The 288,358-nt window shown below is 42.4% G+C and overlaps 4 protein-coding genes across 6 annotated transcripts; 1 reads left to right on the top strand and 3 right to left on the bottom strand.

Moving 5' to 3' along the window:
• Positions 1–7,495: 7,495 nt before the first annotated feature.
• LOC140484525 (neurogenin-3-like) lies at positions 7,496–10,190 on the top strand. Its single transcript, XM_072582904.1, has 2 exons — positions 7,496–7,591; positions 8,708–10,190. The coding sequence occupies exon 2, from the start codon at positions 8,709–8,711 to the stop codon at positions 9,321–9,323; it is 615 nt and encodes a 204-aa protein (XP_072439005.1). The 5' UTR covers positions 7,496–7,591; position 8,708; the 3' UTR covers positions 9,324–10,190.
• Positions 10,191–62,417: 52,227 nt separating this feature from the next.
• LOC140484756 (protein FAM241B-like) lies at positions 62,418–73,271 on the bottom strand. The gene is given in 3 exon segments (XM_072583574.1): positions 62,418–65,886; positions 72,908–72,933; positions 72,936–73,271. Coding segments are annotated over 3 exon segments (342 nt in total). The 5' UTR covers positions 73,006–73,271; the 3' UTR covers positions 62,418–65,640.
• Positions 73,272–88,176: 14,905 nt separating this feature from the next.
• prkg2l (protein kinase cGMP-dependent 2, like) lies at positions 88,177–136,330 on the bottom strand. 3 transcript variants are annotated; one of them, XM_072583571.1, is made up of 19 exons: positions 136,173–136,330; positions 130,610–131,117; positions 127,922–128,088; positions 126,504–126,617; positions 125,422–125,527; positions 124,668–124,731; positions 122,991–123,068; positions 120,723–120,817; positions 119,235–119,303; positions 118,038–118,136; positions 115,818–115,959; positions 115,335–115,471; positions 109,618–109,707; positions 106,573–106,714; positions 103,574–103,737; positions 96,563–96,685; positions 94,146–94,208; positions 91,921–91,987; positions 88,177–89,293 (listed from the first exon to the last, which is right to left on the bottom strand). In XM_072583571.1, exons 1-19 carry the CDS (start codon positions 136,315–136,317, stop codon positions 89,198–89,200), a joined length of 2,469 nt encoding a protein of 822 aa, XP_072439672.1. In that variant the 5' UTR covers positions 136,318–136,330; the 3' UTR covers positions 88,177–89,197. The 3 variants fall into 3 exon arrangements, with proteins under 3 accessions (XP_072439672.1, XP_072439673.1, XP_072439674.1); XM_072583572.1 differs by lacking the exon at positions 109,618–109,707; XM_072583573.1 differs by lacking the exon at positions 130,610–131,117 and having other exon boundaries at positions 136,173–136,216.
• Positions 136,331–145,462: 9,132 nt separating this feature from the next.
• Positions 145,463–262,902, bottom strand: col13a1 (collagen, type XIII, alpha 1). The gene is made up of 41 exons (XM_072583569.1): positions 262,876–262,902; positions 262,150–262,185; positions 254,536–254,562; positions 247,326–247,376; positions 239,618–239,653; positions 235,437–235,463; positions 234,269–234,295; positions 231,929–231,955; positions 231,792–231,818; positions 229,349–229,375; positions 228,072–228,098; positions 222,848–222,913; positions 222,530–222,628; positions 220,639–220,683; positions 218,678–218,704; positions 214,848–214,910; positions 208,860–208,922; positions 208,054–208,080; positions 205,880–205,924; positions 193,356–193,400; positions 192,013–192,045; positions 191,876–191,911; positions 186,322–186,366; positions 185,407–185,493; positions 184,083–184,109; positions 183,766–183,843; positions 181,499–181,543; positions 180,607–180,651; positions 180,347–180,481; positions 179,031–179,129; positions 176,839–176,865; positions 175,066–175,116; positions 174,624–174,650; positions 173,384–173,446; positions 170,506–170,541; positions 166,819–166,854; positions 162,097–162,150; positions 160,820–160,855; positions 154,563–154,640; positions 149,757–149,795; positions 145,463–147,511 (listed from the first exon to the last, which is right to left on the bottom strand). Exons 2-41 carry the CDS (start codon positions 262,168–262,170, stop codon positions 147,509–147,511), a joined length of 1,857 nt encoding a protein of 618 aa, XP_072439670.1. The 5' UTR covers positions 262,171–262,185; positions 262,876–262,902; the 3' UTR covers positions 145,463–147,508.
• Positions 262,903–288,358: the final 25,456 nt, after the last annotated feature.

The following is a 288,358-nucleotide window of genomic DNA, read 5'->3' as shown; positions in this document are numbered from 1 at the left end:
TATGGCCCCAGTGTGTACAGAACACCCACTGCCGGCCGCTGGGTGGAACAGCTGAGCAGCAAGGAGAAACCGCCAGGCAGGTTAGCTCACAGAACAGAATAGCCCACAAACTTGCTTCCAACTCCCAGCTCCCTCTGAGATTGCATTTAACGCCGTTAAACATAGAATCCTACTGCATAGCAGGAGGCCATTCGGCTCATCTTATATTAGCCTGCTTCATTTCCTTGCTTTTTCCCAAATAAAAAGGCGAATCAGCTCTCGACATCATTCATTCCAAAAATTCCCAAGAGGATCTGTTCAGTTCTGAGGAAGGGTCACTGGACGAAACATTAACTCTGACTTCTCTCCATAGGTGCTGAGCTTTTCCAGCAATTTCTGGTCTTATCTCTGATCTCATCGCCTCTTTTTTAAAGATAGAATGTTCCAGGTTTTAACCACACTCTTACGGTGTTGCAATATCTCATCCCGGTCACAGATTTTGTTTTGGAGAAATTGCTTTTCATCTCCGGGTTAGGGCGGGAGTTCTGGAGGTGGAAAATGATCCAAAGTCACTGTGAACATTTGACCTTCCAGGAGAAAGCGTACAGTCCCTGGCCTGGATGATGGAGTTCGGGTTCAGTGTTAGAATCACCAGCTGCACCAGAATCCTTCCCATGAAACTTTCAAACATTAACACCGATTAATTCAAACCTTGTCCCATCAGGACCATAGTCTATCCAACAGGGCAGAGGCAGTCAGCAAACCATGTTATTAATGATGATTACTATTAACTACAAACGGGAGCCAGAAATTCAGGTTTCTGGGTGCAAGTGATTTAATCAATAACTTCACTTGCCTGAATGTTTTTGCTCTACATACACTCGCAATAGATTACAATTTGCACTGGAAGAGCTAAGCATGGAGATTTAGATAAATGTGAGGTTCTGGGTTTTGGAAAAGCAAATCAGAGCAGGACTTATACACGTAATGGTAAGGTCCTGGGGCGTGTTGCCAAACAAAGAGACCTTGAAATACAGGTTCACAGTTCCTAAAAAGTAGAGTTACAGGTAGATAGGATAGTGAAAAAGGCATTTGGTACACTTGCCTTTATTAGTCAATGCAGCCTATAGTATATCTCCACTCAATAGTATAGGAGTTGGGATGTCATGTTGCAGCTGTACAGGACATCGGCACAGGCCCTTTTTGGAATATTGTCTTCAGTTCTGGTCTCCCTGCTATAGAAAGGATGTTGTTAATCGAGAGAGGGTTCAGAAAAGATTTGCAATGATATTGCCAGGGTTGGAGGGTTTGAACTAAAAGGAGAGGTTGAACTGGCTAGGGCTATTTTCCCTGCAGTGTCGGAGTCTGAGGGGTTACTGACCCTGGGGCGTGTTCAGAGGACACTCACCAGAATGGTCCCTGGAATGAAAAGCTTAACACACCAGGAACATTTGAGGACTCTGGGTCTATACTCCATGGAGTTTAAAACGATGAGGTAGTATCTAATTTAAATGTACAGAATACTGAATGACCTGGACAGAGTAGATGTTGGAAAGATGTTTCCTTTGATGGGAGATACAAGGACCTGAGGGCACAACCTTCGAGTAAAGGGAAGACCTTTTAGAGTGGAGATAAGGAGAACCCTCTTCACCCAGAGAGTGGGGAATCTATGGAATTAATTGCCACAGAAGGCTGTGGAGGCCAGGTCATTGAGTATATTTAAGATGGAGATAGATAAGTTCCTGAGTATCAAGGGGTTCAAGGGTTACAGGGAGAAAGTGGGAGAATGGGGTTGAGAAACTTATCCTCCATGATTGAATGGCAGAGCAGACTCAATGGGTTGAATGGCTTATTTTCTGCTCCTATGTCTTATGGTCTTATGAAGATTTATAAAATAATGAGAGCCATGGATAAGGTGAATAGAGAAGGTTTTTTTCCCCCAACGTGGAAGAGTGCAAAACTAGAGGGCACAGGTTTAAGGTGAGATTTAAAAGGGACCCAAGGGGCAAGTTCTTCACACAGAGGGTGGTACGGGTATGGAATGAACTGCCAGAGGCAGTGGTGGAAGCTGGTACAATTACAACATTTAAAAGCATCTGAATTGGTACATGAATAGGAAGAGTTTAGTGGGTATGAGTCAAATACTGGCAAATGAGACTAGATTAATTTAGGATACCTGGTCGGCAAGGACGGGTTGGACCGAAGGGTCTATTACCTTGCAATACAGCACTATGACTGTGTGCCTCTGTGTATTTGTAGAAACTAGGGAATTAGAGCAGCAGGAGGCCATTCAGCCCCAGGCTGTTCCAACATTTCACGCAATCTTGGCTGATCTGATTGTAACCTCAAATCTGGATCCAGCCCCCTCACTTGTATCATTATATGATCACTGTAGGATTCCTGATGAAGGGTTGATGCCCGAAATGTCGATTCTCCTGCTCCTCGGATGCTGCCTGACCTGCTGTGCTTTCCCAGCAACACACTCTCCACTCTGATCTCCAGCATCCACAGGTCTCACTTTCTCCTCATTCCATCTTTTGTTTAACAAGATCCTACCCCCCCCCCCCCCCCCCCCCCGAGGGAGGTCAATGAACTCCAGACCTTCACTCTGTTTCTCTCTCTACAGATGCTGCCAGACCTGCTGAGTTCCTCCAGCAATCTCTGTTTTTGTTGGAGAATCTATCTACCTCCTCTTTCAAAATACTGACAGACTCTGCCTCCCCGATACTGTTTGGGGAAGAGACTCACTAGACTTTGAGGGAGAAAGCAGCCTCCCGTCTTGTCTGTACAGGGCAATCCCATACAGGACGTCCTGGCTCTAGCCACATTACGATATGCAGTTACCACCTCCCTTGTACACGAGTGTCAAATTGATAGAGAGAATAACACAGTCACAGGAGCAAGGAATCAAAACGCTGTTCAAGGCAGCAATTTGCTCATTGAACTGTAACCACTGTCGGGTGTGAGGTTGCACAGTGAGTTTGTGGGTCTTTGTACATTCTGCAGCTAAACTCCGGAATCCCGGCTATTTGACAGGGAAAGGCCTCATCACAGTGGCACACGATTTAAACAGGTCCCCCCTTTAAAGAGAACCCGCCGACTCCAATACAAACTGAAGACATGACGCTTTTAACCTGTAAACACCCCCCCCCCACCCCCGCCCCCGAGGTCAAACTGTGGGGACCCTCTCACAGAGTTTTTGTTTTGGATTCTAAATGTTACTTTCTGCATCTGGGCTTTCTGTTTAATTTAAACACTCCGCGGCGTTTGTAAACCCTTTCCTCCGGCAGAGCGGAATCTCTTGCCCATTTTGCAACGTTTGAATTCTGCAGGGTCTGTGGTTGGACACCCCCTTGACAAAACCGCTCGGGGATTTGGGATGTTCTTCAAAATCCAAATTTCCGAAAGCGAGCCGCAGTCCTGAACATGATTGCGTAACCGCTTCACGCAAAGTGGGGAAGATCTAGGAACAAATTTCCACTTCGTCAATGTTAACTCCGCCAAGGTTTAAAACCTTCCCAAATCTATTACCCACAATGTAGAAGATACTTGGGGAGGGAGCGGGGGGGGGGGGGGGGGGGGGAGGCAGCTCGGTGACACAGTTATGTTTTAAGCTCTGTCGGTTGTTGCAATGCACTTGTCTAAGATGTTTGAGCAGAAGCTGTTGCCAGGGGAGTGTGGGCAGTCTCGGATGTTACTGGCGAGGATGAACTTCGCCTTTTCGTCCTCTGCTAAAGACGGTGCTTTTACTGTGGAGATGGGGCAGAGCGGCGAGAGAATGCAGACACGATATATCGATGTGGCATTTGTCAGAACTACCCCCCCACCCCCCCGTTACACCTTTCACTCGGAAACGGCTGTTTGCTTTGGCCGTGAATTCGCTGCTGCTCGTGTTTCGCAGACACAACCCCCACAGAAAAGGCACATATGGGCTGGGTGGGGGTGGGGGGTCGCCATATGGTCCCATTTACACCTGAAGAGCCCATATTTTTTGTGCAATTGTATGTGTGTGTGTTTGCAAAGACCTGCGCCTGCTTTGATGCGACAATAAAATGCAGCGGTGAATAACACAGGGCGGAAAGCTCGTCTCCAGGTAGGGAAAGGGGCAGCTGCTTCATCTGAAGAGTGTGTTTTTTTTTCAGATATTCGCTAAACATATGTCACCGCAAATCACTGCATCTTCCTCAGAGTCCCCATTGACTGGGGGGGTGGGGGGCTGGGAACAGGGGGAAGGGAGACTGAGAGTCTGGGACAGGTGGGCCTGGTACCGTGCGTAAAATACCAGGTCGGAGCACACACACTGGATCCTCCTTTACAAAGGCAGGCTGACTGCTCGCTTTAAACCTTTGATGAAAGATGTGACCAAGTGGCTGCTTTCCCACGTCAGACAAAATCTCAGCTACTTTCTATTCTTGCCCACCCCCAGCCGGAGCAGATTTCGCTCTGTTTTTACCTGAATGGGCGCCAGGATAACGCACCCATAAACTATCAAACATCGCTCGACTCTCTCGGGAGATGGTGGGCAAGGGGCTTCACCAACGTTAGCTCAAGTGGCTAGAGCTGTACACAGTCACATTGGTATTTTGTTCTATCCATTTCCCATTATTAAAGGGATGAAGGTTTAAATCACCATTTGGCGAGGGACCAATGATCACTTAATCCATTTGGTTGAATGAACAATATCCACCCCCAGCTCAAAAAAAACAAACGGCAGGAATAGAGATTTCCTAGCGATAAATAAAAGCTTTTAAATAATCCAACGGTAACTCAACATTAGAGGATTTGGAAGGCGCAATCCAAACAGGTGTGAGTGTAAACCCATTACTTTCGCCCCTGGTTTTATCACGGTTTCTCTGTAAGATTGTCCTTGCTCTGTGTGGTGTGAGTAAACAGACGCCAGCAGTTGCTGTGGGATTGAGAGAGTTATCAGACAGTGGGAGGCTGGAAGGTGATTTAACAATAAACTTGTGCTGAAGCAGAGCAGGTGATCGGTCCCCTCGGCCGGGTGATTAATGCATCCCCAATCCCGGCCGGCACTTTATCATCGCCTGGAATTATTTATTAAGGGAAATGCAGTTATTATTATTTTAGCAAACACTGGTACCAGGTGGAGCTTTCTTCGCTGTTTAGCTTTTGTTTGAAGGACGATTGAACAGGCCAATAGCAGCAGCGGAAACTCGCTTACCAGATTGTTTTGTCTTGTTGACGGTGTTTAAAACTGTCACGCTGCCCTTCATCAAATAAAGCAGCAAGGCGATGGGAGGGGGCTGGGGGGAGGAGGGAATTCACGTTTAGGTGAACAATGCAAAAGGAAACAAAAGTCTTCGCTTTAGAAAAACGGTGAGGGGCTGTCTCACACCGGCTGGTCCCGAACAGCAGCTACCTTGAAATGGTGCGCTCTCATTGACGCACAGGCTGCAGCGCCTAGTTGTGGTTCAGTCCTCATGCTTCAGCTCTCTCTTCCCCAGGGGGAGGGGATGGGGAGCTTTCTGTGCGGGGGGGGGGGGAGCGGGGAGGGACTGGGATTCGGACTCTGTGTTTCCCAAGACCCCGCTTGCAATGGGCCCCCTCCCCGGGGTTTTGAAATGTTGTTTGTCTCCCTCTCTCTCCTCTCTCTCTCTCCTCCTCTCTATCCCTCTCCTTCTCGCTCTCTCTTCCTTTCTCTTCTCCCCTTCTCTCTCTCCCTCTCCTCTGCTTCTCTCTCTCCCTGTGTCTCCCTCTTCCTCGCTCTCTGTCTCCCTCCCCCTTTCTCTCCCATCCCTGTCTCTCCCTGTCTCCCTCTCCCCCTCTTTTTCCCTCTCTCTTCTCCGTTCTGCTCTTTCTCTCCCTCTCTCTCTCCCTCCTTGTGTCTCCCTCTTTCCCCTCTCTCTCCCGTTCTCTCCCTCTTCCTCACCATCTCTCCCTCCCTCTATGTCCCTCTCCCTCTCTCTCTCCCCCTCTTCCTCTCTCCCTCTCCATTCAGAGGCACGGGGCCGCCTACACACGCTGTGACCGGCTCTCGGGACCCAGGCCGCCTCTCTCTCTCTCTCTCTCCCTCTGTTCCACAGGAATGAGGCAAACAGCCACAGCTCCCACTTTGAGAGTGATTCGTGTGTGGAATGAACTTCCCGAGGGAGTGGTGAATGTTTAAACGGCATTTAGATAAGGACATGAATGGGAAAGAGTTGGAGGGATATGGACCAGGAGCAGGCAGGTACTAGTTTAGTTTGGGGATTATGGACAGCATAGACTGGTTGGATTGAAGACACTGTCTCTGTGCTGTAAGACCCGATAACTCTGTGAAGAGCCGGTTAATGTGAACAGGCCACTCCCGGATCCCAAACGCTGGCTGTGTTCCCCCGACTCTCCGATCCACAGAGTAGGGGCACCCAACCTCCTGTTTCACCGGCCTGAGAGTACCTCCCCCCCCCCCCCAACACACAGTATCCCCACCGTCCCAAGCACCCACAGCGCCAGCCCCCAGCACCCCTACTCCCAGCACCCCCACCCCCAGTACCCCCACCCCGAGCACCCATCCCTCAGTACCCATCCCCCAGCATCCACACCCCCAGCACCCACCCCCAGCACTCACCCCCAGAACCCACCTCCCAGCACCCACATCCCATAGCATCCACATCCCCCATATCACCCACCCACCCCCACATCACCTCCCCCCCCCACCTCCCCCAGCCCGTCCGTGAACAACAGCAGCCTTGCCCCCCCCCGCCCGTTCCTGGGATTTGATTGAGTCCCAGCTGGAGAGGGACTGTGCTGGAATTTACAGGTTGGAGGGACTTTGACTTTTTGAAGGGGCTTTGGAAATCTCTGTTCGCCTTTTACATTTCCCACTTAAACAGGAGCGGAATTCTCGGCTGCGATTAAAAAAAGGTCACACAGGAACAGTTTCCCCAGCGCAGTGTTAGCGGAATGTCAGCGGAATGTCCGCGCAGTGTTAGCGCAATGTTAGTGCAGTGTTAGCGCAGTGTAAGCGGAATGTCAGCGCAGTGTTAGCGCAATATTAGTGCAGTGTTAGCGCAGTGTAAGCGGAATGTCAGCGCAGTGTTAGCGGAATATCAGCGCAGTGTTAGCGGAATATCAGCGCAGTGTTAGCGCAGTGTAAGCGGGATATGAGCGCACTGTAAGCGGAGTATCAGCGCAGTGTTAGCGCAGTGTAAGCGGGATATGAGCGCACTGTAAGCGGAGTATCAGCGCAGTGTTAGCGGAATATCAGCGCAGTGTTAGCGGAATATCAGCGCAGTGTTAGCGCACTGTAAGCGGAGTATCAGCGCAGTGTTAGCGGGGCAGTGGCTCACCGCCAGCTCCCCCCAACTCCCCCCTGCGCTCCGGGGGCCGTATCCCGGTTTGGGACGTGGGGGGGTGGGGCTCCTTCATTCCGCCACGTTCCCGGCGCACGCCACCGCCCCCTCCCCCCGCGGGAACGCGCAAGCTGCACACGCGCTCCGTGTTATTGAGGAAGAGCCGGTGTGCCGTGCCCCAGCCCCTCCCCCCTCCCCCCGGGGTGTTGGGGGGTGGGGGGGGGAGTCTGTCCCGGTATAAATACCCCCGCTCCCGGGCCGCTCTCACTCTCCGCTTCGCCAACAGCTTCCGCCCAGGCTCCAGGGGAGCAGCGCAGGTTGGTGACCGGCTCCGAGAGCCCTCTCCCCGGTACATCACCCCCCCCCCCCCCTCCCAGCTCCATCCCTCATCCCCTACCGCATCCCTCACCCTGGACCTTCCTCCTGCCCCCCCGCGTCTCCCTGTACCGTCCCCAATACAGCCCTGTACATACCCTTGTGCCCTCAGTCTGTATCCTCTGTCCAGCTCCCAGTGCTGCATCTCCCTGGCTCCCCGCCTTGTGTTGGATTCTTTGATATTTTACACTTTGGGATATGAAAACTTAATCAAATCCATAGATAATTCAAACTTTTTGTAAAATGTGCTTTACTGCCTCAAGCTGCCTTTAAACTCTGTAAATTTGTACAAAATGTTACTGATGTGAATGTGATGTGGATAGAGATTTGAGTTATTGAGCTTGTTCCTTACATAGTTGCACTACTAACATTTTCCCCTCTCTCTCATTTTTCTGTCTTCCTCCCTCCCTCCCTCTCTCTCTTCACTCCCTTTGTTTCTCTTTATCCCCTCACACTCTCTTTCTCTTTCTGTCCATTTCACTGTTTCTCACTTTCTCTCTGTCTCCCTGTTTCTGTCTCTTTCTCTCCCTCCATCTGTCTCTCTCTGTACTTCTGTACTCTCTTTTCCTTTGTCTTTCCTTTCGTTTCTCCCTCCTTCTGTCTGTCTCTTTCTACTTCTTCCTCTTCCTCCATCTGTCTTTCTGTTTCTCTCTCTCCATTTCACCCTTTCTTCACTGTTTTTCTCCCTCTCCCTGTTGTCTTTTTCTCTTTCTGTCTTTCCCTCCCTCTCTCTGTTTCTCCCTCTCCCTGCTGTCTTTTTCTCTTTCTGTCTTTCCCTCACTCTCTCTGTTTCTCCCTCTCCTTGCTGTTTTTCTCTCTTTTCTGTCTTTCCCTCACTGTTTCACTGACTCTGTTTTGCTCCCTCCTCCTGTCTTTCTATTTCTCTCTACTTTTTTACTTTCTGTATCTGCATGTCTCTGTTTTACCCTCTCCCTTTCTCTCTCTTTCTGTATTTCCCTCTCCCTCTCTGTTTCTTCCCCTCTGTTTTGCCCTCTTCTCCCTTGTCTTTCTGTTCCTCTCTCTCTTTATTTGTTCCTTGTGCCCTCGATCTCTCACAGGATGTCTCCCAAGACTCGCTGTTCCCTTGTGTTATTCAGCAGTGATGCAGAGCAGTATTACACGCTGTCTGATGATGAGAGCAGTTCCTTCCATTCTCCAGGGGCCATTGTGAGTCCAGAGCAGTTGAGCAGCCGGTTTGGTTCTGGGGATGAGGTGGGGGATTCAGTCTCCCACAGAGGTGCCCTGGGCACCACCACAGTCCGAAGAAAAAAACCCAAGAGCCGGGCCAGGGTTAAAAGTGAAGCAGCAGCCAGCAAGCAGAGGAGAAGCAGACGGATAAAGGCAAATGATCGTGAGAGGAACCGTATGCACAACCTGAACGATGCCCTGGATGCTCTGCGGGCAGTGCTGCCCAGTTTCCCAGACGATGCCAAGTTGACCAAGATTGAGACGCTGCGCTTTGCCCACAATTACATCTGGGCACTGACAGAAACGCTACGGCTGGCAGAACAGGGGCGTGGGCAATGTGCCAGTGGGATAGCTGCATCAGAGCTGGGCAGCCCCCAGAGCCTCTACTCATCCTCATCCCCTGACTGCGATTCCCCACAATCCCCCCAGAGAGGGCTTATGTGCCGCCTGCTGGAGTCCAGTGCCTCCTTCAGTGACTTCATCTGATTGCAGCCCCAGTGGACTCTTCCTGTGCTGTCACTGCCTGGAGAAATGTATGTCCTCTAAACCTCCAAGCCAACTCTCCGTCCCCTCCCCAACAGGGCTGCCTCCTCTGATGATGCTATCTCTCTAGTTTTTTTGTTCAAAAACATTATCTGGGGAGGTCGTGGTAATGTCATTAAGCCCAAAGCCACCCCTGCATGTTCTGGGGGAATGTTCTGGGGATGAGGGTTCAATTCCCACTTTGGCAGGTGGTGAAACTTGAGTTCAATAAACGTCTGGAATTGAAATGTAGTCTAATGGTGACCTTGAAACCACAGTCAAAAAATATTTTTAAAACCCATCTGGTTCATTAATGTCCTTCAGAGAAGAAAATCTGCAGTCCTTATCCAGTGTGACCTGTGTGTGACTCCAGGCCCACTGCAATGTGGCTGACTGTTAACTGTCCTCTGGGCAATTAGGGATGGGCAATAAAGACTGGGCCAGCCAGTGTCATCCACGTCTGATGACTGATAAATGAAGATTGTTCTTGGGACCATATCTGACACGGCACTGTCTTTCAGCTGCACCAACCTCGGTCAGTAATGTGGATCTGTTTCTCAAAGGGACTTTCCTCCAGGATAAAAGGATTGTGACATTTTGGGACTGACCTGGGCACCAATGTTTGATTCTCTGGCTCATAGAAATCTAACCAGACATCTTTTGCATTTTCTACAAACGCTAGCAAATTGTGCTTCTATCTCTGAATTTTCCACTAATTTTTTAAAATTATAAATTTATTGATTGAATCTGCATTTTTTTATATTTATTGATAAATTCTGACCAGATATATATTCTGTACATAAGAGATTATTCTGTTGAGTGATTGGACAATGACAGACTGCTTTTTTAACATTTTAATAAAAATATTGTCTTGGTGAGGAGGTGTTTGCAGTTGTTCACTGGTTCCAGAGAGCGCTCCTTCAGCAGCTAAAATGTTGCAAGCTCTCACAGACAGAGATCCATGACAGTGGACCTCTTCAGTTCAGCAAGAGCTTTCTAAAGGCTTGGTTCTTCAGTGGAACTAGCCCCAAAATGAGAATCAGCTGCTACATACCGGAAGGTATTGGTTCAGCACTGGGAGAGGGAGTCGGGCAGCGGGAGAGGGAGTCAGGCAGCGGGAGAGGGAGTCAGGCAATGGGAGAGGGAGTCAGGCTATGGGTAAAGAGTCAGGCAGAATTCCAACTTGGAGCATTGAGAATTGTGGGAACTTGGTGCTGAAAGAGCACAGCTGTGCTCTTCCAGCACCATTAATCCAGAATCTGGTTTCCAGCATCTGCAGTCATCGTTTTTACCTAATTGTGGGAACTTCACTTACCTTAAGTGTGAAAGTGACTGAGGGATGGGATACCAGTATGGGATACCACCCACCCCACCTCCCCCCCACCCCACCCCCGAACGTCAACCTGCCTTGAACATTCTAACATATTTGTTATATCATTTTAAACTTGGTGCATTGAGCTAGTGGTCTCCTATTTATTAAAAACCTTGGGTTCATGGTATTGCACACAGCAGTCCATGCAATCATGGGTCACGTCAGTTCACACACTGTCAGACTACCTGTAATTTCTCTGGCCTCAAGGACTCTGTGTACCACCTTTCTATTGTTAAAGACACCAGTCGGTCTGAGATTTTCTAAAAGGGACTGTTCTCCAAGTTTTAGTTACATCCAGTCTCCTGCTCTCAATCTTTCTATACATCGTATGAAAAGTTGCAGGCAAGTCAGAGGACTTCCTCCTGAGTCCTCCATGGGCCTGGATAAGGGAGTTATAAAGAGGTGCAGAGAGCAGGAATTGGTGGGGCCATTGAATCAGACTCATTGCCTCTCACCTGCTGTTATGTCCATGACTGGGTATCTTTGGAATGGGAGTACACAGTGTTCACTCTCCACTTTTGACCGACTGTGATTGGTGGACACCATAGAGGCTGGTGTGCATTATTACATGACAAAACAATATTTCTATTTAACTTCATATATTTCCATTGTGATTTGGTTTTGATTTTAGGGCTGTCTGCCCTAATTATGTCTGAATTGTTTATTTGGAAAAATGTGGAGAAATGTGGTCAGTTTATATTGGAAAAAGATTTAAGGCCAAGTTTCAGCAAACCCAGAATGCAGTGAGTGAACATTCCTCTAATCACCACATGTCAATAGGCAAAGATGAGCATGTACTGAGGGGAAGAGGTGAGTGTGGAGCCGAGAGATCACAGTGTGATGAATGTGAGGAGAGGTGAGGGATGAAGTTGGGGTGACAGTGGGGGTGGGGGAGTTGTTAGAGGCAGTGGAAGGGTTTGGAGCATGAGTGGGGGAGGGATTCAGTGGAAAGCATTCAATCTTCAACATCCAGCACACTCCATAGTTTGGAAAGAAGAATCTCATCCTTTTTCAATCTGTTTTGCAGGAATTGGGCTGAGATTTTGGGATGTGAACGAAGTATCTTGTCTCAGTTATAGGCTATCAAATGTAGGAATGATTGTCTCCAAACCTGCTCTGGAAATATGTGAATTTAACATACAGAGTTCATACACATCCATTAAATGTTGGGAAAAAGAGAATTTCCTACCGTTGTTCTGTAAAGCGGGTTCTTGAGTGAAAGTTCACTTTGGAATGAAATCCACTGATATTCTGGGAGCTCCTGAAACCACATGGAACCAAGACAGGTAGGAGGATGAATCTGATTGCCATCTCACTTTATTTAGGATGAGTTCAGAAATCTCTGGGAATCTGCAATTTAATCAGGTATTGATTTTTTAAATATATCTGATTGTATCCTGGATACTGGGAGAATGGCGAAGGGAGATTAAAGTATCTGAAAGAACAGTCCAACATATTCTGCTGAATTTCCCTCATCTCTTGCAAATTTGAAGTTTCCAATTTTTTTGTCCTGCAGAATTAGTATTTGCTGGTGTCCCTGCCTCAGGCTGGTGTCCCATACTGTCAATAGGACACACATTATCTGTGCTTTTCGAGACTTGCAGCAACATAATATTCAGATACAAAATTGGAAAAGATTGTTCTCAGGATGCTGAGGTAGTGACAGAATTGGCCACATTTGTTTACCTTCTTTTACAGGTTGTGGGGGTGTTGGCTTGCCCAGTTTACCCATTCCCAATTGCCCTGTGAATGTGGTAGTGAGCTGCCTCCTTGAACCATTGCGGTTCTAGGAGTGTCAGTACAGTTATGATGTGTTAGGGAGTGAGTTTGAGAATTTTGATCCATCGACACTGAATTCCAAGTCAGGATAGTGAGTTGTTGGAAGGGCAATCTGCAGGTGATGGTGATCTCATGTATTTTCTGATTTTGTCCTTCTAGAAGCAAGTGGTCATTGATTTGAAAGGTGCTCTCTAAGGATCTTTGGTGAATTTCTGCAGGGCATCATGTAGACAGTGCACACTGATCGTACTGAATGTCAGTGTTGTAGTGAATGAATGTTGGTGAGTGTGGTGCCAATCAAGTGGACTGCTTAGTGCTGGATGGTGTTAAGTTTCTTGAATGTCGTTGGAGCACCACTCATCCATGCAAGTGGGGTGTTTTCCATTGCACATCTGCTCTTGTAGCCAATGTATTTATGCTTATCAGACTGATTCCTGAGACTCCAGACTGATTTCTGGGATGACCAAACTGGATTGCTGAAGACTATATTAACTGGAGTTCAGAAGACTGAGGGGAGTCTTGCAGAAACCTATAAACATAGTTGAGCAGGATCCAATGACCAAATGGCCTAAACCTACTCTTATCTTCTATGATTCTATGTGGCTTGTCCAGTTCAGGTTCTGGTCAATAGTAACTCCCAGGATATTGAATGTGGAGCATTCAATGATGGTAATGACATCGGAAGTCATAGAGTAATGATTAGATTCTCTTTTGTTGGCAATGGTGATTGCCTGTCACATGTAGCATAAATGTTACTTGTCACTTGTGAGCCTAAACCTGGATAATGCCCAGGTCTTACTGTATTTAGACAGGGACTGTTGCAGTATCTGATGAGTTACGAATGGTGCTGAACATTGTGCAATCATCAGCATAAATCCCAGGTGTGGTATCATGATGGAGGAATAGTAATTAATAAAGCAGCTGAGGATGGTTGAGTTGAGGATATGACCCTGAGGAGCTGCTGTAATGATGTCCTCAGACTGAGATGATTCATAGAAAACAACCACAACCAGCTTCCTTTGTGCAGGTATGAATCCAACTAATGGGCAGTTTCCTCCCGATTTCTGTTGACTCCAGTTTTGTTAGGGCTCCTTGATGCAACATTCAGTCAAATGCTGCCTGATGTCAAGGGTAATAACTCTCACATCACCTGTGGAATTCAGCTCTTTTGCCAATGTTTGAATTAAGGCTGTAATGAAATCAGGAGCTGTCAGAACTCAAACGGAGCTACAGGCATGTGGCTACTTCTGAAGCAGAACTCTTCAGTACTATTGTTGCAATATTGTCAGGGCCTTTTCTGTATCCAATGGCTTTAGCCATAGCATAAAACAATTTGGCTGAAGGTTGTCCTCTGTAGGGTTGGGGACTTCTGGAAGTTGCTGAGCTGGACCATTCACTTGGCACCTGGCTGAAGATGGTTTTCAGCCTCATCTTTTGCACTGAAATGTTGGGCTTCACTATCATTAAAGATGGGAATATTTGTGGAGACTCATCGCCTGTTTGTTTAATTGTCCACAGCTATTCATGACTGGATACGGCAGGACTATGAAGCTTAGATTTGATCTGTCTGTTTTGCATGTGTTGTAACTTCACAAGGTTGCCACGTCACCTTTACCTATGCCCAGTGCTGCTCCTGGTAAATGCTTCTGCGTTTTCTATTGAACTGGTTCTAATGCTTCCGTTTGAGGCTAGTTCTGGGTTCTACACTGTAGGAAGCATGTGAGTAAGAGTGCAGAAAGAGGTTAATGTGAATGGCTCCTGGGATCAGACACTTCAGAGATGAAGAAAAAAAATTAAAAAGTTGGGACTCTTTTCATGGGCAAGGAGAAGGCTCAGAGGAAATTGGATTGGAAGTTTTCAAGATCACGAGGGGTCTGGACTGTGTAGATAGGGAAAGATTGTTCCTGCTTGTAAACAGGTCGAGAACCAGAGGGCATGGTTTTAATGTGTTTTGCAAAAGAAGCAAATTTAAGGTGAGAGAAAGTCTTTTTCGCACAGTGGGTACTTAGGAATAGACTGCCTGGAAGCGTAGTAGAGGCAAGTTCAACTGAAGCATTCAACAAGGCATTGCATGATTATTTAGATAGAAACAATGTTTTGAGTGACAGGGAAAAGACAAGAGATTGGTGCTAAGTCTAAATGTTCCGAGTGTCAGTGTAGGCAAGATGGGCTAAATGGCCTCATTCTGCACCATCACAATTCTGTGATTCTGAGAAGAGGTTGCCATGGAGAACCAGCTGAGGGGAAACTTCTTCCCGGGGAAGATTGTGAACTTTGTTGAATTTCTGCTCCAGAGAGCTGTGGACATTCAGTGTCTTTGAGATAGAGATTGATTTTTGGAGAGGTTTTGAGATAAGGTGGAAATTAGAGCTGCAACAGCAGGTTAATCATGGCGACAGTGAATAGCAGAAAGGGTTCAAGGAATTCAAGGAATCTTGTTTTATTTATTCCAATGTTCAATGGAGCTTGTATGGAAAAAAGATCCTGTCTTCAACATCAAGGGATGGAATGGGAAAAAAAAATACCCAGAGTTTGCTGTGCTTATTACTGTAAAGTGATGTGTGTATGAATGTAAAGACTTGGAGATATTGTTCTGAGAATAACAGTGACGAATCTTTGTAGGGTGATGATGACTGGGAAACTATTTTCCAGCTTGATTCGGAATGGGATTAAATTTGACATCAAGGCACAGATGAGAAGAGGTGACTAAATGGTTTGTCAAAGAGATGCTATTGAGAGCCCCTCTGAAACTCACATATGGATGAGGAAGGACACCATTTCGACTGGGACAACACATCCAAGCCAAACAAAGACTCGCACGAGAATTCCTAGAAGCATGGCATTCCAACCAGAACTCTATCAACAAATACATCGAGTTAGACCCCATCTCCCACCCCCTGAGAAAAGGAACAAGAAGTGACTTCACCACAGGAAACAGCATCACAACAGGAAATGACATCACCAACCCACAGAAACCCAAGCATATAAATAGAAATCAGGAATTTTCAGCATTGCTTTGCATGAGGTCCACTGAAGATGTTATCTAGTAAGGTAACGAAATGTCTGGAAATGAACCTCCCAGCTCAGTGAGCAAACCTACATCCAAAACCTCTGAACGGCCGAGTGCAAGGCCAAGCTGTTCACTGACTCAGTTCCAGAGCTTGGAGCCTTGGGGAGCTGAGGGCTCAATGTCAGATCAATGAAAATCATGAATGCACAAGGAGCCAGAGACCTCAGAGGGTCCCCACTCAGATTCAAAAGATCTTAACCTTCAGAGTATCACTTGAAATATTATTAAACATTATGTCCTTACATGTTTTTGGAGATGGATAACATTTCTGTGGTGGTCATGTGCTTTGCGTGAATGAGGGGGCCTGTTGCATATGGCTCTGTAGTTATGCACCTGTATAATTATTAAACTTTGAAGGTTGTTATCTTTAATATATGGCCATTGAAATATTAGGTCCCTAATGCTCCCTCTTCATTCCCCTTTAACCTATTATGCAATGATTCTCTTTCTGGCCTTTTGATTGAAAACTGCATTTTTTTTTCCATTCGAAAGGGTCAGTTCATCAGAAACATCGATTCTGAATCTGAGTTCATTAAAAGGTCTCTAATACACACAGACACTCAGAGTCTGTTAACCCACACACTACTGTGTACTTGCAACCAACATTGCTGTCATATTTAAGAAGGAATTTATTGATTGCTGTGCTGGTGGAAGTGGGTTTCTTGCATTAGGAGCGTCATCTGAAAGGCCTTGGGGCGAGTAAAGAAACAACATTTCTCACATGGATCAGATTGAAAAGTGCTTTCGGTGGCAGTAGAAAATGGAAAGAGTTCCTGATAGGCTATTAAAGATGTAGCAATGATTCAGTTCCCTCCAAGCATAAAGACAACTTCCTTTTATTTTCCATGCAATCAACCTCAGTATTGCAACAGTGCCTCAGTTAAGAGCCTGCCAGTGTCACCTCGCATTGCTCCTCACGCAGCACCAACAAGGAGATAAAGCAGAATCTGTCCTCAATTTCTCCGCTCTGATTTATGGTATATACATTATCTGTGTACACAAGCCTGGATGATATGGATTTAAGAGGATTGACAAATGAGGCAGAAACCTCAAGAGCAACTTGTTATGATCTAGAATGAACTGACTGAAAGAGCAGTGGAAGCAGATGCAATGACTATATTCAAAAGAAGTCAGACTTGATCATTTTAAAGAATGGGCGAACGGGAAAGAATAGGGCGAAGCAGGACTAATTGAACAGCTCTATTAAAGAGCAAACACAGGAGTAATAGACTGAATGGCCTCCTACAGTATTGTCTGATTCTGCCTCTTCAATTTTAGACAGTGCTTTCTGAGATGTCCTGAGACTGAGAGTGGTGCTATATGAATGCAAATCAAAACAAAAAATAAATATAAAAATGTTATAAAAATGCAAGAGCGTTCCACCTCAGACTTCAAGAGGTAAATTGGGGTGGTACGGTGGCACAGTGGTTAGCGCTGCTGTCTAACAGCGCCAGAGACCTGGGTTCAATTCCTGCCTCAGGTAACTGTCCATGTGGAGTTTACACCTTCTCCCCACGTGTCCGTGTGGGTTTTCTCCGGGTGCTCCAGTGTCCTCCCACAGTCCAAAAACATGCAGGTTAGGTGAATTGGCTATGCTAAATTGCACATAGTGTTAGGTGTAGGGGAACGGGTCTGGGTGGGTTGCTCTTCGGAGGGTCGATGTGGACTTTTTGGGCCAAAGGTCCTGTTTCCACACTGTAAGTAATCTAATCTATCTAAAGAAAAACCCCAATACCTCCATGTTCAATTGCACCTCCTGTCTTTTTATTGGTAGTTTACCTGCAAACATCTGCTTTTGAAAGTTCTTGCCTAATACTGTCAAAATTAGCCTTCCTCCAATTTAGAACTTCAACTTTTAGATCTGGTCTATCCTTTTCTATCACTATTTTAAAACTAATAGAGTAAAAGTCACTGGCCCCAAAGTGCTCCCCCACTGACACCTCGGTTACCTGCCCTGCCTTATTTCCCAAGGGTAGGTCCAGTTTTGCACCTTCTCTAGTAGGATGTGAACATAGGAGGTATAATTAGTAAGTTTGCATATGACATCAAAATTGTCGGTGTAATGGACAGTGAAGAAGGTTAGCTCAGAGTACAACGGGATCTAGATCAGAGGGGCCAATGAGCTGTGGAGTGGCAGATGAAGTTTAATTTAGATAAATATGAGATACTGCGATTTGGAAAGGCACTTATACTCTTAATGGTAAGGTCCTCAGGAGTGTTGCTGAATAAAGAGACCTAAGGGGCAACCTTTTCACACAGGGAAATGGAATGGAATATGGAATAATCTGCCAGAGGAAGTGGTGTAGGCTGGTACAATTACAACATTTAAAAGGCATCTGGATGGATATGTGAAAAGATAGGGTTCAGTGGGATATGAGCCAAATGCTGTTAAATGGATCTAGATTGGGTTAGGATATCTGGTCAGCATGAACATGTTGGACCAAAGGATCTGTTTCCATGCTGTACATCTCTATGACTCTATGACTTTCATCTCTCTTTCCATTTTCCTCCAATTGACTTTCCAAACATCAAGATTTCCTTCTTCCTTTTTATTGTTCTAGATCTGGCTGAGCTTGAACTCCCTCTGCTAAGCTGAGGTAGGAATCTGTGCCCCAATTTGTCCATTTAAAAGAAAAATAAAACTCTTATCATATTACTGACAGATGAGCAAGGATACTGTCCCAGTTCTCTGTCCAAAACTGTTTTCTTATTAACACCACCAAAACACTTTTAACTGCAGATTCATCTTATTGTAGTTTGTGGGATCTTTCTATGTGCAAAATGGCTGACTCATTTGTCTGCATAACAACAGGAATTTCACTTTAATATTATCCATTGCAATTTGTTTTCTGACCAATGCAATAAAATATTATGCAAATACATTTGCTAATGCTCTCGGAATCAATCATTCATCCTGTCACACTCTTATACAATTCCATACAATTTACTAAGATTTTATTAGTTTTAAAACAGTTATTCTATCAAATCTATTAAATAAGAAAGTAAAGATAATGCTTAGTAAATTATTTTAAAGTAACCTCAACATTTTGCATTTATCTATCACCTTTAACATAATGAAATGTTGAAACCTTCACTGGTTTCACAGGAGTGTTAGCACACAGAATTTGACACTAAGCCTTAAAATGAGATATTAAGACGGATGACTAAAAGCTTGGTCTGTAAGTTATAAGGAGTGCCTTAAAGATTAGGAGAGCAAGGTTGTTTGGGAAAGGAACTTTGGAGAGGCGTGATGGTACAGTGGTTAGCACTGCTGCCTCACAGCACCAGAGACCTGGGTTCAGTTCCCGCCTCAGGCGAATGACTGTGTGGAGTTTGCACATTCTCCCTGTGTCTGCGTGGGTTTCCTCCGCGTGCTCTGGTTTCCTCCCACAGTCCAAAAATGTGCAGGTCAGGTGAATTGGTCACGCTAAATTGCCCGTAGTGTTAGATGAAGGGGTAAATGTAGGGGAATGGGTATGGCTGGGGGTGGGTCGGTGTGGATTTGTTGGGCCGAAGGGCCTGTTTCCACACTGTAAGTAATCTAATCTAATTTCTGATTTTGTAGTTTGAGTGTATAATCACCAGTATTTGCATGAATTGCAGAATGGAAAGCTTGGAAATATCCTGGAATACTGGAATAAAGGAAATTCAACTTGCTCAGTTATTATAAACCATTGGTTCTTCTCATCAAAGTAAAAGCTTTCACTGCATGTTGTTTATAGTGCTTAGCTGCTATTGTGATTGCAACCATATTCTGATTAGGGCTTTTGAGCCCAGCACAGAATTAACATTTAACAATCAATTAATAGTGTGTGCACAAAGCCTTTGAGCCAAGTTTATTTTCTTTATTCTTATATGGGATGAGGGTATGAATGGCAAGGCTGACATTTATTGCACTAGGCAGAAGTGGGTACTGCAGATGCTGGAGATCAGAGTCATGATTGGAGTGGTACTGGACAAGCACAGCAGGTCAGGCAGCATCCGAGGAGCAGGGGAATCAATGTTTTGGGCAGGAGCCCTTCGTCAGGAATGCTGATGAAGGGCTCCTGCCCAAAATGTCAATTTTCCTGCTCCTCGGATGCTGCCTGACCTGCTGTGCTTTTCCAGCACCAATCTAATCTTGACATTTATTGCACATCCACTGTTGCCCTTAAAATGATTGGCTCCCTAGGTTATTTCAGAGGATAGTTAAGAGTCAACCACCTCCAGGAAGTAAAGTCTTGGTTTAGAGCAGTCTCCTATTATTATTACAGCATACTCTAAACCTTCAGCAGCTCCTCTTTCCCCTTAGCCCTCTGCTCTGTGATTTCAAACAGGGCCTAATCATGCTGCTATATTTTATGGCCTAATGGACTCTCACAATTAAACAAACAATGGGGAAAGTATTTTGTCATGCAATGAATAGTTGTGATCCAGAGCACAGTGTCTGAATGGACAGTGAAACCAATTCAATCTATCCAACGCTTGTTAAATACCTGAAAAGGGGGGGGAAACACATGACCATGAGGAGACAGAGAGAGCAATGAAGTGATATCAGTAGGATGGCTATTCCAAAGAGTCAGCGCAAATAGAAATAACCATTTTTATATGCTGTGAGATTCAATGATTGGAGTAGTTAATAAATTCATCTCGATGACACTATGGTAGTGTGAGAGAATGATGGAAGACAAATGTGCTACCAGGACATAACACCTGCCGCAGCACATGGTCTGTTTGAAAGGAGACTGTTTTCAATACTTAACATGAAATTATAGCTTTTCTGGGAAATATATTACCCATTATAAGTTGAACTCTATCTAATGAATAACCTGGGTCAGCACTGAGTGCAATGGATATCTTGTTTTCAGATTTTAATTTACACAGTGATGATGATGTTTCAGACTTACCAGTTATTGTAATATTCCATTCTTCTACCAGGTGCCTGTCAAGATTAATTTATTATTTTACACATTAGTGACTGTTATGTCGTTTCCTAATTTGGGACTCCCTTATATCCTTGATGTTTGTTCTCATTGTTATGCTAATTTAATTAGCACATTTGTTTGCCTGAAATGAATCTGTTTTTGCAGTGATGTGCTCTCAATTTTTTTTCTGCTTTGTCTTTTTGACGTTGTTTCTGTTCATCGGACCATCTACAATATTTAAGTTATTTTTAAGAATGGCATTGACCATTTCAGAATAGCAATCACAGGCAACTATCAATGTTGTTTTTTAACTTTCCAACTTTGTGGTTCCTTCACTCCCACAAATGGTCTGATTTCATTTTGGAAACTCAGGGAACCTCCCACAGAGTGAAATCTGTCCATACATGATGAATATTGGCAGCTTAAATCATCAGACATTGCCTAAATATTTGGATTATACAGTAAACAGGTAAGGAAATAATACAAATTAATAAAAGTACCTATTTGGCAATCTGCTGATGGATGCAAATTTCTGCATTTACAGATCTTCGAGGCTGGACAGTCTTCTATCTGATTATAGCTCTGTGCCCTACTTTAACTTTGTGGCTGTTGATAACAGATATTTCTTTTGTGCAAGGTTATTTGGAGCTGGTCTTCTTAATATTCAGATTAGAAGTATATATAGGAAGTTATACTTCCTGTACAGCCAACAGGATAACTTCACACCATATCAGTACATGAGAGACAGCAATGTCTTGCAAATACGGTATATAGCATTTTGAACACACTAAAACATTCCAAGGGGCTTCACCAGACAGAATATGACACTGTACCATGTAAGAAGATATGAGAGGCAGATGACCAATGCCTTAAACAACGTGACATATTTAAGCACTGACCTAAAGGGAAACAGTGAGGGGAGAGGTTTAAGGGGGAGAATTCCAGAGCTCAGTCAACTGAAGGCCCAGCCACCAACACCAGAGTGAAGAAAATTCCAAATATTTAAGAAGCAAGAATTGGAAAAGTGCAGCTTATTTGGAGGGCTAATAGGAGTCACAGAGTTAGAAAGGGCAAAGCCGTGGATCCATTTGAAGAGAAGGATGGGTTTTTAAATATAAGCAATGTGGCCAATACTAAACTAGTCTTGCTACTGGCCCATAACCATCCAAACCTTTCATGTTCGTGCACTTATCTAAGTATCTTTTCAATGTTGCAACTGTGCCCGCATTCACCATGTCCTCAGGAAGTTCATTCTACACAAATCACCATCTGTGTAAAAAAAAATTGCACCTCATGTAGTTTAAGAATCTCTCTTCTCTAATCTTAAAAATGTTCCCCTAGTCTTACAATCCCCCATCACAGGGAAAATACACAACACTATTAACCCTATCTATACCCCTCATTATTTTATAAACCTCTATGAGGTCCCCTCTCAACCTCCTACACTCTGGTGAAATAGGTCCAAGCCTATCCAGCCTTTGTTTTTTATAACTGAAACCTTCCATACCCGGCAACATCCTGGCAAATCTCTCTTGAACCCTCTCTAGCTTAATAATATCCTGTAACAACCATCAAAGAAACATGTTTCCAATTGATGAGAATAAATGAGAACAGTCGAAAAACTCAATTTCTGCAATCCTATTTCTGAGTTTTTGCAAATAGAAATGTTAGAAAAAAGATGTGAACACTTTGGGGAGAATGCAGAAGAGATTTGCGAGAGTAGTTCCAGACTTGAGAAATGTCATGTTATGATGTTAGATTGGAGAGTATGGGATTGCTTTCCTGAGAGAGAAGAAGGCTGAGAAGAGATCAGGTTTGCAAAATCATGTGAGGTCTAGACAGAGCAGATAGCACAGAAATTGTTCCTAATCATAAAAGGATTAAGGGTGAGAAGGCACAAACGTAAAGTGCATTGATGAAGGATCATTGAACTTGAAGCATTGATTCTGCTTCTCTCTCTACAGATGCCAGACCTGTTGAGTTTCTCCAGAACTTCCTGTGTTTTAAATTTGAAGTGAGTTAATGCAGCACGCAACCTTCCCTCTCTGTCCTGCACTCAATACGACATTTGGCGTAAAAGGGAAAACCAACACTCCTACTTCATGAGAAGGGAGGGCTGTTGGAAATGTGTGGAAAAATTAACACTGCTGTCTCACAGTGGCAGAGACCCAGGTTTAACTCCAGCCTTGGGCAGCTGTCTGGGGTGTGGAGTTTGCACATTCTCCCTGTGTCTGTGTGGGTTTCCTCTGGGTGTTCCTGTTTCCTCCCACAGTCCAAAGATGTGCAGATCAGGTGGAGTGGCCATGCTAAATTGCCCCATAGTATGCAGCCTAAGTGGGTTAACTATGGTAAATGTAGGGTTACAGGGATAGGGTGGGATGCTCTTCGGAGGGTTGGTGCAGACATGATGGGCCGAATGGCCTTTCTCTGCACTATAGAAATTCTATGATTCTATGAATTGATTGATGCTTATCACAGGGTATAGTGGTTTGTGACTTAGTCTTGCTGCCAAAGGTAACTCTCACCCACAGGCTGCATCTTTCATGTTGACAACGCTGAGGAGTTTGTAAAATGCCCTTGCCTATTACATCGCTGGGCAGTATCACCCCCAGGCAGATGGTGGGAGTAGGGGTGGTGTTGTTTTCATTTTCCCTCTACCTCGCTAAACCGGGGATAGTACTTTGGAGCTGCTTTTCCTTGTTTTACATTTGGCCAAGCTGGTTGCTAATGGCTCCCTGGAAAAGTGGGGATTTGGCTGCTGAACAGCCTCAATCATGCAGATATCCAGCATGAACAGGCCAGGCCCCTATTACTTTAATTTCTATTTTAGATTTAATTATTGCACCGTTCCCCCACCTTCCCACCCCACAACCCACCCTGCAATAGCCAGAGTTGACTCACACAGGGAAGATAAAATTTAATCCACTCTCCTCCCCCGACACTCCCTCCCTCCCCAACTGAGGTCAAGTGACCCAGCAGGTGTGACATGTGTTCACCCAGTCTGACAGTCAGGGATTGCTTCAAACTGCTATAGGGGCTTTTGTAGGGCAAGAATACAAATTACAGAGCGCTAATCCCAGTAATAAAATCAAAATCACTAATTCCCGCAATAATATCAATAGTGCCTTTATCCCAGCCAAATCCATATGCAGGGACCGTGCTATGGAGACACAAATCCACTGCTATTCTTTCTCAAAGCAGAAATAATTGACCCCATTTCTTTGACAGCTGCTGATGTTAAGACTTATTAGATTGGTTGCCTAGGGGGCGTGTAAGGAATAGGATAGATAATACTAAAGTTAAATAAACAGTTTTCACTCTTTCCCTCCCTGAAACCTTAGAGCTGTTGAGAAGAGTCACGTGGATTTAAGTGTAAATGCACATTCTCAGTTTACAGCTAAAGTGTCTCATTGTCCGGGGGCCCCGTTCTGTCTACAAAATCCTTCAGGAGATCAACATCCAATTGTCGCTTTTCAAAACTGCTTCCAAACAACGTATTTAACCATGTCCTTGCTGGTAACTAGGCGTGGAGCTACTGGTTTGCTGTTCTTACTGAAGACACAGGTTTTCAGGAGCTTATCAACGATTGGATTATGGTGTGCCAGACAAGTGTAACAGAACTCCAACATTGTAAAACAAAAACTTGCATTTATATACCACCTTTCACAACCTCAGGACATATCAGTGTCCTTCAGAGCCAATGACATGTCACCACTATTGATATGTAGGAAATCATTGATGTGCTGTCTCACACCAATTTACATTTGTGTACAGTGCACACTGTGTAAATCCAGTCTTGTCCTACCAACCCACCTGCCCCAAGAATTCAAAATCCTATTCTTTTGTTGTTGCCCCTGAGTGTTGGAGCTCAAGGCAGGAGTTATTTTTGAGAGTGTGGAGATCTAGTTTGGTTCGAATCAGCTTAGCTTGGGTTTAGTCTAGGATACCAGATACAATTTATCAGACAATCTGTTCATTCAGGAATCCATTAAGCTTTTTATGAAAATATACTATCACTTTCTGCATGTTTGTGTCTAGAATTGTTTCCCAGTTGGATAACAGCTATTTTGGTGAATTCATAACCACAAATATTTTATTTTTTCTTGATAACCCGCTCTGCCTAATTGGTGTTACAATAACTCAAGAACATGAAAACCTGCTAAGTAATCAGACTGTCATAATTTGCAAAGTCAGACCTTGTCTAGATGTTACTTTCAGAAGTCATTTAGCTTGTTGGAATATCAGGCAAGTAATGGCAGATCAATCAGTAAGGAAAGCAAATTAAATCTATCACATTTTGAATCTAAGTGATTTAAATATATCAAATATGCTGTCCCAGCTCATTCATCTGTTAATGTAATCAATGTTTGGGTACACAGGGAATAGATAGGTTTAAATAGACACACTAGTTCTTTTATTATTGTGTTTAAGATGAAGGAAGGCATTGGTGTCATCTACACAGGCTGAAATTTTTTTAAGGACAAGGTAAAGTCCCACTTTCAGGAAACTTGAAGAAATTACTCACCAGGTTGATAGGATGAAAATAACATATCAAAGCACAATAATTTGCTACATCATAACATGACACTCTAATGATTTGAAAATGGTATCTCATCCTAAGATCTGATTGCTCATTTGCACTCTCAAAACTACTTGTCAGGAATGCTTCTGATGAGTTGTATTTATAGGGATCTTTTCAGGCCGTCCCAAGGCATTTTATAATCAGCTTTTGAACTTTTATAATGTAAACACAACAAACCAACTTATGCACAGCAAGCTCCCATGTACAATTCTAGAAAAATGATTAATAATGTGTTGGTTAAGGGATCATTTTGGCCAGAACTCTGGGGAGAGCATCCCTGCCATTCAAAATAGTTTCATAGGATCTGTCATATTGAGCTAGAGATATGGTTGTGAGTTTAATGCTGAAAATGTGTTGCTGGAAAAGCGCAGCAGGAAGGGCTGATGCCCGAAACATCGATTCTCCTGTTCCTTGGATGCTGCCTGACCTGCTGCGCTTTTCCAGCAACACATTTTCAGCTCTGATCTCCAGCATCTGCAGTCCTCACTTTCTCCTGTGAGTTTAATGTACCACCTAAAAGATGGTGCAGTGTTCACTACACTGGAGTGACATCTTGGAGTTTGTGCTTATTCTCTGACCAGGACTCACTGGCCATGTGACCTAAAGATGAGCACGCTACTTACTGAACCACCGCTGCTACCCAAAATTTAACAGGAGATTTTATTCAGTCCTTGAGCCTGATTTCTGCTGAGGTTGAATTTAGTGCACATGCTGATGGCTGATCATTGCCTGGAGTTTGCTTGGGTTAACATTTAGTACTCTATCAAAGCTACTGCCTCTTATGTTAGGATGTGAATAGGAAGATTTGAAGAATTAAATCAGAACATGCAATTGTCTGATGATGTGAATGTGTGTATAACAGTCAACGGTAGTGTGGGAACACCAGCTAAAGCAGCAATCAGGGGCCAGCCTGCAAAGTGTTAACTTTTCCTGTGTGTCCACCCACCAATTGTAAATGGTGTTAGAACACTGCATCCCAGCCTTGTTCCATTAAGCATTTGGGCTCCAGCTGTGGCTATCACTTGTGTATATTCAGAATTAGTATAAAGAGACCTGCATTAAAATGGATTAGACTGCCATTGATGCAAAGAGGCAGGGGGTCTGAGAATTAGGTTTAAAATGTACATAAATAGATTTTGAATCTACTTACATTGTATATACATTCATTATTGGACAGTGGGTGTTAGATGATTACATTATTGTATCAGTGTTTGAAAATTATTACTCAAGAAATCCGTGATGCAGAAAAGGATGTGATGAGAAATGAATAAAGATTCAGCTTTAAAATCAGCTAAACATCATGATTTTAAAAAAGTGATGCTAGCAAGCAACAATACTTAGTAAGAAATTTCACTCCAGACATTTGAAAATTTTAAGATGTTCAGCATTTGCATTGAACACCACATCAGTCCTACTCCATACGAATAATTTGTATGAAGGTTTCTGCCCATTCTTAGCAACATCAATAATTAATCTGCAGCTATTGGTGCTTTAAAGGAATGGAAAGTGGAGACCTGCATTGATTTTTGCTTTTTTAATGGTTTCAACCTCAGGGACTGTCTTCCCCCAAGAGCATTCAAATGTTTTTGTATGTGTAATAGTCATTATTACACTAGCTGTGAAATAATGAATTTTAATTTTCTTGGTATTATTTACAGGCATCAAAAGTACTGGATGAAAGTGCTGGAGATTGGGATTAATTTTCAAGTGTTTTTTTTTGAATGATGTTTGAGAAGGTGAAGCTCTATGCACCGTGACTCTAACCCCAGAGAGACTAATTGTCTGGAAATCTCCTTTGGAAGGTCAAAGGCAGGTTTATCCACTGGGGATGAACTGTCAGTGCAGGAAGAGAAATTAGGAATGCACTAGCTTCCCTATGGTACCTCATCAATATTGCACCATCTCCAATGCCTTTTGCCCTATTTAAATGGGAGACACTGCTGTAACTGTCATTAACTGTGTTTCTATTGTTTGGTGCGCTGTCCAATTTTAAGTGGGAGTTTGGTGACAATTCATTTTATGATCTTCCTGCTTTGAAGAAGGGTTACAGGATTCAAAAGATTATTTTGGTTTTCTCTCCACAGCTGCTGCCAGACTTGCTGAGTTTCTCCAGCAATTTCTGTTTTTGTTTGTCTCAGATCTCCAGCATCCACAATTCTTGTTTCATAAAAGGAAAAAAACATATAATTATGTGAAAACAGGGGTGGCAGGTCAGAAGACAAGAGATTTTTTTTTAAAGATTGAAAGCAAAGATGGGAAAGATTAGCTCAAATGAGAAAGCTAGCCAGAAATATGAAAACAGATAGAGTTTTAAAAAATGTGTTTAAAAGAATTGACAAAGTGAGCTTTAAAAAGTCATGATGGGAAATTAATAATGGAAAATAAGGAAATGCCAGATGAATTGGACAGGTATTATGTATCAGTCTTCACTGTGGAGAATACAGTAACATACATGGAGTTAGGCCACAGAGCAGCCATGATCACATTGGATAATCCTGAATGGCCTGTTCCTATGTTCTGAACGTCCTAGAAGGAAGGATAAATCAGGAAAGAGAGGGACGACCTTGGGAAAATTACCATCACCAGAAGAGGGTGAATGGTTGAATCTGTGCATTGTTGAGGACTGGGGTCCTACTGGGCTTTATTCTAGAATCTTAAAGGAAGTAAGCATTGCTTTTAATTATCTAAAACTCCCTTGATCAGGTGATGCTTCATTTAAGTAGAAAGAAAGCAATGGCAATGCCTTTATTCAAACACTGAAGGAGATAAACGGCAGGAAACTACAGGAGTGTTAGTTTAAAATCTGTCACTTTTGTGCAATAGGTAGAACATCTGTCTGGCTTGATGGCAGCATCTTGTTACAGGTATTAGCTAACACCACTCCACTGACTAGAGTCATAGAATCATAGAGATGTATTGCAGGAAACAGACCCTTCACTCCAACTCGTCCATGCCAACCCGATATCCCAACCTAATCTAGTCCCATTTACCAGCACTTGGCCCATATCCCTCTAAACCCTTCCTGTTCATATATCCATCCAGATGTATTTTAAATGCTGTAATTGTACCAGCCTCCACCACTTCCTCTGGCAGCTCATTCCATACATGTACCACCCTCCGTGTGAAAGATTTGACCCTTAGATCCCTTTTAAATCTTTCCCCTCTCAACCCAAACTTATGGACTCTAGTTCTGGACTCCCCCACACTAGGAAAAATATCTTGTCTATTTACCCTGTCCATGTCCCTCATGATTTTATAAACTTTGATAAAGTCACCCCTCAGCCTCCGACATTCAAGGGAAAACAGCTTATTCAGCCTCTCCCTATAGTTCAAATTCTCTAACCCTGGCAACATCCTTGTAATTCTTTTCTGAACCCTTTCAAGTTTCACAACATCTTTCCGATAGGAGGGAGACAAGAATCACACACAATATTCCAAAAGTGGCCTAACCAATGTCCTGTACAGCCGCAGTATGACCTCCCAAATCCTATACTCAATGCTCTAACCAATAAAGGAAAACATACCAAGTGACTTCTTCATTATCCTATTTACCTGAGACTTCAAGGAGCAATGAACCTGCACTGCAAGGTCTCTTTGTTCAGCAACACTGCCCAGGACCTTACTATTAAATGTATAAGTCCTGTCTTGATTTGTCTTTCCAAAATGCAGCTCCTCACATTTATCAAAATTAAACGCACAGTGGCTCAATGGTTAGCATGCAGCCTCACAGCACCAGAGACCCGGGCTCAATTCCCACCTCAGGCGACTGACTGTGTGGAGTTTGCACATTCTCCCCGTGTCTGCGTGGGTTTCCTCTGGGTGCTCCGGTTTCCTCCCACAGTCCAAAAATGTGCAGGTTAGGTGAATTGGCCATGCTAAATTCCCCATAGTATTAGGTGAAGGGGAAATGTAGGCGAATGGGTCTGGGTAGATTGCGCTTCAGGGGAGTCGGTGTGGACTTGTTAGGCCGAAGGGCCTGTTCCACACTGTAAGTAATCTAAGTGAAAATAAACTCCATGTGCCACTCCTCTGCCCATTGGCCCATCTGATCAAGATCCTGTTGTACTCTGTCCACTACACCTCTTCCGCTTTGTTCTAGAGTGAAAGAGCCAGCCATGAGTTGAGTGGTATATGAATTTCAGCGCCAGTGTGATGCAGATAGGTAGGCTGTAACTCCTAAAGAGTAGTGGACCAATCAGCATGCTCTTTGTGGCTGTTGATAATAATAGCAAGGCCACGCTTACAATACTGGCTCCTACACCAGAAGGACTCCCTCCGCCCCTTAAAAGCAATGCAGGATCCACCTACACCAAATGAAACCCAGCGGTTCGGGAAGGTCACCAGCGGAGAGGCAATAAATGCTGCTCCAGCCAGCGATGCCCACGGCCCGTGTGTGAATAATCAAAACAAACTCGTGTTTGTGGTCGGTAACAGGCTGTATAAATGTCACTAAAAATTCAAGCGACCTTCTTGTTTCAAAGGCAAAGAATGAGACTCTCCTGAAAAGTTTGACATGAAGTTTTGTTATGGGATCCCCCTTGAATCTTTCTTGTTTGATGCTGGCGCTGTGGAGATCCCAAACTCTGTACTTGGGGAATAGCTACATGTTTCCTTACAACCTTCACGCAAATTTTACCCAAACCGCTGTTCAAGTCCCCATCATTCATTGCTCAGGGACCGTGTGCACGCCTGTCCAATAACAACCAAATCTAATGTTATTTCTGGGTATTCTTTCGAGTGCATTAATTACGTTAACGAACATCTGACGAACGCTGCTAATTCTGTAACGACCCAACAGGATTCCACACTGACACAATCTGTCATCACCAACAGTCTCCAGTTGGACACAGTATTACTCCACAGGGAGCACATCCCTGACCAGAGACTGAGGATATTAAAGCAACACTATAGAATCATCATTCTTAACTGTAGGATCATTCCCAGATGAATTGGAGGGATTTGCAATTGCCGTCCGCCGGTTTCCTCGGACAAAGGACAGTCCGCCCCGGAGAATGAGATAAGGTCGCTCTGTAACTGGAACAGAAACACTCAGTGAGCTCCTGGGAGGGTCTGACTGCAACTCTGCAGCACCTCGCTCCCGACCAAAACTTGATATGACACATGGATCTGAGGCCTCTGGGCTACAGGTAGGGACACTACCACTGTCTCACCAGAACCTCCCACTACTCTAACGTCATAGTAGTGAATGGTACCATTAGAGACACCCCCCCACCCCCGGAAAATTTTAAAATGTTTAGGCTGTTTGATTGGGACTAGGCTCAGGGAAGGGGAACTTCGTGAGATTTAGCCAAGTTTCCTCTTCCACTGACTGTTGGAACACCGAGACTGGGAAGGTGGATCCAGGTTAACTCCATACAAAGATCTGGCTTCAAATAAAAATCACACAACACCAGGTTATAGTCCAACAGGTTTAATGGGAAGCACTAGCTTTCGGAGGGACGCTCCTTCATCAGGTGGTTGTTACCTGATGAAGGAGCGATGCTGAGAAAGCTCGTGCTTCCAATTAAACCTGTTGGACTATAACCTGGTGTTGTGTGATTTTTAACTTTGTCCACCCCAGTCCAACACCGGCATCGCCAAATTATGGCTTCAAATACAACGCCGAAAACTAAGCCCAGAAGGTAACCTTCCAACAGAACTGAACTTCTGCCCCCCGGTTGCCAGCATTTCATCCAGTTCATACCCAACAAGGCGGGGACAACGGAGAAAAAGCAGCGCAACGATGTCAGTGTGCTGTGACTCATACAAAGTTAAAAATCACACAACACCAGGTTATAGTCCAACAGGTTTATTCGGTAGCTTCCAACTCCACAACCACCCGATGAAGGTGCCGTGCTCCGAAAGCTAGCGCTTCCAAATGAACCTGTTGGACTATAACCTGGTGTTGTGTGATTGTTAACTCTGGATGTAGGTTTGCTCGCTGAGCTGGAAGGTTTGTTTTTGTTTGAAAACGTCTGAAAACGAACCTTCCAGCTCAGCCAGCAAACCTACATCCAGAACCCCAACCTGGGCTACACATCTACTCAAAATGTTTAACTTTATCCACCCCAGTCCAATACTGGCATCTCCAAACCGTGACTAATACAGCACTGAAACAGACCCGTCAATCCAACCAGTTCATGCCGAACATAATCCCAAACTGAACCAGTCCCACCTCTCCAAACCTTATGATTTGTAGCTAAACTTAGTACAAAACGAGCGGGTTTTTTATTTTCTTTGCCAAGGGGAATAAGCGTTAGAGCAATTTGCATATTCGCTGTGTTTTTATCGAAATGGTAATGATGCTTTTATTCCACATAGAGAGAACTTTGGTAGGAGCAAGGTTTAGTATCTCTGGGATGTAACTCCCGGTGCGCCCAGGCTACAGCACTCAGGCACCGTGTTAGCACCTCACTGACGTTCAACTGGGAACGGGCGGTGCAGCAGTGATCATTTACTGCACTTGATTGCGAATTCCGTTAACGTTACGATGGAAGTACGGGGAATTTCAGTATTACTGAATAAGAAGCTAAGGTGAAGGTGCTTTTGCTAAAGTCAATTTTGTTCTCTTGTGGATCTCGGAGATTTTGAAATGTTTGTAAAGGGTTGAGTGGTTTGTACAATTCAAAGGCATTCACACTTTTTAAAAAAACTTCTGTCATCCGTTAGGTGGATTGGCCGTGCTAAATTACCCATAGCGTCCAGGAATGTGCAGGTTAGGGTGGATTGGCCGTGCTAAATTACCCATAGCGTCCAGGGATGTGCAGGTGAGGGTGGATTGGCCGTGCTAAATTACCCATAGCGTCCAGGGATGTGTAGGTTAGGGTGGATTGGCCGTGCTAAATTACCCATAGCGTCCAGGGATGTGCAGGTTAGGGTGGATTGGGTGCTAAATTACCCACAGTGTCCAGGGATGTGCAGGTTAGGGTGGATTGGCCATGCTAAATTACCCATAGCATCCAGGGATGTGCAGGTTAGGGTGGGATTGGCTGTGCTAAATTGCCCACAATGTCCAGGGATGTGCAGGTTAGGGTGGATTGGCCGTGCTAAATTACCCATAGCGTCCAGGGATGTGCAGGTTAGGGTGGATTGGGTACTAAATTACCCACAGTGTCCAGGGATATGCAGGTTAGGGAGGATTGGCCATGCTAAATTGCCCAATCGTGTCCAGGGATGTGCAGGTTAGGGAGGATTGGCCGTGCTAAATTACCCACAGTGTCCAGGGATGTGCAGGTTAGGGAGGATTGGCCGTGCTAAATTACCCACAGTGTCCAGGGATGTGCAGGTTAGGGAGGATTGGCCATGCTAAATTGCCCAATCGTGTCCAGGGATGTGCACGTCAGGATGGATTGACTGTGTTAAAGTGCCCCACAGTGTCCAGGGATGTGCAGGTTAGGATGGATTGGCCAGGGAAATGCAGGGATGGGGTAGGGGTTCAGTATGAGTGGGATGCTCTTGGAGGTGGTGGGTGGGATCAGTATGGACTGGATGGGTTGAATGGCCTGCTTCCACACTGTAGGGATTCTATGATATGATTCTATGAATGAATCAGAGAAAGCAATATCCACAAGGTTCATTGGACTGGAAATGTCAACTCTGCTTCTCTCTTCTCTGGTGCTGTCAGACCTGCTGAATTTCTCCAGGGATTTCTGGTTTTTGTTTCAGATTTCTAGCATCTGCCGTTCTTTATTATCCTGAGTGAGAGATTTGGGATCTTTCTGGAGTAATTTGTATTTGCTTTGGCATTACCTCGTGTTCCATTCTGGGCAGACGTAAAGAAATGATTTTTCATTCAAATTTAATAAAATGTCTGAAAACAAAACAAATGTTTGACCATCTCAGTGGGTCAGGCAGCAGCCGTGAAGAGAGAGAGGACAGCAAGCTAATGTATCGAGTCTAGATGACTCTTCATTAGACTCTTCATCATTTTAGTTTTAGTCGAAAAAAATCATTCAAAGACTAAAGGAAACCTCTTATTTTCTCATATTTTGAAACTGTATCTGACCAGGACAAATTTTAAGCCAGGAATTTATTTTGAATGTGATTGTTTTCTTGATTGATTCGAGAATATTGTTTGAAATTTACAATTTATAGATTTCATGAACATCTATGTGAAATTCCTATTTCAGTAATACTTTGAACAGATTTGTGATATTGATTTTATAAAAGGTTCTTCGAGTTCTGTTCTAAAATTTTCTGCAACATTTTGACACTCGCCAATCCTTTTCAACATACACAAATTCAGACAGGCTGAAGGGTACACACTCACACAAATAGACAAATACACAGAGACACATAGGAACTCAAACAAACAGGTACATGGGCATTCAGACAGGCTCACAGGTACACACAGATGCACAGAGACAGGTTCACCCATGCACACGATAGACAGATATATCGGTATACAGAGACATGTAGGAACACAAACAGACAAGCACACAGGTACACACAGACAAACAGACAAACACATAGTCATAAGTTTATACACACATAGGCACATTGTACTTAGTATACACACATGCAGACACAGGTACACACAGACATCACACAACTGCACAAATATACCCACAGATACACACCTATAGGGAAAAAAGATGCACAAAGACATATCAACAGAAAGACCAATCCACACACATACACACACAGATACAAATAGACACTCATATACACACATAAAGACACACAGATACACATATAGAGATATATGCACAAATACATTGTCACTTATATACAAGACTAATACACTCAGATGCACAGATACACATTGATGTATACACAAACAGTAGGCACACACAGATAGATACACACACACTGACAGACAGATACACACACATACAGATACGTACACAATGTCACAGCTACAGAGAGAAAGAGAGAGGCACACAGAGATATGCATACACAGATAGAGAGACAGACAAATATATTAAAATACATGCACACAGGTACATGCATAAGTGCACAGACAGGCAAAGATACACAGACACAGTAATACACAGACACTGCATACCCATCAGATATGTCCTGCACCCAACAACCACAACCTCTATTTCTATTCAACTTGAGAGCAATATAGCTTCCTAAAGAGACAGTTTGTAATTCTTACAGATAACCTCACATCGAAAAGCAAACCCAAATCTGACCCTGGACAAACAACTCTCTCCCAGTGAACTGTCGTGTTCTTGGCATAATCCAAGATACCCAACCATGGCTCACCAATCTTAACAGGATTGATTCAAAGCCTCAGTTACCAGTGTAAAGTGACAAAGAGGTCAAAGTTCTGAACTATAATTTCAATTAATGTTGAGCATTTGTGACAGTTTGGGCAAGAGTTGGTGTAATTTCAAAATCAACGATACAGATTCACTTTTTTCATTAAGGAAGAGCATGAGAAAATTCAAAGTGCTTGAGATGTTTACACATAAAGAAATATTGCTACTTGTGTGGGTGTCTAAAGCTGAATGTTATGAACATAAGTTAGTGACAAATAAATTCAACACAGAAATCAGGAGAGACAGTTTTATTCAACAGGTGGAGAGCATGTGAACCTTACTACCACAAGGTGCATTTGGAACAAATAAAGAAAGTACATTTAAGAGGAAGCAGCATGGGCAAATGATGGACAAAGAGCTAGAAGCATAGTTCATAAGGTGAAATGGAAAAGACTGGAATCAGAATTAGCGTAGCCCATTTGTGTTGAGTGACAGCTTATGCTGTACCATAATATTTTCAATGATTTAAATCTGTTAGACTGTCAACCTTGTCAATTTCATCAGTATGTTTCATAGCCATAGAGTCACACAGCCCAGAAACAGAACCTTTGATCCAATTTGTCCATGCCTATCTTGTTTCCCAAACTAAACTCATCCCATTTGTCTGCATTGGGCCCATATCCCTCTAAACCTTCCCCATTCATGTGCCTAACCAAATGTCTTTTAAATGTTGTAATTGTACCTGCATCTACCACTTTCTCCGGCAGTTCATTCTATATACACATCATCTTCTGGGTGGAAAAGTTGCCCCTTAGGCCCCTATCAAATCTTTCACCTTTCACCTTAAACATGTGCCTCCTAGGTTTGAACTCCCCTAGCCCTGGGAAAAGATCTTTGTCCTGCACCTAACAACCACAACCTCTATATCTATTCAACTTGACAGCAATATAGCTTCCTAAAGAGACAGTTTGTAATTCTTACAGATAACCTCACGTTGAAAAGCAAACCCAAATCTGTCCCTGGACAAACAACTCTCTCCCAGTGTGTTGTGTTCTTGGTATAATCTAAGATACCCAACCTGTAAATGTTGTAAGATTTTCTGCTTTATGGATATAGGAGATAGTGGGGAGTGTAGATGTTGAACCGAAACCTGCAAACCGCTCTAATAGATGAAAGACTTAACAGCAATCTAGGTTTGTTCAACATATCATTTTAATTGCATAACACTGTAATCTTTGCTATAAATTCTGTGTCCTATGATCTTGTCCCACCTGATGAAGGAGCAGTGCTCTGAAAGCTAGTACTTCCAAATAAACCTGTTGGACTATAACCTGGTGTGTGTGATTTTTTTACCGATGCTGGAGAAGTCAGTCAGTAAAGTGTGGCGCTAGAAAAAGCACAGCAGGTCAGGCAACAACTGAGGAACAAGAGAGTCAACATTTCGGGCATAACCCTTCATCAGGATGCCCGACCTGCTGTGATTTTTCCAGTGCCAAATGAAACTGTCAGTATCCCACTCCTTAACAAATTTGCACTGTTACTTTGTAATAATTTTTATGAATGAAGGCCTTATGAATATAGTTTGGATAAATGGTGAAATGAGGTTCTGTATTTTTATGGAAACATTGAGAATAATAATTGTAATGATGATACATATTGGGTAAGTTGTCCATTTCCTATCAATTCAACAACTATCTTCAGTCTGGCAAAGTTATCAAGCATTCATCTAGGATCAATGCAATAAATATTCATTAGAAAGTGATCAACCAGTCTCTCCTGACACAGATTAAAGGACGTAAGCAACAATTTACTGCATTGCTCCTTTGCATCTACCATCTGTAGTCAATCAACATGGGAGCACAATCTCAATGTTTATGAATCACAGTAGGTCACAAAGACCTTAGGCTTTCTTTTGGATCGGGTTCTTTTCATGAAGAATTATTAATCAGTGCAGGTACCTGAATGTTGGTTAGAAACACCAGCAGCAACCAGGCTCATTTTTGATGCAGACTCAAGGGCTGACCTTGTATGTTGTTAATGATTTAACCAACTATCACATAGGTTTGTAAATATGTCAGTGGACTAGCAGCAGATGGCACTCCGCCGTCGCTAATGACTGTGTGTTAAAATTTCCTTAAACCAAATACTGACGTAAACAGAGCTTACACCTGGCTGCTGTCCAACCATCTGTTGCTAAACAAGCTTATTGATCGCACATCATTCAATATTCCATCTCTAGTGAGTTTATCTTGGCATAGGGTCTGACCTCTTTTAATAATATTCTCAGTAGATCGTTGCAGTTTCATTAATGAAAAGTTGTAAAAGAGATATTCTTAATTTATTAGGTTTGTGGCTCTGTAACATTGTTTATTTTTAAATGTGTCATATCTTTCATTTGAAGACTGAAGATGAAAGTCAAGCATTCAACAAAAGAACTTCAGTTGGTCACATTCATTCCCTGTCTCAAACCCAGTACCAAACTTAAGAGTTCCCTTATTCCTGGCAGCTTGTGTTTGAGCACATTTTTAACTTTTACAGCAAACTGCTGTCATTATTGACCTTGGTTCAATTGATTCTGTTGATTCTAGTCAGGTTTGATTCCATTCCACTATTGAGTCTGATCCAATTTCATCTTCAATAATTTCCCCCATTCCAAAAGCCAATGAGACTTTATCAAGTCAACAACATTAAATCTTCAGAGCGAAACTCCATCATTAAATTTAACTCAATGAGATCACCCTGTTACTCAAAGTCTCATTATTTTTCTGACTCAAACAAGCAGTAATGCAGATGCTGCAGAAAAAAGGCCAATTAGAAAATGAAATGTAAGAAAAGGATGCTAATCAAATTTATCCCAATCAAAAGATAGGTCCACCTCAAAAAGAAGCTTATGATTTCAAGGGTGGCACTCTCATCTCTCAGGAGATTGCTTGGTTCAAGACCCACTCCAGAAGCTTGATGGCAAAATTAGAATGCGCTGTGGTGCAGTGTGATGGAGTGCTGCAGTATTGAACATGTTACCTTCCATATGAAAGGTTAAGCTGGTGCATCTAACAGATGAATAGAGAAGATTCCTTGGCACAGTTTTGAGGAAAGTTTGGTGTTCTCCCTGTATCAGATTATTATCATTGTTTCTGGGAGCTGACTGTGTACATATTAATATCTATATAATGTTGCTTACATTATAACACTGACTGCATTTCAAAACACTTTTTTGACTGTGATACACTCTGGAATATTCCGAGGCATGTCCTTCTTTCTTTCAATATGAGAACTCAAACAACAGCTTAAAAAGTACCTCAAGCTACAAAACCAAAGCTAGAATACAGATATCTCAATGGGCCAAATAGTCCATTCATGGTTCCATATTTTATCTTCCATCACGATCTTGTCAGTGTAGCTTCACATCTAAAAATGTACATTATTTTCAAAGTTTTGGTGTGTGAAATATTCTATTAGAGAGTTTGGGCATGTTCCTGGAGATTTCCTCACAATGGCCTCTCATTCCCAACTGGCTATCTATCACATCAGCAAAATGTTGTAGCTCACAGTGCCAGGGACCCAGGTTCAATTCCCACCTCGGGCGACTGTCTGTGTGGAGTTTGCACATTCTCCCCGTGTCTGCGTGGGTTTCCTCTGGGTGCTCCAGTTTCCTCCCACAGTCCAAAGATGTGCAGGTCAGGTGAATTGGTCATGCTAAATTGCCTGTAATGTTGAGGTGAAGGGGTAAATGTAGGGGAATGGGTCTGGGTGGGTTGTTCTTCGGAGGGTCGCTGTGAACTTGTTGGGCCGAAGGGACTGTTTTCACACTGTAAGTAATCTAATCTAAACTAATAAACAAAAATGGTCACAGGAAAAGGAAACAGCATGATTATTTTAACAAGCTTATGATTTTTCTTCTGGCTGACCCCTTGCAATCAGTGTCCTGGAGATAAGCTTCAATTCCTGGAGACTCAAGAGGCATACAAGAGAATTGGCATTTCTAACCGTGATCATGATGGTAAGTATTGCGGTCTCTGATAATTCCACTTTATCACAGTATTTACCTGTCCAAGGCTGGTCCAGAAACTAATTCAGAGCTGAAGTTATCACAGCAGACTCCTATGAGCCACAGCCAGTCCTGCGACAAAGAGGAGGCCCTCAGAGTTGTGGAGGTGGTGGTGCAGAAGTAATATTTGTCAGGCTTGTCATCCAAAACTCCAGGCTAATGTTCTGGGAGTATGGATTCCAATCTCACTAGGACAGATAAACTTGTGCAAAAAGCTAGCTCAGTGGTGACCATATAACCATTGCTTTAAAATCCCATTTGGATTTTGATTTGATTTAATTTATTGTCATGTGTACCTACATTCAGTGAAAAGCTTTGTTTGTGAGCAGTACAGACAGATCACAGCATGAAAAAAACTTGGACACCGCACAGAACAGACGTGAGGCAAGACCAACATTAACAAGATCAACATTATTTGAAGTTAGAGAGGCCATTCATTCGTCTAATGACAGCAGGGAAGAAGCTGTTCTTGAACCTGTTGGTGTGTGTGTTCAGGCTTCAGTATCTTCTAGGAGAAAGTGAGGTCTGCAGATGCTGGAGACCAGAGTCGAGAGTGTGTTGCTGGAAAAGCACAGCAGGTCAGGCAGCATCCACGGAGCAGGAGACTCGATGTTTCGGGCCGGAGCCCTTCATCGGGAATCTCATGAAGGACTCCGGCCCAAAGTGTTGATTCTCCTGCTCCTCGGATGCTGCTTGACTTGCTGTGCTTTTCCAGCAACACACTCTCGACTTCTGTATCTTGTGCCTGACGGAAGAGATTGTAGGAGAGCATTACCAGGGTGGGAGGGGTCTTTGATGATGTTAGGAGAAAGTGAGGTCTGCAGATACTGGAGATTGCCTCGTTCTTGATGAAGGGCTCTGGTCCAAAATGTTGATTCTCCTGCTCCTCGGATGCTGTTTGACCTGTTGTGCTTTTCCAGCAACACATCCTCGTCTTTGATGATGTTAGCAGTCTTTCCGCAGCAACGAGATGTGTAAATGGAGTCCATGGATGGAAGATTGGCTTTAGTGATGGTCTGGGCTATGCACACAACTTTCTGTAGTTTTTCATGGTCCTAGGCAGAGCAGTTGCCATACCAGGCCATTATGCACCCAGACAGTATGCTTTCCAAAAAAACGTTGGCGGGTTCTTATCGACATGCCAAATTTCCTGGGCCGTCTGAGGAAGAAGAGGCATTGTTGCATCTTCTTAACCAATGCATCTACGTGGGAAGTCCAGAACAGGTTGTTGGTTATCATCACTCCTCGGAACTTGACACTCTCAACTGTCTCACCTCCACTTCATTGATGCAAATGGGGGGGGGGGGGGCGGGGGGGGGGGTGTTTTCCTCCTTTCTTTCTAAAGTCAATGATCAGCTCTTTTAGTTTTGCCCGATGTTGTGAGAGAGATTGTTATCATTGCACCATCGTTCTCATAGGTTCATTCATGCACTTGTCAAAAGAGAAATGTGCCATTCTTGTCTAGTCGATATGTGACTTCAGACCATGCAGCAATGTGGGTCACTCTCTGAAATAGTCAAGTCAGCTATTTCAAATTTCAGCCAGCAATGCTCACATCCCATGTAAGAATAAAAGTACAGTTGTAGGGACAACCACTCAAGCGGCAACTTTATCTGCACATTCATTCTGAGCAATCCATGGAATGGAAAGTCCATTTGAAAAAGATCACCCCAATGTTAGAACCTGCATGGAAGAGAAGGGGACAGAAGAAGGAGGATCAGAGGGAGGGAAAACAATGAAGAGAACATAAGAATGTGAGAAACAGAAGTTGTCCCTCAAGCTCACTCTGCAATTTAATATGACCATGTTTGATCTTTGCCTCAAATCCACCTTTCTGTCCACTTCCTATATTCCCTGACTCACTGAAAGAATCCAAATCTATCCAGCCCTGCCCAATGCATTCAGTGATGGAGTATCCACAACCCTTTGGGTGAGAGAATATAATAGATTCACAACTTCTTAATAAAGAAATTTCTCCTCATTGCAGTCCTCAGCAATTGTCCCTTCAACTTGAGACTATGTTGCTATTTCTCAATTCCCCAGCCAGGGTTAACAATCTCTCAGCACACACCCTGTCAAGCCCCTTCCGAACTGAGTCTGTCTCTAAACTCCAAAGGATAACGTTGATATAATTCACTCAGCCACTCTTCATGGGACAGCCAACTTAGGTCAGGGACTAATTTAATGAACCTTTGCTCTACAAACTCCAAGGTATAGGACTCCTTAATATAGAGATTAAAACAGGACACAGTTGTTCAGTTTTTTTAATACTTCATTGGATGTGGACATTGCTGACAAGATCAACATTTATTGCTCATCCTTAATTGTCCAGACGGAGGTCAACAGTCAACCATATTGCTGTGGGTCTGGAGTCACTTGTAGCCAGAGCAGTTAACAGCAAATTTCCGTCTCCACCTGGTACTCTGGGGAGAACAGAAAGGGTGGGGAAAAAAAGCGTGGGTTTGAAAAGGAAGTGATGGAGAGGAGGGCGGAAAAAGAGGGGAGGGACTGGAGTAAAGGATGAAATGAGGCTATTACTTCACACCCACAGACTTTGAAATGTGTAAACAACCCTTCACCGTTTCAATCTGTTCATTCCGTAATGTTTTATATTGGGTTCATTTCCGTTCACTCTCCTGCCGCTGGTTATTGTGAATCTCACCCACAATCTCTGAGGCAACATCACTAATCCAGGGCGAAATCTCCTTTTTCTGTTCCTCGCACTGAGAACAGCAGTTCTGTAGCTAGCTGAGGGAATTATTAATGTTTCTTGTTTGCATATCACGAGGCGACAAAAGGAGCCGCTATAATGACAAGGACTCCATCGAGGCAGAATTACCATTGCCACTGTGGAATACTTTACCCTTGCCCCATCCAAACCCCTGTTTAAATTTCCCCCCCAAACCTCCGCATCTTCCTTGCAGTTTTTTTTGTGTGGAACTTCCTTCCAGTCAGAAAAACGTAATCGAATCATTCCTCTGTGTAAAGCAGTTTGCCAAATGTTTGAGTGCAGCGTGTTTTCAGCTCTCTCTCCCCGCCAGCTCTGTCCAGGAATTACAGGCGGCCAAAGAAAAGTCAATCAGATTTATTGGAGCGGCGTTGTGGATTTTTAGCCAGCCTTTACAATGCTGGGCTGCTGAATATTCAGTGAGTGTTGCAGCTTCTGGACCTGACCCAATCAATCGTGCGAGTGAAGTGTGGGGGGGATTAAAGAATTACTTACAAGCGTTAGGTGTTTAACACACAAAAGACCTGTTTCCAAAACTGTCCTCTCAAGGTGCAATTAAACTGGATGTTGGAAAACACGCTCTTAATTAGAAATGGCGCTGTTTGTTATTTTGGAAACCTCTCCAAGCACTGGGTTCAATGCACAGGCTTTCTCTGTACTTAGGCAGATAATAGACTTGACATTTACTTTCAAAGGCGTGCGAGGGGGCTCATAAAACATGGGTCAGTGTCTAGCTCGGAAAATAATCCCCTTCCCACACCTGAAGGTCAGGGCCTGGGAGTGAGAACAAGTCTGAGGCCCTGGTGAACAGTCAGACACACTTTTGGCTGGAGGAGATCTAACCACTTAACTACCCCGGGAAACAGGCTAGGGTCAAAAGAGCAACTCGACAATCCCCATCTTTCATTGGCAGAGGCCGGGGGATCACTGGATCACAATTACAGATGTGATCCGCTGGAGCTGATGGGCTTCTCAGGGAATGGAATGGAATGGTCGGGAATGAACAGATTGCGAGTGACGGAGAAACATTGACTGCAGGGAGTGTTTCTCTTCTGACCACGAGAGTGAGCAGCTGGGATTGTGTTTCCGCTTGTCTCAGTTACCCACTAGCACAGAAATACAACAGCAATGCTACAAACTATCCTGGTCCTGGCTCTCTAGAATTTGGGGAGATATGGGCCGAATGCTGGCAGGTGGGACTAGATTGGGTTGGGATATCTGGTCGGCATGGATGGGTTGGACCGAGGGGTCTGTTTCCGTGCTGAACATCTCTATGACTCTATTTGCAAAGCGAGACACCAAACACAATTCATTAATTCTTCACTCTCCCCACACTTCCCAATCTGCTGTTAGTTTCCCCTCACTCCTTCTGGCTGAACTCTGTTTCAATCACGCTCCTCTTCCGCGCGGTTGCAGTTCCCTTATATATGATGTCAATGGAATTCTCCATGACCATACAGGGACTCCTGAATTGTCTCTGCACTGGAGGGTGCTAAGGTGCAGCTACAAGCGATGGCAAGTGTCAGCAGAAACTTGCTTTAGACAAAAGAATGTAAGTGGTTAGAAACAGTTCAGGAAAAGGTTCACTCGACTCATTCCTGAGATGAAGGACGTATCTGATGAGGAAACGTTGAATCTATGCCATAGGGGTTTGGAAAAATGAGAAAGATCTTATGGAAATATTTATGACCTTGTGGAGATTTGACTGGGAAGATGCTTCCTGTTGTGGGAGAGTCGAGAACTAAGGGATAATCATTTAAGAATAAGATAGCTTCCCATTTTAAGAGAGAAATGAGAGGTTTTCTATCTCCCAGAGGGTAGATAGAAGAGAATGTGGTCCTCTCTTCAATACAGACTAAATGTCATACTCCTATTGTTATGCCCCATGTTCCAAACTACTAACCCTAATGCTTTAAGCCAACCCTATTGCTCAAACCCTAACATTAACACTCTAACCCCATCATCTTTATCATAGCCATAAAGGTAATTGCTAATTTTTAAAAAAATCATCTGTAGGAGTTGGGCATCGCTGACTGGCCAACATTAATAGCCCATCCCTATTTGCCCTTGAGAAGGTGGGGGTGAGCTGCCTTTTTGAATCGCTGCAGTCCACTTGCTGTTGGTTGACCCACAATGCTGGCAGGGAGGGAATTCCAGAATTTTGACCCAACATCTGTGAAGGAAAGGTGGTATATTTCCAAGTCAGGATGGTGAGGGGCTTGGAGGGGATCTTGCAGGGGATGGTGTTCCTATTTACCTGCTGCCCTTGTCCTTCTAGATGGAAGTGGTCGTGGGTTTGGAAGATGCTGTCTGAGGATCTTTACTAAATTTCTGCAGTGCATCTTGTAGATAGTACACATTGCTGCTACTAAGCACCGATGGTGGAGGGATTGAATGTTTGTAGATATGGTGCCAGTCAAGTAGGGTGCTTTGTCCTGGATGGCGTCAAGTTTCTTGAGTGTTATTGGAGCTGCACCCATCCAGGCAAGTGGGGAGTATTCCATCACACTCCTGACATGTGCCTTGTAGATGGTGGATAGACTTTGGGGTGTCGGGAGGTGAGTTACTGGCTGCAGTATCCCTAGTCTCTGACCTGGTCTTGTAGCTACTATGTTTATGTGGTGAGTCCAGTTGAGTTTCTGGTCAATGGTAACCCCAAGGATGTTGACAGTGGGGGATTCAGTGATGGTAATACTGTTGGATGTCAAGGGACGGTGGTTAGAGTGCCTCTTATTGGTGATGGTCATTGCATGGCATTTGTGTTGTGCAAATGCTACTTGCCACCCATTGGCCCAAGCCTGGATATTGTCTAAATCTTGTTGCATTTGAGCATGGACTGCTTCAGTATCTGAAGAGACATGAATGGTGCAATCATTGGTTAATGCTCTAACGCTAATAGCTAGAGTTCTCTTCTCACTCCACACTGGAAATCCATCTTTGCTATTCCAGGATTTACAGAGAGTTAAAGATTTTAACAAAGTAAGCAATCACTTCCCAGTTTACAATCTGTTTAGACGCAGGAAAATGCAAAACACAGATCGGGTTTATGGACTTAAGAAGAAATACTGTTAATTACAAATACATAGATTTGGGGTAGTCATTTATGAACTGTTGATATATAACCCTACTCATCAAAACACTAACTCCCTAATACAATTCCTACTGCACCAATATACTGACAAACCCAGACAGAGAACAAAAACAATGGTGTTATAGGTAGAAGGAATAAAAACTTCGGAAAGCATTTCAATAATCCCTTTCCACAGCATTTGCTGATATTATACTGTTTTCCCTGCCAGGATTTGCTGCGTGTCAATCTCTTCTCCAGGTACCTTTTCACCTCCTTGCAGGAAGAAGAGTGAGTGGTTCTCAAAATAAAAAGTCTCTGATTTATTGGTTAAAAAGCAACGGCTTACAGCAAGCAATGGGAGAAAATAACTGGCTTGCTTAAGGCTTCAGGTATTTCTTACTGCAGAGAGACACACATCACCTCCCCTTCTGAAGGTCTGAAAGCTTCTGGTAATATCGATCACACCCACAAGTCACCCAATCACATAGCTGTTGGCATGCTGGTGGCTTTTGTCATTGACAACTGATCACCACTCCACAGACTAATTGACTACATGTTGCTTTGTAAGAAATACCTCTGGTGCCAGCTCAAATGTAACTAGCCTCCCCTACTGATTAACAAAGCAGCAATGTAAACACCACTTACAATGAGTTTCTGTTACTTGCTTTTAAAGAGTGTATCAATCCCTTCCACATCCATGGTTATAAAACAGTCCTTTTCCCATTTCAATATCCATACAAAATACAGAAAAAAGCATGGAGTCTTTATGTAGTCTTATAGAAGATAGTATACAAGAAATATTTCATAGCAGAGTCAATGGCATATAGAGTCTATTAACTCAATGTCTAGCGAATCCTAGAAGAGGATAATTAATTGTTTAAGTAAGGCTTTAGAAAGGCACCAAAGGAATTTTCTTCAATGTTTAAATTGCTCTATGCACATTACAATGAAGAGTTTATTCTTTTTCGATCCAGAAAGTGTGGAGTTAGACGAGAGAGTTATGTTCTTCAGTACTGAAATAACAAAATATGATCTTTATTGTCATTCAATTCTTCTTCTCTGACCAATTGTGCAAAAAGCTTGAACAACAGTCTGACTCACAGACAAAGCCAGGGGAGAGTATGTTCAGAATAGCAAGTCACCCTGGTGAGGAGGGAGGAGCTGGAACTGAGACTGCAGCTGAATCCATTCTTCTCTCTAATTAGGCCTTTTTCCTAACTATTCAGCTTGGTCACCGAGCCATCTACTCCCAAACTAGATCCCTTTAAAAATACTTTTACAGGTAAATTTGCATTTGCTTGCTTCTCCCTATAGTGAGCAAATCAGCACTTCAAAGGGGGCAAGGACAGGATGATCACAAGCATTCTGAATTATTGCATTGTCTTTTCACCTCATAGACGACTGAGCTAATTGAGCTGCCTCTGTTCTCAATGTATCGGCTTCGCTTTCAAGATTCCATATGATGGATGATCCATGCTCCAGAGGGCAGTGAAGGGTCAGTGCTTAGCTGTAATGTTCTGCCACTCATCAGCAGGGACTCGGGTGCAGTTAAATGCGCCTGTTGCCTACACTATGGTGCCAAGCACAAGGATGTTTTGTCTTTGGCTAGACCACTGACTGTTTATAAAAGAGTGAAAAGCGAGTCAATCCTCACCGATTTGAATATGGTCCCTTTCATGAAACAACTGCATTTCCACAGTCCTAACAGAGCAAGAAATAAATTCTCCGACCCCATTCTCATAGGCCTCCCACACTTGGCATGACTCAAAAAGGACGCGTCCTTGATTACCATCTTTATACCGAACTAATTGTTGACAAATTGAGGCTGCACAAAAGGCCATTCCCCAATTCAGTTGGAAGAGACTGTGTGGAGTGAAGTGTGAAGCCGCAGACAACATTAATGGGATTCATAGGGTTAATGTTTAGGTACAGAATAAACTCTTCAAAATCAGGGCCTTTCATTATCAGAGATCAGAACACGTGTATGAAATTCTCTTGTTGCTATATGAGTAAATGTTAACACATTCTAAATGAGGGAGCACCTCTGTTATAATAGTAGACAAAAGGAGTCTTTAATGATGCATTAGCAAGTGTGTGGTAACAATCAATTATTCTGATTTTAAAGCTGAAGTGAGCAATTGGTGACTTTTTTGTGAGAATTCTCCAAAATTTCAAATGAAAAACTTTGGACTCAATTGAGGAGATGAATACCACAGGCTAGAAACCAATCCTCACTGCTGTCCATTGACAAATAAACTCAGTTCAGTTGTTAGAGACTGAATACTACTCAATAATTACAGATGACAACAAAATGTTCTGGAGAAACTCAGCAGGTCTGGCAGCATCTGTGGTGAGAGAAACAGAGTCAATGCTTGAGTCTGAGGTGAACTCTGTTAAGCATTAACTTCAATATGACAGTTCTTCGAAATGGAGTTCAGAACTCAAGATCTGAAGAAGATTTACCTCAGACTCAAACATGGACTCTGTTTCTCTGTCCACTAGTGCTGTCAGACTGGCTGAGTTTCCCCAGCACTTTCTGTTTTAATTTTGGACTTTCAGAAACTTCAGGCTTTTTTATTTGCTTTTATTAATGCAGACAACAATGGAATTCCACCCAAAGATTATCCAAAGGGAACTTTCCATCCACAAAATGCTTTGCCAACTGATAGGGATGCAATTGCTCCCTCCAGTCAGCAAGTTATGTTCATAATGCTTTCTATTGTTATGTTTTGTACCAGGATTTCAGAGATGAGAAAGAGGAGTCAGTTTAGAGTTACCAGTCCCACTGGCTTGTCCTCAAGTCTCCGGGGGAATTGTGGGTCTATTCCTCAAAATCTGCAGTCAGCAAAATCCAGCAGGAAAATCAGCAAGAAGTATTCTTTTCATTTTCACCAGATCATTGGTTGGTGGTTTAAAAAATATTGGGAACACAGGGGATAAAAAACATTTCTGAATGGTAGCCAATGATCATCCAATTTTTGGAATATTGTGTACAATTCTGGTCTCCTTCCTATCGGAAAGATGTTGTGAACCTTGAAAGGGTTCAGAAAAGATTTACAAGGATGTTGCCAGGGTTGGAGAATTTGAGCTACAGGGAGAGGCTGAATAGGCTGGGGCTGTTTTCCCTGGAGCGTTAGAGGCTGAGGGGGTGACCTTATAGAGGTTTATAAAATCATGAGGGGCATGGATATGGGATAAATAGAGAAGGAGTGGGGGAGACCAGAACAAGAGGGCATAGGTTTAAGGGTGAGAGGGGAAAAACTTAAAAAGGATGTAAGGGTCAACTTTTTCACACAGAGGGTGGTACGTGTATGGAAAGAGCTGCCAGAGGAAGTGGTGGAGGCTGGTACAATTGCAACATTTGTCATGGACTAGACCAGACCACTCAATACACTCTTAAGCAGGCAGCCCAGACTATAACTTTGCAATTTGTTTTGGTAAGTGTACAGTGAAAATTATCCAGAGAAATTACACAATGAAATACAAAGAACAGAATAAAGAGCCCCTATAGAACTCAGTCTATCCAAATTAGACTTAATTATGCTGTTCCAAATACACACAACAGTTCCACTAAGCAACCCCGCTTAAGAAGCAGTATAAATAGAACAGATGCTTACAGGATGAAGTTAGAAGAGCAGAAGGAGAGAGAGAGAGAGAGTTTCCCCACAGCTCACACACTGTTGAACTCCCAACTAGTTCTGGACTGAACTAAACTGCTCAGCTAGAGAGCTGACCACTCCCCTTTCATTGCACAGGTCACTTCTAAAACATGACCACTTTGGCCTGAAGTCTCATCTGTTTACATATAAACAAAAAGGCCTCTCAATACCCTTTAATCTCTGAACCAAACCAATCTAATCAGCACTGAGAGCAGTTTATTACCCCTCTGAAGAAAGCCAAGGATGTAGTATCCTTGAGAAAGAAACAGCTTTTAGAAAAAAAGAAACCAGCTTTGTGGCACATTTGAAAGGCATCTGGATGGATATATGAATAGGAAGGGTTTAGAGGGATATGGGCCATGTGTTAACAAATGAGACGAGATTAGGTTATGATAACTGGCCAGCATGGATGATTTGGACTGAAGGGTCTATTGCCCTGCTATACATGTCTATGATTCTATGACTCTTCTTGGACAATGATAGGCCTAATGGACATTTCTGATTGGCTGTGGGAAGGCAGGACACTGATGACAGACATGTTGGGTGACCAATAACATGAGAGTAAGGCCTCGGCAATTGGATACAGGATGTCTGATGAGGTAAGCTCCAAGGATATGCCCAGTTAGAGATGGGAACCTTGGACATTTCTGGAAGGGAAAGAGGAGGAGTGTAAATCCAGTTGGACTTTTTATTCTTGCATTAATTCATTGTGTTTCTTAAAGCTTCTTTCTGGTTGAAAGATCAGCAAATATCTCAATTATGGTTTCTATGAAACCCACCAATAGGCAATACCCAGAAGATGCCACAGGATACATACACCTCCATAGACTAGATGGAGTGTAAAGTAATCTCAGGGTCTATAACCAGGGAACATAGATTAAATGGAAGACGTTTTGAAGAGATTCGAGGAGAAATTACTTTACATCCAAAGGGTGTTGGGGATCTGGAACTCACTTCTTGCAATTATGATAGATGCAGAACCCCTTGTCAAAGCATATTTGGGTATAAAATTCACAAAGCTACAAACCAAAGGCTGCAAAGTAAGATCATGCTACTGTTTGGCCAGATTAACACAATGGGCCGAATGTACTTTAGGTTTCTATGATTCGGGGGTTGGGTGGGCAGAGGTAAACTCTCTCTGACCACATCCACCATCCAATTCAACAAAGATTCTATCCCTAGGGATATGCTGATTTGATCATTTACCTTTACAGCATCCATACAGCAAGATTGAATTACTGAAAATCGTCAACCTCAAAAACCATCATCTTTAAAGTCAATTAACAAATGAAGTTGAATTAAAGGAAGAAGTTGCATTTACCCAACCATGTTGGTAACTAGCTTGTGTTAAGTTGACAGCACTATCTCACTCCCCAGCACTCCAGAACAACGTCAGTTCCTTCTCTGTATAGACATTGAATTTGTTTTACAGTAACTCCTTGCTGAATATGCACATTCTTATGGAAACTGTGAACTGTAGAACTCCAGATCCACTTGCAAATGCACAAAATAAATTGTGCAAAGGTTTGAACCTTTTATTTGGTCTTAGCTTTGTGGTTTCTCATGTGGAGCATTAAAAATATTTTCCTTTACGGTCTGTGATCTCTGATGGATGGTCGAGTGGCTTTTATATGCAAAATGTCTGCAGACAAACCCTGTTAGAAAGGAGCTTTCAGCTCTAATTGAATTTCTTCACTTGTTAGTTTGCAATGAAAATGTCATATATATCGGTGACTCTATTCAGACCGAATTAGGTCTCGTTAGAAAGAAATGGTTTCTTTGGCCAGGCATTAAACTTCTTGGAGTTGGCCGTGTAACTATGGAGGGCAGCTGGAGACAGCTCCTCGACACACATGCGCTTCAGTTTGTCGAGCTGTATAGACTTGTGAATTCCTGTTCAGTGTGGCCTCCCCTCGGTGTCACTGGGGGTTAAGTCTGGGCCTTCTCCTGGGCAGCCATGCTGAAAATTTAGAGTGACACTTGAACAGGAGGCAGCCGAGTCCCCGAGTTGTACACGAGCTTTATTGTTGCACAGTTCCATTTTCCTTAGCCCACAGATCCGGTTTGTCACGATGTGGCCAAGACACCTTTTCTGCGATAAGGGTTTATTCAGCTCGAGCTGCAGCAACAATCTACAAATGTGATTAGCTTCGTATGAATGGAACCCTCCTGCATCGATTTCCACTCAGTGCCACAACACATCGCCCCAAAGCCCCCTCCACTCACTCGGAACGGGATCCTTCTTACTTAATGACTCTTCTTAACAAAGAACCAACTTGGTGTTTAAATTAAATGAGACAAGAATACGTTAGAAATATCTTCTTTATTCTCTTCACAATGTGGCGAAGTTCAGTGTCACCACGTTTCATTAACTGATTATTGTGAAATCTTAACAGTGCAGGGCATCTAATATAATTAACACCAAGTGAATAAAACATAAAAGTTCTTATTCAAAAGTTTAAAAGCCCTTTTAAGAAAATGTGTTAGTTAACTGGCCAGTAAACTGGGGAGTGTGGTATAATGTGACTACATTTGCCATATGCTTAAAAAATTTTTATTTATCATTTTAGGTAGAACAGAAACATCAAATATATCTGCAGGAGTAGGCCATTTGGCCCTTCAAGCCTGCTTTGCTATTCAATACAATCATAGCTGATTATCCAATTCAGTCCCCTGTTCCTGCCTTCTCCCTATGCCCTTTGATTCCTCACGCCCCAAGAAAAAAAGTCTAACTCGTTCTTGAAATCAATGAACATTTTGGCCTCATCCATTTTCTGTGGTAGAGAATTCTATAGGCTCCTCACTCTCTGGGTGAAGATATTTCTCCTCTTCTTAATCCTATCTTGTATCCTCATACAATTGACCCCTGGTTCTGGACTCCCTGATCATTGGGAACATCCCAATAAAGGCAATGAAAGCAAATCTGATTTAATAAATAATTTTAACCCAGATATGCACAGTGAGATTTTAGATCAGAGTGTTTCAGGTTTTGCTTTGAAATTGAAACCACACCTCAAATTGCCCAGTGTAGTGATAACAGACTGACCCTGTCAGTGAGAGCAAGAGTTAGTCACTGAGTCACTCTGGTTGGCAGAATTTGAAAGCTCAGTACGTTCTCTCTGTTGGATTTGACCAGCCCTCCTGTTCTAGACAGTGATAACTGCACCTTTTGAAATGACAAGGGGAAACCGTACTCACTGCTCATTGCTGTCCAGAATCACAGGACTGTAACAGTACAGAGGGAGGCCATTCAGCCCACAATATCTGCAGTGGATCTCTGAGCATTTTGACTGAATGCAAATTTACTGCCTTTTCCCCTATAGCCTTGCACATTAATCAATAATTATCCTCTTCAATGCCTCAGTACTACCACACACTGAGCAGTCAGTCCTGATCACTTGCTGTGTGACATTCCTTTCTCAGCTTGCACAGATGGTGCCAGACCTGCTGAGCTTTTCTAGCAACTTCTGTTTTGGTGTCTGATTTCGAGCATCTGCAATTCTTTGGTTTTCTTCTTCAGAACATGCTGGTCCAGCCAGTGATCTGATAAAAAAACTCTCTCTCCGATCCTTCCTATAGTGTGCATGACCAGAACATCAGCGTGAGTTACTCACAAGGATGATGGAAGAGAACAAGATTGAAGATGTTTACTGAAATAGTCCACAATTCATTGATACGAAGGTTCAAACCTTGAGAATGATCATGAGGAAGCTGCCCAGGAAGTTGCAGCTTATCACATGACCAGCACCTCAGGATCAGAGGGACATTTCACTGTGAGCAGGTGAGCAATCAATGGGAAATCAGCTCATATCATCATCTGTTATAAGGATAGCAAAGATGATTCTCAACAGGAGTGAGAGAGACAGAGTAGTTGTCATGGGGGACTTCAACTTTCCAAATATTGACTGGGAATACTATACTACGAGTACTATAGATGGGTCAGTTTTTGTCCAGTGTGTGCAGGTGGGCTTCCTCACACAGTACGTAGACAGGCCGACAAGGGGCGAAGCCCCTTTAGATTTAGTACTGGGTAATGAGCCCGGCCAGGTGTTAGACTTGGAAGTAGGTGAGCACTTTGGTGATAGCGATCGCAATTCTGTTATGTTTACTTTAGCTATAGAAAGGGATAGGTGTATACGACTGGGCAAGAGTTACGGCTGGGGGAAAGGCAATTACGATGCAATTAGGCAAGATTTAGGAAGCATGGGATGGGGAAGAAAACTGCAGGGGACAGGCACATTAGAAATATGGAGCTTATTCAAGGAAAAACTACTGTGTGGTCTAGATAAGTATGTACCTGTCAGGCAGGGAGGAAGCTGTAGAGTGCGGGAGCCATGATTTATGAATGAAGTGGAATCTCTGGTCAAGAGGAAGAAGGCGGCTTATGTTAGGATGAGATGTGAAGGCTCAGTTAGGGCGCTTGAGGGTTACAAGGTAGCCAGGAAAGACCTAAAGAGAGAGCTCAGAAGAGCCAGGAGGAGAAATGAGAAGTTGTTGGCGGATAGGATCAGGGTAAACCCTAAGGCTTTCTATAGGTATTTAAGGAATAAAATAATGACAAGAGTAAGATTAGGCCAAATCAAGGATAGTAGTGGGAAGTTGTGTGTGGAGTCAGAGGAGATAGGGGAAGCACTAAATGAATATTTTTCAACAGTTTTCACTCCAGAAAATGACAATGTTCTTGAGGAGAATATTGAGATACAGGCTACTAGACTAGGTGGGATTGAGGTTCACAAGGAAGAGGTATTAGAAATCCTGCAGAGTGTGAAAATAGATAAGTCCCTTGGGCCAGACGGGATTTATCCTAGGATCCTCTGGGAAGCCAGGGAGGAGATTGCAGAGCCTTTGGCATTGATCCTTAAATCGTCATTGTCTACAGGAATAGTACCAGAAGACTGGAGGATAGCAAATGTGGTTCCCCTGTTCAAGAAGGGGAGTAGAGACAATCCTGGTAATTATAGACCAGTGAGCCTTACTCAGTTGTTGGTAAAGTGTTGGGAAAGGTTATAAGAGATAGGATTTATAATCATCTAGAAAAGAATAATTTGATTAGGGATAGTCAGCACGGTTTTGTGAAGGGTAGGTCGTGCCTCACAAACCTTATTGAGTTCTTTGAGAAGGTGACCAAACAGGTAGATGAGAGTAAACCATTGGTGTGGTGTACATGGATTTCAGCAAGGCGTTCAATAAGGTTCCTCACAGTGGGCTATTATACAAAATGTGGAGGAATGGAATTGTGGGAGATATAGCAGTTTGGATCAGTAATTGGCTTGCTGAAAGAAGACAGAGGGTGGTGGTTGATGGGAAATGTTCATCCTGGAGTCCAGTTACTAGTGGTGTATCGCAATGGTCGGTGTTGTTCGTCATTTTTATAAATGACCTGGATGAGGGTGTAGAAGGGTGGGTTAGTAAATTTGCAGATGACACTAAGGTTGGTGGAGTTGTGGATAGTGACGAAGGATGTTGTAGGTTACAGAGAGACAAAGATAAGCTGCAGAGCTGGGCTGAGAGGTGGCAAATGGAGTTTAATGCGGACAAGTGTGAGGTGATTCACTTTGGTCGGAGTAACTGGAATGCAAAGTACTGAGCTAATGGTAAGATTCTTGGTAGTGTAGATGAGCAGAGAGATCTCGGTGTCCAGGTACACAGATCCTTGAAAGTTGCCACCCAGGTTGACAGGGTTGTTAAGAAGGCATACAGTGTTTTAGCTTTTATTAATAGAGGGATCGAGTTCCGGAACCATGAGGTTATGCTACAGGCTGCACAAAACTCTAGTGCGGCCACACTTGGAGTATTGTGTACAGTTCTGGTCACCGCATTATAAGAAGGATGTGGATGTTTTGGAAAGGATGCAGAGGATGTTTTAGGATGTTGCCTGGTATGGAGGGAAGGTCTTACAAGGAAAGGCTGAGGGACTTGAGGCTGTTTTCATTAGAAAGAAAGTTGAGAGGTGATTTAATAGAGACATATAAGATAATCAGAGGGTTAGATAGGGTGGACAGGGAGAGCCTTTTTCCAAGAATGATGACAGTGAACATGAGGGGGCATAGCTTTAAATTGAGGGGTAGATGTCAGAGGTAGTTTCTTTACTCAGAGAGTAGTAAGAATGCTTTGCCTGCAACGGTAGTAGATTCACCAACTTTAAGTACATTTAAGTCGTCATTGGACAAGCATATGGACGTACATGGAATAGTGTAGGTGGGATGGGATTCAATTGGTATGGCAGGCCGGTGCAACATCGAGGGCTGAAGGGCCTGTACTGCGCTGTAATATTCTATGTTCTATGTTATATAACACTGTGCAGTTCTCTACATTACAATGGCATGCACTGCTTGTGGTATAAAACAGAGAAAAATAACAAAAAGACTTACATTTATTCAGCAACTTCCACACCTGAGTTCACCTTAAAATGCTTTTCAGCCAATGAAGTGTGGTCATTGATTGGTAGAAAATCTGCCAGCAAATTTGTGCAGAGCAAGCTCTCATAAAAGGCATCAGCTAATGATCAGATATTCAATGCCAATGATTTTGGTTGAAGACTGAATATTGACTGAGGGACCTTCCGTGCTCTACAAGCGGTGTTGTGGGAGCTTTCTCATCCATCTGAGAAGGCAGGCAGTGACCTGGTCTAACCTCCCATGTGGAAGGTAGCACCTCTGAATGTGTAGAGTTAGAAAGGTCTAAGGCACAGAAAAGGGCCCTTCACTTCTTCGGCCAGTCAAAAGAACCACCTAACCATACTAAACTCATTTTCCAGCATTTAACCCATAGCTTTGTATGCCTTGGCCTCACAAGTCCACATGTAAATACTTACAGTTATAAAGTCATACTGTCATACAGCACAGAAAAAGACCCTTCGGTCCAACTCATCTGCACTGACCAGACATCCCAATCTCAACTTGTCCCATTTGTCAGCTAATTTCCCTCTAAATCCTTCCTATTATGTTTGTATCGAGATGCCTTTTACCTGTCTCCATCATCTTCTCTGGCACCTTGTTCCATTCACAGTCTGAATGAAACAGTTACCTCTCAGGTCCTTTTAAAATCTTTCCTGTCTCACCTTAAACCTCTGCCCTGTAATTTTGGACTTCCCAATCTGTGGAAGACCTTGGCTTTTCACCCTATCCATGCCCCTCATGGGGGTTTGTGCTTCTACCACCCTTACAGGCAGGGGGAGTTCCACATTCCCACCACTTTCTGGGTGTAGTACTCCCTCAGTACTCTACTGGCAAGCTGCATAAATCATAATTACAAGTCTCTCGAATTGGAATTAAACCATTAGTAATTGGACACAACAGAATTACTAATGAGACGCAGAGCTGAGCTGTCCTGAAGTTTCCTTCATTTCTGCAAGGTTATGTTGTGACAGTTTCTTAGGACTTTATTACATGCAAATTCCCCGACTATTTCAAATGGTGTCTTGATTGTACTGAACTTGAATATTGTTGAAGAAAGAGACTCACTGTCAGAGCTTGTCATCTTGCAATCATCAGAACACAATCACAAGAATACCAAACTCTAGGAGTCAGAAGTCACACAACACCAGGTTTTTGTCCAACAGTTTTATTTGAAATTACAAGTTTTCAGAGTGCTGCCCTTTCACCTGAAGAAGGATCAACGCTCTGAAAGCTTGTGATTTTAAATTAACCTCTTTGACTATAAACTGCAGACTTTGTCCACCCCAGTCTAACACCGGCACCTCCACATCAAAACTTCAAGAGAACAATAACTTATACTGAACCTGTCCCTATCTTATAAACTTATCTACAAAACAACATCCTCTTTCATGTTAACCAATTGCTTTCTTTGTGAGCCTTCTGTTCACTCAAAAATCTGAAGAAACAGCTCCTTCAAGAAGGATTTATGGACCAGAAGAGGGAGTAATGGTTAGATTTAGACTCATAGAACCAAAGGGCATTTTACAGTACAGAAGGAGGCCATTTGGCTCATTGTGTCTGTACTGACTCCCAAAAGAGCTACCTAGCTCATCCCACTCTCCAGACCTATCACAGGAACAAGAGATTTCCAATCACTTGGCTCTGTGTGTGTGTGCACACAAGGACTTTAGGGTGGAGGGCTGAGAGTGATATCAGGAGGAGCATTGCTTTTTGATGAGGGTTTAACTGGGCCCAGTAGATGACTGGAGTTAAATCCTGGGCTGTAACAGATGGGCTGTTACATGTGTTCATTGGTAAATTGAGCAGACATCTGCATGTGAGAGTTACTGGTGGTCCGCCCATTGCAAAGGGATTGAAGGGGGATTTGTATTCACTGTCCGCAAAGGGGAACACTTATTAGGCAGGGTTCAAAATGGCTAATAAATCCTCTCAGTCCTTGAAGAAAATAATCTGAATAGAAAACAAAACAATCAAGGGTCAAGGTAGATGTTCTCTTGCTGCTGAGCTGGTGAGACTGAGCTCAAACCGTTCCTTTGTTTCAAGACTCTCTACTGTTTCTGTCTGTGAAAGGAACGTTGCAAGTTCCGATCTGTTGATTTTATTCAAATCATCACCCCTGGCATCCAATCCATCATTAAAAGGACAGTGGGGTAAAGGACCACTTCAGCTAATTGGAATAATCCTCTGTCGAATCATGTGATAATAGTGCTCCCAGAGCAGGAGGTGCAGATAATTATGGTAATTCTCAGACATTCAGAAAGCAGGATAAACTCAAAAGCTTTGAAAGGTGTGAGGAAATGGCCAGTGCACATGGCTATTGTGCATAATTCTGCATTGCTACTTACTGAAAAGAGTTTGCAAGTGTTAGTTTGCTATCAACATCCTTTTTGTTGTACTGTGGGAGGCTGCACTCTAAGCGCCACAAGACATTGGTACCATTGCTGTAAGCCCCACTAGGGATTTTCCGCCTCTATAAATTCATCTGAATAGATTTTAATTTAAACACACTTAGAATAAAAATAGGTTCAGACAAACTTTAATACGCCTTTCATTGTAGCAGATGAGATCATGACAACTATCTCACACCAGGATTGTGCTACAAATTCTACCCAATATTTCTTCTTTTTGCACAAGTAATGCCTGGGATCAGAACCTCTTCTTTTTTATTACTAATTCAACCACGGGAGTCTTTTATTGTTATTAATGTACAATTATGTAGTTGTATTCCACAATCCCCACCATGGACAGAGACTGTGGTAACTTGTCTTTATTAGATGATTCAATCATAAAGCGCATAAGGAGGCCATTTGGCCCATCGAGCTTGCATTGGCTCTTTGAAAGATATAACTAATTCCTCTCACTTCCCTGCCCTATGCACATTTCCTCATCAAAACTCCTATTGAATTAGTTTCAAACAGCTCTTCAAGTTACAAGAACAGGAAAAGACTTTTCGTAATCTTTGTTCAGGTGCTTTTGCCAATTATCTTAAATCTTCATCCGAGGGTTAATTATCTCTGCTGGGAGTGGAGGCTGTATCCCACAGCTCATAGAGTCATAGAATCATAGGGATATACAGCCCAGAAACAGACCCTTTAGCAAATCTTGAACAGACCCCTAGGTCCAACTCATCCATGCTGACCATATATTCTCTGAGCTTAGCTCATTACAGCTTCCTTTTCTACACCCACTGTGAGAAAATCAGAAACCGAAAATTCTTGACTTGGAAGTCTGAGTGGGAACCTGGTGACTCTAGCTCACTGCTTGCACCTCCGGAAATGGACATATCGCACCAATATCTCAGGGCACACTCCATGGGCCGGGGCATCCCTGATCCCACATCCATGGACCGAGGCATCAGACACTTGCAAACCCCTTTGTATCATCATGGCACATCTCTCATCTTCTTGAACCAAGCTCCCTTGTGGCCAAGCTGCACCTCAGGGTGCACCAACAACCAGAATTGCAATCCTGCTGTATCGAGACCTGCACAGGCACCCAGGTCGGGGATTAAACCAGGCTGGATATCACTTGCTCATTTCATACTCACTTTCCTTAAGCCTCCCTGGTTGTTTCACAGCATCCCTGCCTCGTTTTGAGCCTTACCCCCTCAGCTGGAGATACCAGGCTCACAGTGCTCCTGCACTGCCTTGCTGTTTAGCACAGACACAAAGCCAGGAAGCTTGACCTGCTTGGCAGAATTCCTCAGTCAAGTCCTGGGAAATAGCCTTCAGTCAAGGGCTGCAGGCACAGTCTATCAAGGGCAGCCTCTGACACCAGTTCAGAGGCTTGGACACAATCAACCAACCACTCAGGGCTGGCATAGCCACAATCCAGTCCACATGAGGAATAGGAAGCTGAATGTTTGGCAGACCACCGAACACCCTGACAGTTCATGCTCGATTGTGGGCTACTTGCTTCAGGAACATGAAGAGAGGGGATGGATATTAAGAGTGATGAAACTGGACCACACAGCTGTCAATGCTGGAGCATGTGGGAGAAATGTGGTGGGGTGTTCCGGACAAGTGAGTTGGCAGCACAGAGACGATGCAGAGTCAAAAAGCGTGTTGCTGGAAAAGCACAGCAGGTCAGGCAGGATCCGAGGGCAGGAGAGTCAACATTTCAGGGGAACATTGATGGTAGAGCTTGAACCTTGTGGGAGATGAGTGCAGTAGTAGACAGAGTGAGGGTAAGGTGGCAGGAACAGATGGTAGCACTTACCTTTGGAGAAGGTCACTGACCTCTTTCCTGCGCTGTTGTGTGTTCCTCTGGACGGATCAGTCGCACACTGTGCTGGGTGGCATCCTCAGATGAGGCTGGGCAGGGTCTGGTACTGGGGCCTCCTCTACTGGTCCTTGGTGAAGAGGACAAGCCTCCTCTGTACAATCCAGTCCAGCAGGACCTCCAGATCCCTGTCTGCTGAACCACGCAGGCTAACACCAGGTCTGGGTGCACAATGGCCTTTTAAAGATAGTGCTATGCCATTCTGGATCATTCCGGCAGTGGCGAGTTCTTCTGATTACGGAGTGGGAGAATCGGACTAGCATTGGACCATCGTAAAGACAGGTAGGTAGTTAATGAGATAAATTTGAGAGATTGGCCTGAGAAAACCCACCAATCTCTCAAACCTGTCATGTAACGTGATGAAATTGGCACTTAGATTCAGGCCAAAGTGGGTACTGCAGATGCTGGAAATTAGCCATCTTTTGCCTGAAACATCGATTTTCCTGCCCTTTGGATGCTGCCTGACCTGCTGTACTTTTCCAGCACCACTCTAATCTTGACTTAGATTCAGGCCAATAACTCAGATACATCCAAATTGGAAGACTGTCATGCTGGAAATGACTCAATATGATTGCAATAGAGTGTATCAGTTCTGATGATGTTTGAAAACTATTGCAACGAGGGCCCTGTCAATTGATGGGAGACTTACAGCAACCTCTTTGAAACCTGAGTCATACCCTTAGAGCAAAGTAATTATAAGTCAGTGAGCAGATGTCCCTACTGGGCTGGACCTCACAGTTAACTGAAGGAATATGGCACAATTACAATCCCATTAAACTGTTTGCAAAGGCACATCTAATGATCAATATTAATAGGATGGTTAAAAAGGTATACAGACACTGGCCTTTATTAGTTGCTGCACAGATTATAAGGAGGTCATGTTAGACGACTACAAAACTTTGTTTGGGCCACAACTTAGTACTGTGTGCACCACACTTTAGGAAGGATGTGAGGGTGTGTAGAGGAGATTCACCAGGATAGCATCTGGGATGGAGCATCTCAATGATGCAGAGAGGCAGGGTAAGCTTGGGTATTTGGATGAGCACTTGAAATATCATAACATTCATGGGTGTGGACAAGCGCTGCAAAGTGGGATTAGTGTAGGTAGGTCGGTGCAGACTTGCTAGGCTGAAGTGCTGTATGACTCAATCATATGATACAGGTTAACTACTCACATCACCTTATTGGACACTAAGGTGCAATATGATGTGGTATGTCTTGAGCATATAATGCACTTGAGCAATCAAACTGATTTGTGTGTATGATTAAGGCACAGGTTGTTCTCCTCTATGTATATATAACCCATTCTGCTTCCTCACAAATTTCTCCACTCTGCTGACATTGGTCAATTTACAAATATTACAATGCCCGAGATATACAGACTCCTATCACTGTGGGGAAATTCTTGTCGTCATATATTTCTAAAGTCTAACTTACATTCAAAAGAAATTCCATAGTGGTCTACCTTTTGATCAGTGAACAATGTTTTGACAGTTTATAAAGACAGGAGACTCCAGGGATTGATTTATTATTGATTTTCTCACTTGTTTGAAAGTTTTGCTGCTGTAAAAATTGGGAAATAACTGAATTAATTCCAGAGTGAAACACTGAGCTTAGCAAATGCTGGGGTCACTTTAGGATTCTGAAATGATCTCACTCACTTTCTCAAATTGAATTAAAAGTGAAGCAAATGTAAAAAGAGCAGAGTGCTGAGGGATGGGGGTTAGATGGGGGAGGAGAGGGTGGATGAGTTTGGGAGCAGTCGTGTTCATGGTAATCTAGGAGTAGTTCACTCAGGAACTGACAATTGGAGCCCACTTTAAATTAAATTAAAATTCCAAAGAAGGTTTTGTGGGTGTTGGCGGGGGAGAGGCACAAGAAAGTATTCATGAAAATAACAAAACAGTAAGCTGAACTTAAATTTGAAACATCAACATTTCACAGAGCGTCATTGTCCTGGTCTTTGTTTGCGATTGTAGTTTATAGACCTGAACAAACTCTAATCTGTTGATTGAAAGTATGGTCATTGTAAATTGTCACTGCTGCTTCATATGCAGAGTGCAGGTCTGGTAGCTTTTGTCTTCACTGTTGTTTATCCTTTGTATGCTTCGAGTCCCAGGCAATAGCTGAGTGCACTGCAGGTCTGCTGGTTTTGGGAGCAGATTATACTTTAGTGAGTCTTCCTCTCCACAATAGACTTGATTCTGCCAACACTGGCAAAACCTTATTGAGTGGAGAAGCACACAATCCTAATAACAGCTTAAACAGTAAAACCTTTTCTTTAACCATGTCTTTATTGCTGTGTTATGTGCACTACTGGCAAGCAACTGTAAAAATCAACACAGCCAAACCCAGAGTGCTTACCAAAAAAACCAGCAGGAAGTTGGCATTGTAAATGAATTCGACTCAGAGGATTTTGCTTACAGCAAACACAGCTAAGAGCTGAAGAATCCCTATAGTGTGGAAGGAGGCCATTCAGCCAACTGAGTCCACACTGACCCTCCAAGGAGCATCCCGCCCATACCCTACCCTATCCCCCAGGGCCATTCAACAAACCTCCACATCTTTGATCTATAGGAGGAAACCAGAGCACCTGAAGGGAACTCATGCAGACAAGGGAAGAACATGCAAATTCCACACAGACAGTCACCCAAGGCTGGAATTGAACCTGGGTCCCTGGCACTGTGAGCCACCATGTTGGCAGAGGGAAAGTGCAATAAGTACATTGATTCCAATCCATTTTGGTGTCAATCAACATGGGGGTCAAATGGGAGAAGCCCAAAGAAGATGAAGAAGTTGGTGTGCAAATGAGGCAGGATTTCTCAACCAAAGATGGATTTCTGTTCTTAAAACTACAGCAACCTAATGGCAGTATAAGGTGCCAAAACAGAAATTGCTGGAAAAACTCAGCAGGTCTGGCAGCATCTGTGGAGAGAAATCTGAAGAGTTAACTTTTCAGGTTGTGTGACCCTTCCTGACAACTGGAAGGGTCTTTGAATTTACAGTATACGCAGTTCTTTCAGTTTTTATTTAGACAGTATAAGGTGAATGAGCACCTGGGTATTTGTCGTAAAGAAATATTTTCAAAAGCTTTGGAACATGTCAATATCAAATGTCAAGATGGATCCTCAGAATCTGCAACCACGTTCCAACCAATAATCAATAAACCAAATGTTGCTGACAAATGAGAGACATATCCCTTGTACATGGACCAACAGGTCTTTCCAGAGGTGCCTATGAGTTCAATTTAAAATAGGGCTTCAATTACCAACTTCTGATGAAAACATTCCTTGTTTACCATCAACACCCCTAGCCATACTCCCCTCCCCCAACTCAACTGCTTGGAATGTTTTCTTATCATAAGGGGTATGGATAGGGTAAATATCCAAATTACTTTCCCCAGGGTAGCTGAGTCCAAAACTAGAGGCATAGGTTTAAGGTGAGAGGGGGAAAATTTAAAAGGGACCTAAGGGGGCAAGAAGCTGGTGTGTGTATGGAATGAGCTGCCAGAGGACGTGGTGGAGACTGGTACAATTACAACATTTAAAAGGTAACTGGATGGGTACATGAATGGGAAGGGTTTAGAGGGATACGGGTCAAGTGCTGGCAAATGGGACTAGATTAGGTTAGGATATCTGGTTGGCATGGACAAGTTGGACCGAAGGGTCTCTTTCCATGCTGCATTTTTTTCACGAACTACAGGGATGTTAAATCTGTAAACAATAAGATGATCTGAAAAGGCTATTGGAAAAGGGGAGCTGGATGGTTGCTCTTGCAACCAGCACAGGAGTGATGGGCTGATTACCCTTCTTCCTGTATTGTAAAGCCTAGAGATTCTATCTTAGTAGTATGCAAATATTCTTCTCATGTCCCAAAGCCTGGAACTATTCTTATCCTTAAGTTACTTCAAGGCGGCCCAACACACCATGGTATGAAACACTGACAGTAAAGACTGAAAAACCGGACAGATGTTTATTCAATAATTAATTCTTTCTCCAGGTCATTTCCATTCTTGAAATATTCTACTTTTCAAAAACCCCCGTGAAATTCATTTGAAAAGAAAAGCCAAAATTCACTCTGCTCATTGAGAAAATGCAACAAAGATATCCAAATCCTTCAGTAATACGTTCCAAAGTATAAGCTTTAAAAAATGTCGTACAAATCAGACGTAATCAGATATACAATCATACTGAGGGAAAGAGAGAACTGCAGAGGCTGGAGATCTGAGTCGAGAGTGTGGTGCTGGAAAAGCACAGCAGGTCAGGCAGCATCCGAGGAGCAGGAGAATCGATGTTTCGGGCATAAGCCCTTCATCATACAATCATACTGTCCATTGTTGAGAGTTTTTAAGATATAATAGGATTTTTTAAATTTGCCTTCTCAGAGTCACCTGGTCAGACAGAAACTTGCTACTACTGAAAAAAAAGACACATTTTGTCAAAGCTTTTCCTCTTGCAAACAGGGCATTTCACAAGAATAAAAATTCAAACTCAAATTTAATAAAGCCTGACTACTATCTGCCGGTCAATATTAATGGGTGTGTTTTTCATGGCAATGCATCTATCATGTACCAACAAATGAGCTCTTTCCTCTTACTCATTATAAAATGTTGATTTTTCCCTTGAATTTGTATTCTTGCAAAATGTTCTGATGTGTGCCAGATGAAAATTTTCAAAAAATTACATCTTATTTTAGCAATACTGAAGCTGTTTGTCTTTTTTTAATATAAACTGTTGCACGTAAAGATTTACGGCTCACCAAGGAGTAGTACAGTGGTTAGCACTGCTGTTTCACAGCACCAGGAACTTGGGTTCAATTCTAGCCTTGGGTGACTGTCTGTTGAGGTTGCATTTGGTGGGGCGGCACGGTGGTTAGCACTGCTGCCTCACAGCGCCAGAGACCCAGGTTCAATTCCTGCCTCAGGCGACTGACTGTGTGGAGTTTGCACGTTGTCTGCGTGGGTTCCCTCCGGGTGCTCCGGTTTCCTCCCACAGTCCACAGATGTGCAATTCAGGTGAATTGGCTATGCTAAATTGCCTGTAGTGTTAATTTAGGGGTATGGGTAGGTGGCGGGTCGGTGTGGACTTGTTGGGCCGAAGGGCCTGTTTACACACTGTAATCTAATCTAATATTTCCCATTCCTATTTGGTCAAAGAATCATGTCATCTTTGTACCATTCTAGTTCTTCAGTGTTGGCTTGATGTAGGAGTTCATGGACAAGATCAAACATCATGATACCAGGTTGTAGTCTAATAGATTTATTTAAAGTCACAAGCTTTCAGAGTGCTGCTCCTTTGTCAGGTGATGAAGGAGCAGCGCTCTGAAAGCTTGTGATTTTAAATAAACCTGTTGGACTATAACCTGGTGTCATGTGGCGTTTGATCAAAGATGAGTAAAAGGGGGAGTTGCTTGGTGAAGCAGAGGCACCTGGAGGCAAGGTCCAAATTCATGACTGAATGAAACCTTCATTTGGTTTCTTCGCTGGCTTGACTGAAACTGGTACCATGCAGCCAAAAGCACAGGGGACACATTGGGAAGGTAAAGGAAACCTCTGGACCTTTGCAGCCCAGCAGAAAGCCAGACAGATCCTTACCTCCAGAGGGAAACTGTGCAGCTCAGTGATGTCCAAATGCATAGTGCTGTGAAGATGCTGTGCCAGAGTTTGCACCTTGGATGATGAGGTTGGGTGGTCCAGTTGCAAACTTGTCCAATCACAGTGATTGGGAGAGGTACAGTCACTCTCCAACCCTGGCTACTCCATCAGGGAATCACAGAGCTTGCACTTGGGTGTTGCAGCTGGGGCTGTCCCTCTACCTCACAATGCGAACAAAGTGTCAGATGTAGTTGGGACTTCCTTGCAATATATCAGAGCTGGAAGTAATGTGGCTAATTTTCCTCTGCACTACAGGAACAGGGTAGGCTGAGATCGTAGTGATTTCCTGTGGTCAGCCATCAGACTCCAGATTCAGAATGGGACTGGGTGATCAGCAACAGCATAGGTGAGGGAGGGGCTTTGGAAATTGTACTCAGAAACATTGTAAGAAAATTAGATTATTGTTGAGGGAGACTGGGGTGACATACTTGAAATGAAAGAAAATGGGACAAGAGTTAGGGGATGAGAGAATAGAGGGAGTTTCAATTAAAACTGACCACAGGTGAAAATGGGTAAATTTTTATCGAGTTCGTTCTTGGGAAATTCATCAACTTTTCATTGCCACAGAAAAGTGACTCTTGTTCCATGAGGACGTTTGATGCAAGTCCAAAGATACACTTTTACTTTATTTAAAAACAAGTGAAAGGTGCTACATTCCAGATGTCACTTGCTTGGTCAAACTACTAAACTTTAAGCAAATCACTTTTGATACACTAACTTTGTTACCATCAATCACCCTGCCGCATTTCAATGGATTTTATCCAGGGTTTCCCTCAGTCAGATTTTGAACATCCAGCTGTGACACCTGTTGGGAATTCTAAGCTTCGGAACAATGAAATGATGCGGTGGTGCACTGGGTGGGAAACAATGTGTGAGAACCTTTCCAATAAATTAGTCAGAATTCAACATGTTGGTACGGGACTGGAGTAATTTGTAGGTCAGACTGGAATTTTAAAAAAAACTTATTTTTTCAGGAATGTTGCTGGCTCGCCTGGACATTTTACCCATCCCTAACGGCCCATTGAGAAGGTGATGATGAAGTACCTTCTTGAACTATTGCAGCCACACTGATGTAAGGGAGGAATTTAACTCAGCTTCATGGACTGGTGATATAGTTTCACATCGAGGTGGTGTGGGGCTTGGAGAGGGGAATTTGCAGTTGATGGTAAAGATGTCAGATTTACTTCCCTGCAGGACATGAATGAACTTGATAACACCACAACCACCACTACACCAGCTTCTATTTTTCTGACTGGTGAACTCAGCAGATGACAGATTCAACGATCATATTGCAATTAAAGCAACAGTAACAAGGAATAATGTTTTTCCTAAAGTTCACATTTATGAAAGAGTTGTCTTATGAAAAATTGGCGGAAAGTGACGTTTAAACAATCCTCTTCTTTTTTTTAATATAAAGTCAATGATAAATATTCTCAGATCACCAGTTTTATAAGTAGGAGGGAAAGAAAAAAAAATTCACGTAGACTTGTACAGAGTCAGATAAAACCACTCTCCGCAACTAACTGAGTTACCGTTGAGTAAATCGAGAAAAGAGGTAAAGCCCACCAATCAGGAGAAGACCACGCATTCCGAACATCATTAGCAACAGGATCAAGAGGACAGAGATGAGTGGCTCAATGACTTGATTCCCCAGATTCCAACGTGGAAATCCCATGTTAATCAATCGTTGGTTCAGATTGGCAAACAGCGAGTGACCTTGATTGGCTTGTCCCTGATAAAAGTGGTTTGCATTCTCAGAGTTATGGATAAAACCCTGGAATGAAGAAATAGGTTAACAAGAGTTTTTAAAAAAAATCATTTTTCCAGTGCCATTTAATGCTTTTATAAAATAAATTAGTTGTCAGGATTTATAACTGAAGTCTAGCTGCCCTCAGTGACTGTGCAACTATAACTGTGTGCGATAATGGTCTGGAGTCACATACAGGCCCAGATTGGGTAAGGACAGTAGATATCCTTCTCTAAAGAACAGCTGGACGTTTTTGACACTTCTTACAGTTTTGTGGAGTAGCAGTAGATTTTTAAACTAGGCACACAGATTAGAAATTACAGGTCCCATTTAAGACAGAGATGATCAGGACTTCCTTTCCCTGGAGGATGCTGACCGTGTGACATTCTCTTCCCAAGGGCTCTGGAGGATGGCTCATAGGAGATGTTGAAGACTGTGTTAGACAGATTTTTGATCATGGAGAGAGACAAGGTGGGGGCTGAAAGGAAAATGGTGCTGAGACCACAACCAAATCAGACATGATCTACTCCTACTCCTTGTGTTAATGTATTTTTAAATATTAAATTTTGAATGCTGTAGGCTAGATTAAAGAGAATATTCAAAAGGGGTGGCACAGTGGTTAGCCCTGCTGCCTCACAGCACCAGGGATCTGGGTTCAGTTCCACCCTCAGGGGACTGTCTGTTTGACATTTGCACATTCTTCCTGTGTCTATGTGGATTTCCTCCAGGTGCTCCACTTTCCTTCTAGAGTCCAAAGATGTGCAGATTAGGTGGATTTGCCAGGCTAAATTGTGCATAGTGTCTAGGGATGTGCGGGCTAAGTGGATTAGTCATGGAAAATGCAGGGTTAGAGAGATGGGGTGGGTCTGGGTGGGATACTCTTTGGAGGGCCAATATGGACTCGATGGGCTGAATAGCCTATTTCCACACTGTGGGAGTTTTATTTATAGAGAAGTGAGGATTGGGATTGTTTAACCATGATCTTACTAAACTGTGGGTAGTTCTGATGGGCTGAATGCCTACTCCTGCTCCTGTTTCTAATGTTTTTATGTAAAATAATCTGTGTCCCAGTGCTTATTTCTTATATACACATCCCAGTACTCATTTTAATAAACTAAATTTGATCAAATCAAACTAAATTAACATAAGATAATACACAGGTCAGTGTAAATAACGGATCAATGCCCAACACCTATTCACCTTAGATACTGATGGCTGGGATGTGGAATGTGCTGCATTGAAAACATTTTGATTTGTAACAAATAAACTGCATTGAAGGACAACAGGGAGGGGTCAAGTAGAAGGAGGAACTGATTTGACCAATTCACCAAAGAGCCAGCATAAGTGGAATGGACCAGATGGCCTCCATCTGTTTTACTTCATTCTGTAGTGGAGCAACGTGGCTGGGATTGTGTCCAGTCTCATCTCAGCACCCTCAGAGCCAGCCCCTCCACGGAGAGCTGACTGACAGGTCCAGCCTAGCCTGACCCAAAGGGAGCCGGACTGAAGTGGGAAACTTCCAAAAGAGCAACCACTGTCCTGGCCCTGGGCTTGGGGAGGGAGCACAGCAAGATCCCAGCAGGATCACAAAGGACAATGTGTCTAAAGTCAAGGGCAACCAATGGGACTTCCTCCAACATGAGCTCTGAGCTGTGGAATGTGGACAGGCAGCAGATTGTCAGACAAGTGTCAAAATTCTCAACTCCCCAGGACCTTGCAAAACTTTCCCAGGAAACCACTCCACTTTACCACCTCAGCCCCTGCACCTGCTCCCGATCACTCCCTCTCCTGGGGGTGAGGTTTATATGTGTAGCCGTTGGTTGGGAGAGTGTGCCTGTGTGGTGTGCGTGTAACGGAGTGGGAGGTTGTGCGTGGGGGTGGAGTGCGTGGGGGGGGGAGGGGGGGGAGTGCGTGGGGGGGGGGGGAGGGGGGGGAAGGGGGAGGGGGGGGGGAGGGGGAGGGAGGGGGGGGAGTGCGTGGGGGGGGGAGGGGGGTGGAGTGCGTGGGGGGGGGGAGGGGGGCGGAGTGTGTGGGGGGGGGGTGGTGTGTGTGTGTGTGGGGGGGGCGGTGTGTGTGTGGGGGGCCGGTGTGTGTGGCGGCGTGTGTGTGTGGTGGGGGTGAGGGGGTGTGTGGGTGTTGGTGTGGGGGGTGTGTGTGTGTGGGGGGGTGTGAGTGTGTGGGGGGGGCTGTGTGTGTGGGGGGGCTGTGTGTGTGGGGGGGGGTGTGTGTGTGGGGGGGGGGTGTGTGTGTGGGGGGGGGGTGTGTGTGTGGGGGGGGGGTGTGTGTGTGGGGGGGGGTGTGTGTGTGGGGGGGGGGGTGTGTGTGGGGGGGGGTGTGTGTGTGGGGGGGGTGTGTGTGTGGGGGGGGTGTGTGTGTGGGGGGGGTGTGTGTGTGGGGGGGGGTGTGTGTGTGGGGGGGGGTGTGTGTGTGGGGGGGGGGTGTGTGTGGGGGGGGGTGTGTGTGTGGGGGGGGGTGTGTGTGTGGGGGGGGGTGTGTGTGTGTGGGGGGGTGTGTGTGTGGGGGGGGGGTGTGTGTGTGGGGGGGGGGTGTGTGTGGGGGGGGTGTGTGTGTGGGGGGGTGTGTGTGGGGGGGGGTGTGTGTGTGTGGGGGGGTGTGTGTGTGTGGGGGGGTGTGTGTGTGGGGGTGTGTGTGTGTGTGGGGGGTGTGTGTGTGGGGGGGTGAGTGTGTGTGTGGGGGGGAGTGTGTGTGTGGGGGGGGGAGTGTGTGTGTGGGGGGGGGAGTGTGTGTGTGGGGGGGGAGTGTGTGTGTGTGGGGGGGAGTGTGTGTGTGTGGGGGGGAGTGTGTGTGTGTGGGGGGGAGTGTGTGTGTGTGGGGGGGGAGTGTGTGTGTGTGGGGGGGGGAGTGTGTGTGTGTGGGGGGGGGAGTGTGTGTGTGTGGGGGGGGAGTGTGTGTGTGTGGGGGGGGAGTGTGTGTGTGTGGGGGGGGAGTGTGTGTGTGTGGGGGGGGAGTGTGTGTGTGTGGGGGGGGAGTGTGTGTGTGTGGGGGGGGAGTGTGTGTGTGTGGGGGGGGAGTGTGTGTGTGTGGGGGGGGAGTGTGTGTGTGTGGGGGGGCGAGTGTGTGTGTGTGGGGGGGAGTGTGTGTGTGTGGGGGGTGTTGTGTGTGTGTGTGGGGGGGTGTGTGTGTGGGGGGGGTGTGTGTGGGGGGGGGTGTGTGTGGGGGGGGTGTGTGTGGGGGGGGGTGTGTGTGGGGGGGGTGTGTGGGGGGGGGGTGTGTGGGGGGGGGGTGTGTGGGGGGGGGGTGTGTTGGGGGGGTGTGTTGGGGGGGGTGTGTGTGGGGGGGGTGTGTGTGGGGGGGGTGTGTGTGGGGGGGGTGTGTGTGGGGGGGCGGGCGTGGTGTGTGGGGGGCAGGCGTGGTGTGTGTGGTGTGTTGTGTTTGGGTGTGGGTGTGTGCGTGGGGTGTTTGTGTGGTGTGGGGTGTGTGCGGGTGTGTGTGGGGTGTATGTGTGTGGGGTGGTGTGGGTGTGGGTGTGTGGGGTGGGGCGTGTGGGGGTGTGTGGGGTGTGGGTGTAGGGGGGATGTGTAGCGGGGGTGTAGGGGGGCTGGGTGTTGTAGGGGTGTGTGGGTGTGTGTGGTGTGTGTGGGAGTGTGGGAGTGTGGGCAGTGTGGGAGTGTGGGAGTGTGGGAGTGTGGGAGTGTGGGGTGTTTGGGTGTGGGTGTGGAGTGGTGTGCGTGTGGTGTATGTGTGGGTGTGGGGGTGAGGGTGGGGGTGAGGGTGGGGGTGAGTGTGGGGGAGCGTTGTGTGGGGGAGCGTGTGTGGGGGAGCGTGTGTGGGGAGCGTGTGTGGGGGAGCGTGTGTGGGGGAGCGTGTGTGGGGGAGCGTGTGTGGGGGAGCGTGTGTGGGGGAGCGTGTTGGAGGGGGGTGTGGGTGTAGTGTGTGGCTGTGTTGTGTTTGGGTGTGTGGGAGTGTGTGTGTGCGTGGGGTGTTTGTGTGGTGTGGAGGTGTGTGTGGAGTGTGGGTGTGGGGTGTGGGTGTGGGTGGGTGTGTGTGTGTAGGTGTGGGTGTGTGCATGTGGCGTATGTGTGGTGTGGGGGTGTGCGGGTGTGCATGTGCAGTGTGCGTGTGCGTGTGCGTGTGCGCGTGTGCGCGTGTGCGGGTGGGGGTGTGCGGGTGGGGGGTGGGGGTGTGCGGGTGGGGGTGTGCGGGTGGGGGGTGTGCGGGTGGGGGTGTGCGGGTGGGGGTGTGAGGGTGGGGGTGTGAGGGTGGGGGTGTGAGGGTGGGGGTGTGAGGGTGGGGGTGTGAGGGTGGGGGTGTGAGGGTGGGGGTGTGAGGGTGGGGGTGTGAGGGTGGGGGGGGTGTGAGGGTGTGTGTGGGGGGGTGTGGGGGTGTGTTTGGGGGGGTGGGGGTGGTGTTTGGGGGGGTGGGGGGGTGGGGGTGTGTTTGGGGGGGTGGGGGTGGGTGGGTGTGGGTGTGGGTGTGGGTGGGTGTGGGTGTGAGGGTGGGGGGGGCGGGGTGTGGGTGTGAGGGTGGAGGGGCGGGGGTGTGTGTGTGTTTGGGTGTGTGTGTGTGGGGGGGTGTGTGTGGGAGTGTGTGTGTGGGTGTGTGGTGGTGTGTAGGTGTGTGGGGTGGTGTGTGTGTGTGGGTGTGTATGGGTGTGTGTGGGGTGGGTATGTGTGTGTGTGTTTGGGTGTGTGCGTGTATGTGTGTGTGTGGGAGTGTGTGTTTGGGTGTGCGTGTGTGTGTGCATGTGCGCGGGTGTGGGTGTGAGGGGGTGGGTGTGAGGGGGTGGGTGTGAGGGGGTGGGGGTGGGGGTGTTGGGTGGGTGTGGGTGGGTGGGTGTGGTTGGGTGTGGGTGTGAGGGTGTGGGGGTGTGGGGGTGTGGGTGTGTTTGGGTGTGTGGGTGTGTTTGGGTGTGTGTGTGAGTGGGTGTGAGTGGGTGTGAGTGGTGTCTGTGTGTGTGGGGGTGGGTGAGGGTGGGTGTGTGTGTGTGTGGGTGTGTGTTTGGGTGTGTGTGTGGGTGTGTGTGTTTAGGTGTGGGTGTGTGGGTGGGTGTGTTTAGGGGTGGGTGTGTATGTGTGTGTTTGGGTGTGTGGGTGTGGGTGAGGGTGTGTGTGGTGTTTGGGGTGTGTGTGGGTGTGTTTGTGTTTGGGTGTGTATGTGTGTGTGTTTGGGTGTGGGTGAGGGTGTGTGTGTGTGTGTTTAGGTGTGGGTGTGTGGGTGTGGGTGAGGGTGTGTGTTTGGGTGTGTGTGTGTGTTTAGGTGTGGGTGTGTGGGTGTGGGTGAGGGTGTGTGTTTGGGTGTGTGTGTGTGTTTAGGTGTGGGTGTGTGGTGGGGTGTGGGTGTGGGTGTGGGTGAGGGTGTGTGTTTGGGTGTGTGTGGGTGGGTATGTGTGTGTGCGTGTATGTGTGTGTGTGGGTGTGGGTGAGGGTGTGTGTTTGGGTGTGCGTGTGGCGTGTGCGCGGGTGCGGGTGTGGGTGTGAGGGGGTGGGTGTGAGGGGGTGGGGGTGGGGGTGTTTGGGTGGGTGTGGGTGGGTGGGTGTGGTTGGGTGTGGGTGTGAGGGTGTGGGGGTGTGGGGTGTGGGTGTGTTTGGGTTGTGTGGGTGTGTTTGGGTGTGTGTGTGAGTGGGTGTGAGTGGGTGTGAGTGGGTGTGAGTGGGTGTGAGTGGGTGTGAGTGGGTGTGAGTGGGTGTCTGTGTGTGTGGGGGTGGGTGAGGGTGGGTGTGTGTGTGTGGGTGTGTGTTTGGGTGTGTGTGTGTGGGTGTGTGTGTTTAGGTGTGGGTGTGTGGTGGGTGTGTTTAGGGGTGGGTGTGTATGTGTGTGTTTGGGTGTGTGGGTGTGGGTGAGGGTGTGTGTGTGTGTGTTTGGGTGTGTGGGTGTGTTTGTGTTTGGGTGTGTATGTGTGTGTGTTTGGTGTGGGTGAGGGTGTGGTGTGTGTGTGTTTAGGTGTGGGTGTGTGGGTGTGGGTGAGGGTGTGTGTTTGGGTGTGTGTGTGTTAGGTGTGGGTGTGTGGGAGTGGGTGAGGGTGTGTGTTTGGGTGTGTGTGTGTGTTTAGGTGTGGGTGTGTGGGTTGTGGGTGTGGGTGTGGGTGTGGGTGAGGGTGTGTGTTTGGGTGTGTGTGGGTGGGTATGTGTGTGTGCGTGTATGTGTGTGTGTGGGTGTGTGGTGAGGTGTGTGTTTGGGTGTGCGTGTGCGTGTGCGCGGGTGCGGGTGTGGGTGTGAGGGTGTGGGTGTGAGGGGGTGGGTGTGAGGGGGTGGGTGTGAGGGGGTGGGTGTGAGGGGGTGGGTGTGGGGGTGGGGGTGTTTGGGTGGGTGTGGTGGGTGGGTGTGGTTGGTGTGGGTGTGAGGGTGTGGGGGTGTGTGTGTGTTTGGGTGTGTGGGTGTGTTTGGGTGTGTGGGTGTGTTTGGGTGTGTGTGTGAGTGTGTGTGAGTGTGGTGTGAGTGGGTGTCTGTGTGTGTGGGGGTGGGTGAGGGTGGGTGTGTGTGTTTGGGTGTGTGTGTGTGGGTGTGTGTGTTTAGGTGTGGGTGTGTGGGTGGGTGTGTTTAGGGGTGGGTGTGTATGTGTGTGTTTGGGTGTGTGGGTGTGGGTGAGGGTGTGTGTGTGTGTTTGGGTGTGTGGGTGTGTTTGTGTTTGGGTGTGTATGTGTGTGTGTTTGGGTGTGGGTGAGGGTGTGTGTTTGGGTGTGTGTGTGTGTGGTTTAGGTGTGGGTGTGTGGGTGTGGGGAGGGTGTGTGTTGGGTGTGTGTGTTAGGTGTTGTGTGTGTTTGGGTTGGGTGTGTGTTGGGTGTGTGTGTGTGTTTAGGTGTGGGTGTGTGGGTGTGGGTGAGGGTGTGTGTTTGGGTGTGTATGTGTGTGTGTTTGGGTGTGTGGGTGTGGGTGAGGGTGTGTGTGTGTGTTTGGGTGTGTTTGTGTTTGGGTGTGTATGTGTGTGTGTTTGGGTGTGGGTGAGGGTGTGTGTTTGGGTGTGTGTGTGTGTGTTTAGGTGTGGGTGTGTGGGTGTGGGTGAGGGTGTGTGTTTGGTGTGTCGTGTGTGTGTGTTTGGGTGTGTGGGTGTGGGTGAGGGTGTGTGTGTGTGTGAGGGGGTGACCCCTACCTGCCGGGGTCTGTTCAGATCCTCCGTCTCTGCGGTGCTTTGTGAACTCTGGGGTCATCATTCTGCACGATCTCTCCGTTGGCGAGAATGCGAACCATTTTCCTCAATCCGCAATCCCCAGCTCAAAGCGACACAGTAAAGGGGGAGACCCGGGGTTTGGGGGATTGTACAGGATCTGCAGACTGGCCTTTAGCCCTAAAGCCAGGCCGGTGCTAACTTCCCCACCGTCAGGCCACTCTGTGTCCCTGGGCCATGCACCCTCTTGTTCCCCACCCTCTCTCTCTCTCTGTGTACACTGTAACAGCCAGTTCCGAGGAGGAAATGACAGTCAGCAGTGTTACAGCAAATCAACTCCTGTCCTTTCCCTTCCACAACCCGCTCCGCAACTGCGATGCTGCTAAATGTGACCGCCCTGGCGGGAATACAGCCCTTCTCCTCCCCCCCCCACCCCATTCGCAGTCCCAGATCTCTCACCCTCACCCCCCCTCCCCCCAGTTTGCCCCGACCTTGTTTTAAACGGTGGATGGAAGTTGAATAACATTTAAAATCAAAGATACAATCCCAGTGACACTTCCTCAGGCAGTGTGTACAGTGTGTTTGGTGGTGTGTGGGTTTAAATTATACCTGTGGGGTGTGTGAGAAACAGAGACAGAGGTCTGAGAAATGTTATACAGTCAGATAACACAGAGACAGACCCAACTAATCCACTCCAACCAAGCTCCCCAAACTAACTAGTCCCACTTGCCTGCATTTGGCCCACATCCCTCTGAACCTTTCCTATTCATTTACCTGCTCAAAAGTCTCTAAAATGTTCTAACTATCTGTATTTACCACTTCCTCAGACAAACCACCCTCTGTGTGAAAAAAAAATCCTCAGGTCTCTTTTAAATCTTTCTCCTCTCACCAGGATTAGCATTTGGGGGAAATTCTGAGTTGGGAGTCATTGTGATTTTGGAACAGGCCCCTGTGTGACAGTTCTTTCACCTTCGCTGTATCCTGGAGCTCACTCCCAAACCCAGTTTCAGAGGCACCTACACCAATGGACAGCAGCAGTTCACAGAGGCAGCTCACCCCCTCTCCCCACTGCCCCTCAACGGCAACTTCTCAAGGGCAACTAGGGACAGGCAATAAATGCGACCTAGCCAGTGATGTCCATATCCCAGGATTGAAAAGGATTGCACGTTCCCACCAGTTACCAAGATTATTTGTTCTTGGGGTGTGGGTGTGATTAGATGGCTAATCACTCACTGCTCATCCATAGCTGCTCTTGAGAAAGGGATAATGAGCTGTTTTATTAAACCTCTAATCTGTGGGTTGTATAGACTCCCCTTGTATTTAAGGGAGGGAATTCCACGATTTTGACCCAACCACAATGAAGGAACAGCGAAATACTTCCTGGTCGGGAAATTGCCCATAGTGTCGAGGGATGTGCTGGTGGGGTTGATAGCCATAGGGTATACAGGCTATTGGGGTAGGGGCGGCTCGGGGTGGGCTGCTCTTTAGAGGGTCATATGGACTCAAAAAGGCCGAATGGCCTGCTTCCACACTGTAGGGATTCTGTATATCCTCCCCAAGCCACAGCAATTTGTTTAACTCTCAACCGCCATCTGGGCAATTACAGCTGGACAACAATTGCTGGCCTAGCCAGAGACATCAACATCCCATGAACAAACATAAAAACAGAATTCCCCTGATTTTTCTCTGTGGTTTGATACAACTGGGTGGCTTGCTTAACCATTTCAGTGGACAAGTACTGATGGTTTGGAGTTTTATAGATGTCAGACCTGGGTAAGGATGGCTGATTGAAAAGTGTCTTTAATGTAGAAGAACATCTGTAGGTGCTTTTAATGAGGACAGTAGTGAGGAGGAGGGAAGGCAATGCCTTAGGAATGTGAAGACAGGTAAATGCTGCTCCGACCCCAGCAGAGAGAGTCATTCGGCGGGTTCACGACCTCTGACCCCTTCAATCCTGGTCTGAGCTCCAACACAGTCAAGGCACACCCTCTGAGACACCAGGAATTTGATTTGGACACAGTGTGGGAATGGGGAATCTGAAGCTTTGGGATTTCTGCCGGAAAACCAACACTCCAAAATTAAAGCAAAAAGTGGTGATGCCAGCAACCTGCTCTCAAAATGAATTCCCATAGCGCCTGTCTCAATCTCAGAGTGTTCAAAGAGTTTTTTTTTAAAACAGCAAATTTATTATTTCTGAGGAGTATTCATTGTAAGGGATATGGCAGTTGAATTCTGCATGGCAAAATCCCACAAAGCCATTAGATCTGTTAACTTTAAAAAAAACAACAAAAAGACAGATATTGCTGGAAAAGCTCAGCAGGTCAGGCAGCATCTGTGGTTGGAAATCAGAGTTAATATTTTGGGTCGAGTGACTCATCCTCAGCACTCCAGGATTCCGCAGATGCAATATCTTCTGTGTTAGTGATGTTGCCTCAATTAAACATAAAAAACTTAGAAAATAAGAGCAGGAGTAATCCATCCAGCCCTCTGAGCCAGCTCTGCCATTTCAATAGGATCATGGCTAATCATCTAACTCTGTCCCCTGTTCCCTCTTTCTCCCCATACCCTTTAATTTCTTGAGCCCCAAAGACTATATCTAACCACTTTTTGAAAACATTAAATGTTTTGGCTTCAACCACTTTCTGTGGCAGAGAATTCCACAGGCTCCCCACCCTCTGAGTAGAATCAACATTCTCCCCATCTCCGTCCTAAGTGACCTACCTGGTTTTCCTTAGACTGTGAAGTGAGCATCACTGAAAGAGAATCACAATCTGCTCCGGACAACTGAAGTAAAAAGAAAATTCGAAGTGAGCTTATTTGGGACAGAAACTGGGATGCTTTGTTGCTGATTTGTAGCCTCATGTTTTATGTAGTGACGGTTGCTGTGCCCACACTGTCACTTTGTTGAAGTGACATTATCTGACTGTAACACTATATAAAAGGGAACAGCTCTCGACCTCACTGAGTGAAGACCTCAAACGTGCAGGAGACGAGCAGCTCCTTTTGTCTGCTCCTGAATTCTGGTCACTTTGTTCACCCTTTTCTTGTGCTTTTTTTTTTAAACGATAAAAAATATTTTCTCTGCTTTTTGTCTGCTGATGGATGATCGGGTGGCTTTTATATGCAAACTAATTTGGAGACAAACTCAGTGAATGAGCTATTAGAAAGGAGCTTTCAGCTCTAATTGAATTTCTTCACTTGTTAGTTTGCAATGAAAATGTCATATATATCGGTGACTCTATTCAGACCGAATTAGGTCTTGTTAGAAAGAAATGGTTTCTTTGGCCAGGCATTAAACTTCTTGGAGTTGGCCGTGTAACTATGGAGGGCAGCTGGAGACAGCTCCTCGACACACATGTGCTTCAGTTTGTCGAGCTGTATAGACTTGTGAATTCCTATTCAGTGTGGCCTCCCCTCGGTGTCACTGGGGGTTAAGTCTGGGCCTTCTCCTGGGCAGCCATGCTGAAAATTTAGAGTGACACTTGAACAGGAGGCAGCCGAGTCCCCGAGTTGTACACGAGCTTTATTGTTGCACAGTTCCATTTTCCTGAGCCCACAGATCCGGTTTGTCACGATGTGGCCAAGACACCTTTTCTGCGATAAGGGTTTATTCAGCTCGAGCTGCAGCAACAATCTACAAATGTGATTAGCTTCGTATGAATGGAACCCTCCTGCATCGATTTCCACTCAGTGCCACAACACATCGCCCCAAAGCCCCCTCCACTCACTCGGAATGGGGAAGGTCTCTGGATAAAGATCAGGCAAGATCCCATCAAATCACAGCATGCAACAGAGTTAACCATTTAAACAGCTCGTGATGCCCGATGAATCAATATTTACTTTTAGAATCTGAAATATTTGTAACAATTCAACCGATTTTCTGAAATCCAGCATGTAGGAAATGATCACTGAAAAGATAAATGAATGCTTCTGTCTGTATGTTCTCTCCTCCAACCTTATTCAATTAGGCAAGTGATTGTCTGCTGATCCCTTAAGTTATCACAACAGGTGGATTAAGTGGTTCAGAATACACATAGCATACTTGTGTTTCCGAGCTGAGGCAAAGAGTTTAGGAGCAGGAAGGTGATGCTAGAACTGTAACAAAACATTGGTTAGGCCCCAGGTAGTAAATTGTGTGCAATTCTGGAATTCATATTATAGGAGGGATGTGATAGCACTAGAGAGAGTACAGAGGAGATTCGCCAGGATGTGGCCTGGGCTGGAGAGTTTCTGTTATGAACAGAGCCCAGAAAGACTGGGTAGAGGAGGTTGAGAGAGGACATGATTAAGATTGGTAAAATTGTGACGGACATAGGTGAGGGAAGGGAAGAAGAAACCGTGGGCGGCACGGTGGCACAGTGATCAGCACTGCTGCCTCACAGCGCCGGAGCTGCCTCAGGCGACTGACTGTGCGGAGTTTGCACGTTCTCCCCGTGTCTGCGTGGGTTTCCTCCGGGTGCTCCGGTTTCCTCCCACAGTCCAAAGATGTGCAGGTCAGGTGAATTGGCCATGCTAAATTGCCCATAGTGTTAGGTAAGGGGTAGATGTAGATGTAGGGGTCTGGGTGGGTACGCTTCGGCGGGGCGGTGTGGACTTGTTGGGCCGAAGGGCCTGTTTCCACACTGTAAGTAATCTAAATCTAAATCTAAATCTAAATCTTTCTCCTTGATGGAGGGTTCAATGACCAGATGACATAGATTCAAGGTAAAGGGGAGGTGGTTTTGGGGGGAATATGAGGAAAAGTTTTTTCACCCAGAGGGTGGGAATCCAGAACTCACTCCCTGTGAGGGTGGGAGAGGTTGAAACCCTCAGAACATTGAGGAAATATTTAGATGTGTACTTGCAAAGCATACAAAGCATTGAGCCAAGTGTTAAAAAGTGGGATTAGGATAGTGAGGTGATTGTTTTTGATTGATGGGCTGAAGGGTCTTTTTATGTGCTCTAAACTACTGTGATGATATGACTTTTTATTAGAGAGTGCCTTTCTTGATGTAGTCATGATTTGGAGATGCCGGTGTTGGACTGGGGTGTACAAAGTTAAAACTCACACCTGTTGCACTATAACCTGGTGTTGTGTGATTTTTAACTTTCTTGGTATAGGTTATCCCAAAACATTTGCAGCCAATGAAATACATTTGAAGCATACTCACTGTTGTAATGTAGGAACCCTGGCAGCCATTTTGTGCACAGCAAGTTCCCACAGACATCATCGTGGCAATGATCAGATAAATACTGGCCACTACACCAGGATGATCTCCTCTTGCTTTGAAGGAGTGCCCTAGGTTTTTTTAACATCCATTTAAAAGGACAGATGGAGTCATACCTACAAGACAGCACATGTGAAGCTCTTCCTTAATCCACACTGTAGAGTCACTTTGATTTCGTCCTTCGTTTTAATTCATAACAAGAGCACTTTTCATATCCAGTTAATGGATAGAAGAGTATTGAAAACAGTTATAGGTTTCAAAGTTGTAGCGGGAAAGTAATTACAAAATTTAACAATAAATTACAAAGGACAGGCTTTGTGCTGTTTTGGGAGATTCTGAAATAGTTCTGCACCACCCCTACCTGATAGGAATAGGTATATATAAGTATGATGGGGGAGATGTGGTGTAGGGAAAGTTTGACTACAGGTTTAAATGATGGGACTGGCAGGAACTGGAAGCTTTTCTGTTGAAAATGACTGCCACCTGGTGGTCTGTGAGTGGTTCTAGCCTGCTCTGAACTGAGAGCAAGGGGACATAAATTTAAGGTGAAGGGTGGAAGGTATAGGGGAGATGTCAGGGGTGGGTTCTTCACCCAGAGAGTGGTGGGGGCATGGAATGCGCTGCCCGTGGGAGTGGTAGAGTCAGATTCATTGGCGACCTTTAAGCGGCATTTGGATAGGTACATGGATGGGTGCTTAATCTAGGATAGAAGTTCGGCACAACATCGTGGGCCGAAGGGCCTGTTCTGTGCTGTATTGTTCTATGTTCTATGAGAGATAGTGCATGAACGGTTGCTCAAGGAGACTGAGAGCCTATCCCCTGGCCTGGAAAGTTACCTTAGTGAAGCACATTTTGTTCAGGGAAGCCCCATTGAAAATGACCAGGTTCAATGTGAAATATTGTCCCTAATGCTAATTGCAATCGGCAGGTGGAGCTAATATTCATAATTTGAAAGAGAACCAGAAATTGTTGGAAAAACTCAGCAGGGTTTGGCAGCATGAGATTAGATTAGATTCCCTACAGTGTGGAAACAGGCCCTTCAGCCCAACAAGTCCACACCGATCTTCCTAAGAGTAACCCACACAGACCCATTTCCCTCTGACTAATGCACCAACACTACAGGCAATTCAGCACAGCCAATTCACCTGACCTTTGGACCTTGGGGGAAACCAGAGTATCTGGAGGAAACTCCCACAGACATGGAGAACATGTGCAAACTCCACACCGGCAGTCGCCCAAGGCTGGAATTGAACTGGATCCCTTGCTCTATGAGGCAGCAGTGCTAACCACTGAGCCATCGTGCCACTCCAACTTTGGAGATAAAGCTGAGTTAACGTTTCAGGTTGTGTGACCCGTCTTTATCATTATCAGAGACAAAAATAACTGAAGATGCTGCCTGGCTTGCTGTGTTCTTCCAGCCTCCTGCTTGTCTACCTTCATCGTTTTAAAGTTTTTTCTAATTATTAATACAATGTCATCATTCAATAATGGAGTAGTAATCTCTGGTGCTTATTTTTGTGGAATGGTCAATAGATTCGATATCACATTTTCTGCACGTGCTGCCTTTACTTCCTGTAACACTTACCCTGTCACACTCGTTAATAACAGTCAATTAATCACATTGTTAATAACACCGGAGGGAGTACAGGGGAGAATTACCAGGACGCTGCCTGAGCTGGAGAGCTTCAGTTATGAAGCGAGATTGGACAGACTGGGGTTGGAGCAGAGCAGATTGAGAGGGAGATGATTGAGATGTATGGCACAGTGGTTCGCAATGCTACACCACAGCACCAGGGACCCGGGTTTGATTCGAGCCTAGGGGGACCGTCTGTGTGGAGGTTGCACATTCTCCCAGAGTCTGTATGGGTTTCCTTCAGGTGTTCCGGTTTTGTCCCATAGTCCGAAAATGTGCAGATTAGATGGGTTAGCATTGCTAAATATGGAGTTACTAAATACAGACATACAGGAAGAGTGTAGGAGGCCTGGGTCTGGGAAGGATGCTGTTTGGAAGGTTGGTCCAGACTTGATGGGCTGAATGGCCTCTTCCTGCATAGGTTGACCTTTCCCCCTGCTGGGGGAGAAGCCAATGTCTGGGGGAATAGATTTAAAACAAGGGGAAGGAAGTTCAGATGGATGTGAGGATGTGAGTTTTTCACTCAGGGATTGGTGGGAATTTGGAACTCACTGCCTGTTGGGATGATTGAAGCAAAAATCTTCATAACATTTAAGGAGTATTTGGAGGTGCACATGCAATGCCAAGGCATATAGGTCTATGGTCGAATCAAGTGCTGGAAATGGAATTAAGTTTGTTCATTATTTTTGACCAGCACAGGTCTGATGGGCTGAAAGATCTCTTTCAGTGCTGTAGATCTCTATGCCTCTATGTTACAGTATGCTGTCCCTCATAACTCAGTGTGGGAGGCACCTCAAGGAACACAGGGAAATATTTGTGTCTGCAGCTTCTCACTGGCAGGTACATGAGATGTATTGTTTTGCAGCCTGTGCATGTTGTGGGGTCACATGAGATTCTTTGTGTAAAATCTCAATTGTCTCATAGTGTAATAGGTACAATACACCATTTCCTGCAGTTCTCCCTGAGAGAATGGGTTGATTTATATTAACTCAGAACCCTCACTCTCTCCTCAGAAGGCCGTGGAGATAAATCCAATTCTACAGATTTAAGCAGAATGTTCTGGCTCACAGTCCAGAACTGGACTAAGGGATTGCTATCCTTTGGATAAGATATTAAACATACCTATATGTAGCTGAGGCACTGTTTCAAAAAACAGTCCTCCCCAGTTTCCCAAGCAATATTAACCCCACCCACACTCACAGTTGAAAGTTTCCAACCCAATAAGGAAACTAAAACTAGTTAATCACGTAGCAGAGTTTTAGCTGTTAGCAATTTTATATACAGGAGATTGTGTGTAAATTGTCATGGATAGAATTGTTGCATTTTCTTATTATCCATCATCAAAACAGTTTGGACATGAGGTGTGTTTATTTTGATCCCGTTAAAGTCATTTGCTCCAATTTAAAGTGCCTCAGCATCAAGCTTTATTATTAGTTTAAAATTAACGTTATTCATTATGCATTGTCATGTCTTTCCACTGTTGTACTTTTAAATCTTACAGCTACATAGTTTTCATTTTCACCTACAAATGATGGAGAGTTTTGATGAACTTTGCAATGACCTTGAGTTCTGGCATCTTTTCATCTCGTTTCAACATTCTGCCGAACAGTCAGCAATTCTAAGCTGTTCCTCAGCAGAATGGGAGGTATATGGGGTAGGTCATTTAGGACTGAGATGAATAAAATGTCTTTACCCAATGAGTGGGGAGCCTGTGAAATTCTTTGCCATAGAAACCATTTGAGGCCAAAAGATTCAATGCTTTCAGGAAGAAATTAGAGTTATATTAGAATTATAGTTAGAGTCATAGTCATAGAGATGTACAGCATTGAAACAGGCCCTTTGGTCCAATTCGTCCATGCTGACCAGATATCCTAAATTAATCTAGTCCCATTTGCCAGCATTTGACCCATATCCCTCTAAACCCTTCCTAAATCATATACCCATCCAGATGCCTTTTAAATGTGATAATTGTACCAGCCTCCTCCACTTCCTCTGGCAGCTCATTCCATACACACACACCACCCTCTGTGTGAAAAAGTTGCCCCAAGGTTCTTTTCAAGTCTTGCCCCTCTCACTTTAAACCCACACCCACAAGTTTTGGGCTCCCCTACCCTGGGGAAAAGACCTTGTCTATTTATCCTATCCATGCCCCTCATGATTTTATAAACCTCAGTAAGGTTACCCCTCAATCTCTCATGCTCCAGGGAAAATAGCTCAAACTTCCAACCCTGGTAACATTCTTGTAATTCTTTTCTGAACTCTTTCTAGTTTCACAACATCATTCCAAAACAGGGATACCAGAATTGAACACATTATTCCAAAAGTGGCTGAACCAATGTTCTATACAGCCTTTCTTAGAGCTAAATGGATCAAATGGTTTGGGAAGAAAGAGGTAACCAGGGAGTGAATTGGATAATCAGCCATGATCCTAGTGAATGATGGAACAGGCTTGGAGGACTAAATGGCCTACTCCTATTTCTGCTTTCTAAGTTTTGATGTTTTCTATGAATTAAGCTCAAAAAACAGATTGTGAACCTATCACTCTCAGAGTTCACTGGCTCCAGCATCACCTCCAATTAAAAGTTAACATCCTCCTGTTCACCTCCTTCTGTTGTCTCACTCTGTTCTGCTCCTGTACCAGGGCAACAACTACATTTATGTAGCACCCGCCCAAAGTAATTCCAGGGCGCCAAACAAAATGCGGCGACTGAATCATGTGAGAGGAAATGAGAACGAAAAGCCTGGGATAAAGAAGTTGGTTTTGAGGAACAACATGAAAGAGAAAAGTGAGCCGGTGAGGATTTTAGGGGGCATTCCAGAGACTACAGGCTCCGATGGAAATGTGATGAAAATTAGGAATGCTGAAGGGATAAAGGCTGGCGGGTTGGAGATTAGAGTTGGAAGTTAGGATTGGAGAATCAAGTTAAAATTAGAGGTTAGGGTTAGAGCTAGAGGTGGTTACAGAACTAAGAAGGGACATGTCCATGGAAGGCTATACTATATAGTTGTATTAAATACAAAAGACTTAGCATTTTTGTAATAGCATTGAACAACATTCCTCTATCGATATTGACACTAACCTTGTATGTTATGAAATAATTTTTCCTTACGCTCAAAACAGGGATGTACGAATGAAGAATTACCAACCATCCACCTGTTCTTTTCACCATTTTCCGCAGTAGGTCCCAGCGTGCAGAACCATTAGTGACCAGCAGGAGGAGATCGCAGCTCAGTAACAAGTACACTCGGCAAGTTCCCTTGTTTAGATCAAAAGGCAGTTTTGTAAACCTGTTTGGTTCCTTGTGCTTTTTTTAAAAAATAAAACGTATTTTGTGAAAGCAATCGCTGATTAAAAGTACTGAGTGCTTAGAAAACCATCTCCTTTAATCTTTAACAATAAAAAAAATCTATTTGAAGTGGTGAGGAATGGCGAGAAGACCCTGTGCAGATGAAATGAAGGGATTATCATATCAAATTGAATCATTTACTTTGTAGACAGGGACATACGCTAGAAAGAAGATCTATAATGATGAATTTAAATTTTACCATTTCCCCTTCAATTCTGGTTAGTTTGCTAACTACTAAATAATGTAATGACTATTAACTAAGTAATGTGAAAGGAGGTTGCAGTGTGCAAATTGGTCAAATACTTCCCCACGAGAGTGGTATTGAGTGTGAAGTGTAACAGGCATCCTGAGGTTATGAAAGGTGCTATTTAAGTGCAAGTCTTTAATTCTAAACAGGCAATTTTCGGACCTGACTAGGAGTGTTTAATTTAGGGTTTAGGGAGTGTCTCGGAAGAGGAAATTGAAACAAATTATTTTAAATTGAGATATGAAAGTGGATAAGGTTGGTCCAGTGGTTGAGGGAGCTGGTAGATATTGAGAAAGTATTTCCTCTGGGGGGGGGGTGAGGGATGGGAGATAGGGGTGAATCTGAAGAGTCGGGCCTAAGGTGGCAAAGCTGTGAGCAAACACAGGGCATCAGGCAATTGTGCTTGTTTACCAGCTAGGGAAGGGAAGGATGGTTCAAGCAGAGAGTCAATCCCACGACCCATTACAGCTGAGACCTTACAGTTATTCTGGAACTGAGTCAAGATGGGCTGAATAGCCTTCCTGTGTTGTAAAGATATTGAGGATGTGTGCAATACTTTTTAAGGAGCTGACACTCTTGGGCTGTGTCATGCATTTGTTTCATTCAACCTCTCTGAAAATGCATTCACTTCATTAACCCCTCTCCTCCAATCTGCTCACTGATGTCTCTGTGACTCACTCCATTGTTGAAAGCATTGTGGTGTCACTTCACCTTGAATAATTCACATACAGGTTCCAACCTGATACAAGTGACCTCTTTGGTATCACACAGCTTTCCATTCACTGACTCCAGGCGATAACGGGTGGCACAGTGGTTCAGTGGTTAACACTGACCTGCCTATATTGTTCAGGGAGGTGTAAAACAAGTGGATTAGCAATGGGAAATGTAGGGTTACAGGGACAGGATAGGGAGTTGGGTCTGGCTGGGATGCTCTTTGGAGAGTCTGTGTGGACTTGTTGGGCTGAATGGCCTGTTTCCACACTCTAGGGATTCCATGAATTTTGAGATTCTTTAAAAACCAGAATTCAAATTGCATCTGGAAAGCAAGTTTCAGGCTTTGGGGTGAAGATCTTGGTGGGCAGCAGGAGGGAGGGGGAGGAGGAGGCGAAAAGGGGAGGGAGGAAGAAGAGGGAGTAGGAAGAGAAGGAGGAAGAGGGGGAAGAGGTAGGAGGAAGAGGTAGGAGAAAGTGGGAGGAGGAAGAGTGAGGAGCAAGAGGGAGGAGGAAGAGGGAGAAGAGGTAGGAGGAAGAGAAGAGAAAGAGGGAGGAGGAAGAGTAGGAGGAGGAAGAGGGAGGAGGAAGAGTAGGAGGAAGAGGGAGGAGGAGAAGGGAGGAAGAGGAAAGATGAAGGTGGAGGCGGAGGAGGAGGAGGAGGAGGAGATGATGATGATGATGATAATTAGTGTTGAGGAAGCTTTCCCTGTTCACGACAGAGCTCAGCTGTGTGTCAATCCGGGCAGAAGCTGACTGAGGCTGGTGCCCATCATTGAGAACTGGGTGCAGCAGACCTAGTTTAGAATGTAAAATAGCCATTGGTCACAACACCAATGTTTGCGGCATGAACTGCAGCCTTCATTCTGCAGGTGTTCACTTTCTCTGGCTGAAAATAAAGGCCCAAGCTTCAAGTTGTCCAACTTATTTGTGACATTCCCCAGCCAGGCAATGCCAAGCTACTGGTGTCTAGAGGGCACTGGGGACCAGGGTGGCAGTGATTCGGATCTTTGTGCTGCACCATTACGCTGGCAGTGAGGGGCAGAGATGGATTACCAACACTAGTCCACACACTCAAGGTGGGAGCAGGAAGGATGGTTCCTCTAATTTGGGAAGGTCAGGTGGATGGGGTGGGGAATTAGAAACTGGGGTCACTCTCAGGATAAGGGTCAACCAGTTAGGACTGAGATATTGAGGGATTTCTTCATTCGGGGTGGTGAATGTTTGGAAGTCTCTATGCCCGGTGGATGTGGCCACTCAGTCATCGAGTGTGTTTAAGATGAAAAGACACCATGGGAGGTGGGGATGGAGTGGAAACATTGTGTTGCTGGAGAAGATCAACCGTGATCTAGTTGAATGTGGCAGCAGGTTTGAGGGGTGAATGGCCTCCTCTTGCTCATTTCCTAAATGTTGGGCTGATGCACTTCCTGAAAATTCCGATTAATTTCGAATTCTGTAACTGAGCTGTCACCATGCTCAGAGCTTGATTGAAAATGTTGGGTTTTGATGCTGTTGCCATGGTACCAACCTCTTGTTATTTTCTCTGTCGGTAACATATTGCTATAGAAACAGTCATTACTAACTAAGTGGACCTATCATACTCCAGAATATGGAATAATCCAACCTTTATATCCTAACTACATTTCAAATGACACAATCAGCTCAATCCATTTGTTTCAATGCTGTAACAAAATAAATGATCTTTGAGTTGTGATGTTTATATTTTCAGTCTCATTGTGCTCTCTCCCTATTTCTCCTGTTCTCTTCCCTTCCCCACCTCTGTCCCTCACACTGTATTTCTATTTTCCCATTGGTTTGATAAGCAATCTGAGTCTTCAGGGAAGAGTGTGTGGTGTTCCTACCTTTGAGCTCTAGATTCCAGGTTCTAGTCCCAGCTCAAGGACCTGATGGTCGAAGACAGTGTGAAAAATATCCCAGCTTATCCAGCCTTTCTTTATAACTCAAACCTTCCAGACTCTGAAACATCCTGGAAAATCTCTTCTGAACCCTCTCCAGCTTAATAATATCCTCCCTATAAATGGGCGACTCGGATTGGCACAGTATTCCAGAAGAGGCCTCACCAATGTCCTGCACAACCTCAACATGACTTCCAACTCCTGAATCCAAAGGACTGAGCAATGATGGCAAGCGTGCCAAATGCCTTTTTAACCAACCTGTCCATATGTGACGAATGTCAAAAAATTATAGACCTGCACCCCAAGGTCTCTCTTCGACAACATTACCCAAGGCCCTACCATTATTGGAAAATCCCTACCCTTGTTTGTTGTCCCAAAATGCAATACCTCACATTTAACCAGATTGAACTCTATCTGCCATTTTCCAGCCCATTGATCCATTCAGTCAAGATCACTTTGTAATCTTAGAAAATCCTCTTCACTGTCTACCAGGCCACCAGTTTTGGTATTGTCTGCCAGCCTTCTAATCATGCCTTTTATATTCTCAGTCAAATCATTTATATAAATGACAAACAAAAGAGGATCTGGAGCTAACTGCTGTTGGAACACCACTGGACACAGGCCTCCAGTCAGAAAAGCAACCCTCCACCACCACTCTGTCTCAGGCTGTTAGACCAGTTTTATATCCAGTTTCGGATCCACTCTGAATCCCACGTGACCCAACTTTACTAATTAATCTACCATGCGGAACCTTGTCAAAGGCCTTACTAAAATCCAAATAAATGCCATCACTGCTCTGCCATCATCAATCATTTTGGTAAATTCCTCAAAAAACTCAATTAAGTTTGTGAGACTTGATTTTCCTCACACAAAACCATGCTGACTATCCCTAATCATTTTTTTGCGTCTCTAAACGTCCATAAATCCTATCTTTCGTAAACTCCAACAATTTGCCCACAACTGAAGTCAGACTCACAGGTCTATAGTTCCCCAGTTTCTCCTTACATCCTTCCCTAAAAAAATGTAACAACATTAGCCACCTTCCAGTTGTCAGGCACCTCCCCTGGAGTTATCGATGATGCAAATATATCTTCAAGGGGTCTCACAATTTCCTCCTTTACTTCCCACAACATAGAGTCATAGATAGTCATAGAGATGTACAACATGGAAACAGACCCTTCGGTCCAACCCTTCCATGCCGACCTGATATCCCAACCCAATCTAGTCCCACCTGCCAGCACCTGGCCCATATCACTCCAAACCCTCCCTATTCATATACCCATCCAAATGCTTCATGCTGCTTCTTGGCAAGTTTAACAGTTCCAAGTGGTTTACGCACCATTTTAGGAACAATCTTCTCAACTATTGACAATCCCAAAAAGTAAGTGACCCCACCATCCCCACTCCCACACTACCAACAAAGGTGACCTGATCCACTGTTTGACCAGCAACTATCCAAAGAGAAACCCTGGCTCTCAGTAAGAATTGACCTGAAACTGACCTGTGTTGATTTGGTTTATTCAGGCAGTGGAATCAACAAAATGAATTTAAATGGAGGGAATTTAAATGGCCAGGGATTGAAGATACCTGAATCCCAAACTGTCACAAACCCGTCAACCCCAAAAGGTAGGAATTTCAGCTCTTCAGGATTGTTAGCGTATTTGCCAGGACTGAGAGACCCTTGGTTCTGGCGACAATCTGGGTCATTTATGTCTGCTTATTTCAGTAGGCAGCACCTACATTTATCCCACTGTGTGTTTGAGAAAGTACCATTGATTTCTGCAGGTTCTCAATACAGACTCTTGGACAATGTGCAGGCGTAGGCTATGCTGAAACTAGGTTCAATGCTCAAATAGATGAACACTCCTTCTCAACAGTCAGAGAGATGTACAGCACGGAAACAGACTCTTCGGTCCAACTCGCGCAGCCTGACCAAACATCCCAAACTAATCTAGTTCCATTTGCCAGCATTTGAACCATATCCCTCCAAACTCTTTCTACTCATTTTCCCAACCAGATACCTTTTCAATGTTGTATTTATACCAGGAAAAATAGCCTCAGCCTATTCAGCCTCTCCCTATCACTCAACCCCTCCAACACTGGCAAATCTTTGTAAATTTTTTTCTACCCAACAGAATAGCTCTACAGAAAAGAATATGAGAAATCTTCATTAGTTTAATCTTTATTTGTTTCTAACAACATGTTAAATATTTTAATAATTTATATCACACAGCCATTCAATGGTTGAATAAATAAAACAACACAGAAGCCTCAAGTTGATCCCAGGGTTTCTCCCTGGTTGTGCACAGTATGGTATTTGATCTTATACACATTGCAATGTGTCTAATAATTTGCACCTTTAACAAAATATATGAGAAAATACACACAATGGACAAGATAGAACCAACTTTGAAGAAGTAAATTTATTAGTCAAAATAAATTCTAAAGCTATTGAGTCAACTGAAAATGTCAGAAATGAGTTTGTTTGTATTTTCTTTCAGGTAAAGATATTATGGTTTACAGAACCAAGACTGTTTGATTGAGTTAAGAAAGAGGTCAGCTATAATCAGGCTGAATGATCTCCTCCTGTTCTATTATCGTTCAAATGTGCCTCAATGATTTCTCTTTCTTACTGAAAAGTATTATATTGTAACTTTATCTTTGAAGCTAGCAATAACTACACAAATAATCTTTCTTCTGTGTTACCTGTCTACATCTGAGAAAGGTCCTTACCCAGAGTGATGAGTGATTGGTATTTTTGATGGGGTTTCAGTCAGTTCCTGCCCAAGGATCATTACACAATGGCAGTAATGCTCACCCATACCTGTCACATGCTCATAGTCCATGCGTCCTGTTGCTTTCCTGCTCTTTCTCCCTCAGAGAGGATACTAATGACAAGTGCAGCCTTGTCCCATTGGCGAAGACAACTCACAAAACCACATGAAGGGGCTGTGACTGTAATGTGGAACCGCAGCCAGTCAGCAGCTCCCCTTGCATCTTAAACCCACTGCCTTCATTTACACTGACTCACCAGGGCTGTGGAGATAGAGACACTTCCAAACTACTGTCACACCCCATCTCAATGCAACGATCAGACTGCAAAGTAGCTGTTCCTTTAAGGAACAGCTTATCAGTGGAACATTTCCTGATTCTGTCACTGGTTCCTGAAGTTTTCCTTCTTCAGCTCAAGCATCCCAGGGTGTGGGTATCTCTCCTCAAAAGTCTTCATCCCAACCTGAGAACTCATCCACGGGCTCATCCATCTCTGGGGTGAAGCTGTCAAAGTTGCTGTGATCTGCTGGTCCTTTCAACTTCAGGAAAAGGATCAGGAAAAAAAATTACAAGTGAATGATACTGGGTCTAAAAGGGGTTGGAGCAGGGGGACGGACTGCATAGACTAAGCTTGCATCCCTCTGAGTATTAAACATTTAAGAGACTCTAATTGAGCTTTTGAAGATAATGGAAGGATTAATAGATTGTTACAATTCACTCAGTCATCAGGGATGGTTTGTACCTGTGGCAACATACTCTTTGATCTGAATGTTGCAACCTGGAGCTCTTCATAACGAGAGAGGCTCCAATGTATTCATTCAATGGGTATGGGTGTCTGTGGGTGGGCCAGCATTTATTGCCCATCCCTACCTGCCCTAGAGAAGGTGGTGGTGAGCTGCCATTTGGAACTGCTACAGCCCACCTGCTGTAGGTAACCCTGCAATGCCATTAGGGAGGGATTTCCAGCCTTTTCGTCCAGTGACATTGAAGGAACAGCAATATATTTCCAAGTCAGGATGGTGAGTGGCTTGGAGGGGAACTTGCTGGGGGCGGGGTGTTCCCATGTATCTGCTGCCCTTGTCCTTCAGCCCTGTGGGGGTTGGTTTGGTCACTTGGTTGAATAGCTGGGGTTTGTAATACAGAGTGGGGCCATCAGTGCAGGTTCAGTTCCTGAACTTGCTGAGGTTACCACCATAATCTTACCTTCTCCACCTCATCCCACACCTGAGGCAGGGTGACCCTCAGGTTAAATTCATCACCAGTCCTCTCTCTGTAATGAAAAATGGGACTGTGGTAACTTTTACCATTTTGATGGCTGTGGGTTTGGAATGTGTAAAGGAGCCTTGGTGAATTTCTGCAGTGCACCTTGTAGATAATATGCACTGCTGCTACTGAGCATTGGTGATGGAGGGAGTGGATGTTTATGGATGTAGGGCCGAGCAGATGAGCTACTTTGTCCTGGATGGTGTCCAGCTTCTTGAGTGTTGTTGGAGCTGCCCCCATCCGGGCAAGTGGGGAGTATTCCATCACACTCCTGACTTGTGCCTTGTAGTGATGGACAGGCTTTGGAGAGTCAGGAGGGGAGTTACTCAATCCAGAATTCCCAGTATCTGCCCTGTTCTCATAGCCACAATATTTATATGGCTGGTCCAGCTTAGGTTTGGGTCAGTGGTAACCCACAGGACATTGACAGAACTTGGCTGACCAGCAGTCTCCCCTGTTCTTGTTGCTGAAGCTTTGTTGGAATCTGAGATAAAGGAAAGGGCAGATCACTGGAAAGTTACAGGCCATCTTAGCATGTAGAATGGGAAAGGAAATGTAAGAAAAACTGTGGGATAATCGCGTATTGGTACAGAGCACTGTGACTGGGGCTCTGACAGTCTGCCTGCTGAAGGCCCCGACTGGAACAGATTGTAAAATGAGCCCGTGGCAGAGTTTGGGGATTTTTCACTCAGGGAACAGGCAGGTAAGGGGAAGAGAGGATGGTGAGAGAAACAGACTGAACAGAAGGATGGAGAACTACTGCTGGGAGAGATTAGCTGAGAATCCAGGAGGAGGCGCTGACAGTTCAAATCTGTTCAAGGAAAACAAAGTAGATGCCATCAAGGAGGACAACATTGGAATGTGAAGCCAATATTCATTCTGCTCAATCTTTAGTTTCAGTCTCTTCCTCTTGGAAATTGTTTTGGAATTTGAAGGAAGAAGTGAAGAAATTGAACTTTTTGACACTGACAATCTTTGTTATAGTTCATGTAAAAAACATTAAAAGATAGACAGGTAAGATGTATGAGGAATTGAGAACCGGGTGCAATTTAAAAATAAGGAGGAAGCCATGACAGTTGAGAAGAGGAGAATATAAGTATCTAAGTTAACTGAGCTGGAAGGTTTGTTTTCAGACGTTTCAACACCATGACTAGGTAACATCATCAGTGAGAGTCTGTTGAAGCACTGGTGGTATGTCCCACCTCTCTATTTATAGTCTTGGTTTTTTAAGGTGGGTGATGTCATTTCCAGTTCTTTTTTTCAAGGGAAGGTAGATAGGATCGAAGTCGATGTGTTTACTGATGGAGTTCTAGTTAGAATGCTATGCCTCTAAAAATTCTCATGCATGTCTTTGTTTTGCATGTCCTAGGATGTGTGTGTTGTCCCAGTCAAAGTGGTGTCCTTTTTTGTCTGTATGTATGGAAACTAGTGCTAGTGGATCATGTCTTTTAGTGGCTAGTTGGTGTTCATGTATCCTGGTGTAAAGTTTCTTGCTTGTTTGTCTGATGTAGTATTTTTTTACATTTCTTGGTATTTTGTAAATGACATTAGTTTAGCTGGATGTCTTTAATGGATTCTTTAGAGGAGGATATATTTTACTCAGAGAGTGGTGGATCTTTAGAATTCTCTACCCCAGAGGAGTGTGGTAGCTCAGGATATTTAAAGAAGAAGATGATAAGTTTCTGATTATGGGGTTAGTGCAGGTAAACAGTGTGGGACAGTGTTTGATCAGTGTGATTGTAGTAAATGGCAGAGTGGGCTTGACAGACTGAATGGCCTACACTCTCGTTCCTATTTTCTTGCATTTCACTAAAGTTTCAGAAATATTTTTCTTATTTCATAAATGTGAAAAGCAACATAAAGGGTACATCGAACTTAGAGCCAGTGTGAAGACAACATTTACCTCTCTTTGAAGAGCAGACTTCATCTTCCGACTCCTAAGCCCTTCCCAGTCAAAGCCTTGAAACCATCTAGAATAAAGTGAATGACGCCCACAGTGATGATCAGACTCAAAAGTAATTAATTCTGTTCAGATCATTCATATGAAGTAGCAACTGCCAATGAGAAAGAGACAGCTTGTGCCTACCCTGAGAACAATATGCCGATTCAGAAAGTAGGACAATAACTGCCTTCCACTGAAGATCAAAGCTTTTGTTACCCAATAACTGAATAGTGGAAAGTGCTTGGATTTTACCTTGATCCTTCCTGCATGCTTTGCATTTATAAAGCACCTCAGCCACCTAACTATGTCCAAATGGCTCACAGCTGTAATTATTTTTGACAATGGTTTTCTGTGGTGAGCTGAGCTCAGTGATCAGAATTGCAAACACTTGGGAAAGGTGCCAAATCCAAATAAAAACAGGAGTAAAAGTCAGCTTTAATCTTTCAAAGTCTCCATCTCACTAACTGCCTACAAACCAATGGCTTGTTTCCCATCATCTGGCCAATCCTCCAGCATCAACATGTTTCTCTCAATAACATTCCTTATTCTCACATCCTTTCTTCTCTCTCTCTCTCTCTCTCTCCTTTTCTAATGGATACTGTGTGGTATGATGTTACTGGAAGATTTATGAATTGGAAACAAAAGCAGAAAGTGCTGACGAAACTCAGCGAGTTTGGCACCATCTGGAGAGAGAAAGAAAGAAGTTAATATTTCAAGTCCAGTAACCCTTTGTTAGAACTCATTAATTACTCATTAGAATTTATTAATTGGACTCTGCTTACGATATAGTAGTGGCCGCATTTTGGTTGAATTTTTTCACTATCAATTCCTTAAAGTTTCTAATAGCGCTCTCTGTATTGGTCCTGTTCTTGTACAGTTTGTACAGCACAGGACCACATTCAGCCCAGCCGGACTATTCTCTGTTCCTTTGTAGATAATAATACTCCTTTCTCCCTCAGGTTTGTCCAGCTTCCCGTTAAAATGTAAGTGAGGAGTTGAAACGTTACCATCGGTAGGTGGGAATGGGGCATAGCCTCAAAATAAGGGGGGAGTAGATTTAGGACTGATATGAGGGAGAACTTCTTCACCCAAAGGGCTGGGAATCTGTGGAATTCTCTGCCCAGTGAAGCAGTTGAGGCTACCTTATTGAATGTCTTAAGGCAAAGATAGATAGATTTTTGAACAGTAAAAGAATTAAGAGTTATGGTGAGTGAGGGGGTAAGTGGAGCTGAGTCCACAAAAAGATCAGCCATGGTCTCACTGAATGGTGGAGCAGGCTCGATGGGCTAAATGGCCTACTCCTGCTCCTGGTTTATATGTTTGCATCGATACAACCAATACTCAATCATTCCCTGTGGGAGCAAGTTCCACATTCTCCCTACTCTCTGGGTGAAGGATTTCTCTTGGATTCCCAATAGGATTTATCTATATGAGACTATCCCACCTGGGATGGCCCTGTTATAGCTGCTGAATTTTACATTTGAGTCTTTTTTACAGTGAATTTTGTGTTGATCGAGGTGAAGATCATCGCTCCTCTGGAGTTCAGGACGTTGCTTCCATTCTTTCCCAGTGCTGACCCAGTGAGGCTGGCAGAGGAGGCTCTGTCCTGCTGGAGCAAACATTGCCCCCGGCCGTTCAGTTCACAAACTTGACCATGCTGTGGCTGGGGGGGTTTGCTGATGTTGGCAGTCATGCGGGTCTCGGATACTGCAAGGTCAGGAGTGGCTGCCCATCATTCAGCACAATGGTGACTCTGACTGAGACCGTGGTGAACATTATTGCATGGGTTTGTCAGTGCAGCCTGGTGCAGGGGAGTGCTATATGCTCTCAACTTTGTTTGCAGGAACAGAAGGAGGCCAATCAGCCCCACCAGCCTAGTCCCAATGTAATGAAGCCTGATCTGTATATTAACTCCAGTCACTCGCTATGCAACTAAAAGCCGGCCTACCCGTCTCTCCGATAAGAATGGATCATGCGCCAATCTGAAATTTTCAATGGACCCCCCCCAGCCTTTTACTGATTGTGTTAGACTTCCACTTGCCCTGTCAATGTAAATCTGCTTTTTTGCATCACATTGTTACAGCTTGTTCCTCTTTGCCTCCTCTTGCTCCCACCAAAATCCCCATTGCTATGCAAAGATCAAAGGTCTGTTCATCAAATTTCCATTTCATTATTCAATCACTTACTTGTGTTTCCGAATATCGTTTATCCCATTTTTCTTGTTTCCTAATCTCTCTGTCGGATTAATTCTGCACAGTTACCAAACAGACAGGTTAAAATATGAACGCCTCTCAGTTTCAAAATTGCAATGTGTTCAGCAAACATTAAAATCTGACGATAATTAAAAAGATTGATTTCTGTTTGAAACACAGAGTGAAACAAAAATTCCACTCAATAATTAAAATATTGGAAATAAGCAGCAGGTTTTGCATAAACTCTGCAAAGTGAAAAAGGTTCTTCATCAAAACTGAAGTGACTCATTCTGGTGAAGATTGACACTTTCACTGAAACTGACTCTTAATTCCTGGCAGCTGGTTACCTGGGACTGATGCACATGTCAAGAATTTGGGGTGAAATTGGGGATCTATCCCATGTAACAAAATCTTGGAATCGCATGAAATTCCTCAGAATAAATCCACTGGGAAGTCATAGCAAAAGAAAAGGTGAAATGATGTTTCAGGCTAACTTTAGAGATAATTCAAAAACTGCCATTGGTAGGTTGTGAGACTTGATGAAACTTAACAAAAGAAAGAGAAATACTTTCAGAATCACAAGGATTGGAATCAATGCAGCATCTGAGGATGACAGAAGAAAGGCCATAATTTAGTGGTTAATTAAAGACAGCAGTGGGAGGGAGTAAGGACACAGTGGAAAGATAATAGGTAGTTCATTAGTGATAAATTCAATGAATGCATCATCAATAATCAAAGCACAGCAGAGGAAGGCTCTTGGGGTGCAGTGATAGTGTACCTCCCTCTGAACCAGGAAGCCTAGGTTCAAATCCCACCTGCTCCACATGTATGTAATAATATGTCTGAATAGGTCAATTAGGAAAATATCTCAAGACACAACAGAGATTAAATGGCTTCTTCATATTAGTTTTCACAAAGGAGAGAATGTGGACTCTAGAAGAATAATCTGCTGGTGTAGTGGCAATGCTGGCAGTCTGGTAATCTCAGTATCCAGGCTAATGCTGTGGGGTTACAGGTTCAAACCCTGCCAGGGATAGCTGATGGCTTTCCAATTCATATAGCTGAAAGCTATTCCCAGTAATAATGCCACAAAACTACCATGAAGAGAGGTTGGGTAGGTTAGGATTATTTTCATTAGAAAAAAAGGAGATTGAAGGGTACCTGATTGAGGTCTACAAAATCATGAAGGGTAGAGACAGGGTAGATAGAGATAAGCTTTCTTCCAGGGTGAGGGATTCAATAACAAGAGGTCAAGCTTTCAAGGTGAGAGGTGAAAAGTTTAAGGGGGATACATGCGACAAGTACTTTACACAGAGGGTGGTAGGTGCCTGGAACACATTGTCAGCAGAGGTGGTAGAGGCAGGCACAGTAGATTCATTTAAGGTGCATCTGGACAGATGCATGGGAAGGTGGGGAGCAGAGGGATACAGATGCTTAGGAATTGGGCGATAGGTTTAGACCGTGGATTTGGATCAGCTCAGGCTTGAAGGGCTGAAGGGCCTGTTCCTGGGCTGTAAATTTTCTTTATTTGTTCTCTTTATTGTTGTAAAAACCCACCTGAATCACTACTGCTCTTTAGGGAAGGCATTCTGGGCTGATGTGAGTTTGCCTCTAGTGGGGTATCTTTTGCTCAATGTGGCAATGCTTATGTGATTCTTTGTAACATAAGAAACCAAGATGTGAGTAACAGGGTATTGAAAGAACCAACAGATGTTTAATACAGCTCACAAATAGGCACAGATATTACATTCCTGGGCTCATCAGTGTGTCATGCTTCAAGTGCTCTAAGTTTAAGATGAAGTCTGAGACCTTTACTACCTCAAGTCACATGTTATGATGCAGTGATGGTATCATGAGAATGTCTCTTAAAAGTATAATTGAGATACCGTGGTCCCAGAGAGCTGCTCTTTCATTAGAGAGAGGCAACTGGTGGTGGCTTAACCTGAGGGTCACCACATCTCAGGCAAGGGGAGAGATTGAGAAGGTGGGACTTTATGGTAGCTTCAGTCATTGCAAGGTTTGAACCCATGCTGTTGGTATCACTCTCCAACACAAACCAGCCATTCAGTTAACTGTGCTACCCAACTCCCATACTCAGGTACTGACTGTGAGACATAACATAGCCTACTACATGTGATCCCAGGCGCACAGCAGTGTACTTGACTCTTAACTACCCTCTGAGATTACCTAGCAAGACACTCAGTTTAAGGACAATAAATACTGGCCTTGTCAGTGACTCCAATGTCAAGGAAGAAAAAATCAAGTTAACCTGGCTCAGACTTATAAAAACAAAAATAGCATGCTCAATAATATGAAGGATTAAAAGGTTTGTGCATGCATTGGATCTCTTTAGGAAAAACAGGCTGCTGTTTCTGACCATCATTTCAGAATAAAGGATCATGTTTACTCACTTGCAGAGTCTCCTGATCAGATCCTCAGGTCGCTTGGAAATTCGCTTTGGAAAGTCCACTTTTTCCATTCCTCGCAAAATCATGTTGTAAATTTGAATAGGATCGGATCCTGTAAAGGGAGGGCTAGAGAGAACGTGAGGGAGAGAGAGAGAGAGAGAGTGGCTGGATCATTAATCAACCTGGGTCCAGGTCAGAAGTCACATGACTCCAGGTTATAGTCCAACAGGTTTATTTACTCCGAAAGCTTGTGATTTCAAATAAACCTGTTGGACTATATCCTGGTGTCATATGACTTCTGACTTTGTCCGCTCCAGTCCAACACCGACAACTCCACACCAAGGCAACTTAGGTCTGTGTGTGTCACAGTGTGTCACTGAGTGCAATATTTACTGAGGCAGAAGTGGGAAAATCATCGAAACTCAGAAACACAGGAAATGTCAATAAAATTCGGGATGAATATAGACCAATAGGCCACACCAATGTAAGTAAGAAGGAAAGTACTGGATTTATTAGGAAAAACCTGGAAAATGTATCAGTATCTACAGGAGAGGATACAGCTGAGAGTTTCAGGTGTGATCTTCTTTATCAGAATAGCTGGCATGTTGCTCTTCATTCTTTGAAAGAAGGTAAGGCCACTTACCAGGATCAGGTTCTCTCTGGCCTCCATGGGCATATAACCTGGAGTATTAGAGAATGTGGTTGGGGGGATGATGAATCTCAGTTGGAAAACCATTGTCCTAATCTTCACTGTACAGAGCAGGTGGAAAGATCTTCAGTGACATTTCCTGCTGGTTCTGTTTGACAGTCAATAGGCAAACCTCCACAAATGAGGAGCTCTTTGGAGCAAACACCATGTGTGTTCTCATTTCTATTCATATGTTGAGCAGGGGATACACTAATTGATGGCCATGTGGCCTCATCCAATTCAAACATTATGCTCGGCGATCATACCTCTACCCAGAATAACCTGCTCATTCTGGGTATTGGCTGAGAAAACCTTCTCTGAACTGCTTTCCATTTCCTGGTTCATCACTGCCCCTGGGATATTATTGGTATCCTCTACAGTGAAGACTGATGCAAATTACCTGTTCAGTTCATCTGCCATTTCCTTATTCTCAATTATTAATTCTCCAGTCTGACTTCCCGCAGGACCAATGCTCACTTTGTTAACTCTTCTACTTTTTAAATAATTACAGAAACTCTTGCTATTTGTTTTTATATTTCTGTCTATCTCTCTCTTGTCCTCTAGTTTTCTACGCTTGATTAATTGTTTGGTCATTCTTTGCTGTTTTTATATTCTGCCCAATCTTCTGACTTGACACCTGTCTTTGTACAATGATATGCTTTCTCCTTCTGCACTGTAGGAATTCTATGATTTTATAATATTGTTAGTCTCTTACTCTATGACATTATCTAAGGGATGGTGGGTCCGACCTTGGAATTCTTCTTAGAATATATTCATTCTGTATATTCTGAAATACCTGCCACTGCTTCTCTCGTGACATATCCTTTCAGCTAATTTGCCAATTCACTTCAGCCAACTCTTCTTTAGTGACCTTATATTTGTCTTTACTTATAGTTAAAGAAAAGGTTTGAGACCAACTCCTCCCCTCCCCACATCGAAAATAGAATTCAATTATATCATGGTCACTGCCAACTAGGTGCGTCTTCATTATTAGTCCTATCTCATTGCACAATGTCAGACCTAGTCACCTCCTGTAATTACTGTTCTGAGAAACTATCCTGAAAACATTCCATGAACCTTTCATCCAGACTAACTTCTCCAGTTGACCTGCAGATTAAACTATCCCGTGATTATGACTATGCTTTTCTGATAATCTCTCGTTATTTCTTCTCCTGCCCAACCCAACAGTGTGGTTATTTTTCGGGGGCCTTACACCATTTCTGCTTCTTGATTTTAGCATTTCTCATTTCTACACAAACAATTTCCGTATCATTATTTCCTGAACATGCCTTTGTATTGTGATAAGATTATTAACTAACAGAGTCGCCCTCCACATTTGTCTAGTTTCCTGTCATTCCTAAATATCCTGTTCCATTCAAAATTCAGGTCCCAATCCATGTCACCCTGCAGCCACGTCTCTGTAATGGCTACCAAATCGTATTTATTCATTTCTGTTTGATCTTTGAGTTCATCTGTTTTGTTTTGATGCATTCAGCTGCAGAGCCTTTCATTTTATCTTTTTACACTCTTTGTAAATTTTAGTCTAATCTGTTGGTTGAATCTCAGATTTGTACTTTCTATCCCTTCCTGTTTATTATTTCCTGTGTTAATATTTTTCTCTTTGGCCTTGACCATAGTTCGCCTTCTCAAATTTGATCTTTTGTCTCCATTATTTAATTTAAAACCTTCTCTAATTCCTCGGTTATCTGGTCATGAAGAGCAATGCCCAACTCACAGATTCCCCTTACCCCTGAAATGATGCCAGAGCTCCATGAATCAGAACCCACTTCTCCCACACCGGACTATGAATCACACATTCATCTCTCTAACCTGATTTGCCTGATATCAATTTGCATGTGCCTCTGATAATAATGCCTTATAGTGGCTCAGTGGTTAGCACTGCTGCCTCATAGTGCCAGGGACCTGGGTTCAATTCCAGGGTGTGGAATATGCACATCCTTGCCATGTCTGTATGGGCTTCCTCTTCCAGTCCAAAACTGCAGATTAGGTGGATTGGCCATGGGAAATGCAGAGTTACAGGAATAGGGTAGAGGGTGTGCCTGGGTGGGATGGTCTTCAGAGGATTGGTGTGGACTTGATGGGCTGAATGGCCTGCTTCCACATTGTAGAGTTTCTATGGTTTAGGTAATAATGCAGAGATTCTGACTGGTTAGGTTCTGCTTCATTTGGTGTCTAGCTCCTCATACAGACTATGGAGAACATCCTTCTTTGACCTACCCTACTGGTTCCTACATGGACCACAATAGAACATAGGAAAGTACAGCATAGCACAGTCCCTTCAGCCCTCGATGTTGTGCTGACCTCTAAGATCAAACTAGCCTACATACCCTAAATTTTACTATCATCCATGTGCCTATCCAAGTGTTGCTTAAATGTGTCTGGCTCTACTACCATCACTGGCAGTACATTGCACACACACACCACTGTCTGTGTAAAGAACCTACCTCTGACATTACCCCAAACTTTCCTCCAATCACCTTAAAATTATGCCCCCTCGTAACAGCTGTTTCTGCCCTGGGAAACATCTCTGGCTATCCTCGCTATCGATGCTTCTCATTATCTTGTCTCAAATCACCTCTCATCCTTCTTGTCTCTCATGAGAAAAGCCATAGCTCTCTCAACTTTTCTTCATAGGACATGCCCTCCAGTCCAGGCAGCATCCTGGTGAATCTCCTCTGCGCCCTCCCTTGAGATTCCACGTCCTTCCTATAATGAGGCAACCAGAACCGAACACAATATTCCAAGTGAGGTCTAGCCAGGGCTCTATAGAGCTGCAGCATAACCTTGTGGCTCTTAAACTCAATCCCCCGCTAATGGAAGCCAACACACCATACACTTTCTTAATAACCCTATCGACTTGGGTGACAACTTTGAGGTATCTATGGACATGGACCCCAAGATCCCTCTGTTCCTCTACACTGCCAAGAATCCTGTCTTTAACCCTATAAACTGCATTCAAATTTGACCTTCCAATTCAGATTTTTCCAGATTGAACTCCATCTGCCACTTCTCAGTCCAGCTCTGTATCCTGCAAATGTCCTGTTGCAATCTACAACTGCACCCCCACACTATCCACAACTCCACCAACCTTCCTGTCATCGGCAAATTTACTGACCTACACTTCCACTTCCTCATCCAAGTCACTTATCAAAATCACAAAGAGCAGAGGTCCCAGACAGATCCCTGTGGAACACCACAGGTTACCGGCTCCAGGATGAATACTTTCCAACATCTACCACCCTCTGTCTTATATGGGCTAGCCAATTCTGTATCCAGACAGCCACATTTCCCTGTATCCCATGCCTTCTTACTTTCTGAATGAGCCTAACATGGGAACCTTATCAAACACCTTGCTAAAATCCATGTACACCACCATGCTCTACCTTCATTAATGTGTTTTGTCACATCCTCAAAGAATTCAATAAAGTTTGTGAGGCATGACCCTCACAAAGCCACATGATTAGTTCTTTTTTTCATTCCACTGCAACTTCCTCTCCAGCCCTGAATGGATATCCCAAACCTGATTCCAAGCAGCTGTCTGGACTCACACTCTTAACTGCGGAGTGTCAATCCCTCTCACTGTATGGTCGCCTATTACCACTACATTCCTTTTCAATTTCCAGTGACTTCCTGTACCATCATGCCACAGTCAGCCAGCTCATTTCCCCTGCAGCCTGCATTCTCATCCAGGATAACCGACTGAACCTCAGGATTGCTGGAGGATTGTATTAGCTGGAGGACCGTCACTAATAAATCCAAGTGGTAGTTAAGGTGCATTGTCTTCACCCAGGGAATTGTGGAAATGTGGAACCTGCTATAACATAGAACAGCTGAGGTGAATTGGATTGATGCATTCAAGGGGAAACTTGATATCCACATCAGGGAGAAAGGAATCAAGGGAGATGATGGTTAGGTGAGAGGTTAAATAGAAAGAGCTGGGAGGAGATTCATGTGGAGCAGAGAGTCTAGAACAGAATAGATGGGCTGAATGGCCTGTTTCAACACAAGTTGACACGCTTGTTCGTATGAACAATGGCCATCTGGTCAGGTGCTTTTTGTGAGTTTTGCTGTGGGATTAATGACTGTCTGTCTGTTAAAGAGAAGCACAATGTTTATCCACATCAATGTAACCCTTCACAAGGGTCTTCACTGATGAACTGCTAGGAGCAGAATAATTCTCAGTCCTTGCAGAATCAAATCCCAGTGTAACCACAGCGTCCAGCCCCCTCCCAAAACCCTGTTAATATCACAGCTCATTATTTAGAATCTGAGGGATGCAGCTTTCATTAATCACCCACTTCATTAAAATACAGCAAGTCGATTATCAGATGGAGGGCTTGTTGAAGGAGCATCGGAAAAGCAGCAGCTAGTAGGCCAATGCCTGATTCAAGTGTTACATCAATTTACTTAAAAAAGACAGGTCTGGATCCCATTGTGAGGCAGAGCTGCTTCTAGATAAATGGCACTTTCCAAAGGGAATCTTTGGCATTATTGATCTACCAGTGGGTTGATGATGGAGCCTGGTGATGGGACTCTTCCCTTCACATAATTGTTTATGGCAAATCACTCTCCGATTCAGTGACATCAATGTTATTGGAACAAATTATCTAAACGGATCTGTTTAGTTTTGTAAACAAGTGGAAGTGAAAGCTGTGGCTTGTGAGCATGATGATGACAAAGTTCACACATATAGGCTGATGGGGAAAGGTTGGGCAGCTCTTTCTGAGAGAGCCAGCAGGGATAGGGTGGGCTGAATGGCCTCCTTCTATGCTGTGATATTCCACCATTCTCTTGCATGAAGTAAACAGGATGAAAATTCCCCTCTTTTCTACAATCACACAAAGTATAGGATGTCCCTCTGTGTTAAACCCTGTGCTGCCGCTGGGAGATACTCTTTGAGACTAGGTGTGCAGATAGGCTTCAAAGAACAGGCAAACTCTGCTCAGGGATCTGAGATTTCACATGACTGTCTTGTTTTTGGTTCATCACATATTCACATGTGGATAAAATGCCAAATGTTGAGAGCAAGTGGCCAGGAACATCTGCTGCTCCCTCATCCAGGCTCCCGGCCCATTGCTCCCACAGCAGAGTGCAGCATCCATGTGTAATAGGTACCAGGACAGTACATCACCCTGTGCAGCCCCCGGACATTCCTCACCTTCTGCTTAATAACCCCCACCCAGCCTACCCTGGAGACCTCAAAGAATGGACAGGAAGCACAGTTCAAAGAGGCCTCATGAGGTTCCATGGAAGGCTGCCCAGGAAAGGAGGAAAGTTCATTTCTCCATGGACGGCAACGAGAGGCATCCCAACTGACAAAGGCACCAGGACAGAGGAGATTGTGGAAGGTCGGCTCAGGCTGAGGGGAACCTAGACAGGAAGCTGCTACAAAAAGACACAGTTTATATCAAACAAAACAACAGAATGGATTAAAGTTATAAACCAAACATTCTAGATGCCCCTGTGCTCATAATCAGCCTATAGCCCTGACAATGGATGCTGGAAATCTGAAATAGGAATAGAAGTTGCTGGAGAAACTCAGCAGGTCTGACAGCATCTGTGGGAAGAAAGCACAGTTAGCATTTTGGGTCCAGTGACCTTTCTTCAGAACTAGAGATGGATCACTGGACCCAAAACGTTAACTTTGCTTTCTCTCCACAGATGCTGCCAGACCCTGCTGAGCTTCTCTAGTGATTTCTGTTTCAGTTTCGTGGTCTTGAGTGTTTACACACACCATGGGCTGGTTGACCCTATGAGGTTTCACACTTTTCAGAGTAAGAGCTCAGTCCTGAAGAAGCTGAGGAACAGAAGAGTCATACAGCATAGAAAAAGGCCCTTCAGCCCACCATCTTCGTGCTGACCAACAAACACCAAACTACACTAATCCCATTTACCTGCACTTGGTCCGTAGTTTACTATCGTCCAGATGCTGAAGAAGTTTGTACCCACTGGAGATCAGAGGAAGACATCCACTGCACCCCATATACCTCTCATGGATGCTGTCACGTTTGTGAACAAATGTGTTTCTCACACTTGACTGAGAAAGGATTGTGCCCCTGAACAGAGGGTTTCAGCAGATTGGGATGTTTATGAGTTTTGTTCACGCTAATGAATATTAACGAGGTTCCTGTTCATGTCAGGTGGGAAAGGTTACTCATCAATAGGTTCAGAGCAATTAACAGCAAAACCTGAAGCTGCTCCTGAAAAACTGAACTTTCACTTTCTGCCCAATACAGCTACATTGCCCCGCCCTTCAAAACATTCTAGAAGGGCCCGGAAGGTTCCGGTTAGGTTTCAGTACTCACTTTCCAGTCAGCAGCTCAAAGACCAGGATCCCCAGAGACCAATAATCTGCCCCAAAGTCATGGCCTTTGTTCATGATGATCTCAGGGGCTACGTACTCGGGCGTTCCACAAAATGTCCACGTCTTCTTGCCAAGACCAATCTGCTTTGCAAAGCCAAAATCAGCCTAAGAGAAAGATAGACAGAGGGTGAGGAGAGAAAAAGGAGGGAAAAGAAGGGGGGAGAGAGAAATGGAGAGAAGACAGAAAGGGGGGAAGGGAGAAAAAGAGAGAGGGAAAGAGAGTTAGAAAAGGGAGGGGATGGAGAGTGAGAGAAAAAGAGAACAAATTTGGAGATATAGGGTTGAGAGAGTGAGAGAGAAAGTTGGGAAGTGAGAGAAAAGTGAGGAATAAGGAGAGGGTAGAAGGGCAGAAGAGAGAATGAAAGAGGGAGGAGACAGGAAATGGTAAGAGAGGGAGAGAATAGGAGGGAGGATGGTGAGGTAGAGGGAAAGGGATAGATAGTGAGAGAGAGAGAAATTATAATTCGATAGATACAAACAGGGTGAGGCCATTTCAGCCCACCCAACCTGCTCCATTACCTAATATGGTCTTGGCTGATCAACTGCCTCTATACTCTCCCATCTGCTCTTCATATCCTTGTATTCTCTGAGAAAACAACAATCCTGTCTTCGCCAGCCTTAAAAATAAAATCAATGATAGAGACTTCCCAAGCTGGTGGGGACAGAATTCCAGATTCAGAGCCTTCTGAGTGGGGAGGAGGAGAGGGAAGGAGAGAGAAGCGTTCTACCAGATAATGGCGTAGGATTGGTTACAGCCAGAACCTCTGCTTGACAGTTCTGAGGAAGGGTCACTGGACCCGAAACATTAACTCTGATTTCCCTCCACAGATTCTCCAGACCTGCTGAGCTTTTCCAGCGATTTCTGTTCTTGCCTCGGGTTAGCAGCATGTGCAGGAGGTAGCTGAAAATTTCCAGCAGCATTTTCTGGAGTGCATCCATAGCCTTACACCTCTCAGACTACAGTGTGTCCCTGTGAGCTGCTGAAACACTGACCTCAGGACCCCCGCACTTGCTATTCCAATGAACCTACATCCCTGTTCACTGGCTTTCCACACTTCTGCTGTTGGAAACAGGTCCTCTTTATATCTGCATTCAAAGCACCTCATAATTCTGAAACAAAGACTGATTGAGGATTACAATGGAATATCTGCAGTGTGTGAGCTTTTAATATTCACTTGCTATATTGTTTGTGTAATGAAAGCTTCTGTGTTCTTGTTTATAATGTGAATTTCAGGACTTCTATTTAAAAAGAATCTACTCACTGCCCACAGAACTTGCTAATGTGAAACTGAGAGTTGCTTTTGTAGGCATAGCTAATTCTCTGGGCGGCACGGTGGCACAGTGATTAGCACTGCTGCCTCACAGCGCCAGAGACCCAGCTTCAATTCCCGCCTCAGGCAACTGTCTGTGTGGAGTTTGCACATTCTCTCCGTGTCTGCGTGGGTTTCCTCCGGGTGCTTCGGTTTCCTCCCACAATCCAAAAATGTGCAGGTTAGGTGAATTGGCCATGCTAAATTGCCCATAGTGTTAGGTGAAGGGGTAAATGTAGGGGAATGGGTCTGGGTGGGTTGCTCTATGGAGAGTCGGTGTGGACTTGTTGGGCCGAAGGGCCTGTTTCCACACTGTAAGTAATCTAATCTAATCTAATCAGGTGAAATAACAAAGAAATTGAGACCTTTTGTAAATATTCCGGTATTTCTGGATGTCACTGTGATTCTGCCCCTGCATCCAGACACTTCACTAGGCAAGTGTAGTGAGAGGATTTATGCCCGAAATGTCGATTTTCCTGCTCCTTGGATGCTGCCTGGCCTGCTGCGCTTTTCTAGCACCACACTTTTCAACTTCACTGGGCAATGCAATACCAAATTGCCTTAAAGTGACAAGCAAAGATATTCACCAAGACGCCCTGGACAACACCTTTCAAACCCACAAGCATTTCTACTTAGATGGACAAGGGCAGCAGATACATGGGAACGCCACCTGCAAGTTCCCCTCCAGGCCATTCACCGCCCTAACCTGGAAATATATTGCTATTTCTTCAATATCACTGGGTCAAAATCCTGGAACTCCCAGAATTAACAGCACTGCATGTCAAAGATTGCAGCAGTGCACGAAGGTAGCTCACCACCACCTTCTCCAGGGTGACTAGGGACAGGAAATCAATGGTGGCCCAGCCAGCAATGCCCACATCCCATGAATGAATCAAAAACACAAACACCTCATTTGGGATTCCCACTGCGGCTGGTTAAAAACCCAACACAGAGTCAGACTCAGCACAGCAGGTGATCAAAAGTTACCTGGAAACTCTCAAACACATTTCCAACATAGATTTCAATCCACTGGGGAATAAGTGCTTGCACTGTGAATGGAATGTAAATACTGTCTCTCATTCTTGGTCAGGTCTGCTCACATCTGAAAATGGAGGTGTTACAAACCAACAGGAATGTTCGGAAATAGTTGAAGAGAGGCCTCGCACAGTGCTGGTGTGAACCAACAGGAGTAATGTAACAGGGACAGTGAAAGAAATGGTATTGCTCATTCTCTATCGACACTTTATATATCAAAGGTGGGAAAAGCTGCTGGTTGGCCAAGTCTGAGGTAAAGTGGTCAAAACTCCTTAAATATAACCAATCAGCATTGATAATCCTAACTTCAAAATACCCCGTTCCTCAAATTTGTGCTAAGTAAAGATCCCTCCAGACGTTAGTAATTGAAAGACATTGATGTTGTTTGATAGACAAATGTTGGGTCTCTTAGGGAATGAAGCAACATGGGATTGGGTGGGAAACTGAAGATGGAGCAAAAGATCAGCCACGATCTTACTGAATGGCACCGCACAGTTGAGGGCCGAATGGCCTACACATGCTCCTATTTCTTCAGCTCTAATGGGTGAATATTGTGTTCATGGGGAGGCAGGGAGGCAGACTCCACCAGACATACCATTTTCACATATCCATCTTTATCCAACAACAAGTTCTCTGGTTTGAGATCCCGGTAAATAATTCCTCGATTGTGCAAATAATGAAAGGCTTCGACCACACAGCCCACACAAAACCGAGCTGTCGACTCATCGAAGAAACACCTGAAAATGAATGTACAAATTTAGCCTTGGCAGGAAATCAAACTTTATTTGGTTTAGCAATTTCTCCTGAGAGTTATCTTGGGACATCTTATTATGTGAAAGGTGTTATACAAAATCAAGTCTTTGTTGTAGCTGTTTTGTATCTGTCTATCATTGCCAATGAGTGTGTCGCTGTCTACAGTATCCAGCTGGTTAACACTGACTGATTTGTCAGCTTGAACAGTGAAGGAAAAGGGTTCACATTTAACATGTGCAGAGACAGTGGTAATTTTATTAATGCTCCCCCTGAGGTGTTTATATTTGTTCCATAAGGAACTATGGAGCAGCAGTGCCCATCAATCAGGACTGGTCTGACAGTGTAGAGGGGACTTAACCCTCGTGATGATTTCAAGGTTACATTAGCCTCAAGGAGTTCCCAGTTTGAAATGCAAAGGTGTGGGAAGGTGAACTCACATGTCCATTTACCTATTCACAGTTTGGTTACAGGGAAGTCAGTTTATCACCTCAGAAATGTGCATTCCAAAATCCTAAACAGCCTCAGTAGCTCTTCGGGAGGACCGGCGAGAATTACTTTACAGAAAATATTCAGCTGGATCCCATCTTCGTGATGTAAGCAATTCAATCAGGACATCCTTTAAAACAAATACCGCAGCCACTGCCTCTTTGCAGTTTGTGGGATCTTGCTGTGCAGACATTAGCTGCTGTGTTTCCTACATTACAACTGTGATTGTACTTTGAAAACATGTCAATTAGGCTGTGAAGAGTGTCTGAGATATAGTACGGAGGGAAAGCTACAACAGAAATGGAAGCTCAACTGACCTGTCTTTCTGGGCCTGAGCTCTCGATCACCTTTGCTCAGGAATTTGTAATTCTCCAGCCAAACTCATCCAGCATTGTTCGGTCTTAAATTAGCTCCTCACAATCCATCCATGTGACCAGCCCATTGGATAGCCCCAACTGCTCCACTCCCACCACAGACTGATTAGATTCCCTACAGTGTGGAAACAGGCCCTTCAGCCCAACAAGTCCAAACCAACCCTCCAAAGAGTAACCCACCCAGACCCATTTCCCTCTAACTAATGCACCTAACACTATGGGGCAATTTAGCATGGACAATTCACCTGGCCTGCACATCTTTGGACTGTGGGAGGAAACCCACGCAGACACGGGGGAATGTGCAAACTCCACACGGACAGTCACCTGAGGCTGGGATCGAACCTGGGACCCTGTTGCTGTGAGGCAGCAGTGCTAACTGCTGAGCCACCGTGCCACCCTAACTATGAGGAGTTTCAGATGGTTTTGTTCTTTGAATGTAGCTGGCTGATAGTTGGCTTTGTGCTCTCCTATACTGGAGCGACAGTAACTGTAGAGCTAGTGAACCTGCAAGACAAGGTCAGGCTATTGGCTCCATGCACTGACTCCTCTTTCAACCTTTAAGTTGGATCGGCAGCAAAATGTCCAATGTATCTCAACAGTAGGGGGCAATGTTGAGGGAGGGCACTGAGCAAGGGAACTTGAGCAGTTGTGCTGGGACTTCCAGCAGTAGGTGGTGATGGTGGGGAAGGACAGCTGCAGTAGTCAAAGAGGCCCTCTCTTTTGGGTATAAAGGCTGAGAGGAAGAAGTGGGCAGGAAAAGGAATCTTCAAACTGATGTAAATTAGAGGCTTCATTCCTTGTCAATACCCCCATTTCTAACTTTAATGCGAAATGGGTTCATGTGCAGAACTGTGGGGAAAAGGCAGGTGAATAGCACTAGCTAAGATGCTTATTTGAAGAGCCAGCATAGACATGATGGGCTAAATGGCTTCTTTCTGTACTGTGACAATTCTGTGATTGAATCCATCCTAATGACTACTCAGTATAATACAATTCCATCCACTTGTTCATTGTTACAATGCCCCGAGTGTGTTTGTCTGCCTCTACTGCTCCAAAATCAATCTGGTAGGAGAATATGGTCTGCTCTCTGACAAATACCACAGCATTTCATGATAGTTACTGAGGGACTGATGGCTATCTATCAACTGCCTCTCCTTCTCCAGCCCTTAGAGTTTCTATCAATCTGCATTCAGATGGTGTTCAGTGTCAGCTCAGCAAATCTTGGATTCCTCAAATCGACTGTTTGAGAGCTCACTCCATGTGAGTGTGTTGGAGCCTCTAGGTAACACCAGCATTTCATTCCCAACTGGTTTCAGGTTCTGTTTAACAGCAAAGTGCTCCTGCAGTCCATAATGCCCCTGACTTTACCCTCCTATGACCAAGGAGTGTTTTGGGGGGAGGGCGATCTAAACATCCCACTGACCAGATACTGATATTTTCAGCTCATAGTAAATCGATTGAGTTTTGGAAGTTGCAATGGTCCCCTACAGCATCTGCAGACTCTGTGTGGAGAGGGAAGCTCAGATCTTCAGCATAGTCGATGTGAAAGGGACTTCCTCACCTCTCTCTCGAACAGGATGGCCCTATTTTAAGGCTATGGCCACTTATTCTGATCTCCTCTTCTAGGATGATTAGTGTCTCTTCTTCCATCCTGTCAAATCATTTCAAATATCTGAACTAGACCAGTCCTGAACCTTCTAAATTCGAGAGGGGTTTTAATCCAGGGTTTATCTGGGTTGTCCTCCTAATTTAATCCTTTAAATCTCACTATTGTCCCAGTAAATCTTACAGCACATCAAGGCCAGTGTATCCTTCTGGAGATGAAGTGCCCAGAACACGATATGATGAATCCAAATGGACTCAGCTCAGGGCCATCAACAAATGAAGCTTGAATTTCAGCCCCTGTGTGTTCCAGCTGCCATCTGCTCATGTCTATGATCTCAGAGCTTCTCAGATCAGTTTGTGCTGATATACAAGGCATTGCACATGTAATAAAACACGTGAACACGTAAAACACCTACACTCACATGTCACGGAGAATGCTCCATAGCTCACCTCCCAGACACACCTCCAGGAGCATGTACACATACTTGGAGTCTCGGAAAGTTCGGTACAATCTACAAGAGACAGCAAGCTCAGGGTCAGGCGATCTCCGTAAGCATATTTTGCAAAAGCCTTACATCAAAACCCAATCTTTCCTCTGTGAGTTACAGCAATTAGTTTCATCCTCTACTGATTAAAGGGAGACAGTGGTTTTGAAAAAAATATTCTCTTGTGGGATGTGGCCATTGCTGGCTGGACCAGCATTTACTGCGCGTCCCTAGTTGCCCTTGAGAAGGTGTTTGTGACCTGCCTATTTGAACCACTGCAGTCCATGTGCTGTAGGTAGACCCACAGTGCCCTTAGGGAGGGAATTCCAGGATTTTGACAGTGACAGTGAAGGAGAAAGAGCCCTGAACTAGCATTCCGAAAGCCCAGGCTAATGCTCTGGGTACAGAGGGTTAAATTCAACCAAAGTCGCTGATACAATTTAAATTCAATTAATATGATCAGAATATAAAGCTAGCATTCTAAACACTGGACTCAAAATATTAACTATGTTTCTCTCTCTACAGCGGCTGCCAAACCTGCTGAGTTTCTCCAGCATTTTCTGTGCTTTTTAGATCTACAGGACTTTTGCTTTTACTGATCTGCAGCTGGACTCAGTGAGGTGACCATGAAATGGTCCTTGATTATTGAGAGATCTCTCTGGCCCATTACTATCCTTTAGGAAGGGTATTTGCATTCCTCATCTGATCTGTCCTCCAGAACCTCAGCAACTGGGTTGACCCTGAAAAGGTCCTAACAAACTACCAGGGCAATTAGGGATGAGCAACAAATGCTAGCCTTGCTGATGGAACCTATGTCTCATGAAGGAATAAAGATAAATAGATCCTAACATGTCTTGAGCAGGTGAGTGTCGAAAGGATATTTCAGCTTGTGGGAGAATCTAGGTATTTGGTTAAAAATAAGGGGTCACTCATTTCAGACACAGATGAGGAAATATTCTTTCTCTTTCAAAGGGTTATGAATGTTTAGAATTTTTTCCTCTAAAAACAATGGATGCAGAGATTTTAAACCTTTCAAAAGAAGTGGTGGATACACTCTTCATGACCGAGCAGATGAAAGATTGTTGGGTAATGTGTAGAAATGTAGAGTTGAGATTAAAATCAGATCAGCTGTCACCTTATTGAGCAGCAGAGCAAGCACGACGGGTTGAGTGGCCTACTCCTGTTATCGTTCCTTTGTAAAAGCAATTTACTGTGGATGCTTGGAATGTAAAGGAATCACAGAAAATGCTGGAGAAACTCAGCAGCTCTGTTTTTGAGTGACACTTCTTCAGAGAAGCAGAAACATGAACTCTGTTCTACCGTCCCACTTTGATGCTGACAGACAGACCAAGGTCCATGTGACTGTCAGAGAAGGGAGAGGGACCTAGTGCCTTTCCTTGCTCCCCCTCAGTCCGCCTTCTCCTTGGATATTGGCTAATTCCTGGAGTTATGGCAGCTCTTGATGAGACCCAGGTCCAAGGGACTGGATCATTGTCCCCTCTTCCTATGTTGCCTCTCCATTTAATCCTCTTCTCTTCAGATGCTCTTTAAAATCCTGGTAAAAGCCCATCCTGTCACCCCTTCCAAATTTCTACTTCACTAGTTTTGCGTCAGTTTCTCCTGTGAAACATTCCAGGCTCTTTCACCATTTTAAAGGATTTTACACAAGGTAAAGATGCCAGAGCCACACCGGCTGAGGTGACAGTGAAGGACTGTCCTTCTCAACCTCTCCCTTCACCTGAGGCATGGTGACCTTCAGGTTAAACCATCACCAGCCATCTCTCTGTAATGAGAGAGCAGCCCTAAGGTCTGGTAAGACTATGGTGACTTTACTTACCAGGACCATAGGACTACTCTCTCATTAGAGAGAGATGACTGGGTGGGGTTTAACCTGATGGTTACCATGCCTCAGGTGATGGAGGACATTGGGAAGAAGAGTCCTTCATGGTAATGCCAGCCAGTGCAGGAACTAAACCCACGCTGCTGGCGTCACAAATCAGCTGTCCAGCTTTACCAAGGCACTTTGTTGATGCTGTCTGCAGGAAAAGTAGAATTAGTTAGACCCTCAGCCAGAATAAATTCCCAACTCCACCAACCTTGTTCAACTCAACAAAACTAATACAATTGTGAATTTGTTCCTATTTCAGTAACAAGATGAGAAGGCACGAAAAGACACTGTGTCAATATTAATTAGACTCACCAATTTCAGATAAGTGATTGAGTTCAGTGCTCATCAACATTTACTTAGAAACAGAATAGGCCATTCAGCCCATTAGCCTGACCGAATTCAGTCATTGCCTCAGTGCCATTTTCCTGCTCTAGCTCTGCATCTGTTGATGTCATTAGTCTCCACAAACCTCTCAATTTCTGTTTTGAACACATTCAATGATTGGGCTTTGACAGTCCTCCAAAGATTTGCCATGGTCTTAATTAAGAAATTCCTCCTCATCTCAATCTTAAATAGCCTTTCTCTTATCCTGAGATTATGACTCCTGGTTGTAGTCTAACTAGCCATGGGAAAACATTGCATCCACATCCACCCTGTCACATCCTGTAAAAATTCTGTAAGTTTCCCTGAGGTCACCTCTCATTCCCCTTTATCCAGTATTATTTGCTGCTCCCTTGTCAGGTGACTTTACCTGATGAAGGAGTAATGTTCCAAAAGCTTGTGATTTCAAGTAAACCTGTTGGGCTATAACCTGGTGTCGTGTGACTTCTGACTTTGTCCACCCCAGTCCAACACTGGCAACTCCCCAATATTGATGGAAATCAGATAACATTCCAAACCTATACAACTCCACGACTGTGGTGAACATGTGAAAGCATCACCAATGCACATTTCCATCCACATGATTTGTCTACATTGAAAAGCTATGCACAAAAACAAATTTTTTTAAATGATTGAAACATTACCAGATAACTGAAACATCCATTATGGATTGGTACGGTGCAACTCTAAATCCATCAATAGGTAACCCACTTTGTAGCAAAGTCTTTTAGATTTAAATTATTCTGAAATATTCTATGATTAAAGAATGCTTTTTGCTCCTCTTGAGGCAGCTGCAACAGACAGTTTTGTCATCTGCCACACAATCCAATGAAAATCAATTTATTTTTCCTGGGCCACCTGGACAGACATTCTTGGATTTTTGATGACATCTGAAAATGACACGCTCCATTTTTTTTTAAATTTAAAAAGCAGTCATCTTAATAACACCACTCAGATGGAGGTTGAAGCATGATCCCAGTCAGAAAGTGACTGTCATCATTTTGGTCACTAAAACATTAAAACACGCTAATCAGGGAGGAGGGGTAATGAGTTAATTTCAGGGTTTTACCAAAACCAAAGCGTGGGTTGGAAGAGAAGGGCAGGGGAAAAACAATGAGTTTTTAAAAGTCTTACACTGAACTGGGCAATTCTGAAATGTCATGAACCGTGAACTTACTGACAAGAATCATTCATCTGGCAAATTCACAGCTGTCCTTCTTCCAATCAAATACAGCAAATCAAACATTCTGGATTGACAATTTAATGGGATGAATATTTTGCTGAAAAGTAGGTGGGTCAGTCATTAGCGCTGCTGCCTCACAGCGCCAAGGACTTGAGTTCAATTCCAGCCTTGGGTGACTGTCTGTGTGGAGTTAGCATGTCCTCCCTGTGTCCGCGTGGGTTTCTGATTTCCTCCCAATGTGCAAGTTGGCTGGATTCACCATGGTAAATGCAAGGCTATGGGTGGTTGGCTGGGACGCTGTTTGGAGGGTTGACGGGCAGGAGGCTGGAAGAACACAGCAGGCCAGGCGGTATCAGGAGGTGGGGAAGTTGATGTTTCACATGTAAATGTCCACCTCCTGATGCTGCCTGGCCTGCTGTGTTCTTCCAGCCTCCTGCCTGTCTACTTTGGATTCCAGCACCTGCAGGTTTTTTTTGTCTCTAACCAAGTTTGGAGGGTTGATGCAGACTTGATGGGCCAAATGGCCTCTGTTCATTCTGCAAGCTGAATCCTGAGCTTCTAATAAACCATTATTTTAAACAGGAGAGAAAATGGCCTAGTGGTAATATCACTAAAAGCTATTAGTCGAGAAGCTCAGTTAATGTTCTGGGGATCTGGTTTCAAATCCTGCTACAGCAGCTGGTGGAATTTGAATTCAATAAAAGATACTGGAGTTAAGGTTCTAACAATGACCAAAAATCTATTGTTAATTGTTGGAAAATCCCAGCTGGTTCACTAATGTCCTTTAGGGAAGGAAACTGCCATCCTTACCCGGTCTGGTCTCCATGTGACTCCAGACCCACAGCAATGTGGGTGATTCTTAACTGCCCTCTGGGTAATTAGGGATGGGCAATAAATGCTGGCCCAGTCAGTGAAGCCTATATCCCATGAATGAATGAATTTAAAAAAAACTCATCTTTTGCTCCTTTCCTGTTTAATGACCATCTCTTTATGCCTTACACCAACATTTTATTTTGATATTTAAACACTCCTCCCACTAACCTTATCACAGATCCTCCCTTTTTGTTTCAATTTCCCCAGTCCTGCTTTCTCTGCCTCTGAACTTGCTTAAAACCTGTCAGTCAGAATTTTCACAGCTCTTCACAAAGTAATTGACCAATAACATTGACTCTGTTTCTCCACAGACATAGCCTAACCAAATGGAAAATTGGGAAATTTGCGAATGCTGTGTAATTGATTCCGACTTGTCCATCTAAAGCAGTGACCAAACAATAATTGATCTATATTGTAGCAAACATCTGGATATGACTCAGTCTCAGTCACTAGTAAAACATGTCCATAACTGGAAGACTATATCAAACTGAAACAGATTTAAACAAACTTGCACACAGAAACACATCTACGTATAAACACGTGCCTACATATAGACATGTCTACATGTAGACAGATACTCATATTGGTTTAAGGTGGGAGGGGAAATATTTAATAGGGATCTAAGGGGAAACCTTTTCATGCAGAGGGTGGTGCGTGTATGGAATGAGCTGCCAGAGGTATGATTACAACATTTAAAAGGCATCTGGATGGGTATATGAATAGAGAATATGAATAGGGATATGGGCCAAATGCTGGCAAATGGGACTAGATTAACCTAAGGTATCTGGTTGGCAGAAACAAGTTGCAATGTAAGGTCTATTTCTGTGCTGTAAAACTCTATGACTTTATAGACACACATCTTCACATAGACACACATTTGCAAATAGACACACAAATATAGAACACGTCTTCATATAGGTACACACTTACCTTTAGACACATAGTTACATATGGGCGCATACTCCCATATAAAGACACCTAGATAGTCTGGCATTTATTTCTTGTCCCTAATTACCAAAAGGATGAGTTAAAATCAACCACATTACTATGGGTCTGGAGTCACATGAGGTAAGGATGGCAGATTTCCTTCCCTAAAGGACATTAGTGAACCAGATGGTTTTTACAAGAATTGACAATGGCCTTATGGTCACCATTAAAATAGTCTCTTAACTCAAGAATTAAAAAAATCAAATCTCACCATCTGCCATGGCAGGATTCAAACTTATATGCGCAGGAGTTCTGGGGTTCTGGATTACTAAATCCAGTGACACTACCACTAAGGCACCATCTCCCCAAATGACTGTGCCCTCTGAATACAGCTTTACCTACCTCACAATAAATGGGGATTTTGTCTGAAGCAGGATATTCTTTTCCGAATACACGTGCTCTTGTTGTCGAGTCTCTACAATGTGTTTCTTTTTAATGCATTTCAAGGCAAATGTGGTGTCTTCATTCTTCAGTTTCACCTGCAGTTATCAAAATACATTGCAACACAATGTAACGGCCAGTATTAATGGAAAAATATATCATGGATTTTAAAACTGAGATGATGGTGTATGACTCATATATGGGGACGCAGTACAATAATGCATTGTTTTCCCTTAATTATAAATTTCTCTTATAATCTTGCCTGTCAGGCTGAGTAATGGTGTTTACAACAAATTTCTATTTATTCATTAACACCTCAGAGCTTTATTACAGAAAGAGGCTTTTCAGCCCATACTGCTCATCAAACATCCATTCCCCATCATTATGGGTCATTGTCCATCCTTCCCTAATGTCCCACATTACCTTTCTCCCAGTCTCACTTACCAGCTCCACACGCCCAAAGCCTCCCATGCCCAGAGTGGCAATGATGTCAAAGTTTTTGAAAGGGCAGGAACTGGAGAATTTGGCAACTTTTTCCCGGAGCTGCAAGGTCTCCTTGCACTCAGAGGCAGCAAACGTGAGAGGCCTGAGGGGGGTGGAGGAATGGGCAATGGGGGGGGGGGCAGAAATAAAAAGAGTTTGATTAACACTCAACAACAGAAATGTGAGGGAACTAAAGAATCAATGGGCACTGTGACCTTCGGAACGAAGAGCAGTCAACATCAACCAGCAACCAGCAAAAACTATCAACAGTTATTATCTCTGCAGGTCAGAAAATAAGTATCTTCTGTCCTACTTACAGCAAATGGAATATAGCACTTCAAGTAGGCAGCTCCTCACCACCCTCTTAAGGGCAATTGGGGACAGACAATAAATGCTGCCCCAACCAATGATGCCCCCAATCCAGGAATGAATAAGAAATTAACTCTGCTTGCTTACAGTTTTCAAATGATTATTCAGAGCAAGTGTAAATGCTTCATTAACATTTTCTGTTGTATTAAACATTAACTATTCATAGTTGAAAATTATTTAACAAAAGAAAAATTGCTTAATTCTCAGATCGGAAAACCTTATGAGATTTCTTAAAATGGAAAAAAACTTCTCTGATACAGGAACTAAAACAAAATCAGTGTTTTTGCCTGCTCCATTGTTCAGTATGATTCTGGTTAATCTCTGCTTGAACTCCTACCCACTCCCCAGATCCCCGGATTCCTGCAAGACTAAAGCTATGTCTATCCCAGCCTTAAAGATGTTCAATGATAGAGTAAGCACAACCCTTTCAAAGGCTCATCACTCTTTGATCTCAGTCCGAAATGATCATGTCCTATTGTGACACTATGCAGTGTGCTTTAGATTCCCCAAGCAAAGAGTAATGATTTCTGAGTATTGAACCTGTCAATCTCTATCAGAATCTGGACATGGTAATGTTTTTAAAAAGCTTTTGTAGAGAAGGGGTGAGATTTTCTGGAATGATTGGAACCAGGCGAGTCTCCTTGACTATGAGATCCTTGATTAGAATTGTTCACCTGGGCCAATCAGGAAGCCCTGGCTGACCAATAATAAAATGAGATTTTCACACAGCATTGCCCTTTGATGTGAAGGGAACTGCTTGTCACTGGCCACTCGGGTGTTTCCTTTTTTCCTGGTGGTGGAAATTTGAATAAAGATTCATGCACCTTGTGTCTTTCACAAAAAGAAGAAGTAAAAAAAGAAAAAGACAAAAAAAAAGAGATTTAGCCAGAAGATGCATATGGGCAGGCTGCCTTAGAGTGACTGGAAGATGGGAGGGATGGGGACGGGAACGGGGATGGGGGAGAACCTGTTGGGTTCCTGGGGGTCTGTACTGTATGCACTGTTTTTTATATGTAATTGAACTGTCTTGTATGTACAAATGTCACTGTTACTGTTTTGTGATGATTGAAACTGGGATTTGAGGTGTGTCCTCATTTCCCTGAAAGCTGGTTGAACGGTGGGGTTTGGGGCCTGGCTTTGCTGCCCCTCTCCCCTGTAAAATTGCTGTTTCTCTGTATACAGCTGTTAATGTTAATTGTTTTGTAAACTGTGAATTGTTTAATAAAATTTTAAAAACAAAATTTAAAATTTAAGCACTACAGTTGAGAAAAAAAAAGGAGTGTCGGGGTTCTGCTCACTCTGAGAGCTGGCTCTGAGGGAGCTGGATTGGTATCATGGACTAAAGAAAAAGAGATTTAGAATCTCCTCAGTTCAGGGGACTGACACTGTGCAGTTATTTTGGAGGGTTTTAAGGGAACAAAGCCAGGACACCATGGAGAGCTCCCGTGCATGTCTTCAAATAGTGCACCCAAGGTCCTTCTCTTGCACTTGTGAATAAACCAAGCTTCAGTTTTACATTTTGAACGAACAATGGCACCTCTAAGAGTGCATCACTCACTCACTCCTGCACTGCAGTGTCCAGCCTGCAATTAGTGTTTAATCCTGTAGAGTGGGACTTGAACCCACAGCCTTGGGACTAGAGTGCTGCCCACTGTGAGGTACAGCTGTGTCTATATTTGGGTTGTAAATTCACAAAACCCACATACAAGATCTGACTGAAAAATGACTGTTTTAAACCAGCAAAGCTCTGTCCCAACCAGGCTATCACAGTGGTACAATGTGAAATAGTTCACAAATCCAGAGAATACTGACGTTGCATTTCTGTTCTTATCGCTGCGGGACAACTGTTCCACGTATTCCTTCAGGTGGCTCTGCAACTCCTCATAGGTACCAACCGTTTGGTTAAAGATGCTAGGGACATAATTTTAAACATGTTTAAATGTGCATTTTTAAAAAAAGGCAAATCTAGTTATGTTCTGTCATGAAATGACAACAAAGTTGCATAACAATTTTCCAGTTGAAGGATATTATAATTCACATGTGGAAAAACCATTCTCAATGTTGTTCTTGTGGGCCATATCATGAAATATTAACGATAACAGCTGAAACCTTTCTGTCACAGAGACCTCTGGTGATCATGCTTCATGGGAACAGAATTTCTACTCCTCCCGTTCACTGTTGGAAAGTAGTGTAAAAGGTTGATGTTCTTGTAATTATACTTGACACATTCCAGTGTAAATATATGTTCAAAAGCATCATAATTGTTAGAAAATGGAAGGGAGACATGGAAAGTTTAAGATTGAAAACTTATTTAATTTGTTGACTAGAAGCAAATTTCAACCTTCATTATGTCAAACTAATTGTAATTAGAAAGTTAGCTGAAGATGATTCTGTGTTATTAAATGTCACACAACACCAGGTTATAGTCCTGTGGAAGCGTAAGCTTTCGGAACGCTGCTCCTTCATCAGGTAACTAGATTCCCGGATCAAATTGTTTTTCTGGTATCAACAACTCTCTAATCATTCCACTACTTGGCTATTTATCAATGTAAGTTGTGAATGATTCACACTCTTATATTTAATCGCTGCACAGTTCATTTGAGAATAAGCATCTTGAAATGAAACCTGGGCAGAGCAGGAGAGGGGATATTTAATCGAGATGTTTGAAATGACTAGGGGTGTTTATTGAGAGGTAGAAACTGTGTTCACGAGCAGGACGGTCAGTGCCCTGAAATTACAGCTTTAAGATAATTGGCAAGTGAACCAGGAGTTGATGAAGAGAAATGTTTATACAAAGTGAATTGTTGTGATCTGGAAGGCAGTGGCTGAAAGGGCAATGGAACGAGATTCAACAGAAATGTTTCAAAAGGAATTCAGAAAGACATAACACAGGGACATGGGCTGAAGAGTCTATATGATTCTATCAAAGGTAAAACGATAAAGCATCCAAATTCCTCCAAACCCAACAGATAATTTTGGTGGCATGTTCATCTTTGAGGTGAAACTTACTCACGATCTATGACCAAGCACTGGGTATCATCTTCATCTGCGATGATATTTGCAGAACGAAGATCCTCACTGTGTGAAGAAAGAAGAAGTTGTAAATTCTGAAAAAAAATCAGATCAGGGCAAAATCATTTTTTCCTTTGACTGTCCTCTCTTTCAGAGTTAAAATATTATCTTACTAAATTAAACTCATTACAATTCACAGGTTGTCGATTTTATACATATATGACATGGCAGTCAGCAATGTATAGTCAGTACAGTCAGTAACTAATCCTAAAAAAAATTCAGGGTGGAAATATATCGCTGCTCCTTCACTGTCACTAGGTTAAAATCCTGGAATTCTTTCACTAAGGGCACTGTGAGTCGAGAAGTTCAAGAAGACAGCTCCCCACCACCTTCTCAAGGGCAACGAAGGATGGGCAATAAATGTTGGCCCTGCCAGCAACGCCCACATCCCATGACTGAATAAAAAAAATCTGTTGGCCAATCCCAATCTTGCATGCACTCACTTCAGACAGAAATGAAGCTTTGTCATTCTTGACTTATATCTGATGTAGTTTCAGATAATTTGCAATTCTGCACTACTTAATTCAATATATTTCATTTCTTGTTAATTAAAAATAACTCTTCAGATTAATATCTGTAGTTAGTCATGTATTGCTGACAAAATACTTTTAGATGAAGATTTTCATATTGTATTCATCAGGACATTTTCATAAAAAATACAAATTCAAGTAGCAAACCCTCCTGGACAGCATAGTGGCTCAGTGGTTAGCACTACTGCCTCACAGCATCAGGGACCTGGGTTTGATTCCCACCTCAGGCGACTGTCTGTGGGAGTTTGCACATTCTCCCTGCATCTGTGTGGGTTTTCTCTCAGTGCTCTGATTTCCTCCCTATAATCCAAAGATGTGCAGGTGAGGTGAATTGGCCATGCTAAATTGCACGTAGTGTTAGGTGCATTAGCCAGGGGTAAGTATAGGGGAATGGGTCTGGGTGGATTCCTCACCAGAGCATTGGTGTGGACTTGCTGGGCTGAATGGCCTGTTTCCATACTATAGGGAATCTAACTTATTCTGCAAGAGTGACATTCTGGTCAAAATGAATGACCAGTACAGTATTTTCCAAATTTTGTTTTGACTGGGTTTTCTCTCTGTGAAGGTTTTTGTGTTTCCCATAATTGATACAAAACACTCAATGATTAAAATACATTTCAGAATGCTTTATTCACTGAATCAAAATCCTGGAACTCCCTCCCTAACAGCATTGGGAGAGTCTCTATACTCTGCAGCAGTTCAAGAGGGCAATTCACTGACACTTTCTCAAGGGCCACTAGGGACAGGCAATAAATGCTGAAGCAGTCAGCAATGCCCTAGTCCCATGAATAAATTAATTAAAAAATCACTAAGGCCTTTCACCGATTAAATGCGACATTTGCAATCTGCCTTCTTCTTTAACTCCTGTCATTTTGTGTGCTTCACAATCCTGTACCTAATTAATGCTTTCTCCCCAAAGTATTCTCCCATTCCTAATGTCTTGATTTCTTGTGGGTCTTCATCTCCTTCCCTGGTCTGTGTCACACGGACCTGTACCAGATCGACAAACTATATCAATTCTTTCACTGTTAAAACACAGATAGGAACAATGTCACATATTACAAGAAATTGCATAATCAGAACAATTTATCACATGCCTAAGACAGCGTGACACTTCCCAACCAAAGGATTTCTGCTCACTGTTACATTTATGTACATCACAGCTGATTATACACAGAGATTGCTTAGAGAAAAGGCAGTTAAATGAATAAAAAAGTCAATCTGTTTATTTGGGAGGCTTAATGTTAGGGAGGAGTGTCCACCAGGTCTTGTGTGGAGTAAGTGGACCGACCTGAGGACTCACCATGATGCACTTACTTGGTCGACTGAGAAGGACAAACAATGAATGACCATAAGACATAGGAGTGGAAGTAAGGCCATTCGGCCCATTGAGTCCACTCCGCAACCAGTCCCCTGACCCCCGACCAATATCTATGCAATTCTTGACCATTTTCCCACAGCTCCCTGGACTGGTTGCCCACAGGCTGACCGTAGTCTAGATTAGAGTGGTGCTGGAAAAGCACAGCAGTTCAGGCAGCATCCGAGGAGCAGTAAAATTGACATTTTGGGCAAAAGCCCTTTATCAAAGGCTGACCGGCCCATGCCCCTTATTTTTTCACCCTCTGACTAAAGGGTCTCTCCCTGACTTGACTGATGACTACACTTCCCTTAGACATTAAGACACGGCCACTCTGTTGTTACACGCACAGTGCCTGCATAGCTGGCACATGCTGTAGGCGTGGAATTAGTGTGGCACAGTCCTGCTCTGACCTCCAGGTCAGAAATTCTCAGCATCTGGTCTCTATCTGGCGGGTGAGGGAATAGGAAACTGCAAATTACTGAGGTAAGATCCCAAAGATGTAAACATCGAAGCAGGAATAGACCTTTCAGCCCCTCAAGTCTGTCCCACCTTGATCTGCTGTAGGCCTTAACTGTACTTTTGCATAGGCTCATTACGGCACTCAATTCCTCAAAATTTCAAAACTCTATTTCTCTCCTCTTTAAGTACTTTGAGTGATTTAGCCTCCACAAGTCTCTTTGATAGAGAATTCTAGACATTCACTACTCTCTGGGAGAAGTAACTCCTCACATCTCAGTTGTGAATGAGTGTCCCCTTTCTCTCTAACTATGTCTCTAATTCAAGATTCTCCAACTATCGGAACCATCTTCTCAACATCTACCCTTCAAGCGCCTCAGAAATTTGTACATTTCACTAAGATCACCCCTCATTCTTCTAAATTAATGAATAAAAACCTCACCTGTTTAGTCAATCTTGATGAATCAAACCCTCCGTGCCAAAAATTGGCCTCATGGATCTCTTTTGAAAACTGTCTCTAATGTTAGTGCATTCTAAAACATAAATACAGAGACCAAAACTGTACACAGTACTCCAGGTGTGGCCTCACCAACACCCTGTACCATCATAACTCAGCTTCCCTGTGTGTAAGCTCCAGCTCCCTTGTGATAAAGGTCAATTTGGTGACGAGGCTGATAATGAGTGTTTTGGTCTCGACGTGAAGGTCCTTGATGGCCTTCTCATATGATTCACATTGCACTCACCATTTCCCACATTGTTCTGGTCCTGGGAAAATTCCACCCCGATCTTGTTCACTCGGATGCTGCCTGGCCTGCTGTGTTTTTCAACTCTGGTCTCCAGCATCTGCAGTCCTCACTTTCTCCCACACTCAGAGACTACCCAGTTAGGCCAGGAAGTAGTCTCCTCTCTTACACTAGACCAAGCAGGCCTTGGAGCCTGTTGACAGCAATTTTCATTACTCAGTGAGTGGACTATAACAACTAGAGAATCTGTGCTGGTGATGTTAGCTGAGGGATAGATATTGGGTCAGGACACGAGTGCATTGCCCTGGTTGTAAAGCGACCATCTTCAGGGATACAAAAATCCTCCTCATTCCTACCCCACTGTGTGATCTTAGAATCCGGGATCTTCAAAGTGAGACAAGAATGCTACCCACAGGATCACACTGACATGAATATTGCAAAGTGTGATTTCAACTTCCAAGCACAGAGAGCACTTTAATCAGAGAATGATCTTCACAAACCTGTCAGACTTGTTCAGGATTACCAGGAAATGCTCCAAGCAACACCAGTACACAGCATTCTTACATTCTGAAACATTACTGATAACTGTAAACGATCTCCCTACCTTCCCTTTCGCAATGATGAAGAAGGTGTTGCCTTGTTCTCCTTCACGTATGATATAATCTCCTTGATCATAATAATCCTATCAGAGAGGCAGAGATTGCATACTGGGATCAGACATTGAAAGTAAGCTTTAAAAATGGTTTGCCAAGTAATGAAGATAAATAAATCGCTGGCTGATAAATAAACCTCTGACAATTTATGTAACTATCAGATCAGAGACCTCATTTATATTATTGTTTTTGAATGATGTTGTTCTTTTCCACATCATTTCAAAGCCTGACTCAATGAATAGAGCAGAGGAGCAACATGTGATGCTTTTTGTTCCCTCCGTAGAATACCTAATGTGGATGTTAAAAATCACGCAACACCAGGTTATAGTCCAACAGGTTTAATTGGAAGCACTAGCTTTCAGAGCGTTGCTCCTTCATTAGGTGGTTGTGGAAGGAGGCCATTCAGCCCACACCAATGCTCCAAAGAGCATCTTGCCCAGAGCTAGCCCCCTATCATACTCCCACATTTCTCATGGCTAACCCACCTAGCCTGCACATCCCTGGACACTATGGGAAATTTAGCACAGCCAATCCACCTATCCTGCATATTGTTGATCTGTAGGAGGAAACTGGAGCACCTGGAGGAAACCCAACAAAGACACAGGGAGAACATGAAAACTCCACACAGGCAGGGATTGGCCGTAAATGCTGGCCCAGTCAGTGATGCCTACATCTCATTATCATGTTAAAAAAAAGACAAATTTAAATTTCATGTGGAAATGACAGTGGAAACAGGTATTATTATAACGGTGTGCCATTGCCTACAGGTGAGTGATGTTACTGTGGTATAACATGATGATGATTTAATGACTTGTCATACTTAGGGATACAAAACAGGTGTCTGTGGCTCTCAGTGCTTTATAAACACAGGCAGAACAACAGGTGGTGATCAGACGCTATGCTTGACCTGTTGGGTGCCCTGGTGACAATTGGGAAACCCCAACAAATATTAGCAACAAGATGTAAAAGATTTTAATCAAAAATAGAGTGTGTTCCCAATGCATTAAAGACAGCCACTGATCCACTTGCACACAGTTGAAACCCTGATGTTATGCAGTTTTACTGATGATCTGAACAGGACACTGAAACTGAAACTGAAACTATTTTGATCCCTTCAGTTATCTGACCAGTTTGGTCACTCAAATATCCCGTTCTGATGTGGCAATAAGTGCAGGACTCAAAGCCCAACAAAAGTCCTGCAGCTCCCAGATGATTTCAGGAAGGATAATCCTGACATCTGAACTGACTCAGAAGCAGTGCTTCGAAAGCAACTGCCTCCAAATACATCTGTTGGACTATAACCTGGTGTTGTGTGAGTTTTAACTTTGTCCACCCAGTTACACAGACTTCAGATCAAGTTCAATGTCTCTGAGTTTGAAACGATCACTGAACAATGAAATTCTTATCTTTCCAATAACATCCTTCTCCTTTCACGGGATGTGAGTAAAACAGACATTTTGTCAATTAAAAGCTCAGGTGACTGACTTGCTATCAGTGTGTCCCTTGACTGACCCGATGTTTATGAGGAGGGGAATTGAAGTTTTAATAAAGCATGGCTTTGAGTTATGTAATGAATTGAATTCTGTGACATTATCTAATTTAGGAAAAGACATTTACAAAGTACTCACAACCTCCAGGCAGTCTACAATTTTGGACAATTTCTCTTCAGGCAAATCCTTCAGTAGGGAAACACTGGGTGAGAAAGAAAGCACAAAATGTTTGTTTTAAAAAGCTATTTCATCGAAAATGACTTAGGGTCTGCACTCGCTCACACCACAACAGTCAGAATGCAGTTCCTTCACCTTGCGTATGAACATAAACTGTGAAATGCCAACTCTGCTCCCTGCTCAGAGACCACAACACATGGAAAACAAGATACTTAGCTCTTTTTTATTAGACACTGTGAAAGCTTGGCCAATTTGTGAACAAGGCAGTGTTCTCTTTGTAGGTTTCTTCAGTTTTCTGTCTTCTGTTTGTTACAGTGAAGTCCAATCAGAGTTTCTGCTGTTTTCGGGAAGAAAGGTTACAGCCATCTACAGTTGTCTACAGCTATATATAGCTATATACAGGTATCAACAGATGTCTACATATATCTGAAGGTATGCAAAGATATCTACAGTTATCTACAGCCGTCTACAGGTATCTAAAGGTATATACAAATACCTATAGGCATATACAGTTTCTACAGCTAATTGCAACTATGTACAGGTATCTATAGATATCTACAACTGTGTACAGGTATCTGGAAGTATCTACAGCTACCTACAGGGTTTAGAAGGTGGTAGCCATTGCATCCTGTGCATGATTTATACCAGTTTAATGATGGGACCAGCCATAACCTTGGTCCATGGTCTCAGTACCTGGTTGGCTCAGTGTCCTCACCTGCTGAGAAAGTTGAAATATTTCCTGTTTCTCGCCTGTGCTGTTTCCATCATGATGCTCTGGAAAACCTGACGATCCAGGACCCAAATCCAAGACTCAGTCACAGCTGAAAAAAACACACAGCTCTGGACCAGCTCACACTTGACAGAAACACAGCATTATTCCAGCACAGAAGGAGGCCATTTGGCCCAAAGTGTCTCTGCTAGGCCTCCATTTTTCCATGTAAAAGATAAACCTAAAGGGTGGGGTTTCATTTGGGTTTCACTCAAGACTGTGGTGTTTAGTGATAAAATTGGGAAAAGGACAAAATGTCTTCACTCCGTCCTCAGCCATAAAGACAAGCTTAGTTAAGTGCATTTGTTATCAGGAGATGGTGTTTCTCTAACATTTAAAATGCATGATTTGGAGATGCCTGTGTTGGACTGGGGTGTACAAAGTTAAAAATCACACAACACCAGGTTATAGTCCAACAGGTTTAATTGGAAGCACTAGCTTTCGGAGCGCTGCTCCGTGTACTCCACAACCACCTGTGAAGGAGCGGTGCTCCGAACGCTAGTGCTTCCAATTAAACCTGTTCGACTATAACCTGGTGTTGTGTGATTTTTAATTCAGAATGCAGTCAGCATTCTACTCAAGAACGGGGAGAACCCTCTCAATGATGGCAATCAGGGAATAATTGCAATTTTAACTTTGGTTGAGAATTAAATCACTAGCACTGCTGGGAAAACTCAGGGTGTGACAAATTTGGATTGTTGTGTAGCATTAACAAAGAAGTAATGCTATTTATTGAGAGGGATATTTAAGTAAAGATGCAGGTATGTAGGAAACATTCACACACACACACACACACACTCACACACATTGTTCAGGCAGGGATCAGTTCCTCAGCTTCACAAAAACCATATTCGTTTTGTCTTTGGTGCTGCATTTACGATTGGGTATTTGAGAAACTCAGAACACACTGTATTCAGTACGTAACTACAGTATAGTGGTGAACCTATAGACAGAGAGATTGATGTGGTGGGTGGCGGGGGGGGAAGGGGGAGACACAAAGACAAACCCTCACGGGGAGCAGTTCTTACCTTTAACTGTAGCTGTCCTCTTGCAGTTGTACAGGATCGCAAGCTCCCCGAATGCTGTCCCAGGTTGCATCTGTCCCAATAGCTTGCCATTCTGCATAACTTCCAAAATCCCATCTGAAAAAATAAATTGAAAGTTTATTCACAACGAAAGCACCTTGACTTTATTCAGCACTGATCACAACACACTGGACTGAGAAGGGAAAGTGGATGTGGAAACCCCATGATTCCCTTTATTTGCTTTTGTCATAGTATTGGGTGGATGCACCTGAAACTGCCTGGCAATATTGAAGTGTATTACTCTTGTCAAAAAGTAATGATCATAGAATCCTGACAGCGTGGAAACAGGCTGTTGAGTCCATCTGGTCCATACCAACCCTCTGAAGAGCATCCTACCCAGACCCACCCTTCTCACCCTATCCCTGTAACCCAACATTTCCCATGGCCAGTCCACCTAACCTGCACATCCTTGGACTGTGGGATGAAGCTGGTGCACCCAAAGGAGACCCACACAGACACTGGGAGAATGTGCAAACTCCACACAAACAGTTGCCTGAGCATAGAATTGAACCTGGGTCGCTGGCACTATATAATGCCCTTACATATATTGATGCATAATCTTCCAGTGCAGGAAGAGGTCTGGTTATAAATGTACCTGCACTATACACCTCAACACACCCGACAGGCAAATTTCACCTTCTCCCCTCAAACTGAATAAAGCGCTTCCTATTGGATGTATAAGGGACTGTTGATAACCTATCATTCTGGTCTTGTCTACACTTTGATACATCTTCTTTGCACCTCTCCTCCGTTTCACAATCCTCGATCTCAGTCTGATTCAGACTTCATTACTTCACCCCTTACTGTGACCCCACCTAGTAATTTATCTTCATGCTGTCTACCTCTCCCAGTAATCTGTCACATTGGGAATCTTCTCTGATATTCTCTGCTACTTCCCACACCGCTGATGAATTAGTTCTGACCACACAGAAATATTTCACATTCACAAGTGGGAAGCAGTCTGTTTTCAAAAAGAACTCAATCCTTGGGCACACAGTAATGCTTACTTTGCAATCCACTTAACACATTGTGAACAAGACACTTACTCAAGGATAAGGGGGAAAAGGGGAGGGGGATGGGAGGATGGGATGAAGGGATGGGAGGAGGGGACTAGGACTTGTTACTAAAACCAGGCTGTAAAGAATGACAAAGCTTGCACTGTCCAATAGGAGAAGCCTTATTCCCCTTCCATCAGGAATTCCTCACTGCCTTTACTCAGTCTGCTGAACCATGAGCTGCTCTTCATGAAGAAACACAGGTGGAGGTGCTCCTCATTTCTACCATATCTGCTAGAACCTGCTCACGTGTTCCCTCATGGGACAGGGTGCACCTCAGTGAGTCCTCATCACATTCATACCCACCTGCCAGAACATACAGGTGATTTCCTGGCTCTCCCTCTTGGATGACGAGGTCGGTTTGCTGGTAGCTCCTCTCGTACATACATTCCACAATCTCCCTCACCTGCTGGGACTCCAGCTTCTTCAGGAAGTCATTGCACATTATCGCATCCATGATTAGTTTCTTTAAGCTGTCGAACACATGATCATTCTGATTATCGGAAAAGAAAGACTTGCGTTTATGTAACATTTTTCATGACCTGCACATCTCAAAAGCTAGCCAATGTTGCCCTGTTTAAGTTTAGTCAGTGTTATCAGGTAGGAAATATGGTAGCCCAGAAAGCTCCCATAAACAGCAACGTGATAGTGACCACATGATCTATTTTTGGGTCGTTGATTAAGGGTTAAAGAACAGGATACTAGGGGTTCCCTTTGCCCTTTTTGGAAATAGGGTAATGGGATCTTTAACATCCAACAGATCAAGCAGTCGGGTCCTCAACTTAACATCTCTTCCAGAAGACATCATCTCTGACAATACAGTCATCTCCCATTACTGTAATGGAATCTCAGCTGCAATGGAAGCCGCATGCTAGTTGAACATTGATTGATATTATCTTTAGAGCTAGGATTTCAAACTAGTGGCATATGTATGTTGGAAATTTTTGTGAAAGGTTTTAAAAAAGACAAGTTCAGAGTGTTCCCTTCAGAATGGCCTTCGGGCGGCACGGTGGCACAGTGGTTAGCACTGCTGCCTCACAGCGCCAGAGACCCAGGTTCAATTCCCGCCTTGGCGACTGACTGTGTGGAGTTTGCACATTCTCCCCGTGTCTGCGTGGGTTTCCTCTGGGTGCTCCGGTTTCCTCCCACAATCCAAACCTGAGCAGGTTAGGTGAATTGGCCATGCTAAATTGCCCGTAGTGTTAGGTAAAGGGGTAAATGTAGGGAAATGGGTGGGTTACGCTTCGGCGGGTCGGTGTGGACTTGTTGGGCTGAAGGGCCTGTTTCTACACTGTAAGTAATCTAATCTAATCTAAGAACCATGAACTAATTGTGTGTATGTGTATATGTGTCAGAGAGCAGGTGACTGCAAAATGCCTGATGTGTCAATGGAAAATTGTTTAAACTGTTAGGTTTATGACAGGGAGTGTAAACATTCAAATGGGTTATCTTGTTTTTGGTTCCAAAGAATTAAGTACTGATTTTACCTTAGAAAATCCAGATATTGAAAACTGTTAGGACAGTTTTGGAGGAGACCTGAGTCAGATCTGAGGGAAACATAATTTCTCTCTGAGAAAGGAGGATAGATCAGTGCAGATAAAGCACAGTTATCTTGGTGTAAAACTTCCAGATAAAGAGTAGTTAATTAGAAACCTGTAGATTATTAAACAACTGGGAAAATCTTGTGAATATTCAGATATGACAACTTCACAGTTGACAGGACGGAACTGGAGAGAAACAATAAAATTATCCCTAGAAGTTTGTTATAACAGGATAATTTCCCTAGATTTGAATCGCTGTGTAGTGATGGTGTTGGGGAATAGCTGATTTTTTGTTAAGTGTCTGTACTAAGATCTTTCAAGGTGTTCCATATTTCAATAGCATGTTTTAATTTCTTTAATAAACTTCTATGTTTTTGTTAATGAAAACCTGTAGCCTTTTACTCCATATTTCAGAGAATCACCATCACATTAAGTAAAAGGAAATATGATGCATCAGGTTTGATTGTCCAGTTGTAACATCAGCCAGGATCAGAACACAGCATGGATTTTGACCTGAAGCATTGGAGAGGATCTTGAAATAAAAAAATGCATGACTCGATAGTAAGAGCAGCACCAACTGAACCAGCAATGCTTTCATCTCTTAATCTTTGCTATGAAGACCAGTTCAACACTTTGTCACAACACACAGGCTACATTCTTCTGTTGGGTTGAAACTTAGCTTCAAACTAATTTCTTTGTTCAGTTGGAGAAATTCATTCGATTGCACCTTGGCTCACTGTCCCAGCTTAGAGAGGGAACTGAAGCCAGTCAGATGAGGACATGTGGCAGTCAGCTGGTCACTTGCTCTATCTCCCCCCTTCTCCTCTTCCTCACAGAAGGTGAGGTGTAGGCTCTTTATTAACACGTACTGACATGGGAAAGGAGTTTGTCACCAGCATCAACCCCTGGTGCTCTTGTTATACATTCCCGGAATGAAGCAACCCAACATTCATCATTCACAAACACAACTGAATAAATGCTCATAATGTAGGATATCACATTGGCTGGAAAATGGTTGTGGATGTCCTGGGGTTGTGACAGGTACTATAGAAATTCAAGTCCCTTCTTTCCCTTTTCTATTCTACAGAGAGTCACAACCCTGGATACTCCAGAGCACTTCACCGCCAATGAATTGCTTGTTGAAGTGTTGTCACATCCTGTCCTGCAGGTAACACTGCAGCCAATTGCCAACAGCAAGCTCTTCGAGGCAGCAAAGGATCAAATATTGAGAGTCTACTTTCATCATGTGGGTTGAGGGATGAATGTTTCTGCTAGATCCTTGTGAACTGGCTACTGAGTGTCACTAGGTTGAGATTATAAATGGGGAAAATGGATTTGGTAGTTTAGGCATAAACACAGCAGGAATTTAAATGGGGGGTGATGGAATTGAGGGGTATATACCTAACACAGATCTGGGTGTTTAGTGAACATGTTTTCCCCAAAGTTTGCTCACCTGGAGTCCTTCCGGACCCGAACCTGTTCAATGGAGAACTTCTGAACATTGTGGCAGTAATAATTCCGGGAAGTGGGCTCCGCAGACACCCCCTCTTTGGCCTTGAGCCGTCGGTGAATCTCTGTTGCCACTTGTGCAAACCGCCTTGGCCCCTCGTTAATGACACTGACCAGTTTCTGATGCTGGCTGACAGTGGGGTCCATGGGAACTGGGTTATAGCCAATCGCATCCTGCAGTTTGTTGATTTGAGAAAGTTTTCCTTTCAGTTCTTTCTCCAGGAACTTTATTTTCTCTGATTTTTGCTTCAGTTGATCATCTTTCCTCCTCAGTTCCTCCTCAAGGCTGTGGATCTTCCTTCTGAGATTCTCTACAATCTCCAGAGTGGGTTCCATCAGCCTGGGGGATACGTTGGCTTCTTCAGGTTTCAATGCTCTTATGGAACCGTTTCCCATTGTGAAGATATAAATCATCCCAAACACTTCTCCACACTCCCTTAGATAGACAGTCACTGAAATGAAACCATTCACACAATAGCAATGTCACTGAATACACAAGTTGCTGAGTGGATATTGTTCAAAGCTCTTTAATTTTTATTTTCCATTTCACAACAAACACGTCAGCTTTGCATCAATTATCTGAAAATAACACTGTGTATAACAATTAAAATTAAATGCAATGTATTTTCCATAAAGCTTTGCCCAATGTCCCCAGGGCACAGCGTCATGGATGAGCAGGAAACACATTCCAGTCCATTATTCCCACAAACCGAGTTACTAACCCATTATAATACAGTAAATGCAGCAAGCTCCCACAAGCAGTAATGTGATAATGGCCAAATAATTTGATTAAGAGTTAAATATTGATCCCTAGATGAACTCCATTTTGGAACTGTATGATGGAAACTTTTATATTCCCCTTTGAAAGGGAGTTTGATTGCTCATCTGAATGGCAGCATCTCCAACCGTGTAGCACTCCTTCAGTGGTGAACCCGAGTACTGAGCTGGAGTATGTTTCCTCAGGAGTTAAACTTGAACCTACAACCTCCTGAACTCAGAGAGCAAGTATCAACAGAACTATCACTGGCCCTTGAGTTATGAAGTCGAACTGGTCTCTGACTTGTCCAGAAAAGAAAATTGTTGAGATTTAGAAAGTTCCCCAAAGAGATTAATCTGCACAATGATTCCCGACAAGTTATTCTTCCTGAGAAGTGAGGTCCAACCCTTATGTCATAAATCAGACAGCTGGCCGGAATTTGAAAGTGGTCTGTTTGTTAAATGTTTCCAGTCTAAATAACATCCTCACATTGTTTTATTTTTACAGTTTTATTATTTTATTACCAATAGGAGTAACCACACCCTGTACAAGTGAAGTCTCGACATCATTTACCAAGTCAAATATTTAGAACTGCAACTTCCCCTCACTGAGGAAATGTGCAATAAAATTCTTGTTTATTGTTTAGATAACAAAAATTATATGTAATTATGCACATGCTGAACTTCGTTCACAACCTCTGGCATATTTCCAGTTCTTAGTGTTACAGTTTATTTGGAGGTAAATCAGCAGGTGAGTTTAAAATAAGGTGCTATTTAAACTGTCCCTGTAACTGTTGGATCCTTGGACAAAAGGGCTCAATGGCTGTGAACTGTCACATTTGTACAAGGGTAATCTTGAAAAAAATGAGAAACTGATCAAAGTATATTCATTCGGTGTAGGTTCTGTGAATGACAGGACCCTTGGTTGTGTCCAATCCATCTCCCGTGCTTTGCTCCCGATCCTCACATTCCATCCCACCAGCCTCCGCATCCAAAGCTGCCACTCCTGGCACCTCCAGTGGGATGCTGTCACCAGACACATCTTCCCCTCCCTTCCTTTGTCAGAATTCCTTTGGGACTGTTCCCTCCGGGACACCCAGATCCGTTCCTCCTTCATTCCCAGCACCTCCCATCAGGACCTTTCCATGGAATCACGGAATGTGGTCTCCTCTATACTGGGGCGGTGAAACACAGTAATGGTGACTGCTTGGAAGACTACCTTTGCTGTGTCCCGTTGCTGGGACCCTGAGCTTCCAATTGCCTGCCACTTCAACAAACCACTATGTTCCCCCGGCCAACATCTCTGTCCCAGATCTGCTGCAGTGCTCCAAATCATCATTAACTGGTCCATTCTCCATGGCAATGCCTCGACCAATCAGAGTTCACACACCAACCAATTATCACTGTCCACTTTTTTTTTTAACCAACTCCCAATGCTTTTTCCTTCCCCTCCCTAACTCTGATGCTCTCCTTTACTGAAATTATTGACTGGAGTTCTGATACAGTTTCACAGGCATTGGGCTCATCCACAAAAACCACAACTCATAAATGAGGTTCAAGCAAAGTGTCGATCATTCCAAAAGGCCATTTCAGCTTAACTGGATTCATTTGGCAGCACAGGTCAAAACCTGTTCATTTTACATTGAATTTAAACCAGCCCCAAAGATCCACAATGATGTTGGAGCAGTGCTCACAACTTAGCAACTAGGAGATAGTGACGACTGCAGATGCTGGAGAGTCCGAGTTGATAAAGTGTGACCTGAAACATTGACTATCTTGCTGCCTGACCTGTTGTGCTTTTTCCAGCACCACACTTTATCGACTCTCACAGGGTGGCAACCAGGAGTAGATTTTATTATTTTCTCTCCACCTGACAGGAACTAGAGCTGATTTAATCTCTACATAGATAGTAAGTGGTTTCCTTGCATCAGATATAGGGTGAATTTTGCCTCCAAGACTGATTTATGAAGCAAGTTTAAGAGAAATCAGATTGTGATAACTATTGGCACAATTACTTGGGTACATGGTCAAGGAAATACAATAAATGTAGATATGAATTTTCTTCAAATGTGATGAAATACCAACAAGAGGTTGACAGGGAAGATAAAGGACCAAAGTAGCTTAGATAATGGGTTGTTAGATCATGAAAAGGCAGAGCAGCAGAGGAAATGGATGATTGAAAACCTGTCAGTAGAATCTGCCAGGGACCATGTGCTATCCCTAAACATGAATGGCTTGCATGTGGAATACAGAAGAAATGTTACAAATGACACAAATCAGGGGATCAACTCTGAGCAAGAATCGAGACCATCACAGGAGAGGCCTGTTGGGATAGGACAGGAGGCAAGTTATTGGGCTTAAACAGCACCATGTAGATAAATAGGAAAATAAATCAAGAGCTAAATTATACATAAGCAGTATGATTTTCAAAGGAATAGAGATTTTGGGATGACGTTATAAAGTATGTTAAAAGTAGGGTTGCAAGGAACTAAAGCAGAAAGCTTAAATTGTTGACAAAGAATGCTGAAATTATAGGCTTGATACACAAATATTTATTTTCTTTTATCAAGCTGTGCATTTGGAAGTGGGGGGGTGTTTTACATGTGTTTCCACAGTGACATTTTCCTGTAACAGGTCACTAGCCCGTACCTGGAGGGTCACAATGACACACAAAGCAGGGCTGACTGGGAAGCTTTTCCACTATTAGCACAGGCAATTCTGAAGATCCTTTCTCCTGCATTAGGAAACACCTTTCTTGGCCATAACTCATGACAGAAGAACTTCCTTTTCTTCTTGGGATGTCTGTGAAAGGGTTTTAGGAGATGGGTGATGAAAAATTATATGGAATTAAGTAACAAGGCAGGGAATAAATTAATATTTGAAGCCTTGAGGAAGGTTTGAAAGAAATGTTTCAGACCAAAGGTCATTAGAGTGTCTGCTACTACAAGTGGCTATTGAGGCTCAATATTTAAGCCTGAGAAAGTAGATTCTTGATCAGTTGGGGAATCAAGGGTTGTGGGGATAGGGCAGGAAAGTGGACAAAAGGAATGTCAGCTCAGCTATTGAATGGCAGACCAGGCTTGAGGGGCTGAATGGCCTCCTCCTCTTCCTATCTCCTGTGGTCTTATGGAGTTAAGGGGTTGCTTAATAAAATATTTGAACAAGCGGGTTACTTAATATGAGGCTCTTTTGGCATGGTACTACAGAACCAGAAGGCCTGGTTCAATTCCAACCTGCTGTAGAGGTGTGTAGTACCATCTCCAAGCAGCTTAATGTGAAATTTTTACCTAAAATGGGGAAACAGTCAGAAGATGCACTGAAGGAGGGAAGGAGAAACACACATTAGATGGATTGTTCCAATCCACAATCCAAAGTAGACCACACCAAAGCTCATCAACCCATTCAACTGTACACAACATTGCAATGATGAAAATTACTTTCACTACAAATACCAAAATGAAAACAACAAATGCTGGAGGTCACAGCGGGTCAGGCAGTATCAAGGACAGAGAACAAGCTAACATTGCAAGACTCAAAATGTTAGCTTGCTCTCTCTCTCTCTCTCTCTCTCCATGGATGCTGCCTGACCCGCTGTGATCTCCAGGATTTGTTGTTTGCAGTACAGATTCCAGAATCTGGAGTAATTTGCTCCTACAATCTCCAAAATAATATTCCCGCTGAAAGAGGGAGTTTCTAATACAGTTACACCGCAAATTGCAACTTGGTGAAAATTCAAATCAACCTTCCACAGGGGAGACGGGGTGTCTCCAGCACTTGAATGTTCCACATTGATTTTGTTGTGCTCTGATGACTGGCCAACACCATCTGTGTTGACAGAGAGTGGTAACATAACAACACAACTGTGAAGCTTAACAAAGACACCACATTGAGCTTGAGACCAATATTGGGTGTGGAGGGGTGATTAGAGAGGACAGTGTAAGAACAGAAGGAGAAAGTGGTGGGATGGATAGAATTGGTTGAGAGAACACCAAATTTTCTTGGCTGCATAGTCACAAAGGCTGAGTCTGTCCCTGAGCAGTGTTGTTCCAACATATGGACATCTGCAGCATCCTGCAGTTCAGGGGTCTGGATATGGGATAATGGCCAGTCACTAACTGGATGGATAATTTTGAGCTAAGTATGTTATAAGTACAGTGAAAGAAAATGCTCCTTCCCTACCCCCCCCCCCCCCTTTGGTTGCAGGGGGCACGGCACTTTACTACAAAACTGTCATTGGCTTTTGGAACTGTTTATAAATTAGAGGATTGAATAATGCTGCTTAAATATTATTTGTTTAATGCTATAAGTCACACAGTCACAGAGGAAATGGAGCACAGAGCAAAACCAGAAATACAGAAAATTAATAACGAAGTCTCTCACAGAGCTCTTTGGGATTCAGAAAGAAATTTCAGGAGAGCTCAGCCCCAGACCCAGTTTATTTGGACAGAAATGACTAAATTTACTACAAAAAAATTCCAAACCTCGGTCTTACTTTGGAAACTCATCCCCAAGTGGGACAGGGAGAAAGTTGAAAGGGAGTAGAGGAGAGGGACAGTATTTAACCAGAGAGGGCAAATAATCATAAGAGGCAGGAGCTCAGAATAGGATCCAGGAGAATCCGTGTAATCGAGACAACCCTCGCCAATAAACTGCGATGTTTAAAACGCTTCAAGGAGAATTGCAGAATCCTGGCGCTCCCTCGTCAGATTATCGTGAAGTCCGTTCTCGATTAAACATGAATTCAGCCCTACCTCGTCCCTCTGGAAATGGAGGCTGTTCTGGAGCAGTCGATACACTGGACACATAAACCAAACCCAGCCCGCCCTGAAACGGTCTGACACTGGATACTGACTGAGGGCTGATGCTAACTGCTTTCCGCCTTTTGGAGATGACCATCCCTCAAAGCGGCTGTTCGTTTGGGAACTCCAGCCCGGAGGCTGCAGGAGGAATTGGACAGCGCTGCCAGCACCCCCCTAGTGGACACAGGCAATGTCTGTCTGTGTGCAGAGTAATAATACAATTCCTCAAACTACATCTCCCACATCCTCAGGCAAGCCTTGCATTGCAAACCCAGCCCTCATGCTCTGCAAAAGGCGAGGCTCTGAGGAAGCGCATAGGAGGACAGTTTGGTGAGAGCTGGCCCTTCAGTGCCAATGGAGAAGCAGCTCCTCCAGGTAAAAACAATGACTGCAGATTCTGGAAACTAGAGTCGAGATCAGAGTGGTGCTGGAAAACACAGCAGGTCAGGCAGCATCCGAGGAGCAGGAAAATCGACGTTTCGGGCAAAAGCCCTTCATCAGGAATAAAGGCAGGGTGCCTGCAGGGTGGAGAGGTAAATGAGAGGGGAGTGGGGGTGGGGAGAAAGTAGCATAGAGGTGTGGGGGTTGGGATGGAGGTGATAGGTCAGATAGGAGGGTGGGGGAGGGTAGCAAAGAGTACAATGGGTGAATGGGGTGGAGATGAAGGTGATAGGTCAGAGAGGAGGGTGGAGTGGATAGATGGGAAGGAAGATGGACAGGTAGGACAGGTCATTAGGGCGGTGCTGAGCTGGAAGGTTGGAGCTGGGGTGAGGCGTGGGAAGGGGAAATTAGGAAACTGGTGAAATCTGCATTGATGCCCTGGGGTTGGAGTGTTCTGAGGTGGAAGGTGAGGTGTTCTTCCTCCAGGCATTGGGTGGTGAGGGAGTGGTGTGGAGGAGGCCCAGGACCTGCATGTCCTTGGCAGAGTGGGAGGGGGAGTTGAAATATTGGGCCACAGGGTGGTGGCTACTTTCTCCCCACCCCCACTCCCCTCTCACTTATCTCTCCACTCTGCAGGCACCCTGCCTCTTTTCCTGATGAAGGGCTTTTGCCCGAAACATCGATATTCCTGCTCCTTGGATGCTGCCTGACCTGCTGTGCTTTTCCAGCACCACTCTAATCTAGAATCAGCTCCTCCCTACAAGCCAGGGGCTGTTAATGTAGCATCAGTTATTATTTACAGCAAGATGATGCATAGACTGTGGCTCATTGTGTGGAATAGAGTCCAGTTCCCCAGGGATGGAACATCCAAACCTTCAGCTGATATAAAACTGGGAAATGTAGCAAAACAGAGGGCTCGGGTGGGAATGATGGGCATAAGAACCAAATGCCGACTGAATGTTTAAGTATGTGGTATTTCTGGGTGGGGATAAAGGGATGTGGAAACTGAGTGAGATCATCCTTGCTCATATGGACAATGAACTACAGCATGAAGTGATTGGGCTGAATGGCCAGTTTCTGTGTGGTATTTCTATGTAACCTCCAGTAATTTACTTGGACATTAAAAGCCCTTCCAACAGAGTAAGATGCGAGGGGAAGCCTCATCTCTTAACTTGCCCAAATTCAAAACTAACCTTCTCACCCTGGCTTCCTTCCAGCAGCTATCTGAGCTATATGTCGATAGGAGTGTGCGTGGGGGTGAGTCACCTGTAGTGTGACATGAACCCAAGGTCCTGGTTGAGGCCATCCCCATGGGTACCAAACTCGGGTTCATGTCACACTACTGGTGACCCCCACTGCACTACACACACACACACTCTCAGATAGACAGATACACGCATACTCCTACAGACCCATACACTCACGGAGACCCTCTCTCATACACAAGCTCTCTCTTATACACTTCCACATTCATGCACCCTCTCACTGACTTAAATCCCTTTACACTCACACATACTCACACTCTCTCACACAGACACCCATACCCTCCCCACACATACACACGCACACACAAGTTTGTGGAGTGAATTTGTACTTGCAGAATTACATTTTATTTTGCTCAAAAACTGCATGAATCCATGTAAGATTCTTAAATCCCCTTTTTTAGATTAGAATCAGTCTGAACATTGGGGCACAGACAGCCTCACACAGGGCACCTCACACCTTCAATGCATTATCTGGGCTGACATGGCACCTATTGTGAAAGTTCACTTGAGAATGTAACTTTAAGAAAGTTCTGGAATTTACATATGAAAGAACTGAAACCAATATGCCCATTCTAAAAGATGAGAGACTTAACAAACAATCCAGGTCTTTTTCAATATATAATTTCAGTTACATCACACTGTAAACATTTGCTATAAATTCTGTGTCCTACGATCTTATACTCCACAACCACCTGAAGAAGGAGCAGCACTCTGAAAGCTAGTGCTTCCAAATAAACCTGTTGGACTATAACCTAGTGTGTGATTTTTAACTTTCTGGTCACTCTGGGAATGAAGAGAATATGACCATAGGGCATGAAAGTAGGATTGAGGTAGAAAACCTGCCAAGATTTTATTGAATGGGACAGCAGTCCCCAGGAATCAAATGGCTTACTTCAGTCCCTACTTCCTAGCCTGTTGGGAATGAACTCACTCTAATACTGGGAAATACATGTTTGCTACCTATGTGCTCCTCCAGGGGGCAGCAACAATGTTCCAATCCAATGACTGAGAGTTACAATTTCAGTAAAAATCTAGTCAGTGATTTTATATCATGTGCAAAACAATCAAAATATATCCTGTGAAAAGTTTTAAAATTCATTGAATCGTATACCATGCAAGTTATTTGTAAAATGCACTCATTAAAATGGTAAGTATTTGCATTCTGAACATTTGACATGAGCTGAAGATGGTAGTCTTATCTATCCAACACTGAGAAAACAGTTTTTCACTTTAAAGTTTATTCTCAATAAACAGGAGTCTTATTTTGGTTTTATTTGAATTGGGTTCAAAGCATTCAATTATTATGTATTTGGCAAACAATTATTGTTTGTCATGGTATGGTACTAATAGCTTGACTTTAAACAGAGATATTTTTAATCTGCATAATCATAATTAAAAAAAAGACTCAGTTTGATGTTTTAATATCTATATCTACCTTAAGCCAACTCTAAATAAATGTTATCTTATGGTCCAACAATGATTCAATTATTGGTGACCAACTTAAATTCTCTTTCAAACCACATTCAGACCATAGTGAACCAAGGCAAATTACTACAGATGCTGGAAATCTGAAATTAACACAGAGATTGCTGGAGAAACTGAGAGGTTCTGGCAACATTTGTGGAGAAGTAAACCCACATAATGGAGAAGTCTCATAACAATTTGAAACATTAACTCTGTTTCTCTCTCCATAGGTGCTGCTGGACTTGCTGAGTTTCTCCAGCATTCTGTGTGTTGGTTACAGGCAAAAAGCCAGGAAGGTCTGTACAGGCAATGCCTGGATTGTGAATAGTTTGTTCTTGAGTCCATTCACTAGTTAATTTGACGCACATCAGAACATAATGCAGGACAGTATAAAATCATCTTTCATACGTGGAGGAAATGTTCCTAGGTTGGATCTTTAAAATTACGGCCCTGCATGGGAGGACGTTCATAAGTATAAACATTAGGTCATACATTCGTAAACTGGGGATCCCCTGTAAAATGAAAACGAATCACACAGGAATTGGTGGAGGCTAGTCAGCCCACTTGGGCCTGCTCCCCTCCACCCCCATGGAAATTAACTCATGACTTATCTGCCCCTCGATTCCATGTACACACATGAGCTCCAAGGTAACCCTACTGAAGAAAAAAAATCTAATGAAAACTCAAATATGGGCACCCACAGCATTTCAGTGGAGCAAGATCCAAACTTCCATTAATCCCTTTGTCAAAGATTCCTTCTTAATCTTGATATTGAGTGGACTGGCTTGATCCCTTAAATGATGCCCCCTCACTTCCCCCACAGGAAATTGTCTCTATTTATCTAGCCTATCAAATGCTTTTAACATCTGCAAATTATGCTACATCCCAATCAAGGTGAACACATCCTCTCAGAAGGTTAGTGCTGAAAGCCCAACACAGCATTCCAGATAGGAGGGGAAGTTATATGCACAGCCCCAAGTATTCCAATCCTCTTGAGACAAAGGAGAACATTCCATTAGCCTTTTTGATTATTTTGTGTATCCACAAAGTAATTTCAAAGATTCAAATACGTGGACCCCAAGTTTCTTTATTTCCCTATAATCCCTCATTACTCAAAATTTAGAAAATACTTGATGTCTGTTTGAAGTATATATCCAGGTTTCATTTGTTACATGAAAGGTTTGCCATGAGGGTAATTACAACAGATGGCAACAAAGCCTGTCTCTCAAGAGACTAAACCTTTTGATGAATTCATAAGATTAAAGTTCCTTGAATGTCATAATTACTATGCCATTCACAAACGGAACTGTTTCCCAGTTTGCTTCAGAATCAATATTAATAACAATATCAACGTATGTCAGCACAAGCAAGTTTTGGGAAATTTTGATAATAGACAACCCTGGAGATGGGACAATATCAAATTCCTTACTATAGGGTTAATGCTCCTTCAAACCTCTTTAACCACAATCAAGTCACAAGAAACAACTGAGGACTTGCAGTTAACAATTTAGACTCTTCCATTCCCCAAAACACTGCAAAACTTGCCCCTTTACTTACTTCTCCAATTCCTTTTTGAAACTTCCCAGTCAAATCTGCTTTCACAGCCCTTTCAGGCAGTGCGTTCAAGATCATAGAACTTACTGTGTAAAAGTAAATCGCCCTGTCAATGAGCACAGTTATCAACTAAACAGGTACAATTGGCAGGAACCACGCTGGAAACAAATTTTAAATAAGTAGCAGGAACAGCTTTCAAATTTTCCTTGATAAGCCTTTTCTATTTAGGAAGACCAAGTTTTGAAAGTTAATAAATGTTAGCCAATGACAATAACCTATAACTTTAAACATATACTATCATACATTCTGATCCATATACCACCTCCTGGGAAATGCACCCATTGTTTTCTGTATTAAGCTTTTGAAGATTAGCTTGGCAGATCTTAGCAGCAAATTCCTTTCCAGAATTAACATGAATGTACACATCCCTCTCACTAAATATAAAATATTGAGCAACACATTGATGGGACAGTCAGTGTTAGGTTCTATGCCCATTGCGGAACTTGCATGCCATTTTCAAACTCTTTAAAATCTGAGCACATCAGTCTGCTTTTTTGCATTTATCTTATTTTTTCTGACAAGGTCTATAGCTTCCTTCCTCCACACCAAAAGACAGAGACAGTCTCAAAGGGCTTACTTGTTGATGTAGATCGAGGGAGTATCTGACATATGTTTAAATGAATTGGAGTTTTAGATTTACAGATAAAGCACATTATTTAAGTGCACTGTGAGTTATGTACCAGCAACAGTGGGATGTTATTCCCATCTTGTATTCATTACTAGCTTTGAAATTGTGCAAGGATGTTTGACCTTTTCCAAGCCACAACCTTGAAATTGGCTGTAAAAAAAAACTAGCCCTGATAAAACTTGATTTCTCTGTAGGGTGCTACATTCCTTACCTACCTCTCCAACACCCCCTGAGTTAATCATTTAGACATTAATATTGAGAAAGTCAAAATGCACTGGAGTCAGTGAAGTTTAAAAAGCAGAAAAATAAAAATCAATTGTTGCTTGGGCTTTAAACTTTGTAATTGATAGGAGGAGAAAGGGCAGAGAGGAAAAGTTTCTCACAGCTTTGAAGTCATTGAAATAATAATGTAGAAGAGGGGATAATAATGGATTGCAACTTCCTTCCATTTATAAGCTTTGATTTTGAAATGGTGAAGAGGGTAGGGAGATGATATATTGCATAGTACTTGACATCAAGTTAACACGATGTAGATGATCCTTCATGTCCTGGGGATTTATATTTTCAAATCAACATCACAAATACAGATTACCGTATTTGGGTTTTACCAAATTGCTGTTTGCGGGAGCTTGCTGTGCACAAACTGGTTAAAGTTTCTGACAAAAACAATCACACAGGCAGCTCAAAGTGTTTGCACCAGAGGTTGTGAAAGATGCAAGAATGACACTCTCTTTTAAGACGATTGTCATGTGTTTAATGAATGCCTGTGACTCTGCCAATAGTGTGCATAATACATGTATCAATTTGTCAATTACTTCCAGATTTATATGATCCTCATAAAGGTCAGAAGATTCCCAGTTATAAATTTCTGATGGCCATTTCTTCCTCAATTTATGATTGGAAGCAATGCCAGCTCTGTCCTCCAGACAAATTGCACAGACCTGGGGAAGATCAAAGGATCAATGCCTGTTTGAGACTGATTTGGAGATGCCGGTGTTGGACTGGGGTGTACAAAGTTAAAAATCACACAACACCAGGTTATAGTCCAACAGGTTTAATTGGAAGCACACTAGCTTTCAGAGCAACGCTCCATCAGGTGATAGTGGAGGCCTCAATCGTAACACACAGAATTTATAGCAAAAGTTTTCAATGTATAATTTCAGTTACATCACACTGTAAATTTTTGCTATAAATTCTGATGGATTGAGCCCTCCACTACCACCTGATGAAGGAGCGTCGCTCCGAAAACTAGTGTGCTTCCAATTAAACCTGTTGGACTATAACCTGCTGTTGCGTGATTTTTAACTTTGTTTGAGACTGGGATTAGAAATATGACACTTTAAGGCCATTTTACAGACAGGTGGATGTTTGCATTCAAAGGACTGGCAATAGTTTTAGTTTTACAGGAAATGACAGAATGTTATCATTCTTGGGAATCTCACCTCATCCCCTGACTTACATGAGGCTTTTGATCTCCATAGTCCTCACATTGAAGCTACAAGGTGTTTGCTTTAAGTTTACTCCATGTTTGAAGCTGGCATCGAGTCTCCTTTCCAGTGAATGAAAGGTGGGGGGTTTGGGCACTGTACAATGGCATCAAGGGACCCATACCAATCTCTCTTTGTTCTCATTAATTAAAAAAAAACACAAAGCAGAATTTCGCTTTGAAAATTTTATATTTTGTACAGCAGATGAAACAGAGACAAAACAGATAAGCCAAATGCTATCCTAACCAACAGATTACCCATCTCTGAAGCAATAAAACCTTTACAGTCAAATGGGAAAAATAAACATTGATTTCAGATCAGCTGCAGCATCCCACACAAGGCAGGAAAAATTATCTGCACTAAAGGCACAGGTACAGCCAGTTACATTGAACAAATTGCTATCAGTATTTTTGAAAAATGGATTTCTTAAAAAGGTGGGATATAAAGTCAAAGATATTGCATGCCAACAGTAAAAGTGAACATTTGGCAAACAGAATCATCAGTAAACAATGTTAACATTCAGATCTCCGTTGCTTCATAAAAATTAAACTGGAAATTGGAGTCAGATTTACTGATCTCCTTCACACGTAAACTCAAAAATATAATACAAGTTCATTTACAAGTATTTTATAGTATCGTACATCTTATGCTACAAAAGCAAATCTCAATATAAAATTTTCGTAACTTTTTGAACTTATTAATGCTAACGAATAAGCTTCAACGAATGTTTTTAATTAAAATTGAAAGCTTTAAAAATAAGTTAAGCATCATAAATGCAAAATTATATGTTGCAGTTAAAACTGGTCATTAAAAATGAAGGCATAGCTCAGATAATTTCTGGAGCTATGATGAAGATTCTATCCCCAATTCTAAACAATGATTCTTGTAACAATAAAGTTGTTGTCTGGGAAATGATGTTTAGGAGCAATAGTGGAAGGGTTAAAAAAAAGTCAAGTCCCTAAATCTTTCCAGAGTGTGAAAGCGTTCTACAAAGGCATAAAAATGTGTTGGGTAAGGGGATAGTACATTTTCAGAAGTCATTGCTTCTCAAGATTAAATTATTACAAAAACTGAAAGAGTAACTTTTACAACAATTTATAGTTTTCAAGTGCAGTAAAAATATACCAATAGATGTATATTGCAAGTGTAAATTCAACCAACCAACTCACTGAAACAGGTTCGTTAGAGAACTCTGAATGCAGTGCTAGTTGATAAATTGTTCAGTTGTTGGAAGTTATGTTGAGTAGCTCTACCAAAGAGCTAGCACAGATAGAATGGGGCAAATGGCCTCCTTTTGTACAGTATCAGTCTATGTTCATGGCTTTACATGGAATTACTGCAAAGTGGAATTTAATTCTCATATGTAACACTGCAATGACTTACAAAAACTAAAAATGTCAATCAAATAGGAATGACTGGATGCCTCTTGCAGGTACAACACAAAGGCATGTGCCAGATAGATCTTACCTGTTAAAAATAACTAACTCCATAATTATCAAGCATGCAGTAGTGAATTCAAAATATGTTCTTCATAGGCCATACAAATTAACACTTTTATTCTGTAGCCCAGTTGCACTTTGTCTGAAGCATGGGGCTCTGTGACTACATAGATTTAACATTTCCATTATAAGGTTGATTTGAATATTATAGTTTGTCCTGTAGCCCTCAGAAAATAATTTTTGTATTGATTACTGTGCCCCAGAAACATATAAAATCAAACACTGGTAACAGCCTGATAGAAGGAAGTCTTCATTTATACAGAAATTTTAACAAAAAAGATATGACCTTTTTCAAATGTAAATGCGAATAGCTGAAGAAACAGATTATGGAGTCTTTTACAAAAATAAAACCAGAGGTGGATAACAAGTAATTTTCTCCCACTTTCCCCCCACCCCAAAAAAAACTCATTGAAAAATGCAGGAAAAGCAAGAAATCAAGTTTTGTTTCAAAGAATGGTGGTGATACCAATTATTTATTCAAATGAACTGTACAAAGATACATCACCATTCAAAAATAAATGATGCAAACCGCCAGCAGTTCTGGTCAGTTCCTTAAAATACTTTGATTAAAAAGGAATCATTTAATTTTTGGCAGTGTGTTTATCTGATACTCTCATAGAAGGAAGAGAAAACAAAAATGCTCTGATGGTGGCCATTTAGTTAATGATCCACCAAACGTATAGCAATATTTAAAACTGCTCAACAGATCATCCCTCTGCATCCTGAAAGAACGAGGCTCACATCTGAATTCAAACGGACCCGTCAGTTCCACTGTCAAAACATATGCACTCCCATTCTGCTGCTTTTCACGCATCACCTGGAGTGCGTTGATGAACATGGTTCAATCTATAATCCTTACTGATCGCTGCACACAAACCTCTGCTGGAGACTGGAAGTGGCTTTCTGAAACTGAAAATGTTCAGCACTCCGTTCCTCCAATACTTTTATTTTGGTGTCAAACATTTCCTGACGAGAAGTCATGGAAGGTTTCTCCACAGCAGTCTCAAATTGTTTCCATTGCTGGCCAACTCCATTACTTTTTTGCATTAAGCCATGGCGTCTGCCCCTGGCAGTGGCAAATGTAACTGTTCAGAACTGATCGCTTCAGGTGGCACTCGTGGGCAAAGTCCGCATGCTCACACACAAGCTCATGCAGCATCAGGTACAAAAAAAACATACTCGCTAGGCCCTGGGGTCAAGATGCTGCCCAATTCCAAATCCTGACTGGTATTCTTTCCTGAATTGCGCACTTCATGTAAACAGTTCAAAAAGGTTTCAGCTTTCTGCTAAACCTAATGCATTGCCTGTCCTTCAAGTCTGAACTGTACTTAACAGGATAATAATTGTGATTAAACTTACAAGGCCATGCGGGTTTTGCAAAGGGAACTGAAAGGGATCTGGGATCACAGATTGTGCAAAAAGCAAATTTGAGCTTTTGAAGGAAGTACTTGATATCTAACCATAGGGTGGGAAAGGTGTATATTTAGTGAAGTGACATTGTTATTTCTGCAGTTTTGCCACAGACACTAACCAGTTTGACATAAGTTTAAATCAAACTGGTGAATGCTTGTGATAAAATTGTAAAGGAATGCAATACATTTCTGCTAACATCACCAATGGCAGTTTCTGGAGAGAGAGGTATACTGTAGTTACAAAAACATACAGGATCTTTGGGATTATCTATAGAGGCATTGGAAATGAAAACATGGAAGTTACACAAAACATCTATAAAACATTAGTTCAGTTCCAGAGACAATGTGTCCAGTTTTGGAGATGGCACTTTAGAAAGCATGACAATGGCCCTGAAAAGGGTGCAGCAGAGATTTACTGAAGTGGTGCAAAGAATGTGGGACTTCAGCTGACTCTATGACATCTAAAGTAAAAGCACTGGCTTTGTAGCTTAGACATTGGTTGATACAGGGTATATTTTACAACAATAAACCAATGACTCAAGCATCAAATTATGGAGCATAATCCTCACCAGTATCTTGGTAAAGGTATATCTTATATTTTATATAGAGATGTTTAAACTTTACATTTGATACTCAAGTCTAAAAAGCTGTAAACAATGTCAATGACATTTCTCTGTATCTTTATAGTGAGGAAACCTTCATTTTATTGGGGCTGTCAGAGTGTAAAAATCTTCCTTGGCACTTCCCATTCTACCTGTTATTAATTATCAACTTCAGTGAAAGGAGGTTGGCAGCTGTCTGGAGCCACATCACCTGCCAATTTCACCGCCTGAAACCTCACTGTGAAACTCCAATGAAGAGCTGCTGTAGGAGGCATTTGTAGAAATGATCAGGCTTTGTAGAACTTTGGTCTTCTTGGTCATAAATGCTGGGATGACAGTGTGGTATCATCATTGCTATTCCTGGGCCCAATCAGTGATCAACTAATACAAGTTCAGATATTTGGCCTCAACAGATTCAAGAATTTAACAAGGTTTTTTTTTGCTTGAAAGTCTAAGGCTGAAATACATCTGTTCCTTTCCAGCGTCATTAGCAGCAGCTGTGGTAAAGTGGTTGGATTGCTTTTCCCCCACTTGAGGCACTAGGATTTATGCACACTTGTGCAATAAGTATAATTTAAGCAAGGCAACACAGCAGGGATATATTGTGGTCTGGGGAATTGACTTCAAATAACTGAGTCCGCAATGAAGTGCAGCCCAATTCATATAAACACAATAAGTTATAATACAACACTGGCTTCTCATATTCTGCACAAATATCATGCAAATAATACTGCTGAGTTATGCAATAAAATTAGTAGATGAATACACACAGATACAAGGACAGTAGTAGACAAGACAGAATTTAATACAATCTATACAAAATGTGAACTTAAAATATGCAATTGTTTTTTAAAAAAGATAGCTTTTATGATTGCAAAAAAATTGTATAAAAATAAATATTCTATGTACACACTCCATTCTGAGGTTAGATCATCATCACTGCAGAAAGAGCAAAGTAAACTTGAGTTAGTTCAAACTTCAGCACTTTAAAAATCAAACAGATATGGAACAAGTAAAGAACCAATTGGAATGGAAATGGAATTTGACCGGTAATGTATTATATTCCCTAATGCTGAGGAGGAAAGAGATCAGTGTCACACATGACTCACTTTCATTATTTATGATTAAAGTCAATTCAATGGGATCTTTTTTTTACTGATGCACCCCTTCCTTTTATGTCCTGTACATTATCCCTTCACATTACTTAAACACAATAGTCAGCTGCTCTCTCTTTACTAAAGCAATATTCACTGTTCCCCAATCTAATTCAGGCAAATCTCAAAGTATTGTTTTCAGCTAATTATGTGTGGCACCTCAGCAGGAGAAAATAAAATCAAAAGTTATGAATTATCATGGGATCAATAATCCCGATTATATTTTTAGGACAATTGTTTGTCATTTTAAATGAAGAGCATGCATGAAATGACTGGGTTATTACACTCAATACAATTGCAGCAAAATCATTTTATAGATGTGTGGTAGAACTTTGGATTGTAATAGGGAGGTTGTGGTGTAATGATTATTTCACTGGCCTAGAAACCCAGAACTTTGTTAGAGAGAAGGTGGTTGAAAGGTGACTTAATTGAGACAGATAAGATAATTAGGGGTTGGATAGAGTGGACAGTGAAATCCTTTTTCTTAGGATAGTGCTGGATAGCATGAGGGGACATAGCTTTAAATTGAGGGGTGACGATTATAGGACAGATGTCAGAGATAGTTTCTTTACTCAGAGTGTAGTAGGGACGTGGAACGCACTGCCTGCAACAGTAGTAGACTCATCAACCTTAAGGGCATTTAAATGGTCATTGGATAAACATATGGATGAAAATGGAATAGTGTAGGATAGATAGGCTTCAGATTGGTTCCACAGGTTGGTGCAACATCGAGGATCAAAGGGCCTGTACTGTGCTGTAATGTTCTATGTTCTGAGGGTGTGGGTTCAAATCCCACCATGGCAGATGGTGAAATGTGAATTCAATACGATTTGGAATTCAAATCTGGTGTAATGGTGACAACTATTAATTGCCATTTTAAAAAAAGCCAAGATTAGAGTGGTGCTGGAAAAGCACAGCAGGTCAGGCAGCATCCGAGTAGCAGGAAAATCGATGTTTCTTCCTACTTTACAACTGTCATTGTTAATATTGCTGTTTTTATTATTGTGATCCAATGACATTTTACAGTCACTAATTCATCTTGTCTAATCCTGATTAAATTTGCCAACTGAAGCGTAGGAGGCTGACAGGTGACCTTATTGAAGTTTATAAAATGTGAGACATACATATAGAGTTAATGGTCGTGTCTTATCTGGAGAATGGAGGATTTCAAGACTGGGGTACACATTTTTAAGGTGAGAGGAGAGAGATTTTAAAAAGACATGGGGGCAAGTTTTTTTTTACACAGTGTGTAGTTCGTGTGTGGAATGAACATTCTGAGGAAGTGGTGGATGTGGGCACAATTACAACATATAAAAGACATTTGGATAGATACATGAATGGGAAAGGTTTGGAGGGATATGGGTCAGGAGCAGGCAGGTGGGATGACTTTAGTTTAGGATTATGCTTGGCTGGTTGGACCAAAGGGTTGTTTCTGTGCTGTATGACTCTATGATTCTATCTATTTTGGTCTGGCATGTACCAACCCGAATTGTACCATTCTATGTTATCCTTGCAGGTTGTTAAATGAACTGTGAGTAATTTGGGCTTTGATGGTGCTCACATCATTTAATTATTGTAATAGCTTCTTTCAGATGCCGGAGGGCTTAGAGTGAAACGTGTATTTAACAACTCATTCGCACTTTTACAAGTGTGTAAACTTAATTCTAATTGGGAGGAACTTTATAGCCCAATTAAATAGTTGAGGAAGTTACCTCGGGTCCTGCTGAAAAACATTTGGGGTTTACAGCAATCACACCCCCGCTGTTAAAGCCAGCGTGTTCTTTATGATTGGTAATGAATAAGCTGGTCACAATGGTAACATTGCAGAAATCAAACTTCTAAGATGAAATTACAGTAGTTGCTTCCAAAAATTGCTCTCCAATAGCATTTAACTACAGCATTAATTATCTACATTAAGAGCAGGCTTCACATTTACCACATTTCAGACACAAGTGGCTTCCAGCCAATTCAAAGACATACATCAGCATGCTGAAGCTGCTTAAGATTCAAGTAATCGCAATTTTACTTACTTTATTCCAACACCCCTGTACAGGTAAACCATCTTCACCCTGCAGTTTGAAATAGAGAGGTGTTTTATATATTGTTACACTTATCAAAAAAATGTGACTACTTTCATTTTATCCTGCCATTCACAAGACCTTTTGCATTCCTTTTCCCTTCCCACGTCCCTCACTTCCTCCTGTTAAATATCTTGTATGTGATGAAAACAGCCCTTGCAGCAATTGCAACAAAAAAAAACTTGTTCCAATGGGACAGGAAAGCAAATGCTGCATGACGGTGCTGTAACTACTTGACTGCCACAAGTTTTTGTATTTTGGATGATGCTGGAAAAGAACCCAAAGGATTTTTCTGATCCAGTATTTATTGCATTGATACCAGCCTAATAACTGACAGGGATTGCATTAACGTCACTGCTTTATGGAAAATGAAACATTACATTTGGTGTTGTGTAAATTTAGTTTTATGTTTGGAATTCTGTGCCTCAACACATGTCAATACCTGAGGACCTTCAATGAAATCTCACCCATTTATTTCTGTACTTATCCATCTCATACAACAAGTTGAAAATTAAAACAGAAACCCTGAAAATTTGTCTTGCTTTGTGAAGACCATGGGTTGAAAATTCCAGAAAAGGTAAAACTAATGTTACCAAGTGAACTACTAACAGTCAGAGATTTTGTGTAATTTTGTTTTAGTTTTAATGCTTACCAAACAAACTTTTGATCTCTTATGTGATGCTACAGCTTTACAAATCTCTGGTGAGGCCGCACTTGGAGTATTGTGTATAGTCACTGCATTGTAGGAAGGATGTGGAAGCTTTGGAAAGGGTTCAGAGGAGATTTACTAGGATGTTGCCTGGTTTGAAGGGAAGGTCTTATGAGGAAAGGCTGAGGGAATTGAAGCTGTTTTCGTTAGAGAGAAGGTTGAGAGATAACTTAGTTGTGGCATATATGATAATCAGAGGGTTAGATAGGGTGGAGAGTGACAGTCTTTTCCCTAGGATGGTGATAGCTAGCACATGGAGACATTACTTTAAATTGAGAGGTGATAGATATAGGACAGATGTCAGAGGCAGTTTCTTTACTTAGAGTAGTGGTGGCATGGAATGGCCTGCCTGCAACAGTTGAAGTCTCGCTAACTTTGAGGGCATTTAAATGGTCGTTGGATAAACATATGGTTGAAAATGGAATAGTGTAGGTTAGATGGGCTCCAAACTGATCTCACAGGTCAGCACAACACCGAGGGCCGAAGGTCCTGTACTGCTCTGTAATATTCTATGTCTATGATATATTTTGTGCAATTTTATTTTAAACAAGGAAGTGAATTAATACAGTATCAGATTATTTTTATAGCTTCTTATTCAATATTGTCCTTGGAGAACGGGCAGACAATGGTCTAGTGGTATTACCGCCAGACTGTTAATCCAGAGAGTCGTGAGTGTGGTGCTGGAAAAGCACAGCAGGTCAGGCAGCATCCGAGGAACAGGAGAACTGCTGCCTGACTGGCTGTGTTTTTCCAGCACTACACTCTCGACTCTAATTTCCAGCATCTGCAGTCCTCACTTTCGCCCTGTTAATCTAGAGACCCTGGTAATGATCCTGGGATCTGGACTTTACTCCTGGCAGATGGTGGAATTTGGGTTCAATTCAAAATCTGGAATTAGGAGCTAACAATGACCATGAAACCATTGATAATTATTGGGGGAAAAACCCACCTAGTTCACTAATGTCTTTTAGGGAAGGAAATGGCCATTCTTACCTGGTCTGGTCTATATGTGACTTCAGACCCAAGCAATGGTTGATTCCAAATTGCCCTCTGGGCAGTTAGGGCTGGTGATAAATGTTAGCCTGGCCAGTGACACTCTCATTTAGTGAATGAACACAAAACAAAACTCCAGTCCATTGAGAGCTTCCAATATTAGACGTAATGCTTCTGATAAAGTAATGTGACTACATTTGCAATGGTCACACCACTTGACATTTTGAAGATGTGGATTATATCACATCCAAATCCTTTAGCTTCCAACCAAAACACATCTGACTTATCTCAGCCTTTCCTTTGCAGTTTCAAACTCTGAATTGCTTCTCACCTTCCTTCAACCAAACTGTATTCCTCTAGAGACTCCCTCTTAACTTCAGAGACATCATGTATACACTGCTCGTACCTGAGATCCTTATTAATTTGATTTTGATGGATGTGTCTTCTAATTAAACGTTGTTTTAAAAATGAGAAGTCATGAGGACCTCAAAGGTTGTTAAGGAGGAAGACTGGAAAAATGAAGCCACTACAAGTATTTCAGTCTGTAAGTCAAACGTTGACAGTGGACACAAACCAACATTTTTGGATTTTTATGTATTCACTTTCATAGACTTGAAAGTTACATTTGACCATGGCGATTACCATGGTGAGTTGTACATTATTACAGAACAATAGAATAATCATCTGTGGCCATTGATATTTATGCATTTCTCCGATGGAGCTCAATATTTCATTTTCCTTCCAACATTAATACCTGCTGTTGAAACGATCATGCAGCAAGCAGGCAAACACAGGTGCATGTACCATCCTCCACCTTTCACACACAGGTGCATGTAACATCCTCCACCTTTCCCCTCCCCACCTAAATACAAGACATCCCCAACCCGATCCCAGTGAAAACAAAACCATTCTTATTTCTGCAGGACGTCTTTTCATTTGAACTTTCAGCTAAGAACTATGAAATGGCCGGTTTTATTGCAAGGGGTGATAATTCTGAAATGATAGATAGTGACGTGAGTAGGTGTTACAGAACACTTTGCTCCAATTCTCCAGTATCTGTTATTGTTCAAGATGGGTTAACACTACAACTGGGAACTAGAGGTCGGCATATCATTCAATGTTCAAATGCTAATAATATACAGTGGTTGACATTTCCAGAACAAAGTAATTACTGTGGCAAAGTCAGTTCAAGCTTGGACCCCATTCAATAAGAAAGTTAAAAAAAAATGCGTCAGCCCTTTCAACGTGCACACAAGATGCTGTGAACAACTGTCTCGGCATTAAAAAGGGAAACCGTCCCTCGAACACTGGAGAACTCTGCCTGGTAGTTGGCACCCAGTCCCGGCTTTGTCAATTTCCTGACACTAAACTACCAAATTTCAGATCCCTGTGTTTCTTAAATCATGTGCCCCAATGAACCCCAATTAAAAAACATTTATTTTTGACTTGACACAATTGTATGCAACATGCTTTTTAAAAAATTAAATAAAGTTTCTAAACACAAGAACTATAAGCAAGCCTTAAATCTATTGTTCATGCATCGAGCTTCAGTGGAAACCCTTTTGCAAATCTATAGTATTATTAAAAAATGAAACATAAAAAGTATGTACCAAATAAAATGTTATACATTTCAAATAGGATTCTTATGTTGTGCCTTACATTAAGCAGAAGTTTATTTCTCGCTAAAAAAGATTAAGTTATTTAGCTATAGATCTAATGTGAGATAATTAACATTAACCCATTGGTACTCTGTTGTAATGCAGTCAGGGCAGGGTTGAGGGAAGTGACAGAGAAGACAGGCTAGGAAAGAAGTGAGGATGTTAATTTTTAATTGGTTGTGAAAGGAGAAAGAGGAGCATCAATGTAAAAAAGGAGGGTTCTGCAAAATCATTCACTGTAGCAGCACCAACTATGGAAGGGGGGTTGGATGGAGAGCCTAGTTTTTGAAACAGCAAAGGAGAGAGAAAGCCATTGAAATGAAAATGGTCAAATCTGGTATGGGATTTGGGTTAGCAATTTTTAAAATGCTTGTAGAGTGAAAAGAATTTGCATTTTTGTACAGCCTTTCACAACTATAGGATGGTCAACAGCTAGTTACTCCCATTGGAGTTCTTTTGAAGTGTAGACTTTGTCTTTAGATGAAAATGCAGCAGTTAAGGTTGTGCACACAAGCTCCCACAAACAGCAATTAAATGAGATATTTAGCAGTTTTTAGATATTTAGCAATTATATATAGTTTAGGGTATCTCCGTATTGGAGTGATAAAGATCAGGTGAAGAGCCTACCATCTAAATCAACTGTTTTTCTTCAATTGATTTTAACTCAATGCCAATATTTCAAAGCTAAAACATTTGTGGTTGCAAAAATATCAACATCTGTATGACAAAAAGCACAAACAAAAGGGAAATGCAGACTAACATGGCATCACTTTTATAGAGAGATTCATCTTCCCCATCACCTGGCATCTCAGGAATAAGATCCTTCAATATTGTCCATGGTGTTTTATAAACCTCCCACAGCAAGCTATCCGAATGGAGCTTTATAAGTTGAGGTTTTTAACAGTGACCATTCCATAGACCTCATTTTGAAATGTGTTTTTTCAAAGGTGAAGTCCAAGTTGTTAAGGACCAATGAATATATTCACTATCAGGTCTAGTTTGTGGAGATCACCTTTATGTTCATTGTTTCAAATTAGTTGCTATTGGTATGAATCTTCTCTGAAATGGGTCCGAGTTTCTCTTGAGATGTGTTATTTACCTAAAGAGACACTGATTGGTTTATGCTGCTCTGTCCAATTTCCTCATTGCTATTTGCAAAGTGAGCAATATTTTATGTCAAGTGTTTCTGCATTTGTAGCAAATCTCACAATGACAACAAACAATCTCAAGATGAGGTTAGTAAATCAATCTGTTATTGGTTGTGAAGAGGTTAGATGGCAATGTGGGAATTGAGCTGTACTTTATTTGCATTACACATGGAGTGATTAGTTCACTAGCATGCATGAAGATGGATTAAACAGATTAGCATGCAGGAAGGGAAGGGCGATAACATCATACCAATGGGCAAGGGGCATCAAGACCATCCAGGCCGGGTAAGCCTGGTTCACCTTTCTCTCCTTTAAAGCCTCGGAACCCCTGTTTACAAAATGAACTGACTTGGTTAATACAAAAAACATTTGCAATTGACTTTCACATAAATGGAGAAAGGAGGGAGGACTTCGAAACTGACAGGTTAGTGTTAGACAAAGTGGCAACATCATTCGAGAGCGACCAGCTCCAAGGATGGCTTGTGATGGCTGACTTGAAACTCTCACCCTCAGCGTCAGGCTCGCTGCAGTTTCACTGATAAGTGCTCCTTAGTTGTTGGGAATGCAGGTCTGGAGCTCTGGCAGTGAAGCAAAGAAACTCCAAACAGATTTCTACCACCAGAGGTGGAGCAGATCTTGGCGCGTAAAACCCATATCATCCGATGTGGCTCGGAACTCCTCCAGAGCCACACTCTAGATGTGAACACTTAGCTTCTGTGGCGATGTGCAACTTGGAGCATTGTTGATAGGCAAAGACTTGATTCAAGGGAAGATGAGGTGTTTCCACTTCTCGTGTAAAAGCAGTCTTCAGGTCTGCTGTGACAGTCCATTTTTGTGGAACTTTTAGGTCGACATTCTTGTTCCTCCCTTATTTTTCCATTACAATATCCAACATTTTCAATTACATCACAAGAACATACCAAAGGACAAGGTGCATCTAATCCGGGCACTCCTTGGTCTCCCTTATCCCCTTTGGGCCCTTTAGAACCTCTCTTTCCCTTCTCCCCCTGCAAATAATATCTTTATTAGTCAAGGAATGATGGAAAAAAAGGGGGAAAATTGAAAAAAAAAGTTTGCCATTTATTTTACTCAACTTCATAGAAATAAACATTATTGCACTGGATTGAATAAATTGTTTAGAGATTGTTCAGTAAACTTCAGTATCACAAAAAAAATACTTTTAGCAAAAATAATTTTCATTAAAAAAAGTCTAAGAATTTGAAATCTGCAATTTATTTTACAAAACCGAATCAATGCCTGTTCTCGATTATTTTGGTTTTAAAATTACATTGGCCACTTCTTTAATGCTTACAATTTCTTTACAAACACCAAAATGAATTGCATACTGAATTACAGTCCAGAATCAAAATAAATATTAGAGGAGGCAGGGAGAGAGGGAAACTTGCAGATTGAGTAGAAAAAAGGAACAGCTCACACATTAGGGTCATTGTCAGCAAGAGAGGGAGATGCTGTTGGAAGAAGGAACAAGGAGGATAATCTGGGATTAAAGCAGAACAGAAGGAAGGTTTGAAGGGGGTAAGGCAGACCTGTTGGAAGGAATAAGAACACAGGAGAAAATGCAAAGCACAAATGAAACAGCACAGCATTATTGAAACATCTATAAAATGATACACACATCAAAACTAGCATCTGTACTTCTGGAGAAATTAAATGGCACCACATTTTGTCTAAAATCAAAATGCTGACCATGACAAATTAATTACAAGCTATTTAATTCTTAAATAATCAAATATCTTAATTTAGCCAGAAAATTTACAAAGTTAAATCTACCCTTTAAGAAATGCAAGCTTTATCATGAGAGTTAAGCACGTTATTTGTCAATTACATAATAATAAAAGCAATTGAAATGATCAAGTCACTGATGGATTATTTATTGATAACTCACTGAGAACCATATTTTCCTCTGTCTAGTTGAGGCACAGGGTACTGTATTTAGTAGGCCATGGCTTCCATATTCCTGACACAAGACTCCCAAAACAAGCTCTCTACACCAAGCTCCATCACAGCTGATCACCACCAGGGGGTAAATTAAGACCTTTAACACCTCCCTAAAAATATGCAACATTCCACTGACTTCTCGGAATCTCTTGCCTGAGACTCCCCCGAAATGGAGGAGAAGCATTTGTGAAAGTGATAACTATTCCCTCTTACGTGACCACCCCAGGGGGAGTCCAAGTACATAGAGCTGAAGGAGGGTGCGCAAATTCAAACATCACCCCTCCTCAACACCTGCAGCAGGTAGTGTAATTCCAGCAGCAGATACTTTACCTCAGGACCCACGACTCCAACGTGGCAGAAAGTCATCCGTTCTCAACAGATCACTTAAGAAGAACAGCAACATTATTTGTTGCTCTCTCGCTATCCCTCGCCACATGCTAGTGAGGAGAGGAATGGGGGGAGAGAGAGGAGTTCAACACGTGGCTACAGGGGTGGTGCAGGAGGGAGGGTTTCAGATACCTGGATAATTGGAGGTCATTCTGGGATAGGTGGGACCTCTACAAACAGGATGGTGTAGACCTGAACCAGAGGGGTACCAATATCCTGAGGTGGGGGAGGGAGGGAGGTGGTGGGGGTGGGATTTGGTAGTGCTCTTCTGGAGGGGGGTTGGGAACTGAATTTGTACTTCCAGTGTCCAGAAGGTTGAGAGTGGTGAGGTCAGAAATGAGGTTTCAAAGTTGCAAGAGTTCACCAGCAAGCAGGTAGGTGGTTTGAAGTGTGCCTACTTCAATGCCAGGAGCATCCGGAATAAGGTGGGTGAACTTGCAGCATGGATTGGTACCTGGGACCGGAGACATGGATAGAGCAGAGACAGGAATGGTTGTTGCAGGTTCCAGGATTTAGATGTTACAGTAAGAACAGAGAAGATGGGAAATGAGGGGGAGATGTGGCATTGTTAATCAAGGACCGTATTACGGTGGCAGAAAGGACGTTTGAGGACTCGTCTACTGAGGTAGTATGGGCTGAGATTAGAAACAGGAAAAGAGAGGTCACGCCTCAGAATAGTTCCAGAGATGTAGAGGAAAGGATAACAAAGGTAATTCTGGATAGGAATGAGAATAACAGGGTAGTTGTTCTGGGTATTTTAACTTCCCAAATATTGACTGGAAATACTATAGTTTAAGTACTTTAGATGGGTCAGAATGGTTTCCTGACACAGTATACAGACAAGCTAACAAGGGGCAAGGCCACATTGGGTTTGGTACTGGGTAATGAACCTGTCCAGGTGTTTTTTTGAAGGTGGTGAACACTTTGGTGATAGTAACCACAATTTGGTTATGTTTATTTTAGCAATGGAAAGGGATAGGTATATAACACAGGGAAAGAGGGAAAGGCAATTATGATGCAATTAGGAAAGGTTTGGGATGCATAGGATGGGGAAGGAAACTGCAGGGATGGGCACAATTGAAATGTGGAGCTTATTCAAGGAACAGCCTGGTGTGTCCTTGAGAAGCATGTACCTGTCAGACAGGGAGGAAGTGGTCGAGCGTCAGAGCCGTGGTTTACTAAAGAAGTTGAATGTCTTGTCAAGAGGAAGAAGGCGACTTATGTTAGGATGAGATGTGAAGGCTCAGTTCGGGTGCCTGAGAGTTACAAGTTAGCCAGGAAAGACCTAAAGAGAGAGTTAAGAAGAACCAGAATGGGACATGAGAAGTTGTTGGCAGATAGAATCAAGGAAAACCCTAAAGTTTTCTATAGGTATATCAGAAATAAAAGAATGACTAGAGAAAGATTAGAGCCAAGCAAGGATAATAGTGGGAAGTTGTGCGTGGAGTCTTAGAAGAGCAGGGAAGCACTAAATGAATATTGTTTGTCAGTATTCACACTAGAAAAAGACAATGTTGTCGAGGAGAATACTGAGATGCAGGCTACTAGACTAGATGGGATTGAGGTTCACAAGGAGGTGGTGTTAGCAATTCTGGAAAATGTGAAAATAGATAAGTCCCCTGGGCTGGATGGGATTTATCCTAGAATTCTCTGGGAAGCCTGGAAGGAAATTGCAGAGCCTTTGGCTTTGATCTTTATGTCGTCAGCGTCTACAGGAATAATGCCAGAAGACTGGAGGATAGCAAATGTTGTCCCCTTGTTCAAGAAGGGGAGTAGAGCCAACCCTGGTAATTATAGACCGGTGAGACTTGCTTCGATTGTAGGTAAAGTGTCAGAAAAGTTTATAATGGATAAGATTTACAATCATCTAGAGAGGAATAAGTTGATTTGGGACAGTCAACACGGTTTTGTGAAGGGTAGGTTGTGCCTCACAAACCTTATTGAATTCTTTGAAAAGGTGACCAAACAGGTGGATGATGGTAAGGTGGTGATGTGGTGTATATGGATTTCAGTAAGGCATTTGATAAGGTTCCCCATGGTAGGCTATTGCACAAAATACAAAGGAATGGGATGGAGGGTGATTTAATGGTTTGGATCAGAAATTGGCAAGCTGAAAGAGAGGGTGGTGGTTGTTGGGAAATGTTCATCCTGGAGTTCAATTACTCGTGGTGTGCCGCAAAAATCTGTTTTGGGGCCAATGCTGTTTGTAATTTTTATAAATGACCTGGATGAGGGCATAGAAGGATGAGTTAGTAAATTTGCAGATGACACTAAGGCCGATGTAATTGTGGATAGTGTTGAAGGACGTTGCAGTTTATAGAGGGACATAGATAAGAGGTGGCAAATGGAGTTTAATGCAGAAAAGTGTGAGGTGTTTCACTTTGGAAGGAGCAACAGAAATAAAGAGTACTGGGCTAATGGTAAGATTCTTGGTAGTGTAGATGAGTAGAGAGATCTCGGTGTCCACGTACAAAGATCCCTGAAAGTTGTCACCCAGGTTGATAGGGTTGTTAAGAAGGCACACGGTGTGTTAGCTTTTATTGGTAGAGGGTTTGCGTTTTGGTGTCACAAGGTCATTCTGCAGCTGTACAAAACTCTGGTGGGGCCGCCCTTGGTGTATTGTGTGCAGTTCTGGTCACCGCATTATGGGAAGAATGTGGAAGCTTTGGAAAAGGTTCAACGGGGATTTACTAGGATGTTGCCTGGTATGGAGGGAAGGTCTTTTGAGGAAAGGCTGAGGGACTTGAGGCTGTTTTCATTAGAGAGAAGGTTGAGAGATGACTTAATTGAGACATATAAGATAATCAGAGGATTAGATAGGGTTGACAGTGAGAGTCTTTTTCCTTGGATGGTGATGGCTAGCATGAAGGACATAGCTTTATAGTGAAGGTTGATAGATATAGGGCAGATGTCAGAGGTAGTTTCTTTACTTAGAGAGCAGAAGGGGTGTGGAACGCACTGCCTGCAACAGTAGTAGACTTGCCAACTTTAAGGGCATTTAAATGGTCATTGGATAAACGTATGGATGAAAACAGAATAGTGTAGGATAGATAGGCTTCAGATTGATTTCACAGGTTGTCGCAACATCGAGGGCCAAAGATTGTGTACTGCACTGTAATGTTCTATGTTCACCCCGAAAAATATCAGCTTTTTCTCTTTCCTTTGCCTTCAAAGGACTGGGTCTCGTTTATTCACCCCAGGACAAACACCATAACTTTGATCTCCCAGAAAGTGTGCAACATTTCCTAGCAGTGATCCCACAACATTTCCACGTGGACAGACTAAGTGTTGTATCTACTGTTGGAATGTTGGGACGTTCATGAATGATGATACATGGAATACAATGGAAAGTTCTGTATGTTGTTAAGGCCATCACTTCGTTGAACCTTAGCTGTCAATGTTACAGTTGTTGTTGAAGTGTGTGTAAGCTGGTTTTGAGGGGGGATGGGGTGTGGGGAAGAGGTGGGGGAGGGTGGTGGCGGGTGGTAAATGAAGGCTTCAGTCCCTCCTTATTGGTGATGGCTGTCTCGTTGTCTTGAGGATCCCTTGGATGAAGGTTGAGACTGATAATGACCTTCACTGTGCCACACAGATGGTAATTTGTCCTTGCAGGTCTGTGTGAAACTGGAATCCCTACTCGGTCTCCCTAATCCTCAACATGCAGTGCTGCTGTTGTGCCCAGGTAGCGCAATCAGCTCTAATGCACACATCATCCCAAAGTGCAGTGTCCCATAAATAATGGCTATTTTATTACAAAGCCTATCTCCTCTGTTACACTGAGGTTAACAGCAATGGTAACTACACACAAGTGATTGAATTTTTGTGAACTCAGGATTCAGGCAAACACTAAACAATAATCTCAGTGCATTTCTACACAAGCTCCTTTGAGGAGGTCTTTATCCTGTTCTCGATTAGCTCAAACAAGTAAACATTTTCTCCCCTAATTATTTTCACTTGAGGATATTTTAGCAGTAAATGAATGGAAAAATTTCCCTGCCTTCCCTAACACCCTGCTCCTGCTTTACAGATTTTTGCTTTTTGTCAAACATGATAGCCAGAGGAAAATACAGCCTCCAGCTCACAGCGTCATTTGAAAGTAACGTGCAAATTAAAACGAGAGTGGGAGTTAAGTGAGACATGCAGATTGCCAGCCACTCTTACCCGGCTTCCCTTTTCACCCTTTGGTCCCAGTGAACCCTGCAAAAACAAAACAACATTGGCATGGAATTCTGCTCGAGTTCATAAGATTGAAGTGTACAGTCCTCAGTAAATTAAGAAACAGGATAAATTCACTGATAGCCAGCCTATGAAGGGACTGTTTACTGAATGAGTTGAATGGTAGGTGTGAGAGGCATCAAAATTAACAATTTAGGTTGTTGCCTTTCATTATCACTGATCAGATTAAACATCCCTGACACTAACCTGAAACATTGTTGGTTTCTCTCTCCACAGATGTTGTCAGACCTGTTGTGTTTTTCCAGGTGTTTCTGGTTTTATTATAGATTCCTGGCATCTACAGTACTGTCATTAGCATCAGCGTAACTGAGGAGTCCTAGAAGCTGTACACGTGTAGCACTACGTACAGCCTTACATATTTACATACATGTACTGTCATGTGACACAGCCTCATGTATTTACATGCACATAGTGTCATGTGACAGTACCTCATCAAGGCTCCTTCAACATTACGATCCCTATGACGCTACCACAATGAAGGTCAAGTCTGGCCTATACAGGGGAACACAACACCTGCAAGTTCCCCTCTGATGCACCCATAGTCCTGACTTGGAAATATATCACTGCTCCTTTAGTGTTACTGGGTTGAAATCCTGGAACACCCTCCCTAACAGCATTGTGAATGCCCTTACACCTCAAAGACGACAATGGTTCAGAAAGCTAGCTCACCATAACCTTCTCAAGGGCAGTCAGGGCAGGCTAATAAATGCTGGCCCAGTCAGCATGGATTTTTTTTAAAAAACATCTCATTCTATGTTGTGCAAGTGTCATCAGGATAATATTGACCGTCTATGTAAGGTGCTGAATGGAGGTTGGTGTTCCTCAGGGATCCTAGGTTGGAGGTGCCCCTCCTAATGCCCACATTAAGTGGCTCTGGCAGTGAGAATAGCTTATTCTAGTACTTTACCAAAAGGCTGTTATGAGAGGAAACATAAAATAGGGAAGAAAATAATTATTTTATCCCAGTCTGTATGTTAAGATGAAGTAAAGTTTTTTAGAACTTTCAGTGTAGTCCCAAATACTGAGCTGTGCAATTTATCAATCATCCCAACAATGTTCCCGATGATTACCAGAACACACTCAGCAGGAACATAGGATGTTTGTTTCAGGACTTTGATTTACATTCAGTGGTTTTGGGTTCAGACCTGTAGATTCAAATCAGCGCTGGTCTCAAAACATAAAATATGAACTGTCTTACTTACAGGTAATCCCCGTGGTCCGATTGGTCCTGCATATCCAGGATCTCCTTTATCGCCCTAAAACAAATACCATCACAGTTTAATCAATAGTCCAATCAGACTAACGTACATTCAAGGTTAAAGTTTGATTTATTTGCTATGTTATTGGTGCTCAGCTCTGCTAGTGAGGTCACCCTGGTTATCAGAATGCCAATGTCGCTGCCTCCTCATTGGGAAAAGCACTGGATGAATTGAGCTTTGCAGCTCTGCACAATACTGAGGGTTATCCCTCCCAGTGAACAGGTTCAGATGGTGGACAGTCTGAACCATGAGCTGCACACTTTGCTTGGATAAACAAACATTTTGGCTGCTTAATGGTTCAGTTGCTAAATGACTTGACCGACGTGGAATGGAGATACACAGGACTACAAGGCCTTTATCCTTTCTCTCTGCTTTATTTATGTGACCTCAGTGGTTTAATTGGCAGGAGTCAGGGAAAGAAAAAAGTCTGACAGAGATTTCATTACAAATTGTTATGGTCTCTTACTGGAATGAAAGAGAACAAATGTCACATACGTAACTGTGTATATTTCTGTGTATTTAGTGTGTCAATGTGTGTGTGTGTGTGTGTGTATTTGGTGTTCCCCACTGAGGTCACACTGGAGGAGGTAGTGTTATAATGTTAATGTCACTGGAACATAAATCCAGAAGCTCCAGGCTAATGTTTTGGGGCCATGGATTCAAATCTCACCGTGGCAGTAAAAATCTGGGATAAAATGCCAGCCTCCTGGTGACTGCTTAACTTCTGCTGATTGTTATAAAAACCAGCAGTTTCCCACCAGGGAAGAATAGAATCATCGAATCCTTAAAATCTGCCATCTTTACCCATGGGGATTACATGTAACTTCCAACTCCCTCAGTAATGTGGTTGACCCAAAACTGCCCTCTGGGAAATTAGGGATGAGTAAGAAATAGCCAGCAACATCCCCATGAATGACCGAAGGTGAAAAGTAAACATCTCCCACCCCCCAACCTCACAATGGGAGTCCATCAAAATCAGGTGCACTTCTGGTCATCCTTTCCCACTTGCTTCCACTCTCGAGACAAGACATTCCTGGGAGGCTCGAAAGACATTTCACCCAGTCCTGTGGCTTTCCTGCCCGGTGAGGAACTTTACAATGACAGTCCTCACCCTCTGGTCTGAGCTTCTGTCAAGGACAGTCAGTTAACTCAAGGTCAGAAATTCATGCAACGAGATCTTAGCCAGACTCTAACTTCAGAAAGAAAGAGGAAACATGGAGAGGGGAGTACAAAATTGTATAAAAACACTTGTTTGAAAGAAAATATACAGGATACGGTCAGCAAAGCTAAAAAAAAACTGTATCCAAATGTAGTGACTTTCAGAAAAAATTCAGAACTTTTTAAACTGAAATTGTGTCTTTCCAAATGTTTATTTTTGAAACCAACATTGTCATTATCATCGTGGGGAAAGATTGCAGTTTACTGAACACAATGCTGATCAGATTTAAATTTCTGCAAATCTTTGTAACCAGAGCTCCATCAATGTGATTGATGCGTCAGGCTGGTCGTTGATTTCATGACTATCGAATTGGGATTACAGTGAACCAGATAACCTCTCTGTGTGCTCAATCTGAAATTACACATGGAGCTTCCTCCTTTCCAAATTCCACTTCCTTCCTCATCTTTTACCCATCTGATTCTTTTATCCATCCTTCTGTCACAATACTGCGCTTTGTGATCAGCTGCTTTCAGGTACTGTCAACACATTCCCCCCAATGGTTGGGAATCAGCTCATCACTTCATAAACCTTGATTGTTGATGGATATTTTTCCCTAAATGATCCCCACCATCTCTAAAACCTGCAAATCTTTGCAAATGTCACCCCCTACTCATTTTGAGCATCTCCACCACCCTTCAAAGCTCCATTTGCTCCAGTTAAGATTCCATTCCATCCATAGAATTGAGACAAGATTGCTTTACTCTTCTTCATCCTGCCCTTGGCATTTGATGCAGTTGACTCTAATCACTCACATCCACTTATTCTCCTCTCTGCTCTGACCACACACAATTGACTCCCTGCTTGCAGGTATCTCTGCTCCAACTGCAATTCAAGTAGAGGGTACAATGTTTTGTCTTGCTTAGCCCAAACCCTGAATCGCATCCATCAACAAGACTGCCTATCTTTACCACTGAAATCTCCTTGCACTGTATCAGCCAATCTCACTGCTGTTTAACAGCTGAAACCAATCACCATCCAACTCTTAAGGTCTTCACAAGCAGGGCCAAGGTATCTCAAGGTTCAGGTTTTGAAATACATCTACTGCCAGCCACACAGATTCAGCATCCTCCTTGCCTCTTCTTCACCCCGATGCTGGGTTTTGGTCATGTTCCCCACATACACACAGGTATTAGTTTACCTCAGTATCATTTTCAAGTCACAAAAAAGGGTTGCTGGTGCTGCGATGATATTGGGATCAGAAACCTGTTGAGGCCAGTTCATTTGATATATTCAAGAGGAAGCTGGACGTGATCCTTGCAGCTAAAGGAATCAAGGGGTATGGAGAGAAAGTGAGAGTGGGATTGTGAGATTCCACGATCAGCCACCATCATATTGAATGGTGGTGTAGGCTCAAAGGGCTGAATGGCCTACTCCTGCACCTATTTTCTATGTTTCTATCAACATGGGCTTAAGTCTCTCCAGGGCAGCTGGTGGAATTTATAAACTCAATGAATAAATCTGCAACATGAAGCTAGTCTCAGTAATGGTGCCAATGAAACTATCACCAATTGATAGTTACCAATTGATACTCCAATTGATATTGATATCACCAATTGATACTCATCTGGTTCACCCAATGTCCTTTAGGGAAGGAAACTGCCACCCTTACCTGGTCTAGCCTACATGTGACACCAGAACCACAGCAATGTGGTTGATTTTTTTAGTTCCCTCTGAAATAGCTGAGTAAACCACTCAGTTCAAAGACAATTAGGGATAGGCAATAAATGCTGGCTCAGTCAGTGGGTACTAGATCCCATGAAAGAACACACTGATGTTGAGTTTCTGCAGATTGGGCCTGCTATTGGCTAAAGCAGCCTATTACATTGAAGAGGTCTTTTTGGTGCAAATGGAGAACAAATCAAGTTTCTGTGATGCTTTTGCTGGTTCAGAAACAGCATACCGGAAGCCAGCCAGTGATGATGGGTGTCATCAACTTGGTGAGTTTTTGTTATTGGTGGAGCAGTTTTTTTAAATCAAATTCATTCTTTTCCCATGTGAGATGCCTCAAACAGATTACTGCCAAAGTGTTTATAAATTTTTAAAAAAGAATATTTTACTGAATGCTTCAGTATACTTCTTTCAAAGTCATTTTCAGAAGTTTATAATCAGGTGACTCACAGACAGAGGACTGGACACTAATTAATCATGACCTGGTCTGAGGTTAATGAAATAATTACGATTAACAGTTTTCCTGCTGTTGGTCCCTCTTAAGGTGCAGTGGTAGTGTCCCTAACCCTAGACTGAAGTGCCCAGGTTTAAGTCCCACCTGTTCCAGAGGTGTGTAATGACATCTCTGAACAGATTGATTAGAAGAGTGGGTAAATAAAAACAAGCAACAGTTCCTGCCACATTCTCATGCCAACCAATGAACACCCTGATCTCACGCAATATTAATTGTTGTTCCCTATCAAAACTTTATAGAAGAGTTACGATTCATAGATAAATGACTTTGACCTTGAGCAGGAATTTCAACAATACTTTGCTCTGGAAAACCAACCCAATTCCAGCTGCAATTTGCTAACTGGGTACAAAGGGGTATCTCACAATTTACAGGAAAAGGGCACATGCATCTCTCATTACCTGTGGAGTGAGGAGAGAGCACACAAAGGGAAAGTGTGGGACCAAGGAGAAGGGAAGAGAGAGAGAGAGAGAAAAAAAGATGAGAGAGGCAGAGGGAGAAGAGAAAATAAGGTGAGGAAAGCAAGAATATGAATTGTAGAGAGGAGAAAGAGAGAAAGAGAGAGATTGACTATTATGTGTTTTGCGCAACATGTTCCCTGTCTCTTTCTCGCTTTGTATTTTTCATGGAGACTGGAGTAGAGTGAAATCAGCAACAACATTGAACTCCTCCAACCGCTCAGGATGGAGTCAGAAATGGCTGGAAAGGGCATGAGTGAACAACAAAGACTCCAACCTGACAATGTTCCCAGCAATGACTGGGCCCAAAATCACCTCTGGGTTACCGGTTCAAGCTTGTTCCATCACCAAACTCTCTTTGTTAGAACAGAAGTGGGCTGTAGGCACTTTTCTATTGCAGATCTGATTGCTTCGCTGGACTAAATTAAAGTGATTTGCAGATGTTACTGTAGAAGTGTCAATACAGTATTAAAGTAAGGTCAGGCCGATAGTGTAGTGTTATTGATCAGATAAATGGTCACTGTGCCACATTGTAAAACATGTTCATATTTTCAACTTAATTTGTTAATTTCCCATCTGTTGCAGTTTCTCTCACCAAATTGTAAAGCCTGAGGATCTGCCTCATCGCTGTTCGAAACCACCCCTCAAGAAGAAGTGGGCAATAAGTCCCTCAGAAAAAGATATTGCCTGGAGGTAAATATTCTAATCTGCATTAGATTATTTACCGCTGTCTGTTTCTAAGCAACATTTGTGTGGTCTGGAAATTCAATCATTTTAGCCAATCATCCCATGTTTTCTCTGACTCTTACCCTTTCTCCTTTTGGTCCTGCTGGCCCTGGTACACCCTACATGGAAATGAATATATTGAAGAACATCAGACTGTCTAATCCCAACATCTAGCAACAATAATGTATACAACAATACTATATACAATTGTGTATACAATAAGTGTATACAACCACACCATATATAATAGTGTATACCATACACAATAATGCATACAACAATACCATATACAATAAGTATACAATAACACCGTATGCAAAAAAGGCCCAGTGTTAGAACAGAAGAGCACTTTGCTCATTCAGAGAACAGAACATGGACCAATTGCTCAGCCTAAAGAAAATTAAGTAGCGCTCTCTTAGTAGGACTGGGGCATTTCTGTTGGTAACATAACCCTGGGTTTACTCCAATGGAGTGAAAAACACTCAGTGATATCCCTCCTCAGGCCAATCATTAAAAGGTCTTACACATGGAGGCATGAGTCAATGGCTTGGAGGTAATCTTCCTTCCAGTTTCCCAGTGGTGTTACAGTTAGATTTGGGAATGCTGCATCAAGTGATTCCTTTGGATGGCATGACATCTTCCCATTTCATGAGACACAGAGAAATCTTACAATCTGATTTAGGTTTCTTCGAAAATTCTATGTTTCGTGTGAATGAAACAAAGGGAGGTGACTAACATTAGCAATGAGGTGACAGCAGTTTAAATGGGATTTAAGTGGCTGCAGTGAGGGTTGGGCAATGTAAATTTTTAAAGCCGTTATTGATATTTTAAGTACCTGTGCAAACTTACATTTATTTGCACAAGGCATGTCAGGTGAATTTAACCTGTCAGAGAGAGGTGGTGCTGGAGAGCTTTGTCAAAGATGTATGGGTACTATTAACAGAGGCTCTGAAATACTGACAATATAGGCTGAGGACAGTTAATGAATTGTCTCAGATTAATCTCTCTGCTATCTTAGAAATTACACTAATGGTTAAAGACTTGCTGTACAAATGCATGGGAGAGGACTAGGCAATGAGATTGTAGTTGGGAAATATGCAGGTCGCAGTGCAACATCGCAGGGTGGGAGGGAAGTAGTTGTGAGACAAATATTCAACTATTGAATTGGCTAAATATTCAAGGAGATTTACACTGTTAAAGTCAACTTAATCTAGAATTTACAGCTTCATGCTGTTATAATTTATTTTATTGCTTAATTAAATAATGTGTTACTCATGACAATTATCAGTTGTAACAGTGAAGTCTACAATTAAAAACTAGTCGTCCTCCATAAAGCACAGAATTGCTACTCTGCAGACAATCTACATCGCCAGGTGAACAACACTTCCTTTCATATAAGCATCAAATCTAAAATCCAACAGGTTACTATGGTACAATTTATCTGCTTTAATGCACTGCAAAGCATTTACAACTAGTTTCACGCATTGGTAATTGCTTAGTTCAGGACCTAAACTGTTATTGGCTGTGAATGTCTGGATCAATGATCCCTTACATAGTGCTAGCAGTTTGGTTTAGGTGCCTCTACCTCACTGAAAGTAACTACTTTCCCCAACATGATGAGGACACTCAGAATTGGTCTAGCAGCTGCTGACAGATGTTACTGGAAGCTGGATATGAGCAGACAGACAGACACACAGACAGACAGACAATGTACACACGCTCCAGGATTGGCACTCAGACAGGAATTCTACCCTCACTCTACAACATCAACTGGTGAAACTACCAATCTCTGGGGTGAGGCCAGTATATCCACTAGTGGGGGCTTAAAGCTACAGTTATCTATTGACCCTGGTATTACCATTTTTAGATGGAGACTGGAGGGAAGGGGGGGAATATTTGGAATTCAGGCAGTTCTGAGCTAGTTCCAGTGACAGAAGTTTAAATCCAAGGTAACAGTAAATGGATTGACTTATTGTGTCGATATTCCAGGACCCTGCTATTGATCAACTAGCTTGGCTGACCCTTGAGAGATAGATCAATGACTGGGAATAAGGTCTTTGCCTGCTCTGATCCCAAGTATCTTGTACATAATGGGTCACCTAGTCCTGAATGGGCACGTGCAAGTGAGTTGTTCTGTTAACTTCCCCAGCTTTAGCTAGTTTATCTTCTGCAGTGTCCCTGACAATTTGACTGTCTAATGTAATTCACTTTGTCAAGAAGAATAGAGGAGCTGAATATTATTTAAGTGGAGAAAGGCTGCAGGAAGCTGCTGAACAGAGGGATTTCGAAGTCCTCGGTGATAAATCTCAACAAGCTGGCAACCACGTTTCGCAGATAATCGGGAAACAAATGGAATGTTGGCCTTTAGTTCGAAGGGAATAGAATATGAAAGTAAGGAGATTTTGATAAAACTGTACAAGGCATGGCTCAGACCACAATTGGAATACTGTGAACAGGTTCAGCTAAGGAAAGATACACTGACATTGCAGGCAGTCCAGAGACAGTTCACTCGGCTGATCCTGGGTATGGAGGGACTATCTTACATGGACAGGTTGAGTAGGTAAAGCCTGTAGTAGTTGGAATTTAGAAGAATTAAACACAACCTTATTGAAATAATCAAGATTCTTAAGAACCTGGCAGGGTCGATGCGGAAATGTTGTTTCGCCTTAAGGGAGTGTCTCAGACCAGGGGATATAATCTCAGTATAAGGGTCACCCTTTTAAGGCAGAGATGAGGAGGAATTTCTCCTCTCAGACGGTAGTGAATCTATGGAACAGTTTAACACAAAAATTTGGGATAACATATATTCAAGGCTGAGAAAGACAGATTTTTGATCAGGAAAGGAATCGGTGAATCAAGGGTTACGGGGAAAAGGCAGGAAAGTGGAATAGAGGATTATCAGATCAGCCATGATCTCATTGAATGGCAGTGCAGACTCAATGGGCTGAATGGTCTACTTCTCTTCCTACATCTTATGGTCTCATGGAATCTACCTTGGAAATTGCTATGTGGCCCATCAGGGTGAGATTATATGCTCTTTAATTGAGAAAACAGAGACTGCTCGACATGTTCTGACAGGGACTGTTAAGCATGAGGAGAAATCTCTTTCAAATTAAATATTATTGATAGGAATGAACAGTCATCTCAGACAGTAACACAGAACCACTGATAGCTGCTGAATTTTGTTTGCATTGAATTGGAATTTCACCTCCATTATCATTGCATCAAATTATCATTCAGTTCTGGAGACAAGGTTCATTGTTATTTTAAGGTTCTGCTTTGGTCAGTATAGCTCTAAGGTTATGGGACCAAGTTACACATCAACATTAAATGCTTCAGACCTACTAAGACAGAATAGATTTACTATAAACCACAGATTGTTTCGGTATATGAAAATGTAGGACATTTGAAAATTTCAAAATGTAATCAAAATTGGGTCATGTTCAGTATAGCACGGTGTTTAAAAGAGAAAAGCAAAAGGACTAAATTTTGACCTCCTACATTAGTTAATTTACCAGAATTACAACACTGTGGCTCCAAATATTCGTACCCATTGAACAGTCACATTACTTAAGCAGCTCCTAATACAAATGATTGACCAAAAGGTTAAATAAGCGATCGCATGCATTGGCACATTTCTCATGCTTCATTTACAATGGAATCAGTTTCACTATACAGGCATGTAATCCAGCAATATTTAATTCATTAGGCAGTCCGACAGCAGTGTAGCAGGCATGAACGATCGAGCAGAATGGATGTATGGAACTCACCAGTGGCCCAGGCTGTCCATCAAAGCCAGAAGCACCCTGGATGGTGTATGAAGTGTTAAAAGTGGAAAGAACAGTGGGGAAGAGATGAGTGTAGCAGTGAAAAGGGACATGTGTGGCATAACTCAATGAAAGGTGATGACATAACGTTGAAAGAGATGAGGACTTGACATATCTGTCAGCGCACAAGATTGTTTGTAGAAAAACAAAACATACGTTTGAGTATTTCAAGCTCATGGGCTACAAAAATGTTTAATTCTTCATTCTATGAATGGTAATAGAACCATTGTACAGTTACCTGTTTTACCTTTCTACCTGGCTGCAGGACATCTCAGAAACCGGTGCAAGATGCTAGTTTGGAAAAGTGAATGTCAAATCTTCACAACTAAGAGAGGGAGAGTATGACCAATGTGGCATGCTATTGAAAGTGAATTATGATACCTGTAAACTGGACCAATAATGAATGATGCCATTGAAAAATGAATTATGTTCTGAAGAGTCATACCAGACTCGAACCCTGTTTCTTGCTCTACAGATGCTGCCGACCTGCTGAATTTCAACACCAATCTGTGGTATTGATGACAATATCTACTGCCTATTATGCAATCCCATAATGGACAGTAAAATATTGAACATAGGAATAAAATAGCTATCATAACACACTTGAAGTTTGAGATCATAATGCACCATCCCATCATTGAACACAGTCCATTCTGGTGAACTTCTCTGCAGTTTTAATGATTGTTTTAAATAGGCAAGATTTAAGTTGTGCTTGTGTTTTCACTGGCCTATTCCTTCACTGTATTGACAGTCTGGTAATGAGGAGAGGACTTTCCCTGCAATTAAGAAGACTGATATTACAAGTAGATAGAGTAGAATGGGTTTATATTGCCTGGAATTTCAAAGAATGAAGTGATCTCAATATGGTAAGATAATAAGGTAGTTGCCAATTCCACTGGCTGGAGAATCTCAACCTAGGGTCATAGTCTCAGGAAAGTCTCAGCAGGTCTGGCGTCTTCTGTGGAGAGAAATCAGAGTTGACGTTTTGGTCCAATGAGCCCTTCCTCAGAGCAGACTCAATGTTAATTCTGATTTCTCTTCCACAGATGATGCCAGATGTGCTGAGATTTTCCAGCAAGTTCCGTTTTTGTTTCCAATTTCCAGAATCTGCAGTTCTTTTGGTTTTTCATAGTCTCAGGATGTGGGTTCAATCATTTAGGCCTTCTTCATTCAGATGATACTTGGAATTCTCAATCCCAAAGAGCTGTGGACACTTAGTCATTAAGCAGATTCAAGACTGAGATTGATGAGATTTTTGAGTGTGAAGGGAGCTTAGTTTTGTAATAAAGTGGGAACTTGGAAATGAGGTAAGAGAGCAAAGCAGAGGCTGAAAAGCCTCCTCCTGCATCTAGCTTGTATGTAATTGAAATAATAGTGTTACAGATAGCCATAAGTGATTAAGCAAAAGTCTGCTATTTTAAATTGTGAAAATCCATTGCATTAAAATAAATTGGACTTAAAGTAACTACTAGCACATAATCCTTTATCCAAAATGCTTGGGACCAGCTGGTTTCCAAAATTCAGAATTTTTCGAATTTCAGAATAAGTGACAGTTCAACGATGAAATTTTTAAAAATTTTACCGAACAGCAGACTCAATGTGAGTACTACGGGCCCGGAGACAGAATTGAGGCCTGGTCGTGCTGGGCCATGTCCCCCCATGTCACATCTGCGTGACACGCAGCGACTGGTTGTGGAGTTGGGTTAACTGTTTGCACACCAACAATCTTGTTAATGAGATAAAAACTTCACAAAAAACCTTCGGATTTTGGAGCTTTTCAGATTCCGGGTTTTCGAATAAAAGGTTGTTTACCCGTATTACCATAAATAATTGCAGAATTCTGTTCCATGTTCTTTCTTAGTTGTTGTGAGTTTTCAATGTATTTATTTGTTAAAAAGGTAAATATTCTGAAATAATTTGGGGAACGCATAAGTAGTTGGAATTTATTTGACTAATGAATGGTGGTTTCATAGCAGTTCCTATTAATCCAAACACCAAGGCCTCTCTGGCTGAGCACATGGACAGCACACAAATTTTGTTGCACTCTGTCCTGGACCCTCATGGTTTCTTCCTTCTGACACAAGTATCTGGTTCATGTTGATAAACCTCATTTATAGTCATTTCAGCTAGCCTTTGTACTTTCACTGCAGTGGTTCTGTCAGAAAAGCTTAGATGTGCTACCCCTGCGAGGTTGGGTCTTGGTTTTGGCTGCATGGGTTTTCTCCTGTGTCTGCCCCCCTGTTCTACAAGTTCTCTCTCATCTTTGAGGGTCTTCTCTCCACCACGACACCCCCCCAACATGTCCCTTCTCTACAGTCCCTGTGTCTTGTGTTCTTCCAGGGTGAAATGTGGCTACATGCATTTTATTTTTTATTTGTTTATTTATTGAACAAAACTTAAATTTATCTTCATGTTTTATTGATGAGTGTGTTTTGCAGAGTTGCCCACAGCTTGTGCCACCAAAACAGTTCATGCTTTGGTGGACATCGGGCCATGTTTCCAAGAATGGGGAAGGTCTATTCAGGTTCTCCACAGACACCGTAGAGCTCAGACATAATTTGGGAAACTGGGAGGTTGAATGTTACCTCTGGATCAGATCATCTTGCTGCAGATATTTAACGTTATCTAACTTTACGAACTTGAGGATGACATGCATTCACACACACATTATCATTAGATGCTTTCTACACTGGTAGCTCTTTGAGGGTTAATTGGATTTGAAGTAGGTTACACACATTGTCATGCCCTGAAATGGCATTCTCCAACTGGCAAGTACATGTCAGAATTGTTGCAGACAGATGCAGTAGAAGATGTAACTTACAGGCAGTCCCAGGTGACCTCGGTCACCTTTTTCACCTTTCACACCATCTGACCCAGGGTCACCCTGCACCAATGACAAAATGAGTTCAGATTACTTTTAACAGTGTCAAATGTATCATACATACATTATCAATCATTTACGAAATTTATCAGATTGTTGTATATAACCCTTGGATCCAGTCATCCATCTCACAGGCTAATCATTTGATGCAATTGTGGCAGTAATTTTCTGACTGATGCTGTTTTAACTCCAGCCTGACTATTATAAAGGGATTACATCCAGGTTTAAGGGAATACTCTAATCTGAGCACAAATAGCTTTGAGAATTAAAGCTATTAAAATCTCAGTTGAAGGGGAAAACTTGAAGAAAAGGGCAAGAACATGGGAGCTGTGCATAAACTAATTTGTAAGATATTAATCCCTCTAGTCCCTTGTTTGGCTTGGGCATGTGTCCCAGGTGCTAGAACAATGCACAGTATCAGAATGGAAACCTGAGAAATGAAAAATGACTAACTGCAGAAGGGGATTTAATGCAAGTTGAGAGTTAATGTAAACCAGTGAGTGGGAGAAACTGCTACCAGTCAGATAACCTGGTATCGACAGATTTAGTCATCACTCTGATATTTCTATTGAAATTGATTAGATTCTGCTGTTATTGATATAGATAACCAAATTAATTCCTAGTGCTAAAGATATTATAAACTTAACCTGTCAAAAATAATTAAGGGCCATTATATTCAGTGCTTGACACTGGCCAAGATATTAAACAGCCATGATGCAAAACAAATTGGAAAATAGATTGAGAACAGCATTTATTATAACAGCAGATATGGTAAAAGGGGGTTACCAAAAGCATTTTCAACAAGGTCATAAAAGTCTCTCACATTGATCATGATTGACACACAGCTGCTCAGAGATTCACAGAAACTGGGACTGGGAATAAAGCTGGACATCAAATCCATGGAGAAGATGAAAGCTCTCCATTTGGAGAAAGTAAATCAGTCCAAGGCAAGGAACAGAGTGGCTCATTTCTAATGTGAGATCAGAGAGAAACAGTTTCCATTTCTCTCTTCAGAAAGCTGGACTGCACATCAATAAAACACATGGCACAACTGGTTTCCTTTTCAAGGAGTTTACAAATTTTAACCAATGCAGAAGGAGGGGAAAGATTACAGTGAAGAAAGTCACCAAACTGACCTCTGCAACCTGCAGAATGTGCAACTGAGTACAATTAAAATTACCTTTGTCCCTGGAAGACCATGTGGTCCCTGAGAAAACAGAAACAAAAAAAAAGTTTCATACAGATAATATATTTGCTTACTTGTATATGCTAATTGGAGTTCCTTTGAGTTTTAAAAATAGAACTAATTGCATTATTTCCTAAGGTTTATTTTGGTGATCATTTTTGTGTGTGTGTGTGTTTTCATTAAACAAAAAACTTCAAAATTATTGCTTTGCAAACCTCACAGGAACTGCAATTTAAATCTGTGTTTACATCTTTAGCCAGAAAATCACAGCTTCATGAAGAATCAACTGTCACCAAAACTAAAATTAAATCTTTGGGGAGCTAAACAGGAGCTACCTGCATCTCTCCCTTCCGGTCTATATGGTTAGTATTTAATATCCTCTCAGTCTTTCATGTTATTCTGGTTTCCTGGTGGGAAGAGGAGAATGAATCCTTACCATTGGACCTGGAGGTCCCTCTGGCCCAGGTGGTCCTGGAGGACCACTCATCTGCAAAAGTGAAAAACAACCCTCAGTAAATAAACAAGGAAGTCTTTACAAACAGCTCAGAAGAACAACGCTCTATCCCACTCTCCAGTTATCACAATTGAAGGAATAGTAGTAGAGGCCCTTCAAACTTCAAGAAATTTTTAAATTAAAATAGTTGGAGGGAAATCTCTCATAGAGCTGCAAATAAATTACTTTAAAACATTTTGAGGTGGTAATGGAATCCATCCTGGTTAGTCCTCCTTACTAACATCTGGGAGCTAGTGCCAAAATTGCGAGAACTGTCTCATAGACGAGTCACACAACAGGCTGGCAGTCACACTACAGAATTATACCTAACAAACAATATTCCAGACATCACTGTTACTATTCCTGGATGTGTGTTTCCCACTGGCAAGACAGACCGAGCAGAGGGAGCCGCATAATAATATACACTCAGACAGAGTTGCTTTGGGAGCATTCGTTGTTAGTTTTGGATCTATGAAGTCTCATGGCATCAGATCAAGCATGGGCAAGGAAACCTCCAGCTGATTACTATGTACTGCCACAAACAACCATGAATGTGTGTGAACAATTAAATAACTCACAGGAGAAGGAGAAGGCTCCACAAATATTCCCATCCTTAATGACGGGGGAGCCCAGCATGTCAGTGCAAAAGATGAGGCTGAAGCAGTTGCAACAATATTCAGGCAAAAGTGCTTAGTGGTTAATCCATCTCAGCCACCTCCAGAGGTTCTGAATATCACAAAGGGCAGTCTTTGGCCAAATCTATTCACTTCATGTGATACTGAGCGACAACTGAAGATAATAGATACAGTAAAGGCTGCGAGGCCCCAGCAACACTCCAGCAATAGTACTGAAGACCTGTGCTCCAAAATCTGCTGCTTCCCTTGCCAAGCTGTTCCAGTGCGGCTACAACACTGGCATCTACTTGACAAGGTGGAAATTTACACAGGTAAATCTCATACACAAACAGCAGGACAAATCCAACCCCATGAGTATACAATGAATTGATGGAAGTTGTGAACACTGGTCTCAGGCAGCACTTGCTTCACAATAAAAGTAAACAATTGAAGTAGATACCATTATTTGGTGATGCTTCGAGCTATCATTTCCAGGCTTGCTTAGGTTGTTCAAGGTTTTCAAATATTATATCTGATACTTCATTTATGACAATGTTTAAACATTTCATGGTTTATTGTTATCTGCAATGCATTGCCTACAGATTCAATCAGAATTTTCAAAAGGGGAATTAGATAAATATTTGAAGATCTGTGGGAGAGCACCTAATTGAATGGGTCTCTCAAACAGAGTTAATATGAATATTCACACTGCTCAAACCCACAGTCACTCAGCTTCCCTCAGTTTACCCATTGCAATTTATGATTTCATAGCAGTTATTTAAAGTTCCTAGGAATGTGCTTTGGCTGTTGCTTTGGGCTGGTAATAAGGCAATATGTGGCAGTCCTGACAGCAGAAAGGTTAAAGCTTTTGAATCAGCAACATTTCAGTACAATAGCCATAGTTTCTGAACATCTAAGACTTACCAATGTACAGCTTCATTCTGTTCGTTACTGTGCCTTGTTACTTGTTACTTTAAATAGACAAGGGAAGGCTGTGCAACCACATTGAGTACTCGCATTCTAACAGCACAAGCAATGACACACAAACTTTGAGTGTTCAGTGTTTGACTTGTGCAAAGAAAATAAATAATACAATTCTTACCGTATCACCCTTCTCTCCTTTATCTGCCTGAAATCAAAAATCAAAATAAATTCCAGTCAGTCTTTACCCTAGAGGATTAACCCATTGTATTGATACATTCCAGCAGGAGGCAAGCACATTATACCCACTGAAAAAATCAGAGGAAAGTGTGTGCACCTAAGTTAGACATAATCAAACTTTATTTGTCTCCTTTCCCAGGATGTCACTGGCTGGGCAAGCAATTGTTGCTGATCCCTAACTGCTCAGGAGAAGGTGGTGGTGAGCTGCATTCCTGAACTGTGCAAGTCCATCCATTCATAATAACACCAGAATGAGGAACTGGAGGAGGCCATTCAGCCCCTCAAGCCTGCTCTGCCATTTGATACAATCATGGCTGATCTCATCTTGGCCGCAACTCTACTTTCCGACCTGCTCTTCATAATCCCTCAACCCATCACTCATTAAAACATTGTCTCTCTCATTCAATGTCGATACCTCGACAATGCCCTTAGGGAGAGAATTCCAGGGTTTTGACCCAGTGACAGTGAAGGAACTGCAATATATTTCCAAGTCATGATAATGAGTGACTTGCAGTGGAACTTGCAGGAGGTGGTGTTCCCACTTATCTGTTATAATTATCCTTCTACGTTATCTACAAGGAAGCCGCATTAGTTCTATTTTCTGCACGATCTGTTGAGATTATTCCAACTCTATCCATACTGCTATGTTTGAACTATACTAGTTTCGTCCCTTTGTTTCGCTAAATTGCTGTGAGAATGTTCTGAAGCACATGAACACACTCCCACTGCTTTTCTAAGATGTGGCAGCTAAGTCCCAGTTCTGAAATACCCTGGGACTGCAGGCTGAACCGCAGCACTGAGAATGTTGAGATTACGCTATCCCAAAGAATGTTGGCCCTCATATATGTTGACTTATTAAACCTCTATTTTTCAAACAGCTGGGATTGCAGCAGGGTTGCTGACAGCTATAACAATGGGAACTGTACCCTGTTCCAAACCACGTGGGGCAGTATAATTGACATGACCATGATGGGTGTTCCCAGAGTTATAGAAGTGGTCATTTCTAAGGAGTGCTGGGATTCACATTGGGTGCCCTTAATGAGGTAACTATTGTAAAGAAAACTTTTGTTTCAGCCCAAACTATAACCAATCGGACGGTGAGAGGCAGTGGCTGCTTTGGTCAATCAATTACCATCCCTCCCTTCCTCAGCTGTTTCAGACACTAAAGCCTTCTTTGCTTTGAAAGTAATTTAAAAGTTTTATCTTGTACATCCCATTAAAAGGTAACATCTAAAAGTTACATCTCAAATATCTTGAGTGGCACTGTCCCTACCTCAGGGCCAGTTGGTATAGGTTCAAGTCCCAGCCACCCAGAGATGGATATTAACAAGGTTATTTCAAACAAAATATGTGGGGACCAAGTAATCCGTGTGGTTGGAGTTCACGTTTAAGCAGCGATAACAGTTCTGTCTGCAGGAGTACATGCCTGGAGTCTGTCTGAGGAGCAAATAGCTGTCCTTTCTGGATTCATATTCTGACTGGTCACTGGGAGTGAAACTGGATGCAGGAGGTTGCAGAGAGCAGGACTAGCTAATCAGGAGTCTCTCCTACCCCTAACCAATGACCTGTTCTACTGATGAAAACAAAGGGGGTGAAAATCAACAATGAGTTATAGAGTCATAGAGTCATACAGAATGGAAATAGATCCTTTGGTCCAACTCTTCTATGCCACCTCGACATCCCAATCTGACCTAGTCCCATTTGCCATCACTTGGCCCATATTCCTCTTCATATACCCATCCAGGTGCCTTCTAAAATGCTGTCATTGTACCAGCCTCCACCACTTCCTCTGGCAGCTCATTCCATACACACACCACCCTCTGTGTGAAAAAGTTACTCCTTAGGTGCTTTTTCATTCTTTCCCCTCTCACCTTATGCCCATTAGTTTTGGACTCCCCCGCCTTAAGACCTTGGCTATTCACCCTATCCATGCCCCTCATAACTTTATAAACCTCTACAATATTACCCCTCACCCTCCGACGCCCCAGGGTAAAAAGCCCCAGCCTATTCAGCATCTCCCTATAGGTCTAATTTGGAATACATCTATTGTTTGTTGTTAAAAACCCAACATCAATTCCAAGTCCATTGTGTCACACAGATGAACGTGTTATGGTGGCGGCTGCTGATACTTACTGTTGATCCAGGAAGACCGACAGGGCCCGGCAGTCCAGGAGGACCTTGTAATCCTGGTTCACCTCTTTCTCCTTTCTCTCCAGTGGGTCCGTCCAGACCCTAAAGGTTCATTAAACACAAAATGAAAGGACTTCATCAATATTTAGGGATAATTTAAAAACTCTTTTATAGGTTTGGAATTTGGATTGTTTGCAAATGGGACATAAATGGTCAAAAGTCATTTGATCAAACACAGTATGTTTTATTACATCAGAGATTCCAGATCAGACAGGGGTTGTATTTTTAAGACAGTTACATGACATCACGACCTGTGATGTTTCAGCGTGAAGATATTGCCTTGTGTCCAGTCACTGTGTTGTGGAGTCAAAGTAATTTCTTCAGTCAGTCAGCTGTGTGTATGTAATGTACAATAACACCAGTAAGCACAGAAACCAGGTTGTGTACAAGTCTGTGTGCATGCTGCATGGCACATAGTTAGTGTTGTTTACAAACTTCAAGATACCTGACTCAACAAGAACCTGACCTTCTGTGGTATGTGAGTTCTAACATGATGAAAACCACAAACCCTGTCAGACTCTCTCACATGATGTTAATTAACATCATATAATCAGTTTGATAGCACCTAATACAAGAAAGATTTTAAACACAACTGCCGTCCAGTAAGGAAACTAATTGACCTTTGCACGCAAAGGTTTACACAAGTGAATCCAACATTGTCAGGAGAACAGTTTAATTTCTGGATACAGCCACAAAAGAATTAAATAGAATGGACAAGTGTCTAAAGTGTGCAACAAGGTAGACAGTGTCAAGACTGCCAGATCACTAACAAACATGGGGAACTTTCAACTGCAGCATGTCTGTTTTATTTAAAGAGAGGAGACACAACCAAAAGACAACTGAGGATGTATAAACAGTGGCTGTTTAGAGAGGAACCTTGGGATGTCACACCCGAGGGTGTTAAGGAAGCTTCAAAGGGAGAAATGTAAACTGAACTGCAATAAACTCACACTTTTGTAAACTCAAGATAGCCAAGCTAAATTGACTCAGTTTAAAATGTTTTGTACTAAGAGAAAGGTATTCACAAGGGAAAGCATTGTTTTATTAGGTTAACTTTATTATGACCAACTGAGGGACTGGGTAAGGAGACAATTCATCCTTCATAACAGGGGGAAGGGAGCGTGATAATTTGGAGTCTCGCATGTAAAACCGTAATAAATTGGGGAATCTTCACTAAGAGACTACAATGACAGGTATTGACGAACTGAATTGGGGTGGTTAATTCAGTGTCTGTGTTAGAAAGAACATATTCAACGTACAGGTGCTCCTGTCATCCCAGTGTCTCCTTTGTCTCCTTTCGGTCCTGGGAATCCCATAATCCCTGTCTCCCCCTTGGGTCCTGGTGGTCCTTCTGGACCGGCAGGTCCAACATCACCATTTTTACCCCGAGAACCCTGGAGGAAGGAAACACAACAGGAATGCTTTTAATCACCAAAACAGGATACTTTCATTAAACAGCTAAAACTTTGACATACAATACAATCACACCAATTGTTTAAGAGAGGGGTGAATTAATTACCTTTTCTCCATCAAGTCCGGGTACACCTGGCAATCCAATTTCACCCTAAAAACACACAATCCCACATCAATATTTATACTCTGTATGGGACATCAATTGGGTAAATTGATTTAAATTTCCATTGCACAACATTTAAGCAATTTTTAAACATGTCAATACTCATGCTAAGCACGCAACAAACACAATGTAACACAGGGGAACAGTGTTTTTATTTGGTATAATCAAGCCCTTCATTGTATTTGCAAAGGTAAGGAAGAATGTTCAAGACTTTGAGGGGGAATCTATCCTGGGGCAGCAAACAACATGGAGTCAATCCTCCCCATCTTCTAATTTCCTCCAGGCCTGCAACCCTCAGATAATGGTGTTCCTCCCATCTTGGAGGCTTCAGCATTCTCAATTTCCATCACTCCATCAGCAGCTGAGGGCCTAGGCTCTGACATTTACTCTCTATGCCTCTGCTCTCCATCTTCCTCCTTGAAGATACTTTGTAAACACTCTCCCTTTGATTGCTCAAATATCTCTTCAGGCCTATCGCCAAATTATGTCTTGTAATGATAAGAATCTGGATGTAGATTTGCTCATGTAGGTTACCTACATGAAGGATGTAGGTAACAACTAGGTATGGTGACGAAACGTCTGAAAATGAACCTTCCAGCTCAGCGAGCAAACCTACAATCAGAACCTCAACCTGAGCTACAAATCTTCTCAAAATTTGCTAATAATAAGAATGATGACTAATCTCTTGTAGAGTGTCAGGAGATACATTGCTACACTTTTAAAAAGGTGCTACATAAACACAGATTGTTGTTATCCTCAGACAGACTGTGAAACAGGCAGACAATTCACTGTCATTTCCTTCCCTTGAAGACACCCGCGTTGGTGAAAACCTTACCTTCTGGCCTGGGAGCCCTGGCATTCCTGGAACACCTGGAGGACCCTAGATACAAATCAAACAGTGCAATGTGAAGCTGCACAGCAAAGACCAACAAGCTTTGCTCTTAGAGGCCAGTGCAACAATGTCAAAAGGGCTATAAGCTGGAGGGGAGATTCAGAGATCATAGGGTAACTGAGACAGAACTCTAGCTTGTGTGCATCAGGATTTTCTTTGAACTCTCAAATGCAAACACCATGCTGTTGATATCTGTACCACCAACGTGAATATCCACAATCAGAATTCTGTTCTTCAGCTGTTGCCAAGCCCCAAGCTGCAACAGATGGTGAACCGCGATGATTAAACTAACAAGAGGTAGCTGACAGGGAAACGGTTTGAGAGGGCAGTGATTGGGGGTCTGGGGTCTGACTATCAGAAGACCAATCAGACCTTGGTGAGTGAAATCCGAACGTGTCAGTAAGAGTGTCCATTCTGAGGATCAGTGCCAACTAAAGATTCTTTAAAGACAGCCATATGCTTTGTTCTCCTGTGGGAAATGAACATTGTGGCTACGTAGACCAGGCAAGTCAGAGAGGTAGTTTTGGTACAATGCATATTGGGAGCAGAATGGAAGATAAGACATTGGTGCCTATTCTTCCAATGCATTGCATTTATTTATCAGAGTGAAATTTGAGAAAGGGCAGGGGTCACACTTAATTGGGAATAGAGCAGGGGGATCATCAGGGCTGCACCACCTTGTACAGTTCACAAGGAGAAAGCAGCTGCTGAAATTCCAGTTTTGATGAAGGGTCACTGGATCCGAGCTGTTAACTTTGCTTTCTCTCCACAAATGCTACCAGACCTGCTGAGTTTCTTCAGCATTTTCTGTTTTTGTTTCAGGTTTCCAGCATCTGGTCCAGCCCCCAAACACAGCATTTCTCCCAAATATGAGGGGGGAGGGGGCGTGGAGCGCAGTAGCCAGGAGGAGTTAGTGTCAGCAGTTCATACACACACAGGTACTGAGGCAGCTGCCTGTTTAATGGGACTTCAGAAGTGTATGACATGGGTTAAAAAAAGCATTAGGTGGCATTAATGGGGCATGGGGAAGTCAGTGAGGGGTGAGGGGGTTTGTGGTGGTGTAAGGGGAAGGCAAGAGGAATATTTTACATTTCTCCCCTTTTGGCAATGTAGGATTCCCCTTTGAAGGTTTTGGTGGAGGTAAAGAGTGCTTTGAAACTGTGAGAAAGTATTCCAGTGTGCCTTATTGGGACAATGAAGGAACTATTCAAAAAGAGTGCGGAGTTAAACAAAATTATTGCTAGGTATTTGAGAATGGCCGTTCATGTTAAACCATGATAGTCATACAGCACAAATCCTGATTTCCAAACTGTAATTTTCACAGTGGGAGCTTATTGATGGACAGCTCCAATTGCTTATTGAATGGAAAAAGTTGCTGATGGAACAGATTAAGTACTTGAGTGATATGTTGTTTAAAGACGACATTGAAAAAAATGTTTAATTTTATAAGGGATGAGTTGAATCAATTTCAATGTACTAGAGTTTTGGTATGAGTGTTTTATTTCTAACAGCAACATTATTAATAAAGTGATAACTTTATTTTCTGTTAGAATATCACTTGATTGATGCACGTGCTGGACAATGGAAGAATTGGCACAGAGAAGGAAGGGCAAAGGGTTTGGGTGGGGTTTTGAATTGGCCTTAGGTTTTGAAAGGGATAGGAGGATTATTGGGGCGTATGGGTTATAGGGAGGCAAGAGAGGTGGGTACATGGGCATGGGCATCAGGAAGCATGAGGTAGATGGTCAAAGGGGTACGAGAGGCCAGGGGCATGGGGATTAGCCACACCAAACTGAAAATAGTACATGCACGCAACCATTCTTAAAAACAGAGTTTGCAGAGATGGGGTTGACTCACATTTGTGTATCCAACCATGGTCCACAGATTGGGGCCTGAAAATATTACAATGTGGAAAGTGTGGCCTCAGAGGGTGGTGAAAGAAGGTTCAATAGTAACTTTCCAAAGGGATTGGGAAGGATTTCCTGCAGGAGTGGGGCAGAGGTGCACTAATGCTTTCAAAGAACTGGCACAAGCATGGGAGGCTGAATGGCCTCCTCCTGTGCAGTAAGATTTATAATTTCTCCTTTAATGCACAGCACTTTCTACATGTACAACGTTTGGACTATTTCCTTAACTCTGAATTCTAAATCCACTGATAGAAAAGCCTCAGGGGAAGGGGATGGTGAGATCGCTCTTTGACTAAAGTGTACCTGGAGTGCGTCATTGATGTTACCGTTGTAGTCAATGATCTCAGTCTTTCCTGGCTCACCTTTGGGACCTGGTGGACCCTATAAAACAGACACAGGAGATTAATACGGCGTCTCTGAGAGCAACGCTCCTGCCCTCAGGCACAGGATAAAACTGAAGCTCATTATATTCATTGTGTGTATAAACTAAAGGCCATGATTTATAACATAATAATGATGTGCCGTACAACAAAACAGTGGCCTGTATTATTGGTGAAGAATTAGTTATTAAAGAAACTAGCATCACTGGAAACAGCATCATTAATAGAAATGCTACTCACCCGCGGTCCCAAAACACCAGCTTCACCCTGTAAGAAATTTCAGAGCAATTGTTTACAGAGATTTTGTTCATCAATCCTATTCTGCACAGTTTAGATTCAGCAGAATAGCAATCACCCTCAACGATGTCCTCAATCTTGTGTTCACAAATATATGACAGATTCATTAATGTGGTACCCTGTCTGTTTGGAAACGGGGGCCTGAATCTGTCAGATGGAAGTGGCTGAGACCCTAATGGTGATGAGGAGAAATCCCTAAAGGTAAGGTGAGGCCAGAATGGATTGTCTGTGTTCCTGAAAGGCTTTTGGGAAGTTGTATTCTTCCCTGCTCCAGACATTATCACCCCACCCTCTCCTGGGCCCACATTCCCGGGGACCTTCCAGTTACCCCAGCTCCACCCCAAACACCTCCTCATCACAAACTGACTTCAAAACTATATTAAAAAAATCATCGAGACTCTCCCTAAAATGCCCTCGTAACTGAGGAGTCCCCCTTGCATACAGGAGACAGCCAAAGGCAGCTCCCTCCTCCACACTGCGCAGCTCTGCTCCTACTTCCTGCCAACCAGAGTGAGGACATTTAAGTGAGGCATGGGTTAATCAATGAACAAGATTAAAGGCCGCTGCCCTCCCACCATCATCCTGAGCATTTCCTGGAATTCCAAACTGGGACTCAGTACCATCACTCGCACCTCCCTGTGAGCACCTTCCAGAAACTGAAGCACAAGCCCCTAATCAACCCACCAGTTCCTCACTGAGGGAGAGCCGCCCTGTCCCAGGGAACACTGCAATGTCCTGGGGAACACTGCACTGTCGAGGGGAGAGCCGCACCGTCCCAGGGAGAGCCGCACCATCCCGGGGAGATTGCCGAGGGAGTGTCAGAAGTGAAATCACTCAGAAATGTCGAACCCAGGGCCTCTCTGCCTGGTCACTTGAACATAAAATATCCAAAGACAGCATTCTGAAGAAGGACAGAGGAATATTTTCCCGCCCCTTGTCTTGCCCTCCTGTGAGATATTTATCTCTCTGATAAGATTATCAAAGAGCAGATGGTTTGAGCATGATCCATTCCTGCTTGTGGGAGCCTGCTATGAGTAAATTGGCTGTTACTTTCCTATGTTACAGGACTGATCCCACTTCTGAACTATGTTAATAAGTTACAAAGCACGTTGTGATGTCCTGATGTTGTGAAAGGTGCTAGATAAATGCAAATCTTTCTTTTGTTCTGAAGTTGTCACAAGTGTCAGAATGCTGGCGTGTTTGGTTGATCCATTTGTAAAGTCCTGAGAAGAACAATTCATAAATAAATTATTGTAGTGACACCAACCTTCAGACCTGGAGGACCAGGTAATCCTGGAGGACCTGCTTCACCCTTTACTCCACCAGCAGCCGTTCCTGGGTCTCCGGGATCACCCTATTTAACCAGAGCACACAGTCACAGGGTTCTGCATGGCCACAGACAGAGCACTAAACCCAATATCATAATCAATCATCTTCCACTCTAGAGGTAAGGACACGTATGGACAGATTATAGATTTTAATGTCAGCATTTAGTTAAAGAAATTGCATCCTGAACTCTATGGCTACCAAATCAGTGATGTACTTAATTATTTAATCCAAAGCAAAATTAGGCAATAACTTTAATTTACAAAATTGCAAAGCCATGTGAATGCTGTTCATCTGAAAATAAACTTACATTTACATAGTGCCTACAAAATGCCCCAAGGTATTTCACAGAACACTATTAAATGAAGGCTGACTGAAGAAAAGTGATATTAGGATGGGTGACTAAAGGTTTGGTGAAAGAAATAAGTTGAAAGGGTGGCCATAAAAGAGGAGAGAGGCAGGATGGTTTCGAGAGAAATTTGCAAAGTATATCTGCCAAGAGTGAGGTGGAAGGGGGATAGGACAGAGCTGGAAGAACAGTTCCTCAGAAGATTGGGCTAGAAGAGGTTACAGAGATAGAAAAGGTTAAGTCTACTGTTGGATTTAGACAGAATTTCAAAACTGAGGTAATGATGGACGGAAAGCCATTCGAGGTCAGTGGGGTGGAGGTGAAGCATGAGTGGAACTTGAGGAGTTGATGACCAAGTGGTATTATTGCTGAACTGTTAATCCAGGGACCCAGATAATGTTCTGGGGATGCATAGTTTCTATCGATATTTGAGCATTTTTAACAATAAAGTGAACTCCTCAACCATATCTGTTTATCTATGTGACACATCGATGAGAATGGACTTACTTTCTGGCCAACTGCACCATCTTTCCCTGGAATGCCACTTTCACCCTGAACAAGTTAAATACACAAACATTAGCGATTAGGCCCTTTTCCAGGTTTGTACGTCTGTCTCGCAACTTCTCAATTTCTGAGAAAATTACAGACTTATTCGAAATAACAAAAAACCTCCAACCTTTTGCAAATGAAACCAATGGAATATCCATCTCTAAGAACCGGAAAGGGCACAGGAACTGTACTAAGAATGAATTCTGACATGGAAAGGTACACATCATCAACAAAACCCAGCCTAGACATTGGGGGAGTGTGATTGGTGGCACTAACATGTGCCTCCATTCCCACCAGTGAGATCATTCACTAGATCATGTACTGAACAGCTCATTCAGAGCTGAAATCACAAGAAGCTCATCCATCAGGCACTGTGAACTCATTAGAAGCTGTTGGCCAATCACAGGCTGAGGGCACCTGGCCATGGCCTACTCTGGTGATGATCAGCTGATAAGCAGCCAGATGCTTTTACTCTTCAAATCATTGCAGGGGGTGGTCACCAAGACTGTAGGTTTTGGAGGGTCAAAGTCAAGCCAGGGAGTTGGTTTCAGGGACCACGTCCTTATCCAACATTCTTGCCTCTGATTGGTTTGCAATTGGAGGATTGGTGTTGTTCAGGTGAGAAAACTGTCTCCTTTCTGCCCCCCTGGCAGGGCAGGTAGTCGGGGAGGTGGCATGTTAAGGCAGTTAATTGACCACTTTAGGGCCTTTATTGATGATGAGCTGAGGAAGTCCCCAGATGACCTTCTTGCCCAGAACTTAATTTCAGAGGTGGCAATAAGGGTTCCAGTATCTCTTGCATGTTAACTCATAATATCAGTTATTTCCCTTTGTTGCTATCTCCAGTGAGGGGGAAATTCTGCCCATAATGTGTACATCACATGAGCAGCAAACACTAATAAATTAGAGATTGTATTGCTGAAGAAAAGAAATATTCTTCATTATTTATTCATGTTCATCAGGACAATTTGCAAGAATACCAATCTAGAGGTAGAAGTTCACATCCCACCATGGCTGCTGAGGAATTTAAATGCAGTTAATTGGCTAAGTCAGGAGTAAAAGGTTTCATCAATGGTGTCCAATGTTATCGAAACCTACCTGTTTCACTCATTTTCTTTAGAGGAGAACCTAGCAAGTGACTCAGATGAGCAATTGAAGTTGTCCAACTAACACCCACATCCTGTGAGTGAGCAAGATCTTTCCTTCCTTAAAACCCTCTCAAATCAATGAGATGTAAACACACCTTGCTCTCCTGTTGTGTCTCATCAGTTTGGCTTTGACTGCTCACCAAACATTGTTCATTAAAGTTACAGTTACTCACAACGACTTACATATTGCCAAAACTGCATTTCAAAAGGAACTTTGCAGAACTAAAATGAAATAAGCCTTGAACACCCACTACCAAGATAGCAAATCTACTTAAGGCATCATCTAAAAAAATTCAAGTCACATTCCTCTTCAATCTGTGATTCTCCAACATAAACATATTGAGTTAAGCGAATCTCATCTTGCAACCCAGAAACTCCCAGTCGTAGAATCACTCCCATCAATCTTCCCTAAATCCTCTGTAAAGTATTAATATCCTTTAGCCAATGTGCTATTTAAACCGCACAATAGTTCTGTGGGGTAAGACAGCTGGTTTCAATTTGTAGCCAAATACTGTTGAGACTCTTCTCAACCTGTGATTAGCTTTCTTGGTAACTTACAGTGGTCAGTGAATAATGACATCCAGTAACTGGGTCAAATTAATAACACATCCTCACATTTCTTGTTTAAATACTTATTAACTTCCATTTATCTCTCTTACAATCAACTTAAGATTCATCTGCTATTTCTTACTCCAGCTGTTCAATTGATCCAAGTTTCTTTGATTCTTATTTTATCCCCTTCCGTCCTATTTGGTAACAACATTTGGGATTGTTGGGATTTCTTTATTAATAAAATTGTGCTCTAAGTAATTCTTTATTCAGTTATTAGTGTGAAGCTTCACTCTTCTTCTGATTAACTCATTTGCCTTTCATTCGATGAGATTTAATTTGCTCAAAAATACACTCCAAACTTTATCAAATAGTGTCTGATCCATTGGCCATTTAAAAAGAAATGGTAGCCATGATGTGAAGGTGCCTGCATTGAAACTGGTGTGGACAAAGCCAGAAGTCATATAATACCGAGTTATAGTCCAACAGGTTGATTTGAAATCCAGTAATCTGAAAGCTTGTTATTTCAAATCAACCTGCTGGACTATAATCTGGTGTTGTGTGATTTCTGACTTTATTTTTAAAAGGAAGTTCTTTCTAGTTAAGCTTTAAACATTTCACACTGAAAAGACAATTCTTTATTTATGATTGCATCGAAACTGGTATTTGTTTTTTTGAGTCTGATGCTTCTCCTCTGTCGGAACCAATGTTCCGTTCAAACAAAGTTTCCTGCAATATTCCGGATGTACTGGTGAAGATCTATCTGTGCTCGCTAGTTTCAGCTGACAGCTGCATGTAAGCAGATGGGAACAGACTGAAAATGTGCAGAGTGCAGATGTGGATCCTGTTTTGGATTTCAACTCTATGAAAATATTACACGAGTACTAATATTTATATGTTATTAATTTTGTGTTTGTATATGTTATCATATTATAAAGCTATTGGCAAAAAGCACACCAGCAAAAGCAATTTCAAATAGGAGGGCCTAAAATGAATGCCCCCTCAGATGTATTTTCGCACTTCATTTCTCACCGAGACAGAGTATATATCTTATACTTTTCTTAAAGGATACTAATTAGACACAAGCCTGGGACATGTATATTATCAAATACTACCAATTGTAACTAGAATATCAGAATTAGTTTTCAGTTAGAAGCCAGAGTGTGCAGGGACTTCAGTTCGGAGGTGTAATACTGGTCAACAGAGTGACCAGTGAGAGGTGTCCACAGAAAGGTCATTAGGTTGATCCTGGGAATAAAGGAATGTTCTGTTGAGGAACGATTGAATAGGTTGGGTCCTGTACTCGGTGGACTTCAGGTGAATGAGAGAGAAACTTACTAAAACTTGTTTTCTGCGGTTTGACAGGCTGGATGATGAGAGGTTATGGTGGCTCAGTGGTTAGCCCTGCTGCCTCCCAGTGCCAGTGACCTGGGTTCGATTCCAACCTCAGGCAACTGTGGAGAGTTTGCATGTTCTCCCCATATCTATGTGTGTTACCTCCCACAGTCCAAAGATGTGCAGGTTAGGTGGATTTGCAAGCTAAATTTCTAATAGTGTCCAGGGACATGCAGGCTGGATGGATTAGCCATGGAAATTACCAGGTTACAGGGAAAGAGTCTGGATGGGATGCTGAGAGAGAGGTTGGTGTGAACTCAAAAGGGCTGAATGGTCTGATTCCACATTGAATAGGGATTCTATCCAATGTAGGTTGTTTCCCTGAGTGGGGGACAGCATTACTCATTTCAGACAGTGAAGAGGAGCAATTTCTTCTTTTAGACGGGAATGATTCTGGGATTCTTTGTCGAAAACTGTGGTGCTGGAAAAGCACAACTGGCCAGGCAGCATCCGAGAAGCAGAAGAGTCAAAGTTTCAGACATAAGGTCTACAGGGCTGTTGAGGTTGGGTGTAAGTGTATTCAAGGCTAAGGCTGATAGAATCAGGAGTTATGAGGAAGAGGCAGGAAATTGGAGTTGAGGATTATCAGATCAGCCAGAGTCTCTAAGTGTTATAGCTCACTCAATGGACCAAATGACCCAGTTCTGCTCTCAGTTATAATTTCCTACAGTCTAAAATTTCCAAATTGCTAAGTTCATTGCCAAAATTAAATTTGCAAGTATAATAAATACAGAATAGCTTCTTAACTACTAACTCACCTGACCCTAGATTATATTCAACTCTCAATCCTCACAAACTGGAAACTCTAATTATACTGTCATTTACACTAAAATCCATGAAGCAAAGTGTGTACATATAAGAATCCATATGGGAATTGCATCCATTCTATTTCACAGTATCTATCACACAGAAGCCAATCAATCATTCCGTTAAACTGTTCCTGGCTGGTGTTTATATTCCAGTGAGCACTCTCACAATTTCTTTGACTGGAACCAATTGAACAATTCTTCAATCTCAATTCTGCTTCATTGCATCAAAACCTGTGAGCCACAATGCAGTGTGTTCCACATTTTAATCAATTCACCAGTGCCTCTCTGCTCTTTTTCTAACAGGGAGACCAGGACTGAGCACAATGCTCTCTAATCGAACATGCCAAGTGTCATTTTTTGAGAACTCGAGTGATCAGGTGATGTTGTGTGTCCATGCTCACATTAAACTATAGAAACTTCCACAATACCCATGCTGACTTATTGCAAAGTTAATTTTCTGTAAGCGAATAATTAGCAGTAGCTTGCTGAAGGTAAATATTTGTGCACTAATTGTCTCAGCCAGTGAGACTCAGACTGTATGCCTCTCTTTTCTGTGAGGCTGTGTGGACCTGTCTCAAGTGTGAAGGTTGGAGATTTGGATAAAGGACTCACTTAGAGAGAAACAGAATGGACATAAACTGGGCAACACATGTTGTGATGAAGCCTCACTGCAATGTCGGGAAATGGCTCTATTTTGTTCTACACTTCCAAGAGTTGAGACTGACATATGATGAAGCTGTCAGCTCTGACACTTACTGGCTTGTCTCATTATATCCAGCTGACTTTAATTTTTCATGATTATCAGAGATTCTGCAAAAAAACTCTTACAGCTCATTATACGGAGCAGTGCTGACTATAAAACATATTAAATTATGAATGTTAAACAGCAGGAAGGGCTTTGGAACTCAAATATCATCAGCTGTTCAAATACCATTGTAATAAATGTCGAATTGAGCAGCTCGATTGCTTCTCTTCACGTTCTCATCATCACACCCAAAATAGAATCATCAAATGGTCACAGCACAGAATGGGGCCATTCTACCCACTGTTTTCCTGCTGGCTCTCTGACACTCTGCAACTTCTTTCTATTCAGATCATTATCTGATTCCCTTTTAAAAGCTGCAGTTGAATGTACCTTTATCATGCTTTCAGGCAGCATGTTTCAGGATCCTGTACACTCACTGTCACCTCCAGTTTTAGTTAAAGGCTTCCCTCTTTGTTAAGTTCAATGATTTAATCTCTATCGCTGAATTGTGTGTTGACGTTGACCAATAAGACTGAACACAATGAGAATGATCAGCCTTGGGACTGAACAAAGGTTTGCATGCACATTTCTCAAAAGCAAAAGCATTCCAAAGTGCTGAAGGTAGACTTGATGCAAGTGAGCAATCCAGAGGGATGGAATGTGAAGGAGGTCGATGGTGGTAAATGTAGTTGTAAGAGAAAAGAAAAAGTGTTAACCGATCTGATAAAAGAGTCACAGGTTCTAGTTAAAAATGGTCATCTATGACACAGTACAAGTCACCTTGATGCAATTGTTAAGTATCAAACAAAGTGCATTCTGAAAAGGCACCACAAGGAATCTGCATGTGAAATGATTTGGAAGTCTACCTTTTGTCCAGCTGGCCCGGTCTGTCCTGGCTCCCCCTGTGTCCAATGAAAAGTGAAATGAGGGGAAAAGAGGTAAGAAATAGAGAGAGACAATGACAGAAGCAAAAAAAGAATGAATGCGTTGCACCGCAACAAACCTTCAGCCCAGGTACAGTTGAAGCAAGTGACCCCTATAGTTTAAAGACAGGAAATAGCAGGAGTCAGAAATCAGCACAAGGTAAATGGATGACTTTATAAAATGAAGCGGAGTAATAGAAACATGATTGAATAGTTTTGTGACACACGCCAATGTTTTAGTCAGAAACAGATTTTTGGAGGAAACCACGGATGTATTGTCAAGTGAGCTATCTGGCACAGAATGAGATATTGTGCATGATTGTACAGATTAAATCTTTTGGATAACACATACTCTCAAAATCAATCAATAATAATGATTATACTTCATAAATCCATGGGGGAAAGAATGGTCAAAGAATAGGCATCCAGACATTCAATGAGTTTTGGGCTATTTTGTTGGATACATTGAAAGGATTTGGACTGACTGGGATTTGGAGGCTGGGGAGAGGTCAGTGTGGTGGAGTTTATAACAGCAATATTAATAAGATGTTCAGGGCAGCAATGGACAGCTGGCACTTCCCACAAAATCCTGTGCCTTGTTTAGCGCTCAGCTTTATAAACTAATGTCCTTTTGAAATGGATTTCATTACTAGTCATATAAAACACATCTCATATGTTTGAAACATAAAGAGAACACCTCAAGAATAATTTCCAAACAATGATCTCACACCAAACTCCATGGTAAAGGAAGAGGGGTGGTTGATGGGTTATTTCAACTTGAAGGTTATTTTCAAGTTAATTTGTTCAACGATGGTGTTACACAGCACTGGAGCAAGTGGGACTTGAACACAGGCCTCTTAGCTGAGAGGCAGAGATAACACCACTGTGCCACAGGAGCCCATACTTTGATTCAAATTACTATAGTATGAATTACCTTGGGGGTCAGTTAGCTGGACAGCTGGTTTACAATGCAGAGTGACATCAACAATGTCTGCAGTAGCTGAGTTTACCATGAAGGACTCTCCTTCCCCTTGTCTGAGGCACAGAGACCTTCAGATTAAACCCCTATCAATCATTTTTCTCTCTCTCTAATAAGAGAGCTGCTCTGCTAGGACTATGGTAACTTTATTGTTACCTTTACCAAAAATCATGCTTCAGTTAATTTGCCAAATTTTTGGCAAACTCTCCCCAATATCCTCGGTACATCTTAAACAAACCACAATGTTTTTAATAGCCATTTGGAAACACTTCTGGAAAATACTGACACAATAAAGCAGTAGTCTGCTTCTAGCCACTGAGATTGATTAGTCAACTTCACAGTGGAATAACAAAGGTTAAAATACTTTTACTTTGAAGTGATTTGAATTTTTGTTATTTTATTAGTGTGTAAACAGGTTTTGGCAGAAATTGAAGTGTGGAATACCTTCGCTCCTGGTTTTCCTGGCATACCAGGCCTTCCAATCTCCCCCTACAGAAAACAGGAAAGCAGGGACATGTGTAACTGGAAAATATTGTAAAGAAACACAAAGGAGGAGTGGGAATGAGGAGAGACAAAGACAGAAAAACAGGAGAGGAAGAAGGGCTAGGAATGAAGCAAAAAGAGTAGGACCATCTTATCTGGATATGTGTAACATATTCCATTCCTATTTCAACCAATTGATATTGAGCCATTATCAGATGATGTTATTGGTTAATACAATCTCTGACTATATTTGTGAATGAATGCTGAATGTCAAATCTTCTCTCCAAGGTTAAATCACTAGGTTTCTCAGAACCAGGACTGAAGGTCAAATTCATCCAAGATTAAACAACCCCACTGGGAACTGGACTAAAATAATAAGACACTGCTAACGGGTTACAGAGTGAGCTGACTTCTACCTCGATGCTATTTCACTGATTGTAACATCAATGTTTTGAATCTCAGAGACTTAAAAGAGTCAGAATTAGTTCAGTTCCTGGTGACATGAAGACCTCCCCACTGCTTGTGAAACTGCTTAGGGGCAAAATAGTTGCCCCAGTGACTGAAATTCAATAAGGAAATCGTTGGCTATAGAGTACCTGTTGATACCCTGAGCATATGACTGTGCCTAATAAGTGTAACAACAAAATTCTTTCATTTCTCTTTCACTTCTGTTGTTGACACTTGCTCAGAATTTAGGTTTTAAATGGATTTCCAAGAGCAGTGATGATAATGATAAATATGTTCAACCGTGTTGTGGAGGTGACATCTGTAGTATGTGGATCTGAAAGGGCAAATAATAGCACCACCCACTGTGATGAGGTCATATGGATTTGTGGGAAGAGCAGTTCTCAATCTCAACGGAGGAACATCCATCATCTAGCTGTCTTCAAAGACTCTGGAGTAATCTTCATGTCAATTTAACCTGTAACTAGTTGCTAGCATGCAATAAACTCAATCTATTTCAATCCAAGAGCCTCTTGTAGTTAGACCAGGAGAGGGATTTTCTCTAGCACATCATGACCAGGCAGGCCCCTGAAGGAGGATAGTGGGAGCAGACCCACTAGTAGTGAGGGGCAGATTCTGTTTAGCTACACCTTCAACAACATTGACCTGGCTGCAGTTTGGTTTCTCTGTCAGCCCCATTCTTGGCCATTACACTAAAGTTACCTTTAGAATTATCTTTACCCATTGCTGCTCATGTTTCCTTTGTCAGGATCTCTTTCATGTCAATTCAGTGAGAAGAACATTCAATTAACTCTCTAGGAAGCAGTGACCAACAGATTACAATGTGAACCTGAGAAAGCATTCTCCAAACCCACGACCACTACAATCCAGAAGGACAAGGTCAGCAGATACATTGGAACACCACCACTAGCACGATCCTCTCCAAGTCACTCACCATCCTGATTTGGAAATATACTTGTTCCTTCACTGTTACTGGGTCAAAATCCTGGCACTCCTTCCCTAACTTTGCAGGGTTACCGACACCAAATCGACAGCAGCAGTTCAAGAAGGCAGCTCACCAAAACCTTAAGGACAACTGAGGATTACCACGGTCACTTCAACAAAGGAGAAGATTATATCCAAGTGTATTTCACAGAGGCTTGGAGATATACAGCATGGAAACAGACCATTCAATCTAACTCGTCCAGGCCAACCAGATATCCCAACCCAATCTAGTGCCACCTGTCAGCACCCGGCCCATATCCCTCCAAACCCTTCCTATTCATATACCCATCAGATGTCTTTTAAATGTTGCAATTGTACTAGCCTCCACCACTTCCTCTGGCAGCTCATTCCATACATGTACCACCCTCTGAGTGAAAAGGTTGCCTCTTAGGTCTCTTTTATATCTTTCTCCTCTCACCCTAAACCTACACCCTCTAGTTCTGGACTCCCCCACCCCAGGGAAAAGACTTTGTCTATTTATCCTATTCATGCCCCTCATGATTTTATAAACCTCTATAAGGTCACCCCTCAGCCTCCGATACTCCAGGGAAAACAGCCCCAGCCTGTTCAGCCTCTCCCTACAGCTCAAATCCTCCAACCCTGGCAACATTCTTATAAATCTTTTCTGAACCCTTTCAAGTTTCACAACATCTTTCCGATAGGAAGGAGACCAGAATTGCACGCAATATTCCAACAGCGGCCTAACCAATGCCCTGTACAGCCGCAACATGACCTCCCAACTCCTGTACTCAATACTCTGATCAATAAACGCCTTCTTCACTATTCTATCTCTCTGCGATTCCACTTTCAAGGAGCTATGAACCTGCACATCAAGATCTCTTTGTTCAGCAACACTCCCTAGGACCTTATCATTAAGTGTATAAGTCCTGCTAAGATTTGCTTTCCCAAAATGCGGCACCTCCCATTTATCTAAATTACACTTCATCGGCCACTCTTCACTCTGCCATGGGCGAATTATTTTTACTTCATCCAGGGCACACTGGCTGGCTCAGCATTTGTTCCCCATCCCTAGTTGTCTGCATTCACACAGTGGTGCCCCAGACAGTTTCAATCCTGTTTCACACAACATTCACCAAAAGGCACTTCCCAACATTGCTAAACCAGGCTTCAAAGACACCAAAGTGCTGGAGAAACTCAGCAGGTCTGGCAGCGTCTGTGGACTGAGAAATAGAGTTAATGTTTCAAGGCCGGTACAACCTCTTTGGCTATGCTCCTCTGATTTTTGGAACACCAAGTGCAGCTGGTACTGCTCCTCTCAGATTGAGTTAATGGCACAGACTGGCACAGACTCTGGAACCTCACGTGCTCCATGATTGTGGTCTGTATGTTTTGACTAATGATTCCCAGCAAACAGCAAAATAAATGAGGTACCTTGACAATCTGTGTTTCTGTCCATGAAATGTTCACTTACCTGCACAATAGCTTCCATTTCACAAGTAAACAGAGAAGCTAACATTTTATAAATAATTACAGATCAAACACAGAAATTCACTTTTGCCAGTACATTCATGCTTCTTGAAAATCATTTTGATTCCAAACATTGGAACTGAAAAGTTGGAACTTAAATCTCCAGTCTACTGTCACTCATCATTTATCAAGATTAAAGTGCTATTTCAAACAAATTATTGCAACTCCTTGCTCTTGAAATTGAAGAATAAAGCCTTATTCATTGCATGTATAAATTTTTTATAAAGCACTACTGACTCAAACCAAATGAGGAACTAACAGCGTATCACTAATAGCAGAATGTTTAGTCTCACATAATTATCTTTCTGATGAGAAAACACAGTCTGAGGCAGAGTTATAACCTTCTGATTACCAGACTGTGTTACAGTCAATTCTGTTAATTAACATAATCTATCTATAGTTAGAAGCTCCAGAGCTAATGGCTAACAGATTTGTCGGACTATTATCTACTTAAAAACATGTGCAAAATACATCAGCTTAAATTCCTACATTGAGATTTAAAATGAAAACTAAAAACATCTGAAGTTATTCTAAGAAACATCATACTCAATGGATAATGATGATTCATTTAATTTTGTACTGATTAAAGTTTAATGCAAAGCTATTTTTCCGAACACTACAGAATTTTAGAAAAATTACAAAGAGCAGAACTGTTACTGTCCAAACATTGAGGTCAATGTAAAACCACACAATTTAGTCTGGAGTGAGGAGTCATACTGCGTATTTACTTTGAATAGGTTTTCTGGGCTGGATCTTTAAACAGGGGTCAGAGATCAGAAAGAAGGGGAGCTAGTTCTGGGTCATGACTCTGTATGTGGTGCTTACAGTATGGCCACATGGATTTACAAAGTTCAGCCAATTAGAGACCAGGGAGAGACTTCACCATCCAAACATTGGCTCAAGAGAAGCTGCTGATCAGGAGATAGAGAGGGAGAGATCGAGAGCAGACCATGTCAGAGGGACAGCAGCCATGGCGTGGGGTGTAAGTGGGTGGGCAGGAAGGTGCAGGTTTGGAGACAGTTGTGGTTCTTCATGTAATCATCCTCAAAACAGTAGAAATTGTTAAGATAAAACTCAGGCACGGATGAGTCCCAGTTCTATTCTATGAAGTTTGAACACTTTGTTTATGTATCAAAGGTAATGACAATACAGCCTGCTTACACAATAATTTACAATATTACATATCATTCTTTCCCCTTTCATAAATCATTTATTTTTAATTTTCAATGCATTGCTGAACATTGAGGGTTAAAACCAAAAAATACATTTCCAAATTTTGGTTTAAAGTCTCACCATCAGTTGCCATGTGATTTATTCCCCTCTCTGCCTGCCAACATTTGTATAAAGGCTCCAGTTCTATTTTCTAAATGTGTACAAGTTAGATATATTGTACATAGCAGCCAAATAATACAACCCTTAAAATATCATTTTCAAAATAATTTAGATGCCAATCTGTTCCTCAAGGTTTTAAATCAATGTAGACAGGGTTATTACGCAACATTCGCAAATCCAACAGCAGTCGAGTCTGCTGTCCTATTTGATATAAACATGGCTGAACTCGGGCTTCAAATCCACTTTCCTGCAGACTCGCCATGTCCTCCAGTTCCTGAGAGATCAAAACTTTTCTACCTCAGACTAATACTCAATCCTCAGGGAAGAGAATTACAAACATTCCATGTTCTTTGGGTGAAGTTATTCCTCCTCATCTCTATCTGAAATATTTGATCCTTTATCCTAAGGTTGATTGAAATTCCCCGACTGGTGGAAATTCTCTCAGCATCTGCCTTATTGAGGCCCTTCAGAATATTATAAATCTCAGTGAGATCGCCTCACATTCTTCTAAACTCCTGAGATCCGAGTCAACTTCTGGTCATAGATCAATCTGCTCACATCCCCCTTAGTGAGCTCCACTGCACCACCTTCAATGTAAGAGTATCCTTTCTCAAACTGCACACAGGATTGCAGGGACTCACCAAAACAATGGGACAGAACTTCTTTATTCTTGTACTTCCATCTCATGCAATAAAGGCCATCATAGCATTTGCGTTCCTAATTAGTTGGTCGACCCCCATGCTAATTTTGTGTTCCTTGTAGGAGTACACCAAAAATTCTGTGGACATCAAGATTTACAAACGTTATTGCAACCAAAGTGAATAACCTCACACTTCCCCACAATGTACTCCATCTGCCACCCTGATGCCCACTCATTTCAGCTGCCCTCTTCACAGTTTACCTTCCCACTAAACTTTGCATCATCAGCAAACAAAGATCCATTGTTCTCAGTCTCTTCGACAGCCCTCCGCTAGTCATGGCCCACCAGCTTGAAGATGTCCCAATCATTCGGACCCTCTGCCTTTTCTCATTGAAACGATCCTCCTTCCCTGCTAATACTGCTCCAAAAACCCTTATTTAGTACATCAAGGTTTTGAGCTGCACCTAGTCAAATGCTGTATGGAAATGGAAGAATGCTACATCTCCAAGTCCTGCTGGGAAAACTCAGCAGATCTGGCAGCATCTATGGAAAGAGAAACAGAGTTCAAGATTCAAGTCCAGCGACCCTTTGTCAGAACTGTTTTTGTTTCAGATCTCCAGAATCCATAGTTCTTTGTTTTACATCGACAAGTATTTCTGAAGTCATGAAAGGTCACAGACAGGAAACATTGACCTTGTTTCTCTCTTCACCAATATTGCCAGACTTGCTGAGCATTTCCAGTATTTTCCAGATTTCCAGCATCCACAATTAACACACTCTTTAATTTGGAATGCCTGGCAGCTGCTTATTGTGGTACAAAGCTTAGAGACAATAGCGAGAATGAATATGAAACTTATTTTCTCACCATATGCATAACCAATTAAGCTGCTTGGGGAACAATACATCAACTGAACGATTCATATGGAAGAGTTTTTATTTACATATTCATTTTCCAATCTTTGGTGTGGCTTTTAAAGACTGTCACATATGGTATTTACATCTTGAGGTTGTGAGACTATTTTGCTTTATCATTTTGTTTGAAAAGCCAGAAGAATAACCAGGAGTATTTAAATATTTCTGCATCTAGCAAGTGTAATCCTTCCACTCCTGTGGAAGCGTGGACAACTCACCCTGCCATTTCTCATTACTCTTAACTTATGCCTATAAATCTCACACTTTGAACCCAGAGAAAAGTTTACACTAACTTTCCAAACCAAAGGGCATCTAGCAGGATAATTCTGGGACTTGACGTCCCGAGATTCTGGCTGGGAGTCACAACAAATTACTGGACCACCAGCACTGATGTACTTGACTACAGTATTGGTTCCAATGTAATTAGTTTGAAAGTTTTTGGCCAAAGATTTGGGATTTGTACTGTTCTCTGCTTCAACTATTTTGCATGGTTGAACAGTGGCAGATTTGAAGTTGCATTCTAACTAGAGTTCAGAGAAAGACAAAGGGCAGCGGTCCAACACACCACAACAAGACATTCCCAAAGGTTTTGTCTTATTATTTTAAATGGTACAAGTCCATGTTCTTTCAGAATGTTGGTTTTTTTTTTAAATCATGGAACTTTTGGCCCAGATTCTCAGAAATTTGCCAGAATTGAATCTCGATAATAAACAGGTTTTTAACAGCTTTAGCTTTTCTGCAATTAAATTTTCTGAACATTCTTTAGTCTACAGATGCAAAGCACCTCATTGGTAACTGTTATTGGTAACTATCATTTCTCAAGTAGAATTTCAAAAGAGTTCTTTTCTGGAAGTTGCATTATTTAAAAACAAGGTGGATGCAGGAAGATTCCTTTTCTCCTGAACCACAATCAGGAGACATCATCACAGTGTAAAGGGTAGACCATTTTGGATTAAGATGAAGAGAATGTCTTCATTCAGAAGGTGGTGAATTGCTGGAATTCTTTAGCCCAGAGGGTTGGGGAAACTCAATTGTTGAGTATATTGAAGTCAAAAAGTGATACATTTCTCGATATTAACGACTGAATGTCGGAAATTGTGTTGAGGGAGCTATCAGCCATGGCCCAGAACAGCACAGAGAGTTCGAAGGAATGAATATTCTTCTTCTGCTCCTTTGTCTCTAGATGAGCAATAACAGGAAGAAAAGGCTATAAACAGAGGAAGATGGAGAAAAACACTTGAGAAGTCTTGATGAAGAAAGTTAAGTAAGTTACCAGCTCACGCATGTACAAGTTGGTAACTTAGATAAGTTACATATTTAATAGTGAAAGTGCCTAAGGGAATGTGTTGAAGTGAGAATTAAAGTATGGTGGGTATAGGCATCAGAAAGTACAGCTGCTGAACTTGGGGGTGAAGTGATTTATGCAAAAAGATTATCTTTTCCATTTGCACCAACTCAAACATCAAATGGTGCCAGCAGGTGGCACTCTTAGAACATGAGCATAACCAGCCAGCCATCAAGCACAAACAGTGCCCGCATTTATCACTATAGTTCAACGCTAGACATGTTGTATAACCCAGTGCCAAGTCCTGTTGTTTACTGATAACTAGCAGCCATATCTCAGTTTGCAAATTCTAATCTTTCTGAATTCAAAATAAGTTCACGTAACCTTTCCTTAGGCTTTCACTTTTTCATTGTGGAGCAAGGATACCAGATCTCAGCACCTCCAGTCATGTTTGTCAGTCGCTGTGCATGCTCTGAGCAGTAACCTCAGCATCAAAGAGAGCAGTGGATAGTATGGTGGCTCAGTGGTTAGCACTGCTACCTCACAGCGCTAGGGATGTGAGTTCGATTCCACCTTCGGGCAACTGTCTGTGTGGAGTTTGCATGTTCTCCCTGTGTCTGCGTGGGTTTCCTTCAGATGCTCTGGTTTCCTCCCACAGTGCAAAAATGTGCAGACTGGGGGGAAATTAACCATGGGAAATTGCCCATAGTGTCCAGGAATGTGCAGGTTAGGTGAATTAGCCATGGGAAATGCAGGGTTATGGGGAATGGGATGGGTCTTGATAGGATGCTCTTCAGGGCGTCAATGCAGACTCAAATGGGCAGAATGGCCTCTGTCCACCCTATTGGGATTTTATGTTTCCAGGCACACACCACTTCAATGTATCCCAAAAACATCAGCTGCGCTCCCCTGCCCCCTCCCCGAATTGGGAAAGAGCTTTCTCTGCTCAATTCCATCATGTTGTGTGCCAGCTGAGCCAGGGCGTAATGGAACAGGAAAATCTACTTCAAGGTTAACTCAACGTTTTATCACACCAACACATTATAAGTTTCCAAATCTGAACTTTCTTGAAAACAAATGTCTGCTCAAAATCCTGGAAGACCTGCCCTTAAGCCTCTTCTCAACAAATAACACTCACATCACACGAGAGCCAGGAAATCACCATTTCCCACAGAGAATCTTACCATTCACCTTTCCATGCCACAGAATTCCCCTTTTAGTCATGTCCTGGGAGAGTGGGGGGGTGTTCACCATCCATCAAAGGCTTAATTAGAACAGCCATGTACTGTGGCTATAAGAACAGGCCACACGCTTGGAATGTGGTGCTGGAAAAGCACAGCAGGCCTGGTAACACCCGAGGAGCAGGAGAATCAATGTTTCAAGCACTAGCCCTTCATTTTGGGCATTAGGAATCATCCTGATGAAGGGCTAATGCCCAAAACGTCGATTCTCCTGCTCCTTGGATGCTGCCTGTCTTGCTGTGCTTTTCCAGCACCACACTCTGAACTCTGATCTCCAGCATCTGCAGTCCTCACTTTCTCCATGTGCTTGGAATACTGTACTAACTAACTCACTTCCTCACTCCTCAAAGCCTGTCCACCATCCAACAAGGCACAAGCCAGCTGTGTGATAGAACACTCTGACTTATCTGGATGAGTTCAACTCCAATAACACACAAGAAACTTGACACCATCTGGGACAAAGCAGCCCCTGCTTGATTGGCACCACATTCAGCACATTCAATACTTATTCTGCTCATCACTCAGTGTACAGTGGCTGTGATGTGAACTGTACCGAAGATGGACTGCAGCATCCCTCCGAAGAGCCATTGACAGTATCTTCCAAACCTGAGACCTTCACCTGTGAGAAGACCAAAGCAAGCAGCAACAATAGAAACCTCAAGTCCCCCTCCAAGTCACTCACCATTTTGCCTTGCAAATATATTGCTGTTACTTCACTGTTGGTAGGTAAAAATTCCTAAGGGCATTGCAGGTGTATTTACAGCACATAGACTGCGGCAGATCACCATCACCTTCTCAAGGGCAACTAGGAACAAGCAGTAAATGCTGTTCTTGTCAGTGATACACATTCTTTGCATGATAACAACGTACTACAGATCCTCAATATAAATGTTATCATTGAGAGAGAAAAAGGAGCTTCAGATTCAACCAGAAATTAACTCCATGCATAAAGTTATTGGGATTGGATCAAATGGGGGTAAATATTCACTCTTTATTATCTGCTTTCACACCAGCTTTTGGACAGGATACCATTGTCAGTAATTGCTGTGATCTCTCAAAAGACATGGCACTGAGATTATATAACTTGGGATGAAATTACTTAGTAAATCAGCAGCTAAAAAAACACATCTTTAATTTTCATAGATATTTAAATCTATTTTACGCAGGAAAATCATTCCCCCTACTCACTGCAGCCAGTCAGATAGTTAGTTTCAAAGCAAAACTGCAAGGTGGCTACATTTACTTTGAGTTTGATTTGGAAAGGAAGAACAAAGAACTTGCATTTTGCAGCATCCTTTGAACACATTGGAGTGTTTTACAGCCAATGTGCAGTCATTGTTGCAAAGTGGGAAATGTAACATATCTGGATCTAAGCTGTCAGCTCAGATTTCAAGATATTCTGTATTGCACATCTCTATAAAGTTACTACAATAAATATGTGCTTGCTAATAGGACAATTCAAAATGGATTATTGATTAAATATAGACAGTAAGGGTTAATCTTACAGTTTTTGGGTTAACTGCAAATTCCTTCAAATTTTCCAGAGGGATTCTTGCCATAAGGTCCAGTGAAATTTCTCACTGTACCTTACCAAACACACCTTGTTATTTACCTAGCCGCTCTCTGATCTGTCTATCTCCATGTTACTATCGCTGCATCCCCAGAACAACCCATCATTCAGCAACTATTCACCCAATGTCAGCTGCCCTGGTTTTTTAAAAGGAACGCCATATCCCCAAGTGAACAGTGGCATTTCCCGAAGCTCGGTCAAGAATGGGGTCTGAGGTGATGTCGAGATTCTCTGCCAGGGATCAGGGCATCCCAGTCAAGGGAGGCTGCAAAGGAGAGGACCCTTCCCCACAGAGGACTGGCAAAGGATGGTGTGGCACCAGACCCTGGCCTTCTCAATGGTCCACAGGAACAGTCGGCAGTGTCGTATAAAAGGTCAATGACCTTTTCTGATTTTGCCACAGATCTCACCAATGCCCGAGTTGATCTAAGTCCTTTAAGAATCTGGCCTAGATGTCCATCTGAAGTTGAAAACTGTGTGCATGCAGCATTTCAAACACCTGGAATAATAGCAAATCTAACTCACTCTAACTTGAGAATCCACAGCTAGTGATTGAAACTGTTATCTCTAACAGTTGGGTAGGTTTTACATCTTCTCAAATTTGTTAGGGCACACAATGAGAGGTGCCAACTGGTCATATGATCCTGAAGGATTAATTAAACCAACTTTAAGCTGACAATGGTGAAGATGCTTTTACACAGCGATCTCCAGGATCTTTCAATGACTCAAAGCACTCCAGTATATTAAAAAATACTTTTAAAGTGTACTTGCTGTTTTAATACAGGCAGACATGACAACTAATTGACACGTAGCACCCTCCTGCAAGCAACTCAGAAAATTACGCACATAATATGCTTTTGTGATGCATTGAAATCACCGGGACAGTGGAAAAACTTCCCAGCTCTTCTCCAAATGGTGATGTGGAAATTTCTCTCTACTCTGGTTTAATGATTTATTCAAAGGATGGCACCTTGAACAGTGCAGCATTTCCTCAGTCCTGCACTGGATGTGTCAGCCTTTGTTATGGAGTCAAATCTATGGAGTGGAGATTGACAATGTGATTTTCCTGATCAGGAGCGAAAATGTCACCCACTGAGCTAAGAATGTCAGCTGAAATCAGGAACAGTAGCTGAATGTTCTCCATGAATAATAGAGTCTATGAGAGATGGACAGAGGGACACGGGTTCAGAGGGACACGGGTTCAGAGGGACACGGGTTCAGAGGGACACGGGTTCAGAGGGACACGGGGACAGAGGGACACGGGGACAGAGGGACACGGGGACAGAGGGACACGGGGACAGAGGGACACGGGGACAGAGGGACACGGGGACAGGGGGACACGGGGACAGGGGGACACGGGGACAGGGGGACACGGGGACAGGGGGACACGGGGACAGAGGGACAGAGGGACAGAGGGACAGGGGGACACGGGGACAGGGGGACACGGGGACAGGGGGACACGGGGACAGGGGGACAGGGGGACAGGGGGACACGGGGACACGGGGACAGGGGGACACGGGGACAGAGGGACACGGGGACACGGGGACAGAGGGATGTGGATGATGCTATATTCAAGCTTGTACGTCAAGGGAAAGGTTTTTTTTACAATGCGCAATGTAGAAATTCTTAACTCTGAAGACGTGTAACTAGTAGCAACAGTTTTCATCAGTTCAACTTTGCATCCAGTGATAATATAACAATGAACAATGTTACATATAACACAGGTCAAATACATTACAAAACAATCCCTACACTTGAATGCCACATCCAGAGACAAGCACATTCAGACGATATCCATTGGTTATTTTATTTGATGATGTGAAACAAAATAGATTAAGGCCTGCATCAGGATGGACAAAAGTGTGTTACATACATTGAGTTAAAGCACTAATATCACCAGCAGAAGATTCTAAACCACAAATAGTTTCTGGGAAACCACTGCACCACAACTGTTCTGTAAACTACTACAGGGAATCTGTTATTCAAAAACATTTTTTTAAAGAGCTACATTTTCAACTTTAAGCCTCAAGATGATATAGAACAATACAGCACAGAACAGGCCCTTCGGCCCACGATGTTGTGCCGAACTTCTATCCTAGAATATCCTCTGATATGCTGCAGATATTAACAGAGGAACACTGTTTGCCTAGATTTACTTTGGTCGTTACATTCAATGGAAGAATTAATTAATTCAAAATTAAATAAATTAATGCCATTCTTTAGTTAATGGACAAAAGATTTGCCCATGGAATATTCCTTTGTTGTTCAAAGACAGCAATGGTCCAGCAAATCTGTGTTATACTAAAAAAGGTTACATTAAATCTCATATCGTTCTTAATATGTTCAACCTGGCATCATTCTTCCAATAATGAGCCTCATGACAGAACATTTGCTTCCAAGTTTTCCAACTGATTGGCAGAAAGGATGAAAATGAGAGCTTTTCAATCCTACCTCAAAGCAGTATCTAAGCGTACAGTAGTTGTTAAATATTAGTGATCCTGCAGGACCTTTATGGAGTTGAAAACTCACAATAATAAAACAAAATCCTGAAGCAAGATCTAAAACTACCTTTTCTCCTTTAGCACCAACAAGGCCAACTTCACCCGGTTCTCCCTGTAGGAGGGGAGAATGAAAGTTAAGCAAAGCAAAAATAGAATGGAAAGCAGTCACATGTGAGAAGGACTATTGATGAACAATTGTTACATTTGTCTTCTGCATCAAAAATACTGCAGTGCAACTGAAATCCCACACCAGACCAGTCAATATCAATCAACAAATCTTTAACCTGTGGGATCTAACCAATAGGGGTTAGAGTTTAGAGGGTTGGGGGTGAATCTAACTAAAACTTACAGAATACTGAATGGCCTGGACAGAGTGGATGTTGGGAAGATGTTTCCATTGGTAGGAGAGACTAGGACCCGAGGGCACAGCCTTAGAGTAAAGGGAAGACCTTTTAGAATGGAGAGAAGGAGACACTTCTTCAGCCAGAGAGTGGTGAATCTATGGAATTCACTGCCACAGAAGGCTGTGGAGGCCAGGTCATTGAGTGTATTTAAGCTGGAGATAGCTTCTTGATTGTCAAGAGGATAAAAGGTTACAGAGAGCAAGTGGAAGAATGGGGTTAAGAAACTTATCATTCATGATTAAATAGTGAAGCAGATTCGATGGGCCAAATAGCCTAATTTCTGCTCCCATATCTTATCTTCTCTTATGGTCTAATGGGGCAGAGTTCCCATTTGCTAATGTTGTGCATTTCTGCCCTATTGTAAAAAGGGTTAGTTTTGGAGTCAATACCAAGTGCACACAATGATAACAATCTGGTTTATTGCCTATCCAAAGCTTTGACCCAGTCTCCCACATTGTTTTTACAGATACATGAGACAGTAGGGGCCAGGTCAACGCTTGCAATCTACATCAAAGGGTCTGAGTTGGGTTTTAACTAAAGCTATTGGCCATTTCCCCATCAGCTCTGCCCCCACTCTGTGGACTGCAATGACCCTCTGGCTGCCTAGAAAATCCTGCTCTAACGAGGTAGGCGGAGCAGATGGATTCGCTTCACCCAGAATCCTCTTCTGGCCCACCCAAGTCCTCCCCACTCCTCTCTCAGGCTACTCTCAGCCTGTCCCCAGAAGACTACAAGTTTTCTCCTGATGCCAAATGGAAGTCCAGTTGTCTCTACAATGGCCAACTAAATACAATGAGGATTTTAAATACAGGGAGCAAGTTGAAATTCAATTAAGAACAATATGCCATTCATGCTTAAAATGTTAATCTCCTGGTATTATTGAAAAAAAGACATTTTATCAAAGTTTCTTGCCAAGTACCCATCAGGACAGTTTGTAGGACAGTTTAAGGGAAGAAAATGTATACAGAACAAGAGGAAAGTGCTGAACATCAGTAAGTGGGGTCTGTTTGGTTGAGGTGTTGCCTTGGAGAATGCACCAGGTAATGACAGCTGTCACTTAACTGTCAGGCTTTGTTTAAATTTTAAACCAGGTTGGCTCTATTTGATGAAAGTTTGTAAAAGCTTCGACAAATTGGATCTTTTTTCAGCAACTGTCAAGTTCTGTATGACCAAACAACTATTTGTACATTCCCATTTCTGTTTGTTATGGACTGACATACTGCATGGCTTCAGCCTTCAATATTTGGTGGCTTAGAAATGCCAACAGCTTTTTAATTATACTGTTTGAGCATTTCTTTAATATTAAGTAATTGTGTTGGAGCAACATTCAGCCAAATTCTCCTAGTTTCAATATTTCTTAACTTCAATAACCTTTCTACTTGAACTTAAACTGTGCAATTTAAGCAATGAAATTTCTTAATAAATATTATTGAATAAATTGTTCCTTTCTAAAAAAAATCACTGCATTAATAGCATTGGTAATCATCACACAAGCAGTGGCTTACCAAAGGCAGGATATAGCGGGAGAGAGTGAAATGAGTTCCAGACAATGTATAACAGCAAAGGCAATGTGAAATATGCAATTTCAGCACAACTGTGGGTAGAAGGTGGCATCTGGGCAGAGTACCTTGTGAATTTTATGATGCAACACACAGGGACACATGCATTAATCCCAATTTAACTGGAATGTGGCAAGTCAATACTTACAGCACATAAATACCCTCACTATTAGAGTCAAGTTTGGTTTGAAATTGATTGGTTTGATTCAGATTAGTAGAAAGGTTAGTTGATTAAGACAAGACAGATGCAAGGAGAGACATGGCTTTTATTTTAGTACCTTTTGTCCAAGGTCTCCTTGTTCTCCCTGTGAGCAGAAATTCAAAAGCCAGAAGGAAAACAGAGATAAGTCACGTTGTGGAATACAGACAGAAGCAGGATGGAGAATTGGAGAATGAGGTCAGCTCATGGACCAGGTACAGTTGAGTGTTAAGCATTCTGCAACTGACTAAGATAATACACACACTGTCACACACACACACATACATACACACACACACAATTTAACTTAACCAAGCTGAAAACTTCTAAGGACCCCAATTCGATATCTTTAAAATACACAACGTCAACATGCAACCTGAAAACTGTTACTGCTTCATTTAGTGAAAAGCAGAAGCCCATTAATGATAGTGATTAGTGGTTAGCACAGCTGCCTCACAGCGCCAGAGACCCAGGTTCAATTCCCACCTCAGGTAACTTTCTGTGTGGAGTTTGCACATTCTCCCCGTGTCTGCGTGGGTTTCCTCCGGGTGCTCCGGTTTCCTCCCACAGTCCAAAAATGTGCAGGTTAGGTGAATTGGCCATGCTAAATTGCCCGTAGTGTTAGGTGAAGGGGTAAACGTAGGGGAATGAATCTGGGTGGGTTGCTCTTCGGAGAGTCAGTGTGGATTTGTTGGGCCGAAGGGCCTACTTCCACATTATAAGTAATGTAAAATCATAACCAAGATTATTGCACCCTCTGTTATGAGATTTTATTTTCTGTTAACAAGGATGCATTAGTGCTTCCCAATAATGGTGAGTAATTAATTGTTAGTATTTTGGTGCGCTGAACCACCAGGGAGCCTTGACCATGCCTCCTCTCTTTACCTTTCGGCCTACAGTTCCAGGCAGTCCTGCTGGACCAGGAAGTCCCAGTTCACCAACCTCTCCCTGAGGGACAGAAGACAGAAATAAAAAGAGAGGAAATTGAGGAAGATAACTGGAGAGCACATCACAGTGAAGGGACAGATGGACAGAGTGGAACCTGTGAAAGAAAAGGGCACAAAGAAATCCAGAAAGAAAATGACTGAGGCGTGAGTGAATAAAGATCTTTAAAATTCAAATTCCATCTGTGCAGAAGAGCAGAAGTAGAAACCATCAGTAGAAGATGATCACTAATAATCCAATAGGGTTTCATCAGAGATTTCTTTACTCAGAGGGTGGTGACAATGGGGAACTTGATAGCACAGGAAACTCACAGGCAAATGTAAAGGAAAATTGGACAAGCACAAGAGAGAGAATGGAATTGAACAAAATAGGATTCAATGAAGACTATTTAGAGGAGCACAGACAAATTTGGGCTGAATGAACAGAAGAACAAGGAGCAGGAGTAGGCCATCTGGCCCTTCGAGCCTGCTCTGCCATTCAATAAGATCATGGCTGATCTTTTGGTGCACTTAGTCCCACCAACTTGCCCACTCACCATAATCCTCAATTCCTTTACTGTTCAAAAATCTTTCTATCTTTGCCTTAAAATAATTGTCAATGAGGTAGCCTCAACTGCTTCACCGGGCAGTGTGTTCCATAGATTCACAAATCTTTGGGTGAAGAAGTTCCTCCTCACCTCAGCCCTAAATCTGCTCCCCCTCATTTTGCGGCTATGTCCCCTAGTTCTAGTTTCACCTGCCAGTGGAAACAACCTCCCTACTTCTATCCTATCTATTCCCTTCAGAATTTTATATGTTTCTGTAAGATCCCCCTCATTCTTCTAAACTGGAGTGAGGACAGTTCTTGTCTACTTAATCCCTCCTGATAAGGCAGTTTTCTCAATGCTGGAATCAACCTAGTGAACCTCCTCTGCACCCCGCCCAGTGCCAATACATCCTTTCTTGAGGAAGGAGATCAAAACTATACACAGTACTGTAGATGTGGTCTCACCTAGGAATGGCATGATTCTGTGCTGTAAATTCTGTCTGATTCTCTCTAATTCCAATAATTCTAAACAAGAGAAAAGCTGCTACATCTGACATTTCTGATTTCTGACACTGTTATGATCCAACTGTTCCCATTTCTTTTCTGCTGAAGTTATAATTATTGAAAGGAATTACCAGATACTTAGAAAGTATGTTTCTAGAAAGGGGCATGATCAAAGTAAAATTATAAATCTATTAATTCCAAAAGGACAGGCTGCTCCTGGATGTGAACATGTCCTAATAACTTGTCTTTTTTCTTAGCAATGTAAGCACTATAGTAAAATAGTGTTTTTGAAAAAAATAATAGGATTAGAAAGTCACAGAGCATTTTGCAAAGAACATGTCACACTCTTGCAGACGCAGAATGGAAAGTGAAAAGGTAAAAAGGGCACTGCTATATCTGTTTTCTTCAGTGATAATCCCATTGCAAATTAAACAAATTAGCTCCACACTGACTGGATTTCATGCTTGGCATATGAATGTTACTAATTTCACAAATGTTCCTAACAGATAACACAGAGCTCTGTCAGGCTACAGATATGCCACAGATCCCAGTTTGAAAAAAGACAATGGTGTTACTCCCACTTGGAAATGTTAAGTATTATACTACTTTGTGAGTGTAGCACAGAAATGGTCCATTTCGATCAGAACTCCATTCCTCCTGCAGCTCATTCATCAGTATATCTCTCTGCTCCTTTATCCCTCTTTGGTTAACCCACTTCTACTTCCTTTCCATTTACTGGGGAAGGAGAATTCCCCAGACACAGGTGTTATGTGAACCTCAACCATTCCATTCAATTGGCACTCAAAGACATCCTCACAAATATTAAACTTACATTGTAAACATTCCAACAAGCTTTGGGAAAAATTGTGAAGTGGATCACTGGACAGCATTTACTTCTTAGAATAATCTCCCCTTTTAAACCCAAGTCTATTTTTCCTCTTAGCAATAAGCCAATGAAATTATATCTGTAAAGGTTTAATTGAGAAATGAACACTTGAAGATGCTAGATACATAAAAGAGTAGGCTTCCAAGTTGGACACTTGACAAGGAGTAAGATAGATGCCCAAATTGATTGACTGTGGCAGGGTATATATAAACATTTCTTTTTTCAATTGAGGGGTCAGATATTCATCACCATAGAGTTGCTCTCCAGTGTATTAAGAACTGGTTTACAGATGATTTCTTTAGGAATACGTACGTGATCATTTATACCAGCAAGTGGTCAATGACACAATATACATTCACTTATAGGTGTGACATCACACATCGAATTTCATCAGTCCAAATATTCGCTGAAATTCCTGGCTGGAGATCGGTTTCTACCCTGTAACTTTCTATCCTGTAACTGGGTGGAACTCAGGATCTGTCAGGGACTCTGCTTCTTTTAGACTGGATGGTTAGATTCTTGTGGGCAGCACTGTAAAGGGATGCCCCACCTAAAAATGGCTGAGTATGTGGGTGGGGGAGAGAAAAGGGAAGAGCTATTGGGATTCCTGACAAAAATACTTCCTTCAAAGCCCTTAAAAGGCTTCAAACAAAACTGATCTTCTGAAGGCCTGAAATTTGAGGTGGAAAGAGCTATCAATCAAATATTTATATGAGCGTGGAACTACAGTAGGCCATTTAGCTCCATGAGGTGAAAGTGGGTATTGTGGATGCTGGAGATTAGAATCAAGATTGGAGTAGTGCTGAAAAAGCACAGCAGGTCAGGCAGCATCCGAGGAGCAGGAAAATTGATGTGTCAGGTAAAAGTCCTTCATCAGGAATGAGGAAGCCCTGACGAAGGGCTTTTGCCTGAAACATCAATTTTATTGCTCCTTGGATGCTGCCTGACCCGCTGTGCTTTTCCAGCACTACTCCAATCTTCACATTTAGCTCCATGAGCCTACTCCACCATTCAATTAGATCATGCCTGATTGGACAGTAATCTCAAATTCAGACTCCTGCCGAAATAGTGCGTCAACCCCTTGTTTAACAAGTAATTATCCACCTTTAAAAATATCTGAGGACTCTACCTTCACCACCTTTCTGGGAACAGAGTTTCAAAAGCTCATGATCTGAGAGAGAAAAATAAAACTTCTCTGCAGCTTGGTTTTAAATGGTACTTGAGGACTGGATGCAATACTGTTGGTGGCCACCACTACCAGGAGCACTACTGAGAACAAAGTTCAGAGGCCCATCAGCTCCTGGAGGCAGGTTGGGGCTGGGGGTTGGTGGGGTGGGGTGGGGCGGGGTGTGGTGTGGTGTGATGCAGGAGATTTGGGCAAAGCCTCAGCCTGAGTCAGTGAAGACCCCTCTTTCAGAGCCTGGTAATATTTCCTCTTTCAGAGCCTGGGCAGGTACTGAGCAGCCTCCATTCCACTTGATAAAGCTGTTTCAGACCAGTCAGGTTCCACTGACAGACCCCTACTAGCACCAATGGTCCCAGGGATGAAGGGCTTTTTATATGAGAAGCAGTTAATGACTCTGAGCTTGTACTCAGTGAAGTTTAGAAGAATTCGGGGGATCTGACTGAAACCTACAGAATACTGGGAGGCCTATATAGATTGGACATGATGAAGATGTTTCCATGAGTAGGAGAAGCTAGGATGCGAGGGCAGAGGGTCAGACTGAAGGGAAGATCCTTTAGAATGGAGATAAGGAGAAACTTCTTCAGCCAGAGAGTGGGGAATCTATGGAATTCACTGATACAGAAGACTGTGGAGGCTAGGTCATTGAGTATATTTAACACTGAGATAGATAGGTTCTTGATTAGTAAGGGGATCAAGGGTTATGGGGAGAAGGCAGGAAAATGCGGTTGAAAAACTTCTCAGCCATGATCTGACTTGATGGGCCAAATGGCCTAATTTCTGCTCCTATGTCTTATGGTCTCTTATGGGAATGGCTTAAATGTGTTTGAAATAGTTGATGGCATTGCGTACCTCGCACCATTTGAGGGATGACGTTCAGTTGTCATTGTTGAACTGATGGGACAGAAGCTCATTGCAGAATCCACACAGACAATTGCAACAGGTTCACACTGGGAGCCAGCTCATCTGGGAACAAGAGCTGAATGGTGGGTCAGACACTTGGCAATTCAATCAGCAACCTGGTGTCTCAGGCTCTGAGGAAGTTCCGGCACAGGAGCAGGTTGGCCGAGGCTTATTTTTTTGAGGGATTAAACCCTATTACAGTTGACCTCGACCCACACAGCCTCCATCCTTCCTGATGAGTTTGTTTACTGAATTCTCAAATTCAGAATTGGTTACCCAAAGGTTAGATTTAATACACAGTTGCCAGAATCAAGTCTTAATAAAGTAACAAATACAAACAAGCTTAACAATCTGATGTGAGGCAGAGACTCTCAGTGTGGGAGGAAGCTATGGTCCTCCCTTCCTTTCTGTCCCTCCTCCAGCCTCCCTCTCTATGTAGACTGTATACAGTTTGTACGCTTTATGTTTCTCAATGCTAACTTCATCATCAGAAGTCACATGACACCAGTTTATAGTCCAACAGGTTATTGAAATCGCAGACATTCAGAACTCTGCTCCTTCATCAGGTGACCTGATAAAGGGGCAGCACTGTGATTTCAAATAAACCTGTCGTACTATAACCTGGTGTCATGGGATTTCTGACTTTATCCATCCCAGTCCAACACCGGCACCCCCACATCATAAATTCTTCATAAGGTCGGTTCCAAAGGTTGATCAAATTCTGGGATGTTTGTACCCTCTTACAATAAATAGTTCTACTATTCCATAAGAAATGAAAGATACCCCAGTGTGTCTACCCCAGGTTTCTGCCTTGTGCAGTGATTGTATTTCAGTCACTATACTATGAATAAATGCTACATATCTCAGTTAAGAACAAACAGCTCTTGCCCCACCCCCCCCCCACCACCCCCCCACCCGCCCCCCCCCGCCCCACCCCCTTCAGCAACACTCCCAGTAGTTTCAGGATATTATGGGCCAATTAAACAGAAGGGCACAAATTTAATGACATGTCCGATTCTTAAATTTTGGAGCCTTATAAAAGGTGAAAAGCCTGATCCATAACATGGCTTATCTTGAACATCAAAATTCACACAAATCCCAGGAAGAAATAAACACCTCAGGTAAAGCACTGAAAGTCAACTGAGTCACCGCTGAGTCGAATGACAGAAACAATTCTTAATATTGAGGTTAAACACATTATTAAGCATGATTATAGTTAGGTTGCTTTACAGTTCTGTTCAGAATAAACAATAATAAAATAATTCTGCAATTCAATGTGAAATAGCCAACACATTTTAAGTGGTTTACTCATAGTCTGGGAATAGCACACTCTGATATAATCAGCAACATTCCCAGACAGACTGTGTTCTCGGTCGAAATCTCTGCAGACTGAACTAGATGCTGTACTGGCTTTGAACTTTTAAAAATTTCTCCATTTTAAAAATACAAATTTCCTTTAAGACGACTGAACGTACCTTTTGAGTAATCAAACTGCCCCCTTCAAAACCCTTCTCCAGAAACCAGTATGACCATTATGAATGGCCAATAACTTAGTCCACTTATTTACAAGCTAGGTTTTGCCATGATAATTAGTAAACATCATATTTTGACAGGATTCACATTACATTGAAGCACCTAGACAATGTGTCCTGTGCTGTAGCTTTATCTATTTCCTTTCTTTACCAAACACATGATCACCATCAAACACTATAAATAAATTATCTGGAACTGTTGGCGTTATCTGGTATTTATTTTGCCAACCCCATTGTACTCTGCCTGGGTAGTTGATAGGGAACATTGACTCATGGAGCTGCCTCTCGTCAGTCTTAAGATGATAGATCCTTCTGACCATCCTCTGCGGAAAGGACAGGACCCTTGGGACTCTGTAAAAAGGGATTGCCAACAGCTGGAAGAGTGTTTATCTAACCTTTCTTCCTGGGAGCCCTGGCATTCCTGGTTTGCCCTGCAGTCCTGTTATTCCTGGATCTCCCTGAAACAGGAAAAGAAGTACATTTGTTTTCACCATTTAGCTGAAACACGCTTTTTAAATATTACAAATGAGCATAGTTTGTGATCTTACAGATTAAACAATACTGATGTAATTTTCTTGTAGACTAGTAAACTGGGTTAGCAGAGGTCAATAAAAAGTTCCTTTTACTACATAAACAAGCTCTAGTGTTAAAATTGACTGTCCTACAGCTTACTGGCAAAGTATTTTAAAGTTCACACTGTTCCAGTTCCTGAATTGATTGGCTTTGTTCAATCCCCTATCTCGGCTAGTTTATTGATGCTGTCTGCTTAAAGATTACAACTCTGAAACCCTGAGGGAGGCACTGGCAAGGGCACCAACATGAGAAATGCATCACAACTGTTTGACAGCTTGTGGTCATCTCCCTCCCAATGGTGAAACATTTCAAATTACTGAAAATGATTTGTTTTGTTCCATCAGAGAGAGCCCTGCTTTCAAATGCCTGTTCCCCGAGGTTCGAAGTCCTTGCCATTAACGACTCTCCTTCTTGAAGTTGGACTGGGTGGACAAGTCAGAAATCACATGACACCAGGTTATAGTCTAACAGGTTTACTTGAAATCACAAGCTTTCGGAAGACCTGACAAGAAGCAGTGTTCTGAAAGCTTGTGATTTCAAATAAACCTGTTGGACTATAACCTAGTGTCGTGTGACTTCTGACTTCTTTATGTTGTCTTCAAACCATACCTGTTTGACTAAACCTGTCCAAATATCTCTTGAGTTGGATTTTTCTGGTTACACACTTGCCAAGCACCTTCTGATGTGTCAATGGTGCTACAATAATGCACACTGTTGTTGTTGAACTAGGTACATCTTTCCACCTGGCTTCTCAGAGGCTGGAAAACTAGTTTGAAATATTTGGAATAATGTTCTGCCCTTTCAAAGATACATTGTCAATCACATCAAGCTCACATTGTTAACCAGTCTTCCTCAAACCAAATTTAATCAAATTGTACTTTTCCAAACTTGTTCACTTTCTAAAATATACCAAATTTATTGGATTGTATTCAACTCATATTCTGAACTGTATTCAAACTGAATCAAATTCTCATTTAAAATTATACAAATTAATGGATAACGGCTCAAATGAGAAAAAAAAACAAAATCATACAATCATGATGCACAAGTGGTTGACAGTCAGAATCTTCTTTCCAGAGTTGAAATGTCTAATACTGGGGGGGGGCATGCATTTATGGTGAGAGGGGAAAGTTCAAAGGAGGTGTGAGGAGCACGTTTTTATACAGAGGGTGGCAGGAGTGTGGAACACACTTCCAGGGATGTTGGTGGGGGCAGATACCATAGGGGCATTTAAGGGAATTTTAGCTAAGCACATGAATATGTAAGGAATGGAGGGATATGGACCATGGTCAAGCAGAAGGCATTAATTTTATTTGGCGTCATGTTTGGCACAACATCTTGGGCCGAAGGACGCGTCCCTGTGCTGTACTATTCTGTGTTCTACACTTTAAGATATCAGTTTGGTCTTTGGAAAATAAATACCTCATGCTTATGAAACTAGTCCCACCTGCCTGCCATTTGGCTCATTTCCCTCCAAACTTTTCTATTCATGTACCTGCCCAATTGTCTCTTAAACGTTGCACCTGCATCCATCACTTCCTCTGGCAGTTCATTACACACACAAATCACACTCTTTCTCCTCTCACCTTAAAAAATATGCCCCTTAGTTTGAACTCCCCTTTTTGTTAATAGGTGTGATATCTTTTACACCCAGTGTGATCATACATGAAATCTGAAAAAACGACGACTTTACGCTCAACTGAACTGAATCTTTCAAGGTAGATTTCTCTAATTGGAGCACTTCCACTCAGCCTGACTGAAGGGTTAAGAAGGATAAACCTTTGCGAAAGTAACTACAGCTCAAACAGTTAGTGCTTCCTCTGCCTTTGGTAAAAGATCAAGCTAAGGGCATTTACTCGTTCATATTGCAATGATGTGTTTTATGCACTATTGTAACGATTAACAGGTTATAATGATTCCAAGTTGGCGCTGGCTAAATCAGTTCATGAATGCTTTCCAGTTTTAAAAATGCATTCATGGGATATGGACATTTAAATGTCAACATTCATTGTATGTCCCTTGTTGCCCTTGAGAAGGTGGGGGTGAGCTGCCTTCTTGGACTACTGCAGTCCCTGTGCTGTAGGTAGACCCACAATGCCCTTAGGGAGGGAATTCCAGGATATTGACCCAGCGACAGTGAAGGAATGGTCAGTGGCTGGGATGGCAACTTGCAGGATGTGGTATTCCCATGTAGCTGCTGCTCTTGTCATTCTAGATGGAAGACGTTGTGGATTTGAAAGGTGCTGTCTGAGGATCCTCAGTGAATTTCTGTACTTTTGATTGTTTCTCATTTCTAAGTGTTTATAGTTTGTATTGTCATAAGTATTCGTAAATTGTTGTTTACCTGGTTAGAATGTCTGATCTTGTCATTGATATCCTTGCTGTTGTTTCAGAACTGCCTGCTGAGTTTCTTACACTGTAACAGTTGCTGTATTTCAAAATCACTCCATTGGCTGTGAGGTACTGAAGGTCTTGAGGTCATTAAAGGCCCAAGTCTTTAAAACCCAGAGAACAGCATTTCTTGGCTCAACTTTGAGAATTGAGCAAGTCAAATCAGGAAGTCAGTGGTCTAGAGTCTGCTGTGGTAACTGTCTAGAATTGCATCTTTCATATTGTGTGTATGTTTTATATATTCGATAAGGGAATGCTAAAATCCATTAAACAAAGTTCATTAGTTGTTGATTACAATGATTTGAACACTAATTTTCTTGTAAACACCCCCAGGATTGTCAGCTCTATTATAGAATGGGAGGGATGGAGAGCTCTTATAGTGCTGTGGTAGTGCCTGTTCCTCTGAGCTAAGGGTTCCAGGTTGAAAACCCACTTAACCCAGAGGTGTGTAATCTCATCCATGAACAGGCTGTTTGGAAAACAGGGTCGGAGCAAATTAATGCAGATGTTGGAATCTGAACTGAAAACAAAAAATGCTGGAGATCTCAGTGGGTCAGGAACTATCCATGGAGAAAGCAAGCTAATGTTTCCAGTCTGGACAACTCTTCATTAGAGCCAATAAGCACATTTAAAAGGGACTTGTGCTTTGCTATTTGCAGAACTTTCTTATTAACATCCGTATTGTTTTGGGTTTGGGCCACATGTATTGACCCAACATGTTGTCTCCTTTAGTAAATGCTCATTGCATGTGCCAAAGAGGAAAGAGCTTTCTCAAAACACCAAAACACCAGGGAAACCTGAACTATGCAACATGTTTCAAAAGGAAGACTGACATGGCTTTCAACATTTGTGAATGAAAATTTCCTCCTGCATTTACTATGACTGTGCAGCACAGAAACAAAGCATTTAGTCCGACTGATTCGATGTCTGCATTTGAAGTTTGGAAAACGCTCGCTGGAATGGTCTCAACCCAGGTGCGTGAGGGAATCGTTCTGGTTTGTATTTAGATTTTGGAGCCGTAGCAATCATAACAGCAGGATGAAGAGCGATCTATAGAAACAACTTAGTGCAAAAGCACGGGCCCAAGGTTAGAAGCTGCTATTTTAATGGACAGCAGACGCCCTCCTGTTCTGTTTCTGAACTAAAGCCACATGGTAAAGGAAGTGCTAAAAATAGCTCCTCATTTTACAGATCTACTTAGAGCTCAACATTTAAATTTACAGATCAAGTCACAGGTACTAAAACTAGCCTTGTCAATTACCTTCAGTCCTGGCACGCCAGGTGGACCCTGAGAAATTAAAAGGAAAATTATAAGATTCGGGTTCTGCTGCTTGGACGCTATCCATAAGGAGACAAAAACAGAAATTGCTGGAAACACTCAGCAGGCCTGGCAGCATGTGTGGAGAGAAATCAGAGTTAACACTTCCAGCCTGGAATGACTTCTTCTGAAGCCATGCCAAGCCAGTATTTGTTGAAGAGGATGACCAAGCTAACATTCCCTGTGTCTCTGCCAGCATTCAGCCTTCAATCATTGTCACCCAGGCAGAATAGTGACCCCTCCTCAGAATAAAGTTCTGAGGAAGCATTACCGGACCTGAAACGTTAACTTTGATTTCCCATCACAGATGCTGCCAGACCTGCTGAGCTTTTCCAGCCACTTCTGTTTTTGTTTGAGAATAATGGGGCTGTTTGCCTCATTTTTAGCTTGTGCAACCTGGCTATTCCATTCTGCTACACCAGCAGGCCATACTCCAGTGTCGGAGATTAGATAAGTTACAGATACCCTTTATGATGAATTAGAACTGGGTTAAAATCAACTATACAGCATTTCATTCTTTTCATTAAAAAAAGCTGAAAGTCTCAAGGTCAAATTCCAACCATCTGTCTGTGTGCCTCATCAAGACAGTGTCAATGTTAAACCACCAATATTGGTAAATAATAAACCAGATTTAAAATCAACCAAGGTGACAGAGTGAAAAACCAACAGATTTACAGCACCCTTTTAGTCACAGCAAAGCTTTTCAAACTATGTTGTAGCTAACAGCTTGCGACTGGAGAATCATTCACTTTTCCACAGTGTCCTTGGAATATTGGTGCTCTATGCATTTATACAGTTTAGGTTTTACTGTATAAATGGAAACAAAGCAACTTTTGTGGGTCTTTGCTTTTCATCAGCATAGTGAGAATGTGATTGCTGAAAGATCAATGGTAGGTTAAGGAAAGGTTTTGAACTGGGGTGAAATATTTGAACAGCTCTGGACGCCAATTGGAAGCTGTGAGCTCAAGGCTCTTGTGGGTTTGCATTCCACTGTGTTTAGATTAGATTACTTACTTACAGTGTGGAAGCAGGCCCTTCAGCCCAACAAGTCCACACCGACCCTCCGAAGAGCAACCCATCCAGACCCATTCCCCTACATTTACCCCTTCACCTAATATTACGGGAAATTTAGCCTAACCTGCACATTTTTGGATTGTGGGAGGAAACCGGAGGACCCGGAGGAAACCCACACAGACACGGGGAGAATGTGCAAACTGCACACAGACAGTTGCCTGAGGCGGGAATTGAACCCGGGTCTCTGGCGCTGTGAGGCAGCAGTGCTAACCACTGTGCCACCGTGCTGAGGGGGGGGCTCGATGGTGCAGCCCAGGGCATCGCCTCCACATCAGTCATCATTCAGGCCCGATGCACTGCACCCACCTCAGTTAGAAAAAGCTAAAACCAGGCATCACTCTGAGCTGACTGCATTCCCAATCAGCTCAGGGCTGCCCAGCCAGATTAGTTTTTTTTAGATTAGATTCCCTATAGTGTGGGAACAGGCCCTTTGGCTCAACCAGTCCACACTAACCCTCCGAAGAATAACCCACCCAGACCCACTACCCTCTGACTCATGCATCTATCGCTATGGGTAATTTAGCATGGCCAATTCACCTGATCCGCACATCTTTGGATTGTGGGAGGAAACCGGAGGAAACCCACACAGACACGGGGAGAATGTGCAAACTCCACACAGACAGTCGCCCGAGGTTGGAATCGAACCTGGGACCGTGGTGCTATGAGGCAGCAGTGCTAATGACTGAGCCACCGTGCCGCCCATCTATGGCTCATTTTGGCAAATCCCATAATGGAAATGCCTGAGAAGATTAAACAAAAAGTGAAGATAGTAAAAGGTCTACAGCATAAAACCATGCACATTTGGCCAGTTAGAAATTTCAATTACTTACCGGCATTCCATCCCTTCCAGGTTTTCCAGGATCTCCGGGTTTCCCCTGGAAATAAAGAACTCAGTTATTATTTTATCACTGACCAGGAAGACAAAAACTGACTAAATCCAGTCACTTGGGCAATTATTATTTCCCACATGAGTTGTCACACCTTTCCACAATTTCTCTTCTCGCTCATGCTGTGCCTCTACAGGACATTGGTTAGACCACTTTGGAATACTGTGTGCAATTCTGGTCTGAAACTTGAAAGGGTTCAAAAATGATTTACAAGGATGTTGCCATGGTTGGAAGGTTTGAGCTATAGGGAGAAGCTGAATAGGCTGGGCCTGTTTTCACCGGAGCATCGGAGGCTGAGGGGTGACCTCATAAAAGGTTTATAAAATCACGAGGGACATGGATAGTGTGCATAGGCAGTTTTTTTCACAGGGGAGGGGAGTCCAAAACTAGATGGTATAGGTTTAAGGTGAGAGGGGAAAGATTTAAAGAGGACCTAAGGGGCAACTTATTCATGCACAGGGTGGTCTATGTATGGAATGAGCTGCCAGAGGAAGTGGTGGAGGCTGGTACAATTATAACATTTAAAAGGCATCTGGATGGGTATATGAATAGGAAGAGTTTGTGGGGATATGGTTCAAGTGCTGGCAAATGGGACTAAATTAATTTAAGATATCTAGTCAGCATAAATGAGTTGAACTGAAGTGTCTGTTTCCGCATTGTACATCTCTGAGACTATAACTGCTGCAAAAGGATTTAACATAAAGCACATTTTTACAGTTCATTAAGCAGACAGACTGAGTTCATGAACAAAATCAGATGTATCAAATCAATGTGGTGTTCCACTGGTGATCAAGATTAAAGCCTTTTCCAGCAATTGTCCACTTTTGCACACAGTGTATCCTTCACTAACACACAATGAGCCTCTGCTAAGCCCCAGTCTAAAACCATTCCACAGCTGCTTATTGGCTGGTGGCCTCTTTCGAAGTTGAGGCCAAAACAGTGAATGTTTTCAAGGAGTTAGACATAGTTCTTGGAGGCTAAAGGGAATGGAGAGAAAGGGGACTAAGTTAGATGATCACTAATGAGCATACTGAATGATGGTGCAGCCTCAAAAGGCCGAATGACCTATTCCTGCTCCTATTTTCTATGTTTCAATGCTTCAGCTGTGCCTGCCAATGAGCAGGTCCTCCCAATGTGACTGGAATGGGCACTAATGGAATTCATCCTATGTGTCTATCTTTTCTCATCAGTCTACCCCTCTCCACTCTCCCATCCTCCTACTCTCGAGTTCCCATTCAGGCATGACTAATTGTGTTTGTGTACAACAATTTGCATTCATGCAGCACCTTCAATACAGTAACATAATACCCCAGGATGCTAAATAGGAACATTATCAGAATTTGACACTGAGTCACATAAGGAGACATTAGTAGAGATGAGAGAGTTGGTCCAGGAGATAGATCTAAAGCAATATTTTAAAGCAGAAAAGGGAGAGCGAGAGAGAGAGAGATGCACACACAGAAAGGTCTCGTAAAGGAATTCCTGGGTTTAAAATCTCAGCAGCTGAAAGCACATTGGACACTAGGGAAGTGATTACATGCACTCTGAAATGATCATTAGATAATTCATTATATGGAAGCGGTTTTGAAACCATTTGAGCTGGAGCTCTGATTAGCTCTTTATGATGTCACTGGCATCATTCTGGCCTCATTTACAAGGGTTTTTAAACATCTTCATTGCAGACACTCAGTAGGAAAAAACACAAAGTTCTTGAACCCATGGGGAAACAGCAGTCTTAACATTTTCCCGGGAGGGTGAAGGTCCAAAGAACAGAGGGAGAGAGGGAGAGAGGGAGAGAGGAAGACAGGGAGACACAGACAAGGCTAACACTTACTGGTAAACCATCCACTCCCGGCTTCCCTGCATGGCCTGGAGGTCCTTTAGGTCCTGGGGGTCCTGGAGAGCAGTTGCTACTGGCTTGTCCTTGTTCACCCTGCGATTGAACCAAAGTCCACTAAGATATACAAAGACAATACTTAGAACAACTGGCTTTAATTTGTTCACCAATTAAAGGAGCAAGTTATGGATATTAGGTAGTGCAGCCAAAAAGCATTTGCCATAACCAAAGAGGACGCTATTAAATTGGGAAGGGGAAAGAGGGTGGGAATGTGGAAAAGACCATCATTGTGTTGGCAGCAGAAAAGGCATTTACCTTGAGATACAGGCGTCTGATGAACTGGTCAGCAGGTGGTAGTATTTTCAATCGAGGAGGAGTGAACTGAGCAAGTAGGTGAGCCAGAGGTCACAGGTCAGTACAAAGCCAAAGGTCATGAGGAGATGATTGGTGTGGTTTTTGTTTGGAGGGAAGGGAATGGATAGATGAGGGAGGGAGGGGGAAGGGAGGGTGTGGAGGAGAGAAGAAAAGAATATTGAGAAAAGCAGCAGAGCTCGGTACAGAGTGAAAGCCAGCAACAGAATTTATTTTTTTTTTAAAAAGGCGCTGTGTAGTTGGTGAAAGGAAAACATAACAGCCTTTCATCGTGTGTCAAATGTTACAGGAAAATAAAACAAAAATTAAACAGTCAAACTTTATTCTGCAAGGGACTGCCCTCAGAATTTGTTGCTGGCTTTAATTAGAGAGAAGTAAGCCCCAGTCTTATAACAAAGTGAAGTGTGATTTCGGCACAAGTTTTGTGTTCAACAAGTACATGAAATTTGCCAGTTGATGCTGAATACTAATGGTGGGGTTACTGACCCTGCAGTTCATCTTGCAGTCTTTAGGAAACGATGGTGAATTTCTGGGACATTGTTGTCAGCAGAAACCCAGGAGGAAAATCATTGTGGGCTATAAATGATGTTGCTTCAACAAAAATGTCTGAATACTTTTGTTCAATCATTGCAACGATATTCAACATTGGCACATTCAGTTAACAGCCAAGAGCTATCCAGTTCAGTAGATTGGCTTTTCATTTGGCTGCAGAATGATGGACGTATTTGGCAACCAATGGCAGGAGAGTGGAGGCAGAACTGCTGGAGGCGCAAAATCATGTGAAGAAGCCTCCATGAGTATGTCCAACTAGAGTTGGCAACCCCACCAATTCAATCAAACTAGCTCAGAATGCAATTGGTCAAGTCAACAAAAACTGCATGAATATTACAGACAAGCGTCCACTGTAATTTGGGAAGAGGATCTTCGCTCAGCTTCTTCACATTTCAACTGGAAACAAAACCAATTTTGAGCTACTTCAGAAAGGTCACAAGACACTCTGTTGTAAGACTGGCTGTAATGACAGTGAAAGCACTCACAAACCTTCACAGTCAGGATCTGATTTAGCCGCAGTGCTGCTAGTGAGGTCCCAGGGAACTCCTACAGAATGCAACATAGAAACTAAGTGATTCCATCCACAGGCAGACAGAATCGTACCACTTCACCTGAGCCCTCCAAATTAAAATGTACACTGCATGCTTATAAAGGTGTTTTGCAAGAAAAGAGTTAAATATAGTTCCCATCAATTCCGTCAGGATTGGTGTCAACTTTTATAAATGGCTTGTTTTAGGATCTTGTATTGTCAATCTATATGACCCTGCAGTGACCGTGATAGAGGATACAGTCCCTCAGAAACCCCAAGGTTGGCTACACTGCAAAAATGATCAAGACACACTGGAAAGTGTACTTGACACAGAATTTGTACTCCCAGCTTTACCCATCAGGAGGGAAAATTGAGAATTAGCATGCACTCTTTCAGTGATTGTTCACCCCTTCGAATGGGCAAAACAGTGAGAGATGGAGACTCATGCTTCCCGCTCCTCCCACATTGCCCTAGGAGGAAGTACTTCAGAACATCGGGCCGTGAAGTGCCAAATCTCCTGCAGGTGTGATCTTAGTAGGTTACCCTGAAAGACTATGAAATCTGCTGCTCACCTTAATCATACAGAATTGCATCCACAAAGTAATTTCAACTGAAGTTTAGAGGAAAGCTCAAACGAAAAGATAATGGTGCCATGCAAAACAGGAATTACACAGGATTCTGCTGAGGGTTACTTTACATTGTGGTCCAGATCAGAAACAAATGGATACAGACACTGGGAGTAGGATTGGACACAGCCCGTCATGCCTGCTCTCAAACTCAATTCATGGCTGACCCGATTACAGTCTGTTTTGATACAACGTGATCGTTCTGCTCCTGAGTGATCCCGCATTTTAAGAAAATCACGTTATAGCAAAACCATTTAAACCAATGGGACCAGAATCATGTTATAGCCAATACAGGTAAGGAAAGTTCACATTCTACAAATAATGGTCTAAATTCTTCTATTGCATTTTTGCCAATTTGCATTGAAGGAACACGCATTATAGCAGAACCAACCGTATTCCATATTCTCACCTACCCTTCCCCGAGGAACCTTTCACCCTCTGGCTCATCAAGAAGCTATCCACCATTCTACCTTAAAAATATTCCAAGATTCTGTTTCCACCACCTTTTGAGGAAACGAGTTCCAAAGGCGCGATACACTCCGTGTGGAAAAAAATCTTGATTCTGTCTCAAATGGGTGACCCATTATTTTGAAGCAGTGACCCTTAGTTATAATAATAGAGCTTCTTTCATTGTGGGTGAGAGTATAGTCACATCTTTGGTGTAAATGTGAAGGTAAAGTGGAGTCTAAACACTGGTCCTTCCAGCAGATATTCTGGAGGCATCATTCAGGTTTTAAAATGCAGATAGTCACTTAAATTTGATTATTTATGGGCAATAGGGCAAGTTCACAGAACTCGCAATTATTCCCAGTGAATTTAAGAAAATGTTAGTTCTCTTGGTCAATTCTCTATGGTCTTGGTTTATGTTCACTTTGCTACAATAGAAGGCAGGGAAGATTTCACTGCCTTTTCTCTTGGCAATGACTCCACAGATCTGAAAGATGATAAGTATTGGAATTTGAATCATTAAGATCCATTTAGTTATGCAACAGTAACTTTTAAACATGATTTCTTTAGATCTTTATCCACAATAAGCCCTGAAAGCAGTTTTTTTTCTCTCTGCAAGCCCTTAATACAATGGGAGTGGGAATTAAGGCTGTCGCAATTGATGGCATCCTTAGGCATGACGGAGAAAAAACACAGGGCTCTAAATCATCCCATGAGAACTTTGCAACAAACAAACTGAACTGCAAGTGCTTTTACAACTACTTTGAAGCATGAAAGGGCAATAAAGTACCACTCTGAGCAGAGACTTAGCCATTTCTGTTATCAAATCAGCCAGACATGCCACGGACTAACATTTCAAAATGGTTTGTGTTGTGGTCTGGGGGTCAGTTGAGACTATTTTCCACATGTCTCAGTCATAAGTCAGTGCGGGGTCATAAGATGTGATTTAATTCCTCTGTTATCAACATATCCTTCATGTTGCTTTCCACAGAGAACAGTATTTTGGGTTAGCCTCTGTGATGAACCTTAAATGACTTGCATTCAAATACTGGAAGTTATGTTCTGACAACTTATGTAAATGGACTCTGTCACTTCAATCACAAAAAATTGAAATATTTAGGTTGTATTTTCACCTCTGTGGCTTCTGCAGAAAGCCCATGATTAATTAGTTACAATGAAAACAAAGGGAAGTTTAGAAAAAATGAGAAAAGGGTCAAGGAGGAATGTGTAGCTGGACATCTCCAAGGTGGTTGCTTGTCGCGTGTTTCAATGCAAACTCTGTTTGCCAATTTTGTTAAGAACCCAAGAAATCACAAAGCCCTAACACCAATTTATTTTATAGCAATTTGTTATATAAGTTGCTCTTGCTTCTTGAACACAAATCTATGTGATTGGTTTAGTTTACAAAGAGATTCCAGATTACAGGATCAAGTAGGCTGAAACTGAACTCTCATCAACTGACAGTCAGCAGATTATGTAAATCTGTGGGTTAGTAATAAACTGAATTCCCCAAGCATATTTCCACCAGTCTGATAATTGGGGACTACTGGAATACTGAACATGACTACCCCACACTTCATGCTATCTGGAAAATTCAATCCTATTCAGCTCCTAAATTAAATATGATTGTCGTGAAGCAGACCTACTGAGTCCCTGTCTGGCTCCCTGCACAAGGTCAACTGCTACGAGCTATAGATACAGGATAGGTATGAAAACAGCTCCAGTTAATCAATTCCTTCATTGATGAATCAATTCTAAGTACAGCCATCATCTTTTTGGAAAAGAAAGCCACATTTTATTGCTGGGCTGCAGATATCGCGAAGATAACAATAAACCTTGCCGATATTCAAATCAACAAGGAGAGAGAAGCTATGGTGAGGTAGTCATGGAGCAAAGCATTGATAGGGAGAAGGGGACAGAGCCTGAAGTGGGATTATAAAAAGCACTGAGAAAATCAAACCTACAGAAGTATTGTGAATTCTGGACATCTCAAAAACAGAAAGTGCTGGAGAAATTCAGCAGATCTGGCATTTCAAAAGTGCAAGACGAAAAGCCAACTTCCTGTCTCTAGGTTCTGAAAATGCCATATTGGACTTGAAATATTAACTCTGTTTCTCTCTCCTCCAGACCTCCTAACTTTCTCCAACACTTTGTTTATATACAAGCCAAATAAATATTTTTCTAACCTGAATTGTAAATGTAACACAATCAAACCATGACCATGCAAAACAAAATTTCCCTTCGAGTGGAGTGAAATGGATCATGCCCCAAACAAACTCCACTGTAATGACAAGATATTTCCTGTAACAAGCATTTGACTTGAAATCTGTCCCAGGAAAATACTAAATCAATGAGCCATTGGAGAGTGATCTTCCAGAAACCTTGAGATCCATGGATGTGAATGGATGATTAATTAGGAAGTATGGCTGTCCCCTGCTTACTTACGTTAGAGAAAATGAAAATCAGCAGGAATAAAAAACATGTTTTTTCTAAATCATGACAAATCATTTCAAAGTCTGCAAGCACTAAATTCTGTCTAATGGTTTGAATGTCTGAACCATTGACAAATCAATCACCAATGTGTGGAAAAGCAGAGTTCTGAGGTTTCATGTCATTAGCAAGTTCATCAGAGGAAGCTACTATCAACAAGTAACCAGCAGTCACAGATTAGTCCTACATTTCCAAAAACTTGGATAAATTGAAAGTCAGACAATAGCTTTAGCATTTGAATATTAACAGTAAGCACACGGCAAGTATTTCATAAAAGTTAATCATTTATGAAAGAACAGAAGTAAACTGAATGGATTGAAACATTTCTAATTTTATCCTTGACTGTAAATAGAAAAATTTAAAATGTAGAAATTGGCATTTCTTGGACCTTGAATTTTCAGTTCTTTATATTAGTTATCAATCAATCTTATGGAAAGTCAAAAAAAAAGGAACAGGATTATGAACATAGTTCTTTATATCTACTTAAATATGTAAGTAAATGTTTGTGAGACAGAATACGTACAGTGAGTGCAGAATCTCCACGTTGACCCTAGAAAATGAAAGTTGAATCACATTCAAAATGTGAATATATTGTTTATCTTTTACCTCTAAAGTGTTAGTGAAAAGATTAACATTTTACAGTGTGGTCTCAGAACAATCTAGACATAATCATAAATTCCGTAATCCTTCCATTTGCTGCAGGTTCCGTGGATCAGGCTTTCAAGGAACTTGCTCCACAAGAAGTAATTTTTAAATCTCAGGGCCTGGCATCAGGCTCTTCAATTAGAATTAAGTTTTAGGAATCAGGCACGGTGGCACAGTGGTTAGCACTGCTGCCTCACAGCGCCAGAGATCCGGGTTCAATTCCTCCGTGTCTGCGTGGGTTTCCTCCGGGTGCTCCGGTTTCCTCCCACAGTCCAAAGATGTGCAGGGCAGGTGAATTGGTCATGCTAAATTATCCGTAGTGTTAGGTAAAGGGTAAATGTAGGGGTATGGGTGGGTTGCGCTTCGGCGGGGCGGTGTGGACTTGTTGGGCCGAAGGGCCTGCTTCCACACTTTAAGTAATCTAATCTAAAGTATAGTCAAAGAGTATTCTAAGTTTTCAACTGTTCTAAACTACATACATGCTTTCAATGATAAATGATAGTTTGTGGATCAGCTGCAAACATTTGTCCACCTGTCACACTCCTCGCCAGATAATTCCTGTGCCTTGAAGTCATTATTGAGCTTACTGATCTTTTATCTCATCTTACAGCCTTGCTAAAGTTCAAAGTTCACTTTATATTTTCACCCAAATTTGCAAACTAACCAGTTACGTAAGCAGCGATTTTAAACATTCACTCAAGGGATTTTGGCGTCTCTGGCTGGGCCAGCATTTATTGCCAATCCCTATTGGCCCTGAAGAGCCGCCTTTTCAAATCGCTGAAGTCCATTTGGTGTAAATAATGTTGTTAGGGAGGGAACTTTCAGGACTTCAACCCAGAATGATGTTATATTTCCAAGTCAGGATGATGTGTGGCTTGGAGAGGAATTTGCAAGGGATGATGTTCCTCTGTATCTGCTGTCCTTATCCTTTGAGTTGACTGTGGTCATGGGTTTGGAAGGTACTGCCTAAGGAGCCTTGGAAAATTTCTGCAGTGCATCTTGTAGATAGCACACACCACTATGATTGAGCAATGGTGGTGGAGGGAGTAGCTGTCAAAAGTAGTGAATCATGATGTTGCTCTGTTCTGGACATTTTGGAACATGTATAAGGTTGATACAAGCTTAATAATGTCGGCAAAAATAATTCACACTCACCTTCTCACCCTTTGGACCATTCAGACCCTGTGCAACAAACAGAGTGTGTGGTGTTAAAATGCTGTTGTTATTTGCCAAAACAAAGCAGATATATTCTTTAAAAGTTCAGAGAAGGTGTCAAAATCTAAACAATCAAATGCTTATTAACGGTGATAAGAAATTTGGCCAGAAATGTAACGTTTTCAGAAATCATACTTTTTAAAATCATTTTTGCATTAGGAAGGACAAGAAACATCACTGAACAGAGAAAGGAAGTTGAAAGTTTTTGATTTGCACTCAAGATCATGGAAACACGAAACAGACTGGATAAAAGGGACACCATTTCAGGAGCTCAAGACGAAAAACCAACTTCCTGTCCCCATTCAGCGATATGGAAGTTCCGTACGACCAGACAAGAATGTCGAGGTGCACCAGGAAGCTACTCATAATAACCAATGATAAATAGAATAACATTAAATAGATTGCAATGAATACATTCAGAACCAGGTAAGTGTCTTGGAGTCAGTGCCAGTGCAGAGTTCCAATGTACAACATCTTTTCTCAGTAATTCTGACTGCATCAACTTCTTGATGCATATGTAAGTTAAGCTACAGATAGCGCAAATATATTTACATCATGGAGAAGGTCATCTTAAAACAGAGAAGATAAAGGTATTTGATAACAATATTCAAAATCTTAAATGGTTTGACAGAGTAAATCAAGAGAAATTCTTTGGATTAGAATGATACAATTTGGAACAAAACAGGGTTGTTCCTCTTCCAGTGTCTTGGCCAGTATTTAGGCTTCAACTGACATCTCCAAAAGGTACATTCACTATTCATCCAATTCATTGATAATTGTAGAACTTTACTGTGTGCATGTGTATAGCTAGCTTAGAAAACCAATGATTGCCGTCAAATGTAATTACGGTAATTCAAAAAGTACCGCATAATTCTAAGCTTTATCATCCCCTTCCCCATGCAGCTTCTCATGGTTTTCCAAAGATTGTGCAGATGTCCCATTAATGGATGTAGGTTTGCTCGCTAAGCTGGAAGGTTCGTTTTCAAACATTTCACCACCGTACTAGATAACATCATCAATGAGCCTCCGGATGAAACATTGGTGGCATGACCCGCTTTCTATTTGTGTGTTTAGGTTTCTTTGGGTTGGTGATGTAATTTTCTGTGGTGACATCATTTCTTGTGGTGATGTCATTTCCTGTTCCTTTTCTCAGAGGGTGGTAAATGGGATCTAAGTTAATGTGTTTGTTGATAGAATTCTGGTTAGAATGCCATGCTTCTAGAAGTTCTTGTCCGTGTCTCTGTTTGGTTTGTCCTAGGATGGATGTGTTGTCCCAGTCAAAGTGGTGTCCTGCCTCATCTGTATGTGAGGATACTAGTGAGAGAGAGTCATGTCGTTTTGTGGTTGCTTAATGTTCATGTATCCTGGTGGCTAGTTTTCTGAACATCAACTAGCCACAAAAAGACATGACCCACTCTCACTCGATGAGGAGAGACTGGGACAACACCAACACTGTTTGTGCCTTGCTTTGGTCACCCAACTGAACTCAGATTTCTGCAAGGAATTGCTTTAAAGATTCAGTCTGCGTTTAAAGACTGCTGAGGTCCAGCTTTCACCAAACTGAAAGCTTACATATGAGCAAGTGTACAATAAACAATGGTAGGCTATTCAGGGCCCAGAACCCCCTCTGCAATTCTATAAGATCATGGCTGATCTGCTTGTTCCAAATTCCACACTGATAACTCTCAATTCTCCTCCTGAACAATAATTGCTCCAGATCTGCCCCAAACATGTTCAATGATCATACCTTCTGCCTCCTGAGGAAAAGACATCCAAAGTAGCACAGTTCAGAGAGAAAATCATTTGCCCATCTCGATCCTAAAAGGCTGATCCTTGATTTTAAATAAGGTGCTCCCTAGTTCTGGACTGACCCATAAGAGGAAACACCTTTTCCACATCCAAATTGTCAAGATTATTCAGGATCTTACACAATTCAATCAAGTCAACCCCCACTCCAGCAAATAAAGTGCAGTCTGTCTAACCTTTCTTCATAAGACAAACCCCTCATTCCAGGAATCAATCCAGTAAGCCTCCTCTGAACCGCCTCCAATGTTTTTGCATCCTTCCTTAAGTACAGAAGCCTAAATGGGACAGTCTTAATAACTAGGTAAGGAAATCTGTCAAGCTTATCCAGACTGGTTTGTATGTGACTCCAGATGCACAGCAATATGGTTGATTTTAACTGTCCTCTTGGTAATTGGGATTGGGCAATAAATGTTAGCTCAGCCAGTGATGCCCACATTTGATGAATGAATTAAAAAAAAGGGAATCAGCCATGATCATGTTGAAGGGCAATGTGGATTAATGGACTGATTGGCCTACTGATGCTCCTATTTCTATGTTTCATTATTCAATATGGATTTAGCTTAGAATCACAACTCACCTTCTCTCCTTTTTGCCCATGGTTTCCCTTTGGAAATGAATAAGAACAGTTAGATAACATTCAGGAATTCACCCACACTTTGTTAGTCATGAAGCTGATCAGTTTGCAGAGGGTTTTATTCTGCAAAGCACACTCACCTTGTCACCTTTCGGACCAGGCACTCCCTTTGGAAGAACAACAGCAAAAAACAAATGTCAGAGCTGGCAAAGAATAGTTTTGTGGAATTTTACTCCAAATAATTAAGAGTCTTTTTCCATAGAACATGCAGGAAGTGAAGAGCTTGCAGGTGGAATCCTGGTAGTGCTACTCATAACCAGACATTACCATTTGGGATAAGTGGGGTAATTGGAAATTTTACTCCAAAAAGCATAGGATTTTACACCGAGGGGAGGGGCAGAGGGTGAAGGGAGTGGGGGTGAAGATGGACGGCTGAGGTTGGTGGTGGGAGGGTGGGGTTGGAGAGTGGAAACTGCCATAAGATTCCTCCATTTAATGAGATCATGGTATAGTGACTGTAATGAGGTCAGCCAACTAGACTTCATAGAAGGAATTCCCTGATCAGGGCTGTTAACTTGGTCCAATCAGAGAGCCCTGGCTGACAGATTATAAAAAGTGGAGTTTCAGAGATATCCGACTCTGAATGAGGCAGTACTAAAGCTAAGGACTGTTCACGTGTAAATAGAAGGTGAACTTGTGACAGGACACCAGCCTCTGTGGAGCTAGTACACATCGCTAATCTGATGATCCTCAAATCCACTTTTTTGCCTTTTCCCCATTACTGTTGATTCCATTACTGCTTACAAATCTCTCAGCCTTGCACGTACTTAATGGATCAGCTTCACCATCCATCTGGGGTAAAGCATTCCATCGGTTGACTGCCCTATGAAGGATTTCCTCCTCGTTCCTGTCTTTCACTTGTGACCCATTAGTCTGAGATGATGTCCTCTGGCCCTCAACTCCCTCCTGGACAAGGGAAATGGCTTCTCCAGCTCAGCTGTGTCAAGTCCCTGAGAACCTGGTACGTTTCAAAGAGGTCCTTGCCCCTTGAATGGGAATTGGTTTGATGTAAACTCTGTCCTTGCAGCCCAGCCTACGCTGCATTCGATTGGCAAATAGTGGGACTCCCATCCGTCACTAGGAGTGGCTAACCAATCTGATTGTCCAGCAGCTCCATCACACTCAGTGGTGCCACCCCTCAGGAATGGCTGCTGCTTGTATTGCTGGAAAAGGCGTGAGAAAGAGCAAGTTTCTCCCCGGGAAAGGTCAGTCCTGAACTTCAAGAGTTAGGGAAGGGGTCTTACTGCTCCGAGGGGGTAATGAACAGGAGGGAGGTGAGGGTCTGGGCTCTGTCGGGCAGATGGCACAGCAGGAATGATGGGGAGATGTCTTGAGGATCGAGGGGAAAACCAGCATTCAACCAACATTTTTCTCCTTGAGTTGGTATTCTTGTGAAATGTCCTGATGAATGCAAAATGATATGAAACATGTCTTTTCCAGCAACACTCAATTTCAATAGTTACTTAAAAGTTGTGTGTTTATTTAAAGCAAAACTATCATGTCTAGAAATCAGAACTAGTAATTGATGGATATACATTGCAATGACCCTTATTCAGTCTATATCAATACATTAGTTGAAAAATGTGGTGCTGGAAAAACACAGCAGGCCAGACAGCATCCGAGGAGCAGGAGAATCGACGTTTCAGGCACAAGCCCTTCTTCAGGAATGTTTTTAATTTTGTTTCTTTTTTTTGAATGTGTTGAGTCGGTCGCCCGAGATAGAAATGGAGAGGTCTAGGAAGGGGAGGGAGGGGTCTGAGATGGTCCAGGTTAATTTGAGGTCGGGGTGGAAGGTATTAGTGAAGTGGATGAATTGTTCTACCTCCTCGTGGGAGCAAGAGGTAGCACCAATACAATCATCACTGTAGCGGAGGAAAAGGTGGGGGGTGGTGCCAGTGTAGCTGCGGAAGATGGACTGTTCCACATATCCGATGAAGAGGCAGGCGTAGGTGGGGTCCATGTGGGTGCCCATGGCTACTCCTTTGGTTTGGAGGAAGTGGGAGGATTGGAAGGAGAAGTTGTTAAGAGTGAGGACCAGTTCAGTCAGTTGACGGAGGGTGTCAGTGGAAGGGTACTGGTTGGGTCGGCAGGAGAGGAAGAAGCAGAGGGCTTGGAGGCCTTCGTGATGGGGGATGGAAGTGTATAGGGACTGGATGTCCATCGTGAAGATAAGGCGTTGGGGACCGGGGAAGCAGGGATTCCCGAAGAAGGGCTTATGCCCGAAATGTCGATTCTCCTGCTCCTGCTCCTGCTCCTTCCAACACCACATTTTTCAACTCTGGTCTCTAGCATCTGCAGTCCTCACTTTCTCCTATATCAATACATTACCCTATGTTAACTGTCAGATGCTAATGATCCTGATGTAGTATTTGCAGAATTTGAATTTTTTTTTAAATACACATTTTTGATTTCAATCTTACCATGTCACCTTTAGGGCCGGGTTTTCCCTGAAATGAAAGAAATTTAATTGAAAGCTGCAGTGGATGGCTATAATATTTACTTTGTACATTTATTTATTTCTACCCTCACTCTTTACTCCACCCCATAACACTTTATGAAACTTGGATTTTAAAAAAATGGACAAAGGAATGTTGCTTGTTCAACTTTTCGTATTAATAAGTTTTACATTTTTTTTGCCTACAATCACATAATCAATAGTTTTCTAGTTTTAATAATCTTTTGTCAACTGATACTTAACAACTACGCCAATATGACAGTGCCCTTTCTCCAAATAAAAATTGAAAAGGGACAATAACCTATTTAACCAATCAGGATACCAAATCATTACAAATTCAAAGAGATCAGACCTCAATTGGATTTTACACCTTTACTGATGTCAGTTTGCTGCCCATCAGACTTTCTTTGGTGCTAACAGACACAGAACAGCCATAGTTCTGATCTTATCGGTTACATTCATCCAAAGATAAGTGTTCACGGCAGTAAACCTTAGTCCAACGATCAGACTACTGTCAGCACGAGAATTTCAGACAGAAGGCAAACTGATCTATCAAGCCATGATAGAGGACTAACAGCACAGTCCAAACATGACTATGCAAGTTGTGAGATGGAAAGAAACATGCAAACCCCAACTGCTTTTACCAGTGTGAACCCTTTGTACATACAAATCCCATCCCAAATTATGCAGTTGACTTAGACGCTATGAAATCAGCCTAGGGCTGTAGCACAAAAGGGAGCAATAAATGAGGCGGAGTGCAAACCAGGTGCCAGTTATGACACAATCTTACATTATTATATAGGAAGTTTATTATAATGGTAACTTTTGACAAATTTGCACAATGGCCCAAGATAAATTTCACTTCCTTAGTTCTCTCTGAAGGGGCCTAGCAAGTCACTAATTGTGAAAATAAATAACAGAATAAAACAAAAGCAAAATACTGTGGATGCTGAAATCCAAAACAAAAATAGAAAAACAAAAAGCTACATTTGTGGGCCTGCTGAGATTCTCCAGTACTTTCTGTCTTTATTAATGGATAATAAATATTCTGAGGCATGACACAGGAGAGGAAGTGTATGTAGTTCAACATTATCCTATAGTAAATAATTTTAAAAATTACATAAAATACTCACAGATTTGCCATCCAACCCTATTGGACCCTTAAAAATAAATATTGATAAATATAAAAATATGAATGAACAATGTCAGGTTATTAAAAAAAAATCACTTGAATAGGAAATTATGTTCAACGTTGAAAAGATTTAAACATCAACATGACAATGAGTTCATTCAGTGAAAAGTTAAATGAAAAGTCAGCAATGAAATAGTTAGTGGCACAAACACCAAAAGCAGAAATCAGAGATCAACAATGCTCTGTTACAGACTTGTTTAATAACCAGTAGTTTTGTTAAGGTGCAGTTTTAAATGGCTCCCATCAGCTGGTAGTGCAGTGTGTAAAGCACGCTCAAACCTGCCCAGTTATATTGATTCAATATGTTTACTATCAATAGAAACACATACAAAAGCAGCTTGGCAAACTGAGCAAAAACACAGCTAGCATGAAATCAATATGTTAAATGGTAAAATCAGTTTTCACAATATGCACTGTTAAAAAGTATCATTTTCCCAGTTTGGTGTAAGCTCAGGCACTTAATTGCACTCAATCCCTGCTCATTTAATCCTTCACAGAAGGTATGAGTAAAATTTAATGCACAGGAGCAGTATTTGAAGTGCTGTGCATCTCTCAGAGGGTAAATGTAAATCAGAGGCATTTACAAGATCTTTTCATAAATGACTTCAAGAAATGGATGTTCCAAAGGTGTACCCAGAATTCTTATAACGATATTCAACTGTGCAATTCACTGCTCTCTTACACCTGCTGCGTGTCTAGGATGTTCATTTGGAAACCGCGTTATTTCCTCACTAATCCCCTTGCTTACGCTCTGATTAGCCATTTGTTGGATGCATGGTTTATATAAATAGTTACATACATGTGTGCCTGCAGGGTCTGGGCTGCAGCTAAATCAGGATTCAGATGCTGGCTTCAAGTTTCATTCATATCTCCAGCTCAAGTGGCTAAGATTTACAAGCTGTACTGAGCCGTCTGTGCTGCAAACTGTTCATTATTAATGCAGAACTCTAATCCAGTCCAGTGAGGCAACAACTCTACAGTAAAAGATATGTTCTCAACGATTTATCCCAACACACAGTTCAAATGTTTCATAAATTCACAAATGCTGAGTGTTATTTGCCTGAACAAGCAGTAAAGCTTAGAGCAGAGAGATCCATTTTTGGTTGAGTACAAATCCACTTAGTTATTTTTCACCTTTTCCCTGAAGTCTGAGATGGAGTCATACAGCCAAGAGGAGGCCTGTTGGCCTATCATGTCTGCATTAACCTACCTACACTCATCCCACTGCCCAACACTCAACTCATGGCTCATCTATAAGCATTTCACAGGTCGTGAGGTTTCCTGCCCCGCTACCTTCACCCTCACCCATACCCTGAGTGAGAAAAAGTTTTCTTTAAATCCCCTCAAAATATTTCACCTTAAAATTATGCCTTCCTCCTCACTGATGCTTCAACATCCAAGATTTGAATGTGAAAATCATCTCGCATGTCATGAATTTAAGACTCTTAAAACATTAGTCTATTTACTTTCTACATTTTACTTGGCTTCTTCCTATTCCTATAATTACGATAAATTTTAGGAAGATTTATATTTCTTGTTGCGTTGCTCCGGAGTCGAGTTACTATAGGTCAAAGAATAGTTGCAGCAGAGCCACAGAGCTTTCAGTTAAGAGTTCACACACTTTCAGCAAGTATTATTAATTGCATCCATAACCAGATTGCACAAATGAACTTAAATTACAGGTTTCATCGTCAGCCAATGAGCTCGGCACTAACAGTCAGAAACCATGTCTTTTCCCCATTCCTCAAGAATAGCCTCAAAAATAAAAAAAAACTATTCAGTGAGTTTTGAGAAGATTTGTAGCTCAGGTTGAGGTTCTGGGTGTAGGTTTGCTTGCTGAGCTGGAAGTTTCATTTTTAGACATTTCGTCACCATACTAGGTCACATTTTCAGTGAGCCTCTGGATGAAGCACTGGTGGTGTAGCCGCTTTCTATTTGTGTGTTTGGGCTTCCTTAGGTTGGTGATGTAATTTCCTTTGGTGGTGTCATTCCCTATGGCAATGTCATTTCCTGCTCTTTTCTCAGGGGATGGTAAATGGAATCCAAGTCAATGCATTTGTTGATAGAGTTCCGGTTGGAATGCTATGCTTCTGGGAATTCTTATGCATGTTTCTGTTTGGCTTGTCCTAAGATGGATGTGTTGTCCCAGTCAAAGTGGTGTCATTCCTCATCCATATGTACGGATACCATTGAGAGTGGGTCATGTCGTTTTTTGGCTAATTGGTGTTCATGTAACCTGGTGGCTAGTTTTCTGCCTGTTTATCCAATGTAGTGTTTGTTACAGTTCATGCAAGGTATTTTGTAAATGACATTAGTTTTGCTTGTTGTCTGTATAGGGTTTTTCAAGTTCATTAGCTGCTGTTTTAGTGCGTTGGTGGGTTTGTGGGCTACCATGATGGCCAGGGGGCTGAGTAGTCTGGCAGTCATTTCAGAGATGTCTTTGAAGTAGGGGAGAGTGGCTCAGGTTTCTGGATGTGTTTTGTCAACTTGTTTGGGTCTGTTGCTGAGAAATCAGCAGACTGTGTTCATTGGGTACCCATTCATTTCGAGTACACTGTATAGGTGATTTTCCTCAGCTCTGCATAGTTCCTCTGTGCTACAGTGTGTGGTGGCTCATTGAAATAATGTTCTAATGCAGCTTCGTTTGTGGGTGTTGGGATGATTGCTTCTGTAGTTCAATATTTGGTCCATATGTGTTGTTTTTCTGTAGATGCTGGTTTGAAGTTGCCTATTGCACTATTATGACATTGAGGAATAGCAGTTTGCTGTTGTTTTCCTCCTCTTTAGTGAATTTTATGCCAATAAGGGTATTATTGATGGTCTTGATGGTTTCTTTTAATTTCTTTTGTTTTGCAATGACAAAAGTAGCGGACACAAAGTTTGGGTTGGATGGTTGGCAGAGTTGTTTGTTCGAGTCTCTGCATTACTGCCTCTGCTAAGCACTCTAATATTGGAGATCCCATGGGTGTTCCAATGGACAGAGAAAAATAACAGGAAATGACATCACCACAGGAATGATGTCACCAATCCAAGGAAACCTAAATACATAAATAGAAAGCGGGTAGAAAGCGGGCCATGCCACCAGTGCTTCATTCAGAGGCTCACTGATGAGGTTATCTAGTATGGTGACATAATGTCTGAAAATGAACCTTCCAGCTCAGCGAGCAAACCTGCATCCAGAAAACTATTCATTTAGCTCGTTATATGCTCAAAATCATTGCAGCTTCTTGATGGCAATAACAAGAGCCACTGCAGCACACCAAATTAACTCATTGCATGTGAAGTGTTTTGGGACATTTCTGAGGGAGGTATAAAGGCACTTGACAACTATTGCTAAGATCTGGTGGAGAAGTTAATGACCTTCATGTCCTTGTGGTATTAAAAAAAAGTTTGACCTTTCAAAGGCATTAATGCAAAAGCACTCAAAAATATCAGTGCTTTATAGTTATTTGTTGTGATGCTTAAGTCTGCATAATGTATGGATATTTTGATCAATCTACACTGCTGAAAGGGAGAGGGCTGACTGGACCATGATGGTGATTCACAGCTGAAGGAGCTGATTCACAGCTGAATTCACTCTTTACCCTGTTACCTGCGCAGAGTCACAGTCATCCACCTTACAAGTCGATGCTGCACACTAGCCCCATACACTAGTAATAAAAAGGATGATTCTAACCACAGCAACTTTCATTTATACAGTGCCTTAACCATAATAGAAATATCCCAAGATGCTTCACAGGAGTGTTAGATGAGGATATTTCTTGCAGAGCGTCTAGTGTAGATGCATAATGAAGTTGATTAGGACGGAACCCAAAACACAGGAAATGTAAGTGTTGTGAGCAAGCTTCTGAATTTACAGCAATATCAGTGCAATGATCAAACAGTATGAACAAACGATGAACAGCTTGGATCACTTGGGAACTTGTAACTCAAATAAACACCAGTAGCAGCATCAATAATTTGATAATTGCTCTCAGCATGGCCATTCTGTCATGAAAGCTGGTCCAATTCATACAAATAAACCAAAGTAATCTGGTTATTGTAAGTTACTATTAAAATATTACTGGATGATTAACAATTGAGAATCCAAGTACAGTAAATGTTTCTTAAACATTAACACACCGGATATCCTGGAAACCCTCTTGCTCCAGGCTGACCCTAGATTGAAGATAAAGACACAAGTGGAGGAAAAATGTTAATCCAGTTCCTTTCATAGTATTTTGTTACACATTGTGTACAAAACAAGATGTTATTTTGTGTTCATGGAATATTTCACATTTTTCTTTCTAAGCATTTATAGAATTTACACAACATGTTTTTTAAAAAAACAATTCCTTAGAATATTGGTGGTAAAGACACATTGTCAAAGTTCTTCATCTCCCACTTATCAGGCACCAGTCATCACTGATTGATAGCAACAGTCTTATCAGAGTCCCCTTGCCAACTAATCAGTACTGTCCTGTTATACAGTATAAATTTATTTCCCCTTGAATTTGTATTCTTGCAAAGTGTCCTGATGAGCATAAGACAAAAAACTTTGACAAAAAGTGTCTGTTTTCAACAATACTCACATTCTGCACAACCAAATGATGCTTTCTAAGAAGCAGACATAAATGTGTTCTATGTACAGCAACAAAAAGATGGCAAAATGAGTAATTTCACACTAGGCAATGGTATTTTCAGTTTTGTGCACATTGCTGTAAGCTCATTTGATAAGCCCTCTTCACCATCACTGCATGAATGTGTATGTACCTCAGCTGTTGAATGTAAACTCATTGACTCAGTTTCCTACAATACTCAGTTCTGACCTCTTTGAAATATAAAAGACTCATAAGGAGATAACTGAAGATTCAGCAGATTGGCAGTAGAGCAGACACTGCACACTTTTTGTTGGATTACCGGAGTTTTTGTGTCAAATTGAAGCAATTCATTAGGAAAGGATAGAGAACAGAGAAACAGGAACATCAAGTCTGTTGGAATCATTACTGACCAGGGAGTGAATCCAAAGTCTTTCCTTTACTCTGTTTTCCTAATCAATGAATGCTTCACACTCTCCTTCACCATCAACCAAATGCCCCAGAAAAACTTTACAAGAATGGGAATGGACAGACATCATTTAACTCAGCACAAGTCGTTATTTTTTTCAAAGCAATAACTTGCATGTTTTTGGCTTCTTTACTGTAGGTCAACACTCACTGCCATTTCACAGTGGATGGAATGCCATACCTTATTCAAAGATGATACCCTGTGGCCCTAGACTCTCATGTGGGGAACCATTCTCTTCCCATCAAACTCGTCAAGTTCCTGAAGAATGTTGTACGTTTCACTAAGGTCGCCACTTATTCTAAACTTCAATGAGTACAGTTTGATCAAAATCTTCCTAGTTTCATATCCTATTCCCTTTTAAATGAAGGCCAACATGCCATTTGCCTTTGCAATGACCTGCTGGATGCTAGCTTTTTGTAATTCACGGACAAGGGCTCCCACATCACTAAGTTCCAAAGCTTTCTACAGACTTTCTCCAATTAAATATTCAGCTCCTCTGTTCTTCCTGGCAAAGTGCAAACCTCACATTTTCCCAAGTTGTATTCTACCTAACAAGTTTTTGCCCCTGTTTAACCTGTCTACAACTCTCCGCAGACTCTGGGAGCCATCCTAGTCACTTAATTTAATTTGTCATCCGCAAACTTGCTGATAGTACTTTCATTTTCCTCATCCAACTCATTAATGTACATTGCAAATAAGTGTGGCCCCAGCACTGATCCCTCTGGCACACTCCTGGTTACAGGCTGCCATCCTGAAAATTTCCTCTTTCTCCCAACTCTATCTTCTATTAATTAGCCAATATATGTGCTAATGTACTGTCTCCAATACCATGAGCTCTTATTAAAAAGAGCCTAATGTGTGGTACCTTATCAAATGCCTTTTCAAGATCCAAATATACTGCATCCACAGCTTCCCCTTGGTCTATCCTGCTTGTTACCTTCTCAAAAGAACTCTAGTAAATTTCTCAGGCATGATTATCCTTTCATGAAGCCATGGTGACTTTGCTTGATTGTATGCATTCCTCGTGTTCTGCTATTACATCCTTTATAATAGATTCATAACATTTTCCCAATGACAGGAATTAAACTAACTAGCCTATAGTTACCTATTTGGTTTTTGTTTGTTCCCTTTATAAATAAAGATGTTACATTGGTAGTTTTCTAACTTTCTTGGACTTTACATTAGATTAGATTTCCTACAGTGTGGAAACAGGCCCTTTGGCCCAACAAGTCCACACCGACCCTCCGATGAGTAACCCACCCAGACTCATTTCCCTACATTTACTCCAGATTAATCCACTTAACACTTTGGGCAATTTAACATGGCCAATTCACCTGACCTGCACATTCTTTGGAATATGAGCACCCAGAGGAAACCCATGTAGAAACAGGAAGAATGTACAAACTCCACACAGACAGTCACCCCGAGGCTGGAATTGAACCCAGGTCCCTAGTGCTGTGAGGCAGCAGTGCTAACCACTGAGCCACCATGTCACCCCATTTATCCAGAACCCAATGATTCCTGGAAGATTAAAACCAGTGCATTCACTATCTTTGTAGCTAATTCCTTTAATATCCTAAGATGCATCAAATCAGGTCCAAGGGCCTTATCAGTCTTTAATCCAATTAGTTTCTCTAGCAATTATTCTCTAGGGATAGCTATTGAATTTATTTCCTCTCCTCCTTTGAACCTTTGATTATTTAGTACTTTTGAAAGGCTATTAATATTTTCTATCATGAAGACTGATACAAAGTATTTAATCAACTTCTCTTTCCCATTAATATTTTCCCAACTTCATTCTACAATGGGTCTATGGACACTTTGGCGTTTGTCTTCCTTTTGATATATTTAAAGAAGCCCTTGCAGTCCAATTTGATATTGCTTGTGAGTTTAGATTCAAAATTTCTTTTTTTTTGGTTGACTTTTGTTGCATTTTAAAACTTAATATTTCCATATGTGCAGAGGTACAGGTCACAGATCCATCATCAGCTTGAGAGGAAGTCAAGTACATTCAGGAAATGCACAGAAATTCTTTGTGATTTTCAAAGTGTTTTTTTTCCATCAAAGTATCACATCTGTACCTCTCATCAATGAAACCTAAATCTGTAAGAATAGATCAGCCCTATTGGCAAACCACTCAGTGCACACAGGCATCACTACACTGTCCAGTCTGAGCCATGTCCTATGATTGCACTGTAGCCAGGAGTGCTAGAATAATTGGATGGTTTTGTAGATACAACACCAGGTATGAGATGGTTATACATTGGTAAGCAATCCAGAGCTACAGGCTAATGTTCTGGATACATAGGTTTGAATGTCTCCATGACACTTGGTGAGATTTGAAAGTGAGTCTCATGGAGACCATGTACCAATTGTGCACCATGGACTCTGGTCCATTACTGTCCTTTAGGAGAGGACATATACAGTCTGTTCTGCATATGACTTCAGATGTGGATAGATTGTTAACTGTTCTCATAGAATCATAGAATCCCTACAGTGTGGAAGCAGGGCATTTGGTCCATTCAGCCCATTGAGTCCCAAGAACATCCAAGCGAGACCCAGCCCCTACCCTACCCCTGTAACCCTACATTTCCCATGGCCAATCCACCTAACCTGCGCATCTTTGGACTGGAATTAGAAGTGGCAATACATACTGGCCCAGCCAGCAACATACACATTCCATGAACAAATATAAAAAGGGTACAGTTTTGTCATCACCCAAGCTGAGCATTCTGTAAAGCCTTTGTGCTCTTTCTGCTCAAAAGATAATCTGTACAAGGTCACGGCAGGCATTAGTTTGACAGTATACTGTATTCAAGTAAAGATGCAGTTTCATTACCGACGTTCAATGCCGCATGTGCAGCATTATAATTGCAATTACTGTTCAGAATCCTGTGAAATCTAATCGTTGTAGCATGTTTTCAAATTACTAACAAGAGAGTGAGCCAAACTCTCGGCTTTTGAAGTATTTAAATGGATTAATAAGTTATTCCCATTTTAACTGGGACATCAAGTAATCACATAGGATTAAAAATATTGAAGTGGTTTTTCAAAATGCCCTAAAGATGGGATATTGTATGACAGGCACATTCTTTAAGTAGTGATTTCTGCAGATGACTAGTTTGCTGTGTAACCAACTCTCTCCAGCTATTCCATGATATCTGAAGACAACTTAAATTTATTGTAATTAAGCCTGCTGAAGTAAAAAACACTTTCCTTTGAAGACAGGAGCTCCTGTTACTTGTTTGTTATTTGTCAAATGCAAAAGGCAAGAATAAGTAACTGGAGTTCAAGCTGTTCCTCATTAGTAAGGGTTTATCATGCTGCTTCTGATGGCTAACTACAAAACCAGATGGTCAAACTATGTTGTCACATTTCTTCAGTCATGACTTCAGCTAAACGAGAATGAAAAACACCACAAATAAATCAATTCTTTATGGCATTTTCAAACCGGAAATAGCACATCAAAGAAACGAAATCCTTTCCTCTCGTCTGTAAAAGGATGATGCCTTTTCTGGCACATTGACATGTCCACTCTTAGCAACTCCTTCAAAAGCACAGCAATACTCATTGAGCTCCTTGTGTGAAGGAGAAGCCGAGCACAGATCAAGTACAGTCCTGCTTTTAATTGTCCACTGCTTACGGCAAGGTGATAATGCATTTACAATTTACACATCATTTCCTTCTAACAGAGGTGCTCTCAATCACACACCTATTCTGCACATTTTCCTCTCCATCCAGGATCAAGTTAACCAAATTCATCCAAATTTAATTACTTTGAAGAATCTACACATTTTAAAGAAGAAAAAAAATTAAACGAACACCACTTGCCATTTTTGTAAATAGATTTTTTACATGATGCGAAGTAATTCTTCAAATTTTCTAATCTCTCCTCTAACCTACTTATATAAATTTTATATAAGAATGCATTACAAATATTTATTCTCCAATGTATATTTTCATATCTTGTATCTCTTGTGATTTGATGCACAAGTTAAGGGATTGAAGGATTGACTATAATGGAAATAAAGTGTACAGGGGTAGTTCAGCTCCCATTTTTAGAAAATACTTTTGACAAACTTTGTGGTAATGTGGGAAGTAGATTTGGTTGCAATGTGGGGGTTGCAATGTGGGAGATGCTTGGAGGTAATGGGCTGAAGGGTTATAGTTTCACAGGGTCATCGCTGACAGAAGGACACAATGTGATAAGTTTACACAGATAATGTGGACAAAGGCATCTTTAATGGAAAGGTTGATGGGTGTGTGAGTAAGATATATACATAACATAACATACATATGTATCGAATAGAGGGATAAAAAATCTAAATCATTTCAAACTGTGTAGTTTTGAGGTACTTCCTTTACAATAGAATTCACCAAGATAGTTGTGCAAATGTTATTCGGTAGAAACTTTGAGGATGTGTATTTTTACATCCAACAGTCAAGACAGATGGCCAACGTATTCTCACAAAGAAATTAAGTATGATTGTCAACCACTTGCAATTTCAAAAGGTTAATTCAAAAGTTAACTTGAAATAACCGCAATTTTCCTTTACAGATTTCCAGTAATGTTGGTTTCATTTGATGTGACACGAGTTATACATCTGACACCTGAGAACTACAATTTCCTTTGTCCAGTAACTTTAGTAAAATAAGTATAGGTGAGGATAAAACAGCAATGAAAACTTTATACTCTAACCAATTTATTTTCTGTAGTTAATTACTGGGAGCAAATAACCTCCAAAATTCTTTCACTTTTGTGATTTTTAAAAAAATATTTCTTCAGAGCAAAGGTAGCAAATTAAAAATTCTCCATTGAGAGTTTTTTTCACATGACAAATATAACATTTGAAATCTATGGCACAAAACACATTCTTTTTCTGACCATTTACAGGACCAATGTTTAAAACTTGCATCAAAAGAGATTTAACAGGAATTATTGAAGAGTAATGTTCTGTTGTTCTGTCCTTCTCTGCATCATCAATAACTCACATTAATATGGTGCGACTAATGTTGTAAAACATCCCAAGGTACTTCATGAAAATTACCAACAACTTTTGACATAGCCACACTAGGGCAGTGGTCAAACTGACAGATTTATGGAGATCGCAAGGGGAGACAAAGGGGTAGATTGGAAAAGAGGCTTAAAGCCTGGGCAGTGGAAGGCATGGTTGCAGACAACTGAATGACCTAAGAGGTGGCAGGAGGTGAAAGGAAGAGCACAAAATTTTCAGATATTTGGAGAGATGAAGGAGCTCACAGAGATTCAGAGGATTGTAGCTGGTAGAGGTTCCAGCAACAGGAAGGGTTGCCAGGATGGAGGAGATTAACAGTTTTAGGAATGGGGGAATAGCCAAATAATTTACAGGACAAAAACAAGTTATTCAGCCCATCTGATCCATGCTGGTGTCTGCTCCACCTGACCTCATCACACCTTTCTGCATTTAATCCTATCAATACACTGTCCGATTCATTTCTCCCTCACATATTCATCTGGATTCATTAAAATTGTACTAAAATTATTTGCCTCAACTACTTGTTGAGATGGCAACTTTCCCAATCTTCCCATTTCCTGAGTGAAGGTATTTTTCCCAAATTCCTGGCTGGATTTATTAATGACTGTAGTTATATTTTTGGCTATTAGTTCTAGCCTCGCCCAAAACGAGAAACATCTTCTCTGTCCATTGCTCTTGTCTTTCACAGACTGGGCCAACATTTATTGCCCAATAATGTTTGCCCTTGAGAAGCTGGTGAGCTGGCTTCTTGAACCACTGCAGTCTGTGTCATGTTGGGACCTCCATTGTTTGTGAGGGAGATGTTTCCAGGATTTTGACCTCTAAATTGAGCCAAGGTGAAAAGTAATTAAGGAGGATGTGAAACGATTAGACTTAATTACATCTTGATTTCTCTGTCATACCATTAGGCATCTTGATTATACTGAAATCTTTCATACTGCATAGATTACCAAAACCCATTGATCAAAATCTGAACTGGGCCAGCCATATAAATACAGGCCACAGGCTAGGAATCCTCGTAACTCACCTCTTTCCTCCCAAAACCTGTCCATTAATCACAAGCACTGTAACGAAACACTCACAACTTGCCTGAATGAATGTAATTTTAATAACACTTGTTAAGCTTGACAAAGCAGTCAGTTTGATGTGCATCCAATCCACCACTCTCAATGGTCATTCCCTCCATCAATGAACAGTAGCTGCAGTATCTACCATTTATACGATACACAGCAACAACTCATCAGTGCCTTCCAACCCCATGACCACTTCCATCCAGATGGACAACGGCAGCAGATTCTTTGGGAACAATACCCCCTCCAAGTCATGCACCCTCCCGACTTGAAATTATCTCACCATTCCTTTACTGTTGTCAGGTCAAAATCCTGGAATTCCCTCTCTATGATATTGTGGGTTTACCTACAGCACATGGACTGCAGCAGTTCAAGAAATCAGCTCACTGTCATCTTCTCAAGGGCTGGTCGTGATGGGCAATAAATGCTGGCCCAGCCAGTGACACCCCCATCCCATTAAAGTAAAAGTAAAATTCCTACTCAACGAAATTATGTCACAGCCATTGAATAAGTAAAAGAAAATAATTTGGATCACAGCTGCATGCAATGAGAATCTTACTACTCGGAAGAGTTGGCTATGTTTAAATTTCTGCCGACAGTTAGCCGTTGCTGTGGTAGACATTCCATTATTTCCTGTCCCATCACATCAGACCTGAACATACAGTGAAAACACAATCAATGGTAGACAGTAAGACTCACAGGAGGGCCACGGGGTCCAATGATTGAGATGCCGGGATCTCCTGGAGCTCCCTGCAGTAGAAGGGGAAACAGTCATCAGAAAGAGTTCCCATTACAACTCACACAAACAGATTATCTCTTATTGTGAATCCCCTCTCGCAAAACTCCTGACATAAACAACCAGCTGATGCTTGGATTTATCAGTGACATTTCTTAGCCAAGATTTTGAATACTTTGACTACATGCCCCAAGTAGAGTTGGTTTCTTGTCTTTCTACTGAGGAAAAGATGTCAACGCTGGTAAACTTTAAAGCGGACAAAAGTTGAATGATGGATTTAGCTGCAAGTACCTCTGATCTGTATTAGGTGTTACATTGACTCTAATAGGCAACTTGTCACACCCCTTACCTTCCATAACCAACTCTCAGTGGACACAATTGTATAATTCACAGAAAATAGATATAGCTCGAGTACTTTTTTTAAAACTGGTTACAGAAACAGGATGTATTTGACAGATGTTTTTACAATCTTTTAAAAATTCATAATTGCTTCTTTTGATTGCCTTCCCTATGGTCACTTACATCACTTACTAACAAAGTCTACCACCCTGTAAGATTGCTGGCCTGTAATTTACGATTGGTACATGGTTTACATTACTCAGTCAGGAACATGTAAGAGCCTGTTTTAGTGGGCCCTCAATTGCTACGCTCCTTTCTCTTCTTGCTGTGGCAAATGACCAATTTTCACTCTGTACCTTCCCACTAATGAGTATTTTACACCACAGAAGGTGGCCATTCAGCTGGCTCTGCCTTTGAAAGTCAGTAAGAACCATGGATCCTTAATGTCCTTATCCTCACATGGGTGTGTTCAGCAACTGGAGACCCAAACCCAAAAATCACTTTCACCTTCCCAATGGAGAGATTCCAGTTGTCATTTGGAATGTTGTGTGCAATTCTGGTCTCCTTCCTATTGGAAAGATGTTGTGAAACTTGAAAGAGTTCAGAAAAGATTGACAAGGACGTTGCCAGGGTTGGAGGATTTGAGCTACAGGGAGAGGTTAAACAGGCTGGGGCTGTTTTCCCTGGAGCGTTGGAGGCTGAGAGGTGACCTTATAGAGGTTTACAAAATTATGAGGGGCATGGATAGGATAAATAGACAAAGTCTTTTCCCTGAGGTTGGGGAGTCCAGAACTAGAGGGCATAGGTTTAGGGTGAGGGGAAAGATATAAAAGAGACCTAAGGGGCAACTTTTTCACACAGAGGGTGGTACGTGTATGGAATGAGCTGCCAGAGGATGTGGAGGAGGCTGGTACAATTGCAACATTAAAAGGCATTTGGATGGGTATATGAATCGGAAGGGTTTGGAGGGATGTGGGCCAGGTGCTGGCAGGTGGGACTAGATTGTGTTGGGATATCCGGTCGGCATGCACGGGTTGGACCGAAGGTCAGTTTCCGTGCTGTTCCTCTAATTGTATTTCCGTCATCTCTCCTATGAAACTGAGTGAATCTAACTTGGCATAAACCAGGAGTCAGAACTAGCAACTTGTATTACTTTCTCATTATTGTGTATTACACTGTGGTACACAATGCCATACATTCCCATTTCAACTATTTGAAGATCTTGTAAATTAAGATTTAGGTTATGGCTTGAGACACAAGATCATTAAAAATGCATTAATCCGACTTTGTAACCACATTGCACAAATAAATATGATTGTGTGAACTGAAATTCTATGGATGATTCACTATTTAGTCTGAAATTCAATCGAATTGGACATTTCACTTTACTTCTAGATCTGGAGAAATCATAGCGTTTTATACCTTATTACCACCAGGTGGCCGAGAAATTAATTTTTAACTCATAGTATCTTGTATGAATCACAAGACCCATCAATGCTCCATCTGTATTCTAGGACTACTGGAGATGGGGTGTTAAACAAAGCCAATTCTGTTCTTAGCCATCCCACAGATATAGTCGGAACACAGTTCAAAAGGAAATTTCACTCTCAATTCCAAAATTACAATTCTGAAATTGCAAGCTTATGCGCTAAACTAACACCGCATTTACATAAAAAGCATAAAGTCGGTACAAAATGATCTGGCTTCAACCAATGTTGAATTATTGTGTAAACGCAGAGCACACGGCCTAAGCTGTAACATTTGATGCTTTTTAACATAAAACTAGGTAACGTGTGTACACTTTGCTCAGTGATGGCTTATTTCTCATAATTCTGGCAGCTGGGAAGCTGATGGTGAACAAATGTTGTCTTAAATGGTTAAGCAGTTGAACTGCAAATGACACCTGTTCCTCCTTAGGCAGTTCTATTTAGAATAAGAAGTGAAATAGTTTCTGCTCACGAGAACTCTTTTGCACTGATGACTCGTTAACACTAAATGTTACCTTAATTTGGTCAAGAACTGTCTCAATGGCAATCCTTTGAGGTTTTCATTGTAATCTCTCAAATTTCCACCATGGTGTAAGGTTTTATGTGGAGTATTTGAAGAGCTGACTCTTGGGTAGGACTGTTGTTGTTGTATCGCCATAGTCTTACCAGACCATAGGGGCTGCTCTCTTATTAGAGAGAGAAACAACTGGTGGTGATTTAACCTGAGGGCCACCAGACCCCAGGTGAGGGAAGACAGGTTGAGAAGGAGAGCCCTTCATGATAACCCCGAACTGGTGATGGGAATTGAACCCACGCTATTGGCATCACACTGCTTTGTAAACCAACAATCCAGCCAACTGAGCTAAACGGATTCTATCTTGGACAGGATTAGATCAGTTCTGAAGAAGAGTTGTATCTGCACTTCAAATATTAACTGTTTCTCTCTCCATGAATACTGCCAGACCTGCTGACTTTCTCCAGAATTTTCAGAAACTTGGACCAACTGAAGAAAGTAATTTGGGCTTTCAGGAAGGAAATCCCGCTCAGACTCCAGATTCACACCTTATTACAGCATCAGAACAAAATGACATGCAAATATGGGTCTGAGTCCATTTGTTTGTAATACAATCCTCAGCTAAATGTCCCTTGAAGCAAGCGACAGAACAAAATTGTCCACCATTTAGAATTTGTTGCACATTAATTGCAATTTTCTCATACCAAACCCAGTTTAAATAACTTCAAGAATCTAAAGTTATCACATAACATTTACTCACGGTTACCAGTCTGCACTGCTGATCATTTCACACAGTAATATGAATCTGGAAACCGAGGCAGTCTATAAGGCCATAAGGAATAGGAATTGGCCATTCGGCCCCTCGAATCTGCTCCGCCATTCAATAGGATTGTGGCTGATCCAAACATTCCTATTCTCCACAGCCCAGTCATGACCCTCATGATCCCCTCTTTGCTTAACTTGAACAAACCAGGACCCAATGTCACAGTTTCCAGACTGTAGCATCATTTATATAAACAACCCAATCATGGGTTATGCATCTGGGATATTTCAAGATTGGTGAAGTTCCTCAGATCTGATTATCGTTTGTTAAGTTCTACATCAAAAATAAATAAATTATTCATTTCAAATATAGAGTTCAGATGGCTTCACAGAGGTCGAGAATAAGCTTCATCAACTCAAAATATTTTATTTCTGAAGCATAGCAAAAATACTACTTTCAGCTGACATGTGTTTTCACTTGATTATAGCTAGTTTTAAAGGTGTCTCTCTGACAGTCAGTCAGTCACGACAGTTCTTTTAAAGGATTCCACGTCCTTTATTTCCAAAGTTGCTTAAACGAACTGACATCACATAGATCCGGGAACAATCCAGAATTAATGATAAGGGAACCATGTGTCACACCTCTCTGTAGCAACCCTCAGTCACATCTTGCTGCAATTTCAACATGGGACAAACAACACAATCTCAGTTACATTGTGAACACTCACTGGTGTTGACGATATTTTAAAACACATTTCTTTCATGCTGTAGCTTTTCAGAGAGATGGGATCTTACAAGTTTGAACTTCATTAATCTGCAGTAGCTGGAGCTCAGAGAGATTGAGCCATTATTGTACATAATGATGGATTGAAGTAACAGAAAATACTAACATGAAAAAAGATCCCTTCATAATTCTGGAATTGTGCAAAATGCAAAAGAGATGTGCATCCTCCTTCTGCTGGCTTTTTCCCCAGTTTTATGATGGCTGGGGTTTCAGGAATAGGATTAGTTAGGCCCTGAATTTACAATGAAGTGTGACCAGTTACTATTCACAATGTGCAATTTGGCAAATACATTAACAATCACTGATTAGTGGATAGGAATATTTCAAAGATGTGGTTTTGAGTGTGGTTTATGCACAAAACCATCAGGACTCCTATTTGGATTTTTAGGTCATTATTCTCTTGGTCATACAATCTTTCTGACCGTCACACTGCAGAAAGAAAGGCTCTCTGGTTGCACTGCAATTCCATGTAACAATGAGCTCATTTTCATGCCAGGTTCTTGAAGGGATTTGCTCTTCATCACTTCATTTGCTCAAGAATAAATCAAACTAGCCACAGATAAAAACAAGTCTGTAACATGTTAGAATTCAGGTTTGAACTGATGCCAATGTGGTTTACTTCAAACTCCTGGTTTGGCCCAAATCCTTCCCCATCGCTTACAGATAAAGTGTGTGTCATCCTTACTTCAATTACTATTGAGCCAGGGAGGTAGCTTTATCCTCAACACACTTCCAATTGCATGAAATTAATCAGAACTGACACTCTAATCGAGTCAAGACCAGACTTTGAATATGATTCATGCCAAGATTTGCTGAAGTTTGGAAGAACAAAACATTACACACAGTCTTTGAGGATAACTATGCTCCAAGTTGCTCAAAATCAGACTCAGTTGTGGTTCAGTTTTTCCTCTACTCCACACAATTACCAAGTCAAGACAGGCAGAATAGTCAAATATTGATTTTCTCATTCCCAGCCATCAGATAAAATATTTATTATTTGAATATTCAATTGACCAATATTCCAAAGCTCTGCTGTTGATCTCTGGAATCTCATGGACAATGGGCATTAGTCCGGTCTCTTACTTTGGGATGATCTACACTTGTCTAACACTGTGCCACCAAAACTGGGCTCATTGCAGACTCCAGGATCAAAGGAAAGTTACAATTTGCAATTGTCTCCTGAGTTTTGTATTCAGGTTTGCTCCACTTTATTGTTGATGTTTCTGGAGTACACTTCCCCCCAACTAAAACATTTTTTAACATGCCAAAGAAAGATGGGTTTAAGAGATTGTTGCATGATTGAGTTAAATGCAATTTGTGACCAATAAAGAGAGTGTGGACATATTCTCTGCATCCTTCACCACCCGAGGAACTCTGTCTAAGGAATGTGGTGCACCTGTCTGGACAGATCAAAGAGCTGTCTTGTTCATGTTTCTTTAATAAGAGACTGCGACAGAGCTCCACCAAACGCAGGATAATAATCTGTGGGCAATATCTTTGCTGGAGGAGCCTTTCCTGTGGAGAGTAAAGCTACCTCAGCATCAACCTTTAGGCCATTGTTTTCTTCTAAATTGAAAACCATGGCAGTCAGCCTGTGATACACCCAGGTACAGAGTTAGTGCCGTGCTCAAAACAGGGAAGGTGTTGGTAATATCACTAGATTAACAATCCACAACCCCTGAAGTTCTGAGGATACGGGTAACAAATCCCACCACGGCAGGTAAATTCAATAAAGATCTGGAATAAAAAGCTAGCCTAATTTGATTCACTAATGTCCCTGAGGGATGGAAATCTGGTTTCCTGATCTGACCTGGTCCATATGTGACTGCAGACCCACAGCAATGTGCTTGACTCAGATCTGATAAATGCTGGCCCAGCCAGTGATGCCCTTATCTCACTAATGAATAAACAAGAAGGGGGGAAAAAAATACCCCCTGAACAGGGTAGGGTTATGTGGACTTCAGTCCAGAATAAGGAGACTTTCCTTAAGTGAGACCATCGGTCACTCAGTGACAAAATCCACAGTACTATCCATGGAATGTTGCTGGACCGTTGCGGATAATTAATTGGCTTTTCAGTTATTCACACCTCCCCTCTAATGATGAGCTACAGCCGCCTTAAATGTTATTGCCTCATCAGGTCACTGAAATCTGAAATGAACATCTCGGCAAATCTTACACATGGCAGAAACCATTAATCAAATGACTTTCCCATCAAAACAAAAACCTCAGGACAGCTTTAATTTCAACACACTGAGAATTTGAGGAAAATGACATGTCTGGACAGTGTTTGCAGGTTGCAGCAAAAGCTCAGAGGCACTTTGTGTATATTCAGTGTGGGAGTGAGGTGATAAAATTTATGTTTCCAACAAAAACAGCTCCATCTCAGAATAGACATGGGCCTTTGTTCCCCACACAATGACAATGAAGAAACCCAACATCAACCAGAGCAAAGCAACCCCAATTTAATCAAAACTGCCTCCAATACCTTAAATATTCACGGTCTCCACAACCGACAGCGAGCACTGCAGCAAATCATTAAAGCTCCTTCACTCCTTCCAAATCGAGAAGGATGAGGGCAGCAGATAAATGGGAACACTACCAGCTGCATGTTCCCTCCAAGCCACTCATCCATCCTGACTAGGAAATATATCACTGCTCTTTTGTTGTGGTTGGGGAAAAATTTGGGAACTCCCTCCCTAATGGACTGTGGTGGTTTAAGAAGTCAGCTCACCCCCACCTTCTGAAGGGCAACGAGGGATGGGTAATAAATCTGGGCCCAGCCAGTGACACCCACACATCCAGAGCAAATAATAGAAGAGATGGAACCGAGTGAGAAAGTGAAATAGCATTCAGCACTCGGGTGCAATAACTTTGGTGGCAAGAACATATTTAACAGTTGACTGTGCTGGAGGCTGCTTTCCATTATCCACTGGGCCCTTTGGGGGAGAAAACCCACATGAAAAAAAACAACATAAACAGAAACTTATTTCCTTTCAGGTTTGTTTATCTAATATAAATATTATAAAGAATGAAATGTAATAAGCTTCCAATCATTGCATTATGAAAGATTAAAAATTACAAAGATATCTTGCTTAGAGGAATATATAATTTGAAATTGATTCCAGAACTTTTCTCTTGGTTATTTCCCACTTTCTTTTTACACATCAGCAGCTTGATCTTTCAATTTGAATTGACAATACTCAGATAAGGAAGGACTTAGGTGTCCTCTCAATATTCTGCTCAAACTATAAACTAAGGGTGTTTCCTTTCATGTCCATGACTCACCTCTTCGCCAGGTTCCCCCTTTAGACCCTGGGCAGGGTCAGCAAACACAGCATGCAGAAGTAAAGGAGAGACACAAATAGAGGATTAGTGTTAGACCAAATAAAAGACAGTGTACTTATCAGCTCCTGTCTAAAGCAGCCTGCAAACAGATCTCTGCAGCCAATGACTATGCATTAGATCATACTGCAACAAACCTCAAGCAAGCAGCACAGCAACAGGCTACACCCATCATAACCCTTCATTCTGGACAAAACTAAAACAGCCTGCATTAATATGGCGCCTTTAACAAAGGTAGTGAAACCATCCCATGGCACTTCAGAGCTGGAAACAAGAATAGCACGTGGTTCAGTCATTGGGCATTCTGGGAAATGGCAAGCTAGAATGTTTGCTCACAAAGGGACAGTTGTTTAGTTATGTCATTGAAGTGGAGGCATCAAATGGTGCCCCTGTGCCTCAGCAGGGATCTGTACTCTGCCGACTCAGTCCCTTGTGAATCCTGCAGCAACCTGTCACAGAATGTCATTGCAAAGGCTTCAGGGAGTAGGGGACAATAGATAGCTGGAGGTACCTCCCTAATAAAGAGCCTTTGAAATACAGAGATAGTTAGGAAAACAAGTCGGAATTCAAACTCATGCAGCAAGGGCAATTCTAGAGTGTGCAAAACGAGAGTCTGAGGGGATGAAGGAAAGCTCTCAGCTGGTTAGGATCTACCGAGCACAACGGAAGGTGGCTGTTGGAGGTCAGTCATCTCAGCTCCAGGACATCTCTGCAGGAGTTCCTCAGGGGAGTGTCCTTGACGCAACCATCTTCAGCTGCTTCATCAATGACATTCCCTCCATCAAAAGGTCAGAAGTGGGGATGTTCGCTGACGAATACACAATGTTTAGCATTATTCGTGACTCTTTAGATATTGAGACGATCCACGTCCAATGTTTTTGTTGTTTACTCATTTTGTGGGATGTGGGCATCACTGACGGCCCATCCCTCTTTGCCTTTGAGAAGGTGATGGTGAGTTGCCTTTTTGAAATGCAGCAAGATCTGAACAATGTCTGGGATTGGGCTGAAGAGTGTGTCTAGTAACATTCGCACCACACAAATGCCAGGCAATGACCATCTCCTACAAAAGAGAAACTAAGTATTGTCCCTTGGTATTCAATGGCATTACAACCACTGAAGCCACTTCTATCAACATCATGGAGCTTGTCATTGACAAGTAACAGAACTGCACTAGCAACAGAAATAGAGTGCATGGTGCTGGAAAAGCACAGCAGGGCAGGCAGCATCCAAGGAGCAGGAGAATCGACCTTTCCAGCATAAGGCCTTCATCAGTTTATGTCCAAAATGTCGATTTTCCTGGTCCTCAGATGCTGCCAGACCTGCTGCTTTTCCAGCACCATACTCTCGACTCAGATCTCCAGCATCTGCAGTCCTCACTTTCTCCTAGAGACAGAAATGCTATTGCTACAAGGGCAGGTCTCAGTAATCCTGTGTTGAGTGAATCACTTCCTGACTCCCTAAAGCCTGTCCACCATCTCTGAGACACAAGTCAGGAGTGTGAAGGAATTACTCCTCACTTGCTGGGTGGGTGCAACTCCAACATTCAAGAAGCTTGGCACCATCCAGGGCAAAGTAACGCTTGACTGGCACATTCACCAAAGCCCATCATTGATGCTCAGCAGAGCCAAGCCATTCACCATCCTGGTTTGGAATTATATTGCCATTCCTTCAGTTTCATTAGGGCAAAGACAGGAACTCCCTCCCTAATTGCATTGTGGGTCTACCTACAGTAGATGTTCTGAAGCAGTTCAAGAAGGCAGGTTTTCAAAGGCAACTAGGGATAGTCATTAAATGCTGGCCCAACCAGTAACAGCCACATCCCACAGATGAATAAGAAAAGGTATTTGGATTCCTTTATTGTCTCAACACTGGGTGGAAACCACAGTAGTCTTTGGGTCTTCCTCTTTACCCTGACAGCTGCAATTATTTGGAACTGTCTTTTGGAATGAGTAACGAAGATGGAAAAACCATGGAATTGTTTAAGAAATGAGTGAATATAGAAGTGAGGGAGAGGTAGGTTTGGTAGGATATTCTCAGTGCAAATTGGGATTGGGGCCCAAGGTTGGTCACACTGAGTCTGCATTGGTCGCTGTGGAGCTCTGACCACTTTAACAGGCCCCACTCCCTCAGCCTCCAGGCCCCACTCCCTCAGCCTCCAGGCCCCACTCCCTCAGCCCCCAAAACCCACTTCTCTCTGCTCCCAGAACCCACTGTCTCATTTCTCACTTGAGTGCTCATGACAATGAGCAAGCCTCAAAATGGGGTCGTAGTTGGAAATAATTTGGGAAGTCATGGTCTAGAGAGACCAATCATATGGGTTTCTTCATTTGTCATTAACCTGTGATTTTAAAATTTCACATTCCTATTGGAATCACTTGCTGCTGAATTCATAGCATCTCTAACTGAAGTGATCACACTTGGTGTGTGTGAACCTGACCAAGTATCAGCAACTTATTTCACTATGGAAGCCAGTAGCAGGGCCTCACTTGATCGCTGCATGTTCAGCTTTTCAGCTCAGTTGCAGATTCTCCCATTCTTATCCTGTTTTTAGATTAGATTCCCTACAGTGTGGAACAAGTCCACACCGACCCTCCGAAGAGTAACCCACCCAGACCCATTTCTCTCTGACTAATGCACTTAACACTAAGGGCAGTTTAGCATGGCCAATTCACCTGATCTGTACATCTTTGGATTGTAGGAGGGAACCGGATCACCCGGAGGAAACTCACGCAGACACGGGGAGAATGTGCAAACTCCACACAGACAGTCACCCGACGTTGGAATCAAACCTGGGACCGTGGTGCTGTGAGACAGCAGTGCTAACTATTGAGCCACCATGCTGCTCCTTTTGGCTGGGTCTAACTGGAGCATCCCCACATTATTTCTTCACCTTCTATCAGCCCAACTAACAGAGCACAACATTCCGACCATGAACCTCCAGAGATCCTCTTCATCCAAAGTGTCAATCTACTCAGACGGTCTTTGAATCCAGTTTCAGTCTATACACACAAAGGTTTGAATTTGGATTCGAACTCAGGTCCTCTTCTGCCGATTGTAGTTGCTGCTGGTAGTTGTGCCTTCTGTTATATAGAATCCCCATCTGAAATTTCTCTAATAGAGAGTTATTAAGATTATCCCTAAAACCTACCTCTTGCTAACCATATACCTCCTTACTTCTATTGCTTTCTAAAATTTGCTCATGGGCTGAACGTGTCACTGGTCTGGCTTGTAATTATCCCTAATTTCCATGGAACTGAGCAGCTAGCTAGGGACACTTCAGAGATTTGGAGATGCCAGTGTTAGACTGGGGTGTGCAAAGTTAAAAATCACACAACACCAGGTTATAGTCCAACAGGTTTATTTGGTACCACTTGCTTTCAAAGCACTGCTCCTTCATAGCCTACAGAATTACTTTCCACTTTGCTCAAAAACTGCATGAATCCATGTAAGATTCTGTAAGTCATTTTTTAGATTAGAATCAGTCTGACCATTGTGGCACAGACAGCCTCACACAGGGAGCTCACACCTTCAATACATTAGCTGGGCCGACATGACACCAATTGTTAAAGTTCACTTGAGAATGTAACTTTTAAAAAAGTTCTGGGATTTACATATAAACGAACTGAAACCAACATGGTGATTCTAAAAGATGAGAGACTTAACAAACAATGCAGATCTTTTTCAATATATAATTTCAGTTACATCACACTGTAAACTTTTGCTAGAAATTCTGTGTCTTAACATCTTATTCTCCACAACCACCTGATGAAGGAGCAGTGCTCCAAAAGCTAGTGTTTCAAATAAACCTGTTGGACTATAATCTGGTGTTGTGTGATTTTTAACTTTGGACATTTCAGAGGGCAGTTAATAGTGACCACAATGTTGGTGGTCTGGTGTCACATGCCCTGCATACATCGTAGATTTACATTGGAAAAGAGCATTATACCAGCTATTAACTGAATCCAAATTTCACAACCTGTAATTTGAACCAATGGAGTGCACGATTACTCACACAGTGACATTACCTCTATGCCACTGTCATGCTTTGTACCAGTCCTCTTAAGTGCCTTGGGAATTTTACTTGTTAAAGGTATTTTATCAATAAAAGTTGTTATTAATAAGGTTAGGGGAGTTACACACCATTCATAATTTCTGTTGAATATAGGGCTAGAAAGTCTTAGAGAACTAAACTTGTTTACAGCTTTGTATTTTCATGCTAATACTATTAATCATATACCAGCAAGTTAAATACGACGAGTGTCAGACAAATGCGACATTACTCATGCTTTTAAAAGCACATTTATCACATTATAAATTGAAGGGCATTAAAAGATATAACTTCAACTTTGATAATGTTGGACTCACATGGCAAATTAATTTAGTATTAATTAGAATAGCTAGGGGCTTGTACACACTCAACAGGCTGAAGGACTTTTGTGCTGTAGACCTCTGTGATTCTATTTCTCTGCCAATGTAGCAAATGCTGGAAATCAGAAATTTTATAAACAACCTAAAGATTCTAGAAATACTCACTAGATTGACTAGTATCTGTAGAGACAAAAACAGAGTTCACTTTTCAGATCAATGACCTTTCATTGGAATATAAATTTAAAATGAGAAATTGTCGATCTGCGAAGCTAAGACTTTCCCTCTCTCTCACTTTCTCTCTCTCGCTCGACGCTGCTGGAACTGCGTTTCCTGTTCATATTTTATACTAAACATCGAGTTGGATTCCATCATTAAAAGGCAGACTGCAGAGATCAGTGGATCATTTTGGGGAGCAGTTTGTGCTGCAGTGATCGGTCGATCAATCGATCTGGCCAAAGTTGTCATGTAACAGGCCTGACCATCTTTCATGTATCTTCACAATCTAACCCATGGACAGCAGGGAATTTGATCAATGTGCTGAGCTTCGGTTATAGCACAAACTGGTGAACTAAGTGACAATGTACACAAATGAAATCTCATGGTAATTAGCTACAAATGTTAGAGTAGATTATTAAGTGGTTTGCACATCTTGTCAGATATTCAATTGTGTTAAAGTCAATTAACTTTGAGTGCTGTATATAATAGAACCTCAAAAGGTCAATCCAAGATCATATCCTATTCCATAATCTTAAATAATTTGCTTGGGCAGTTTTTTTCTGACTGCATGAATGATTGGTCTTGCTCTTTAACTGTTTAAGTATCTGAATGTATACATTTGAAGCTTGTGTGTTTTCAGAGCTGAAATGTAGCTGTGCTTTTGAATTGGGAGTTTGGAGGTGTCATGTGACAATTTATTACTTAGAGTAGTTCAATAGATGAAGATCTTTGCAAGATTATGTTTTTTTTTCATTCATTCACAGGATGAGAGCATAGCTGACTGGGCCAGCATTTATTGCCCATCCCTAATTACCCAGAGGGCAGTTAAGAGTCACCCACAATGCTGTCGGTCTGGATTCACATGTAGACCAGATGAAGTAAGGATGGCAATTTCCTTTCCTAAAACATATGAGTGAACCAGATGGGTTTTTCCAACTAAAAACAATAAATGCTGGAGATCACAGTGGGTCAGACAACATCCATGGAGACACAGCAAGCTAATGTTTTGAGTCTAGATGAATCCTCATGGATGCTGTCTAACCTGCTGTGATCTCCAGCATATGCTGTTTTCAGTTCAGATTCCAGCATCTGCAGTAATGTGCTCCCACATTGGGTTTTTCCCAACAATTGATTCCTGGTCACCATCGGATTCTCAATTCCAGAATTTTACTGAATTCTTCCAGGGTGGGATTTGAACCCCGATCATCAGAACATTACTTGGGTGTCTGGTTAAACATCTAGTGATAACACCACGAGACTGTTGCCTCTCCTATTATGTGTAGGAGCCAATGCGGAAATTTGTGGAATTTTTTGAGTCTTACCCTCCCGAGGTCCACTCACCAAAACCTGAATCCAGTTTACGGACTTTTCTTAAAGGAGGGAAGGGAAAGATAGCGTGTGCCACTGAGGGCAAGAGGCTCTGCCTTGCACTGTCTCCAAGATTCAAGACAAGTAGCACCTCAGAAACTTTCAAAAGTGATGGTGCCAGAGATAGTTAAATATCACAAAATGCTCACTGTTTATTGCAAACATCTGCCCTCTCCTGTGGCACCTAAGAAACAACAATGGCAGACTCACCTTAAAAACTGAGCCAATCCCATCTGGAATTTCCCCATTTAATGAGTTACAGTAATAACAATTAATAGCCCTTCAGCCCACACAGACAGTTGGACCTCGTTTCCTTTTAAAGTAACATGGAGTTGGAGTGGGTTTGTTTATTTTTTTCAATTCTAGCTCTGTGATAAATGTGCTTATGAGCTAAAGTATTCCCAGCATATTTGCTGAAATACATTCAATATTAAAACAAATCAGATGAAATGCATGGTAACCAGGTTAGCATTGACAGCATTTCCATAGCAACAAATCAAAATTCTAAAGAGGCTGTTCAGTGTTAGATCAGTGACAATATCCACAATATTACATACAGGGATCCTACCCATCACTCCTTGATGTTCCTGTCATGTTAGTTAAAGTTATGGATAAAACAACATGCTTTATACATGTATTTTACCCACTGAATTTAAAAAAGGAATATTGGAAATTATTTTAAAACTTGTTTAATGTATGTATAAAAATGAGTTACACGGGTTTTTTGGTGACACTCTGATCAGATATTCCAAAGATTTTATGTTTACAAACATTAAACTGTAAAAGCTCCATAAAAATGAATTTTATACATTAACTTCTGGATTGGCTGCAGTTCCAGCTGATTTGCTAAAGCTTCTGTATAGAGGGGAGAACTGTTCACCAAACAGCCCATTTACTGACAAACACTTTAAAGACAGCAGTTGCAATGCAGGATTGGCAGGAGGTCTTCAGATAAATCACAAATCAGAACTTCCATCGTCACCGCAAGAAAACCTCACAAATTTTACAGTAACTTCATCCACATAAAAACCTCACTCGAAGGCAACATGACACTGGTCTTAAAATGCACACATTTCAGCTTGTAGCCCGAACTCTGTTGACAAGTTGCAAGCTGGAGCCAGAAAAAATGTGCAAAATGTTCTGTAAAAAAGTGCAGTTAAGTGCTGCACTGTCAAATAAATGGTTTAAGGCTGCATTATCCTGGCATTTTGAAATTAAACTTTTTTCTTTCAAAATGCTGCACAATGTCACTTTACCAAAAGTCATCCATCTCTGTAAACCAGTTGTTGTTCTGACCTTTTATAAATGTTTACACAATGATTCTTCAGGGAGAACATGACACTTCTAAAAATGGTGCCATTTATTTTGCAAAGGTTATACACACACACACACTAACTCTGTGTTTGTAAATGCAGATAAAATATCACAACTGAATTTTAGTTGCGATATGCCCAGAAAGGAGGATATTGCAGCTTCAAAATTATTTTCTTTGACAGTTCATAGAATGAACAGCTGAAATCAGCACCTCATGTGCCTCTGTAGTTACGCAAAGCATCATGATTATGTAACAACAAGGCTAAAATTAGATGCAAAAGTAAAACTCACCCTTCTCCCTGGTAGGCCCATGGATCCTTTGTTTCCCTAATAACCAATGTACAGTCAGAACTGCAAAGGAAGAGTTTTTTTGCGATTTCACCCAAAAAAAAGATGGTCACCTGCACACTCGGACATCCAGCCAAGTCATTTGTCCCCGAGTCACAGAGCAAGCATTCCAGGATTTATTGTTCGCTTACAAAGAGCATGAAGGCTTCCCATTAGATGCTGGGATTTAATGCTTTACACACCAAACTACCAGACTGCGAGGCCAAGAGTTAACTCTCAGGGAGAAAAAAGCCCTTAGCCCAAAACATAGAGCTGGAAATATGATGACCGTTTGCTGAGACCACACCACCAGTTAAGTAAGTTTCTACCCACAGCCTAGAAACAAATGTAGCGAGAGCAAAGGTAATACTTTTGCAGAGCAGTGTTGGCAAAACAGTTGGATTAGAATGAAGGAAGGTGGCTGATATTAATGTTCAAACATATGGAAGATCAATCCTTGAGATTGGTCATCCTAAGGAAAGTCTTTTGTTTTCCTCTACTTTGGTCAAAGTGAGAATGGAGTCTATGAATTAATTAATGTGACCAAGTAGAATTGGATTGCAATTTAATGAGAGGCAACAATGCACAAAGCAGCCGAGAACACAGAAGGAATGTTAAAACAAAGAAGGAAAATACAAACACGGCTTTAGAACAAGACAGAAGAGAGTGGTGCAGTTAAAAGCTAATTACCGGAAAGCCATCTCTTCCTGGAGGTCCCTGTAAAGAACAAAAATCAGTAGCAAGGAGGAAAGAAATTAACACAGTACATACATCGCACTATAAGCTAAAGAAATAAAGTTAGGTTTATTAATCTTTTGCTTAAGAAAGTATGAAGTTAAAATGTACGTTTAGATGCAAAGGATTGTGTTTCATCCATTACCACAACTTAACTAACAAGAATAATATCAAACGTAAATTCCACAAAGACCAAGGAAAAGTTATGATGTTACTGGAAAGATTTAGCAGCAACAGATTTATTGCCTAAATTACAATACACTATTTAGACAGAAAGTATTTTTCGTTACCCAACTTGTTCCCATAGGCAAGACTAGCCAATCATTTACTTACAGCAGCCCCTGCAAACATAAGAACAGAGAGGAGAACATGTTATAATCCTGAAATATACTTCATAGAATTAATAAAAGTATTGATACAGATATAATTCTCTTTTATTTTAACTAATTGCATTTTAAAAAAAATGTTGAATGACAGGGACCCAGGTTTGATTCCAGCCTTGGGCGACTGTCTATGTGGAAGTTGCACATTCTCCCCATGTCTGCGTGGGTTTCTTCTGGGTGCTCCAGTTTCTTCCCATAGTCCAAAGATGCACAGTTTAGGTGAATTTGCCACACTAAATTGCCCATAGTTTTCAGAAATGTGTATATTAGGCACATTAGTTAGGGGAAATGTAGAGTAATAGGTCTGGATGGGTTACTCTTCAGAGAGTTGGTATGGGCTTGTTAGGCCGAATGGCCTGGTTCCACACTGTATGGATTCTATTCTACGCAGTCAGACAACTCAGACCAATGATTGGACAAGTATTTGTATGAGTGTGTGAGAGAGAGAGAGAGAGAGAGAGAGAGAGAGAGAGAGAGAGACAGAGAGACAGACAGAGAGACAGAGAGAGACAGACAGACAGATAGATAGACAGATAGACAGATAGACAGATAGACAGAAATAGAGACAGAGACAGAGACAGAGAAAACGAGAGAGAACTGGGATCGTCTTTAGGATTTCATGACATGGTTAGAATTTTAGGATATTGCACACTTCAGTTCATTCAGAACAAAGAAGATTCAACTAGCAGCTTCCCTTTAAGATGCTGCCAATGTGCCAGTCCAATACCCAAACCACTGTTGGCACTTCAAGCCAGGTGACACATGCTCCCTCTCTCCAGAGAGGTTAACACACTCCACCAATTAGTGCTATACATCTAGCACCAGATTGACACTGACTCAACCCACTATCATACAGGATCCCTTGACAGATCACCATGGGAGAACAAATATACAAGGAGTTAACATTTGTGTTCTTTCTCATTATGAAATCTTCCAGAAACCATATCTCATGGCTACAAAATACCCAAATTATATCCAATTATTTGGACCAGGAACTGCAATTAGGATGCTATTATTTGTAGTATGTCATTAAGAATCAAAATTACCACCAACATTTCCCATTTAAATTGACCAATTGTCCTTTACAGCAAACAACCAAATTCATGCAGTTTGATAAAAATCAATAAAACCCCATGGCTTAGACTGTTTGCATTGTTGCTGGAACAGTGTTGAGGGACACAGCCAAATAAAACTGGTTTTTCTTCCCTGAATTAAGGTGCTCCACTTTGGAGTCCAACCATAAATGATCATGGGGCAAAGTGAAAGACAAGGAAATTACCCTTTTATTCTCCAACTATACTGCAAAAATCATGGAAGGAAAAACAGAGGAAAATTGAAAAGTATTTAGCTGAATCCATTTAAGTAGCAAGAATAACTGAATGAATACAGTCTGGTTTCCAATGTTAACAAAGATGTACATAAATCCTGGGAGTTAGCTCCCCTCAGACAGGGAAAAGGGAGGGAATGGGTTCCAGCCAATTACCTGCTTTATTCACAAAATCATCCCAAAAATAAACAGCCAATTATGCACAGTTTGTGCAATTTCAACAAACTAGCTCACACCTTCCAAAGGACATCCATCACATTTCAGTAACTTAACTGAATGTAATTGGTAACAGATTCACATTACCAACTCCTGCACTGATTTCTTCAGCCACCTTCTGGAGACAACAGCTGAACTGAATTAACACTAAAAGGCACAATTTGCACCTTTCAAAATCCTATTCAAGTAGTAAGTTTTGGATTCGGTAGGTATGGGAAGTTTGGGACTTTAACCACACAGTACTATTTATCCACACTCCTGTACTTTTACAACTGAATGGCTAACAGGTACGGTGTCTCAAAACCGGTAACCTGGGACCAGGGGTGCGCTGGGTTTGGGATCTTCCTGGTTTTTGGGTCAAGAATGTGGGAAAAGACAGGTGGGCAAATCCGATAACCAGTTAGCACATTGTGCCACCAATACGTCAACTGGAAAGTTATTGCACTTATCTCAATGTAACTCAATTTCATGTGCACCAGCTTAAACACAAGATCCAGGTTTTGGATGTTGCTGGTTTTTGGATAGAGCTTGAAACAGTATAAAACACTCAGCCTGTACTAGACAAACTAGTTGGAACTTTATTGCTTTGTCGTGGTGTTGCCTTACTTAGTAGACTGTGAATAATCTACCTTAAAGGAGCATCTTCTGTGTAGAGACATAGAGCTGAATTTGTAGCTCCTGGTGGTGGGAAGTTTGGAGGGAGGAAGGAGATTTATTAAGATTGGGTGATGGTGTCCCCAAACCCTTACTGTTCTCCTGCTTCCACTCGAATTAGATTCTGGATAGGGATGACTAGGTCTACCTTCCTGTCCCACTGTCAACTGTGGTCTTTAAGTCATTTTTTAAAGGATTTTTTAGAGTTCAACCTGCCACCACTGGGATGAACCAAGCTGTGAGTGGGCCTGTTGTCAATTGGTGTCCCGACAAGTCAGCCTGTGGCAAGCAGTTATTGTGTGGGTGTGATTGGACACAGAACACGTCACCTGGAAGCAAGTCTCTGATCATCTCTCCAGCCAGCTTGCACAAAACCCTACCATGTCAACCATTAAGGTACTGTTCAGAGAATCTGACATCAAATAAATGTGCAGTGTTCTATTGTGCACGTTTCTCGGTTCCCTTTCTCCAACAGATGGAGTAAGACTGCCATGTTGACCACTCCAAAGACATATGCCATATACCTGGAATACCTCTGCGACCATGTCTTCCCTTTTCTCCTGGTGGTCCTAGAATGGAAACAGTAGGCAGATATTAATGCATCTGTTAGCAAATGGGAAATACAAATAGATTTACCTATGTTTGCAAGTACCACATCTTTTTAATTAAGGTAACGATTGAAACACAAATTGTTGTCATATATTAAAAATCTGAACACCTATTTTAAACAGCTTACTTGACATTTGGTTTGGACTACCAGTGATCTTCAATGCTGATGCAGCTCACCAATTTAAATGCAGATAGATAGAGATATATGCCCTTTCCTAGAGCTAGCAAACCAACAAAGAACATATGTATCATTCACAGTTCCGAACGCAGGGGTCACTATGCTTAGTGATCCTATGCTGCCTTGGGTTATTGATTAACCAATGTCATTTATTGTATCCGTTGTTCCCAGTGCAGTGTCCTCTACATTGGGGAGGCTGGACACCTCCTCACAGAGCGCTTCAGGGACATCTCCGGGACACCCGCACCAATCAATCCCACCGCCCCGTGGTTCAACTTTTCAACTCCCCCTCCCACTCTGCCGAGGACATGCAGGTCCTGGGCCTCCTCCACCGCCGCTCCCTCACCACTCGACATCTGGAGAAAGAATGCTTCATCTTCCGCCTCGGAACACTTCAACCCCAGGGCATCAATGTGGACTTTACCAGTTTCTTCATTTCCCCTTCCCCCACCTTACCCCAGCTCAGCAATGACCTCATGACCTGTCCATCTCCCTTCCCACCTATCCACTCCACCCTTCTCTCTGACCTATCACCTCCATTCCCACCCCTCCATTCATCTACTGTACTCTTTGCTACCTTCTCCACAGCCCCACCCAAACCCATTTATCTCTCCACCTTGGAGGCTTCCTGCCTCTATTCCTGATGAAGGGCTTTTGCCCAAAACATCGATTTTCCTGTTGCCTGACCTGCTGTGCTTTTCCAGCACCACTCTGATCTAAATTCTGGTTTCCAGCATCTGCAATCCTCACTTTTGCCTTATTGATTAACCTGCCTAGTGGCTGGTCTTAGAGTCATAGAGATGTACAGCATGGAAACAGACCTTTCGGTCCAACATGTCCATGCCGACCAGATATCCCAACCCAATCTAGTCCCTCCTGCCAGCACCCAGCCTGGTTGGTTCTCGAATAAAACAAATGCTTTAGAAATACTTAAGATTTTGAAAAAGAAACAAATATTTCCAAACTATCTTGAAACTTTAAAATCCACATCTTCCTACGTGACACATAAATTTCCGCCAGAACATCAAACAACCATTAAGAGTATCTTGCAGCTTTTTCAAAAGAGTGCAAATGAAAGCAGCATTTAAGTTTAACAGTGTTGTAGTCCAATTATGAAAGCACTTAATTAAATACACACAAACTCTTCTGATGTAAATCACGTGCATCAATTGTTACAAAAACCCGTGATAAGATAAAACACTGACTTGGATCCTGAATCAATCAGTGATAAAGCTTGCTGTAATCTGAAGTGTGTAATCGCATATAATTCACAGAACAATGTCAGCATTACTGTATTTGAGGTGCTAAGCAAATGTTTATTTTGGAAAAGTACTGTTTATTTTACAGACTTTTATTATTCGTATGGAATAAATTACTATTCACAGTATTAGGTGTCTACAGTAATAAAAACGTTCCTTTCAGTTTCAGTTAAATGCTAGCAATTTTAATGTGGTCACATTCTGACATGGCCTAAGTATGAATTGCATGTTGAATGAACCATGACTTGGCTACATAATGAACAGTTCATTCATGGCTTTCAGGGCGTGGAGTAGTTCAATCAGCCTAAACTTACTGCTGGAATGTAACAATTGATATACTGATCGGTCCCGTTTCTGGATGGAGCAGAAGTGTTTTCACAAGGCTCAAGTGTTGGATACAAATATTTTCATAAAAGGTATTTCAAGATATTCCATCATTATCACACGGTGTCTGTCAAAATGAAGATAGTTGTACAGGTACAGGAATGTTCACAATTGAGGATAATTGACTGGAGATGAACATTTCTTCTGCAGACCAGTATTGTATGTGAAGGGCCCTGTCTCCTGGATTAGATTTAAACATTTTAAACAGTCAATAATAGTTTTTTTAAGATTCTCCACTAATCAACTACTCCTTATCCTTTACATGGTATAGTTTTGCAGCAAGATGGGCTAACTTTCCATTCAATAACTAGGAAAGAGAGTGTGATCAAATATACTAAGTATTTGGAAAATATTTCACAAAGGAGTTTTTTTTGCAAGAAAGTATTGTGCTCTGGCTTCAGGAAGAATGAGGAGACATTTTCAGGGATTCCCTTTTGTTATTCAATTCTCCCCAGCAAATTCACCTTTCTAAACTTGGCCCAGTCAGTGCCCAGTACTCGGGTGGTTAAAATGAACAAACCCGAACTGTATAACATGAAAAGAATCTGTGACTCTACTCCCTCCACACAGAACAAAAGCTGCCATACGTGTACCCTAGGAGGAAAATTCAACATTGGATTGGGGGAAACAAAATCCGAGACAGTGACTGGGTTACCCTACCCAAACCTCCTTGCGGTTCCTTCTCGATTTTACCCATGATCCCCTTTAAGTGAGGCTGTCAATATGACGGAACAGAGGGCTCGTAAGCAGTCACAATGAGAAAGTGGGCTGAAGACGTTTTCACAGAAACATGACAATTCATAAAAGCCAAACAACCATCACATGTAAAAAATAATCTAAGCTGCCCTTCCTTGTAAAAATACTCTTCATCGTGTTCCTGAACCATCCAAATCCATACACAAACATTCAATCCCCTATACACTTTCCCAGGCCATCCAAGTCTGCTACACATTAAAACCCTCCTGTAGACAATATCAAAAACCACGCACAAAATATTTGAGGCCCATATGTCTTCACATTCCTCACATATGCACTAAATGCTTAACATCATTTCCACCCTAAAAAGGTGACATAGTCTTGTGGTGCTCCCAGGAGTAGGAAGGAAGCTGTCCGGGAGGAATGGAATTGGTCAGGGAGACTAAGTGCAAGATTCCGATAGTGGGATGAAGCTCCTGGAGCTTTAAAGGCAAGTTGCAAATCCCAACGGTAAGTGATGGGAAGGTCTTTTCTAGCTCACAGATGCTGGATAAAAGGCTAGCTCACCTGAATTAAGTTCCTTTTCCCAATTAGGTTTTGCAGATGAGAACAGTGTGGACACCCAGAGCCAGCTGTGTGTATGATGGCTGCACCTGAGGAGATAGTGAGGACTGCAGATGCTGGAGATCAGAGCTGAGAGTGTAGTGTTGGAAAAGCACAGCAGGTAAAACAACATCCGAGGAGCAGGAGAATCAACGTTTGTGGGTCGGGGCTGAGAGATAAATGAAAGGGGGGTGGGGTTTGGGGAAATTAGCTGGGAAAGCTATAGGTAGATGAAGGTGAGGGAGAAGGTGATACGTCAGAGGGGGTAGTGATGGACAGGTCCGGAGGGTGGTGCCACATTGGAGGCTTGGCACTGGGATAATGTCGGGGAAGGAGAAATGTGGGAGCTGTTGAAATCCACATTTATCCTGTGTGGTTGCAGGGTCCCAAGGCAGAATATGAGGCATTCCTCCTCCAGGCATCTGGTGGTAACGGTTTGGCAGTGGAGGTGGCCCAGGACCTGCATGTCCTTGACGGAGTGGGAAGGGGAGTTGAAGTGTTCAGCCATGGGGCGGTGGGGTTGGTGGGTGCGGGTGTCCTAGAGATGTTCTCTGAAATGATCTGCAAGAAGGCGTCTGTCTCCCCAATGTAGAGGAGACCAGACCGGGTGCAACGGATGCAGTAGATGGCTTTGGTAGAGGCACAGGTGCATCCGAGAAGGCCAAATTTAACCATTAGATTGAGTAACTATCGCTCTGTCCGCTCTAGCAGAGATGGTGGAGAGAGTGGGGGGAGGGGGGGGGGTGGTTTCATCAGTTGAACATCTCACCCAGGTGACTGCCTCTTGAACAGTGCAGGACTGTGTGCCTCATCGATTGTCAAAGCTTCAGACTGGGAGATGAATCCGGGTCCTTGTGACTCTGAACTGAGTGCTCTACCAATTGACCCACAAAGTACCATTAAGAATCAGACTGGACACATTAAGTGAGTTTACAGACTAAGGCTAGTCCTAGGGCATGTAATTGGTAACCTTGTTCTAAATAAGTTATCAATTTTAAACATCACTGCTCTGTTATTCATGAATACTTTGCAGACTAGCTCTGTGAGTCGAGGTGGTCAAATGCTTCTGTGGATCACACTGACTCTGATAAGTACCAGAAGCTGTGTTTGCAATCAATCTTCAGGGTCACGGAAAATTCCTGAATACCCAGGATACTAAATCGCATGAAAAATTCTGTTGAAACAAATAGCAGATGTGTAACTTCATTCTGTTTTTACAATAGCAGAGAAGGGTTTCCTCTGCATGCTACCTGTAACAACACTGAAAATGCATTCTTCAGAATGAAATTAACAGCTTTCTCACACATTATGCTCACACAGAACAACCTACCCTGGTAGCAGAAAGGGCTTCATGTCTTGATTATGGTCAAAAAGGACTTTCTATGATAAAGAAACAGATCTGGTGAACCTGGAGCAGCATTTCAGCAGCAAGGCATTAATGTCTGAAATTTGTACAGTAATATGTGGGCTGAATTTTCAAATTGGCAAAGACTAAGACATTTTAAGCATTTCTGCAGCTTAAAGTGCACTCAGATCAACCTAGCCAAGAACAGCAAATTCATTTACAGATGGCAACCAATTATTGTACAGCTACAACAATCACAGGTTAGCACCTGAACAAACAGGAAATGGGGAACTTGACCCTTTAACTCACTGTGTGGGAATTAAGGCACCAGTAAATAGCAATTACTGTAGGAGGTGATCGAAATGTGGAGAGGTAGTGAGTAGAGTTGGAACGGGTGTCTAGGTTTAGGGCAGACATTTTGAATATAATCTCCATAAACAATCAAACATAGAAAAATAGGAAACACGCATTAGAAGAATTTCATTAGATATGACCACAATCAACTAACTGGGCACAATAGCAACAGGTCACAGAGCTCCTCAGCCTAGCAGAAGGGCTTCCATTAAAATGATATGGACTTACTGGAGGAGATGCAAAACCAGATTGACAAGAACTGAGAGATCGTAACCATCAGCTCCTTTCTGTACCAGCGAGGAGCAGTAAGCTAATATGGGTTTCTGAAGTTATGAAAGAGTTTGTTTGAAAGGTAAATGCACAGAAGGGATTTCTGCCTGTGGGGAAGAATAGAAACAGGGGACCAGAGATTGGCTAGATTGGGCAACTCTCTACCACACAGAGAAATTGAAACAAATAGCATGGAGACACTAAAAAGGAAACATGTAGAGAAATGAACAGAAGGCTTTGTGGATAATATGAGATGAAGAGGGACAAGTGAAGGGTCATGTAGAGCATAAACATTGTCAAACAAGGGTCTTCTGTGATATTATGTCAACAATAACAGAATCAGTGATCCTGAATTACCAAGTGCCCAAATACACAAAGTTGAACACAATTATTACAAGCCATAGACTACAAAAACTAATGTGGCAGATAGCAGCAAGTAGACAGAAGCACTTGTATAAGGTAAACTGCAAGGTTATTTTACAAAATGCTCAACTTTTATGGAGAATAGCATCTTCATTTATTTGAAGCCTATTAGAGAGTAGGTTGCAGTAATTGCAAAGTGAAAATACAAGAAGATAACATCAATCTAACCCTTAATTATTTGGCACCTCCAATGGACCAACACACCCTCTGAACACCAGAAGTGGCTATTCCTCTGACTGAGAAAAACAGAGGAAAAGGTATTGAGCCGGGTGAAAAACCCTTTCAGAGAATGAGTATGAGGTCTTCCCATTTTATAAATTCCCATGTGTTGATCAGCTGACATGATCTTGGTTTTCATTTAGGCTCATCCACTGAATTACCAAAACTGGAATTTTAAATTTAAGATAAAAAAATCTCTGCTACCTGCATGAAATTGTGAGCAAACATTAACTTGTACAGAGATTTATTTTAGAAACAGTAAATCTAATTCTATTTTAAGTCAAGAATCTTCGCAAGCATCATTTATTGGAAATAGCATCCGAAACAAAATTGCAAAATTAACTTTATAACTGGATAAAACATTCTCTGTAACAAATTATAAATCATATTTGACGCTGTATTGGAAAGGAAGAAATTGTTAAGTGTGGACATATTTAAGACATGTTCCACCTATGCTGTTAAGATACTGAATCAAACTTTTTTTTATGCTTAGTGTAATCAGCTAAATCGTTAATGAACCAAGAATCCCCATAATGTAGTGCGTTTCAGCAGGAAGGGAATATTTATTGAAGTGAAAGTCAATTTGATCACAGAGGATATCTAAAATGGTGGTCCTCCACTTTCAGGGACCACCATGATCCTCAAACGCTGGAGAAAAGCACACAATGCTGGTTTCTGTGAGGTCAAACAAGATTGTTCATAATAAGGGAGCCGAACAGGATGTCAGAAAATGGTTCACTGACATCAAAAAGACCAAAGGAAAACACTGCATTCAGATGCGTGGCTTGTGTTGCTACTGGACGGGGGAGGGGAACACACCTACCTTGAGAACACTGGTACCTGCTGTGGCTTAGAGTGACAGAAGTGTTCTTTAATGGAGAACTTGTAAGAATCTGGAAACTTATGACACTGGTGAAACCACCAGGGATTCTGGTAATTGATTCAATATCAACTCAAGTGAAACAATCCATTAAAGCATGCTACTCAAAGTATTCCGAAAGCAATTGAATGCGCAATGCCAGGTGACATTTTCATTCTTATCTTTGACCTTAAAAACTGCATGGATGTCGATCATCCCTTCTGGCTTTTACACCATAGCATTGCCACTTTATTGCTGTAAGAAACTGTTACCTCATTGTATTATCCCAGGCACATACTATTCACTGAAATTCTCTGCAGGAATCTCAATATTACAATCATATGTCCGTATTCTAACCAAAATCCTTGTAATCAATGTGCAGGTATTTTGATGGAATTGATCTGGTGCCAAACAATATCATACACAGTTTCCAGAAAATACCTCCAAAAGCCAAAATGAATTCTGATCCCTTCAACTTATGTACACAAGGACTTAATATTCCCTTGAGGGCACAATGTGTTGTGCAGCTTAGAACATGGGGTAACACACCCATTAAAGACACCTTTAATTATGAAAACCAAAGCTATACTTAATATGATGCAACATGAATATAAATACTTTAAAAAACAGAGCTCTAAAGCTGAAAACCTTACAGGGCAGGAATGGACTGAGTAGAGAATGACTAGATGGGTAAACTTTGAAGCCACTTGAAAAGCCATTGTTAGATTGTTGTGATCTCATTGTCAGACTTCATTTAGAGTAACTAAGCAATCAGCTGCTTTCAGTTGAAGTTTGTCACTGACCCAACACAGATGGAGCTGGACTTACATTAAGTTATGGAAACTCAATAAATGTGGAAAATTACAGCATCCAAAATGAAAGGTATCGCTAACATCAGAACAAGCAAGCTAATTAACAATGAGTGTTGAATAAATGAATACAGAAATCAAAAGCCATTGGTCTAGAGTTCTTTCTGTGGGAAGGTATGAATCAACTTACAGAATGGGGAGAGTTAGCGTGCTGGTTGGTTTGCAACGCAAAGTAACACGAAAACTTCTGGCATTGGCTGAGTTTTTAAAAAATCATTCATTCATAGGATATGGGCACTGCTGGCCAGGCTAGCATTTATTTCCCATCCCTAATTGCCCAGAGGGCAGTTAAGAGTCAACCACATTGCTGTGTGTCTGGAGTCACGTGTAGGCCAGACCAGGTAAGGATGGCAGCTTCCTTCCCTAATGGCCATTAGTGAACCAGATGGGTTCTTCCAACAAAATCTGAAATTGCTGCAGCAACTCAGCAGGTCTGAGAAAAGGTCACTGGATCCTTAAGGTTAACTCTGCTTTCTTCCTGAAGATGCTGTCGGACCTGTTGAGTTCATCCAGAAATTTATATTTTTGGTTTCAGACTTCCAGTTTTATTTTGGGTTTTTACCTAAGAATTTCATTGTCATCATCAGACTCTTAATTCCAGATCTTTACTGAGTTCAAATGTCACCATCTGTCAGGGTTGGACATGCACCCAAGTCCCCAGAACATTATCCGGGTCTTTGGATTAATAGCCAAGCAACAATCCCACTAGGCCATTGCCTAGAACCCACTAGGTTCTACTGAAAGACTCTCCTTCTCAAACTCTTGCCTTACCTGAGACATGATGGCTACAAGGTTTAACTGCGATTCTCATCTCGCTCTCTCAAATGTGAGAGTAGCCTGATGGTGTGGTAGGACTATAGCGAGTTAGCCTTTCATTTTCATTCAAGAACATAATTGACTTGTTGTCAATTGATAACACCGAGGACACAGGTGTTGAGGATTGATGATTGTCTAAGTATGAATAGAATCACTTCATTTCTTTAAGCAGGGAGGAGAAAGCACATTGAGTAGAATCAATGAGTTGTGGTGACGGTCAAAATTTGTGAAGCAAGGCTCATGATTAAATAATCAGAATTGACCAACGGTACGAGAGGGCTGTGAGAGAATTAACCTTCCGTTATTCCTCGCTGTAGGTTCCTAATACTTAGCATAGAAAAATCTATTTTTCCACAACTCTGAATGCCCTCATGTTCAACTATTTGATTGTATATTATTCTGCATTCCAGAGTGCAATGCTGGCATTGTCTCTGGTACTGCAATGGCAGATTCTTCAGCCAAAGCTGAAACAAACAAAAGTAATTCAGCTATTTTAGCCTTGGGATCAGAGCGCATTCTGACCAGGGGCTATCCTCAGCTAGATTAAGCGTAATGTATTGAAATAGACTGAAAGGATACTTTCCAACAAGTTGTTTAGCAAATTGCCCAGCATTCATCTGGAATAATCCTATTCTGTTGTAAAGGATTACTCTTGTTATGAATTCCTTCTTTATCCCATCATGTTATGCAGCAGGAGCCAGTATTTGGTGAATATTGTAACATTCCGTGGATAGACAGTTTCAAAGGGTTGCTATGTTTGTTCCAAAATATTAGTTATTTTCTCAGAACAAGATTTTCAAATCAGTCACTCAAAACAGTTCAGGAGCCACTGAAGAGCAGTTCTGACATCACAGTTAATTGGAGTCAGAGAAGGAAGGGACAGAAGCAATCTGCCATAAGGAAAGAACTATTTAGATGCTGAAAAGGCGGCATTTAATGTATACAGTTAGCGACTCACTGAGAATTAAAGAGTAGTTGAATGGCTTTGTGCTTTTAGAACTCAGGATGAGGGTCTTGCTGTTAATAGGTGGCTAAGCGTTTTAGTCGGGGACCTGGAAAATCCTGGAAGTTGTGGGGGCTCAGAAAAAAAAACACGTCACCATTAGGTCAGTGGAGGTGTAAACAAATTTGTCAGAGGACAGTGAACCTGTGGAATTCTCTAACACGGATGGCTGTGGAGGCCAAGTCAACAAATATGGTTAAGAAAGAAATTGATAAATTACTGGATTCTAAAGGTGTAAAGAGTTACAGGGAAAGAACAGGAGTATGGTGATGAGATAGAGGTTCAACCATGATAATGCTAAATGGTGGAGCAGGGTCAATGGGCAAAATGTTTCTGCTTGCTATTTTTCTAGTTATGCTAGCAGAATCCAAGTCATAGAGATGTACAGCATGGAAACAGACCTTTTAGTCCAACTCGTCCATGCCGACCAGATATCTTAACCTAATCTAGTCCCATTTGACAGCATTTGGCCCATACCTGCTAAACCCTTCCTATTCATATATCCATCCAGATGTCTATTAAATGCTGTAATTGTACCAGTCTCCACCACTTTCTCTGGCAGCTCATTCCATACACGTACCACACTCTGTGTGAAAAAGTTGCCCCTTAGGTCCATTTTAAATTTTTCCCTTCTCACCCTAAACCTATGCCCTCTAGTTCTGGACTCCCCCACCCCAGGGAAAAGACTTTGTCTATTACCCTATCCATGTCCCTCATGATTTTATAAACCTCTATAAGGTCACCCTTCAGCCTCTGGCACTCCAGGAAAAACAGTCCCAGCCTGTTCACCCTCTCCCTATAGCTCAAATCCTCCAACTCTGGCACCATCCTTCTAAAGTTGCCGCAACATCGAGGGCCTGTACTGCGCTGTAATGTTCTATGTTCTAAATCTTTTCTGAAAACTTTCAAGTTTCACAACATCTTTCTGATAGCAAGGAGACCAGAATTGCATACAATGTTCCAAAAATGGCCTAACCAAAGTCCTGTATCGCTGCAACATGACCTCCCAACTCCTCCAGTCAATTCTCTGACCAATAAAGGTAAGCATACCAAGCGCCTTCTTGACTATGCTATCTACCTGTGACTCTACTTTCAAAGACCTATGAACTTGCACTCCAAGGTCTCTTTGTTCAGCAACACTCCCCAGGACCTTACCATTAAGTATATATGACCTGCTCTGATTTGCCTTTCCAAAATGCAGCACCTCACATTTATCTAAATTAAACTCCTTGGATCTGATCAGTTAGTTGTGGAATTGTTTAGCTCTGTCTATTACTTGCTGCTTATGATGTTGGCACCCTGTAGCCCTGTGCTGTTGCTTCATCAGTGTTGATTCTGGCGTGCCCTCCCACCCTCTCCATTGAACCAGGATTTATTAGCTGCCTCAGTGGTAATGGTAGAATGACCAGGATTATGAAGAACACAGAAACCAGAGAAAGCTGTTCAGCGCCTTCAGTATACCTATGTCAATGTAATCATGGCTTTATCTGTATTCATCTGTCTAAATGTCTTGGTCTTCGGCAAAAACAGAAATTGCTGAAGAAACTCAACAGCTCTGCAACATCTAAGGAGCCAGAAACAGAGTTTTTGTTTCAAGTCTAGTGACTTTTCTTCAGTTCTGGATCTGCAGTTCTATGATTTATATTATTGCCTTGCTTTTTGCTAGAGTAGTAAATATTTGTGGACCTCCTTTGAGGTAACTGCAGCTTTTTTTGTAAGAGAGAGTTTCTCGCTTGGGCCCTCAGTAAAGAGACGGTTTCCGATCTTCTCTCTTGGATGACTGGGCACTCAGTCTCAAGTTATCCCGAGACTCTTCTACCAGTGAAACAGCTTTGTCTTTCTCTACCCTATCAACTTCTGCACGGATCCTTAAATATCTCAAGCAAATTATCCCTTAACATTTTATATTTTCAGAAATGCAAGCTTGTTTGAAAAATGCAGTATTAACATGCTGCTATTTTGTGAAGCGCACTTAAATCATACAATCCAAACTATTTTAAAGTAAAGGCCTGGTGAAGATAGATTATCCTTGGATAGGAACATTAGTACCTCAACAATATAAGTTATACAAAGTGATAGTTTAATATTGAATTATATATTTTTAAGTTTCTTAATTAGCCTTCACTTTGTGAAAATTGTAGTTTTTCTGATTTTCACATTACCTCTGATATTTTATCTAATAGTTAATCACATGTTGCTGATTACTAACAGCTCACGTGGTTTTATACATAACATATCTGCACATGAAGCCAGATATATTTCTAAGCAGCACCAGGGATGAAAATTGATTTCGAGATGGTCATTAAATGAAATTGCAAAGGTGCATAAGGGGCTCACTAACTGTGTACACTAGACAACGTTGTTCTTATGATTAAGCGCAGTGCAGAAATGATCCATTGTTTTTTGATATGTGAGACTATCAAACAACTTGTTTGAACCTATATCTCTAGACAGGGACAGGAATTATAAATCAACCTTAGTACCTCGAAATAAAAATAGAAAGGAGAAACCCAGCAGGTCTGGTAGCATCTATGGACGGAGAAACAGAACTCGCAAAGGAAAGTCACTGGATTCAAAACGGTAGCTCTGTTTCTCTCTCTGTAGATGCTGTCAGACCAGTGGAGTTTCTCATTCTGTTTTTGCTTCAGATTTCCAGCATCTGCAGAATTTTGCCTTTAATGAATTGTCCAGTTACCTCAACTCAGACACTTTAAATTGAGAACAAGGTCAGGAAAAGCCATAAAGCAGACAGGAGATATTTCAGCCAGCATGGTATGTGGAACATGCATAGTTCACCCCAAATAAATTGGAAATGACTTGCTGTGCCAGTAAAAAGTGCATGGAAATGAAACGTATCACAGGGGATTATTAAAAGCAGATCATTGCAGCAATATTTACAACACCATATAGTTTTAATTTGTTACCTTACTTTAAGCTTTTAAGAAACCAGCCAGACCTTACATTATTTGATATATCAAACTAGGAACAGTCAGTCAAAGGGAATATTCTTTGTAACTAAGACATGCTTTGTAAATCTGGTTATTGCCCAAGTTAGCAGCAATGTTGTCTTGGACATTGTCACAACATGTCACATGCATGACAGTTCTCACATAGATATTTCTGTTGATCAATCCATGCAAACTGTCAATACCTAAAACATTCTTCGTGAACATTTCCTTTCACCCAGTTTAAGAACAATGGGAGACAGATGAAATTCAGCTCTATAATTCTGAAGATCATGGGTTGAAAATGTTAAACTGCACAACCTCATCAGATAATAGCTTGAACAGAACGAATACTGTGGCCAACCAGTCAGCGAATGGGTTCCTACTTGCTCAGTGTTCACAAGACCAATTTCCTACCTTCAACACCCGCTTCCTACTCCAGCCCAGGCTAACTTTGTGTCTGCCCCACACAACAAACAGACAGATGGATATGGATGGATATGGATGGATAAAGAACAATAAATGGATTTGATATCACAGAACATAACCAAAAAACCTGTCTGCTTAAAGCTGCAGTTTAATGAGGAGACAGTTTCCCTGATATCTCGGAGGCCATGAAGGCAGGATTTACATGAGCAGATTGCAATAATTCACATGAGAGGACTAGTAGGTGGCAAACATATGAGCTGCCGTTTTGAACTGCTACAGTCCACTTGCTGTAGATAGGCCCATGAAGCAATGTTCCTGGTTTTCACATCAGTAACATATCTACAGTGACGCCCACAATGAGTAAGATTGCTGGAAGTTCCCCAAAATCCTCCAAATCGTCTATGATGCACCGGACATTGTGCAGACGTACCCTGCATGACTAATGTCTCCATCACATTCACAACCTCCTGCACCTCCTCATTTCATTAAAAAGACTTCCAGGTGAGGTTTGAAAAACAATTACTGCAGCATCAATTGAGTGTTTCGTGATAAAATCACAAGTGCTCTTTTGTTCATGAAATAAATCTCAGAAGTAACACTAGTCTCTTTTTTTTATACAATGCTTTTCCAAAATGAGAGCTTATATCAGATTGCGACGATGCATCATTATGACACCCTTCATCATTGCTGGGTCAAAGTCCAGGAACTCCCTCCCTAACAGCATTGTGGGTCTACCCTCAGCACATTGACTGCAACGGTTCAAGGAAGTAGCTTATCACCACCTTCACAAGGATAAAATTAAAAATCACACAAGACCAGGATATAGTCCAACAGGTTTGTTTGGAAGCACACTAGCTTTCGGAGCAACGCTCCTTCATCAGGTGGTTGTGGACTGATGAAGGAGCGGTGCTCCGAAAGCTAGTGTGCTTCCAATTAAACCTGTTGGACTATAAGCTGGTGTTGTGAGATTCTCAAGGGCAATTAGGGACAGGCAATAAATGCTGGCCCAGACAGTGATGCTCACATCCCATGAATGAATTATAAAACTGTACACAACATCCATGCTTGGTTTTCTACAACACTGTGGAAGTTCCCTTGGTGACCAGAAAATGGGAGCTGATGGCCTGGTGACATTTTCATTGGACTGAGGTAATGTTCTGGGGACATGGTTTCCAGACCCGCTGTGGTAAATGGTGGAATTGCAGGACAAATACAGGGAAGTATTATCACTAAACAATTCATCTAACATTCTGGGGAACAGGTTTGAATCCCCCTGTGGCAGATGGTAGACTTGGAATTCAACATAAATCTGGAATTAAGAGTCTAATGATGACCATGGAACTGCTGTCGATTGTTGGGGAAAATCCATCTGGTTCACTAATGTCTTTAGGGAAGGAAACTGCTGCCCTTTTCTGGTCTGGACTCCAGCCCCACAGCAATTAAGGGAAGGCAATGAATGCTGTCCTGGACAGAGACAATCACATGAATTAAAAAATAATGTGGGATGTGGGCATCACGGACTCGGCCAGCATTAATTTCCAGAGGGCAGTTAAAGGTTAACCATATTGCTATAGGTGTGGAGTCACATGTAGGTCTGACCAGATAGAGGAGATTAGTGTTTCAGCTTTGTTTTTAACAATCAATAGTGACAGCTACATGGTTGCCATTACTTTAGCTTTTAAATCCAGATGTTGTTCAAATTCCCACCATCTCCCATGCTGGGATTTGAAACCAGGACATCAAACTGAGGTTCTGGATCACGGTCTCTACCATCACCTCCCTAATGACTCCAGACCCACAGCAATGTGGTTAATTCTTAAATGTCCTCTGGGTAATAAATACTGGCCTAGCCAGAGGTGCCCATGAATTTTATTTTTAAATTGGAAACGTTGCGTCAATCAGTAATTTGGCAAAAATCCAAAAGAACTGCAGGTGCTGGAAATCTGTAACAAAAACTGTTGAAAAATCTCAGCAGGTCGAGCAGCATCTGTGGAGAGAAATCAGAGCTAACATTTCAGGTCCTGTTCTGAAGGAAGGTCATTTGACTCAGATTAATCAACTTTGATTTCCCTCCACAGAGGCTGCCATACCTGCGGAGTCACTGGGCAAAACTACATTCAACTCCAAAGCAGCATGAGTCAGCCTAACCTCACAATGGGCTGATACTATGAGGAATGGAGCTTAATTGCAATATTAAACTGGATTGATAAAAGACAACAGGACCACTCAGTGCTCCACCTCACACACACTCCCTACCTCAAAAAATTCTTAGACATACTGAAACTCAGTTCAATGTTGAGTGTGCCAGAGGTAGTGTGCATCCAGTTTCAACACTACCGACGTCACTGTTAGAGCTTTTTTCACATCTCTCCTTGGCTGTTGAAGAGATTCATACAATTCCAGCACAGTAGATTCCAGCACTGGTCACACTGGCCCAAAGATTCAAACCCCTGACTTCAGCGTGAACTCAGACTCCCAGCCTTGGGGTGAAGTTGGGGTTGGAGGCACTGCTATTTGAACTCTTGATTCTCTATTTTTATCATTTATTGTGGATTTCATATTTCTTTATTTTTCTATTTATTTTCCCCAAGTATTTGTACTTAAGAATCCGTACCGAGGTACCTTGGTAAGTGATGACTTGTCAACTTTTCATTGTATTCACATAAGTATATGTGACAATAAAGCTAATTCTACTTCTAAACCTTGCCATACTAGAGATGCCATTGCTTGCTGTAATAACACATGCCAACATACAATGCATCTGAAAATACCTCCTAAAACTTACTATTTCAGCACAGGGGCTGAATTTATAAATTCTGCAATGCTGGGGAACTGCATGGCTCTCAGTTAGAAAGCAAATCTTGAGATTATACAGAAAACATTGCTGAAAACCTTTTAAAAAAATGGAAAATACAGCTTCCTAAGCATCTAAAAGGTGAAAGGTCTGGCTGATAGATTGGATATGTATTTTACCCCACATCTGATTTGCTGCCATAACACTTTGTTCCAATGCCCCACTGCATCTTCTCTGTATTTTAAAGCGAATTATAAGTGTTTACAGGTTGCAAACTATTAGCTATAACATTCAAAGTATTTCTACACAGCACAATTTTCTCTGAGTACAACAGAGTACAAAATAAGAGCTAATGGTCAAGTGCAACATGCATTTGACTTTCATTCTCAGCCAAGTGTCAAGTACAGAGCGTTAAGTACATCGCTGTCCAAACACAGCACAGTAGCATCGGGATTATAGAACTGGACTAACAGTTCAGAGGGCGAGAGTTCAAATGCTACTACTGTGAAATTGAATTTGACAAATCTGGTAATTAATAGTCTGGGACTGAGGAAAAAGAAACCACCATGAAAACTGCTGGATTACTGTAAAAGCCAACAGGTTGACTCATATCCTTTGAGAAGGAAACTTGCCACCACTACCTCGTCTGTCTGAGCTTAACTCCGAGCTCACGCTTCATGGTTCACAGTCAATCTTCTCTCTCCAGAGCCATAACAATGGACAGACAATAAACGTGTCTTTGCCAGTGTCTCATTGCCCATGCCCTGAAAACAAATGACTTTCTTATGGCTTTTATTATTGCTGTTACTCAATCCCCCTCGTGTGCTTAAACCAACAGTGCTGAGAGTTTAAAGCCATTTCATTTAACTGTGATCCAAGTACTTAAGTATTAAAGATGTAATTAACTTTTACAGGTTAATGTAATATTTCATCAAACACAAATGTCACACAATTAGAAAGAAAAATACTTGCTTGATGATACATGTGAGCCTTTCAAATACACAGGTGTAAGCTGTAAAGCAAATGATATGTTTAGGTTCAAATAGGACTTGAAGTGATCGTGTATATAGAAAAATAAAAATACACAAACAGAACCCACATGCAGAGATGGCAACTATAGATATCAGAGAAAATATTGCTCATTTATAACAGCTTCAGAATGTTAAATTGATTTAGCCTGACTTCTACTTTAATTGCCATTAGTGTGCATCATAGAACAAAGTCAGAAGTGAAACGACCCCAGGTTATAGTCCTACAGGTTTATTTGAAATCACAGACATTCAGAGCACTGATCCTTCATCTATAACCTGGTGTCATGTAAGTTCAGACTTTGTCCACCCCAGTCCAACAACGGCACCTCCACATCGTCATAGACCAGGTTGAGACGCGTAAATCTTATGTTTGGGATAGAGGGGAGGGCTCATTTTTCTCCTTGATAATATCAAAAGCCAAGGTACATAAAGAAATAAATCAGTTTGCTTTTGAACAACAGTAAAATACAACAAAGAACTGTGGATGCTAGACATTTGAAGCAAAAAGAGAAGTTGCTGGAGAAACTCAGCAGATCTGCCAGCATTTGGGGGAAAAAGAGAAACTGAGTTAACATTTTCAGTCCAGTGACCTTCTTTGGAACTCCTGGTTCTGACAAAGAGATGGGATTGTGTGTTTCACTGTGGAGATGGGGAAATGATCAGGAATTGATTAGGATTGACAGCAGGGCATGGGTGGGATGGCAAAGGTGGGCTCGCTCACCAACAGCCAGAGGAAGCTCTCCTTCTGATTCCACAAACCATTTTGGAAGTTTTTGGTTTGGTATTTAAAAGTAACCTACAAATGTCCTTTCTTCTACCAATACTCAGTCTTCTCAAGACCTGGACATTAAAGAGTTCCATTTAGGAGCGGCCACCTTAGGGGTTAATATCTTGAATGGGTGCAGAATCCTGCTTAATACCATATCAAACTCAATACTGACATCTGAATAACACTTACATTTTCAGTAGTATGTACAGTTTAGCTTTGCTTGACACTTTACACATTTGTTTCAAACCATAAATGATAATTATGACCACCCTTAGAGATTTTGTCATTGTTACACACATCAACTTCATTGTTAAAGAAGGGTAACAAGTTTTTTCCCCGATCTTGCTCAGTAACATCAGAAACAGCTTCTTTCAACTCTCTTAGTTTAAAAGATGTTAGCTCAGAATTTATCCCAGTCAGAAAGTTATGGGTTCAAGGCACTGTCCAAGATTTCAGACTGATCCAGCCTAAGACTCTGATCTGTTCCATTGTTGACAAATAGGAACACATCCCAGCTCCTGAACAACTTGGGCATGGCAAAACCTGGGAACATTGGGTGGGGGACTTTTTTAAAAATTCCATTTTCCAACTGGGTGTTGCACTTCAGGACAAGATTATAGCTAGTGGGAGTTGATATGCCCAGTAGTGGGAGATGATAGGCCCAGTAGCGTTCATTAACAATCTCACTGTCACTTGATCTTGCCTCATTAACATACAGTCTCCTATCCACCGGATAGAAATTAAGCACCAAGAATTTCCGACGTGAAAGTCAGAGAGGGTACCTCATGACTCCAGCTCACTGCCTGTTCCTCTGGGCCTCCATCTTAGATACCCAGTGCCAAGATCTCAAGGCGAACTCCATGGGCAGAGAATGGCATCTCCCCATGACCACAAACTTTGACACTTGAAACATACCAGCTTCAACATAACCAACATGGAACATCGCTGATCCACTGACAGTAGGGTTCTGCATTGCAATGTCAAAAACTGTGGCACTGGAAAAGCACAGCTGGACAGGCATCATCTGAGGAGCAGGAGAGTCGATGTTTTGGGCATAAGCCCTTCATCCTGATAAAGCGCTTATGCCAAAATGTCGACTCTCCTGCTCCTCGGATGCCGCCGGACAGGCAGTGCTTTGCCAGTGCCACAGTTTTTGACTGACTCTCCAGCATCTGCAGTCCTCACTTTCTCTTTCTGCATTTCAATGTTGCACTTTGCTGGGCGCTGGCACCTCTCATTACAATGTCGATGCCAGGAAGCCTTGGGTGTGCAGAAACAGGTACCCAGCTCATGGACATGACCGGGGCATCACAAGAATCCTTGGTTACTCTCTTAGCACGCACTCACATTGAGCTTACTGGGGAGCCTCATGGCATTGTAAGTAATCTAATCTAATCTAATCTAATTGCTCCTTTGTTTTGCCTTTTAGTGGCTTGTTCCCTCCGTCAGTGTAGGCAGGCTCTTAGTGTGTATCCCTTGCATTGCCTTTTCTTACAGACACAGTGCCATACAACAACTCGCAGTGGTCAGCCAATGTCAATAAAAAGGGTGGACATGTTGCTGTGAGATGGTGGGCTTCATCAATCTCACCCACACACCACGGGTCAGAGGCTCACCCGGCAAACTCCCTGTGGTTGTTGCAAACAAAGGCCCTACCTCAAGCTCTAATGGGAGTAGGTCTCGGTCAGATCCTTCAGGCAGGGGATCCCAGCAACAGAACTCTGGGACAGTCTCCGGTCTCAGCCCAGGGGCTCCGGTACGGTCAGTCAGAAGCTGAAAGCAGTCACAGTGGAGGATCCTTTCTTGTCGGGGGTGAGGAGGTAGGTTCAGTTCCAGAGATAAAGTGAGGGCGAGGCAGCAGCGGGAGGATGATGGCATTTTCCCGTCTTGCAATTTTGGACCAGCCTGGCAGATTTTGGTGTGTGATCTCCTCTGTAGGTCCTAGGGGAAAGACGACATCCCTCCTCTTCACCAGCCAGTCCAGAAGGACCTCTAGATCACTGTCAATTTAGCACATTGAGGAACAACACACTGAGGAACCAACAAAAAAACGGACAGATAACCAGGTTTGACCTACAAAGAATGAAACCTGAAAGCAACAACACCCCCAGATTCTATGGACTACCTAAAGTGCACAAACCAGACATCCCAATCAGACCCATAGTATCACTACCAGGGACACCATCACACAAACTGGCTAAAGAACTACAGCAGAAACTGAAATGCCTGATCAGCGGATCCAGACACTCGATACAATCAACACAGGAATTCTTGGACATCATCAGAAATATACACATAGACAAGGAAGAAACCATGGTCTCATTCGATGTAATGGCACTGTTCACCTCTATCGACAAAACCCTAGCCAGAGGAACAACAGCCAACCTGCTGGACATACAGAACAGACAACAGGACATTGAACTTATCAACAAAGACTGCATACTCAAACTACTGGACCTCACAACACACTTCACATTTAACAACCAAATTAATGAACAAATCAACGGCACACCCATGGGCTCACCCATCTCTGGACTCATAGCAGAAGCGGTAATGCAAAGATTAGAACAAACAGTCTTACCGCAAATTCAACCCAAACTCTGGGTCAGATATGTGGATGACACCTTTGTAATCATTAAAAACACAGAAATAGAGAACACACACCGGATCATCAACGCCACACTCACAGGAATCCAATTCAGTAGACAGGAAGAAAAGGACAACCAACTCCCATTCCTAGACGTGATAGTACAGAGAACACTGAACGGAGAATTCACCACAAAGGTATACAGGAAAACCACACACACAGACCAAGTCCTGAACTACGAAAGCAACCACCCCAACACACACAAAAGAAGTTGCATCAAGACACTATTCAAAAGGGCCACAACACACTGCAGTACACCAGAACTGCAAAAAGAGGAAGAAGAACACCTATACAAGGTATTCGCCAAAAACGGATACCCGCTCAATTTCATCAACAGATGCCTAAGGGAAAGACAACGGAATGAGGACATGCCGCAACCCAAAGGACTAGCCACACTACCATACATCAAGAGCATTTCCAAACTGACAGCCAGACTACTGCGACCACTAGGACTCATAACAGCACACAAACCAACAGCCACTCTCAGACAACAACTCACCAGAACAAAGGACCCGATACCCAGCATGAGCAAAACCAATGTAGTGTACAAAATCCCATGCAAGGACTGCACAAAACACTACATAGGACAAACAGGAAGACAGCTAACGATCTGCATCCATGAATAACTAGCCACAAAACAACACGACCAGCTATCCTTAGTAGCCACACACGCAGATGACAAGCAACATGAATTCGACTGGGACAACACTACTATTATAGGACAAGCCAAACAGAGAACAGCCAGGGAATTCCTAGAGGCATGGCACTCATCCACAGATTCAATCAATAAGCACATCGACCTGGACCCAATATACCGACCACTGCAGCGGACAGTTGGAACTGACAACCGGAAGCGGCAGATTCAAACCACTATAAATGCCAGAGGAAAGATCACAGAAGCGCTTCACAGGAGGCTCCCAAGCACTGAGGATGTCACCTGGACAGGGGACAAAACGTCTGCAACACAAATTCCCAGCTCGGCGAACAGAACCACAACAACGAGCACCCGAGCTACAAATCTTCTCACAAACTTTGAATGCAATTAAGAGCGATCCAGTCAATATTATTTCCTCAACTAACACCACCACTAACAATCTTAAACACTATTCACCCCAATTACTCTTTCTCATATTTGTTGGACAAAAACTAGGATAAATGAGCCTTCTGGACTGGCTGGTGAAGAGGAAGGATGTCCTCTTTCCCCTAGAACCTGCAGAGGAGAACCACACACCAAAATCTGCCAGGCTGCTCCAAAATTGCCAGATGGGTAAATGCCACCATCTTCACTCTGCTGCCTCATCCTCACTTTATCTCTGGAACTGAACCTACCTCCTCACCCCCAACAAGAAAGGATCCCTCACTGTGACTGCTTTGAGCATCTGACTGACCATTTGATTGGACTGGAGGCACTTTAGGATGTCCAATAGGCATTTTATTAGTACACACTTGCCTAATGAAGGAATATAATCAAGATAACAACTAGAAATATTTGCTTTCACGTTTTCCTGATTGTGAGAGGAAGTTCTCCATTTTAAAGATTGTGATTGGGAATAATGATTGGGAAATGAATATGTAATGATGAAGATGTAAATGAGGATGTGACCCTGCCATCAGCAGAGGAGAGTGAAACATGACCTAAAGAGGAATAAAGGGAAACTCTGTACTAGCCAGTGGTAGTCAGTCTGTTTAGAGGTAAATGAGTTTACTGAATTACTAGGACTGAAAGAAGCCGACTGGAAGGTATAAGTGAGCTGAAGTCACAAGGGGCGAGGAACAGCATCTGTCTCGCTGGACAGAACAGCCTTGAAAAGTGCAGAACCAAGTGTCTGCATGGGTTTCCTCCAGGTGCTCCAGTTTCCTCCCACAGTCCAAAGATATGCAGGTCAGGTGAATTGGTCATTCTAAATTGCCCATAGTGTTAAGTGCATTAGTCAGAGGGAAATGGGCCTGGGTGGGTTACTCTTCAGAGGGTCAGTGTGGAGTTGCTGGGCCGAAGGGCCTGTTTTCCACACTGTAGGGAATCTAATCTAATCTAAAAACCTAGAGAGCGGAGAATCCAGGAAAGGGATGGTACTTGTGGGATAGTGTCACCCAGCTAACAATGCAGAACCCAACCTCCATGGTAGAGATGAAATTTTAAATTAATACAAAGAAAATCTGGAATTTAAATAAAAGACGACGACCAGGTAATGACAATGACAATTGATTATCGTATAGCCCCATTTGGTTCACTAATACCCTTTTAAGGGAAGAAAATCTGCCACCCGTACCCGGTCAGGCCTACATGTGACTTCTGCAGGAATGTGATTGACTCTGAAATGCCTCTTGGGCAGCTAGGGATGGGCAGCAAATGCTA

Source organism: Chiloscyllium punctatum, chromosome 13 (assembly GCF_047496795.1).
Source record: "Chiloscyllium punctatum isolate Juve2018m chromosome 13, sChiPun1.3, whole genome shotgun sequence".
Classification (NCBI taxonomy): domain Eukaryota; kingdom Metazoa; phylum Chordata; class Chondrichthyes; order Orectolobiformes; family Hemiscylliidae; genus Chiloscyllium; species Chiloscyllium punctatum.
This window is presented reverse-complemented; position numbering and strand designations above follow the sequence as displayed.

What these genes read in the sequence shown, in the direction of transcription:
- LOC140484525 (XM_072582904.1), top strand. Translation starts at nt 8,709, where the DNA reads ATGTCTCCCAAGACTCGCTGTTCCCTTGTGTTATTCAGCAGTGATGCA.
- prkg2l (XM_072583571.1), bottom strand. Translation starts at nt 136,317, where the DNA reads ATGGTCATCTCCAAAAGGCGGAAAGCAGTTAGCATCAGCCCTCAGTCA. An exon ending in TGCTTGGTCATAGATCGTGA is followed by an intron (nt 118,137 to 119,234) that starts GTAAGTTTCACC and finishes TTATGTCCCTAG; the next exon opens with CATCTTTAACCAAACGGTTG. An exon ending in AAGATGGATATGTGAAAATG is followed by an intron (nt 103,738 to 106,572) that starts GTATGTCTGGTG and finishes TCTTTCTCTTAG; the next exon opens with GCTGATTTTGGCTTTGCAAA.
- col13a1 (XM_072583569.1), bottom strand. Translation starts at nt 262,170, where the DNA reads ATGGGCCTACCAGGGAGAAGG. An exon ending in CAGGGCTCCCAGGCCAGAAG is followed by an intron (nt 180,652 to 181,498) that starts GTAAGGTTTTCA and finishes GTGTGTTTTTAG; the next exon opens with GGTGAAATTGGATTGCCAGG. An exon ending in CCGGACTTGATGGAGAAAAG is followed by an intron (nt 180,482 to 180,606) that starts GTAATTAATTCA and finishes TCCTTCCTCCAG; the next exon opens with GGTTCTCGGGGTAAAAATGG.